This window comes from Bos grunniens, chromosome 28, assembly GCF_055505025.1.
Source record: "Bos grunniens cultivar Pamir isolate PY7600 chromosome 28, Bosgru_T2T1.0, whole genome shotgun sequence".
Taxonomy (NCBI): Eukaryota; Metazoa; Chordata; class Mammalia; order Artiodactyla; family Bovidae; genus Bos; species Bos grunniens.
The window spans coordinates 10,148,843-10,423,713 of NC_141192.1; the positions used below are offsets into that span (position 1 = coordinate 10,148,843).

The 274,871-nt window shown below is 46.4% G+C and overlaps 4 protein-coding genes and 2 long non-coding RNA genes across 44 annotated transcripts; 3 read left to right on the plus strand and 3 right to left on the minus strand.

The window, feature by feature from the left end:
* Window positions 1-43,117: 43,117 nt before the first annotated feature.
* On the plus strand, window positions 43,118-46,933 carry LOC147342815 (uncharacterized). Its single transcript, XR_015156716.1, has 2 exons — window positions 43,118-43,469; window positions 43,664-46,933. It is a non-coding gene; the product is annotated as an uncharacterized LOC147342815 (long non-coding RNA).
* On the minus strand, window positions 46,559-129,733 carry SH2D4B (SH2 domain containing 4B). 2 transcript variants are annotated; one of them, XM_086381688.1, is made up of 8 exons: window positions 129,196-129,733; window positions 108,330-108,493; window positions 106,612-106,759; window positions 91,130-91,277; window positions 74,124-74,340; window positions 70,098-70,225; window positions 50,194-50,414; window positions 46,559-46,935 (listed from the first exon to the last, which is right to left on the minus strand). In XM_086381688.1, the coding sequence occupies exons 1-8, from the start codon at window positions 129,391-129,393 to the stop codon at window positions 46,843-46,845; spliced, it is 1,317 nt and encodes a 438-aa protein (XP_086237814.1). In that variant the 5' UTR covers window positions 129,394-129,733; the 3' UTR covers window positions 46,559-46,842. The 2 variants fall into 2 exon arrangements, with proteins under 2 accessions (XP_086237814.1, XP_086237815.1); XM_086381689.1 differs by lacking the exon at window positions 50,194-50,414 and having other exon boundaries at window positions 70,098-70,222.
* Window positions 129,734-130,924: 1,191 nt separating this feature from the next.
* Window positions 130,925-147,528, plus strand: LOC147342817 (uncharacterized). 3 transcript variants are annotated; one of them, XM_086381729.1, is made up of 3 exons: window positions 130,925-131,543; window positions 145,810-145,939; window positions 146,570-147,104. In XM_086381729.1, exons 1-3 carry the CDS (start codon window positions 131,035-131,037, stop codon window positions 146,618-146,620), a joined length of 690 nt encoding a protein of 229 aa, XP_086237855.1. In that variant the 5' UTR covers window positions 130,925-131,034; the 3' UTR covers window positions 146,621-147,104. The 3 variants fall into 3 exon arrangements, with proteins under 3 accessions (XP_086237855.1, XP_086237856.1, XP_086237854.1); XM_086381730.1 differs by lacking the exon at window positions 145,810-145,939 and having other exon boundaries at window positions 130,927-131,543; window positions 146,570-147,528; XM_086381728.1 differs by having other exon boundaries at window positions 130,928-131,543; window positions 145,810-147,098.
* Window positions 147,261-204,921, minus strand: TSPAN14 (tetraspanin 14). 9 transcript variants are annotated; one of them, XR_015156717.1, is made up of 10 exons: window positions 204,845-204,921; window positions 178,751-178,848; window positions 159,796-159,882; window positions 158,967-159,017; window positions 157,062-157,208; window positions 155,377-155,547; window positions 153,116-153,295; window positions 151,808-151,852; window positions 149,952-150,071; window positions 147,261-148,876 (listed from the first exon to the last, which is right to left on the minus strand). XR_015156717.1 is itself a non-coding variant. In XM_086381690.1 (10 exons), the coding sequence occupies exons 2-10, from the start codon at window positions 178,829-178,831 to the stop codon at window positions 148,805-148,807; spliced, it is 900 nt and encodes a 299-aa protein (XP_086237816.1). In that variant the 5' UTR covers window positions 178,832-178,848; window positions 204,845-204,921; the 3' UTR covers window positions 147,261-148,804. The 9 variants fall into 9 exon arrangements, 7 of the variants coding, with proteins under 7 accessions (XP_086237816.1, XP_086237817.1, XP_086237818.1 ...); XM_086381690.1 differs by having other exon boundaries at window positions 153,116-153,241; XM_086381691.1 differs by lacking the exon at window positions 204,845-204,921 and adding an exon at window positions 190,940-191,073 and having other exon boundaries at window positions 153,116-153,241.
* Window positions 204,922-204,996: 75 nt separating this feature from the next.
* Window positions 204,997-221,313, plus strand: LOC147342819 (uncharacterized). 2 transcript variants are annotated; one of them, XR_015156720.1, is made up of 5 exons: window positions 204,997-205,389; window positions 205,970-206,369; window positions 218,506-218,580; window positions 219,047-219,166; window positions 221,254-221,313. It is a non-coding gene; the product is annotated as an uncharacterized LOC147342819 (long non-coding RNA). The 2 variants fall into 2 exon arrangements; XR_015156719.1 differs by lacking the exon at window positions 221,254-221,313 and having other exon boundaries at window positions 219,047-219,449.
* Window positions 221,314-229,244: 7,931 nt separating this feature from the next.
* Window positions 229,245-248,199, minus strand: PRXL2A (peroxiredoxin like 2A). 27 transcript variants are annotated; one of them, XM_086381724.1, is made up of 8 exons: window positions 248,008-248,199; window positions 246,891-247,058; window positions 245,651-245,726; window positions 237,230-237,392; window positions 235,099-235,190; window positions 234,313-234,453; window positions 233,588-233,752; window positions 229,245-230,015 (listed from the first exon to the last, which is right to left on the minus strand). In XM_086381724.1, the coding sequence occupies exons 4-8, from the start codon at window positions 237,372-237,374 to the stop codon at window positions 229,902-229,904; spliced, it is 657 nt and encodes a 218-aa protein (XP_086237850.1). In that variant the 5' UTR covers window positions 237,375-237,392; window positions 245,651-245,726; window positions 246,891-247,058; window positions 248,008-248,199; the 3' UTR covers window positions 229,245-229,901. The 27 variants fall into 27 exon arrangements, with proteins under 27 accessions (XP_086237850.1, XP_086237828.1, XP_086237835.1 ...); XM_086381702.1 differs by having other exon boundaries at window positions 245,647-245,726; XM_086381709.1 differs by having other exon boundaries at window positions 237,230-237,409; window positions 245,647-245,726.
* Between the last annotated feature and the right edge of the window lie 26,672 nt (window positions 248,200-274,871).

Here is a 274,871-nt window from a genome sequence, read left to right on the forward strand (position 1 = left end):
GCCTCAACACATAAGACAAATACTGCTGCTGCTAAGTCACTTCAGTTGTGTCCAACTCTGTGCAACCACATAGATGGCAGCCCACGAGGCTCCCCCGTCCCTGGGATTCTCCAGGCAAGAACACTGGAGTGGGTTGCCATTTCCTTCTCTAATGCATGAAAGTGAAAAGTGAAAGTGAAGGTGTTGAGTCTTGTCTGACTCTTAGCGACCCCATGGACTGCAGCCCGCCAGGCTCCTCCATCCATGGGATTTTCCAGGGAAGAGTACTGGAGTGGGGTGCCATTGCCTTCTCCAAGACAAATACTAACAGACATAAAAGGAGAAGTTGACAGTAACACAATAATAGCAAGAGATTTTAACACCCCACTCACACCAGTGGACAGATCATCAAAACAGAAAATTAATAAGGCAACACAAGTCTTAAATGATACATTAGATGAGATGGATCTCATTGATATCTTCAGGACATTCCATCCAAATGCAGAAGAATACACCTTCTTCTCAAGTGGACATGGAACATTCTCCAGGAGAGATACATCTTGGGTCACAAGTCAAACCTCAGTAAATTTAAGGAAACTGAAATTGTATCAAGCATCTTCTCCTACCAAAACACTATGAGACTAAATATCAATTACAAGAAAAAAAAAAAAACTATAAGAAACACAAACACATCAGAGATTAAACAACGCGTTTTTAAATGACCAACATGTTACTGAAGAAATCAAAAGGGAAATCAAAAAATTTCTAGAAACAAATGACAATACAGATACAACAACTCAAAACCTATGGGATGCAGCAAAAGCAGTTCTCAGAGGGAAGTTTATGGCAATACAATCATACCTCAAGAAACAAGAAAAACATTGAACAGACAACCTAATTTTACACCTAAAACAACTGGAAAAAAAATAACAAAAAAAAATTAGCAAAAGGAAAGAAATCATAAAGATCCAAGCAGAAATAAATGAAAAAGAAAGAGACAATAGTAAAGATTAATAAAACTAAAAGCTAGTTTTTTGAGAAGATAAACAAAATTGACAAGTCCTTAGTCATACTCATCAAGAAAAAATGCGAGAAAAATCAAATCAACAAAATTCAAAATGAAAAAGCAGAGGTTAAAACAGACAATGCAGAAATACAAAGGATTATAAGAGACTCTTATGAACAATTATATAGCAATAAAATGGATAACCTGGAAGAAATGGACAGATTCTTAGAGAAGTTCAATCTTCTAAGACTGAACCAGGAAGAAACAGAAATTATGAACAACCCAATTACAAGCACTGGAATTGACGTTGTGATCAAAAATCTCCCCAAAAACAAAAGCCCAGGACCAGATGGCTTCACAGGAGAATTCTATCAAACATTTAGAGAAGAGCTAATGTTTATCCTAAAACTCTCAAAAAAATTGCAGAGGAAGGAACACTTCCAAACTCATTCTATGAGGCCACCATCACCCGAATACCAAAACCAGACAAAGACAACATAAAAAAAAGAAAACTTACAGGCCAATATCACTGATGGACACAGATGCAAAAATCCTCAACAAAATTTTAGCAGACAGAATTCAGCAACACATCAAAAAGCTCATACACCATGATCAAGTTGGGTTTATTCTAGGGATGCAAGTATTCTTCAATATACACAAATCAATCAATGCAATACACCATATTAATAAATTGAAAGATACAAAACCACATGATAATCTCAATAGATGCAGAAAAAGCCTTTGACAAAATTCAGCACTCATTTATGATTAAAACTCTTCAAAAAATAGGCATAGAAGGAACCTACCTCAACATAGTAAAGGCCATATATGATAAGCCTACAGCAAACATTATTCTCAGTGGTGAAAAACTGAAAGCATTCCTCCTAAGATCAGGAACAAGACAAGGGTGTCCACTTTCACGACTATTATTCAACATAGTTCTGGAAGTCCTAACTACAGCAATCAGAGAAGAAAAAGAAATAAAAGGAATCCAGATCAGAAAAGAAGAAATAAAGCTCTCACTGTTTGCAGATGCCATGATACTGTACATAGAAAACCCTAAAGATAGTATCAGAAAACTACTAGAGTTAATCAGTGAATTTAGCAAAGTTGCAGGATACAAAATCAATACACAGAAATCACTCGCATTTCTATATATTAACAATGAAAAATCAGAAAGAGAAATTAAGGAATCAATCCCATTCACCACTGCAACAAAAAGAATTTAATATCTAGGAATAAACTTACCTAAGGAGACAAAAGAACTGTACACAGACAATTATAAGACACTAGTGAAAGAAATTCAGAGAAGGCAATGGCAACCCACTCCAGTACTCTTGCCTGGAAAATCCCATGGATAGAGGAGCCTGGTAGGCTGCAGTCCATGGGGTCGCTAAGAGTGGGACACGACTGGGCAACTTCACTAACTTTTCACTTTCATGCATTGGAGGAGGAAATGGCAACCCACTCCAGTGTTCTTGCCTGGAGAATCCCAGGGACAGTGGGGCCTGGTGGGCTGCCATCTATGGGATCACACAGAGTCGGACACAACTGAAGCAACTTAGCAGCAGCAGTGAAAGAAATTAAAGATGGCATAAACAGATGGAGAGATATAACATGTTCCTGGGTACGAAGAATCAATATTGTGAAAATGACTATACTACCAAATGCAATCTACAGATTCAATGTGATCCCTATCAAATTACCAGTGGCATTTTTCATAGAACTAGAACAAAAAAATTTCACAATTCACATGGAAACACAAAAGACCTCGAATAGCCAAAGCAGTCTTGAGAAAGAACTCCATTTTTCTTTCTGGAGGAATCACCTTCCTAACTTCAGATTATACTACAAATCTGAAGTCGTCAAGACAGTCTGGTATTGACACAAAAACGAAATGTAGACCAATGGAACAAGATAGAAAGCCCAGAAATAAACACATATACCTATGGGTACCTTATTTTTGACAAAGGAGGCAAGAATATACAATGGGGCAAAGACAGTCTCTTCAATAAATAGTGCTGGGAAAACAGGACAGCTACATGTAAAAGAATGAAATTAGAACACTTCCTAACACCATACACAATACAGAAAATAAACTCAAAATAGATTAAAGACCTAAATGTAAGAAATATAGACCAGAAACTATAAAACCTCTTAGAGGAAAACATAGGCAGAACACTCGATGATATAAATCAAAGCAAGATCCTCTATGACCCACCTCCCAGAGCAATGGAAATAAAAACAAAAGTAAACAAGTGGGACCTGATTAAACTTAAAAACTTTTGCACAGCAAAGGAAACTGTAAGCAAGGTGAAAAGACAACCCTCAGAATGGGAGAAAATAACAGCAAATGAAACAACTGACAAAGGATTAATTTCCAAAATATACAAGCAGCTCATACAATTCAATGCCTGAAAAACAAACAACCCAATCAAAAAGTGGGGAAAAGACCTAAACAGACATTTCTCCAAAAAAAGACATGCAGATGGCTAACAAACACATGAAAAGATGCTCAACATTTCTCATTATTAGAGAAATGCAAATCAAAACTACAATGAGATATCACCTCACAACAGTCAGAATGACCATCATCAAAAGGCTACAAGGAATAAATGCTAGAGAGGGTGTGGAGAAAAGGGAACGCTCTTGCACTGTTGGTGGGAATGTAAATTGATACAGTCACTATGGAAGACGGTATGGAGATTCCTTAAAAAACTAGGAATAAAACCACTATATGACCCAGGAATCCCACTCCTAGGTATATACCCTGAGGAAACGAAAATTGAAAAATACACACGTATCCCATTGTTCACTGCAGCACTATTTACAATAGCTAGAACATGGAAGCAACCTAGATGTCCATCGACAGATAAATGGATAAAGAAGATGTGGTACATATACACAATGGGATATTACTCAGCCATAAAAAGGAATGCATTTGAGTCAGTTCTAATGAAGTGGATGAACCTAGAGCCTATTATACAGAGTGAAGTAAGTCATAAAGAGAAAGATAAACATCGTATTCTAATGCATCGTATTCTAATGCATATATACGGAATCTAGAAAAATGGTACTGAAGAACTTATTCACAGGGCAACATTGGAGAAACAGACATAGAGAACAGACTTATGGCCATGGGGAGAGGGGAGGAGAGGGTGAGATGTATGGAAAGAGTAACGCGAAAACTTACATTACTATATGTAAAACAGATAGCCAATGGGAATTTGCTGTATGGCTCAGGAAACGCAAACAGGGGCTCCATATCAACCTAAAGGGGTGGGATGGGAAGGGAGATAGGAGGAAGTTTCAAAAAGGAAGGGATATATGTATACCTATGACTGATTCATGTTGAGGTTTGACAGAAAACAACAAAATTCTGTAAAGCAATTATCCTTCAATAAAAAATAAATTTAAAAAATTCATATTGAAAATAGTATAATTCAAAAGTTCATATCATTTAAATCAAGAATGTCAGGTCTCAGCTTGAGCCTAAGCTGGATCTATGTGTGTGTTCAAGCGCTCAGTCACGTTCAACTCTTTGCGACACTTTGGACTGTAGTGTGCCGGATTCCTCTGTCCAGGGGAGTTCCCGGCAAAAATACTAGAGTGGGTTGCCATTACCTCCTCCAGGGGATCTTCCAGACCTAGAGATTGAATCTGTGTCTTCCACGTCTCCTGTACTGCAGGCAGATTCTTTACCTCTGAGCCACCAGGGAAACCCCAAGCTGGATCTGGATCCGTTCAAAAGAGGCTGGTGAAGAGGACTGGGGGCCTCCTGCTCAGCAAAGGTGAAATGGGCCAGGACAGGTTTGACCCAGAAACAGAGTGGCCCAGGGACACAGAAGGAATGACGTACATATGTTGCAGAATCAGCTCACAGGCCAGTCCCAGGAACTTGCTGGCTCTTAAAGGGAACAAAAGTCAAATCAAAAAGCAGCTTTTCCCTTAAAAATGCGGAAGATCCAGGCGTGGGCAGCATCTACATTGCTCCCCAGGTAGATTAGATTCAAAGCTTTAATGGATTTATTTTCTGTGTACTTCCCTCCCCTCCCCTAGTTCCCCCAGGGGCACTCCAAGCTGAAACAAAGTCTCCAAGACACAGACCCTGATCTTGGTGAAAATAGCCAATGGGAATTTGCCGTGTGACTCAGGGAACTGGAACAGGGGCTCTGTGACAGACTGAAGGGTGGAATGGGGAGGGAGATGGGAGGGAGGTCTGGAAGGGAGGGGACATGGGTATACCTATGGCTGATTCTTATTAATGTATGACAGAAAACCACAAAATTCTGTAAATCAATTATCCTTCAATTAAAAACATTAAAAAACAAAACAACACTCCAGCTCCAACATGTTTTTCCCAAAGCAAGAGCTTGGATTTTGCTCCCTGAATTTATTTAAGGCTGGAGAGAAGGAAGGGAGTGACTGATGGTGACAAGGATAGTAGAGAGATGTGGGGAGGGAGCATCCGTCGGAAGGAAAAGAAATACCAACAAGCAAAAGATCGGGGAGCCAACTGAAAGGGTCCTGGCAGTCCCTTATTGAACCAGCCTGTGGACGAGAGCCTGGACTCCTGTGAACAGGTACTGTGGGCCTTGGGCAACGTTAGAGCAGAGCACAAAGATAAAACCTTCACACAACCATCAGGGAATGTTTGATGGGCTCAGCTCTGGTCTGATAATGCCATGACAATATCGTCTAACGCCTGGTAACCTAGAGGACAGAGAAGCACCAGTCCCATTTTGTCACAGGTACTGCAGCACTGGCTGGCATCACGGGAACTTCAGAGTACTAAGTTTGGCATCTAGCAGAAGTCAACAGCCCCCAGTGGGAGATGCTGTGATGAGAGCTGGAGGGAGCAGAGAAGCAGAAAGGTCTCACAGAAAATGACCAGAGTCAGAGCCGTTCGTGAGTACCCAGAACTCCAAGAGCCCTTAGATCAAGGAAGTATTGCAGGGAGAAGTCAATTCTGACTCCATATTCAAACAGTTTCTTTGACTTGCTTTCTGTTGCTTTTGTTATAATAATCATACATAATGGTCCGCCTCAGAGAATCCTGCCTGACTGTTAAACTAAAGTGCCTTTATTCAGAACACTGTCCACCTGTAGATGGCAGGAAGGAAGAAAGAAACTAACACATCCCCCTGCCTGAGGCTTGCCATTTCTAGGAGATATTTGCAAGATTAATGGCCTTTTTACTTTGTTTCCTCACCATTCCCCAACTCCCCCATCTCTGATCCATAAAAAGAACCTGGCATCTAGACCCACCGTAAGATGGTTATTTTGAGATGCTAGTCTGCCATCTTCTCTGTCGACTGGCTCTCCGAATAAAGTCATATTCCTTACCTCGACACCTCACCTAGGATTCACTGGATTCATCAGCTTATTATGCAGCGAGCAGAGCATGCTTGGACTCAGTAACAGAGGGAGAGCCCAGGCCCTGGGTGAGCAGATGGAGCAGGTCCCCTGAAATCAGATGCCTCCTGTTAGCATAACCCCATTTGTTCTTCCAGCCAGACTAGTAAGGAACTGGGCTGATCCAAGACATGGCTGAAAATGCAGCTTCCATCTGGCAAAACCTGTTTGTCAAGTTTATGGCATATCTGATGGAGGAAAAATGATGACAGGTACACCACAAATTATGCAAATAGAAAACTGATGTACGGTTTTTAATTCCAGGAAAATGGAAAGTTGTACAAGACAGAAAATGTAATCATAGGACCAACTTGACCTTTAGTGAACAGTGTTTTTCATTAAACTGAGAGGACTTGGGTGGATGAGGAGACTAAAAAGGGGTGGGGGGGTGCAAAAGACAGGAGAGCCAACTCTACATCTACTGATGAGAAGTCAATGCATAATTGCCTAAAACTGAAAGGTCGAAAACAGCAGTCCAATTTCATAATTCAGAAAAATAAAGATAAATACTGGAAAAAATAGCTGAAGAATTGACGAATGTTGTGTCTAGGGAGTAGCAGTGAGTGAAACAGGAGAAGGGGGACCGGGGCATGCTGGGTCCTGCCTCCAGGTCTGTGGGCCATCTTGGACCTGTGAACTCTGGTACTCAGTTTCCCTGTTTGAATCATGATGGAGCTGTGTAAGTGATCTCTATTAGCTGCCCCACTCTGAGGTATGGGGTTCTAGAAGTGTGGGTTTCAAAGCACATAGCTTTATGTGAATGGATGCACTGTGGGTACTGGATGTGAGAATAAATGCATTTTTATGATCATAATAACCTGAGTGTTGCACATTTCTGGGCCAGACTAGCTCAGGGTGCATCTCAGACTGGCGCTCAAACTCTCACAGGTGTACAGTCTACCCAGGACAGCCTCAGCCCTTCCCCAATTCAGCCAAAGGAAACTCTGCCCACCTGCTCCCAGGCTGAGGGGCCAGCCACAGGAAGGCTCCTCTGGAGTCACTGAACCACAACTCTGTTGCACATACTGACAGTCATCCCAGCAGGATCCATCTTATCTCTGCAACCTCCTCTCCACCTCACCCAGCACTCCCTTTGACCTCCTCTACCCCATATGCCATATTCCACCCCCACAGACAGACTTTTGTATACTCCAGACTGCAAGGTGATCAGACCAGTCAATCCTAAAGGAAGTCAATCCTAAATATTCATTGGAAGGGCTGATGCTGATGCTGAAGCTGAAGCTCCAAGACCTTTGGCCACCTGATGTGAAAAGCCAACTCATTGAAAAAGACCCTGATGCTGGGAAAGATTGAAGGCAAAAGGAGAAGGGGGCAACAGAGAATGAGATGATTAGATAGCATCACTGACTCAATGGACATGAATCTAAGCAAACTCTGGGAGATAGTGGAGGACAGAGGAGCCTGGCATGTTGCAGTCCATGGGGTCACAAAGAGTCAGACACAATTTAGTGACTGAACAACAACAAAAGTATCCCAAAACTGAAGGACTTACTTCAATGAGAAGATAAAAAGCAAATGGAAACTGACCTGCACTCTCCACTTAGAGAGAAGAGGGAGATGATGGTGAAAAAGACATTCAATTCCTTGTACAGGCTTCCTCTAGAGGTAAAACTATTTTGAAAATGAGGGAACCAGTCCCTATAGATAGAAAGTAACTTTCTACAAATCTTCCAGAAAATCTTCCAGAGCCCAGTACCCAGCAAGTCTACTTGTGGCCACCACAAGCCAAATGGCCCTTCCTTTTACTCCTAAGGCAAGTCAGGATGGAAAATGCTGATTATCCTTGAGACTGAAGCTCTGAGGAAGGAGAGAAATAGCATGTATTTAGGATCTACAATAGGTCACCTGCTTTTTATGTATTTTCTCAGGTAATCCCAACAATAAACTTCTGAAGCAGGAATCATTACCCTGATTTACAAATGAAGAAACTGGACATACCAGAGCTAAGGTATATCTTCCTTGAGGTCACATAGCTAGTGAGTATCAAAGCTGGTGTGTGCGTGCTAAGTCACTGCAGTCCAACTCAATCCAAAGACCAGGTTATGACAAAATACACTCTTCTGCCTTATAGCTTCCAACTTGCATGACTTATTCCATATGATCCTTGATCTGGCTGAGGAGGAGCCTGTGGCATCAGACCCATAAGGGAGGTGCTTTCTCTGTCCCTGGCTGCCGTGTGCAGAGACTAAGCTACATTTTCCAGGCTGGGTGTGGATGGAAGCTCACAGTAGTTTGTTGGCCAAAAGGAGATCGTGTTGAAAGGAGCACAGGAGAAGAGAATTGGTGCAAGTGTATTCCTTTAACAAATGGGGGGGCTCAATCACATCATAATAACTCTGTTCCCTACCAAAAGGATCTCTCGATTTTTTTTCTGTTTCCATGTATTTTAAGTGCATTTAAATGAAGTTGATTATTTAATGATTTCTGTGGGTTTTCTGGTATTTGTTTCGGGGGTTGTTTTATTATGTCATTTTTATTTGACAGTGTTGAATCATCAAAATACTGTAAAACATTTTTCTGGCTCACTAATTGATACACTCCTGCCTAATTGCCTGCTGTTTCATTTTTTCTTTGTTAAAATGACACAAGGTTTTCTGTTTTGTTGCTTCCCAAAAACAAACGGTGCTGCTTCACCACCCCTCCATCTGTGCCTGCACCAGGATGACAGCATACACCTCAAATTCTAAGGATCTCTGGTCCTGGGCAGGGAGTGGGGAGCAGGCACTGGGAAGGATGGGGTCGGGGAGCACAGTGGCCTGCCTCCTCGCCACATTCCTGAAGCTCCTTCCCCAGCACCCATGCCTGACGTTATCTAAGGGATCCACTGACATCCTCAGCAGATCTTAGTTGCCTATACCCTGAATTGCTAATGCCACGAAGCTGGTGGAAGCCCCTGCCTTTGGCTATAGAGATTCCAAGTGTAGCCTTATTTATCCATCCAGAAACTACAGCCTTAAACCAACCAGCCTCACCCATGCCACAGAACTGTTCTCCACTGACACCCAGGGCAAGTATGGGTCCCACCTGATGCTCAGCACATGGACCTTTCCCAGCATCCTACTTTTCCAACCTCTCCCTGAGCCTCCATCTCTCCAACAGGAATGGGATTTGGAGGTATGGATACATTTTTATGAGCTCACCTCTGCCCTTTAGAACCTTGCCAAAACCAGAGGTTGGCTGGAAACCCATATTATGATCCTGGCCTCCTGGATTATAGAAGAGAAAAACTGAGACCCAGTGAGAAGAAAGTGGAGTTTTCACAGTGTGAGTCAATGGTAGAGCTGGAACCAGATCCAGGAGTCAAACTTCAAACCCAGTGCTATGCTAATTCTAGACTTTACTCTTGCAAAAGAAAACTCAGTATCCTGACGTTCCTCTAAAGACCTGGGAATGCCTGGAAAAATGGAGAATGTTAGCTGAGAGACCTGGCTTAACAGTATTTGTGAAAAGGGTCAGGGGTTTTGATTGCCTGGAAGGGTCTCTGAGTCAGTGCTGTGATAAATTAACTATAAAGTAACCAACAAATGTATTACCAAAATATTTATACCCTAGCTAATATGACATATATGTTACACATATGTTACATATATACTACACACACACACACACACACTACATTTAGTTTAACAAACTTTCACTGCCAGAGTAAGGGACATGATCATCTTTCCTAACCAAACCCCAGATTCCCAAAGAAAAGCTACCAGGAAGCCAGGCTAACTCAAAATAATAATAATAATGTGAAGAATTATGTGTAAAAGCCAAGGAGAAGTTTAGTCACAGAAGAGAAGATTAAACATGTATCAAATCTCAAATAGCTGAAAAATAATGTGAAAAAGAGAACAGAATTGTTCTGGTTCACTTTAGAGAGTCAAGCTTGATTCAATGCTGAAAGATAAAAATGAATTTTAACCACTGAAATTCTTAAAATATGAAGATTATTATGTAAGATAGTGAGCTCCCCATCATTCCAGGTATTCAAGCAGAGATATCTCCTCAGAGAGACGCCAGAGGACTTACTGAGTGTGCTCTAGAATGAATTTGGGTAACAAAGAGAAGTTTGAAGTAGATCAAGGATATTCTGGCATCTGATAAACTCTACATTCCTTTCCCTGAGATTCAGAGGGGAAAAAAGGAAAGAAAAAGTAAGAGAGGGTAACAGAGCTGAGGTACCTTCTTCAGGTGGAGTCAGAGGAAGTGAAAGTGTTTTCACCAATCTGTGTACCTCTTAATATCTTTCATGTATTAGCAAGATCCCTTGGTTGCTCATGCATTTTTAGGCAAAACAAAGGTCTTCATTGTCAGAACACAGGGTGTCTTATAAAAAGTGGAAAGCTCTGTCTCTTTCATCCTTGCCTCTCCCAGAATATCGTCCGTTCTCTCTTTCTGCAGACTACTTTATTGCATTCTCCAGAGTCTTAGGCTTATGAGTTTAGAATTTATTCTGCAGGTTTCTCAAGTTTACTTGAGGTTAAGAATCATCTGAAGTGCTTATTTTGGAAATGGATTGCTGGGGAACAACCTAAACATCCTGATTTAGAATTCCCAGGGGAAAGTCCTGATGTTCCAGTGAGAGATTCTTATCACCAGGGAAGTTTGAAAAATCTTTGCAGAGGCAATTGGGAGGCATTGAAGGTTTGAGAGCAGAGTCGTGACATAAATGGTCATGCTTCGGGGAGATTCATTAGGTGGCTCTGTGGAAGCCAGTGGAGAAGGAAATGGCAACCTACTCCAGTACTCTTGCCTGGAGAATTCCCTGGATGGAGGAGCCTGGTAGGCTACAGTCCATGGGGTCACAAAGAGTCAGACACGACTGAGCAACTTCATTTTGCTCACTTCACTCACTTCATACTTTATCACTGGAGAGGGAAATGGCAACCCACTCCAGTGTTCTTGTCTGGAGGATCCCATAGACAGAGAAGCCTGGTGGGGGGCCATGGTCCATGGGGTCACAGAGAGTCGGACACAACTGAGGTGACTGAGCACACACATGGAAGCCAGACTATCAGTGTCAAGCTGCAGAGAGTTCTGATGAGGGAAACTTGGTATCTCTAAGATCTGACTAGAGGGATAAGAAGCAAAGATCCCACAGCCATGTCTTCCTCTCATGAGCCTACTTCCCTGGCCACAGTTGAGAGGAACATGGTACACACGTGACGTTGGTAGAGGCAACCGCCTAGATCAAAGCCCACCCCTACACTGATTTTCTGGCCAGATGACACTTCACCCTCCATTGAGTCTCATGCCACCTGTCCTTGACCTCTCTTCTGACCCTAATTTCTTCCCTCCTTCCTACATCAGGGATGTACATGTCCACTTCAGCACTAGACTATAAATTCTATTAGGAATGAGGACTCTACTTCATGCATCCTTGTTTCTATCCAACATTCCCTACACATATACAATAGCTTGGTTATCAAAAATGCTTCTCTAACTACAACTACAATGTGTTCCATGGAAACATTGATCCCTCTCAAGTTCCTTCCAGTTCTCAAAGTGGCCAAGAGGTTTCACACATGACTGTTGAGAATGAGACCTCAGAGCTACCACTAGGTATCTGCAATTTGCCTCTTGTCCTCCAGCACCTTTTATGGGAATTTCTCCTTCCTTCACCCACTCAAAAAGTGAGGCCCATGACCCAGTGCCCAACCAGGCTCAGATGCTCATTAGATGCCAAAGCTCAATGCCAAGAGCACTAAAGTCAATGCCACTGCCACCCTCAATTCCAAATCTATCAGTGCCTCATCTTTTCTGTGTCCCACAGAGACACTCAACACATTTGTTCATTTAAAGTATATTACCGTAGGTCTGGTTAATACCGGGATCACTGCTGGGTTGTAGAAGATCAGTAGGATATAGCCCCTTCAGATTCACTTATTTTAAGGATCAGACATCTGTCCCAAGGGTCTGGAGTGAAGGACAGGCTTCCTGGTGATCTCACCTCACCCATCCTATAGTGGCCTCTTGACCAGCAGCCAGGCATTTGCACCATGATGCTGTCTTCCTCTCAGGGGTACTTCATGTCAAGAGGGATCCCACTGCCTTCCTCTGATTTAACATCAGGATCAATCTCACCTCCATACACTCCTACAGACCATGTTAACTCCTAGAATTGACGTAGCTTAAGCCCAGGGATGGGGGAGCCTGGTGGGCTGCTGTTTATGGGGTCACACAGAGTCGGACACGACTGAAGCGACTTAGCAGCGACAGCGGCAGCAAACCCATACTAACAAATATCTGTCGGATACTGAGTGAATATTCTCCACCTACAAATCCTATCTAGACAGACTCACACCCTCCGCTCTCCATCCTGACCCTTCACACACATCTTCCTACATCACAGTAACTAGGAAGGCTTCATGGCTCTTAAAGGATTTTCAACACTATAAGTTGAGGACCTCATAGCGTCTGTCAGAAATCATCAGAGAGAACAATGATATTAATCCTCTCATACAGATGAGGCAAGTGTCTCAGAGAATAAGAGCTTCTCAGAGCTGGAAGGATTGGCCATGGCACTTGGTTCCAGGTTAGCCGCTTCTAGTTGCTATCTTTCTTCCAATCCAGCTTCTCTAGAGGGGAGGAAAAGTCACCCTAATGAAGTACCTACTGAGTTGCAGGTACCTTCTTTTGTTTATCTCATCCAATCTTTGCAATGGCCCCTTGAGGCACATATCATTGCCCCAATTTTATAAGTGTGGTAACTGAGATACAGGGAAGTCAAGGTCACCCAGCAAATAAATAATGGGGGCAGGATTCCACCTCACATCACTTGGATCTAAAACCCATGCTTTTGGCCCTCACGACTTTGCCCCCCTCATGTAGAGAACTCCATGTCCTGTGACTGTCTCATTAGTAAATCAGTCCCCATGCTACTGCAGTGAAAGCAACCTTCATAAATAAATTACCTCCCCAATCAATCAAATAATGAGCAGCAAACGGTGTTTTAATTCCCAGACTTCCAACCAGCTGAGTAGAGCACTATGTGTCACTGGTTTGTGCTGCCTGTGTCATTTCACACAAATCCCCAGCTGAACAACCACAAAACTGAAAAAGTCAGCACGTGCATTAGCCCAAACAAGGACATCTTGTTGCAGGACTGAATGCCCTTCCATAAGAAGACCTAAAATCACCAAAATTCTAGGAATTTGGCTGGAGTATGAGATAGTATCTATAGAACCTCTATTAAAACGTAAATGATATCCACTACAAACTAGGACTTTAGCTCATTTTTCAGGTAGGCAGTGATACAGACTTCCCTGGATCTTCCTTCTGCAGTGCTCCTTTCCCCACCAATGTAGTGACTTTCCCATGGAAAGAGGATCGGGGCCAGGGAAGGTGTCAGGAGAGCCTGACTGGAGATCAGTGTGAGGCGCAGAGTGGCTGGGCTGCAGGGCAGGAGAAGGCACCACCTCACTTGGGGACCACAGAACTCTTGGGTGGTTCCTAACAAGCCTGGCTTGCCCTCTTCCTCACGTTTCCACCTCTCATTCTTCCCACCCTGGGGCAAATCCCCCCGTCATTGTCCTGTGGGCCAAGTAAGGCAGTGAGAAGGCATTGAGGACACCAGCCCACTTGCCTGCCCTTAAGGGAGAAATCACTCTCTTCCTGCTCCCAGCATCAGCCTCCTCCGGGGTTGAATACTGGCCAGAGAACTCCCACCATTTCACAGCCATCTCCTGCATGAGTTTTGGCCTTAGTTTCTTCCATCCACCTGGCCCCACCGGATTACCATACTTCAGAGATTCAGCAGGTTTTGTCCACTGTAAGGAGTTTCCTGAGGATCTGAGTAGCCAAAACTCATGGTACACTGAGTCTGTCTTCAACTCCTGGGCTGTTTCTCCAAGACTGCTCTAGCTCCAGGCTCTCTTCTAATGTATAAAATACTTTCCCTAAATCGCCACGTGTTTGAAACTGAGCTGCTATGATGTGCCAACAACAGAGGCAGGTAAGTGACAGTTGGTTTCAACAAGCACCCTATAAAAATGAGGACAAGATTTGAGTGGTAAAGGGAAGGTTTCTGAAAAGGCAGCCTCACCTCAACAGGTCCCGAATTGAGCTCCTTGTCTTCCCCACTGTCTCCTCTTTGTAGAGGTTCTGTCCTGATGACTGGCTTTCTCATCTGTTCAGTCACTCCAGAAAGTGGGAGTCAGTCCTGAAGTCCTATATCCAATCAATAGCCAAGTGTTGTCAATTTGTCTCCTTGATCTGATGCAAACATATCCCCTTCTCTCCATTCTCAGATGACATGACCAGATTCCAGTCTTGGCTGTCTGTCATGTGGATGATTGCCATAACTTCCCAACTTGTCTGCCTGTCTGTGGCCTTCCCCCGAACAACCAATCCTCCCTTAACTTGATGCCTCGGAGGTCTTTAGGAAATGCAGACTAACCTCAGAAAACACTGTGCTTGCTAGCACCCGCCTGCTGCTTCCAGTCCATCTGAGTGCGGCCAGAAATGCACAAGCAATAACCATTTTCCTGCCCCTCCAGGACCAATGTAGAGCCACTTGTCGGTGCACAGACAGCTGTGCTGTTCCACACCTGAATTCCTCAGTGTATACTGTCCTCTCCATCTAAATGCCCCTTCCCCAGGCTACCTAGAACATCTCCAACCTTCTACCCCTCCTCACATTCTTTCTCAGGTACTGTCTGTTGTACCAACAATTACCTAATACTTCCAGTCTCCCCTTAGCACTCATTAGTTTTGCCTGTGTCTGTTCTGTACACTTTGGCAAACTTGTTTACTTAATTTTCTGACAATGCATTAGTTTTACTTCAATCAAGTCAAAACACTTTCTAGCTGCTGCAAAGTCCATCTCCAGTTTTCTATTACAGATTCACTTTTTTTTTAATTTTATTTTATTTTTAAACTTTACATAATTGTATTAGTTTTGCCAAATACCAAAATAAATCCGCCACAGGTATACATGTGTTCCCCATCCTGAACCCTCCTCCCTCCTCCCTCCCCATATCATCCCTCTGGGTCGTCCCAGTGCACTAGCCCCAAGCATCCAGTATCGTGCATCAAACCTGGACTGGCATCTCGTTTCATACATGATATTTTACATGTTTCAATGCCTGTGAATGGAATTGTTTCCTTTATTTCTATTTATGTTTTCTCATCATTAGTGTATAGGAATGCAAGGGATTTCTGTGTGTTAGTTTTATACCCTGCAACTTTACTATATTCATTGATTAGCTCTAGTAATTTTCTGGTGGTGTCTTTAGGGTTTTCTATGTAGAGGATCATGTCATCTGCAAACAGTGAGAGTTTTACTTCTTCTTTTCCAATCTGGATTCCTTTTATTGCCTTTTCTTCTCTGATTGCTGTGGCTAAAACTTCCAAAACTATGTTGAATAGTAGTGGTGAGAGTCGGCATCTTTGTCTTGTTCCTGACTTTAGGGGAAATGCTTTCAATTTTTCACCATTGAGGATAATGCTTGCTGTGGGTTTATCATGTATGACTTTTATTATGTTGAGGTATGGTCCTTTTATTCCTGCTTTCTGGAGGGTTTTTATCATAAATGGATGTTGAATTTTGTCAGAGGCTTTCTTTGCATCTGTCTAGATAATCATATGGTTTTTATCTTTCAATTTGTTAATATGGTGTATCACATTGATTGATTTGCAAATATTGAAGAATCCTTGCATCCCTGGGATAAAGTCCACTTGATCATGACGTATGATCTTTTTAATATGTTATTGGATTCTGTTTGGTAGTATTTTGTTGAAGATTTTAGCATCTATGTTCATCAGTGATATTGGCCTGTAGTTTTCTTTTTTTGTGTCATCTTTGTCTGATTTTGGTATTAGGGTGATGGTGGCCTCATAGAACAAGTTTGGCAGTTCATCTTCCTGGAAGAGTTTGAGTAGGATAGGTGTTAGCTTTTCTCTAAATTTTTGGTAGAATTCACCTGTGAAGCCATCTCATCCTGGGCTTTTGTTTGTTAGATACTTAGGAATAAATCTACCTAAAGAAACAAAAGACCTATATGTAGAAAACTATAAAACACTGATGAGAGAAATCAAAGATGACACAAATAGATGGAGAAATATACCATGTTCATGAATCAGAAGAATCAATATAATGAATAGGAGTATAATACCCAAAGCAATCTATAGATTGAATGCAATCCCTATCAAGCTACCGATGGTATTTTTCAGAGAACTAGAACAAATAATTTCATAATTTGTATGGAAATACAAAAAACCTCAGATAGCCAAAGCAATCTTAAGAAAGAAGAATGGAACTGGAAGAATCAACCTGCCTGACTTCAGGCTCTACTACAAAGCTATAGTCATCAAGACAGTATGGTACTGGCACAAAAACAGAAATATAGATCAATGGAACAAAATAGAAAGCCCAGAGGTAAATCCACACACCTATGGACACCTTATCTTTGACAAAGGAGGCAAGAATATACAAGGGAGAAAAGACAATCTCTTTAACAAGTGGTGCTGAGAAAACTGGTCAACTGCTTGTAAAAGAATGAAACTAGAACACTTTCTAACACCATACACAAAAATAAACTCACAATAGATTAAAGATCTTAATGTAAGACCAGAAACTATAAAACTCCTAGAGGAAAACATAGGCAAAACACTCTCTGACATAAATCACAGCAGGATCCTCTATGACCCACCTCCCAGAGTAATGGAAATAAAAGCAAAAATAAACAAATGGGACTTAATTAAACTTAAAAGCTTTTGCACATGAAGGAAACTATAAGCAAGGTGAAAAGACAGCCTTCAGAATGGGAGAAAATAATAGCAAATGAAGCAACTGACAAAGAATTAATCTCAAAAATATACAAGCAGCTCCCACAATTCAATTCCAGAAAAATAAATGACCCAATCAAAAAATGGGCCAAAGAACTAAACAGACATTTCTCCAAAGAAGACATACAGATGGCTGACAAATACATGAAAAGATGCTCAACATCACTCATTATCAGAGAAATGCAAATCAAAACCACAATGAGGTACTATCTCTTGCCGGTCAGAATGACTGCTATCAAAAAGTCTACAAACAATAAATGCTGGAGAGGGTGCAGAGAAAAGGGAACCCTCTTACACTGTTGGTAGGAATGCAAATTAGTACAGCCACTATGGAGAATAGCGTGGAGATTCCTTAAAAAACTGGAAATAGAACTGCCATACGACCCAGCAACCCCACTGCTGGGCATACACACTGAGGAAACCTGAATTGAAAGAGATACGTGTAATCCAATGTTCACTGTAGCACTGTTTACAATAGCTAGGACATGGAAGCCACCTAGATGTCCATCAGCAGATGAATGGATAAGAGAGCTGTGGTACGTATAAACAATGGAATATTACTCATCTATTAAAAAGAATGCATTTGAATCAGTTCTAATGAGGTGGATGAAACTGGAGCCTCTTATACAGAGTGAAGTAAGTCAGAAAGAAAAACACCAATGCAGTATATCACCACATACATATGGAATTTAGAAAGATGGTAACAATGACCTTATATGTGAGACAGCAAAAGAGACACAGATGTAAACAACAGACATTTGTACTCTGTGGGAGAAGGCGAGGGTGGGATGATTTGAGAGAATAGCACTGAAACATGTATATTACCATATGTGAAATAGATCGCCAGTCCAGGTTCAATGCATGACAGGGCACTCAGGGCCGGTGTGTTGGGACGACCCTGAAGGATGGGATGGGGAGGGAAGTGGGACGGGGGTTCAGGATGCAGGACACTTGTACACCCATGGCTGATTCATGTCAATGTATGGCAAAAATCACTACAATATTGTAAAGCAATTAGCCTCCAATTAAATAAATTAATTTCCAAAAAAAAAGGTTTCCTGTGACAGTACAGCAAGCCTCTTTTTTCAAACAGAGAATGTTCCCAAATTCATCCTCAAGTAAAAGTAAAAATTCTTGAGGGCTGGCCCCCTGAATGAACAGAACTAAATTCCACCAAACTAATTCACTGCAAAGATTGAAGTTCATCCCTTGGTTTAAAGAGTTTGAGTATGTATTTTTCTATCTTCCCTGAAAAATGATATTAAAGGTAATAAATCATGACATATTTTAAGTTAAGTCAAAATAATTCACTCCCATTCTGGGTATTGGCAAATGGCACAAAGTATCCGGAGACTAACTGAAAAAAGAAAAGATTAAGAAAAGCTATTGAGTGGGGCAGAAATCATGGGTCACTCAGTGCCAAAATATGGCAAATTTTATGGGAAATATCTTTGAATATTATTCTGAAGAGTAGGATATGCTTCCTCAATAAAGAGGAAAGTGAGTAGAGAGATGAGTCAAATGGTTATTATATGGTAACTATTTTGTTAAGTGCTTTGTAAACATTTAATCTCACAACGGTTATGCAAGATGCATGTTATTAGCCATTTGCAAAAGAAATGAAAGAAATTAGGTTAAAATAGAAAATATGCCTAGTTTCGTGCTAATAAATGACAAAACTAAAATACAAATTCAAATCTCACTAAAGACCACCTTCCCAGACCAAATGCTAAATCAAAATAAAGAACATAATCTAATAATAAAAAATTCAAATGGATCAAACAACAGTTTAAAATGAGACACCCCTCCACAATGGATTCACTAAAAGTATCCAATAATATCTTGTCTTAGACACCTTTCAAACAAAAAAAAATAGAGAAAACCTTAAAAAGTTTTTAATGGGGGAAAGATAAACCGGGCAATGTGAAGCCAAAGAAAGCTGGGAGAGCAATCTTAACACTTGACAGGATGGAATTCAAAACAAGAAGAGTAACAACATTACGTATTGATCAAAGAGAATAGCAGAGTAAGAAAATATATTAATAATTAGGAATATTCATGCACTTTACAATATAATTTCAAAATATATAAAGAAATAACTGACAGAACTGTGGGAATAAATGTATAAATTTACAGTTACAGCTGCGAAATGAATATTCACTCCCAGAAACTGATAAATAAAGCAATAAAATTGAGCAAAAATATAGAGTATCTGAATAACGCAGGTATTGAATATAGAGGACTTTCAATAAATATAAAATGAAATTTTTTAATTGAACACTTAATATGCACCAAGAAATGAGCATGTGTTAAGTCATGGGAGTGTCAGAAAATTCTAAGGACTCAGTATCACAGAGGAATGTTCTCTACTCAGAAAATAATAACATTAGAAATTATCAACAAAAATTTAAGTTCAAAACCTTCTGTATCAGGAAACAGGATTACATATTACTAATAAGTTGGTGGCTAAAAAATCATAAGTAAAGTTAATAAATACTTAAAAACTCAGTAACAATTAAGACACCTCATTTCAAAATCTGTAGGAATAGCAGAAGCTGAACTTTTCAGATATTTATAAGTTCATCAAGGAAAATTAAAGCAAAAATTGAAAGCAAATAGTCAATTCAAGAAGTTGCAGAAAATAAAAGAAAAAAGCAGAAAATAATACAGGTAAAGGCAAAAATAAATGAAATTAATAATCAAAAAATAGATATTTAACAAAGCCAAAAGCTAGTTCTTTGATAAATTAACAGCATAGAAATTTGACAAAACCTGTCTAAATAAAATGGGGAAATATTAAAATAAACAAACAACAGAATGAAATAGGAACTAGCAACAAAAACAATATAAATGAAACAATAATAAATTGAACAATTATACACTAAAAATCTAAAAACCTAGATAAAAAGAGTAGGTTTCTTGACAATGCTTCTGGCAGGGACAGAGCATGACCCTGACCCAGTGAGCAGCATAGCCCCCGCTCCAGACCCCTGCCCCGAAGACTGGTGGTCTGAGCCTAGATGCCAGCAGACACCCTGAGATCCATCTCTAAGAGCATACCTACCTTCCATCACTCTAGAGCCAGAGTTTTCCAAAGCACAAGTCTGACCAGATATCACCCCTATTTGAAAGACTTTGGTGGGTCTGAGAAACTGTCACAGCCAAGGGCAGCCAAAGGAGACATGGCAATGAAATAAAATCTGATATCCCTGATGGGATCCTGAAGCAGACCAGGGACATTAGATAAAAATTCAGGAAGACTGAATGAGGTACAAACTGTAGTTAATAATGATATATCAATATTGATTCATTCACTGTGACAGGGCTTCTCAGGTGGCTCAGTGGTAAAGAATCCCATTGCTAATATGGGAGACACAGAAGCCACAGCTTTGATCCCTGGGTGAGGAAGATCCCCTGGAGAAGGCAAATAGCAACCCACCCCAGTATTCTTGCCTGGAAAAATTCCATGGACACAGGAGCTTGGCAGGCTGTAGTCCATGGGGTCTCAAAGAGTCAAACATGACTGAGCAACTGAGCACGCATGCACTGTGACAAAATTACTGCACTGATATTCGATGTTAACAATAGGGGGAATTGGGTGAGATGTACACAGGAATTCTCTGTTCTGTCTTGGCAATTTTTTCTGTAAATCTAACCACCATTATAAAAATAAATGTTATTGAATTACAAAGAATCTAACAAAGGAGAAGAAACCTTCAGGGGTTCTCCAACACTTCTAAACCAAATTCCTTTTCTTGGGAAGCTCAGTCCTTCATGAACTGGTATTCCCAGGGGGCTAGAGACCAACTGGTAGAACCAGCAAGAATGGAGAAAGATGGGAAGACTGCTTCTTATCAGGCTATAGAACAGGATGGCTAATGGGAACATTAAAAAAGACAGGGTCAAGCAAAGGAAAAGAAGAGAATTCTGAGGGATATCCCTGGTGGTTCAGTGATTAAGACTTCACCTTCCAATGCAGGGGATGTGGGTTCAATCCCTGGTCAGGGAGCTAAAAGTCCCACGTGCCTCACAGCCAAAAAAAACTTAAAACATAAAAAACAGAAGCAATGGTGTAACAAATTCAACAAAGACTTTAAAATCATCCAGAGCAAAAAAAAAAGAGAGAGAGAGAGAGAGAATGCTGAGAAATGGCTTGAGTTTGGGAAGGGTCCTGATTTTGACCAGCAAAATAGCAAACATTCTACAAGTTTCCCCAAAAGGAGCTTTGGCATGCTTTGGGGACTTGTAGTCATGGCTTGAGGGACCCCTGCTGCTGTGCTCCCTTAGCTTGAGACCTAAGTTGGTTCAGCAGCCCAGGCTGGAACCCCAACCTTGGCTTAACAGGGGTCCCTCCACCAGCCAATGCATCTAGATGAGGTCAGGCACAGTTCAGTCAGATCTAAATGGATCGGATGCTGTTCCTCATGGTTACAGCCACAGATTATTTTCAGATGTCACCCTCAACCCTTGAGCTTTACCAAGCCCAGGATGGTAGGCTCAAGGGTCCTTGTCCAAACTTGATCCTCCCAGGTCAAGTTCCCAGGGTCAGTCCAAATTAACTTAAAGACAATTGCAATATTATAAGGGAGGTTTGGAATAGAACTGATGATTTCTAAGAACCTTTCCAGCTTGAAAAATATTCTCTGAATTTCTCCACCAAATCTGTACACCTAGACTCTTAAATCCCCTTGTCTTTCCTTCTCCAGATTCCTTATTTTCAATTACTCTACAGTCCTAAGAGTCTCCAGCTTTCTTTCCACCCAGACCCCCACGAGAAGAGAATGTCTGTGCTTGAATACCCCGTGTGGCCTACAGAGGAAATGCCAAGTGGCCACACACAGAAGCTACTTTGCAGGTTACAGACTACATTTCCATCCATATCCCCCCACTCATCTTTTGGCAAAATGCAGACAGAAGATTAAAGACTGAGGAGGATTCTATCGAATCAGGCAAAATTAATTAGCTGCAATTTCACTGCTGAGCTACCAGGTAAATTTCACATTGTGATCACTCCAAGCTTCTGCATTAATGTGACAATAACATCTTTTAAGTATTCAATATCCCATTTTTCTCCATGCATGGGCAAGCCTGAGAATTAGGTACTAGCCTAGATGCCATGCTTGGTTTGGAGCTGGGGATAATCACATTTTGTAGAATGCTTCTCATAGAGAAACACAGTAGCTTCAGGCTTCATTTTTTCTCCTCCCACCTTTAAATGGGAATACTATCAACCTCACGGGGTTGTTGAGACACTTCTAACATAGCATCTGGCACATAATTAGTGCTCAGTATAGCTTTATATGGCAACAACACAGGTATGTCCCCAACGGCAGTGAAGGCTTCAGAAGAAAAACTTTAGAGGAGTGGAGATTGTGGTATTTGGGTTACACTTAATGATTCAGAAAGCATGGGGTCCACATAAAAGGAACAGCAGGTCAGCTGGAGAGAGGACACGTGGCTACCCTCTGTGACCATGGCTCACCGAGCCTGCACACCTCCCACACCACCTGAGCCTGACTCAGAGAGCCCTAGACCCCAGGAAGTCTTCTCTGTGTGAAATGAAATCTTCTCAGCAGACCAGGGTAGGCCCTGGCTCTGCCCTCTGCTGCTACATAAAACAGTTCTACAGTTCTTAATCACTCTTTCATGCTCGACTCTTTGCCACCCTTTGGGCTGTAGCCCACCAGGCTCCTCTGCCCATGGGATTCTTCAGGCAAGAATACTGGAGTGGGTTGCCATTTTCTTCCTCCAGGGTATCTTCCCCACCTAGGGATTGAACCCTTGTCCCCCAAGTCTCCTGCACTGCAGGCGATTCTTCACCTGCTGAGCCATCCATCTGCTTCTGAATGGTGGCCCTGCAGGAGCACTTTTGTCCTCACTAAGGGCCCCTCATTCCGTCCTCAGTCCCCAGTGCCCAGACTGAAGCTGTGTTGCCTCGTGCTTAATCACAAGACCTCTGAAGTCAGGCAGGTGTGGAGAGAATCTAGTTTGGCCCTGGTCCAGTTATTTTACTCTCTTAAGCCATAATGCCTCTTCTGTAATGTGGAAGATTTAATAGAGAAAATACCTCACAGAGTCTTGTGCATAATTGAACACCAGCCTTAACTCATATTAAGCACTTACTAAATGTTAGTAATTTTCATAAAATGGGGGGTTTACAGGAGAAGATAGCTCAAAGAGTTTGTGCACAATACAAGCATAAGTTTTAATGCATATTAAGCATTCCATTAAATACTAATAAATTATTTTTCCTTTAAACTCTGTTATATGCGAGTTTTCTGACACCTTTAATCATTTTCATAGGTAAATAAGTAAGTAGATAGATAGGTAAATAGATAGATAGATAGATAGCTATACCAGAAGCTCTCTGAAAGTGTCTAGTGTTCTCCTACCTCACTGGCTGATACTAACTGGTGTCCTCTGTTAATTCAGGCTCCAGCCCACCAGGCTTCCCCATCTCTGGGATTCTCCAGGCAAGAACACTGGAGTGGGTTGCCATTTCCTTCTCCAATGCATGAAAGTGAAAAGTGAAAGTGAAGTCGCTCAGTCATGTCCAACTCCTAGCGACCTCATGGACTGCAGCCTACCAGGCTCCTCCGTCCATGGATTTTCCAGGCAAGAGTACTGGAGTGGGGTGCCATTGCCTTCTCCGAATTCAGGCTCTTTGGATACCTCCAAATGCTGGGTGCTCAGGATTTATTCAAGGCCCTCAAATTCCCTCTATCTAGCCCTGGCTGTTAATAACATCCCTATGTCTAAGACCACCCCAACCATTCTAGCTCTAGCTCAGATATTTCTACTGAGCTCCAGATTCATATACCAACTGTTTACCTCACACTTCCTTTTGAATGTTGTGCAGTAAAGAATTTAACCTTGCCCCAGAAGAAGTCTAGCCTCTGCCCTTTGCTTCTAAGAGGTTATCTTTAAGCCTTTGAAAATGTCATGCCTGAAAGGAGCATCTTTATTTGCCTAAGAGCCTTGGATTGTGCAAAATAGTCTTAACAATGCGATTTAGGGTAGGGAACTTGACTTATGTGGTATTGGAAGTTAGGATCAGTCACGTGAGCAATCGATCATGCCTACACAATTGATGCCAATAAAAACTCCAAATACTGAGGCTCAGATGAGCTTCCCCAGTCGTTAGTATTCCATGCATATTGTTCACATTAACACCAGTAGAACAATGCTGGGGAGAGGACAATGTAAGTTCCATGTCTGGTATTTCTGGACTCTGCTACGAGCTTCTTCTGTTGGCTGATTTCAATCAGTATTCTTTCCTTGTAGCAAACCATAAATATGGATAGAATGGCTTTCAGTGAATTCTGTGAATCTTTCTAGTGAATTATTAAATATCAAGGCAGTTTTTAAAGTCCCCAAACTTGCAATTGGTGTTGGAGTGAAAATGATCTTATAGACTGTGCCTCCTAACCTCTTGGTAGGCAAATTCTTGTGGATGTCTAATGGCCTCTCAAACCTAGTGTATCCCAAACAGAAACCTTGATCTGATCTTCCAAAAAGTAAACTAACAATAAAAATTTTAAAACCTTCAAAACAAGGCTCTTAATAACATTTTGCTCATCACCATCAGACCAGCAGAAGGAAAACATACACGGAGTAGGCATGGGGGGGTTTCAGAAGCCAGGACTAGAGGGGCATCTATCTCTTGTATTTGCATTCCATTGGCTGAAACATAACCGGACAGTCACACACCTAATATTAAGGGTGGCTAGAAAATATACAAGACTTGGGTGCTCAGCAGAAGAAAAAAGCCTGCTGAGTAGTTAGCCATCGCTGCCATACTTCCCATCAATAGAGGACTGAAGCTCACTCCTTCATTTCTGCTCTTCACTAGGTTGATTCCTGCATCAGGCCGTCCACTGCTGCTGTTACATTTGCCTGGACCTCTGCATGACTGGCTCCTTCTTGTCAATCATACATCAGCTCAAATGTCACCTCCTCAAACAGGGCTTTCCTGGGCACCCAATCAAAAGTAACCTCCACTCACCAGTTACTTTCTGACATTACCAGTGTTGGAATTTTGTCATGCACTTAGGTTAGGATCTGAATCAGTCATGTTATTTCTGAACTTGTTTATCAGTCTGTACATTAAGAAAGGGCTTTCTTGTTGGCTTGGGTGGTAAAGAATCTGCCTGCAACATGGGATACCTGGGTTCAATCCCTGGGTTGGGAAGATGCCCTGGAGAGAAGGGAATGGCAACCCACTCCAGTATTCTTGCCTGGAGAATTCCATGAACAGAGGAGCCTCGTGGGCTATAGCCCATGGGGTCACAAAGAGTTAGACATGACTGAGCAACTAATACTTTCACTTTTCATTAGGGAATCTATGAGTGCCTGAGCCTGGCACTGACACACTAGTATTTTTGAAAGAAAGAATGAATGAATCCTTCCCTATGCATTTGCCAATTCACCAAACATCATCTGAACCATGGAGAAGGAAATGGCAACCCACTCCAGTATTCTCGTCTGGAGAATCCTGTGGACAGAGGAGCCTGGAGGGCTGCTGTCCATAGGGTTGCCCAGAGTCAGAGATGACTGCAGCGACTTAGCATGCATCCATGCATTGGAGAAGGAAATGGCAACCCACTCCAGTATTCTTGTCTGGAGAATCCTGTGGACAGAGGAGCCTGGAGGGCGGCTGTCCATAGGGTTGCCCAGAGTCAGAGACGACTGCAGCGACTTAGCATGCATCCATGCATTGAAGAAGGAAATGGCAACCCACTCCAGTATTCTTGCCTGGAGAATCCCAGGGACAGGGGAGCCTGGTGGGCTGCTGTCTATGGGGTCGCACGGAGTCGGACACGACTGAAGCAACTTAGCAGCAGCAGCAGCAGCAGCATCTGAACCATGCAACCCCCAAATGAGATTTCCATAGCACAAAAACACACATCATTTTGTGGTTCCACTGCTTCTTCCGCTAGGCCCCATACTGTCAGGAGCACTGAGACCAAAACCCTTGAGCCTTTTGATGTAGGTCCTAAAGCTCTGATCCTTCTGACTTGTACCTTTCTATCTGCTGTTACTGTCCTAGGGGTAATCTCAGAATTTATTCCTGTTAAAACTCTTCATTTTATATAAATGATACAGTTTGTCTCTGGGAGTCTTTAATGATCCCATTGTATTGGTTCTTCCATCCAAATTGAGTCAGTACATAACTGGGTGCACCCCACAGGGAATGGGAAGCAAAACAGTGTTCTTTTGGCTCTGGCTGTTACCCTTGCCCCAAACTTAACATTTCAGATACTGTCCTTGTTCAACTAACTCCAGACAAAATTAATAGGCCCTTGAGCCCAACCTGTCCTTATTAATCTTGAGTCTCAGACTCTTAGGAGCTTTGTTCTTCCTGACACAGCCTGACAAGGTCACTGTCCTGCCCATGTGTTCCTCCTCCCACCTCTCCTACTCATGCCCTGTGGAGCCTCTGGAATTTCTACAGGGCCCTTGGGTGTCAGTCACTAGGCTTTTCATTAAACATGCCATGATTTTAAGCATGGTTCATTCACTTACTAGCTGTATGATTCTGGGCCTCTGTGTCCTCTTCTCTAAGAAGAGGTGACCATGCTCATTTGAGGGGCTGTTGTGAGGATTAAAGAAAATAAAATGTGTAAAGCACAGAGCCCAGCACAGAGAAGGACTCTAACAGAAAGCTCACATCCTCAAAATAGGATACGCCTTGTGGGTTCACCAGGTCCATTAGATCCTCACATCCAGCCCTGCACATGTTGATGAAGGAGAGTTGATGCCCTTTCCTTGGGAATGTTTCCACGTGGGGCATACCTCAGCCATCATCTGGCGCACTCACTCCTGCAGACAGGGGCAGAGCACTGATGCCCACCAGGCATGGGCTTTACCACTCATGATGAAGTCTACAAACAGGGTTCAGGGGGCCTCAGTCCCTTTCCTGGGAAAGGATCAAGGGTCAATAGACTGTTGACCCAGGAGTTCCTATGACCTCTTCACCCCCCTGTCTTAAAGCCTTGACCAATATCAAGTTCTGAAACCTCTCACAGAGCAAACAGAAGAACCCATCCGTCATCTGAGACACAGTTCTACCAACAGCCCATCCTGGGATGCACCATCCCTGGCTGGAGGGGGACTGTGATGCTGGACATGGGCCACTTTCTTCTCACTGACTAGGAAGAGAGGTGAGAAGCCTGCAGTTCTGCCGACAGATCAGGTGTAGCCAGGGCGAAACCAGGTCAGGACGGGAGTCGACAATAGCCACCTCACATCCTCCCATCTCCGCCCCACCAGCTCGAGGTGTCTTTGTCCTGGGAGATCCCCTTCTGTACTGGTTGCAGAGAAAAGACCAGCACAATAGTGGGAGAGAGGGCAGCTGAAAGGTATTTCCTCTAGGAATAAAAGTAGCTGGTAAAAAAATGAAAGGAATCTTATTCTTTTCATTGTGGCATTTTTTTTCTTATGAATCATTGTATCGGAAAGGTCACTCTTTGAGGCCGATGGCTTTCATTGGAATACATTTGCTTTCCACTCTTCAGTCGTGGGGCCTGCACATCACAAGACAGAGAAGCTGACGAGATGGCTACTCTTCTAAAATCTTAAATTGCAACTATGTGAACAGCTAAAATAAAGCTTTCTGGGGCTCTGAAGTTCTGGCCTTTTAAAAAATTGAATTTATAGGTTACTCTGCTTTCAGATGTCCCTTGCCAATTCTGGCTTGTGCAAAGAACCATAAACCCCAAGTGAGAGGCTGGTTTTCCAGAGCCTCTCAGGAGGCAGCAATTCTGGTTCAGCCATCCATATACTCATCGTGTATCCACCCATCCATCCACCCATCCAGGCAGTCATCTGTTCTTGCAACAACCATTGGCTGAGTGCCAGCCTCTGGCCTCTACAGTATCAGTATAACAAGAAATCCACAGCGGTGGTCCCTGGTCTTGTGGAACTGGTATTGAAGGTGGGTGAACTAGGAAACCCGTGTAGCCGGATGATTTGTTATAAACGCACTATAACCTCATTTAGAAATGCTGTTGTTGTTGTTCAGTTACTAAGTCGTGTTCGACTCTGCCACCCCATGGACTATATAATCTACCAGGCTCCTCTGTCCATGATGTTTCCCGACAACAGTACTGGAGTGGGTAGCCATTTCCTTCTCCAGAGGATCGTCTTGACCCAGGGCCTGAACTCACATCTCCTGCTTTGCAGGTGCATTCTTTACCACTGAGCCTCCTGGGAAGCCCCCATTTAGAAATACACTACATATTTGCTAGAAATATACTATGACTTTTTTAGCTTAAATATACTATAACAGTGTCTTATTCCCCGAAAGGAATATTTTTCCTGCAGTCTTGGATTTCTTTCACCTAGTGGATACGTGCATGAATAAGTTTTTGTTTTAAAATGTTTGAGTGAATGGTCTCTCACTGCCCACTGACGGTCACCCTGCAGCCACTGTTTTCAGCCTACACAAGGCTTTTAAAGACACTGGATGTGGGCAGGTGAGAGACCCCAAATAATCCTGATGTTAACCACTCACCCTCTGCAGGCAGTTGAGTTTGTGGATGTTCTCTATATACACAGTGAAGAAAAATTGGGCTGGCAGAAGTTCTCAACCTTGGCTGCAAGTTAGTCACCTGGAACTTTTAAAAATCACTATGCCCAGACTGCATCCAGACCAATTAAATCAGAGAAGCTGGAGGTGAGAGCCAAGCATCAGTTTTTAAAGTTCCCCAGAGGCATCCAATGAGAACAGCTAGTCTTAGCAGAAGAGCTGGCAGCTTTAAACACTGAGGGTTGAAAGAAGAATTATTCCAGCCCTTTAAGATGGGCTGCAGAAAGGGAGGGTTTGGGTTTCTGTCCCTAATGGGAGCCAGATTATCATCACAGGGTCCTTCCCAGGGAAGCAATGATGTCATTAGCAGAAGGAGCAGAGCAAGAGGCACAGGCAGCCACCGTGGTTCATGGAAATCCCAGGGCACTTGTCCAAGGAGAACCCAGGAATGGCAAGACCTCGTGGGCAGAACTTCAGGGCTGGAGTTTATATTATTTAGGAAGTTTAGGACATGTGTCCCTTTTTGAACCTCAAGTATCGTGTAAGTAATTCATCCCTTTTACCCACTCATTGGGTCAGCTAGGGTAGCAAGTGCTAAGAAGGAGACAGACCCTTAGTTGTGGTAAAAGAGGGTCACAAGCTGGCTGGTACTGTCTCTTTTTACCAGCACCCATCAGCCAACCACACCTGCCTCAGCTCCCAGCCACACCCCACTGGGTCACATCCTCTGAGCACTTTAGCTCCAAAGCAGAGAGTGATGGTAGGTTGGGAACACTGGGCTCCAAGTAGCCAAGTCCACCTAAGGCTTAATTCATCCTTTAACTACAAATTTCAAGGGTGATGCTCTTCCTTAGGTCCCCTTCCTCCTACCCTGTTGCCCGCTGTACCCTCTCCCCACTGCACACTCCAGCTTCCTTCCCAAACAAAGAAGGTAAAAGTGTCTGAAATGTTTGACCAGCCCCTTTCCTCTACAAAAAGGGAATTTTCCCACCCCTCTGAATTTCTCCTGCAGCATGTGGCTTTAAGAACCTTCCCTTGCTTACTGTTAGGATTATTCACCATATTGCATAAAAATGAAAAACTATAAGCTTGTTCTCTCTGTTGGCACAGCCTACAAGGAACAGCTGGCAGCTTTGTAAATGACTCCATTAAATCCCATCTTTGTAGTGGGGCAAAGATTTCCACAGCCCAGTGCTTCTCAACCTCGGCTGCAGTTGGAATCATCTAGATGAATTTTTAAAAATAAGATGCCTAGGTCCACAGCTTACCTCCATAGATTTTGTTTTAATGAGTCTGCGAGGGGCAGGGAGGGCTGTACAAGAGAACTGACTTCTCAGCACTCCATGTGATTCTACAGGGTGCCCCAGGTGGAGAACCCCTGCAGTGGAGCTGACAAATTTCTTGTCTGCCCAGGGAGCATCTCTGAAGTGCCATGATCAGGGATGCAACTTGATGAAATAAAGCTACATCACTCATTCTCCAGGGGGTCTGCAGGTTCCCATCTGGTGCTCTCACTGCCTCCAAACTCACCTCCAGTTGGTATAGGCACTGCTGCGGCCACCCCATCTTTATGCAAATATATGTTCCAGGGTAAAATATCTTTACTTGATATACTTTTCGATCAGCAAACCCTCTCTGAGCACATAGAATAAGACGGGTGCAGCATACATAATAGCCAGCTCCTGCCCTTCCTCAAAGAGCCCCATGTCCAACTGGGGAGACGAGCAGGTGATCAAAGGCTGACCTGTATGCTAATGCATATAAACTCAGGGTGTACAGTGGACTTCCAGGGACGGGGCAACAACAGGTGCTGAGGTAGAGACAGCTGCCTGGAGGAGGCAGGTCAAAAGTAGGGTGGAGAATAGAGAACAGCAAGGCCAAAAGGAGAGCTTCCTCAGGAAAGGCGAAAGAGAAAGGACAGCCCAAGGGCAGGAAAAGGGGTAACAATGGGAGGAGATGATGGGAGAAATCAGGCAGAGGAAGCTGGGTCTAACCCCACTAACCTATCACAACCCCGTGAACTGAGGCCACTACCATTGCCTCTATAGAACTTTGGGCCTGCCTCGTCCTTATCTGTAGAGGCCCTGCCGCTGGGAGGGATACAGGTAGTAGTAGGAGAATGAGTGTCCATCATTTGCTGAACCATAATCCAAACTATCGCTCACACCCAGCCAGTTAACAAAAATTCCTTAGTATCAGCTGATTTCCAGACCACCGTATTTCACAAATGTCCTTTTTACAGGCTACTGGTTCAAATGGAGATCCAAACAGTGTCCATACATCGCGTTCAGTGGATGTGTCTCTTAAGTTTCTTTTCATCCAGAAAAGACACTTTTTCACCCCACCTCCAATATTTTTCTTATGTCATTTCTTTATCAAAGAAGTCAGGTCATTTGTCCCATAGCATTTCCCTCATTCTGAAGTTAACTCTCTACATCCTCATTTGAGGTGTAATTTAAAAGCATAAACAAACAAAAACAGGCAGAGAATCATCAGGACAGGGAAGAGGCAGGGACATCTGCCTAAGAAATATTCTCTAGAAAAAAAAAGAATAACCAAACCATTAGCTCCCATTTGTGTTCGTTCCTGAGAGGGAAAAGGAGAAAGAAGCTCTTTCCTTCCCAAGCCTACTCATAGTTCCAAACTTTGGAAACTTGTTGAGAAAAACAGTTAATGGAAAGAAAGGACACATGAGCTAGGAGGGAAATGGCACTGAGGTTTGAGCCAGCTCAGAAGAGGTGAAGAAGAATCATAGCTGTAAAAGAAGTATTTCAAGTGGTCCCATCCTCTGCGGACACCTTTTAGGGGCAGAAGAGATCAAAGTCTTGTTCAGCCGTAGACAGGGACCCACACCAGCGATGAAATCTCAGCTGGGATTTCCTTCAGAGCTTTGGAGAAAGCAGGAGTGTAGGAACAGCTTCCACACTGTGTATGCTGACTGCTTAGAGGAGAAACAAGGTTTAAAATGTCCTGAGCCAGAAGTTAATCAGTGAAAAAGTCTTCAAATGATCAGATATATACAATTGATGGTGGAGGCCAGTATTCTCATTGACATTAGTTCAAATGGAAGTTCTCTCCTCTCAAGAAGACACTTAAGAAGACTGTGTATAAAGTTATAAATGCACTGCATATTTTCTTTGGGGTAATGGGAATTGGCTAAAATACAATTGCTTCCGTTTTTCTGTCTGTACAACACAATTCTGTAGCGATACTACCGTGTGTCTGTGTCTGACGCTTGCTGTTGTTTGGTTGCTAAGCTGTGTCCAACTTTTTTGTGACCCCATGGACTGTACCCTGCCAGACTCCTTTGTCCACAGGATGTTTTTATAGGCAAGAATACTGGAGCGAGTTGCCATTTTCTACTCCAGGGGATCTTCCCAACCCATGAATCAAATCTGTGTCTCCTGCATTGGCTGGTGGGTTCTTTACCCCCCTGCCACCAGGGAAGCCCATCTGATGTTTATACAACCCAAATATCAAGATTAAAACATAAATTTTGATCAACTCTGTTGGAGGAAGCAATAGCTTATCTTTTTAATTCATTTGCAAAATATTATGAAATGATAATTTTACAGAGATATAATCAAAGAGTACGAAGCCAAGATATGTAGGAAGTTGAAAGTACCATAGAGGTGTGTTAAAAAGAGCTAGTTAGTGAAAACATTATACCATCTTTTTGAACTTGAGGGTGTTTGTGGTATTTGGCAACTTATTTAAATTTTGTTTAAATTGTGTTTTGTTGTTTTTTCTTTTCATATTTTACATATTCATTTTTGTACCAAAAAACAAAAAAAGACTTAGGCAGAAAAAAAGTGAAAGTTATAAAATAGATGAATTAAGGAGTGATAATTAGCTTTACACAGTTTGATTTAACAAAATAATTCTTTTAAATAGACAATGTTCTCTTGGGGCACTTTAATTATGACTTCATAAAATATTATAGAGATGAATAGACCTGAGCTGATTTTATGCAGCTTATTCCTCAGATAGCCGAGAAAAGGACTCCAAGTCCAGAATGACACTGCCGCTGCTGCTAAGTCACATCAGTCATGTCTGACTCTGTGTGACCCCATAGACGGTACCCAACAGGCTCCTCTGTCCCTGGGATTCTCCAGGCAAGAATACTAGAGTGAGTTGCCATTTCCTTCTCCAGTGCATGAAAGTGAAAAATGAAAGTGAAGTCGTTCAGTCATGTCCGACTCTTAGCGACCCCATGGACTGCAGCCTACCATGCTCCCCCATCCATGGGATTCTCCAGGCAAGAGTACTGGAGTGGGTTGCCATTGCCTTCTCCAGAATGACACTGGGAGTCTGCAAAGGCAGAATTAGAATGACATTGGGAGTCTGCAAAGGTAGAATTAGAACCCAGGACCCCCGTCCCCTGTCCACATGCTCCTGCATCCACAGGTTTACAGGCTGTGGAGAGGTACATGGGCCTTTCTGGGTGGCTCAAACAGTAAAGAATCTGCCTGCAATGCAGGAGACCTGGGTTTGTTCCTTGGGTCAGGAAGATCCCCTAGAGAAGGGAATAACAACCCATTCCAGTATTCTTGCCTGGAGAATTCCTTAAACAGAGGAGTCTGGCGGGCTACAGTCTATGGGGTCACAAAGAGTCAGATATGACTGAACAACTCACACTTAACTTAAAGCCATCATTTACCCTGAAACACACACATTAACAAAAACCCCTACATGTCTGGGCCACAAGTCTAAGTTCCCCAAGCTAAGCAAGCAGAGGGTAGGGCTTTTTCACCTGACCGCATTTTTCATGGGTGATGTAGATGCCATATACATCTACCTAGGATGGTATCCAGTGTGTAATAGACATTTAGTCCATAGTGTCTATTACTGTTACATGAATTTTCTCCCCATAGGTTCTGTGTCCTCAGCAGCTTACTGCTCATAGATACTGGTAAAGTGCTGTGATTTACACAAACATGTAAATCATAGCATCTCAAACTTATGGACATCACAGTTTCATTTTATTAGCCCCTCACGGCCAAGGTTAGATCCACCTATAATTGTAAACCCCGAGGCTGTGGATCAGTTAGAGTTGGGTCCTTAACAGCGGCCTCAGGTGGCCCTGATGAATGTGCATCTTCTCTCACACCCAAACTGGAAAGACACAGAAGAAGTAAGATTGATGCCTCATCGCCACGCTGGAGGTGAGCCGTATTTCACACGTGCTCCAGGCAGACACTGGAACGTGACCTGCACAGAAAATCTTCAGAGGAGCATGTAGAAAGAGACTCAGTTCTGTGAGCTGGAAGGCCTGTGTTCACATACTAACATCAGTGCTCTGTCACGGAGCCACCTCAAAGAACCCTCTAACTTATCTGAGCCTCAATTTCCTCATCTGTAAAATGAGATGATGAAAATAATGCAGCCAAATTAGACACAGAATGTGAACTGCTTTTAAAAGCATCATCCCCATCACCTTGGCTCCCCTTGTGGGAGAAGGGTTAGAATTTAAGATAAATGGGGAGGGATCCTTTCTCCATAATAGTTCTGAACCCAAGAACCCGGGAGTTTAGAGGCAGCAGATATTGCAGACATATTTGTTTGTGAATGAAATATACTGCAGTTTATTTTACATCAGAGTTTAGGTTAAGTCCACCCCACCCCCAATTTGGGGTTACATTTTGAAGCAGGGAGTGATTGAAACAGTGTAACCCCATCTCCATAGCAGAGCCTGTAAGAGCCTTCCGCCATGACCCTCTCGAGCCCATCGCTGACTGCATCTCCCGTAACTACAGACTGCCAAGTCCCGGTGCCCTTTTACACACCTCTGCGCCTTTCCACACACCCCTACCTGTCCTCTCCCTCAATCCTCCCCAAACTTCTGACTCAAGGATGAGCCAGAGCTTTTGGTTTCAACAGAGTCTGTCCCTCGGTGACATAAGCAGTAGAATAGCATATCAGAGGATATCAGGGAGCTGAGAGAATCACCTAGAAGGCTGGGGAGAGTGGCTGGGCAGGTGGAGGGCAATGTAGGAAATCACAGACAGAACCACAACCAAGACTTCAGTGCAAAACAGCCCAGGGACCACCCTTCTGCTGCCACTACCAAGCACAGGAAGCCATAAGTGTGTGTCCACCAACGCCCCCCAAAGGCTGGCCCTACCCCCACGCCCCCACCCCCATCACCGATCCAGGAAATGAGGCTGGGCAGCTGCAGAGACTGGGCGGACTGTGCAGTTGGGCAAGTCTGGGGGACTTCGCCCTTCTAACCAGGAAGGCAGAAAACAGGGAAATTGGGCTTCTCAACTTCTGTGGTAGAATCCTGGCTTCCAGCCAGACCCCTTCAGATAAAGGGCTCTGAAACCAGGCAGCCAGATAGATAACAGATGCATGTCCACAAGCCTAGCATCATGATGTGCCAGAACTTCCCTGCTATACTTTTCTCTGTGTCCTATAGCTATGTTCCCAGCACCCCTTAAATCTGATCATGTGGTTTTATATTTTTCTAACTAGGTTTCTCTGACTGCCTTAAGACAGACTCCCCCAAAAACAGACCTTGGGAGGAGAAATCTCATACAAATGATTTATGAAGGAACGTCTCCAGGAAAGATACACGAGGGAGTGGGAAAACAGGACAGGAAGAAGAGAAAGCCAACAAGGAGGTGATCTTGGGCCAAAGTAAAACAGGGTGGCTTCAAGCTGACCTCCAAGGGGACCTCAGGAGGGTAAACTGTGCCTCAGAATTGACTCAACTCAAGGTGAGGGGCGGGGTTCCCACACTCAGTGCCCAATGGGCACTGGTTAATGGCAGCCAGGGTTGGAGAAGGAAGGTATAAGTCCAAGGCACATCCCTGCAAGTGGCTCCAGTCGCCCTACCACCACGCTCCAGGGAAGACTGGCAGCTGCCACTGTGCTCCTGAAAGCAGAGTGTTGACTGTGGCAAAGATAAAATGGGGTCCACGGGGACGGACGGAGCTCTGCCTCTGTCTGCTCCAGTGGCCTCATTACACTGGAGCCCCCTCAGGATCACTGCCTGGTGCTGATTTAGCCTTATGTTCCCAACACCCAATGCAGGGCAGGTGCTTAGAAGGCATTGAGGACATGTTGAAAAAGTGAATAAATGCTGGCTGTAAGGGGCTTATTGCTTCCAGGGTGCCAAACAAAGTAAAAAGCTGAATGCAGACCTTGACGGGAGGCAAGCAGGCAAGGGTCAGGGAATTCCAACCTGGATTTATATTTTCTTCATTATCTTGCAAGTCCTAGCCACACTGTCTCTGACAAAGGAAAGAATGCATGGAGTTCCCAAGGTCAGAGGGGACTTGTCTTTAGAAAGGGTCTAGTGTGACATGAACCCCTGTCTCTGGAAGGTGAAAGAGCATTTGGAGTTCTCAGGCACAGCTGGCCCACAGCTCCCCATCCCCTCAGGAAGAGCCTAGAAGCTGGAGCTAATGCAGATGCTTCTGAAGTCACATACAATACCCAGAGGACACAGGCGATTCGCTACAGCAGCTCACTTCTTGTCGCCTACTAGCAGAAGGAAGGCAGGACTGGACAGGCTTGTAAGCCCCTGACGAACGTGCTTTCACAGTAGAGCTCCCAGAAGAATTCACCCCGGCTGACTCTGCAGACAGAGTTATTTTTAATCCTGTGCCTTTGGATTGGCCAACCTTAGAGAAAGAACAGAGCTGGTGTGGTGCGGCCAGAGGGAAGGGGGCAATCTCCCCCTTCCACTTTAGGACAAAGAAGAAGGCAGAGGGTTTTAGCACAGGCTTGATTTGGGATGCCAAGGAGATCTGTGTTCTTCCAGTCTGAGGCACCAATGGCAGCCGTGTGAATGCGGCAGACCCCCAAGAGAAGGGACCACTGATTAAGGGTCACCGTGGCCCAGGTCATGTCATCAGCAGGCCAGTGCGGAACCCCATCATTAGCCTCTCGAGTTAAGGGCTGCTGTGATGGTTAATTTTATGAGCCAACTTGGCTGTGCCACAGCGCCCAGATAATGTGGCCAAGGATTTTTGCAAGGCTGTTTTTGGATGTGATAAACATTTAAGTTGGTGGACTTTGGATAAAGCTGCTTGCTCTCCATGATATTGGTAAATCCATCCTGGGAAGAAGAGAGACTGAGAATTCACTTACTTTAACCTGAAATAACCAAATTTTATTCAGAAAATGGGGACTTGATATAAATTAGGTTTAATTGCAGAAAATTAAAGTGGCATTTCTCACACAGTTACCTAAATCATGAAGATAGTACATGTCGTCATGGTCACAAAGACAGCATGTCCACACTGTCCTGTGCCCCACAGAGGGGACACTTAACCTCAGAAACAGAGTCTCCACTTACTTAAAATAGACTGATGCTGAGGTCCAGCCCAGACCAAGGGGTTAGCATCTCTAGAGTAGGAACATTACTGTCTATTTGGTTTTTTTGTTTTGTTTTCAGGATCCCTGGAAACTGCTTTAGATCATCCTGTTCATGCCCATTATGTAGCCCTGTGAATGGATAATTTCCTGTCTGGGCAGACACAAACAGAACTGAGGTCCCTTCCCCTCTTTGCTGGTTTGTTTCCCTTTTATTGTGCAAAGTTTCAAATATAGTCCAATTAGACTCTGCCTCCAGTCCAAACTGTAGTTGAGCTGCACTTCTTCCTTCTAATCTGCAGAATTTACACTAGAAATTTCATTCCATGCTCAGATTAACCAGTAAGGAAATGACAACCACTTTAAATGGCCATCCTCTTGTTCTGCCAAAACCATAAAACAACTACACAAAGAAAATGGACTGAGTCACCTGGTAGGGGGGACCCAAAGTCTCCACAGCGTCCCAGCAGCAGAGCCCTGGCTTCCTGGGCTGGGACACTGAGCCCCAGGTTCAGGGGAAAAAACCCTCGTGATGCTCAGACTATACTGACTCCAAGTGTGTGCTTCTCTGATGAATTTCCCTTGTCTCCTATTATTGCTTTGTCTTTGGAGATTCAAAAAAGGAGAAAATCTATACCATGGGGAAAGTGGAGAAAGTTAGAAGTGAAATAAACCTTTAACTAGAGATTGTTCAAATGATCACTGCCAGAAATGTATGAAGAATGGGCTCAGTGCTAAAAACGATGATACTGGAAAATCCATGAAAAGCAGCGTGAACTAGAGAATGTTGGAGTGCGGAGGATATGGTGGTCTGCCATCCTGGGGTCCGGTGACCACCGCCAGGCAGTCTGTCTCCTCAGGTACGGGGAGAAAGGTGAGGGTCCTTGTGGTGGAGATGCTGAAACACTACAGCCAAGTTTCAAAGCCAGAGGCTGAGTGATAAGATATGGCCTCCGCCTTCAAAAGCAAAATAAAAAGATCTGTTAATGGATTTCACAAGTGGACCTAGAAAGGTGACTGAAGTGGATGGAACAGGACACCAGGCAGAGACACTATCTCTGAATACGTACAAGGACTCAAGGTTGGCAGGAAAAGCTGGGACACCTTCAGACTAACTTTGCCCCCCTACCCAGATACACTCGACTCCTCCACCTTTGGTGGCTGTCCTGTGCAGAGTTCACCGAGAGTTTCAGACCCTCTGGCCACAGGCAGGTTCAGCCACTGGGGCACCCAGCAGACGTTAGAAACAGGGAGCAGGGTGATTGCAGGCTATTTATTTCTCGGCCAGGCTGCCTCCCTGCAAGGTCATGTCAGCTGGCTCTGTCCCCAGACACAGTCCTGACCTGCTCAGAATGGCCGGCTGTACCTGTCCCTCCCTCCACATGCTGGAACTGCTCTCCCCTCCTCACAGCATGAGGGCCTGGGGGTGCTGTGTGGGATGCCACTAAGCCACTGCCCTTTCCACCAGGGGTCCCCTACACCCCACCTTCGTGAATAAAACCTCATCCGGTGACCCTTGTTGAGGCCCCCTCATCCTTCCTACTGGGGCCCCAACTGACATAGACACCAACAGCCCCTCGATCTTTTCCTGGCTGTCCTCAGTGTCACTGGAGGAAAAAAAAAAAATCACATATGCAATGGGGGAGAAAATTATTCCATTTGAAGAAAAAACTGAGACAAGACAAAAAGCTTATAAAAGCCTATGAAATGTCTCTCCTAACTTTTTCTCCTTTTTGAGTCACCATTGTACTTTTGAGTACAATTGGTTAAAAATTAGTGTTCAGAGGCTTTGTAAATTGTTGGGAGAAATGGTTCCTCCCTTAAACCCATAATTGAACTGCTTAATTGAGAACATAAATCTCTGTTGTGAATATTGATGGTTTCTCTTTGAGGGCTCTGTATGCTACATCTACCAGCCTGGGCTCCACTGTTTTATAGAAGTGTCAGGTAAGTGCTTTTAACACAAAGTATCCCTCCCTTGGTGTGTACTAAGTAATAAAAGTTAAGTTGTTCCTAAAATGATTTTTGTGTTTCTGTTTCAGCTGTGAGTTAGCCTCTGTTTTTTAAGGTTAAGAATGTTTCTAATGCAGAGTGTCATTAATTAGTTTTCCCATGGCCCTTGTGTTCAGGGATTCCATGCCTCCTGAACAAATTGCTAAGCGGTTAATGGAAAACGATATTTTGTTAGGCAGACTGGGGAAAGTGTCTGATTTATTCCTAAAACAACGTTTTAGAGTAGGGCCCTGGGTTGCTAGATCACGGATGTTCGTATGGATTTAGTTATTTGTTTAAATACTAATTTTTGTATTTCAGCATACTATTTTGGTTGCTCTGTGTGTTTTTAGTTGCTTGTAAGCCACAAGTGTTCTTTACTTTTCAAGAAGCCTTAGAAACTGGAAATGAGGAGAGAGGCCTCATTAGCTCAGAGAACTTTCCGTAGTTCTGTTCAACAACCATGAGTAGAAATAGAAGGCTGAAAACCACACACATGCAACATGGAAGGGGGTGGGCCCCCAGCTTATTAAATTGCCCAGCAGCTGTGCAGGGGAAAGAATCACTAAAGAAAGGCGAAATGACAAACAATAATTACAGCCAATCAGAGCAAGCCAAATGGGAAAACCCCACCAAAACCCCATGAAGATGTGAGAATAAAAAAGAAATTAACCAGAGTCATACCGGCATAAATAGCAATATGAAACATCAATTAGAGTCAAGGAAAGATAGATGAGGAAGAAACCAAGTTATGGAAGGGCTAGGCTGAAGTTTTGGCCAACACCCAAGTTAGGGGTACAAATTGCTTGCAGAAGTGTCCAAGACACTTGGCTGATGAGTGAGAATCTAAGCAGAATGAGTCCCTTATGATGAGTTTAGTTGTACAGATATTCAGTTTGTGTGATAAGGGAGGAGTAGATTAGAGATGCTAAAGAGCATCGCCCCCCACACACACACATATATGCACCCCAAGTTTGGTTCTGAAGGACCTTGTTGATCACAGGGGCCTTTAAAGCCTTTTTCCTGGAATATATGCATACATACACTCATGCACTTTTATACTGCCATACCATTACTTATGCCAGTTTTTTCCTGTTTCTAGAAGCCTCTTTTATTCTTCAGCCACTTAGATTTGGATGCATGTTGATGACCCTCAATGAATTACTCTTCCCTCTACTCTGCTTCCTCCTCCTGCCTAGGTGGGGGATGCAAGATGAGGTGTCCATGGAGGGGAGAAGCCCTGTGGTGAATACGTTAAGGGTCCACCATAGATAAGCTTGCTACCTCCCCCTTCTACAGAACACGGATGCTCCTGAGGCCTTCTCTCCTTCAGCTCCCCCAGAGTGGGGTCACTTTGATTGCTGGGCCTCTAACATGTGATGCCTCTAGGGTAACAAATTTTCCTTCAGAAGAGTATCTGGAATAACCATTTTTTGAAGGGGGGTTGTTTTTTAAGATATTTTTTATCTTTTTAATTTATTTTTTAATTGAAGGAAAATTGCTTTACAATGTCATACTGGTTTCTGCCATGCTGCTACCGCTAAGTTACTTCAGTCATGCCTGACTCTGTGCGACCCCATAGACGGCAGCCCACCAGGCTCCCCCGTCCCCGGGATTCTCCAGGCAAGAACACTGGAGTGGGTTGCCATTTCCTTCTCCAATGCATGAAAGTGAAAAGTGAAAGTGAAGTCGCTCAGTCGTGTCCAACTCTTCGTGACCCCATGGACTGCAGCCTACCAGGCTCCTCTGTCCATGGGATTCTCCAGGCAAGAGTACTGGAGTGGGGTGCCATTGCCTTCTCTGATTTCTGCCATACAACAATGCAAATCAGTCATATATCACCTCCCTCTTAAGCCTCTGTCCCCTCCTCCCACCCCACCCTTCTAAGTCATCACAGAGTGCCAGGCTGGGCTCCCTGTGTTATATAGCAACTTCTGACCAGCTATCTATTTCACACATGATAGTGTATATATGTCAGTTTGGCTGTGCCAGGTCTTAGCTGCAGCTCGTGGGATCTTTGATCCTCATTGCTGCATATGGGATCCAATTTCCTGACCAGGGATCGTGCCCAGGCTCCCCACATTGGGAACACAGAGTCTTAGCCACTGGACCATCAGGGAAGTCCCTGGCATAACCATTTTTGAGTCTGTCTCTGGCTCTGAAACCTCACCATTGTCCACATTATACACTTTCCTAGAGTATAAGCTCATAGCCCAGCAAGTCCATGAGCTCATCCTGTAAGATGATGTTAGAAATGGACATGGACTATTGCCCACAATGGCGACTCTCACAGCTGATCTTAGCATGGTCAATGGAGACGGGACATTCAGCTGTTATTAACTGTTTATCATGGATCCCATACTTTACAGACATTATCTTTATAAAGCCCACCAGCGAAAGCCCTCCTGGAATACATGTGTAACCAATGTTATATTGATCAGCTGGTCGCAGCAAGGGGGAGCACATACCAGAAGAATTGTGGGAGTTAGATAAGATAACTTGTTGGAGCTGAAGTTGATCACAGCATAACCTTGGCAGGGACTGGTCAGAATCTATAAACTAGGGAGTTGCTGAAACACCCAAGAGATCTTTAGAACACACGAGTCATGTAAATACACACACAAGTTCATAGCAGCATTACTCACAACAGCCAAAAGGTTGAAGCAACACAGATGTCTATCAACAGAAAAATGGATAAGCAAAATGTATACACATATAATGGGATATTACTCAGCCTTAAACAGGAAAAAAAATCTGATACATGCCACAATATGGATGAACCTTGAAGAAATTATGCCAAGTGAAACAAGCCAATGGCAAAAAGGCCAATATAGTGATTCCACCTACATGAGGTACCTAGAGTCATCACATTAATTCAGACAGAAAGTAGAAAGGTGGTTTCCAGGGGCTGGAAGGAGGGGAGAACGGGGAGTTACTGTTTAATTGGTTCTGTTTATCTGTTTTGCAAGTCACAGAACAGTTTTGCCAAAATGTGATTTTTGTTTGAATTCTCAGTTCCCCCAGTTGAGACTAGCTGTTAGCAGAGCTGTTTTTGAGCTTATTGGTCTTGCTTGTTTATTCCTCTTAACAGATGAAAGCAGTAGATTCAGGATTCCAACCCAAGGCAGCTATGATGCTCAGCTTGGGCTTTTCTACCCCAGGACTCCCGTAAAGGTGAAACCAGCCTTTTGAAATCCACACAGCCCATTTGTCCCCCATCCATAACAAATGCAATTTGACAACAGCGACTATTCCAGGCACCATAAAACATACAGGTATATGGCATCACTTGGCCTCCAGGACCTCACAGACTGAAGGACAAAACAAAAAGAACTGTAGGGAAGTATGATTCATTCGAGAAAGCAAATGACCCTGTGCCCTTGTAAAGTATCTATATAACTGTGATAGTGCTTGCTTATATTTGGTTAAAATCCTTTGACAAAGAAACAGGCCTTTTCTTTGATTACTAGAGATGAGTTTCAAATTTAAAATGGAAACATGTAACACATTTACTTAGGTTTCTCAGACATATAAACAATGGTGTTAGCATCTTTCCTAAGGAGTAGAATTTAGATAAAGCAGCAAAAGAAAGCAAAAGTTATTTCTCACATACATACCATAACTTAATGCCGGGGTCAGCAAATTTTTCCATAAAGGGCTAGACAGAAAATATTTTAGGCTTTGCAGACCATAGGCAGCCAAAGACTAGGTAAACAAACTAGCAAAGCTGTAGTCCAGTAAAACTTTATTGATGGACACTGAAATTTGGATTCGATGTAATTTTCACAGGTCATAAAATATTATTCTTCTTTTTAATTTTTTCCAGCCAACTGAAAATATAAAAACCACTCTTGGCTCAGGCTGTAGAAACACAGCAGAGAGGCCGAGTTTGGCCTGCAGCTTTAATTTGCAAGGCTTGCTGCTCCAATTGTGGCCGAAGGTCCAGCAGCATTGACAGCACCTGAAAACTTGTTAGAAATGCACACCTTCAGGCCCCACCCCGCAGCCACCGGAGGACACTTTAAGAACGTCACCTGTGTTCATTTACACATCCGAGATTGAAAAGCACTGGTGTGAGGTCTACACAGGCTCCAAAGCCAGATTGGTGAACCCCAGTGCTGCAAGACAACTTCTCTGACAAGTGCCCCTGGGAAAGTTCTGAGCTTCTCTGTGCCTCAGTTTCCCCACATGCAAGATGAGGATGATGGCACTGTCTCCCTCAGCACGGCTGTGAGAATTACACTCACACACAGAACTCAGCGTTTGTCGTTACTGTTACAAAATCGTGTGCTATTTTCCCAGCGACTGCTCTGAGACAGGCATTGCGGAGAAACTGTGGCCCCGAGAGTTGGAGACACTTGTTTAGAGTCACAAAACAAAGGTCTTTCTGCCTCCAAATTTATCCTGAGGATAATGAAGAATTTAAGGGTACAGAAGGGGGCATGTGCCCCAGAGACTCAGATCTTCCTATTCAACATGTCCTTTCTTGTTTTTTATTTTTTTAAGATTTTTTTTTTTACATGTAGACCATTTTTAAAACCTTATTGAATTTGTTACAATATTGTTTCTGTTTTAAAACCTTATTGAATTTGTTACAATATTGTTTCTGTTTTATGTTTTAGCGTTTCGGCTGTAAGGCATTTATAATCTCCCGCCAAGGATCGAACCCACAGCTCCTGCATTGGAAGATGAAGTCCTAACCACTGGACCACCAGGGAAGTCCCAACACATGTCCCATCTAAGGGTTCCCTCTCAGTAGCCCTTCGCAGCCCTTGTTCCTCACATATTCCCTCCAGCCACAGTGTGCAGCTCCAACTCCACACACAGGGACCTTCCCCCAAATCTTTCCCCAAGTTCCCCTTTCACTCCTTGAAATTTATCCTCCATTAAGTTGCACAGTGTTTTTTTACAACTTCTCTTTCTAGTTGTGGGTTGTAAATTTTCCCTCTGCTGAGTCCTGTAGCTGGCTGACTGTTTCTCATTATATTTGTAGGCCTCAGGGAAAAAAAATAGGCAATTCCTTTATTTGAGAATCCTGACATTTATTAGCATAATAAAACTCTCAAGATGAGATTGCAGTTTTCCAGACAGTAATTTCATTTGCAGGACAACTTACAAGGAATTTATTTTAAGGCCAGGTAAAACCTAAAATCTATGAGACATGCAGAAAATGCGGGCCCAAAATAAAAGGAAATAAATGAGCTGGGCATGGGAAACTCAGCTGTTGTCTCTCACCAGTTAATTAGGGGTGACAGGAACAACAGCTCAGGGAATCGAGTTCTCAACCCATCCTGGTCTGCTTTCAAAGCTGCTGCTGAAGAGAAGTTTCTTCTTGTTAGTTCCTCCTAACACCTAGCAAATCATCACATCCTATCCCCTTGACACTTGAAACCATCGTCACTGTTAAAGCAGTTGTCACCAGCAATACCTTCCATTTCACAGGACTCTCATGTTTATCATTTGACTGACCTGCCAAGAGGCCTAGTGATGGCCATATAGGAAATTCTCTTCTCAGTTACACTGAACTTTAGTGAGGTTAAATGACATGAACAGCGTCATATGGCTAGTTAAGTAGCAGCCAAAACTCTAATTCGATTCCTCAGAGTCTATTAGAAAGAAGGTAATTATAATAATAATAATAATCAGGTTTTAAAGCACTTTGCAGTTCAGAAAGCCGATTCCCTCAGTCACTTTCTTGCATCCATTCAGGGCCCCTGCAATGCAGTGATATAGGAGGGAGGCCAGGGAGTCAGGATGCAGATTTTATATAAAACACATTTGTATGATGGATTCTTACCCTGGCTTCCCCAAAATGCTAAGCCTGTGGCACATGCTTATGTGCTGCTGTTTCACATGGGAACAAAGTCCCAAGGGACCAGGAGAGAAAGGAAAAAAAAAAAAAGCAGAAGTGACGCAGAGATGGAGGGGATGGAACTGATCCAGCTACTGCTTGTTTCATCATGACCAGTTGCTTGGTTTTATCGGACTGTCTTAATATGTCTTGCATAAGAAGAACTGCCTTGTGGTATAGTCCATCCAGAAGAGAGGAGGAAGGGAGAAGAACTGATCAGCAGCCTCTGTCTCCCATTGATCCAAAATTCCCTGCATGGGGAATTAACTTCCCAGCTCTCCTTGGTTGCATGGTGTCTCAATGCCTCTGCAGTAACAGAAGAATAGTCCATAGCACCACACGTGGCAAGGCACCACTGGCCAATGCTTATGTGAAGCTGATCAACATGGTAGGGAAGAGTAGAGCCCATTCAGAACTGGTTTTAGTGGTGGAGACTGGAGTAAAACAAGTAGCAAGTAGCCAAGGTGATCTGAGGAATGGGTGAGGTCAGTGGTGGAATAGAGCATGAGAGATATTTGATACAACTATCAAGTAAGGTAACCAGTCCACTGATGGCCAGAGTCCATTCATCCTTTTACTCCCACAAAATACAATACTGCCAGCATTATAATACTAGTCAGTTTCAGGGTGTGATTTGAACCCAAGTCTGCTTGATTCTGCAGCCTATAAAATTCCCATGATAACATGTCATATACAAATACATATAATCCATAAATGTAAAACATGAGCATGCAAAGACACCGATGCTGAAAGTTATTGAGGAGTTACTGGGAGAGTCTTCTTGTTAATAAGAAGAATGTACTCAGTATAAACACAGTATAAATAGCACATACTCAGTACAAATAGGCATGCGAGCATGCATGCTCAGTCGCTTCAGTTGAGTCTGACTCTTTGCAACCCTATGGACTATAGCCCACAAGGCTCCTTTGTCATGGGATTCTCCAAGCAAGAATACTAGAGTGGTTGCCATTTCCTTCTCCAGGGGATCTTCCTGACCCAGGGAGAGAACCCGAGTCTCTTATGTCTCCTGCATTGGCAGGCAGGTTCTTTACCACTAATGCCACCTGGGAAGCCCAGTATAAATGGACAGTAGAATCAAAATCAAAAGGACTGTGAGGATAGAGCTAATTATTTGAGTAACCTGCATAAACAGGACCACATCCTAGAAAGCAAAGGCCATATCAGAGGTCTACAAACCATCCTTGGATTTTTAATTCTCCCTGGGGCTTAGGCACATCTGTAGAAATACAAGAAACCACTGCCTCAATATTGCAAAACTGAGGCCAACATATGATTCCAAGAAAAAGGAGAGGTGGCAGAAGAAGAGGAAAATACAAAGGCAGGGCGAAGTCATCTGTTCTGGAAGCTGGGACTCAGAGGCCTTAGGTAATTCCAATGATAATGTCAGTGAGAACGAATATCATTTAAAATACAGTACCTATGCCTTCCATATAAATTCTTTACAATATTTCTTCCCTAATCTCCATGACTTTATAAACAGCGACAAATAGAACTTACTAGAAATCATTGCTGACAAGTGTTGGAAAACTTTCAAAAGAAGTACATTCATTCAACAAACATTTATTGAATGTCTACCATAGGTTAAATTCAGAGTTCGGCACTGGAATTATTTGGTTAATTACAACATGACCGTGTACTCTAGGAGTTCAGTTTAGGTCAGCCCTGACAAAACGGCTTTATTTTCTGAGGTCGTATCTAAATTTTTCAGGAAAGAGCTGCATCAGCTATTAGCAATTTCTGTCCTGGGCACTGGGTCAGGAACCACCAACACATACACCATATATTTCATATTTGTTGAAATATACCAATCCACTTGTTCCTCTGGATGTTAGTGGATCTTCCAGAAGGCCATAAGAATTTGAGCTGGGAAGTTCTTGAGTTCAAAAACAGGATGCCCAATGAAGTCCAATTGAGAAGGGGGAAAAAAAATCAGTCAAACAACAGATGGTAGTCTGGTGGGCTGTCCCTCTGTCCACAGGGTTCCTGCAGCAACTCTCCCCCTGAAACAGTGATAATTTCCTCCTAAAAAGGAAAAAAAAAAAAAAAAAGGAAAATTCACTTTTAATCAGAAAAAGGAAATAAATGTCCACCAGAGAGAGACTGGTTCAAGATAGAAAGACTAAGAATATGTATCTCCCTCCTCCTCATTCAAATTTATAGAAATGACAGAAAAAGTGTTCTTAAAAAGAAATAAATCTATAAAAGCATGGAAAATAAGAAGGAAGGCCACCAACAAAGCAAGACCAAAATCAATATGTGATGAGATTGTCAGAGGAGTAAATGTAGGGCAGGGGGGAGAACAAGTTGTCAGTGGGCAGGTTGGGGGAGCCCCAGACAGCAGAGGTCTGTGCCTCGGGCAGGTGAGGACGTGAGGAGCAGAAGCCAAAGCAATCCAAACGGTTCAGACAATTCCACTCCCAAAGATGAGCTGCTGACTGTCAACTCCAACCTTCGCCACATTAAGAGCCTGGATTTGAGAAACAGCAACTGTATCCACAGATGAACAAATAGGAATTTCAAAGTTCAAAGATTCCTCCCAAAGCCCAAAACTTATAAACATTTAAGGAAAATCATAACCATAAAAGAAAGATGCCAAACTCAAACAATTGAAATGACTCCCAAGAAAATATCAGGTTTATAAAACAAAGAGTCTTTCAGAGATATGTATTAAATTCCTCAGTGAAATAAGAAGATAAATCACCCATGAAACAAGAATGGACTATTATAAAATAAAAGAACCCATTAAAGAACCTGGAAATGAAAGGGACGCCCATTTAAGTTCAACACTTTTTTTCAATAGAAGACCTGGAGAGCGGAATGGACAGAACTAAAGAGCAATTTAGTCGCCAGGAGAACTGACACATCAACACATCAGTAAGAAAAAGACACCTGAGTAGAAAAATGGACAAAGGATATAAACAGATAATTCACAGAAGAAATCCTAGTGGCCATTAAACATGTGAAAAAATCCTCAGCATCAGTGGTAATGAGAGAAATGCAAGCTCAACAACAGTGAGATACATTGTCTGCCCATCTGGTGGGAAAAAATTAAAATGACTGATAATTCCCAGTATTGGCAGCAGTGTCGGGGAACAGCCTCATATAGTTTTGGAAGAAGCATGAATTGGCGCTACATTTTAGGAGGGCAGTCTGGCAGATCTTTACAGAGTAAAATGTGCATAGTCTTGTAGCCAGCAATTCCAGTGTGAGGGATCCATCCCAGAAAAACGTTTGCATGTGTGCCCAAAGTGACACATACAGCACTGTTTGTGATCATGAAAACCTGGAAGCTACGAAAGTGACCAGCAAAAGGAGGATGGAGAACGAAACTGTAAGATACATCCACACCAAGGATGTGGTGCATGCCTGGACATCAAAAGATCCCACAGACACATGTCAGCAACAACCAGCTTGTCCTGATAATACACAAATGTAAGGTATAGTGTTTTCGTGCTTTACACAGTGATATCTCATTGAAACCTTCCTGACCCTGAAGAGGTGACTACTATTATTAACCCTATCTTACTGAGGAGGAAGGGCTTCCGTGGTGGTTCAGTGGTAAAGAATCCACCTGCCAATGAAGGAGATTCGAGTTCAATTCCTGGGTCAGGAAGATCCCCTGGAGGAGAGCATGGCAACCCACTCCAGTATTCTTGCCTGGAGAATCCCCGTGGACAGAGAAGCCTGGCGGGCTACAGTCCATGGGGTCGCTAAGAGTCAGATACGACTTAGTGACAACAACACTGAGGAAGACACTAAAGTCCTGAATTTGAATAGTTGCCCAAAATGACACACAATAATGAAGCAGGGGCTTAAAACTTGGAGCTTGATTTCAGGGACTCTGCTTTCAAAACATGCATTCAAGGATATGGTGTGAAAGTGTTAGTCGCTCAGTCATGTCCAACTCTTTGTGACCTCACGGACTATAACCCGCCAGGCTCCTCGGTCCATGCAATTCTGCAGGCAAGAATACTGAAGTGGGCTGCCATTCCCTTCTCCAGGGGATCTTCCTGACCCAGAGACTGAACTCACGTCTCTTGCATCTCCTGCCTTGGCAGGCAGATTCTTTACAAGTGCACTACCTGGGGACCCAGAGTCATGGTGAAAGTTAAATACAACACGAATCATGGATGAGCGCAACCGGCACAGCGCTCAAAACAGAGCAGGTGCCAATGTCCACACACCCCTCCTTTCTCTGTCCTATGGCTGAAATGTAAGGAGAAAGTCTGGTTAACCGAGTTTTCCAGGCAGTTCTCGCCTCCAAGCATCTAGCTATTTGTAATTGGATAGTTTTCTATGCGCTTTACTTGAAGTTAAGAGCTGCCCTAGAGACCTGGGGACATCCGTAAAGAAAAAGTAATACGAATCCCAGAGTCCTTTTTATAGCAAAAACCCAGTGAGATGGCTACGGAATTCTGTGAACATTTCTACACCTGCGAAGCTCAGGGAGATGGGGACCCCTGTGTTGTCACAGCTCTCCGTCCTAGAATCCTGGGCCCCACCTTTCTGGGTCACTGAGCTCCACAGCTGGCTTTCTCACAGGTAGTACTGAAGCCACATTAACACAAAAGTTGTTTCTTTTTATACACACTGTTTGGAAGGCAACATCTCTTCTAATGTGAGGTCCCCGGCAGGGGAACAAATAACAAATAGAGTTGTGGGAAACAAGAATGCACATACCGCTTCACAGTTATAGGGCGCTGTTATACACAGTCCCCATGTAAGACTCACAGGAGCCAAGCTAAGTATTATTTATAAGACATTTGTTTGCCTAGTTAGGGGACTTCAGCTTGGCATGAATAAGGAAACTGCTGGAGGTCACACACAAAAGTGGTAAGGCTGTATTTGGAACAAGAGGCACCAGAAAAGCTTCTCTAACTGCAGGGTTGCCTGCTCTTCAGCCAACCCTACGAAGCTGCCAGAGGCTTGTCTAGAACATGCTCAAGAGGGACATCCTGGAACAAGCTGGGGTGAGACATGGGCTTGGACAGAAGGCAAGTCAACCAGCCAGCCCCCTTCTCATTCAGGTACTCAAGGTGAGAACACGCCTGCGGACCAGGGCTGGAGATGCCCGCATGAGTAAAGGGTTGCCCAGAGAAAAACAGCAATTCCAGAGCCTGGTCTAGACAATCTCTGGCCTCTTCGATCAGGATGATCTAGATCCCTGTGATCCTAAAGAATTTCTGGGGCTACCTGCTCACTCTCCATCCTCATCTCTTAGAATGCCCACAGCCTGGCATTTCCTGCCCTCCCCCACATCAGCAACCCTAAGAGGAATACCTTGTGGAAATCAATAAGATCTGTGAGTGTCGCATGGCGATTGGGGTCCACTCCCAGGAAGCTGTAAAAATCCCCAGAGGCATCCACAAGAAAATGCTTGAACCCCTTCTGCAGGCGGTAGGAGAGGGTATAACCCCAGATTTTCTCACTGACCCGGACCAGAAATGCACCCTCGGTCATATTCTCAAGGAGATCTTCGGCATCTTCTCGGCTGATAATTCCTGGTTTAAAAAAGAAAAGAAAAGAAAAAAATGTCAGCAGATTCTGCAACCCCTTTCTCATCCAGCCACGCTTCCCAGCTCATCCCTGCCCCTCAGCCTCTGTGAAAGGTCTAGAGAAAAGGGGAGCCTCAGGAGCTGTCCAGCACTTCCCTTATTCCAGTTGAGGGGACCTCTTGGCCCGGAGCAACTAGCGGTGGTGAGCTTGGGGGCAGAGTTTCTACTAAGACCCCAGGTTAGCATGCTTTCCTCCAAATTAAGCCACACTAATTTGGATTAATTGGGTAAAATCGGGCAAGCAAAGAACTAGTAATGAGCTGGAATTTTAGCGTCTATCGATTACAAACACAAGTCAACAGACATTGCGCTGTGGAGATCCTTGAGAGTCCCGCTTTAATGAACAGATGAGAATGACTTACGGTTACTGCCTTGGTTATCTCTCTGGTACCTGTGAGTAAGCACCTGGAGACAACAGTTCCTCTTAGGAAGTAAAAAGATTTCCTCTGTCTATCTATGGACACAAGGCAAACAGTTTCTCAATAGGGGCACAGAATTAAGCACCACTTCAGCTCAAAGAACAAAACATTCTCATGTTCTGCAGTTCTACACAATGTGGCTTCACCAGAGTACGACAGTCAGGTCTGGCCTTAGAGGTGTTTGTGCATCAGTGTCAATCCCCTGAAAGACTTTTCAGGAGCTGCTCTCTTCTGGGGACTATCGGAGGGGCCATATGTCTGGTGGGTCAGGCTTTGGAGGGCAGGGTGGTGGGAAAAGGAGAGGGAGACTTAGTCTACTTGTCCATCCCTGCTGGCACCTGCCTACGGGACCTTCAGCCAAGCCCTCAACTTCTCCAAGGCCTTTTAACACTTAAATGACCGTCTTAACCTATCTATTTCAAGGGCATGTTATGATTTTCAAGTGAGACCTAGAACTGAAAAATCATTTCATAAACAGAAGAGCTGTGGGAATGTGGGCTCCTGCTCTCATCTGTTATTTGGGGGAAAGGTAAATTTGCAACACAATGTCCTCTTACACACCCACGTATTTACCGTCTACATACATTCAGCAGGGTTCTGCCAGTCACACAGCAGAGGACAGAAGGTGGCTGGGCTGCTCGTCACGCTGACCCTGAAGGCACACTCAGCACCCCCACCCCCCATCAGGGCACCCCCAGTGCCTCTGCCATGATTCAGTGCAGGGACACTCCCTTCTCTGATCTTTCCTGCTTCACAGGAGGTGTGGCAGGACCCCCTTGTGCCCAAAGCAGAGGACACAGAAGCCACCACACAGTCACAGGTCCCCTGTTAAGATAGCCAACAGCACAAATAGGGGCCACCTCTTTCCTCCTGGGGCCGAGGACTTACCAGGAGGCAATCGAGCCAACAACCCCCACCCCAACCAAGCAGGATAAGCAGAAACCAGGAAGAGAGGGGGAGAGAAGCGGGTGGGAAGCACCCCCACCACAGGGCACTCGGAGGATGGCACACACATCCACGCAGGAGGGTAGATGTCCCCGATGGCCTTGGTGGGTTCAGCTGGAGAGGCAGTGGCAGCCAAAAGAAGACCAACCAAAAGGGCGTCCCAAGGATTTGTCAAAAGACTCAGCAGTGTCCCTCAGCCACCTCCCTGCCCCAGTACCAGAGGACTTAGATCCCAAAGGTGGCTGGGGTGGAGGGGTCAGTAAAGGGAGATAGAGACGAAGCCAAGGCCTATGAAGGAGGAGGACCAGAAGATACCACCTCTGTCCCAACTCAAAGTACCTCAAGCTGAAGCCCAAGGTCAACTGGCGGTGGAGAGGAGAGTTAAAATGGGTGGATACACTTGATGTGACTTGATTTTTTAATAAGCAAAAGTGACCAGTAACACCAAAATGACAATGCCACGTCTCAGTTCAGTTCAGTTCAGTCGCTCAGTCGTGTCCGACTCTTTGCGACCCCGTGAACCACAGTACGCCAGGTCTCCCTGTCCATCACCAACTCCCAGAGTCCACCCAAACCCATGTCCATTGTGTCGGTGATGCCATCCAACCATCTCATCTTCTGTTGTCCCCTTCTTCTCCTCTCCGCCATCTAAAACCCTGGAAGATCTTTCCACTGACCTCCATCTGGCAAAGCCTGGCTCAAGAACAGTGGACAGCAGGCTCCGAATGCCGGCTTTCTCCTGGCTGACCTGGAACCCTCACTGAAGGATTTCTCTTCTCTCCCAGGAATCACAGGCTGCTGGCTGCCTATACTCTACCTTTGTGTGGGTTAGAAAACATCCTTCAAGGTGGTTGAACTGGAAAAAGGTGCCTCTCTGAGCCAGAAGGACTAAGCTTACATTTCTGCCCTTCAATTCATTCTCCCCTAAATCAGCCCCCATTGAAAGTGAAAGTTGCTCAGTCATGTCTGACTCTTTGTGACCCCATGGACAATACAGTCCATGGAATTCTCCAGGCCAGAATACTGGAGTGGGTAGCCTTTCCCTTCTCCAGGAGATCCTCCCAATCCAGGGATTGAACCCAGGTCTCCTGCATTGCAGGCAGATTCTTTACCAGCTGAGCCACAAGGGAAGCCCAAGCTAGCCCCACTGGCTTCTCTTTATTCATTGCACATTCTGCCTGACCCGTCAGGAATTGTTTTATCCCAGGAGGTGTTGGGACAGCTCACCGTTGGGCTTTCATGACCTTCTGCCCAGACTCTACAGTATATTAGTAAACCAGCTGGAAACCAGCTCAAGGATAGAGACTGGCAGCCATGAGTTCTGCTCAGCCTCCCTTCCAGAGAGACCCTGCTTCAAGGAGCAGCATCTGCAGCTGTTGTCCCTGCAGGATCCACCATGCCCAGGAGGTACCACATGCCTGATTCAGGGCAAAGGGTATTATAACTGAGTCCAGGGGTAGCAGAGCCACCATGCCTATCCTATGTTGATGCTGTTCAGTCGGTAAGTCCTGTCCGACTTTTGCAACTCCATGGATTGCAGCACGCCAGGCTTCCCTGTCCTTCACCATCTCCCAGAGTTTGCTCAAACTCATGTCCATTGAGTCAGTGATGCCATCCAACCATCTCATCCTCTGTCATCCCCTTCTCCTCCTGATGACCCTACATGACACTCTCTTATGTGGGACTCCTCTACCGAGCAGTCTTTTCTCAGTGGCTTCCCCTCAGCCTGACCAAGGTGTTCCTCTGAGCTGCACTCCCATGTCAGGCTCTTCCTCTCAATCATCCGTCCTTCCTTCCCTCTGCCCGTTTATAGGTATCAGACCTGCACCATGTTCTTAAGACTCTCCCCACCTGTCCCATTCCCTCTTCCTTCATCCTTCAAAGGCATTTTCTCCAATAAAGTTCTTGGACTTCTGCTTTTGGATGACCTGAACAGACAAAGCAACCTTATCTTTATATTCCGAGTGCCAGAGATGTTGGGGGGAGGGAGCTTGTTTACTTTAGAGCAGTGAATATGCATATGAACTAAAATCACAGCTCAGGGATTTGATCAACAGGTGGCCTTGGGCAGGGCACTTAAGCCCCTCTGAAACCCAGGTCAGTGTCCTCGTCTATTAAATGGTACTGATTATAGCACCTATGTCTTAGATTGTTTGAGACTCCATTACAGTAATGTATTAATGTGCTTATCACACGCATGAATGTGCTTATCACACGTGTGAATGTGCCTGAGAAGTAATGACTACCCAATACCACGTAACTAATCTGTACTGGATACACTGCTGCTGCTGCTGCTACCACTAAGTCGCTTCAGTCGTGTCCAACTCTGTGCGACCCCATAGACGGCAGCCCACCAGGCTCCCCCGTCCCTGGGATTCTCCAGGCAAGAACACTGGAATGGGTTGCCATTTTCTTCTCCAAAGCATGAAAATGAAAAGTGAAAGTGAAGGCGCTCAGTCGTGTCCGACTCTTCACAACCCCATGGACTGCAGCCCACCAGGCTCCTCCGTCCATGGGATTTTCCAGGCAAGAGTACCAGAGTACACAACATATGTGCTACTGTTGGCTGTTACCTCATGCTGATAGCAGCGACGATCATAGTACTGCTGGGCGTGCTACGCACACGCCACACACCCAGTCCTCTCACAGAGGCTGCTGAGGGTGACCTTCTCTGAAGGGGACCACTTGGGTCCCTGGGCCCCAGCCTGGGCTATTCCATATGGGGGATTCAGCAGGCAGCTCAAATAATAAGCATCAGTGAACTCTGATACCTCTTTGATGCCTTCCTAGGACTCAAAATAGTAATCTGTCCCAAGACCAAAGGTAATACGGCCTCATAGCTCAGGATGGCAAAGACAATTTTACAGAAAACCAACCCTCAGGAGAATTAGTTGGTGGCTGGGGGATGTGAAGGTTGCTTGGGGGAAGAAGCAGTTGCTTTCCTGCTCCATTACTCTGCTCTCCATCTCTCTCTCCCCAGATCACCCTTAAGCTAAGTGTACTGGGAATCAGCATTAATTGTATCCCATCCCATCCCATCTCCTTTGATACACTTTATAACCTCCTGGCTGAGTAAATGGCGGGGCATACCTCCCCGCTTCTGGCTAGGGAGTGAGCTCACCATCAGGACCACAGAAACTTTCTAACTCTGCTAATAATCAAGATCTTCTGCTGAGGGATACAGCCTTTCCAGATAATGCTCCAGGGTTGTTGACAATTGTTGGAGAATACAGCTACCGATTCTATCTGAGCCAGTTTTCACCCTCAGACAACAGGAAATGTAGTTTTTCCTGTAATTTCCAAAAACACCTCCTTTTCCTTTCTTCCCTTTTCTTTCCTCCAATAAACATTTATCAACCACTCTCTAGGAGCCAGGCCCCATGCTGGGCATCTGAGAGTCAGCATTGAATGAGAAACAATTCCTGCCTTCCAGAATCTTTGATTCTGGACTGAAATCAAGATTAGCAGAATTTTTTATGGGGGGTAGGGGGGATGTGGTGTGAGAGGAGCTCACTGTAACTGGTAGTGATAAAGACCACAGAATATGGGCTCAGAGAGGTAACCCACCCAGCTCTGGAGCCCAGGGATGGAAGTGCCAGTTAGACTGAGAACAGAAAGGTTAAGACAGAGGGGCACGGAAAAGGGGGCAGTTTGCAAAAGGAAAGAGCACATGATTCTTTGTGGCTGGAGGGAGAGCTGAGGAGGAGCTGGGCAGTGGAAAGACGTGTAGAGGATGGAAGGAGTCAGGCCCCAAAGCACTCTCGACACCATTAGAAGGATTATGGACTTCATTCTGAGAGCAGTGGAGAGTACTGATCTTCCCCAAACAGAGGAAGGACACGAGAATCTTCAAGAGTGGAAAATCGATTGAAGGGTACGGATTAGAGACATACAAGCCAGGGATTTCAACTCCGTGATGGCTTTCTCACGTAAGGGTTGCTTCACAGCTACATTTCCATAGTTGCAACCTTGGTATCCAGCTCCCAAGCCACTAGTCAGCCAGGAACAGTTTCCATTGTGAGGCAGAGGGCCAAGGGTCACATGAGAAGCCTGATATTGAAGCCAGCACTAGGCAGTACCTTGGGGACTCGGTGGCCCCCATCGCATTTAGTCTCCTAACAACCCTACCATCGTCAGTTCATAGCTGAGGACACTGAAGTTCAGCAAGACAAGTGACTCACCCAAGGTCACAGAGCTATTAAGTGGTAGAGTCAGAATTTGAACTTAGGGCCTCGGACTCCAAGTCCAGCGCTCTTTGCTCTACACCGTGTTCTCTCATGCAGAGACAGTAAGCACTGTGAAAGACCAAGAAGGAGGAGGTTAATGAGACCTCTGGAAGTCAGGGCGAGATTCATAGAGGCAATGAAGAGGGATGGGAAGTGCGCCTTGAAGCCTGGGTAGATGCTATGTGAGCAGAAAGGAGTGATGATGAGGTGAAAGAGGGGCAGAAGAGGTGAGTGAGTGAAACGTCCCAGTGAAGACCAAGAATGGCACATCCATGGGACACCTATATGACGTGACATAAATTTAATCTACCTCTCAGGAGGTTGAGAGACATGGAGAATGGAATGAAAGGCCTAATACATGAATAATCTGAACACCCCTAAACAGAGAGGAGACTGAAGAGGTGGGAATATCTCAAGAGCGAATGCTGATTGCTCTAAAGCCCGCAACATGACTACTGAAGCCAAGAGCCCTAGAGAAGCCCGTGCACCACACTGGAAAACAGCCCCCACTAGAGAGAGCCACGGGAAGAAACGAAGCCCCAGCACAGCCAGAAATAAATAAATAAATTTTTTTAAAAGAAGTCAAAATTATAAAAAAGAATGAAGGCTGAGAATTAGTCAGCACATAATCGTGAAATGGCACAAAGCTACTCAGTGTCCGAGTTTGTCAACCAGAGAGAAAAGGCAGATTCCCTACAAAGAATAAACAAATTGGTGGCTGACTTTTCAGTTGCAGTAACAGAAGCCAGAGGACAACGGGTTGGTAATATTTTCAGGATGCTGAGAAAAAAAATAGTGGTGTTTAATGAAACTCTCTCAAGGTGAAAGGAAACGTAAAGATATATTCAGAAAAAATTTGAGAGTTTGACTACTAAGAAAATTTTAAAGAATATATATCATTTAGAAGAAATATAATCCTAGACAGAGAATCTGAGATGCTAGAAGAAATGATGAGTATGGCTACTTTAAGTCAATTTTTAAAATATATTGACTTACAAAGTAACAATAATCATGGGTAATTTGAGGGTTTAAAAAAGATAGAACTAAATTACTGGATAATATCTTATCATTTGAGAGTAGGATGATTAGAATTTGTTTAGCAAGAGGTTAAAGATATATATTAACAAAGCATGCATGTGAAATCATCTGAATTAACCACTGAAAGACAGACATTGAGAGTGGTATAACCTCCAAACAGCAGAAGTGGGAAGACGCAATGAGAAAAAAAAATTATTTTTCAATGAAGTATAAAACAAGCTAATAACTGAAAAACAAATACAGTATAGTTCCATTTATATTAAACTGAAAAACTCACAAAGCTAAACACTTGTGTTTGGAGATCAAGATATAAACAATATATGAAGCAAAAAAATGATGGACAAAATACTCAGAATAGAGATCATATCTGATGAAAGGAAGAGGGATAATAGGTGAGCAGAAGGCTGTGCAGGGGCCTCCAGTGACTTTATGCCTTGCTTTTCACCAGGGTCAGTGGCACAAGGAAAAAGAGCTGTAATCTGGCAGAAGCCCAGCGTACAGAGGGAGGCCCTTGATGGGGACTAAGGGGAACAGGGTGTCCGACCTGACCTGACCCACAGGTCCCACAGGTGCCCAAGGCTTCTCTGGGGGTCGGAGGTAATCTGACTCACTGCAACGCCCCCTGTGGGGCCTCTGGGCAGAAAAGACAGGGCCGAGGTCAGGGTCAGGGGCCCTTCAGGGCAGCAGCCCGCTTCCCGTGGTTTCATCAGGTGAGGGTGAGAAGGTGGGGAGGCAGCAGGGAACATGTACACCAGCACAGCAAAGGAGTCCAGGATGACTTCAGGCTCCTGGCACCTGCACATCAATAGCACGGGTGGGAGTTTGCAGCCAATACTCCCGTGAGGTGGGGCAGCTGCTGCTCCCCGCTCAGGTCTATTATTGCACCTCAGGCACAAATCCCCAAGCATTCTTCCTGACGCCTCCCCTAATCATCTCCCTGGATTCCTCTCAAACACCACCAAAACTCAGTGTTCACTATCAAAATAGTTGCTCCATCTGTACTAATCGACAGCAGCCCCAGGGAAAGAGAGGCACTTTAAGCACACTTGCAGAAGACACTTTGCTCTCACGGACCCATAAATCCACACGTTAGCAAATCCTAAAGCAGACCCAGGATTCAGTTCCCATCCCCTCCACCACTTCCACACTGGTCCCTGAAATCATTAGCTCAAATCGAACCTGAGTAACCAAACGAGCTCCTTTTATTTCTCTGTTAGGGCTTCTCCCCAAAAAGGAAGAAAGGCAGGCAGGCCAGACATGACATTTTACTTTTTATGGGTCTCAATTTATCTGACATGCATATTTCTTAAAGCTTTCACCAAAGCTACGCCTCACCGGCCAGCCAACAACACCTCCATTACCGCTCAGCTATTTCTCATTCATTTCTGTGACTTTCCTTTCTTATTGCCACACTTTCCAGACGATAACATTAAGGGGATTGGAATTATTAAGCTCTTCCTTCTCAACAGTTTCTCAGAGCATCCTGAAGCCACAGAGATTGTGATGAATGAGTTCCAATGCCTTCATTTTTTTTAACTCCAAATGAAATTTAGCCACAGCTAAGTGCTGAGACAAGGGCTTCACTGGACAAGCTTCTTGGTTTCAGATGTATTATGCACAAGAGGCACCATTCCCTGCCATGACTGCCTGCCTGTTCCAAGCTGACATGCCAGGTTCAAATTATGGATGCCACTATTCACGACAGGGTTGCAACCACCCAGCAAAATGACTTCTGAAACTGGCTACACAAGGATCTTGCGTAGCACTAACCTCAACTGGAAGTAAAAATTCATTATTTGATTCACGCCAGTCTCATTGACTGGACTGTGAGTTTCACTAGGACAGTTATTTTCCTCAATATGGTGGCCCTCCATTGGTCTTGCCCACTCAGGACCATCTGTGCTTCTTCTGGCAAGGGAATGGTGAGCTTCTTTTGGGGAGTCACACCTTCCCACTCAGTCTATCCAGTTGCAATGGGATGGACTCGTCCCTACTCCAGGAGTGGTCATGTGACTCAAGCCTAGCCAATCAGAGGGCTCAACCATTTGGCCATGATGACTGGCTCAGGAGTGGGCATGTGACCACACCAGAGTCAACAAGGCAGAATATTGGGACTAATAATACAAATTATTTGAGAGAAAAGTATGTCCCCTCTTCAGCTAGATTTGAAACTAGGAGAACAAGTGCAGGCATGCTACCTCAGGCTGATGTATTGTTTGAGAATAAAAACAACACGGAGAGCAACAGAGCTGAGAGATGGAGAGAGGCCAGTTGCTGAAAACAAGCTCCCTGAATCAAGCAAAGCCTGAAACTGGACTAATCTCTTTTGAGTGTATCGGTTTGACTGCTTTCTGTCAATTGCAAGTGAATGTAAGTGCCACAAGGGGAAGGAAATTGTCAGTTTTGCTCACCACCATACGCCCTGTGCTTAGCACAGTGTCTCACATAAAACTGAAGCTTAATGTTAATAATCAACAAATGATTTAAATACCTTACACAGGAGCCTGCTCCCTAGTGCCCCTGCCCAGACAATTCAACAACCTCAAACTCTAACAAGTACTATTATTACCTTTTCCGGAGAATTGTGCAGGCTTCTCTGGTAGCTCAGCTGGTAAAGAATCCTTCTGTAATGCAGGAAACCTGGGTTCAATCCCTGGGTTGGGAAGATCTCCTGGAGGAGTGCATGGCAACCCACTCCAGTGTTCTTGCCTGGAGAATCCCCATGGACAGAGGAGCCTGGCAGGCTACAGTCCATGGGGTCACAGTCAGACATGACTGAGTGACTAAGCACAGCACAGCACAGAGAATTGTGCAAGGGATAAGTGAAATACTGGATGTTTGATGTTTACCAGACACAAAGCACAAAAGAAATTTTCACTAAATTACCAGTTAAAACATAAAAGCTGGTGTGATCCCACACATGAAGCAAACCAACCAAACCCCATGAATACAGACCAGTGTACACCTGAGGAATGGTACCAGATCAGGCAACATCTGCCCAGGGATGCCACCAATCCAATTGGTACCTCTGAGCACCTCCAGACAGACATGGCCCCAAGCAGGGGACAGGACCTGGAAGCAGATCAGGGACCCAGATCTTGGCCTCTCTCATACCCTCAGTTGCACATCCTCTTGCAAAGTCTAGACAACACGCATGGCAGTCCTGCCCCTGACCATCTCCTCACAAGTGCAGAGAAGACTCTGACACTCAGATGCCCTTTTGGAGAGAAGCAGGGAGTGGAGTGAGACAACCGCAATCCCAAAGCCTATTCTCCCCAAAATGACCAAGTTAACTAAAGATGACCACATTGAAAAGAATGACACTAAACGGAATGGATGAGAGTTCATTTTTTCCCTACCACCTAGAGGGGTAAAAGGGGTTGGTGATAACTTCATGAGATCAGAGAAATTATAGAAAAGTACACTGCATTTTCATTGTACATTTAAATTAGCTTGAAATGTGGCTGTACAAATGTTGGTAGCACTGTGAGCTCTGCATGGGGGGCAGACAGTCTATTCGTGATGATTATAGGAGGAAACACGTGTTAATCGCAAGCCACGCTAGCCACATCGATCGCCTGCAGGAAATTCTAGGAGGCTGCAACCTAGAGCAGGCAATGCCCTCCTGCCCTGTGCACTCCTGGGGGCTGATGAGGAGGAATGTGACCTAAACACGTCAAAGCATCCTCTCTATTTTAAATGAAAGCTGGAGGCAAATGGGGCTTCCCTGATGGCTCAGCAGTAAAGAATTTGTCTGCCAATGCAGGAGACGCAGGAGACTTGGGTTTGATCCCTGAGTTGGGATCAAACCTTCTCCCCTGGAGAAGGTAATGGCAACCCATTCCAGTATTCCTGCCTGGAGAATCCATGGACAGAGGAGCCTGGCAGGCTATGGTCCATAGGGCCGCAAAGCTTCAGAGCAGCTGAGCGTGCACTCACACAGGCAAATGGCTCTGACATGTGAATCTATAATGAACTTATGGTGGATGAAACTGGAGCCGATTATACAGAGTGAAGTAAGCCAGAAAGAAAAACACCAATACAGTATACTAACGCATATATATGGAATTTAGAAAGATGGTAACGATAACCCTATATGCGAGACAGCAAAAAAGACACAGATGTATAGAACAGTCTTTTGGACTCTGTGGGAGAGGAAGAGGGTGGGATGATTTGGGAGAATGGCATTGAAACATGTATAATATCATATAAGAAACGAATCACCAGTCCAGGTTCGATGCAGGATTCAGGATGCTTGGGGCTGGTGCACTGGGACGACCCAGAGGGATGGTACAGGGAGGGAGGTGGGAGGGGGGTTCAGGATGGGGAGCACGTTTACACCCGTGGCGGATTCATGTCGACGTATGACAAAACCAATACAATATTGTAATTAGCCTCCAATTAAAATAAATAAATTTTAAAAAATAAGTAAATGAATGAAGATATTAGCTTAATGCAACACAAATATAATTTTAAATTTATGTGAAGAAAAATAAAATTATGATTTAAAAAAAATAAAGAACTTAATTACTAAACAAAGTAATTTGAGTATGACAGACTTTTAATACTTAAGCATAAGTGTTATAAAAGTCATTTCCAGAAAGCTTCTCAACTACTGTAGCAACCAGACTTCATTCTCTAGCAAATGTCAAAGCCACCATATTTGTTTCTAGATAAGCAGAGAAAGAAGAGCTCATGGTGGGAAGGTAGGGGAGAAAAGTCATGTGATCTGACCTAATCCCCATCAGACTGGACAAGCCAGGCCTTCACTGTCTTGACTGAAGGGCCGTCTGGCCTCTGTTTACACATCTCAGCAGTAGGTGTGCTCAGGGCTCCTGGACGTAGTTTATTCCACCTCAGGACAACTAACTGCTAAAAAAGATGGTCAGACTGAATCAAAGTTAGCACCCTGTGATTTTCAGAAGTGTTCCACTTCTTGAGGCCTCTGACCTAGAAGACATTAGTGATTGGAAGACAGCAGCTATGCCTCCCACCCCAAAGGCTTCCGTCTCATGCCTGTCATCATAAAAATGTGAAGCCATGAAAAGGTTCTGGCTTGAGCTGGAGACCTTCGTCCCAGGGCTGGGACAAGCTTGAGGCTGGGCATCCGTGGGAAACTAGACTACAGGTCCTGGGGCATGGGAAACCTAAAGGCAGTTTCCTGCGTCTAACCGATGATAGAAACTTCCCAGTGTCAGCAAATTAGGAAGAATCTCCTGCAACCACCAGAAATATGATGAGACCATCAGAAATATATTAAATCAATAACAACAGAAATCACAGTATATTGTTACTCTGTGCTTTTATTTAATCCCAATAGAGAATAAAAAATCAGTTCTATCAAATCCAAGCCATCTAGATCCTCCGACGTCTGTCCCTTTCCACACACTTTAGTTACCCACACCTGCGCATCACAAAACAATCTCAGCAAAGCATCAAAAATGAAAAAGTGTTAGGTAGACAAGACACAAAGGGCCTGAAATCAGAAACATGGAACTAGGGGAAAGGAAAGAGTTAAAATCTTGAGAACACCATTACAATCGAGGCTTTCCTAAAGCAAAAAATAATTCCACTCTTCTTTGTCATCTTTTTTTGAGACCCTATAGCCAGTACACAATTTAAAAAAAAAAAAAAAGAAGGAAAAAGGTTCCTTTATTTCTTAGTTGGAACAGCTTAAGCAAGAACTTACGAAGAAAGTAGGTCAACCGACCTACTTTTTTTCTTCTTTAGAAATGTTTGCATTTAGGATAAGAGTTGGTGGAAATTTTCCATTCCAAATTCTGCTCCGGAGAGGAAAATCAGTCATCTGACTTGACATGATGGATGGTAACATGCTAACCATCCCTTCCAAATGACCCATGTGTTATCCCTCACAGTTTCTTTAAAAATTTTCAAGATGGGTATCATATTCATAATGAAAGAAAATTCAGACTTTTACTTTTTTGTGGGGAAGGCTAAATACATCCCATCTTCCTTTTGTGAAGAGTTTGTTTGATGTTATCTTTTTCTTTACTTCCAAGTGACAGGAGTGGTGTACCCTAAGGGTATGAAGCCACCATTCACATGCTTCAAATCCTGATATGCATCTCCAAAGGCTACCGTGTTTATTTATTCCATATAACAAGTAGAAGCATTTATTGCAAGTTCTAAACACTTTATAAATATTATACACTTAATCTCCATAACACCACCATTACTTTCATGACCGCTGGTTTCTGCAGCTAGTTCTTGCTTCACATGGATTTGGTGCTCAGGTCTCACTACCCGCCCCACCCCCCGCCCCGATTCTGGCTGCCACCTCTCAACAGCTTCCAAAGTCTCACCATAGCTTCCTATCTTTCTATTGTTCTTGGGGGCTGAGGACAAAAGCCTCAGCTGGCTCATTCTCTCCTTCTCAGCTCCAGACACTCTAGCTTCCAAGATTGATCCCAAAGACTGTACAAGGCATTCCCTGATTTCCCATCAAGCTAGGTTAGGAACTAGAGGCAGCTCTGCTCTGGAAAGTCCAAGGAATGAGAAGGGGTGAGATTTAAAATAAAGAACTCAAGGGGATTTCCCTGGTGGTTCAGTGGTTAAGAATCTGCCTTCTAATGCAGAGGATGCAGGTTCAATCCCTGGTCGGGGAACTACTAATAAGATGCCACCTGCCTCAGAGCAAATAACCCCAAGTGCCTCAACAAAGACCCAGTGCAGCCAAAGCTAAATAAAATAAAAGGACTCGAGCCATGCATGAAAGAACTTCAAGTGAATATACAGTAAAGCGACTGTGAATCCAGAGGAGCACTTTTTTGCCCCTGTCTCCCTCCCTGGCCAGCTGTATATTCAAGGAGCCACCAGAATGGAGGAACAAAAACGGAGCCAGAGCCAATCCCAGCTCCCACATTTACTACTGGGTAAAGAAGGGTGAGTTCTCAAGCTTTTCTGGCCATCAGTGATGCTATCTGTAGAAGGCCAACCATGACTAACTCAAAAAGTTGAGAGTCCCTCTGAGACAGTGCACATCCAACCACTCTGCACAGCTACACAGCCAGGCAAACACACAAGACCTCATGGCAGCAGCCTGCCAGGAGGATCACCAACGGGCAGTACTGATCAGCCAGCCAAGCTCTTTCTGTTCCGTGCAGCTCGGAGAGGATGTGACCTCCCAGAGCATGCAGTTGGGGGAGTCCACATTGCCTCTCACCCTCTGCCTCCACAGGCACAATCCTTCCCACCTCCTTGGGGGGCTGCAGGACAGCCTGGTGTGTCTGCTCCCCCATCTCCCACAGGACTCCTGGAAGGGCCATCCAGGAGGGGGTGTCCACTGCCTGAGCCTCAGTTCCTGGACGGAAGACAGTACCAGGAATAGAGACACAAATGAGAACAAAGGAGCTCAACAGTCATGTTTAGGAAGAAAACACCCTCACTCCTTAGCCCACAGACTCCCACCCAGGTGCCCGCTTTGTGCCTAACCCCACGCCCTGGCCAACCTTTCCCATGCTCCCAACAACCTGAGAAAACTTTGGAAGCTTGAGCGGCGAATAAGACTGGTGGTCCCGGGGCAGTGCCAGCAGAATCAAACTGCATACCAGACGCTGAGAACGGACATTCTTAAAGGCCCTCTGGTCACCCATCTCAAGAGTCCACTAGCCGTCCCTCTGCCCAACAGTAGCTGCAACCATCTTTCTTCTATTGAAGTGAAATGTGTCTCTTTAGAACTCCCAGCCCCGAATCCGCTTAACGATCTCCCTTTTTCCAGATGGGACTCCGGAGATTGAGGACTGGTGGCTTTGTTCCCCCACCACACACACATTTGCAAGACAAACATTCCCCCCCACCAAAATAATTACTAAAAATGATTGCTATAACTTCCATGTCCTTCCCCGGACATGCTTCAAACACAATCAGATGTGCTGTTGTTAAGAACAAGGTGGACAAAGGGCCTGAAGGGATGGACCCACCCTAGAACCCTGCAGCTCTGGGACCTTCAACAATCCTCTCCTCCATGTGTCTCCTGAAGACATAGCATGGCATGGGGAGGTAGGAAGCAGTGCCCATTCTACTTGGGAGCTCTGCTTTGCACAGAAAGCCAGCCTCAACTGCTGGGTCCCTACAAGCTGCACCGACTACATGGATGGGGAGTGCCCTGCCCTGGTGGTTGTCAGAAAAAGTTAAGAGGTGAACACCCCACCTGAGTGCAGGACAGGCCATCAGGAGGCCCACTCCAGCACCCAAGCCCCAACTCCACTATTCACCACACACCCGCAGTCCCTGCCAAGCCCTCAGGGCAAGTCCTCTGGCGACAGCCAGTGGGTTGCTGCCAAGACAATAAGCCATGAACCAGGTGCGACTGATTTTTAGAAGTAAAGCTCAGGAGGAGAAATGGGTTCTGACTGAGGCAGTATTTAGACAGAGGATATTCTTAATAGTTTCAGATACATGTTGAAGTCCAAAAATAGATATTTTTTCCCCCAAAGTCAAGCTTACATGCAATAGCTTTTCTCATAAGTATTTTTATATAACCAGAAATATCTCTTAGAAACCCAGGAACATAACAATGAACACAGGAGAAAGGAGAAATGACTTAACATTTTTTCTCTTTTTAACAGAGGAGACTTTTATCAAGAACCCTGTGGTCCCAGTGGGAAGCCACCTCCTCCTCCCCTCCCGCTCTGTGCTCCGAGTCCACTTTCCCAGACTTTCTCTGCAGAGAAGGAGTCTCAGACTCCGGGAGGCATCAGCACCCATGTTTATGTGCTCATGGACAGAGCACATTTGTTGGCTTGATCTTCATACATATCCCATGGAGTCAATGTTATGGTCACGGATGAGGAATTGAAAGGACACACCCAAGCTCACAGAGCTGCTAGGTTCTAGAGAGGGCCCCAGATCTCCAGACCCCCGGTCCACATTGCTGTTTGGATTACGGTTCAACAACACATCCATATGTGTTTGACAGAAGGGAAGAAAATACAAAGTCACAAGAGTCCTTCTTACACCTGAAGTTTGCACCTAAAATTCAACTAAATTAATGATGAATGCTTACCCCAGGGAAAGAAAAGATTTACATTAGGATTGTGGTCGATTGCATTATTGGCCCAAATTCTCCTCCCCTCCCTGCCTTCACACTCTTTGACACATGGCTTTGCAGTTCCTCACACGAAGGGAGCAGAGTATTTTTCCCACCTTCTCAACCCTGTGACACACTGTAGCCAATGGCACGAGGTGGAAGTGATGGATGCTGGTGTGGAGGCTAGACTTCAAGAGCCTGGCAGGCTGCCACTTGCTTTCTGGCTCCTGAGAAGGGCGTGCCCAGGCTGGCCTGCCGGTCCCAAGAGCAGCATGAGAGCTACACGGAGCAGAGTCCCCCTCACCCCAGTGATGATGCTCGGCCAAGATCAGCCAAGAGGAGAGCCTCAGCCAACCTGCAGCAGTGACTCCCTAACACTGACTGTGCGGCAGGAGGCTTCTACTCCACTACAGATTAGCAAGGGGGAGTCCCACTAAAGATGCTATAAGTTCAGTTCAGTCGCTCAGTCGTGTCCGACTCTTTGCAACCCCATGAATCACAGCACACCAGGCCTCCCTGTCCATCACCAACTCCCGGAGTTCACTCAGACTAACGTCCATTGAGTCAGTGATGCCATCCAGCCATCTCATCCTCTGTCGTCTCCTTCTCCTCCTGCCCCCAATCCCTCCCAGCATCAGACTCTTTTCCAATGAGTCAATTCTTCGCATGAGGGGGCCAAAGTACTGGAGTTTCAGCTTTAGCATCATTCCTTCCAAAGAAAATCCAGGGCTGATCTCCTTCAGAATGCACTGGTTGGATCTCCTTGCAGTCCAAGGGACTCTCAAGAGTCTTCTCCAACACCACAGTTCAAACGTATCAATTCTTCGGCACTCAGCTTTCTTCACAGTCCAACTCTCACATCCATATATGACCACTGGAAAAACCATAGCCTTGACTAGACGGACCTTTGTTGGCAAAGTAATGTCTCTGCTTCTGAATATGCTATCTAGGTTGGTCATAACTTTCCTTCCAAGGAGTAAGCGTCTTTTAATTTCATGGCTGCAGTCACCATCTGCAGTGATTTTGGAGCCCCCCAAAATAAAGTCTGACACTGTTTCCACTGTTTCCCCATCTATTTCCCATGAAGTGATGGGACGAGATGCCATGATCTTCGTTTTCTGAATGTTGAGTTTTAAGCCAACTTTTTCACTCTCCTCTTTCACCTTCACCAAGAAGCTTTTTAGTTCCTCTTCACTTTCTGCCATAAGGGTGGTGTCATCTGCATATCTGAGGTTATTGATATTTCTCCCAGCAATCTTGATTCCAGCTTGTGCTTCTTCCAGCCCAGTGTTTCTCATGATGTACTCTGCATAGAAGTTAAATAAGCAGGGTGACAATATACAGCCTTGACGTACTCCTTTTCTTATTTGGAACCAGTCTGTTGTTCCATGTCCAGTTCTAACTGTTGCTTCTTGACCTGCATACAGATTTCTCAGGAGGCCAGTCAGGTGGTCTGGTATTCCCATCTCTTTCAGAATTTTCCACAGTTTATTGTGATCCACACAGTCAAAGGCTTTGGCATAGTCAATAAAGAAGAAATAGATGTTTTTCTGGAACTCTCTTGCTTTTTTGATGATCCAGCAGATGTTGGCAATTTGATCTCTGGTTCCTTTGCCTTTTCTAAAACCAGCTTGAACAACTGGAAGTTCACGGTTCATATATTGCTGAAGCCTGGCTTGGAGAATTTTGAGCATTACTTTACTAGCATGTGAGATGAGTGCAATTGTGTGGTAGTTTGAGCATTCTTTGGCATTGCCTTTCTTTGAGATTGGAATAAAAACTGACCTTTTCCAGTCCTGTGGCCACTGCTGAGTTTTCCAAATTTGCTGGCATATTGAGTGCAGCACTTTCACAGCATCATCTTTCAGGATTTGAAATAGCTCAACTGGAATTCCATCACCTCCACAAGCTTTGTTCATAGTGATGCTTTCTAAGGCCCACTTGACTTCACATTCCAGGATGTCTGGCTCTAGGTCAGTGATCACACCATCGTGATTATCTGGGACATGAAGATCTTTTTTGTATAGTTCTTTTGTGTATTCTTGCCACCTCTTCTTAATATCTTCTGCTTCTGTTAGGTCCATACCATTTTTGTCCTTTATCGAGCCCATCTTTGCATGAAATATTCCCTTGGTATCTCTAATTATCTTGAAGAGATCTCTAGTCTTTCCCATTCTGTTGTTTTTCCTCTATTTCTTTGCACTGATCGCTGAGGAAAGCTTTCTTATCTCTTCTTGCTATTCTTTGGAACTCTGCATTCAGATGCTTATATCTTTCCTTTTCTCCTTTGCTTTTCGCTTCTCTTCTTTTCACAGCTATTTGTAAGGCCTCCCCAGACAGCCATTTTGCTTTTTTGCATTTCTTTTCCATGGGGATGGTCTTGATCCCTGTCTCCCGTACAATGTCATGAACCTCAGTCCATAGTTCATCAGGCACTCTATCTATCAGATCTAGTCCCTTAAATCTATTTCTAAAGATGCTATAGAGAATTGCTACAATGGGAAAGAAGTTGGACCATACCAGGACTTCCAGACTTTGGGATTTTAGGTGTAAGCATCAATAAAAAGCCTCTTGAGAAGGAAAAGGCAACCCACTCCAGTATTCTTGCCTGGAGAATCCCATGGACAGAGGAACCTGGCAGGCTACAGTCCGTAGCATCGCAAATAGTAGGACACAACTTAGCTACTAAAAAACAACAACAAATCAAACCAAAAGTGTGGAAACCAACACCTCCCTTTTTCTAAGCAAAGGCAATATATAAAAAAATAACCATTGTTTACTGTCACCATCAGTTCCTAAGAGACAGGACGTGTTTACACTAAAACTGAGGACAGGGTATTATCTTTGAATATGACACAGTCCTTTCCAAGCAAAGATAGCTGGCCACCCTCCATATATGAGCCTTTTTCTTTCCTCTTGTCACAGATCAATGAAAACTTTGTCACTAAATAGCTCTGGTCCATGTATTAGCGACCTTTCTGCGTGCTTTATGGTAGACCTGTCAGAAGAACACGGAGTCAGTTGTGTGAATTGCAAGACTTAAATCACGTTTCTGTTTGCTCTGTGACAATATAAAAATTACATTTTTAAAACTGGGATAAAAAATAGAGCTAAAGATAAATTTGAGGACCTCTGCCATGCCTTCTCCATTGGCAGAGCAGCCAATGGCCCTGACAAACCCCCACCTCAACACTATGAGTCACACACTATCCAGGCGCCTAAGATGCTAGTTTTGTGCTTCCATGATTACAATAATGTACGAATAAAAAGGCAAGCAGTGGTCTCAATGGAAGCTCTGCAGGGGCTACAGGGACACATAACTGAGACAGAGGTTACAGGCAGGGAATCTCCAGGGACACACAGTGAGGTCACAGATAAACGTTGACTGTCTTCTTTCTGAGCCATAAGGACCCCTTCCATCCTGTTGGGTATAAGGAGGCCCAGGAGAAGGAAGGGGGTCACAATTCCCAGAGAAAAATGCCTCTGTGGGGCCCTTGATGGCCAAGCAGGTTGTGAAGTGAGGGCAGTGCGCAAGAGTCCTATTCATCCCTTCCCAGCAGAGAGGGCAGTGCACATCCGGAGCCCTGGGGCCTGCGGACCCCAGGATGCCCTCACAGAGATGTTAAGCCGTGGTCTCTAACAATCTCTGTGAAGGTCACTTAGTGTTCCAGCACATGCCATGGGGAAATCAAAGCCGTGCCTCGAGCTCAGCATATTCAGTGAACACAGAAAGGGCAGACACCAGACCTCTCTCCACTGCCCTCTCCGCAGGCGCCCAGGAACACTGAGCCTTAGCCCTGGGAGACCGCCAGTCTTTGTGGGGCCAGAGCAGAATTAGCAGAGTCTAATGTCCTCACTCCCCTGACTGTAGCAGTCCTTCAGACTCTGCTCCAACCCCAGAGGGAGGCTGAGATGTGGAAACCTGCCCCAGGGATCTGGAAAGTCAGCCTACCGTGGAACCAGGGGGCTATGGCTTTGGTGTTCCTCTCGAAGCCCGCTCGGCGAGGCAGCTGCTCCTCCTTAAACCAGCGGACTATGACTTCTCTGGAGACAGGGCGCAGGGGCCGCTCCCAGGTCCTGCTGAGACAGAGACCACAGAGCGTGGGAGAGTCACGAGGGAGGGGGCAGGGGCGGGGCAGGAAGGAGGGGGAGGGAGCTGGGAAGACCACTGTGAACAAGCCTGGTGCCCACACGCAAGCTTGTGGAAAGGATTAAATAAATCCAAGTACTTGAGGGCTCTCTGCAGATTATAATGTACCAGCTGTTCGTATTTTTCCCCAAAAGAAAACTGTTATCACTTGCTTTGGGGAAAAAAAGCCTACTAGCATAACTCGTAAAGCTACTATACTCCAATAAAAAATTTTTTTAAAGGAGGGGGACTTTCCTGGCAGCCCAGGGGTCCAGTGGTTAAGACTCCATGCTTCCAATCCAGGAGTGGGGCGGGGTCCCTCAGGTTCATCCCTTGTATGGGAACTGGGATCCCGCCTGTTGCCTGGTAAGGTCAACACTTCTTTTAATGTAAATAAAAAAGAAAAAGTCACACAAGTGCAAGTGGGAAATAGGACAGGAGGGGATGTCTGAGGGAGAGAAAAGGCCAGGGCATAAACAGCAGAATCTATGAAGAAGGATCCTAATGTAATACCAGCAAAATCATTATATGTGCGTGTCCTCCACCGTCCCCAAACCCCCACCAAAGAGGATGCTGGTTTTGCCTCTCCCCATCTCCCCGCCCATCTCCCCGCCCACTGCCCCTGCCCCCGCCATCTAAGGGGACATCTGTCTTGGCCAACTAGCTTTCATGATTTATGACGCAGTATCAGGACAGGGAACAGCCTCAATCTACTCTGAAAATGGCTGAGCTTCACCGCCAAAAAATAAAAAGGAAAAGGACAGAGGAAAGAGACAGGGGCAGGAACAAGGCGCTACACTGGCTGACTTTTGACCGGCGATCTGGTGAGGGTCTGAAGATCCCTAGAGTGAGATGAACGGGCACTACTTCCATGCTTTCTGATATTTTCCCACAAAAGCCCAGATTCTACTTGTCTTTGTGTCTGTACTGTGGCTCCTGGATGTATACAGAAATTCTGTTTTATTGGAGCCATTCTAACACGAAGCCCAGTAAGGGTCTGACAACATATGCCCCATAACAGCATGCACGGCTGTTTGTGGATATGCAGCAAGATTTGTGGTTGTTGTTTAGTCGCTAAGTCATGCCCAACTGTTTTGTGACCCCATGAACTGCAGCCTGCCAGGCTCCTCTGTCTATGGGATTTCCCAGACAAGAATATTGGAGTGGGTTGCCATTTCCTTCTTCAGGGGATCTTCCCGACCCAAGGATCAAACTCACGTCTCCTGCAATGGCAGGGAGATTCTTTACCACTGAACCACCAGGGAAGCTCAAAAATTCCATTGTATTAATTTATGCTCTGAAAGCAGAGCAGACTTTGGGCCCACCTTAAACAACTGCAACTTAGAGCCTTTCCACCTGAGTGACAGAAAACTGGTAAATTCTCACTGTCATTGCTGTCTGGTCCACCTAATAGCACTGGCATTTAGAATTCACCGCCACTGTCATTATCTCTTATACAATAAACATCAGCTGTCCCCTTATGCAGTCATTGCATTTGCTCTGCACCAACAAAAATGGATGATGAGCCCAGGGCTTCCTGGCAAACCCCAGAATGAGCTCCTATTTTTCTTGCCCTAAAATGAATCCATGTACTCACATGCAATACTGAACACTGCAGATTTTAAAAATGATTCCATAAGAAAGACAGGGCTTCCCTGGTGGCTCAGACAGTAAAGAATCCTCCTGTAATGCAGGAGACCTGGGTTCGATCCCTGGGTTGAGAAGATCCCCTCGAGGAGGGCATGGCAACCCACTCCAGTATTCTTGCCTGGAGAATCCCCATGGACAGAGGAGCCTGTGGGCTACAGTGTCCATGGGGTCACAAAGAGTCAGACACGACTGAGTGACTAACACACAAGAAAGACAGAGGGTGAGGTTCCATTGAACGGCTCAGAGGCACGATCAGTGGGGCTGCTGCTGCTGCTGCTAAGTCGCTTCAGTCGTGTCCGACTCTGTGCGACCCCAGAGATGGTAGCCCACCAGGCTCCCCCGTCTCTGGGATTCTCCAGGCAAAAACACTGGAGTGGGTTGCCATTTCCTTCTCCAGTGCAGGAAACTGAAAAGTGAAAGTGAAGTCGCTCAGTCGTGTCCGACTCTTAGCGACCCCATGGACTGCAGTCCACCAGGCTCCTCCGTCCATGGGATTTTCCAGGCAAGAGTACTGGAGTGGGGTGCCATCGCCTTCTCCAATGATCAGTGGGGTCTGTTCTCCAAATCCCTTCCTCCCCACAGCCACCTCCACAGGCAGAGCCCCTCTAACCAGCTTTGCTGCCCTGTATCCACCCTTCAGGATTTCCCTCTTCTCAGGAACCTCAGAGTCCCTTTTTCTTTATGAAACAACAGTCCTGCCCCCAGCCTCTTCCTTCACACTTGCATTCCCCAGTAAACAACTATGCTTGGGGAGAAAAAAATCTTCTGGTTTCTGAGACTCATTCTCCTTAGAAGGCAAGAGGAGGTAATAAATGACAGCAAGGAAAGTTCATTCACTCTTGTCCCTCTGTTTCCAAGTAGAGAATCTGATTCCCCAGAATGTAAATGCTAGGGGGAGATGCTCCAAGAGGCCACCTGGCCAGAAGCCTTGCTCCTGACCCTGCAGCTCTCTCCCATCAACCATGTGCCTGCCCACAGTACAGCCAGGCAAGCATGTGCTGGCACCACAGTGCTGAGGGCAGTGAGGCCACAGGGACGGGAAAGAGGCTGATGCGCGGCTTCTGGTGCCTGGGTCTGCCATTCCGTCTGCCTGGTCCCTGGTCCCCCCACCCCACCCAAGGTGGCTCGCTGTGGCCGTCATGTCTCCCCTGCTGACAGCTACACCCAGAGAGCCTGGAGCCAGACTGCAGCAGGCCATGCAGCTCTGTCTTCTGGGCCTGAAGGACAAATTATTTGTCTCCTTAAAAAAAAAAAAAAAAGAACAAGAGGAAGAAGACTTCTAACTATGTCTCTAAATCCAGTAAACATAAAAGAAACTCTGATCTCATAAAAATCAAAAATTCCTGCACGACAGAAAATGTTATCGTAAAAGTCAAAAGACCAACGACAGATTCAGGGGGGAAAATGTTTTATCACAAAGAAGAGAATCTTTTCTCCTATATTTTAGGAGTTCCTAAAAATAGATCAGCCTTGAATATTCATTGGAAGGGCTGTTGCTGAAGCTGAAGCTCCAATATTTTGGCCACCTGATGTGAAGAGCTGATTCATTGGAAATGATCCTAATGCTGGGAAAGACTGAAGGCAAAAGAAGGGAATGGCAGAGGATGAGATGGTTAGACAGCATCACTGACTCAGTGGACGTGAATTTAAACAAACTCTGGGACATAGTGGAAGACAGAGGAGCCTGGTGTGCCGTAGTCCATGGAGTTGCAAAGAGTTGGACACGACTTAGTGACTGAATAGCAATAAACAAAAAAATAGATGACAAAAAGACCAATAACACAAAGAAGAGGCAGGAAAGAGACAGGTATGGAAATATCAAAAATCCTTTAACATATACAAAATACTTCACCTCATGCATAAATAGAAATGCAGGTTTTTTAAAAAAAAAAAAGAAGAAGAAGAAATGCAGGTTTAAACTTTCACTGAGATGTTATTTCTCACAAAAAACAAAAATCTGACAACATACTGCTGGCAAGGCTAAAGAATAAGAGTGTTCACTGGTACCATCTCTGTGGAGGATAAATTGACCTTAACTATCAATACTATAAATACATGTAGCCCTTAATCCAGTGGTCCCACTTTGGGGAATCTCTGTTGTAGATAATAGTTGCCCGAGTATAAAATTAATGTCTTCAAGATTTCTTATTAAGGGCATGTTGGCCATAATCAAAGGTCTCAAACAACACCACGACCCACCTGCCAGGCACGGCCAGGGGTGAAAGCGGCCCCGGGCCTGGGAGGTGGTGGTGGAGTCTCGCCTCCTGCTCGTGGCTCTGGCCGAGCTCTCGGAACCTGGAGCTGAGTCCGGCAACGGTGCCCTTCTGGATGGCGCGGAGCGAGTGACGCTGGTACTCGTCCCGGGCGCGCTGGGCTCGGCGGCTCCTCTCCTCGTCAGCCGCCTTGGATCGACGTACTGGAAAGGAAGAGAGAGCGTGTTCACCACTGTGCCCACTTCCCAAGCTTTAAAATCGGGTATTTTCAGGGACTTCCCTGGTGGTCCAGTGGTTAAGAATCTGCCTTCCAGTGCAGGGGATGGGAGTCCGATCCCCGGTCAGGGAACTAAGATCCCACCTGCCATGGAGCCACTAAGCCCACACCCCAACTAGAGAAAAGGACTGCATGCCACAATGAAGACTCAGTGGAGCCAAAATTTTAAAAAATAAATCAATAAAAATATAAATAAAATCAGGTGTATCCGGTACCAGAGCCCCTGCTATTTCCTACAAAAAGCCACAAGAGCCCTTAAGGCCATCCCGTTACTCATCCCTCCTCATGTTACTCATGTGGAAACTGAGTTCCCAAGAAGGACATTGCTTTGCCTGGATGGGTCAGTGGGCAAGCCTGGCAGGGACCTATACTCCCTGCTACCAGAGGATGAGTTATGGGAAACTCTGGAGTCCCGGTTCCCGTTCCCTTTCTCTTCCGTTTCCTGAGGCCTTGACAGCTGGTGGGTGAGTGTGTTGGAGGGCGGGAAGAAGGCGCTTCAGTAACTGTCCCCGCAGAGCCACCACGTCTGCCACGACGCCCCTTTCACCAGCATGTCTTTTCGTATTTCTCTAGGCAGGTTGGACATCTGCAAGTTGCTGCTTCTAAAACTCAAAAGGAAGTCCTGGAGCTGGGAAAGTGCACAGAGCGAGTAAGACCTCTGAAGCACGGTCTAGAATTAAAACTGATTATTTTGTAGTCTGACTGCATCAAGTCAGGCCCCATCCAGTCCTTTTGTAGAGAAGTCTTGGAACTGGCAGTGTTCTCATTGCACAGGTCCAGCGATTGCCTTGGCCCAAGCCTTAAGAAAAATCTTACCCAAAGTCCAAATCTACTCCAAAGTCCATCCAATACCTGCATAGCACGCAACTACAACCTACCAATGCCAGAGACCTGTGTTCTTTTGGCATTTGCAGGATACAAGGCAAATGGTCCTCATCCTTAAAGAAAGAGCTTCTCCTCTTCAAGTGGTCAAAGTCCATTCTCGAAACACAACATCTCCCAGATCTGAGGAAGGCTGCGGGAAGTCTGTCCCTCAGAAAGTATTTATAGAAGTGGAGGTCACATAGACTGAGAGTGCCAGGGTGGCGGGAGGGGAATTTTCTTTGGTCTATTCATTTCTGCATTCCAGTGCCTAGCATACATATGCGTCAGTCAGCAGGTGATACATATGCTTGAACGACTGCACCCCATTAAGTATTTAACCCTGCCAGGCTCTGGGCTGAATATAGAGAGAGCAAAGACAAGACCAGTCCCTCATGACAGTCAGAGCGTAGCTGGGAGAATAAGACAAATAAATATCTGTAACATAAGGAGAACAGAGACTCAACAAGTCTTGGAGTTTAGGGGCTGCAGCACTCACATTCTGTGAGGGAGTCAGGAGCCACCACAGGAGACCGAGCACCCCACTGGGTCTGGAAAGATCAACAGGAGTTTTTCCAGGGAAAGAAGAGGGAGGAATCCAGAAGAGGCAGGGGGCAGGGTGGGGGCGGGGGGTGGAGAAAAAACCTAATTTCAGTTCCTGGTACTAAGAACACCACAATACCTGCCACCACAGTTTCCCAGCATGGGCTTTTCAGTCACTAGACTACAGACAGAACACAGATACTTCTGCCCCACAAGGAGGGCTTCCCTGGTGGCTCAGTAGTAAAGAATCCACCTGCTAACACAGGTTTGATCCCTGGGTTGGGAAGATCCCCTGGAGAAGGAAATGGCAACGCACTCCAGTATTCTTGACTGGGAAATACAATGGACAGAGGAGCCTGGTGGGCTACAGTCCATAGGTCGCAAAAGAGTCAGACATGACTTGGAGATTAAACAACAAAATCTCTTCAGGGGCCAGTGATCTTTGAGAGTTGACAGCCCTTGAGAGATAGCCACAGTCAGTGATAGAAGGATGTCACATGCAAAGTAGGAAGACAGGCTTTGGGAACTCAGCTAGGGGAGGACACAGGCCGTGGGTCACACAGGGACTAAATGCAGCCTCCCAAAGTCCAGCCCTGGTTTTGCCATTGTCTTCCTCAGAAGCCTTCAGTGGCTCCCAGTACCTGCAGGACAAAAGGCAAATCCCTTGGCCCTTAAGGAGCACCCCTTCCACCCACTTTCTTTCCCAGCCCAATGGGCCTCTGAGCTTCTCCCTGCCCTTTGTTCAAGGGCCACCAAGCTCCCCACCATTCTGCAAACTCCCCTCTGTGCAGAGGTGTCCACCAACTCAAACCAGCTGTGATGGACATGCAGCCAGATCAGCTCAGAAATGCCAGGCAGCAGGACAGAGGGTACTCAGAGGTGACGACACAGCCGAGGCTGCAAGCAGGAAGCCAGCCCTGCCGCCCAGCCTCGATTATGGAGAGAGACTGATGTGGGATCAGGGTCAGCAGCAGCTCCAGGAGGGCTTCTGGGGTCTTTTTCTCTTCTTGTGTTTCTTTCTTTTTTTTTGACATATAATTGATGTACACAAATAAGCTTAAAGTGTTCTATGTGCTGATGTTGAGATACTTAATATATTGCAAAATGATGATCACCATAGCATTGGCTAACTCATTCATCAGTCACATAGTTACCATTTCTTTTTTGTGGCAAGAACATTTGAGATCCCTGGTGGCTCAGATGGTAAGGAACCTGCCTGCAATGTGGGAGACCTGGGTTGGATCCCTGGGTTGGGAAGACCCCTGGAGAAGGGAATGGCTACCCATTCCAGTATTCTTGCCTGGAGAATTCCATGGACAGAAGAGCCTGGTGAGCTACAGTCCATGGGGTCCCAAAGAGTCAGACACCACTGAGTGACTCACTTTTTCACTTTCATTCTAGGCAACTTAGAAGGATATAACACATTATTGTTGACTACAGTCACTAAGCTGTGAATCGAAAGTTAAGTCACTCAGTCGTGTCCGACTCTTTGTGACCCCATGGACTGTAGCCCACCAGGCTCCTCCGTCTATGGGATTCTTCTCCAGGCAAGAATACTGGAGTAGGTTGCCAATTCCTTCTCCAGGGGATCTTCCCAACCCAGGGATCGAACCCAGGTCTCCTGCATTGCAAGCAGACGCTTTAACCTCTGAGCCACCAGGGAAGCATCCCCAGAATTTATTCACCTTCTAACTTTGTACCTTCTGATCAACTTCTAACTCCTCCTCACCCCGCCACTCCTGCCACCAAGCCCTGGAAACCACCATTTTACTCTTTGTTTCTATGGGTTTGACATTTTTAGATTTCACATATAAGTGAAATTGTGTAGTATTTTCCTTTGTCTTTTTTTTCACTTAGCATAACCTCTAAAGGTCCATGTATGTATATGTGTGTATATATACATATGTGTGTGTGTGTGTGGTCTTTATTCATCCGTTGACATATGCTTATGTTGTCTCTGTAGCTTGGCTACTACTGTGAATAATGTTGCAGTAAACATGAGAGTACAGATATCGCTTTAATAGCCTGATTTTATTTCCTTTCGATATATACTGAGAAGGAAGATTGCTGGGTCATACGTTAGCTTTATTTTTAATTTTTTTGAGGAATCTCCATAACGTTTGCCATAGTGGCTGCATCAATTTATACCTCGCCAACAGTGCCTAGGATCCCTTTTCTCCAACCTTCATCAACACTCTATGCCAGCTTTCTTCTGAAAGTCCCTGAATGCCTCCAGGCCTCAGTGTTTACCTCCGTCAAAATAAGAATGATGTGAGTGTCTGCCTCACTGAGTTATTATAAAGATTAAATGAAACATATAAAACACTCTAAACGATGAAGTGCTTTGGAAAAGCAATGTCTTATACTAAATCAGGCCTCTGACCTTGATCTTTTCTTCAAATTTCTCAAAGCCTGATTCTGGAGCCACGCTGCCTGGGTTCAGATCTCAACTTCATCTACCAGCTGTGTAACAGCGGACAAGTTAGTTAATCAACCTGGGCCTCCATTTTGTCAAAAGTAAAATGGACATAATAACGGTCCCTACCTCATAAAGTTGTTATGAAGTTACTATGAAACTAATATATATCACTTATAACTGTACCAGGTACATTTTGAGCACCATGGTGTTAGCTAAAGATTTTATTTTCATCGGAAGTGAAAAAGGTGAAAGTTTTCGGCGCTCAGTCATGTCTTTGCGACTTTTGCCATCCCATGGACTGTAGCCTGTCAGTCTCCTCGGTCCATGAAATTCTCCAAGAATACTGGAGTGGGTGGCATTCAGCTCAGTTCAGTTCAGTCGCTTAGTCATGTCCGACTCTTTGTGACCCCATGAATCGCAGCACGCCAGGCCTCCCTGTCCATCACCAACTCCCGGAGTTCACTCAGACTCACATCCATCGAGTCAGTGATGCCATCCAGCCATCTCATCCTCTGTCGTCCCCTTCTCCTCCTGCCCCCAATCCCTCCCAGCATCAGAGTCTTTTCCAATGAGTCAACTCTTCGCATGAGGAGGCCAAAGTACTGGAGTTTCAGCTTCAGCATCATTCCCTCCAAAGAAATCCCAGGGCTGATCTCCTTCAGAATGGACTGGTTGGATCTCCTTGCAGTCCAAGGGACTCTCAAGAGTCTTCTCCAACACTACAGTTCAAAAGCATCAATTCTTCGGCACTCAGCTTTCTTCACAGTCCAATTCTCACATCCATACATGACCACAGGAAAAACCATAGCCTTGACTAAACGGACCTTTGTTGGCAAAGTAATGTCTCTGCTTTTGAATATGCTATCTAGGTTGGTCATAACTTTCCTTCCAAGAGTAAGTGTCTTTTAATTTCATGGCTGCAGTCACCATCTGCAGTGATTTTGGAGCCCCAAAAACAAAGTCTGACCCTGTTTCCACTGTTTCCCCATCTATTTCCCATGAAGTGATGGGACGAGATGCCATGATCTTCGTTTTCTGAATGTTGAGTTTAAAGCCAACTTTTTCACTCTCCTCTTTCACCTTCATCAAGAGGCTTTTTAGTTCCACTTCACTTTCTGCCATAAGGGTGGTGTCATCTGCATATGATTCCAGCTTGTGCTTGTGATGTACTCTGCATATAAGTTAAATAAGCAGGGTGACAATATACTTGTCACCTTGATGTACTTGTCAGCCTTGATGTACTCCTTTTCCTATTTGGAACCAGTCTGTTGTTCCATGTCCAGTTCTAACTGCTGCTTCCTGACCTGCATATAGATTTCTGAAGAGGCAGGTCAGGTGATCTGGTATTCCCATCGCCTTCAGAATTTTCCACAGTTTATTGTGATCCACACAGTCAAAGGCTTTGGCATACTCAATAAAACAGAAATAGATGTTTTTCTGGAACTCTCTTGCTTTTTCCATGATCCGGCGGATGTTGGCAATTTGATCTCTGGGTCCTCTGCCTTTTCTAAAACCAGCTTGAACAACTGGAAGTTCACGGTTCACATATTGCTGAAGCCTGGCTTGGAAAATTTTGAGCATTACTTTACTAGCATGTGAGATGAGTGCAATTGTGAGGTAGTTTAAGCATTCTTTGGCATTGCCTTTCTTTGGGATTGGAATGAAAACTGACCTTTTCCAGTCCTGTGGCCACTGCTGAGTTTTCCAAATTTGCTGGCATATTGAGTGCAGCACTTTCACAGCATCATCTTTCAGGATTTGAAATAGCTCAACTGGAATTCCATCACCTCCACTAGCTTTGTTCATAGTGATGCTTTCTAAGGTCCACTTGACTTCACATTCCAGGATGTCTGGCTCTAGGTCAGTGATCACACCATCGTGATTATCTGGGTCGTGAAGATCTTTTTTTGTACAGTTCTTCTGTGTATTCTTGCCGGGGGCATTAGCACCGTCAAAATGCAGACATAAGCAGTTCTCAGTCAGTCCAGGAGGGGGCACCCTTGATGCTCAGTGGCACGGATTCTGGGTCTGTTTACAAGCAGCTTGTGGGACCTTAGTTCTCCAGCCAGGGCAGTGAAAGCGCCGAGTCCTAACCACTGGACCTCAGGGAACTCCCATCTTACCCTAAAGGAAGCTCTGAAATCTTCAAAGGTTGCTTCTGTTCCTTCTCTGAATCTGGGATAGATTCAAACTGTAATCATGTGAATCTGCCATGGAAACCCTCAGCCAGAACTCAAATCTTTTTTCTTCTATCCCAGTAAAAACAACCACAAGCACCTTTGGCCCTGAGGCAGCAAGTATCAGACGGTCTCATACTCCAGAGGACCCCACTGCAGAGGTGGGGCCCCAACCAAGTCAGCTTCGCTTTCTCCTACGGCCCGAGTTCCAGTCCAGGATGACCTCGCACGGGCCTGTTCAGCAGGCACAGCAAGGGCCTGCACTGCACGCAGAACAAAGGGGGATCATAGCCATTCCCACTTCTCAGGTGGGTTCCAAGGTCTCCTTTCTCCATCTGTTAAAGGGGAGAGTGAACCTCGTCTCTCAGAAATAATGTAAATACAGCTGAACAACAGGAAAACACTGAAGACCAGAAGAAAAGCTGAATTTATAGTCTGAAAAATGGACCAGCCACAAAGAGATACCTCTTCACACCTATCTGGATAGCTATTGTTTTTAAATTAAAAGAAATATGATAATAACAAGTGCTGGCAAGAATATGGGGAAATTGAAACCCTTATGCAATGTTGGTGGGACTGTGAAATGGTGTAGCTTCTGTGGAAAATAGTACAGCAATTCCATTAAAAAAATTAAATGCACAATTACATATGGTCCAGCAAGGCCAATGCTAGATGTATACCCAAAAGAGTTGAAAGCATGAATTCAAACAAATATTTGCACACCCATGTTCATAACAGCATGGTTCACAATAGCCAAGACATGGAAATAACACAAATGTCCATCAATGGATACACAGATAAACAAAACACAGTATATACATAAAAGGAATATTGTTGAGTCTTAAAAAGGGAGGAAATTCTGACATAAACGACAACGTGGTTGAAACTTAAAGATGTTAATGCTAAGCGAATAAGCAGACACAAAAGGAAAAGCGTTGTATGATTTCATTTATACTCCACGGATTGCACTTAGAGTAGCTACATTCACAGAGTAGAAAGTGGTGGCCGCCAGGGGCTAGCGGCGGGGTGAAATGAGAGGTTATTGTTTCATGGGCCAGAGTTTCAATGTGGGAAGAAAGCAAATCTCTGGAGGTGGGCAGCAGTGACGGTAGCAAAGCACCATGAATGTGCTCAGTGTCACTGAACTATACCCTTACAAGTAGTTAAAATGGTCAGTCTGAAGCTGTATCAGTTCAGTTCAGTTGCTCAGTTGTGTCTGACTCTTTGCAACCCCATGGACTTCAGCACGCCAGGCCTCCCTGTCCTTCACCAACTCCCAGAGCCTTTTGTCAAACTCATGTCCATTGCGTGGGTGATGCCATCCAACCATTTCATCCTCTGCCGTCCCCTTCTTCTCCCACCTTCAATTTTTCCCAGCATCAGAGTCTTTTCCAATGAATCGGTTCTTCGCATCAGGTGGCCAAAGTATCGGAATTTCAGCTTCAGCAGCAGTCCTTCCAATGAATAATCAGGACTGATCTCCTTTAGGATGGACAGATTGGATCTCCTTGCAGTCCAAGGGACTCTCAAGAGTCTTTTCCAACACCACAGTTCAAAACCACCATGCATTTGCTGGGGTTTTTTTACCTTCTTTTTGGCCTTGCCATGTGGCCTGTAGGATGCAGGATCTTAGTTCCCCAGCAGGGGTCAAACCTGTGCCCCCTCCATTGGGAGCTCGGAGTCTTACCCACTAAACCACCAGGGAAGGCCCCTACCACAATTTAAAATTAAAAAAAAAATAATAAACCATTCTGTAACATTCTGGCTTGGGGAGCACTGGGCTTAGAATGAAGAGGCCAGAGCACAGCAGGTGCTGCCATTAGCTAGAAATGTACCCAGCTGTGTGTGCCCCCAACCACCCCTCAGTTCTCTTACCTGCAGATCAGGGGGAAAGGCCCCTTCCAGCTTTGCCCTCCTATCACAAGGATGTACCCACACCTGCCCGGCCTGGGGCCACCACTCAGAACTGAGACACCACCTTCCAGGACTGCCGGCCTGCAGCCCTCATGCTTAAAAGACACCGAGACCCCCAGTCCTAGGAGTCCAGCCCCACTCTTGTTGGATCTGGGAGTTTCAGCTGCCCCAGGCCGGGAGGGGAGCTGAGCGTTCTGCCTGGCTTTGCTCCTGACTCTCTGTCTAGCCCATGACACGTTTTCATCTCCCTAGGTCTTAGTTTTCCCTCCGTGGAAAATGGAGACCACCCCCTCTTTCATCCCATGTGTGTGTTTACTAAATCATTTAGTCGTGTCCGACTCTTTGCAACCCCATGGACTGTAGCCCGCCAGGCTCCTCTGTCCGTGGGCTTCTCCAGACAGGAATACTGGAGTGGGTTGCCGTGACCTTCTCCAGGGGATCTTCCCAACCCAGGGATCGAACTTCCGGGCTGCTCTGGAATCACGTCCAAGCCTCTGCTCAAGACTCCTGCTCAGTTCTCCCACGCTGAAGAGAAATGGCAGGAGCTGGGTTTCCTCTTGGAAGCATATCTGTGAGCAGTTACACAGCTCCAGAAACGTGGCCAGGCTAGTCAGTGCAAGCGGCAGGATTTTTAACACTTTAAGTAACACATTTGGGCACAAAAAACACATTTATTTAGCACACGTGTACAGTGCCTCCCTTGTGCCAGCTCCACGTTGCACAAGCAGGAGCTGTGCATTGCACAACTCCAGGGGGCACAGTCACCCATGATCACCATCAGTATGTACAGATGTTGTGACAGCTTCCTGGTAGATGCCAGTGCAGCAACTTGAAAAGCGGGCACTTTTTCCTAATTTTTCATGAGGTCACCCTGTCGGCTGGCAGCCTGGCTGCTGCTAGGGGATGTAAAAACAGCAATGAGCAAGACACAGTCCCCATCCTCGGAGAGTTCACTGCCTTGAAGGGGGAACACAACAGCTAATGGTGCATGGAGCTGTGCGGTATGGACAGGGTGCTGGGGAGCCAGAGAGAGCAGAGAAATTCTCTGGAGGGCATCTAAGTTAATGCCTGGTGGACTCAAGGGATTCAAACAAGAGAGGCCAAGGAGGGGCTGTTCTAGCAGAGGAAGCTCAGGAGCAGAGGCCCAGAGGCAAAAGGGAGTTGGAACATTTCTTACAGAATGGCTGGAAGGAAGCTCTTGTGGGGAGGGAGCAAGAGGTAAAGATGCAGAAAGAGATAAGGCCATTTAGGAAACCCAAAAACACTGACTAATCAATTTCAGTACTTTACCAAAGAGTGATGAAAGCCACTGAAAGGCTTTAAGCAGGAAAGCAGGATGCTGTTGGAACTTTTCAAAGACTGACTTAGCTACATTGCTGGGAATGAACTTGACAGGAACAAGCATGAATGTTTGCAAAACAGAAAGCTAGACAAAGAGAAATGGGGTCAAAGTTAAGACATGGTCAGGATGATGAGGAGAAGGGGTGTAGATTCCAAGAATATTGAGGAGGTTGAATCTTTATAACTTGGTAGGTTTGGGGATTAGTAGTGAGCAGAAAAGAGACCAGAATGACAGCCAAGTTTCCGCCTTTGACAGCCAGGTGATGAAGCAGGTGGGGGAAGAGGAGCATTGGGTTTTGAACGAGTGGAGGTAGAGGTGCCTATGGGATTCACGGGGGAAGGTCCAGGGAGCATGAGGTCTTAGAAGATCACCAGTTGCCACTCATTATGAAACCTATTTCTAGAGCACTTAACTACCATTCTCCCTACTTCTGCCCAGACAGAAAAGACTCAGTGCTGAATAGAATTCAGATGAGCCAGTTAGAGCCTGCAGAGAAACCAAATGCTTCAAAGCATTATCAATTTGTAGTAAGCCCTTGGGTGAATAGCATAATGTCTCTGAAAATTAGTGAATAATCCTATATACATGAAAAGGCACCAATAAATATTCAAGTTGTGTATGTGTGTAGATGTGTTTAAATTCGGCTCCATCTTATGCTTCATGGGAACCTTAGGCAACTTGAATTACCTTGGCTCTACTTTATTTCCTCATCTGTAAAATGAGGGCCTCACAGGGTTGCTTTGAGACATCGATGAGAGTGTATATAGACGGGGCTTGGACAATTCCTGGCACGTGGCAAGAGTTCATTAAATATTATTGTCTTTGCTGTGAGATAGGGGGACTGGAATACAACCTTTAGAAAGGGTCCAGTCTCATTAAGGCACAGCGGGGTGGAGGTGGGGAAGTGGTGTAAGATGGGGGGCTGCATAGAGTCAGAAGCCCTTGTCAGGGAAATGGGGAATGTTTCCTGACCCCTAAGAAAGAGAAACATGTGGTCCAGATGTTGGAGGATATACATTCAGGCCTCTGGTAGCCTGGGGAACAGCCATAACCTGGGGAAGAATGGGTTTGTCACCGAGGCAATGAACCCTGATGAGCCTCAGAGAAATCCAGTGAGGTTCACCCACAGCTAAACAAGAAATCTCTGTCTAGGGCTCTCTCTACCTGGACTCAGAGGCTTCTGAGGTCAGCTGTCAATCATCCTTGCTTGGCTTACAATCCTGATGGCTGCCAACAGTGACCCCGTCTGGCCACCAGGGGCAACATCAGGGGTTCCTTAAGACCAGAGTGCTCCCCAGGGATTCTTGAGCAATCAGGAGGAGAGAGAACCCTAGGCAGGACGTGAATCGGGCATGTGGGGGGCTCGGGCTGGCATTATTCTGAGCTGTAAAACCAAAAATATATGGCACCTGGAGTTTGAGGAGCAGTTGCCCAAGGAGCAACTCCACAGTTTTCCATCCCATCAGTGGAGAGAAAAAAATTTTTCTTGCTATTCTTCAGCTGTCCTTCAAACCCCAAATTCTCTGCCCCATCCCATCTCCAGACCATATCCCCTTTCCACAAGCCCCCGGGTTCTACCTGGGTCAAGTGCACAGCAGTTTAGAATCACTGACTTTCTTTCTCTGGCTGCACCGGAGCTTAGTTGCGGCACATGGGGTTATTGATCTTCGTTGCAATACGCAGGATCTTTAGTTGTGGCAATGCAAATTCTAAGTTGCAGCCTGTGGGATTGAGTTCCCTGATCAAACCCAGGCCCCCTGCACTGGAAGCTTAAAGTCTTAGCCATTGAATCCCTGGGGAGTCTCCTAGAATCCCTGTGTTTAAACCCAGACTCCAGAGCACATGCCCTTCTATGAGGGAAGAGAACAGAACCCAGACAACTGGATTCCCTAGTAGACTTGAGCACACGTTTTCTCACTCAGCTCTGACCACAATCCCACAAAGTGTTGACACGAGGATGTAGATTGTGGGTTAGGGGCCACAACTGGGATCATAAAGCTCAAAGAGGAAGGGGAGGGGTTAACTGTAACACTGTCCCAATTTTTATAAGCGATACCATTAGCCAAGTCAGACTGGCTCATCTAAAAATCTCTGGGCAACTAGATGTTACCTAACTCACAGTCCTACAAATTCCTGCTGAGAAACTATTGAGCGAATTTCTGCCTGATATATTCAGAGCTTCTTAGAAGTCAGAGCCTGCTCTGCTGTTTGAACTGAATAACTAACTCTGTATTCAAGTGATACTAAAGGGAACAATTCCCTCTTTTTTTCCTAACTTGGAGAATTTAATTTAGGTGTTTTATCAAAAACTGCTGCTCCCAGTAGATTAATGGCCCACTATAGCGTTCATATTAAGTTAATTGAGTGCAGAATGGCTTTGCTGGATTTGAATGACAGCTTCAGAGTTAAGCTCATCATTCTTTAAGAAAGCATAAAATGAGGGAACTGGAATCATGGGCCTGAATTATCACATCTTTTCTCTGTTTAGGGTCGGTTTTCCCATTTTCAGGTGCCACACAGCCCATTAATTAGCAAACAGGCAGCACTTGCACCAAATGATTTCCACCCTCCATCCCCAGCTAAACACCAGCCCAGCCCGTAACTTTCCATCTCAGGGTGTAGGTACAAAAAAGGAACGCTCCATGAGTGACAGCCCTTCACAGCTTAGAGAGCACCTGGGTTCCTCTCTCTCATTTCACCCTCCCAACAAGCCTCAACTCTCCATGCTCACCCTCATTTTACAAATGAAGAGACTGAGCAACAGAGCAGAATGAGAACTTGCTCGAGGTCATACACTAGGAAGCAGAGCTAGGACAGGGCTCCCAGCCCAGTGCTCCTTCCCCAGAACACTGTGGCTCGTGTGACTTCACTCTGGAACAGGGCTCCCAGCCCAGGGCTCCTTCCCCAGAACACTGTAGCTCATGTGACTTTACTCTGTGATTGTTCACTTTTTTTTTCACTATAAACTTTTGTCCTGCCTTCTTTTTCCACCTATCTCTCCATCCATTCCAAATTTATATGAACAAATTTTTCTTAGGTCTTGCCTAAGGTTTTACCTTTTTAGCCTTATTTCCATCATTACCCAACATGAAGCCCAGGCTGCAGGCACATCAAAACATGTGCTGGCTTCCCTGGTGGTCCAGTGGTTAAGAGTCCATCTGTCAATGCAGGGGACACAGGTTTGATCTCTGGTCTGGGAAGACTGCACATACCACAGAGCAACCAAGCCCAGGTGCCACAGTTACACAGCCTTCACTCTAGATCCCACAAGCCACAACCACTGAGCCCGTGTGCTGCAACTACTGAAGCCTGTGTGTCTAGAGTCCGTGCTCCACAAGAAAAGCCACCGCAGGAAGCCTGAGCACCTCAGCTAAAGCGCAGCCCCCTCTCGCCACAACTAGAGGAAGCCCACGCACAGCCACGAGGCCCAGCGCAGCAATAAATAAGTTTTTTTAAAACCATGTACCGTGTTCCAAGAACACAAGGACCCCACTGTTGCTCAGTGCTGTTCCCTCTGCTGGGACGCCCTTCTCCACCTTCCCCTTTCCTACTCAGCTTTCCCAAACCACTTGCCGTTTCTTCCACCGGGCCTTTCCAAATGTTCAAATATTTTGTAGCAAAATATTACAGGATTCTTGTGCATTTATGTGTATCAAGGATAGTGGCTTGTAACTCTCTTTGCTTATACTGTCTCTGTCTGGCTTTGGTATGAGGATGATGCTGGCCTCCCCTCCTCTTCAATGTTTTGGAATATTTTGAGAAGGATTTGTGTTCATTCTTTTTTAGATGTTCAGTAGAATCCATCAGTGAAGCCATCTGGTCCTGGACTCTTCTATGTTGGCAGATTTTTTTATTACTGATTCAACATTCTTATTAGTAATTGGTCTGTTCAGTTGTACGTTTTTGAAAGTGATTCATTTCTTCTAGGTTATCTCATTTGTTGGACTATAATCGTTCATAGTAGCTTCTTACAATCCTCAGTATTTTCGTGGCAAGTGTTAGGTAGATGCAAATCAAAATCACAATAAGATAGCATTTCATTAGGATGGATATTAAACAAAACACCAAAAACGAGTGCTAACAAGGATGTGAAGACATTGGCACACTTACACATTGCTTGTAGAAATGTAAATGGTATGGTCACTTTGGAAAACAGAATGGCAGTTTCTCAAAGTGTTAAACATAGAGTTATCATAAGACTCAGAAATTCCACTCCTGGATACATATCCAAGAGAATTGAAAATCCATATTCACAAAAACATACACAAATGCTCAGAGCAACATTATCTGTAACAGCCAAAAAATAGAAACAACCCAAATGGCCATCATCTGATAAACAGAAAAACAAATGTGTGGTATAGAACACATTAGAATTTTATTGTCATAAAAAAGAATGAATGACTGATCCATGCTACAACATGAAGATACACTAAATGAAAGAAGTCAGACACAAAAGACCACATAATACATGATTCTATTTATATGAATTGCCTGTAACAGGCAAATCCATAGAGACAGAAATTAGATTAGAAATTAGATTATTTCCAGGGATATAGTGGGAGGGGGTGAGTAACTGCCAGTGGGCACAGAGTTTCCTTCTCTGGGGATGAAAATGTTCTAGGATTGGAGAGTGGTAATGGTGGGGCGACTTTGTGAGTATACTAGAAACCACTGAACTGCATACTTTGAAAGGATGAATTTTATGGTGTGTGAATTTTATCTCAATTTTTTTAAAGTCTGTCTAATGAATGGGGCAGATGGTTGTGAAATGCTGAAGATCAGAATGCTAGCCAGCGGAAGGCACCTCATATCTCTGTTCTCCCTGCTGTGGCCCTAGTCATCTCCAAAGTCAATCATGCCACAGTCTCCTCCTCTCTCTCACTCCCCAAACCAGCCTGAACTATGTCACTCGACTTTACAAGTTTCCTCTGTCCACACATACAAGTCGTGTCTTTTTATTTCCTGTATGTTTTGAAGTTTTGACATCTGGGATCTTGCTGGTCCTTCAAATACTGCCCCTCCAAGATCTAGCCATTTCCTAGAGCTAGCAAAGGACCCAGCTGCAAGTGCACCTTTCAAATGCAAACCAATCAATGCAAAGCCCATACCCCAACCACCTCGTTTATCTGGTTTTTGTACTCCTCAGTCTGTCCATCTGCCCTCATCACCCCAGTGCCGGGTATAGAGAACTAGAGACAGCTCCTATACCCCAGAGCCTGCTGAAATTATTCAAAAACCCACTCCAGTATTCTTGCCTGGAAAATCCCATAGACAGAGAAGCCTGGTCGGCTACAGCCCACAGGGTCGCAAAGTGTCGGACACACTAAACGACGCCACTTCACTTCAGCCAGTCCTGTCTGTTCACCCTGTCCTGCCTTACCTCTGGGGCTTCCCAGGTGGCGCTAGTGGTAAAGAAGCCGCCTGCCAATACAGGAGACTTAAGAGACACCGGTTCAATCCCTGGGTCAGGAAGACCCCCTGGAGGAGGGCACAGCAACCATTCAAGTATTCTTGCCTGGAGAATCCCATGGACAGAGGAGCCCGGTAGGCTATAGTCCATAGGGTCACAGAGTCGAACACGACTGAAGCAACTGAGCTCGCACACACGCATGCCTTACCTTTCCCAATGACTCCATAGTAAAGGCTCTTGCCCACTTTTTCTACTTGTTTCCTCTGCCTTTTGACTCACCCTGGTGCTTCTTGTGTGGCCCTGCATGGCATGCCATGCTCTCCATTTCTAGGAATCTGTGGGCAAAAACTTCTTGCAACAGTCGTTTCCACATCTGCATGCCTATCCATACCTGGTTAAAGCAAGTCTCGCGTACATATTAAAACACCACCTTCAAGCTTAGTTCCACTTCCTCTTTCCCACCTAACTTCTTGCCACCCCCGACACTCTCCAAGATTAAGAGCCACCTATACATCTCTAATGGCTCAGACGGTAAAGAATCTACTTGCAGTGCAGGAGACCTTGGCTTGATCCCTGGGTCAGGAAGATCCCCTGGAGAAGGGAATGGCAACCCACTCCAGTATTCTTGCCTGGAGAATTCCATGGACAGAAGAGCCTGGCAGGCTACAGTCTATAGCATCGCAAAGAGTCAGATATGACCAAGTGATTTTCACTTTTTCACATACATCTCTAACTTCCTAAGCAGACCACATCCCTTCATCATATTCTGGGTCCTCCATCCTGACTACCTTCTCCAGCCTCTTTGTCCCATATCCCCATGCTCCCAGCAGCTTCACTTTATACCTTTTCATCTGGAATGCCACCAGAATAGCCACCATGTGCTCCAACTGAACACGTACCTTTTCCCTCAAAGCCCTTAGCCTGTGTGTCTAGCTCCTGCCTGGCCGGCGAGTTCCCCCAAGATACAGACCATGATCCCTCATCTCTGGATCTCCAGGGCTTAGCACCAGCCAGAAAATTATTGGTAACTCAGTAAATGTAGAGTTTTATTCTTTAGTATAAGAAATCTCCCCAACAGGCAAGTAAGTTCCTTGAGGATGGAGCTCTTACCCTCTGGGTCCTTAGCAGAACCATATACATGGTTGACACAGGTTAAAGGCATCTGGGCTAAGCAGATGAACTGGAATGATGACTGAGCAAATAGACATGTGGGAGGAAAGTGGCTGAGAAAACAGGCCAGTTTCCCAGTCCTCATTAAGAAAGCTTAGGACCTTCGTGGTGTTCCAGGGGCTAAGACTTTGAGCTCCCAATGCAGGAGGCCTGAGTCAGGGAACTAGATCCCATATGCCGCAACTAAGAGTCTGCATGCTGAAAGGAAGATTTAATGACCTAATTAATCACTGCAGACAGAAAGGAAGATCCAGCAGACCTAACTAATCACTGCAGATGGTGACTGCAGCCATGAAATTAAAAGATGCTTACTCCTTGGAAGAAAAGTTATAACCAACCTAGAGAGCATATTAAAAAGCAGAGACATGACTTTGCCAACAAAGGTCCACCTAGTCAAGGCTATGGTTTTTCCAGTGGTCATGTATGGATATGAGAGTTGGACTATAAAGAAAGCTGAGTGCCGAAGAATTGATGCTTTTGAACTGTGGTGTTGGAGAAGACTCTTGAGAGTCCCTTGGACTGCAAGGAGATCCTACCAGTCCATCCTAAAGGAGATCAGGCCTGAGTGTTCATTGGAAGGACTGATGCTGAAGCTGAAACTCCAGTACTTTGGCCACCTGATGTGAAGAGCTGACTCATTTGAAAAGACCCTGATGCTGGGCAAGATTGAGGGCAGGAGGAGAAGGGGACGACAGAGGATGAGATGGTTGGATGGCATCACTGACTCAATGAACATGAGTTTGGGTAAACTCCGGGAGTTGGTGATGGACAAGGGAGGCCAGGCATGCTGCAATCCATGAGTCGCAGAGTTGGACCTGACTGAATGACTGAACTGACCTGAACTGAATTAATTTTTTAAAAAAAGCAAGTGCTACTCACACTGTTCTTCCCACTCACGTTCCTCCTTCTCGCTGGGGTGGCTTTGCAGCTGGGCCTGCTTCAGGGTCCAGTAGAGTTCCTTCGCCCTCTGCTCTTCCTGGAGGCGAATCTGCTCTTCTCCTCGCTTCCTCTCCTCTTCCTCTTTCCTCTAAAAAACATGGAGACAGAATGACATTAGGTGATAGTAACAGGTCACAGGCAGTCAGGGCTAAGATGTCACATGGAAAGGTGGCCAGAGGAGGCCACTCCAGACTCTGTCTCTACACACATGAAGTGGTAACAGTTATATCTGATCAGGCCATTGTAAAGATCAAATGACTTGAAATATGTGAATCAAATATGTGACGCTTTCTGCAATAATAAGAGAACTCTGGGCTACGCTTGGTCATACTTCCATTCTGGGGAAGAGGGAAGTGGGCATGAGGAGGGGAGCCTGGTCTTCTTGGAGGCAAGTTAAGCAGGCTATGATTATTGTTGTTGCTGTTCAGTCACCCAGTCATGTCTAATCCTTTGCAAACCCATGGACTGCAGCACACCTGGCCTCCCTGTCCCTCATGTCTCCCGGAGTTTGCCTAAGTTCATGTTCATTGCATCAGTCATGCCAGCCAGCCATCTCATCCTCTGACACCCTCTTCTCCTTCTGCCCTCAATCTTTCCCAGCATCAGGGACTTTTCCAATGAGTCGTCTGTTTGCATCAACCACCTGGTCATGGCAAAGGGGCTTGCATAACTCAGTGAAGTCATGCCATGCAGGGCCACCTAAGATGGACAGGTCATAGCAGAGAGTTCTGACAAAACTTAACCCACTAGAAGAGGGATTGGCAAACCAGCCCAGTATACTTGCTGTGAGAACCTCATGAATTGTATAAAAGGCCAAAAAGATATGACACCAATAGATGAGTCCTTCAGGTCTGAAGGTGTCCACTATGCTACTGGGGAAGAGTGGAGGATATGATTATATCTTAACCTCATTTCCAAAGAAGATATTTCAAAGAGAAAACAGTTTCGGGGGCCCCAAATCTCCAAATATTGTCCTGCTTTCAAGCTCCAAAAAGGCTGTGTGTATTTTCCTTTACTTTTGTTTAATCAAAGCAACATGAACACACATGTCAATCATGCCAGAGGGCTTGTTATAAAAAAAAAATTAATTCTCTAAACCACTTTACCCAACCTGCTGCTGCTGCTACAGCTAAGTCGCTTCAGTCGTGTCCGACTCTGTGCGACCCCAGAGACGGCAGCCCACCAGGTTCCCCCATCCCTGGGATTCTTCAGGCAAGAACACTGGAGTGGGCTGCCATTTCCTTCTCCAAAGCATGAAAGTGAAAAGTGAAAGTGAAGTCACTCAGGTTGTCTACTTGAAAGTTATACAGTCGTGTCCAAATCCTAGCGACCCCATGGACTGCAGCCTACCAGGCTCCTCCGTCCATGGGATTTTCCAGGCAAGAGTACCCCACTCTTATCTAGTGCCTAGAGGTCACCATTCTCAATTATTTTAGCTTTCCTTTGTGTGGTTATATCCATGTCTGAATAATGCTGCTAATTATTGATTTATTTTTAATATAAATTTATTTATTTTAATTGGAGGTTAATTACTTTACAATATTGTATTGGTTTTGCCATACATCAACATGAATCAGCCACGGGTATACACGTGATCCCCATCCTGAATCCCGCTCCCACCTCCCTCCCTGTACCATCCCTCTGGGTCATCCCAGTGCACCAGCCCCAAGCATCCCGTATCATGCATTGAACCTGGACTGGCGATTCGTTTCATATATGATATTATACATGTTTCAATGCCATTATTGATTTATTGATTCTAGACATTACTACCTTTTTTTTTTGGTACATGAATATTTAGCACTTATATTTCCCACACTGGTGTAAACCCATATTTTTCTTCTCATCACCCTCACAATAGATTTACATCACAATTCATAATTATATCAAAGATTGGTACATAATTAAATATAGTTCACAGGACTTCCCTGGTGGTCCAGTGGTGAAGAATCTGCCTGCCAATACCGGGGACACAGGTTTGATCTCTGGTCCAGGAGGATCCCACATGACCCAGAATGACTGTGCCCACATGACCCAGAATGACTGTGCTCACATGCCACAACTACTGAGCCCACGCTTTAAAGCCTGGGCTCTGCAACAAGAGAAGCCACTGCAATGAGAAGCCTGCACACCAGGACAAAAAGTAGCCCCTACTCACTGCAACTAGAGAAAACCCATGCACAGTTATGAAGGCCCAGTGCAACCATAAATAAATAAATTTTTTTAAAATAAATATAGTTCACTGTAAAGCCATCAGGGGCTCCCCTGGTGGCTCAGGGGTAAAGAATCTGCCTGCCAATGCAGGAGATGCACATTGGATCCCTGAGTTGGGAAGATCCCCTGGAGGAGGAAATGGCAACCCCCTCCAGTGTTCTTGCTTGGGAAAATTCTATGGACAAGAGCAGCCTGGTGGGCTACAGTCCAGAGGGTCACAAAGAGTCAGACACAATTTAGCAACTAAACAACAGCAACATATGTATAGCTAGATCTATATACATATTTTGTATCATATGTATATTATTTATATATCCATATAGAGTCATGTCAAAATATCTATGTTACCTTCGCATGTAACTGCTAGTCTAGCTAAGCATAGAATTTGATTAAAATCATTTTCCTGCAGAACTTAGAGGACTTCACTTCCTTATCTTCTAGCATCCAGTACTGCCACTCGGATTCTCATTCTTCTGCATAAGGCACTATTTTCCTCTTTATCTCTGAATTCTGAAGCTTTTTAATAGATGTGTCTTGGTGTGGAGTTTCTTTCATTGATTACTAGGCACTCAGGGTGCTTTTGATTGGAGTTTCAGGTCCTAGTCTACTACATCTCTGCTTCGGATTTTTCTGATAATTTCTCTCCTCTCATTTTGCTTTTTCCTTCCCAGAACTCCTATGTGTCAACTGCTGGACTTCTTGATTTGACCCTCTAAGTGCCTTATCCTTTCTCTCCTACTTCCTGCCTCTTGCCTTTTTGTTCTACTTCCTGGTTGATTTCACTGACTTTATCCCCCAAACCTTCCACTGAATTTTTTATTTCAGCTAGCACATTTATAATTCCCAAGCCCTCTTTTATTCTTTGCTTGTTCCTTTTTGCTTTGTGGCATTCTGTACTTGTTTCATAAATGCCAGAACTCATCTCTGAGGATTTTAGAGATTTTTCTCCCTCATATTCTGATGTAGATCTATTTCTTCTGGGTTTTTTTGTTTTGTTTTGTTCTTTTCTTTAAAGTTTGTTTTATTTGGTACCTATCATTTGTGTCAGAGGTTTTCTTCTGATGTCTGATGTTCCCTGACTGCTCACAATTCAAAGAGGAAAGCAGGTGTGTTTCTGAGGGACTTCCCTGGTGGTCCAGCGGTTAAGAATCCTCCTTGCAATCCAGGGGACACATGTTTGATTCCTGGTTGGGGAACTAAGATCCCACTTGCCTTGCAGCAACTAAGCCCACACACCACAGCTACTGAGCCCGCACAGCACCACGTGTCGTAACTAAAGACCCAAGGCAGCCAAACTACAAAAAAAAAAAAAAGTATATCTGAAACAGAGACTCGGAGTGTGTATTCGGGGTTTCCTTGGGTTTCACTCTAAGAAGACTGGATGAGGGATCAGCCACTCCACTGAGAACCCTCAGGTGGAAACACCTGGAGGTTCTTTCTCTGCAATTATTTGACATCTTCTGTGTCCACCTGGGTGGTGCCTGACCACCAACATCCCAGGAGTCTGCATAGGAGGCACGCTACAGGTAGGACAGCCTTTAGACTCAAGCAAGCAGGACCCCTAGCCTGAGCCCCATGATTCATGAGAAACCAAAGCTTTGAGGTACCTTTTTGCAAATTGTCCCTGCAAGTTTCCCAGAAATGGTACCCCAGGACAGGCAGGGGCAGATGTAGGTTCAGGTAAGATGCCCCAAACCCAGACCAGGTCCCATTCAGCCCTTCAGGGTACTCTCTGACCCTCTCCTCCATGCAAAGGGTTAACCAAGTGCTCTACGGAGCTCCAGGATTCATAACTATGGAGTCACTCCCAGGTCCAGTGGCCAAGCCCTGGTTCCAGAAGGGTAGCCCAGTGAGCAGATGAATGTTCCTGGCCAACAGAATATTTTTATAATAGGATCACCTGAGATTGGGCCACCAGAATAGAGTTAATAGGCTGAGTCTATGTAGCTCAAATTATTAACTTGCTATAGACAAAAACACCACCAAAAAAACAATGTGACCAGTTCTGGATACCCTACAGGCAACCCTGACTGTAGGTCCCACGGTTCAGAGTTCAAACCTGTGCTTGTTCCCCCGGATTCCTACCCGCCCCCATCTGTTCTCCCCACTTGTCCTGATACGCTGAGCCCCAGTGTTGTCCCTTCCACTCCCGGTCAGAGGGAGGGATGAAGCAGCCTGAAGAGACAGGTGCGTGCAGGGAACTGAGGGTCCAGCCGCTCCGTGCAGAAACGTGCCCCCAGTCCCTCATTCGCAGCGCCATCCTTCACTGAACCCGCTGTCCCCAAGTCTCGAGCCTGTGGGGCCTCTGGGCTGAGCTGATTCAGGACCACCAGCCCCTTCCTGCAGGTGCCCGCTAACCTCCCATCACTCTCCCTCTGTCTTCCAGAAACCAAATTTCTTTGGGCATTATTTTCATCTGTTCTTCCCCTCCTCTCATTTTCTGTTTCTGTGGCTTATAATTTTTTCAGTCCGCTGATAGTTTAATGGATCAAGAAGAAAAAACAAAGAAGACGGGAACTGAGTTTTGAGCCCCTCGTTTAAAAAACAAACAAACAAACAAACAAGGATTTTGTCGCTTCTGAAATGACACAGATTGAGAATTTTTCTCCAATTCAACAATCACGTTTTTAAATTCTAAAAAAAGACAAATTCCTAATGACCCACTCTCTAGGAGTTAGTAATTAAGGGATAAAGATGTTAAGGGGCTTCTCCAGTCATTCACCAAATCCTTACTGAGCACCTACGAGACTCTGCCTGCTCCAGGCACTGGGGACATAGCTGTGAAAAAGGCACTTAGCCTCACTCTCTCAGAGCTTGCCTTCCAATGACAGAAAAACACTCATCTGGTAAAATAAAAAATATATCAGAGTATCAGAAGTACTATATATCATACTATGTAATATATCATATTACATATAATATTTATATAATACACTATACAATATATCATATTATATAATAAAGTATACAGAGAATTAAAACAGGGTAAGTGATAGAGTCTAGACAGCTACTTTAGACAGTGTGACCAGAAATCCTCTGAGAAGGGGCTGCTCTGAGACCTAAATAATACGAAGGCTGATGAGTGAATCTCAGGGAGAAGAAACTTCTAGAGAGAGGGAACCACAGGCTCAATGGCCCCAGCATTGGAAATGGGTTTGGCATGTCTGAGTAGGGAATTATCCACTACAGCTGGAAGGAAAACAAGTCAAAATTCTATCTTTAATGAGTCTGAGATGCCATCTGACATCCAAGAGACCCGCTGTGGGTAGGGGGATGCACAAACCTGGGGCTTAAGGGGCCCAGGGACTTAAGCTCAGGCTGCAGAGGCTGAGTGAGAGGCCTTCTGCACGGGGGTGATGTTTCTCAGCCACGGACTTGATGTTGTCAATTAGAGAAAGAACGTAGATCAGAGAAAACACCCAGAATGCCTTGGGGGCAGTGAGCCATTTATAAGTTGAGAGAAAGAGTTGGAGCCAGAAAGTGAGACTGAGAAGGCAGACCAAGGGGTAAGATAAAAACCCAGAGGGGGCTACGTCTGCAGGAGAAGCTGAGAAGAAAAGGGGGGTGGTGAGCTGAGCTGCAGGCTACTGAGACACCACAAGAGATGACAGAGAAGCACCAAGGGACCGCAGAACGTGGTCTCAGGACCACGAGATGTGAGATCTTGTCAACAGCAGCCCTGGTGGAGCGAATGGGCAGCCATCCAGGCAGCATGGGGGAGAGAGAGGAAGTGATCACAGACAACTCCTTTCAAGACATTTCCTTCTAAAAATGAGCAGAGACAGGAAGCAGCAGCCAGAGGGGGCTGTGGGGTTAAGCTAGAAAAGGGAGGGTGAGTTGGTTGTTCTTTAAGATGCAAAATACTAGAGCAGAGAGTTATTGTCGGATGCAAAACTGGAACCAAAGTCTGTCTGCCTCCAAAACAGAAAAAATCGAATTTTACCCCAAAGTTGTATTTCACTTTCATCAGTCACTAGCATCTCAGCAGCATAAAAACGAAGCGTCACACTGGCATGGCACATCACAGTTTACAAAGTGGGTTTCCCATTCTTCTCCCAGGAATCCTTAATCGGATTGTGATCACCACATTGCTCAATACACTGCGCACTAACCAAGAGAGCTTCCACCAGGGACTATAGATCTATCGTCCACTCACAGAAGTCTTCCAAACAGGAGTGATCGCAGGGAAATTACAGACAGTTGAGGCATGTCAGAGCCAGAGGGCTTTCAACCCCCCAGTCTTACTTCCTTGTGAGGATACTAGTTTTCCCGGCTGCCATAACAAAGCACCATAGACTGGGGAAGGTAGGCTTAAACAACAGATATTTATTGTCTCACAGTTCTGGAGGCCAGAAGTTCAAGACCAAAGTGTCAGCAGGGTTGATTTCTTTCTGAGCCCTCTCTTCTTGGCTTATAAGCAGCACATGGTCTTTCCTCTGTGTTCACCCATGTCTCTGTCCAAATTTCCTCTTCTTTTAAGGGTAACAAACATATTGATTTAGCTTGGACTGTAGCCTGGCAGGCTCCTCGGTCCATGGAATTCTCAAAGCAAGAATATTAGAGAGGGTTGCCATTCCCTTCTCCAGATCTTCCCAACCTAGGGATCGAACCCAGATCTCCTGCACTGCAGGTAGATTCTTTACCATCTGAGCCACCTGGGAAGCCATTGATTTAGGGCCTGCCCTGAAAACCTCATTTGAACTTAATTTCCTCTATAAAGACCTTTAGGTCCAAATACAGTTACATCCTGAGACCCTAGGGTTGGGAGTTCAACATATGTATTTTAACTGGACACAATTTACCATAACAAGGAGACTTAGTACCCCCAGAAAAGGGTTATGACTGGTGTACCATAGATAAATGGCATTTGACCAACCACCTCAAATTAAATACAGTGTTCCGACTCCAACCAGCTATGGCAACAGGAAGCAGCATGGTAAATGCCAGTGCCCACTTCCCTCCCCACCCACTCCTATCCCAACTCCACGACTTCCATTCTACTCCCTGCTTCTACAAGTTCAACTTTGTTAGACTCCACATTTAAGTAAGATCATGCAGCATTTGGCCTTCTGTGTCGAGCTTATTTCACTTAGCATAATGTTCTCCAAGTTCATCTGCGTTGTCACAAATGTCAGGACTTCCTTCTAAGACTGAATACTATTTCGCTGTATATACACATATACTACTTTTAAAAATCTATCTATAGATACTTTAGCTGTGTGGCGAAAAGGCACAAAGCTTCAGTTATATAGAATGCAAAAATTCTGGAGATCTAACGTACAGCAAGAGGACTATAAATGAACACTGTATTTAATGGACATGGGCTTCATCAAACTAGTGCTCTCATCACACAAAAAGAGTAGGTGAGGTGATGGATATGTTAGTCAGCTTGATTGTGTCACCATTTCATAATGTATATGTATATCAAAATGTCATGTTGTACACCTTACTGCTGCTACTGCTGTTAAGTCGCTTCAGTCGTGTCCGACTCTGTGTGACCCCATAGACAGCAGCGAACCAGGCTCCCCCGTCCCTGGGATTCTCCAGGCAAGAACACTGGAGTGGGTTGCCATTTCCTTCTCCAATGCATGAAAGTGAAAAAATAAAGTGAAGTCGCTCAGTCGTGTCTGACTCCTAGCGACCCCATGGACTGCAGCCCACCAGGCCCCTCCGTCCATGGGATTTTCCAGGCAAGAGTACTGGAGTGGGGTGTCATTGCCTTCTCCTCTCATACAATTTTGATTTGTCAATCACACCTCAATAAAGATGGAGGAAAATTTACTACCAATAAATAGACAGAGAGATGGATGGATGGCAGTTCCACAGTGCACTCAGTTCTTTTCTCCTGAGAATGGGACAACACCAGAAACCAAGGACTTCCCTGGTGGGTCCAGTGGCTGAGACTCTATGCTCCCAAGCAGGGGGACTGGGTTCCGTCCTTGGTCACAGAATTAGATCTCACGTGCCACAACTAACAGTCCCCATGCCATAACTAAAGATCAAATAAGTAAAGAAAGAAACAAAGAAATACTTTTAAAAGAGAGCCAGAAACCTGCATCAAGCTCCACCTCAAAGGAACATGACCGGTCACTTACTGTGGCAAAGGTAAGCTCTTCACAGAAATGAATTGATAAAAGAAGACATTTTCCACCTCAAATAAAGAGTATGGCATCATCCTCACCCTGGTTTTGCAAAAATGCTCAACCTTTACAGCTGAAATTGCCTGGAAACTCTCACTGTTGCTACTTTCAGAATCCTTTGGCCCATCTGTGATCACTGAAGGCCATCTTTCTTTGGGTTCGCAGCGAAAGGCCAATACAGCCAAAAGGCAGGTAGGCAAACACTTGCCTTCCACCTTAGGAGTCGATTGCCTTTTTCTGGCAAGCCCAAAGCCCTCTGAGCTGTCCAGCTGATCCAGTCCCCCTTCTCCTGATAACACATGAGTAACAGCACACCACAGGAGCCCACAGACGCGCAATCCGTCTCACCCCAGTGGAAAATGTCACGAAGACACATGCTTTTTCTGGAAGGCATAGTCCTTTTTGGTTTTGGCCTGGCCCAGTGATACCATCGTGTCTTGTAGGACAACATGCTCCCAAAGGACAGGGCCAGGCCTGTGTCGTTCATTTTTCTATCACCAGTACCCCGCACAGGGCCAGGCAGATAGTAGCTGTTCCATAAACATTGACCAGAAGAGCGGGTGACTTAATGAATTGATGAAGAGAGCGTTTGTGATGATCTGTGATGAGGAAAGGGTAAACCGCCCCATGCTGTGTCTCGCTGATGCCAGCCTTGTCCAAGAGAAATTCAGAGAAAGTCTACAAATGTTCGAGAGAAATTAAAGCAGCGATAGCATGGTTGCAGAGCGTGTCGTGAGGTGGCCAAAATGAACTCCAGCCTTAAAGGAAAAAGAACAGAAAGAGAATGGCTTGGAGTAGAAAACAGAGGGAAATGAAAGGAGAACTTAGCTGCGCCGAGTCTGTTCCCCATCACGGAAACCCGGAGGAGGCAGGATGGGGCAGGAGGCTTACAGGCTGGGAAGGGAGGGCACAGGCCTCGAGGGTGAGGGGCAGAGCAGGAGCCCTGCTGCCCATGTGCTGGGGGTGGAAGCAGAGAGAGAAGCACCCAAAAGCAGTCTGAGGAGTTTAAAAAAAAAAAAAAAGGGGGGAAAATGCAAATTTTATCTGGCTCCACGACCTTTTTACTAAAAAAAAAAAAAACTTCTGTATGCATGTAAACTGCATTCAAATAGTGCCAGCAACTCAGCTGGTAAAGAATCTGCCTGCAATGCAGGAGACCCCGGTTTGATTCCTGGGTCAGGAAGTTCCCCTGGAGAAGGGATAGGCTACCCACTCCAGTGTTCTTGCCTGGAGAATCTCCATGGATAGAGGAGCCCGGTGGGCTACAGTCCATGGGGTCGCAAAGAGTCAGACATGACTGAGTGACAAAGCACAGTGTCAGCCACAACAGAATGTTGTTTTTTTAAAAAAAAAACAAAACAAAACAAAAACAAAAACAGTTTTCTAGCTATCTGTAGCTCTTATTTTTAAACTCTGTCTTTAACCCTACAGAAGGTTCTGGGAGTATGCCTCCTATTTTATGAATTTCCTATGACCAGGCTCCCCAGGCAAACTCCCTCAACCACCAGGTTTCTCATACAGGTTCTCTCCTCTCCTCCATTCCCCACTCTTCTCTGTCCTGGGTGGAAAAACAAAAGCAACAAACACCAACCTCAGCATGACCATTCCAAGCACATTCTCTCTCCTCCAAGCCTGAACCTCCTTCCCAGATCCCCATGCAAAAGGCTGGTGCCATCTAGCCATCCCTCCAACTGGGGCTCAGACGCCTTGCTCTCTGCTTTCCTTCATGTGCTAAGTCGCTTCAGTCATGTCCAACTCTTAGCGATTCCACAGAGTGTAGGCTTCTCTGCCCTCCCGCCAGGCTCCTCTGTCCATGGGATTTCCCAGGCAAGAAAACTGGAGTGAGTTGCCATGCCCTCCTCCAGAGGATCTTCCTGACCCTGGGATCAAACCTAAGTCTCTTCAGTTCAGTCTCTCAGTCATGTCTGACTCTGCAACCCCATGGACTGCAGCACGTCAGGCCTCCCTGTCCATCACCTACTCTGGGAGTCTACTCAAACACACGTCCATTGAGTCAGTAATGCCTCTTAGGCCTCCTGCATTGGCAGATGGGTTCTTTACCACTAGCGCCACATACCAACATCTAACTGATTGTTGATTTCACCACCAGCGTTTCTTTGTCCATCCCCTTTATCTCTTCATAGTCCCAGACTCTGTCCAGACCCTCATCATTTCCCACTTTGACCATTGCAAAGATCTCCTAATTGGCTCCCCCTCAGAAGGCAATGGCACCCCACTCCAGTACTCTTGCCTGGAAAATCCCATGGATGGAGGAGCCTTGTAGGCTGCAGTCCATGGGGTCTCGAAGAGTCAGACACGACTGAGCGACGTCACTTTCACTTTTCACTTTCATGCATTGGAGGAGGAAATGGCAAGCCACTCCAGTGTTCTTGCCTGGAGAATCCCAGGGACGGGGGAGCCTGGTGGGCTGCCGTCTCTGGGGTCACACAGAGTCGGACACGACTGAAGCGACTTAGCAGCAGCAGCAGCAGCACCCTAAATGCTCATCACTTGAATCACATCACCAGTTTTCCTCGTAAGACGTGATCAAACATGGCCCTCTGAATACACGCAGGTCTGCTTTGCCCACAGAAAATAGTCCACCTCCTTGGCATAGCATTCAAGGGCCTCACAGCCAGTCTTTCCAGATTTTTGTCTGCCTCCACCCATCATGTGCTTTTTTCTCTGCCCCAGCAGATCATTTCTCACCCCATTTATCTTCTTTCCATTTTCTGTCTTTGTGCAGGGTTTCTGGAAGGACCTCTGCCCTCTAAGGTGCCTCCGGTCATGGTTGGGGCTGAGTGGCTGCTCAGAATTCTCTCTTCCCTGGCACCTGGTAAGCTCTTTGAGAACAGGGAGTTTATTACTACCACCACCACCCTCCTCCAAACAACCTCCACTTCTGGTCTCAGGGGAAAAAGTATTAAATTAGATGAATGTTATCGGTGCATTGCTGCATGCAAGATTCGTATTATGTTAGCATCTTGATGTAGGAAGACACAATAAAAATTATCTAACCAATCTCTAACCCGTTGCGTAAATCCCTTTGGCAAAGCTGTTGCAGTTATCTATTGCTAAGTATTATAACAACAAGCTATCAGCAAAATCTAGTGGCTTAAAACACAAACGTTTTATGTGCTTGAGATTCTGAAGATACTAGTTCGGGCCAGGCTTGGCTGGGTGGCCTTTCGGCTGCACATTATGTCAGTCATGGTCGAGTACTTGGCTGAGGTCACTGACTGGAAGAACCACAAAGGCTTCACTCGCGTGTGTGGTGCCTAGGTGCTCCTTCACACAGCCTCTCTTTAGCTAGCCTGGGTGTCCTTGCAGATAGCCTGGGAACCTAGGGCAGGAAGGCTTCTTGTGAGGCAGCTTCCAAAAGTGAGCCTTGCCAGAGGGTGCAATCTGCTCTTGTCCATCCTCGGAATTTACACACAGTCATTTCTACTGCACCCTACAGACCAAGGCTAGCCACAAGGTCACAGAGGCTCAGTGGTGGGGAACCAGACTCCTCCTCTCAAAGGAAGGAGAGGCCAAGTATTTGCTGCCAGGCATATTTAATCCACCACTGAAACCTTCTCAGATACTGTTTCAGCCTACACATAACCACTTCCTGTGATGGAGAGCCTGTCACAATAAAAGGGTAGTTCATTTACAGACAGCTCTGCCAGAAAATGGGGCTCCCAGGTGGCTCAGTGGTAACAAATCTGCCTGCCAAGGCAGGAGATGCCGGCGACACGGGTTCTATCCCTGGGTGGGGAAGATTCCCTGGAGAAGGAAATGGCAACCCACTCCAGTATTCTTGCCTGGAGAATTCCACGGACAGAGGAGCCTGGCGGGCTACAGGCGTGTAGCAGAGTCGGATATGATTTAGCAACTAAGTACGGACGCACTGACAGAAAATATCTCAGCTCATTAACAAGGACCATCCAGCCCCAACGTCTGATCTGATGTTCCTTAATGAGCCTTCCAAGGCCTCAAAGATGCTACTTGCACTTCTGAGGCTCCTCAGAGCAGACATACTTACTATGTATATTAAACACATATAACACATTTATATGTGTTCACACAGAAAAAACACATACAAAAAAAAAACCACACAATAACGATAACCTTTGGAAATAACACAAAAGCCTGCATTTGGGTTCCTCAGTGAACATATGGCTTTACTGATTCCTCCATAAACCCCAACACAGAGCCAGCATACAATTTCTACCCCTCAATCACTGAGGTCCTCAAGGAGACATCAGAGAATCTCTGCTGGGAACCGAGCCCCAAGACTCCAGGTCCGCCAAGCTACCCTCCCGGCATCTGGGACTCAGCCCACCTCTGGGGAGGAGGGAGGCTAGGGATTGGAACAGGCGATGCTCACTGCTGGAGACATGTGAAAAGTACTGGTTTTCTTCCCCAGCAGACTTAAACTGTTATTGTTTAGTTGCAAAGTCACGTTGGACTCTTTTGCGACCCTATGGACGGTGGCCCACCAGGCTCCTATGCAAAATCCAGCAATACAAACTAAGCATCTCTCCAGTGTGGATGGGATTTGAGTCACTACTATGGAATTACATGGTTAATTTCAATCAGTGTGACAATGATTCTTGTGGCTATGACAGGAAATGTCCTTCTTTGTGGGAGACGCACACTGAAGGATTAGGTTTGATCGGGAAGCTCCCAGGCCAATGACAGGCATTATTTGAAAATCTTGTTGGACCATAGTCTCACTCTTTTGTCTACATGTTGTCTGTGGCTGCTTTTGTGCCATGATGTCCTAGTGAGCAGTTGTGTCAGAGACAGCATGACCCACAGAGTCTAAAATACTGACTATCTGCTCCTGTACAGAAAATAGTTTGCCAACTCCTGGGTTAGAAAGCACTATGTCTGCAGTTTTCTCTCAAAGTGTTTGACAGCGACAAAAAAGTACAAGTATGTCTATGTGACCGTGTGTGCGCCTGTGGGTATGCATGTGTGGACGGAGAAAGAGAAGAGCAAAGAGCATGAAATCGAGGCAAAATATTAATAATCGGTAAATGTAGGTGGTAATATTAATATATGAGTACTCATGTCGTTTTTCTTTCCACTTTTCTCCAAGTTTGAATTTTTTTTTAACGAAGTGTCTTGAGAGTACATATTCCTTCACTTAAAAATGCAAAAGAATCTCCTAGAGAAAAAGGGCAACTCATGGGAAAGTTAAATAAGGAGACCAATAACAATGCAAATATATAGAAGTTGCAGTAGGTTTAAAAGTAATGAGCACAATCACAATAACAATAAAAATATTAAACATAAAATTTAAAAGAAAAGAAACATAGAGCACTTAAAGAAAACAATAAATTTTACCCAAGTCCAAAAAAAAAGAAGCCCTCATATGTCACTGAGAATGTTTGGGATTGGGTGGCCAGTGCATTTATAGGTATTTAGGAAAAAAAAACTATATCAAAGATAAAAAAAGAAACTTTGGATAAAAGGAAGAACTTATCACATTCCTGAGTAAGATTTAATGATTTAATATTATAAAAAATGTTCATCTTCCACAAATACAGCAATGGTATTGATGCAATTCAATGAAAACCACCACACAGATTTTTTTGGATATTAGGGGAGAAGAGGATACTGAGAATATAATTCAAAAGTAGCTCTAATGGGGAAAAAATGGATGAGATTAGCCAAGGACATTTTAGAAATGAAGAATAATGATACACTCTAACTTTAATAGATGGTAAAATTTATGTTAAAGTTACATACAATTAAACAATTACATCTGGCTCAGGAATAATCAGTCAAAGAAGAAAAATCCACAAAAGGATCCAAAAGTAAGTAAGAAGTAAGAATCAAGGCAGGAAATCCAATGAGAGGAGAGAGGATGATTTACATAGTGAATGATGTTAGCATAATGGGCTAGCCATTTGGAATAAAATAAAGTGAGAGCCATATATCATACCACACAGCAAAGTGAAGGAAAATTGAGTACAAAGAAATGAGATCTGGAAAGACATACAAAGCAATGTAGATTAGTATTTTTATAAGCTTGTGATGATGGTCTTTCTACGCATAAAACAACTAATAGAGAACAAGATTCATATAATTGGCTAATAAAAATTTTAACCTTCTGTACATCATGAACCACTATAACCAAAATTAAGAAAACCGCAACAACAACACTGAGAAAAAAATATTTACAACAGAAATGATATTAAATGGCCAATGTCCCCTTTAGCTAATCATTATAGGGGGAACGTTTTTAAAAATTCAAAAATGGGCAAATGCCATTAATATACAATTCACAAAAATATACAACTGCTGAGATTCAGCATGATTCTTGTTTTTTTTTTTCCCTTTTTATTTAGAGTATTTTCTGAGTTTTCTACCCCCTGAGAAATATATTATTCCTACATAGCCAAAAAAAAAAAAATCTCAAAATAGGAACCAGAAGAAAAAATATTAACCTAAGCTTTTTTTCAGGAAACTTAAGCTTCTTGCTACAGGACTGTAAAGCTCCTTTACCAGCTCCAAACTCTGAGTCTCAGAATGAACAGATATGCAAACTTACAAACAATGTCCTGTGCTGGGCAGAAAAATTTACATTTTTCATCTCCTTGAATCCTCCAAAAATCTCAAGGAGATTGTTGTTATTACGAATATTACAAACAAGAAGCTCAGAGAAGTTCAGCAAGCTTCCCAAGGTCACACAACAGTGAGCAATAGAGTTGGAACTGGATCCCAGGCTGGTCTGACCACAGACTCAGCTCTCTTCAGGCCCCACTTCAGGACCCTTGGTTTGGGATGCAGAGGGCTGAGTTCTGATCCTGGCTCTGTCCCCAAACCAATCACCACTACACACAGTCTCTTCCCTATCTGGCCCTCAATTTCCTCATCTGTACAAGGAGAAGTGAATTAGCCAAGATGGTATATCAAGTTCCTTCCTACTCAGACACGTCTGATTTCTATTCTCATAAAGCACTATGAGAGTGCTCTAAAGCATAGAGTGGTTGGCCAAGGACTGGTCCAACCAGAGATCAGCCTGGGGGTTGCAACAGGTGGCCTCACACCGACACCCAGGCACTGGCCCACCTTGAATTCCTCATGGATGCGCTCCTCCAGGACTTTGGCAGCCTTTCGGTCCTCCATCTCCACCTTCCACTTCTCTGCCAGGATCCGGGCTTTCTCATTGGCCAGAGCATCCCGGAACTTTTTGGTGATCTCTGCCTCCTTCTGTTTCCTTTCAAGAGAACAGCAGATATCAGGAGGCATGGGAAAAGAAGGGACCACATGCCGACAGAATTTCAAATAAAAGCCATGCCCAGTCATTCTTGGTCTATCAGAATGGCAAGTGTCTGAGGTTCACAAATGTTGGCAAAGGTGGGGAAAAAACCGTTCCTCTCCTGTACAGGAATGTAAATCAGCAGAACTGCTTTGGAAGCCAGGAAAAAAAAAAAAAACAAAACTCAGGAATCCCATTTCTTGCTTGAGTTTACAAAGGTGTAGGGAGATGCACATCAGAGGATTTTTATAACATTAAAAAAAAGGGCAAACAGCACAAATGTCCCTCAACAGGATCAATAAGTTGAGTTCCTCATGTAATGGGATACTATACAGGTACCTTGAATAATGCTGTGGATCTACAGTAATCAATTTATCAAGGTGTGAATACAGCACTTTACAGAGCAGGTATTGCCCTAATCCTCATCATGCTTATCCTAGGTGATGGGTATTGAGTTGTTCTTTAATTAATTCTTTATAGTTTTCAATATTGGTCATATGTCACAATTTTTTTAATTAATTAATTTTTTATTGAAGGATAATTGCTTTACAGAATTTTGCTGTTTTCTGTCAAATCTCAACATGAATCTATGTCACAATTTTATTATTTAGAACATTGTCATTGGACTTCCCTGGTGGTCCAGTGGTTGGGAATCTGCCTGTCAATGCAGGGTACCGGGGTTCAATCCCTGGTCCAGACAGATCCCACATGCGAGGGGCAGCTAAGCCCGTGCGCCACAACTACTGAGCCTGGGCTCTGCTGCTGCTGCTGCTAAGTCACTTCAGTCGTGTCCAACTCTGTGCGACCCCAAAGACCCTTGCCTTCTCTGGAGCCTGGGCTCTAGAGCCTGCATTCTGCAACAAAAGAAGCCACCACAATGAGAAGTCCTCTCGCTGCAAGTAGAGAAAGCTTGCATACAGGACGGAAGACCCAGTGTAGTCAAAAACAGCAACAACAAAAACACCGTGATTAAAACTTGTGGGAAAAGTGTTGGCACCGACCTCATACAAACTTCCAAGTTTAGCAACAAATACGTTGTAAGTTGTTTATGAAAGAAGTCTGACCCTCCCAGTATCAGCAGAGGCTTCAGTGTCCATCTTGTGTGAAAAACAGAGGTAACACAAAGAGGAACAAGCAGACTTTAAGAGTGATATTCAAATTGCCCTGCTGTCCTAGGGACAACTCAGTGAGGGAAGAGGCGAAAGAATATCAAATGTATTATCTCAATAAATCCAACTATATTAAAAAGGTGTTGTGGTCCCCAAACCATAGGTGTAGAAAACTGAGGCCTCGAATCACCTCCCCACTAATGAGTGGAACTGGGACTTGGACCACAAGCTCTACCTGATGTAAGACTAGTTCTTCGGCCACCTAATCTTAGCACAGCTCCAAACAGCCTGCCAGCTGCCTGGCACTGGCTTCTCCTTCCCACCCATAATCTATTATCCTTAATTTGAGCCCACCCCAAGCCTCCGTGTTCAGGCACCAGCACCCTCTCCCCACCACAACACCCGCTGGCACCTCTCACCAGAGTTCCTCGGCTTCCCGCTGCGCCTGCAGCCTCGCTCTCTCTGCAATCAGCTCCTCAGAGATCTCTTCATAGGGCTTGTCACCAGGACCTTCTCCCATGATCCAGACCCAGACCTCGCCATCTGCCCCCAGCAGCCACTGGATGTGCTTGTCACTCGCTGCCTCACAACAGGAGGAAGAAGGAGAAGGAAGGGAAAAAAAAAGGTCAGAGTTGTAATGAGTGAGGAATGACCTGGGTTGACCAGGGGTGCACAACCATCACATCACCATACAAAACCTTGTCATCTGCAAAGAGGATGCCAGACAGAGATTGACCTGTTCCACAGCCATCTCCCCCTCCCATTCCCTCTAGGGAGCAATATGGCAGCCACGTCAGCCTGCTGGAGCAGGTGTTCAGGGCTGGAACTGGTGTCCAAGCCCAGAGACCTGAGATCTTCAGCAGAGCGGACATCAGGTGACTCACTGAAGGAAGACTTGTGTCACTTCCAAGCCAAAGCTTCCCTGGTGGCTCAGACGGTAAGGAAGCTGCTTGCAATGCAGGAGACCTGACTTTGATCCCTGGATGGGAAAGATCCCCTGGAGAAGGGAATGGCTACCCACTCCAGTATTCTTACCTGGAGAATTCCATGGACAAAGGAGCCTGGTAGGCTACAGTTCATGGAGTTGCAAAGAGTTGGACAATACTGAGCAACTAACACTTTCATACAAGCCAAGGCACTTTGGAGTCAAGCATCTTCTGAGTCTTCTCTCTCTCTCATTTCTCATCTCTGTCTATCATGTCCCCTGTCTGTTGACTGGAAGCAAAGAATTGGAGATGGTGGTGTTGCAAGAGGAAGCAGCCGGCCCCTGTATCTCCCTGACCCACATCAGCCCATAACCTGAGCAAGAAATAAATTTGTGTTGGATTAAGTCACTGAGATTTTTCAGTCTGCCTGTTCTAATAGATTCCACTGATAACCATGACTAAAATGGAGATCTGACCCCAAAGTGGGGTACAGGCTGCAACAAGAATATCAACTGACTGTCAGTGCTTTAGTAGTGGTGTTTAGCAGGCTGGTTGGCTGAAGATTCATGTGATGCAGGAACGAAGCATCTGGTAAAGCTGTCAGACACTGTAACTTAAAACAAAGACCCTCATGCCTTCTGAACTTGTCTCTCTTAAGAAAGGAGGTTGGAAAACACAGCACTAGGAGTATGCATTAGTTTCTAGGTGCTGTGTTTGGCAAGATGTTAGGGGAAAGAAATGAGTTCAAGAAAGAATTGAGGAGACGTCCCTGGCAATCCAGTGGTTGGGACTCCACTGCAGGGAGTATGGGTTCAGTCCCTGGTCAGGGAACTAAGATCCCACATGCTGGGTGGTGCAGCCAAAATTTTTTTTAATTTTTTTTTTTTTAAGTGTTTAAGGAACAGAAAGAATTGAGCCCAAGGTCATGCTCCCAGTCTTCAGCTGAGCATGGCAGGCTGGTTCCTGGGAGACATGAGACTCCTGTGAAGGGCAACTCCTCAGAGGCTGTAACAAACCTTCCCTGGACAGCCTGGAACGCCTCCACCCAACCTTCCCTCCCCTCTCTTTCACTCAAGGTCATGCCTGCACTGACTACAGCGCGATGGCTCTCCCAGCCTCCTCCAGCTCCCGGCCCTTTTTCTCTCACAGGTGTTTCCTGAATAAACTCTTGTGTGATTGTCTCCCAACTTTGTCTCTGCTCCTGAGAGGAACCAGGCTAAAACAAGACACGAAGGGTGCAGTCTTTCACACTTATTTTTCAAACAGCCTAAATGCAGATGACCTTCAGTTGAAAAGTAGAGGCATGGGATAAAGATGCAAAGGAAAACGCAATTTCTGAAATACGTCCAGAGAAGAATCTTAGCTGTTGCTCCTGGCACATGGAAGCAAAGAGATAAGAAGCCTACTAAGTCTCTGAGTCTGGACTTAATGACTTAAACAACCCTTGGGCACCCAACCTCGATGACCAGGAGGCAGGTTTCAAAGTCTATATCTATATGGTCCAAGGAGGATGAGATCCTCTGTATTCACTTCGGATGCAGCCTAGGGGAATAATGAACAAGGAGGAGCCTCCAGAGTACGGTCAGTGTCCATTCAAGGTCATCCCTTCACTGCCAGCGCAGGGGGTCCTCACAGAGTCTGACCTGGAGGACCTCATGATGCTATAGACTAGTGACTAAGTAGGGCTAATACTCCCGCCTTTTCCACAGTGGACATTCTGACCCTGCTCCCCCCACTGTGTATCATGTCTCAAGGGTGTGAGGATGACATGTCTTTTGAGCCACATCAGGACCTTAGAGGGCCTAATGCTGTACACATGTAGACTGTGGACTTTGGGCTGATGCAGTGACCAGGTGAGACTTGCAGGCACCCCCATTAAGGAGGCAGTGAGTGTATCTATGCAGAGAAAAACAAATGCATGGATGACTGGAATGACAGTTTGTGACAGTGACTGCACTATGCCCAGCACGCCACCTCCTCTCCCTGAGCCCAGCAGGTGACTTTTCTCAGGTCCCCTTCAATTCCGTGGGGCCACGTGACTGAATTCTAGTCTATGAAACATCAGGGGAAGTAACCTGTGCCACTTTCGGGCTAAGGCTGTTTGCAGTCAGCGTGCCTTTTTCCACATTCTCTTTCCCACCCACCCAGCAGGAAATTGACGACTCCAAGATGGTGGAGAGAAAACAGGCCTGATCCATGAGTCAGTGTTCGAAGGCGAGCCATGCCACAGCTACCCAATCCACGTCAAGCTGTGACGTAATCAGAACTAGACCTCCATTATAACTTACTGAAATTTCAGCATGTATCTATTGCAGACGGCAGCATTAACTCCCCTGGCTGATATATAAAGGCATCGCTATCTTTTTACTATGTTAAAAGCAATGCAGTACTAGAGGAATGTAAGTTTAATTATGACTGATAGAAGCAAGGAAGCGACTACTACAGAATTGCAGACCTTCCAAATTAGCTGTGGGCAAAGGTACATGATAACAGGTTTGTCAATCCTGGAAAAATACTTAAAAGGAAAAGACAAAACAACAGAAAATGAGTAGCTATCATAGCAAATGCTATCAGTTACCTCCTCACCATCCATCCCAGCCACCTTCCTCCCTTGCTAAAAACCCCAATTTGGGAAGTAACAGAGATCCCTGCATTTCAGGAAAGGCAAGTTTCTACTCCAGTCTCAAAGGACAAATGAAACTGGTCTAAACCCATCATGTAATATTGTTCTCATTGGCAAGTAGTCGACCTAGAAGTGACCAGTCATCCCCACTTTTGACCAAGAAGATGTGGGCAGATGTCCCAGCGAAAGGCTTTCTTGTTCTAAACAAAAGGTGAAGACTTCTTAGGAGAAATGTGTTCACTCTTTGCTCATTTACCTCCCCTCCTTCTTCCTGTCTGGAATGAAGAAGTGATGTCAGGAGCTGCTGGAGGACTTTTTCAGCCATGAGGAAGAAAGCCACATGCCAGAGATGAGTAAGCAGAAATGTGAGAGGAGATGAGGCCTTGCCGATCTGACTGAGAAGCTAAACTAATCGAGCCACTGCAGTACACCTCCAGACTTCTTATCATTTAGGGAAAATGAGGAACTCCAAGAAATAAAGTTCTTTAATTATTAAATGAAATGTGGTAATACAAATATGAAAGATTTCTTTAATCAGACAACTATTAATGGTGCATTCTGTCACTTACAGCCGAGCACATTCCTAACTGATACAGAGAACAATGAAAAATAACACAGAAGCCCTAAACCCTAAGTATACTCTTTAACACAAAAAGGGGAACAGAATTAATTTCTCCATTAAAAATCTGAGACTGTCAGATGTAAATAAAAAGTAAAATCCAGACACTGCTTTCGGAAAGGCCAAGTATTCTCCTTACTGGCTGCAAGTAATAATGAATCCGTGCTTCTCTGAAGCAAAAAAAAAAAAAAAAAGTAAAATCCAATTCTGTACTGTTTAAATATAACACACACGTAAAAAAGAAAAAGGTTAAAAATAGTCAGCAATAGGCCGTGCAAAGGCAAGCAAAAAGAAAGCAGAAGTACCAATGTCAGACAAAGCAAATTCAAGGACAAACATGTCAGACAAGGCAAAGAATATTATGTGATAATAAAAGATGCAACCCACAAAGAAGCTGTAACAGTCATAAAACTTTATACAACAGACAACATAGCAGACAACTACATAAAACAAAAACTCCTAACAACTCAAAGAGAATTTGAAAATGTATATATATCCATAGTGGAGAGTTCTACAATATTTATTTCAGAAGCTGGCAAGCCAAATAGATTTTAAAAATTGATAATATAAAGTTTTTGAATAATATAGTCAATAAATTTTACTTAACAACTATAGAACTTTACCCCTTAAAGTTTAAGAATATACTTTTATTCTTCTGATCTTGCAATTTGTGAGAAAAATGTTATAGGCCATATTCTCTAATAATGACACAAAATTTAGAAATCAATGAGGGGAAATAGGCATCAAGAAAATACTCCTAGAGAATTCATGGATCTTAGGGCAAATCAAAACTGAAATTATACATTATCAAGGGGAAAAGTTGTAGCAAAAAAAAATATATATGAGTACAAGTAACAGTAAGCTCAAAAGAAAAATTATAGGTTTAAAGCCTTTTCTTTTTGCTGTCCCAGTGAAGATAAAACTTCCTTCTCCACACATTCCCTCACTGTCCAATAGTGAGGACTCTGCCCTTTCACTGCCGAGGGCCCAGATTTAATCCCTGGTCTGGGAACTCAGATCCTTCAAACCACGTGGTGCAGCCAAAATAATAAAAGTTAAAATTAAAAAAAAAAAATTTAAGAAAACATCTCTCTTGTCCAAACACATAACAATATAGAACCAAAATAACAAGAACAAATGTATAGGAATACAAGAGATACCTCCATGGACTCAATACTAAACAGATGTGAAGCAGTCTGCAGGGTGGAAGCCTCAGCTCCCACGTGGGTCCTGAAGGAAATGGTGGTCACCAGGACTGTGACTCCTACAGGGTAGACGGGAGTCAAAGTTCTCCAGGTGAGACAGGGGCCGGAGGAGGATTCAAGTCACGTGCTGGTGATGCGCTCGGCAAGCTCAAGGGGCAGCGAGGAGGTTACAATGGCTGCAAGCAGAGGGAGCAAGAAGGGAAATCGCAATGCAGTTGGAGAAGCATCAGCTTCAGTTCATTCAGCGACCCTCGCGGGTAAGGACTGTGGATTTTGTTCTAAGTGGGATGGGAAGTCATGACAAGTGGAAAGTGGGGAAGGCGACATAATCTCATGGATAGTTCAAAATGCTCGCTCTCCCCGTTATGTGGGAAGCAGGGAACAAGCACACCCGGTGGGACAGTGAGCGTCTGAAACAGTCCAGGGGCTAGATAATCGTTTCTTGGACTAAGATGATCCTGGTGGAAGCAGTATAAAGTGGTTAAGATTTAAGATATATTCTGGAGGAAAGAGCAATATTTGCTTAAATTTGGGATATGAGTTGTGAAAGAGAGAGAACGAGAAACCTCCAATGTTTCCACTTAAGTAACGGAATGAAAGGTGGTGTTACTGAAAGGAATAACATGAAAGAAATAGCTTGGATAAATCAACACTTCTGTTTGGGCCAAGTTAAGTTTGAGATGTCTGTTAGACATCCTACAGGCAATCGAATAAAAGAGTTCAGAGGAGAGACTAGAACTAAAATATAATTTTTTATAGGCATCACTGGATAGATATTTAAAGCCGTAAGACTGGATGAGAGCAGATAAAGGGTGGGTATAGGAAGGAACTAGAAGAGGTGGAAGGACAGAAGTCCAGCACATTCCAACATATAGACAGGAGAAGGACCCCCAAGGAGATGAGGACAAAAAAGCCTGTGAGGCAGGAGGACAACAAAAAGAGCCCAGTATCACAGAAACCAAGGGGAGAAAGCATTTCGGGGATTAAAGACAGGTCAACTGTGTCAAAGGCTACTGATGGGTCAACAGGATGAAGGCCGAATTGACCGCTGGATTCAACAGCATGGAGGTCACCAACGACCTTGACAAAGGTGATTTCATGAGTCTGTGAAAGGGAACACTTAGAAACCTTTAGAGGAAAATATAAAAGCATATCATTATTACTTTGGGGAAGGAAAGAATTTCTTCTATGAGACATAAAAAGAATATAAGAGACAACGTTGATGTATTTGAATACAGATTAAAGCTTAAAAATTTTCTCACACAAAAAAATACCACAAAGACAATTAAAAATCAGCAACCAACTGAGAGAAGATACTTGAGTATGCACAACTGTCAAATAACTGCACCAATTAATAAAAGCAATAGTAACAGTTAACATATACTGAAGGCTTATCTGCTATTCATGGTTCAACATATTTTACATGTATTGACTTATTAATGTCTAGAACAATCTTTCTTTACTAGAGTCCTGTGAGAGAAATAAGCCCTAGAAAACATAATTTGAATGGTGACTTTTTTCTCAGTTCTCTAAGAATGGTGTATAGATAGAACTAGTCTAGATGCATTGTAGAAAAGTCAACTCATTACATACTATGTATTATTTCAAGCAACTATTGTCAAATAACTTGCTCTCAAGACCCCTTTATATTCTTTAAAAATATTGAGCATCTCAAAGAATTTTTGTTTATGTGGATTATATCTATCAATATTTACCATATTCAAAATTAAAACAGAAAATTGTAATATATATTTATTGAAAATAATAACATATCAGGACTCCCTTAGTGTCCAGTGGTTAAAACTCTGTGCTTCCACTGCCGGGAGCAGGGATTCAATCCCTGGTCAGGAACTAAGATCCCACATGCTGCAGGGCATGATCAAAAAAAGATAAAATAATAGCAAATCCATTACATAATAACATATACGGCACTTTTATAAAAAATAGCTATATATTCTAAAATAACAAATATTTAATTGGGAGAGTGGCTTCATTTTCCATTTTTGCAAATCCTTTGAATGTCCAGCTTAATAGAAAGCAGCTGGACTCTGCTGTAATACATAATTTTAGTTGAAGCATATGAAAAAAAATTGACTTCACACAGATACATAATAGGAAAGAGAAGAAAAGAGAAAAATCCATGCCTTTTCAGATATTATAGATAATCTTTTATTATACCACACCAAAACTAAAGTGGTAGTTTCTTAAATGTTTGTTGTGATGTGAAACCTGAAACAATATCAATGAATTTATTGTACTTTGTCCTATTAAAATTCATAGGTCATGTTAATCTCCTAGTTTTGGTCAATGTATCATGGTGACATAAGTTGTAACCATTAGTGGAAGCTAGATGCAGAGTATAAGGGAAATTCTCTGAACAACTTTGCAACTCTTCTCTAAGTCTAAGGTTACCTCAAAATTAAAAATTAAAATTTCTAAGGAAAATAAAATTAAAATCCATTGGTTTATGTTGCACTTTGAAAGGATCTTTCACTCATGCGTGATTTAGCAACTTTTCTCATTGTTCCTTTGGAGAATCCTGGTCCATGGAGTCGAGCAGATCTTCCAAATGTGGACCCATTTTATTTTACAATATCATAAAATCATGTCTGTTAATATCACTTCAAACCTCAAAGAAAAGCCTCTATGTATTGGAAATCCAATAAGCTCATTGTGGCTGATATAAGTTTTCCAAAAATTCTAATTTTTGCTTGAAAGCTGGAATTTTATCACTGCCTTAAATTTTATCAGTTGTTTTCTTTGACGTGACAGAGTCATCTTATTAATTTTCAAATATCCAAGTTTGAAAAAAGACATCGTTTGTCAGTCTTCTTTCAAATAAAAATGGCATTCCATGACAAAGGAGGCTAGTTCAGCATATAACTCAAAAAATCACATCCTGCTTTTCCTCAGGACAGCCATCATACTTCAGTATGCAGCAGAAATGGTTTATGTAGCCTTCCAGTTTGTCACACAATAAAATAATAAGGTTTACTGTTTCCTCAAGGAGTGAAACCACGATCAATTTTACTGTGAGTGTATGATGATGAAAAAATACAACCATTTCACTCCTACAAGACTGGAAAGAATAAAAATGTCTGATGGAAAAGTCTGCTTGTTACAAAGGATATGGAACAACAATAATTCTTATAAATTGCTGATGGTAGAAGGTACTGATACAATCATTTTGATGATATTCGGCAAATATTTAGTAACGTTAAAAATGCTACACATTATTACAAAGCACTTCCAAGTACACATGCGCCCAGAAAAACCTGAAATAGAAGGTTCATGGAAACACTGTCCAAAATATTAAAAATCAGAAACAACATAAATGACCAGTAAAGGGAAACAGATAAATACATTTTGGTATGTTTTTATAATGCAGTACTCCATAGCAAGAAAAATAAATAGGTTTGAACAACACAGACATATCTCTTTAAAAAATGCAGAACCAATAAATTAAATTCAGACTGCATATAGTATAATGTCATTCATATAATGATTAAGCAACATACTGCTTACAAAATATATATTAAAGTACAGAAAAGATATAAGGATGGTACATTTTGTATTTATAATAGGCTTGCATATCGGGAGAGTGATGAGGAGTGAAATTTTAGAAAGATATTAAAGTGCACTTCACACTGTGATAAAAACGCAGAAGGGAGGACTTCCCTGGTGGTCCTGTAGCTAAGACTCTGCACTCCCAGGGTAGAAGGTCGGGTTTGACTCCTGTTCAGGGAACTAAATTTATGTCACATGCTGCAACTAAGACCCGGCACAGCCAAATAAAGAATTTGTTTTTAAACAAAGAAGGCACCATGTTAACCGTTAGTAATATGGGTCCGTAAGTACATATTACACTACTTATTATTTTTGTCTATATGTTTAAATATTTTACAGTGAGAAATTTTTAAGGCTTTCTTTTTAAAAAAAAAAAAGATGAGACATGAATAAACCAAGTTCTCAATCTAAGACATTAATAAAAGAAAATAAAAAGAGAAAATAATTACCAAAGAAAAAACTAATATTAGTGAATATATGACATATATATTATAAATACCACCAAACATTTGTTCTTTGAAAAAAATTAATATGATAGGAAACCACCCAGCATGCTTAAATTAAGTTAAAACACATTTATAAACATATATATGTTTATATATATTATGTGTGTATATATAATATATATATGGAATTAGGAATAAAAAAGAGAGTGTAAAACATGAACTGATTAAAAGAGAGTATCAGGGACTTCCCTGGTGGTACAGTGAACGAGAATTCGCCTGCCAACGTGGGGGACATGGGTTTGATCCCTGACCCAGAAGATTCTGCATGCCACGGAGCAATTAAGCTCCTGTACCACAGTGACTGAAGCCTGCACACCCTGGAGCCTGTGCTCTGCAAAAAGAGAAACCACCACATCGAGAGCCTGCCAACCACAACAAAGAGGAGCCCTCACTCTCTGCAACTAGAGAAAGCTGGCATGCAGCAACAAAGACCCAGCACAGACAAAACCAAATAAATAAATAAAAGAGAATATCATATACTATTCTGTATTAACAAATTTGAAAATATAGATATAGGCATAAATCTTCATAATCTTAAATTAGACAGTGGTTTCTTAGATATGACACCAAATGCATAAACAGCAAAAAACATATATACGATTTGGATGTCATCAAAATTTGATACTTAAAACTTTTGTTTTTCAAAGGACACCATCAAGACAGTAAAAGGGCAGCTCAAAGAGTGGGAGTAAATATTTGCAGATCATATATCTGATAAAGAACTTGTGTCTGGAGTACATAAAAATTCTTACAACTCAATAATAAAAGGACAATTCAGTCAAAAAATGGGCAAAGGATCTAGACATTTCTCTAAAGAAGATATACAGATGTCCAATAGGCACAAGAAAAGATGCTCAACATCTTTACTCATCAGGAAAACACAAACCAAAAGCACAATGACATAACACTTCACACCTCCCAGGATGGATTTAACCAAAAAGATAAATAATAACGAGTATTGGTGAGGGTGTGGAGAAATTGGAGCTCTTACCCACTGCTTGTGGAACATTAAAATGGTGCAACTGTTTTGGAAAACAATCTACAATTCCCCAAGTTATTAAACATAAAGTTATCAGAAGATCTGGCAATCCCACTCATAGCTACACACCCAAGAGAAATGAAAACATACATCCACTCAGAAACTTGCACATGAGTGTTTACAGAAGCATTATTCACAATAGTCAAAAGTGAAAACCCAAATATCCTTTAAGAGATGAATGGATAAACAAAATGTGATACATTCATATAATGGAACCTTATTCAGCCATAAAAAGAATGACATACGCATATATGCTACATTGTGGATGGACCTTGAAAACATTACGCTAAGTGCAGGAAGCCAGTCACGAAAGTCCACATATTATATTATTCCATCCATATGAAAGTCCAGAATAGGGAAATCCAGAGACCTAAAGAAGACTGCATGCTAAGTCACTTCAGTCATGTCTGACTCTTTGCAGCCCTATAGACTGTAGCCCGCAAGGCTCCTCTATCCATGGGATTCTCCAGGCAAGAATATTGGAGTGGGTTGCCATGCCCTCCTCCAGGGGATCTTCCCAACCCAGGGATCGGACCTGTGTCTCTTATGTCTCCTGCATTGGCAGCCAAGTTCTTTACCACTAGCACCACCTGGGAAGCCCCTAAAGAAGATTAGTGGTTACTAAAGGCTGGAGCAGGGATAAAGGGGCCTGGAGGGTACTAGTGACTTGTATGGTTTACGAATTATGTCTCAATAAAGTTGTTCTGGACAACAACAACAAGAAAAACTCTCCTGGTAATTATTTGACAAGGTAATTTTAAAAATTAGTTAAGGTACAGAAGTCTAAACAAGAAATGGACAAACTTAACCTAACCGACAACTATAGAACAGTCCACACTATAATGGAACACTTTCTTTCGAGTGCACACAGAGCACTCACCTGGATAGACTACATTCTCAGCCATTATAAAAGAAACAACAAGTTTTAAACGTTTGAAATCATTTATGGAATGTATAGGGAACCCAACCATGGTGGCCAGATAATAAGCATATCCATGCGATGGTAAGATGAAAATAAATGCTCCCTGAGGCCCCGAATCATGTCATTTTGAAAGGACAGGCGGGAAACAGGTGTGGAAATGCACCTGAAGAATTTAAACCCCAAAGCTAAATGCAGAATCTGGTTTCAAATGAGAGAATCCTAGGAAGCTTTGCTAGTTTTTAATGTGAGAAAACCTGGAAAGCAGTGATGCTACTAGCCACTCCGAGAGATAACAGAGGGGCCGGCAGCTGCCTGCAACCTGCTACTTCAGCCTGACTCCACTAAGGAGAGTTGAGACCTGGCGTCAGGTTACAGGGAGTCACGCGATAACCAGGTGGTGGCCTTTCTCAGAAACTGCCCCTGCTGACCTCCGGGTGGAAGAGGAGGCAGTGAGGTGGACAGGGAAGAAGGGAGGTGGCAGGCATGAACACCTCTCAAGCAAGAGGAGAAAATACAACCCGAGCAGCTCAGCCTGGCATGCCCAGCTGGGGTCCTGCAGCAGGCAGGAGAAGCCAGAGTTGAGCAAAACTCCATCTGTTTAATCAGTCCCTGGGCTGCAGGAAATAAACTTACAGTTACCAGGGAAGAAAGAGGGGGTGGGGTAAACTGGGAGACTGGAACTGACATACACATTCCTATATATAAAATGGATAACTAATAAGGGTCTATTGTAGAGCACAGGGAACTCTGCTCAACACTCTGTAATGCCCTGTGTGGGAGAAGAACCTTTAAAAAAAAGTGGATATATGTGTGTGCATAACTGATTCACTTTGCTGTACACCTGAAATTAACACAGCACTGTAAATCATCTACACTCCAAAAAACTTTTTTTTTAACTAGAGAAAAATGTACAGCCCATGGGCTCTTGGCAGCATCCAGGAAAATGGTGAGGGGTAGGCGGGCAGGAGAATCCCATCCTTGTGGGCCAAGCTCTTCTGGTACTTGCAGAAACTCTCTCCCTCTTTATATGTCCCTCCTTAGCCTTGTAGGCGGAGAAGGCAATGGCACCCCACTCCAGGACTCCTGCCTGGAAAATTCCACGGCAGAGGAGCCTGGTAGGCTGCAGTCCATGGGGTCGCTAAGAGTCGGACACGACTGAGTAACTTCACTTTCCCTTTTCACTTTCATGCATTGGAGAAGGAAATGGCAACCCACTCCAGTATTCTTGCCTGGAGAATCCCAGGGGCGAGGAAGCCTGGTGGGCAGCCGTGCATGCGGTTGCACAGAGTCAGACACTACTAAAGCGACTTAGCAGCAGCAGCAGCAGCCTTGTAGAAGGATCCCCGTCAACATTACTACTATCAAACTTCTTTAACTTTTGCCAGTATTATTGTTTTAATTGGCAATGACATACTTTACTAGTGATGCTGAAGACCTTTCCTCATGGTCATTGTGGATTTGAAATTTCACTCTTGTGAATGGCTTGTTCATATCTTTCCTCCATTTTTCTACTATTTTTCTTTTGCTGACTGGGGAAGTTTCTTTCATCTCTGGATACAAGTCCTTTGCCTGTTACAAATGTTGCAAATATTTTCCTCTCATTTATCTCTCCTGTTTTTCTTTTTAAACTCAGTTTGGTACCTTTTATAAAGATTTTAAAAATTTAGTCATATTTATCTTTATTTTCCTTATTTTTCTTGTTGTGTCTTATTTTAAGAAAGCCTTCACTCTCCCCAATATGCTCTCATTTTTTCCTCGATTACTTCTAGAATTTTGTTTTTGTTTTTTCTGCATTGGTCTTTAGTCATCTGGTATATGTTGTTTCACCATAAGAGTAGCTGTGAGAAGGAGGAAGATGCTGTGCACTCAAGTGTGGGGACCTGGAGCCCCAACAAACCTGGACCCGGATTCTAACTCTACCTCAATTCAAACAGAGATAATAACCTATTTTGTTAATTTGACGACACACATCTTAAAAATTTCTGAAATCAGGATGTGTCTTATAAACAATGGTGTATCATGGTTTCACTTACAGCTTTCTTAGCAGTATATAAAAATAGTGTGTCTTTCAAGCTCCGGCATCTTAGATTTCATGAATCTAAGGTGGGCATGCTGATTTTCTTCAACTCCCTTTTTAGATTTCTCTGTTAGGTTCAACAGTTTTTCAGTAGATCCACTTAAAGGGTAATGAGTTTGTAGGAACATTGGGGAATCAGGGGTTTGGAAGCCCTGGATTGGGGGACTGTAACTCTTCAATTGCCCATCTTAGATTTCTTGAAACACAAAGGATCCAACCTCAGGTCCCTAAGGGGGTGAGATAAACAGGCACTTCATGGGCCCAGGATGGGTGAGACATTCCATCTAGGTGAGTTCACCTTCATTCCAGAGAAAGCAGCTACTCTGAGGCCTCATTCTTCCTGCAATCCTGGGCCTTCCTCCTTAGCCTCCAGAACCTGAGCCTCCATTCCAGGAGGAATGGAGGGCTCCTTCAGGCCCCCTTCCCTAAAACCTTCAGTGGGACAAGGCCATACCTTCAGTTGTCTGCCATATCCAGGATGCTCAGAGCTGACAGTTAAGGGCTCTGTTTAAGGCTGACCTCTGTCTGCATTCAACAAGACTGCACCCTCACCCCTGGGGACACCCACACCTGCTGGGCACCAGAAGCGATTAAGGCCATGCCCCCACATCCTCTCACAGCAGCTTCTGCCTGGCTCCTCCCACTGCCTACCTGGTGAGTCTGTAGTTTTGCAGCTTCTGCAAATGCTGGAGACAGGGAGCCGAGGGCTCTGACAGAGCTGCCTCTGTCAGAACCCTGGCACTGGGCTCAGGGAAGGCCAGGAGGACAGGGAGAGAGCCAGGGGGCTGCAGAGGCCCCCGGCCAGAGCCAGCGTGAGAACTTTGTGCACTTCAGCCTCACTGCCACCCAGAAAGCCCCTGCCTCATCCCAGATGAGGGGAAGCAGAGTGACACCCCAAAGAGTTACAGTCCCCAAATCCAGGGCTTCCATGCCCTTGATTTCCCAGCGTTCCTACATACTCACTGTCCTCTAAGTGGAGCTACTGGTAAACTGTTGGAACTAAGAGAGAAATTTAAAAAGGGAGTTGAAGAAAATCAGCATGCCAACTGCATATGACAGCAAGAACAGGGATGGGACAGGAGACAGCTTCAAACACGGATTTGCCTTGATGTTTAATAACTTCTGCGTGATGTGCTGAGAATCCAAACAATGAATGGTATGCTGCTGGGTTGGCCAAATCATTTGTACAAGGGGGCACAGAGAGGGGATAAAATATTTATCACTTTCCCCTCAGAGGAAAAAATGTGGAGAACTAGCAGTACAAAGTGGAGTTAGTGTCCAAGTAATTATTGTTGTTATGACTTGATTATAGAACCACTATTGGCATAAAAAATAAGTCTTGAGAGATAACTAAACAAAATCAACCCAAAATTCTTGATTATACCAACAAAACCATGGAGAGGGATATTAAAATAAAAAACAAGGATATTTTATCTTTATCATTCCTGATAAAGATAAAATGGGTTCAAGTATATATTTTTAAAGCTTTAAACGAATATACGCTATTTAATATACACTTTTCAGTCGACTCCCTTAAAAAAAAACACGGTAGTATCAAAGGAGGGGGAAAGAAAAGATACAAGGAAATGAACACTAGGCAGATGCGAAGGAAAAAAGCAGAGTCAGTCAACCTAAAAATCGAAGTCAAAACCCTAAAACAAGAAATGAGAAGGAAGGGCTTACCCAGCGTCCAGTGGTTAAGACTCCGCCTTCCAATGCAAGGGGTGTGGGTTTGACGTGGTCATGTATGAATGTGAGAGTTGGACTGTGAAGAAGGCTGAGCGCCGAAGATTTGATGCTTTTGAACTGTGGTGTTGGAGAAGACTCTTGAGAGTCCCTTGGACTGCAAGGAGATCCAACCAGTCCATTCTGAAGATCAGCCCTGGGATTTCTTTGGAAGGAATGATACTAAAGCTAAAACTCCAGTACTTTGGCCACCAGTTGACTCATTGGAAAAGACTCTGATGCTGGGAGGGATTGGGGGCAGGAGGAGAAGGGGACGACAGAGGATGAGATGGCTGGATGGCATCACTGACTCGATGGACGTGAGTCTCAGTGAACTCCGGGAGTTGGTGATAGACAGGGAGGCCTGGCGTGCTGCGATTCATGGGGTCGCAAAGAGTCGGACACGACTGAGCGACTGATCTCTGATCTGGTGAGCTAAGGTCCCACAAGGTATGCAGTACAGAGCAACCAACGTGGCTAGAAAAGAACACCTCTATGCAAAATTACAGCAACAACTGGTCACATCTTGCACCACATACAAAGATTAACTCAAATGGATCATAGACCCAAAATGTAAAGCCTAAAAGGAATTTTGAAAATAAAATGGTGAATTGTATGTTAAAAAAAAAAAAAAGAAATGAGAAGGAAATGAGTTGTAAGTACTAGTGAAAAGGTGACAGAATTCCCACCACTTGGCGGCTCGGGTGGTAAACGATCCACGGGCAATGGAGGAGACTGGGGTTCAGTCCCTCGGTGGGGAAGGTCCCTGGGGAAGTGAATGGCTACCCTCTCCAGTATTCTTGCCTGGAGAATTACAGGAACAGAGGAGCCTGATGGGCTACCGTCCACGGGGTCACAAAGAGTCAGATACGACCGAGTGACTAACACTTTTCATATATTACAGACTATAGTTCAGCTTCTACAATATATATCACGAAACACAAGTATACTGAGACTGTTAGACTTCTACTGAAGATTTTCAACGTCTAGGGGAGAGGTCACACTGCACAGCTCACACCGTGCGCGTGCGTGCTCAGTCGCTCAGTCGCTCAGTCATGTGCGCATGCGTGCTCCGTCGCTCAGTCATGTCCTACTGTGTGTGACCCCCACAGACTATAGCCCACCAGGCTCCTCTGTCCATGGGATTTCCTAGGCAAGAATCCTGGAATGGTTTGCCATTTCCTTCTCCAGGGGATCTTCCCAACCCAGGGATCAAGCCCATGTCTCCTGCGTGGCAGGCAGATTTATCACTGAGTCACCTGGGAATCCCACAACTCACAGCCTTCTACTCAAAAGAGAAATCCTTTAATACCTGTCTCCTCAGTCAAGCCCCTCTGACACACCAAGCACACCAGGGTCTCAGCTGCTCCCCGCCCACAGCTGGCCCCAACCACAATCCTCAGGTTTTCCTCACTTGCTAGGATGGACACGGCCCAGCCCCAGCCATGCTGACACGGCACATGCAGGCTAATGGAGGAGACAGACTGTACACAAGCAAACAGACGTGAGGGAAAAAGAAGACGATAACCTCCAAGGCAGATTCACAGGGACAGAAAGCAGGTCAGTGCTTGCCAGGGGCTGTGGGAGGGAAGGATGGGGAATGACCGAGTAATGGATATGGGCTTTCCTTCTGGGGTGATGTACATGACGCGGGTGGTGGTTGCACAATATTCTAAACGTCACTGAACTGCACACTTTAAAATGGTTAAAATAGTAACCTTTATGTTGTGTATGCTGCTGCTGCTGGTAAGTTGCGTCAGTCGTGTCCAACTCTGTGTGACCCCATAGACGGAAGCCCACCAAGCTTCCCCATCCCTGGGATTCTCCAGGCAAGAACACTGGAGTGGGTTGCCACTGCCTTCTCCAATGCATGAAAGTGAAAAGTGAAAGGAAAGTCGCTCAGTCGAGTCCCACTCTTAGCGACCCCATGGACTGCAGCCCACCAGGCTCCTCTATCCATGGGATTTTCCAGGCAAGAGTACTGGAGTGGGGTGCCATTGCCTTCTCTGTTATGTTGTGTATATTTTACCACACAAAAAAAGAAAAATGATACTTTCAGATGAGGTAAAGTGCTTTGAGGGAAGTCAGGCTGGATGTTATAATAAAGACAAGGGTGGGGCTCCTTAAGGGCAAAGAGTCAGTGAAGAGCTCAACATTTAACTGAGAAATGAACAGAGGGGAGAACCCAGGCTCATGAGGATTTGGGAAAAGAGCATTCCACGCAGAGGGACTCCAAAGAGGGAGAAACTGGGTTGGAGAATGGGTAGAGGCCCTCAAGAAGCATCTGTGTTCCTTTGAGTGGATGGAAGCCACTGGGGCAGGGAGGTCCCTGAGCTTAGTGTGTTGAAAGGGCACTTTGGCTACTCTGCAGAGAAAGGTCACAGGGCATGAGCCTGAGACAGGGGGACCACTGAGAAGATGGGTGCATTGGGAATGTCTGCAGGCTAGTACAGGTTCCCACGCCCGGAAAGGGAACACACTGAGGCTAGGAGGGTCTAGGCCCAGCAGGTGAGGTTGCCATGGTTACTGGAAGGTTCCCAGGAAACAGAGACAAGGTGGATGTCCAGGGAGAAAGACTGTGTCCCACAAGTTTCATTAGAGCATGGACCAGGCCCACCTGGGCACCAAGTCCAGGGCAGATGTGCAGTGGGAATGGCTGAGAGCTCAGACGGGATGCTGGATCGGGTGTCTCCCTCTAGCCCCAGGTCAGGGCTGCTTGTAGGAGTGGCATAGGATGGGAGGACAGAGAGAGGTGGGCCTAACAGGTGGGAGCTGCCTCTTGACCCTTGGGGAACGGAAGCAGTAGGGGCTGGACAGCCAGACCTACAGTCTCCCATAGGCCAGACTGAGGGGCAGGCACAAGGCTGGCTGGGTGGGTGAGAATAAGGCACTTCCGTGAGGCTGCAGGTCTGGCTTGCAGTGTGGCCAATGTCAGCCACATGAAAGGAGAGAGCAGGAAGGAGAGTGGGGGAAGAGGTCTGGACCCCAGGAAGAGGATGTCCAGACAGATAAGGAGATGGTCACGGAGAAACCAAATTAACACTGACAGGGACTGCCAATCATGGCCAGAACCAGCAAGACCAGGTGGAGAGGCTTCCTGGGTCACCGCAGCAGTAGGAACACATGTGTCCTGAATCCAGTGTTCCAGGTGACACACAGCTCCAGCCCCAAGAAAACCCAGAAAGGGCCAGGAGGTTGTGAAGGCTGCAAGAACCCACATCACATGTGAGGAGCTGCAGTCACCATCATGCTTGATGGCTGTGGCTTAAATCTAGCAGAATGTAATGTAACACGCCTTCCCAGAGTCTCAACAAACAACACAATTTTCCATCAGACATCAATTTTGCCAGAAACATGAAAAACTAGCAAATATGATGGGAAATGGGAAAACAACATAGGCTAAGGGTCTGTACCTTCTACAACAGGGCAGAACACCAGAAGCGTCTCAGCAAAGCACAAAGCTAAACCAAAAAGACACACCTGCATGATCAGGGGAGTGAGATGCCCCCAGCCATGACCATCCTCTTTCAGCCCAGCTCACTTCTGGGGACCCTCCCAGGACCAGAACAACCACCGAGTTTCTGTAAACCGGAATAATCCATATCACCAGTGTTCATCCCTACCCTCTGCAGGTGTAACTGGAAAGCTGAGACGTTCTCGGGGTCAGGATGCACCTTGCCCTGCCTGAGTCCTAGGGACAGCAAGGTCAGGCCTGCTAGGAGCTGAGAAGTGTCCTCAGAAGAGAGAGGGTGGGATGGAGTTCTCCAGGGACCAATGGGATTGGGGGATCAATAGGCAGGAGGAGGTTCGAGGTCATTCCAGGCTGACGGGAACTAAGCTGTGCTCAGGGATCCCAAGAGTCTGGCACGTACAACAGGGCGCAGCAGGCACTTCCTTCAGGACAGACTGGAGGGAGGGAGGCACCAGCTGGGAAGGAAGTGTCTGTGAAAGGAAGGAAAAGATCCAGCTGATAGAGCCTGTGCCCACACACCCTGCCCTGAGCCACCCCATGGCTGCTTCTTTCCCAAGCCTCACTCCTGACACTCCAGTTGGCATGCTCTCTTGGATCTGATCTGTTTACCCATGGATTCAAGAGCTGAAGCTCTGTCCAGTTCACCAAGATCAGAGCTTAGTGATGCTGGCTAAAGGTATGAATAAATGAACAAATGAATACACGCACAGATCATCCATTGAATAGAAGCACTGAGTTCAGAAGTGAATGAATAGAAAAACATCAGTCACTGGACCAAGATCAAAGTCACAGAACTCCATTCTTAGCAGCTAGGTGACTTTGGAGGATTGGGCTGTGGCTTCCTCATCTGAGACTGGGTCACAGGACTATGGGGGCAGTCAGTGAGGGCAAGCACATGGTGAATATTAAAGGTCTCAGACAGGTGGGATGTTTGTTGCAACCCTTTATCAAGATTCCAGGATGAGAAGCAGACAATGTGCACCCAGACCCATACTAAGAAGATCTTCAGCCTCTGGGGCTGAGCCTGCCCCCAGGGCTTCCCCAAGGTCTTCCCAGACAGCTCTGGGACTGCAGAAAAGAGCTGAGATCTGAGCGGGATTCTGACCTGGAATACACACACTCTTCCTCGTCTCCATTCTTTATAAATCAGAAAATTAACTATCTGGAAAAGAGTCTTCTGCACCAGAAACCCAAATGAGCTTAATGTATAATTTATGCATGAAAATGTAGATGTCAATGTGTGACAAATCGTAGTAAAAATATTTTTGTAGTTAAAGTTTTAGGCATCTGTCTTCCTCCCAGAAGAGTCACGGTATCGATGACATGCGGCCCCAGGGCTCTGGGCGGGTGGGGCAGGAAGGTGGCCTGTCTTTTTCACCAGCAGTGATGAAGCTGCCAGTGCAGTCCCAGCCTTGGCATGAGCCACAGGCAGCCAAGTCACAGCTTTGCCTCCCTGGGGTCCTACCACGTCTTGCTCAAAATGGGGATTTCATACTCTATGACAACTCTGTGTTAGACCCAAGGGTGGAAGACAGGATGGAGAATGATCTCACTCCCGGAGCTTTGAGTCCCCTGGGAGAGCCAGGCAAGCAGAGGATCAAAGACACTGACAGTGTGCCAAGTGCTAGGGCAGAGATGGGTCCAAGCAGTCACCAAGGAGCAAGTACTTCCTGTGCCAAGAGCATCCCCAAGAGACTGCAAGAGGCAGGAGTCTGTCAGGAGGACAAAGGCAGGAGAACATTCCTCAAGAGAAGAATCATGTGTGTAAAGAGAGAGGCTAGAGCAAGATGGCCAGATGGGTGCAGGTGCGGCCTGCAGAACATGGCAGGGGCTAATGGTGAGCCTGGAGTGAAGAGAGGGAGCCAGGTCACCCAGGGGCCTGTATGTCTATCGAGAGGCAGAACCTTATCCTAGACTGAAAACTTGCAAACTGATCAAGTCTACACCTCACTCTGGCCAACAGTATAGAGGCTAAGAGGAGGGCTGTTGTGGGCAGCCAATGAGAGAGAAGACAAACGGGTTTTGTGAATGGTAAAGTGCAGCACCCAAAGTGCCCTCCCCAGCAGGGTCTCGAGTACCGCACAACTCAGCAGCCTGCCTGCTTCAGATATGCCCTCGCTCACAGGCGCCCCAGTCCATAGCCGTGGCTGGCACATCACTGCATGGTAACTACCTGAAATGTGGGTGGAACCCTTGCTTCTCATCTGCAGTTGCTACCACCTTTGGGGCTGCTCACGCTTAATGCAGGTCCAGAGGCCCAGTGAGGCTCCAGCACAACCCAAAGCATCCTCTCACAGGACAGGGAGGAGGGGCACGGGGCACCGTGCTGGAGCCACTGAGCTGCACTCGCGAGGGAGGGAGGAACGGAGTGTGTTCGTTGCACCCTGCCCTCTGTCCATGCCATCAGGGTCCCCAGGCAGTCCTCTGTGCAGCCTTGGAGCCCTGCATAAAAGACAGACGCCCAGGCTAATGGGATAGGATGCTCACAGAACAAGGGTTTCAAGCCCCTGACCCTCATCACATCAGTACACATTTTAAAGAATGCAGCCTGATATTATCAACTTTTCCATCTCCCAGGAGGCCAGGGCTCAGGCCTTTGGTTACTCCCAGCCACCTACCTCGCTTGACCTTGGGGGGCCTGAGGCCCTCGACCTGGGCCAGGGCCTCCCAAGCCTCACGCTCCCTCCAGCGTCTCAGCTGCTCCTCGCGCATTTTGTAGAAGAGGATGTGCTTCTGCACATCGCTGAGCTCAGCGAGGAGCTCGGGGTCGATGTACATGTCATGCAGGATCTGCTGAAGCATGGCGGCGCCTGGGATGCGCACGCCAGCAGGACACCCCAGGCCACTCCTCACCCCGGGCTCCTCACGCCACAGCCACTCCCAGAGCCCCTTCTCCGTGCAGCATTGTCACTCTGCCACAGGTCCCAGCCGACGACGAACTCATCTCCTCTGCTCGGGACAGCAACAGGGATCAGGCAGCTGGAAGGAAAGAGGCAGCCAAGACCTGCAATGGCAATCCGGCGCCTGGAACAGTCTAGTCCTTCTGTTGGGTCCCCAAGAGGCTGGGTCGTGGCCTCCCCCGGGCTCTCAGATGATGGAAGAGTTAAAGCCTCCAGCTCTGCGGGCAATGCCCAGGCCTGGCCCTGCCTGGCCCAGCAGGTGTCGAGTGATCTGTTAGTGGAAGGTAACGATGACACCAGCTGTATCAATGACACTGCCCCAGCCAACCAGGAACTGATCTTTCCTCCAAAGGTAAGAGGAGGAGGAGGAGGCAGGTTTGCCAATGAATTCCATGTCTTTTGAGTCAACATCAAACAGGCCAGAGGAGCCAGCCAGGAGCTTCTAGGCTGCTGTCTTTCGCTTTAGTTGCTCCATCATTGCCAGTCTTTCTCTTTTCCAGGACGTTGGCCTACTAAGATAATGCTTCTAACACTCTGCCTTGGAGGAAAAGAGATCTGCCCTTCTTTCTGGCTTGCAGTTAAGGAAGAAAGCCAAATGGAATCAGTAGGGACACCCGAGGGGCTTGATCACAGGATTCAAGGACATGAAGGAGGCAGATATCCTCTCCCTTTCCCCTGGAATGGGCTGGCTCAGTCTGGGGTCAATTGTGGTCACTGCTGGTCCTTTTGTTGTTGTTGTTGTTGCAAGTATCTGGACATGATCACAAACAATACAAGTGTGTTTTCTCTGTGCTCTCCATGCCCTGAATGTGAAGCGCGCTGGACAGAGGGGGATGTTGCTTTCTGCTTGGAGGGAGCTCATCTGTCTTTGGCCATGAGGATGGATAGTGTTGCTCATGCAACAGATCCGAAGTTCACCCCAACAAGCACTCAGAGCTACTCCCAGCTGCCCCTGTGTTCAGACAAGGAAACAGGTTCAGAGAAGGTAAGAGACTTGTCTCTGGCTACCCACTCCATAGGCTGCCACCTGGGGACTTCATCTAATTTTCAAATTTGACATCCACTAGATACTATGAATATTTTGATGGTTTGCAGCCTGAGCAGGAGAAAACAGAGTTTGGCACTATGGCCTGGGATGGATGGTAACCTTCACATCCTCTTCCCTCCCCAAGAGGACTAAAAGTGGATCAGGCACCCCAGAGTGATGGAACCCAGGTGTGAGTGGGTGCTCATTATGCCCAGGGGGTCACAGGAAGTATGGAGGGCCAGGCTGCCCCACCCCCAGGTCTGGCTGGCCTGTCCCAGTAGGACCCAGACTATGGAGGCCCCACACACAGGCTCCTGCCATGCAGCGCTGTAGTTCTGGATGCCAGCCACCCTCTTCTCTCTCCTCCCCATTCAGGGAGGGCAGAGAGCGTGCACAATACAGGGCTGCTGGGACGGGCCGGTTGCCATCGGCAAGAGGTCTGGTCCTCTGGCCAGGGCGGTGATAGTGTCATCCTTGTGGGAGTGATATGTTTGAGAGAGGGTGGGTGGTAGCCAAATGGGAAGGACGACGCTAGCGCCCCGTTTTGTGTTCCAGCGGGCAAAGAGCTCCCTGGCTATCCCAGGTCAGTGGGGCAGGAGGCCGAGCGTGGAGCGCGGCCGGGGCGCGGGCTGGATCGGGTTTCCGGAAGGACGTGCTAGGGCCGGCGCGGGGGGGTGTTGCCTGGCCCCGCTCCCCGCTCCACCTCCGGCCTGGCTTCCGCCCGCCGGTCGCGGTCCCCGGGCGAGGGAGGCCGCTAGACTCGGCCTGGAGCGCCCCCTGACGGCCAATCGGAGTGGGCGCGCCTGCCCGTGGGAGAGCCAGAGGGAGAGCCAGCAGCTAGCACCGGCCAAGCGCGCCGGACGCCCCGGGATCTGCGCGCAGGTGGACCCCTTCCCGCCGCTGGCGCGCTGCGCCAGTACACGACTGCGGCCCAGAGCCCGGACGCCAGGGCGGCGGCAGCGCAGAGCAAAGGAGCCCGTGGCAGTTCCTGCCGAGATAGCGCCCAGCGACTGGAAACGAACCAGGTGAGGAGTCCCAGGGGTATTTATACATGGCCTTTTACCGCCTTCCAACTGGTTTTATTTTGTTTTCATTTTTCATCGGCTAATGTGATGTGTTTAACTTTGCATGCTAACGCAGTTCCCTCTGGGGGCAGGGTGCACGCAGGCAATGTTCTTACGAAAGTAACTGGAAACCACCCGAATGTCCCTCAGTGGGGTGGGGAGTGGCCTAATGAGGAACACTGACACTTGTCACAAAGAATGGAGTCTATATGTCTGCTTTGGCCGAGGAAAATGTCCAGCGCAGAAAAATGGAAAGGTGACAGAGTATTGTGCATGGTGCAATCCATTTTTAAAATTCTATGTTTGATTGTTTTCGTATAAACGAAGGAAGAATATGAAAGAAGACACACATGGTTCCTTGCTTTCTTGTTGGAAGGGGGAGGAAGCCCACTTTAGTCCGTTCTGTATTGTTTTATATAGTGAGTAAGATATAGAATTCCTATGAGTGAAATAAATATATTTGAGAAGTGCTGAAATGTGCCCCCAAGAAAACTGGCCTCTGGACACGGGACAGGACATGCACAGTCTTGCCCACACTGGCACCCACCCCCAAAGAGGGACATGCAGACAAAGCCAGACCTTCCTAGCAGGAAGGCTAGAACCTTGGCAGGGATAATCCTTCCTGTCACCAGAGGTTCCTAGGCTGCATAAGGGCTTGGAGACATTTCTCTGAGACAGAAGAGCAGGAGGTTGGGAGAAGTCAGCGGACTCTGGCCAAAGTCTCTGGGGGAGGTGATGAGGACTGCAGCAGCATGGCCCGTGGGGACCAAGGGCACAAGAGAGGGCATTTCCTTATCCCAGAGTTTCCTATCAGGCATCTGCTTACATCTAAAGTCATTTTAAAGTGTAGACCACGTCATTCCTCTACTTGAAACCCTGCAGTGGCTCCTGTTTCAGAGTCCAAGGCTTACAGAATCTGCCTCCTCCCAGCCACCCCTCCCACCTCCGCAAAGTCCCTGTTAACCACCACTCCCATTCTCACCTTTCCACAAATACACACTCCCTCCCTCATACTGGCTGTTCCCTCTGCCCAGGTCTCAGGTAGCTCCTTCAGCCCCTTCAAGTCTTTGCTCAAATTTTTAGCCCCTCTATATTCCCGATCCTTCCTTGGTTGCGTGTATGCTCAGTCGTGTCCGACTCTTTGTGACCCCATGGACTGTGGCCTACCAGGCTCCTCTGTCCATGAGATTTTCCAGTTAACAATACTGGAGTGGGTTGCCACTTCCTCCTCCAGGAGATCTTCCCAACCCAGAGATTGAACCAGTGTCTACTGCATCTCCTGCATTGCAGATGGAAACTTTACTGCTCAGCCACCGGGGAAGCCTCCCTTATTCTGCTCTATTTATTCCTGTATCACTTACTCTGTAAAAGACTATTTTACAGTTGGTTTGGTGTTGTCTCTCTCTCCCTACTTGTAACAAGCATCACAAGGGCAGGTGCTTTGCTGATCCCTGGTGCTGAGAGCTCTGCTGGGTGTGCAGCAGGTGCTGGATAAACACTGTAGCTGCTAGAAATGAGAATGGATGATGGAACATTCATGTGGGAATCGACCAGAGGCTGTGTAAACGCTGCAGAACAGGGCTCTGAGGAGATGCTATTGGAGATTCATACCTGGAAGTCGCGGGCAGATGGGCTAAGTCTCTGGGGCATTAGGTGGACTGGCCACTTGCCCTGGCTATCCCCCCAGGCCCTGACCACAGGGCTCCCTTAAAGGCAGGGTCAAGTCATGGTCAGAGAACCTCATCATCTTGACTTCAGGCAGCCCTGCTGCTGCTGCTGCCCTGAGCCCCACGTAAAGACGGACTGCGGGAAGGCCTTCCTTACATTCTCCTCCCACCTCCCTGGCACGCAGTCACTTGGGGAAACTGGTCCCAAGAGCACATTTAGGATCTTATCTGGTCTCTGTTTTGTGATCCAAAGGCTCAGTGACAGTCTAGAGGAATTTCTGCTTTGTTACCTGTTAAGCTCCCCTGAAAAATCATGGCCATAAAAATCAATAGTGTCCCTGTATGAGTGCAACAGCCACTTAAAAGACATCCAGTTCACAATAGGAACCAGATATGAAACACTGCGAATAAATTTAACAAACATTGTGTGGACCTATGTGAAAAAAAGTGAATATCCTCGCTGAGAGCACACTGAGGATTTAAGTTGGTATAATGGCACCCCACTCCAGTACTCTTGCCTGGAAAATCCCATGGGCAGAGGAGCCTGGTGGGCTGCTGTCTATGGGGTCGCACAGAGTCGGACACAACTGAAGTGACTTAGCAGCAGCAGCAGCAGCAGGGACACACTGCATTCACAATTGAAAAGCTGCAGTACCGTAACATGTTCAGTCCACCTCTGTATTAATTAGCCTTCAAGATGGTTCTCGATGATCCCGGACACCTGGTATCTGTGACTTTGGGTGGTCTCTCTCACACATACTAGGGTCATCTGTGTGATCAATAATAGCATGCACCAGAAGTGATCATCTGTCACTTCTGAGATTAGGTTATAAAAGATTTTTCTGCTTCCTCCTCGGGTTCTCTCCCTTCCTCTCTCTCTTTTCTTCTCTCTCTCTCAGCATTCACTCTGGGGACACCATGTTACAAAACCTACATGTCAAGGAACTGAAGTCTCCTGCCAACAGTTACGTGAGTGGCAGAGGATCTGGTCAGATAAGACTGCAGCCCCAGCCAACAGTTTCACTGCCACCTGACGAGAGATCCTGAGCTAGCATCCTCCAGCCAAGCTGGTCCTAGTTTCCTGACCCTCAGACAGGATGTAAGATGTATAAGTGCTATTTCAAGCTGCTGAACTTTGGGGTAATGTGTCATGCAGGGAAGCATAACTAATACAATCTCAAATAATTCATCCATTTCTAGAATTTCAAGCCAAACCTGAAATTTAACTGGTATGTGGGCAAGACACTTTGATACAGTGTTTCCCAAGTTAGCCAAATGAATGAACAGATGAGAACAGTCTAGAAAATACAGTGGAATGTTGAACTCTATACTGCCAGTATTCAGACTTCTAAAACAAACATTTCAGTTCTGACACACTCACAAAAAACCAGATAGATTGAAATAAGAAAGCCCAGTTGCCGTTGTTTAATCACTAAGCTGTGTCTGACTCTTTTGCAACCCCATGAACTGCAGCCCGCCAGGTTCTTCTGTCCATGGGGTTTTCCAGGCAGGAATACCAGACTGGGTTGCCATTTCCTTCTCCAGGGGATCCTCCCAACCCAGGGATCAAACCACTGTCTCCTGCATTGCAGGTGGATTCTTTACCACTGAGCCACCAGGGAAACCGGAGAAAGTCCATACTCAGATCCAAATACGTATGTAATTATTTAGAATGTGATCCAATTGACACTTAATAACGGGGTGAGGGAGAGGATGGATATTTATTCAATAATCAGAGCTGGGATAATTAGCTAGATCCTTGCCTGTTACCTGTGATTGTACCAGGATCGCCCTCAGTGGTCATGACCTTAGGGGTTCTGTGACATACAAAAGAATAACTACTGCATCATTAGTCATAATCGTGGGAAATTTCAAAATAACAGATGGATTCAATAAAAGGGGCTTAGATTAATAAATCATGGTGAGTCTATAGAATGAAATACTATACAGATATTAGAACTGACATTGAGCATATCTGTTGGCATAAATGTAATCGTGATATATTACTAGTGGGGAAAAGCATGTGTAGGATGCTCCCAGTCTAATGTATCAGGAAAAAGAGTATTTTAAACCCTAGTGCCTTCTAAAGAGAATAAACAGGTCCTAATAAAAGGAAAGGCCCAGGGTCTTCCCTAGTGCTCCAGCTGTTAAAACTTCATCTGCCCATGCAGGGGACATGGGTTTGATCCCTGGTCCAGAAACTAGGATCCCACATGCCGCAGGGCAGCTAAGCACGTGAGCCATAACTACTGAAGCGGACGTGCCTAGAGCCTGTGCTCTGCAACAAGAGAAGGCACCGCAGTGAGAAAGCCGAGCACCACAGCTAGAGAGCAGCTTCTGCTCTCCACAACTAGAGGAAGCGCCTGCACGCAACTCAAATCCAGCACGCACAAAAATAAATAAGTAAATCCAAAAAAAAAAAAAGGAACAACCCATGAACTTCTGGAAACCATGCTAGGTTTATATATGCACATTTGGGAGGCCAAGCTGTGGCGAGCTGAGTTGCTCCAGGACTGAAAACCAGGATCTCTGAGCCCAGAGGAGGCAGGGGAAGAAGCAAAGGGACGGCTGCACACCTGAGAAGGTGGACCACTCTGTCCCAGATCTTCATCAGAATGATTTAACTCACAAAACGCTTGCTGTGAGATTTATTTAAAAGAGGAAAAAAAAGTGAACTTTAATTCTGCCAGGACAGAGGAGGGACAAAAAGGAACCATTAAGGGACATAGTAGTGGGAGGCCTGTGGGCCCGAGTGCCAGGTATTAGCAGAGTTCATGAGGAGGGCTTGGGGCTTTCCCCACCATGGAATTGCTGGGGTCAGAGTACAGGGTGGAGTACAGGTTGAGGACACCAATGCTGATGTTAAATAAAAAGCACAGACACACACATTTGTGATTCTAGCTTCAGAGCCCAGGGTTGCAGCCAGCCAGACCTGACCTTCCAGTGGCTCAGAGCTTAAGTAATCAGGTCTCTGCACAAGGCTTTGATCAGCATTCAGTGGGTGCGGTAAGTTATGTCAGAGCCACATGGCCAGGCTCACAGTAGGTGGCAGTGGGAGTTGTTTCCTGCTCCTTAATATGGGACTGAGTTCCTCACTAACTTGGTGAATCAACATACTAGGTGGGGCTGGTGGGTGTTGGGAGCTAATTCTATGTCCCCAGACTCCTTCTGGTTTACAGGAAAAGTCCTGAGTTCTCCACAGGTGTGTTTCCTGAACCTGGGACCGATACGCAAAACAAGGAGAAATCAGCTGATTTTCTACTACAGTTTGAACTTGTGGCTGCAGCACTTGGGGAGTCTGGGAACGGGCCAGCGTTCCAAGAGGCGGAGACACTGATGGAGAGAAAACACGGGGCAGTGTGAAGTCTGGTCCTGTCCCCATGCCCCATGCCTCTCTGAGAGTACCCCACCCTCCTCCCTGTTATCACAGTCCCCTTCTGCTTCACCTCCTCTCCGTTAAGGTCATCACGACCCGTGTGTTACTTGGCTAGTCCTGCATTTGTCTTACCAAGGATGCCGCAGGGGTGAACTGGACATGACACTAAGGACCTCGGCCAGACCCTCTCTAAGGGCCGTTTCTGATGGCCCATTTCCCACTGGAGGTCCCTCCTCGGCTCCGCTCTCTCTTTGACGGCAGCCATCCCCCCTTCCTGCTGCCCAGCCCCCCTTTCATCACCTCCCCCAGGAAACCAGTGACACAGCAAAAAAAAAAGGTGGTTTCCAGAGATGGTCCTTGGCTCACCGGATGCCGAGTCCTTTGGGCTGCACACCGCTCGTACAGCAGGGAGCTCTGGGTCCTCAGGTGGAGGGAGTATTGAGCGGGCTGCCCCCTCTCCATCACAGACAGACAGCCTACGCTCATCTGCATCCCCCTCCCTAAACCTCTCCAGGAGCCCTGGTCCTGCTAATTGGAAAACGCTTGACTCCATCCGAATCCCCCTGGAACCAGGCCACTCAGCACAAGTATAACAGATTGACTGTGTCAGCCCAGGACTGATTCTTATTAACTCAAAGGGCAGGAGGCGACTCTGAGACCGCAGATGGCAAACAGGCTTGTGCTATGGGCAGCCGCCCACACAGACCTCCCCAGGTCCCCTGGCACCTACTAAAGACCATGCATCAGCCAGGCCTGCCTGCTGCCTCTCTCAGCTGCAGAGTCACCTCCAAACCACAGGCCTGGCCCCACCAGGCCCCTAGGCCATCCCGCCCAGTGGAGAGGAGCAGCAGTGCCCTCACCCTATAAGCACCTGAGAACTCCAGGGAGCCCTGGGCTCCCATCCGGGCCTGGAAGAGCGAGCTGAGATCACTGCCAATACTTCCTGCATGCCCACCATGAAGCCACAGGCACTGTGCTAAGGCCTTTCTTCTCCTAACTTCTTTAATTTTCAGAATAAGATTATGAGGCAGACAGTTTTATTATTCCAAGGCCAATTTTGTTGTCAAAGTCGACAGCTGCTAATGATCCAGGACCTAAACCTAAGTCTTAGTGAGCCCTAACAGGTTCCTGCCCTTCCATCCTCCACCTCCACCCTCTGGGGTCTTGTTCTGAGCCAAACAGTCCTTCTGGGGCCATGCAGTGGTGTCTCACCTCCCCAGTGGTCACCCCTGGTGGGTATGGACAAGAGTACGTGTGCCTCCTGCTCCCCGCCACCATCTGCCCACAAACCACATCTGTCCCTGTGGGATCCCACATACTATTCAGCTTGAAGAGGTGCCTGCTACCTCCAGGCTGCTTTTCAGAGCAGTGAGAAGGCTGAGCAGAGGCTGTGAGCTAGGCAAACAACCCCCCACAGGCTGGGTTCTCAGTTCCCTACAAAGGGGGATTCCAGCCCCAATCCTCACTTCCCCAAGCTGTGGGACTTAGGGTAAAGTCGGCTGGTGTCCTTCAATATCTAGCCTCGCCTCTTCTTCCTGGGCGTACAGAGAGACCTTGAGCTGGCAGCCTGACGTGGCTTCAGATGATGGAACATGGGCACGAGTGATGTGCAAGCATCCAGGCCTCTTTCCTAAGATTCTCCCTCACTGGGTCCTCACCCTCTTCCCTGCTCCAGCCACCAGCTGACTAGACTGCTGCTGCTACTGCTAAGTCACTTCAGTCGTGTCCGACTCTGTGTGACCCCATAGACAGCAGCCCACCAGGCTCCCCCTGTCCCTGGGATTCTCCAGGCTAGAACACTGCAGTGGGTTTCCATTTCCTTCTCCAATGCATGAAAGTGAAAATTGAAAGTGAAGTCGCTCAGTCGTGTCCGACCCTCAGCGACTGACCCCATGGACTGCAGCCTTCCAGGCTCCTCCGTCCATGGAATTTTCCAGGCAGGAGTACTGGAAGGGGGTGCCATTGCCTTCTCCAATCCTGACTCTAATGCAGTGGTCTTCTAACTTGAACCTGTGTTAGAATCACCAAGTGAAAGTGAAAGTGTTAGTTGCTCAGTCATGTCCAACTCTTTGCAACGCCCTGTCCATGGATTTCTCCAGGCAAAAATACTGGAGTGGGTAGCCATTCCCTTTTCCAGGGGATCTTCCTGACTCAGGAATCTAACCTGGGTCTCCTGCATTGCAGGCAGATTCTTTACCGTCTGAGTCATCAGGGAAGCCCCAGAATCACCAAAGGGCTGGTTACAACGGTGACGGCTGAGCTCTATTCCTGAGTTTCTGTTACCACAGGCCCAGAGTGGGACCACAGAATTTGCATGTTTAACGAGTTCCCAAGTGATACCACAGCTGCTGGTCTAGGAGGTCACACATAGAGAATCATCGCACTGTTGCTGAAGCTGCAGTGTTATAATCAGTATCCCCACTTTACAGAGGAAATGGTCCCCAGTTCTGTCTGTTTCACTGGCACTGTGCTGCCTCCACACTAGACCACATCAGTGTGTGGCCCCCACATCGGCCCCTTCTATGTACACTGATTGTGTCCTGTGAGTTGGTGTCTTCAGACAGGGTGAGAACAGTCCTTGTAGTGGACATCCTGGGCTATAAACCCAGTTCTGCTACTCAACATGCGTGGCACCCGTGTGTTAAGCTTCCTCTAATGTCAAACATACCTCACCTGCCCAGCAGTGTTGCCCAAAGTAGGTTTTTTAATGAGGCTATCTGACTGTTGCCCTTGAGCAGCAGATACTTGGAACAGAAGGAACGAATATTGGTCCTAGATGAGCCCATTCCAGCCTCACTCCTGAGAACCACGTGGACGTTCACCAGTATTGCTGCCTCCAAGGCCAGTGACTGACACTTGTCCCCGTACAGTTTGGGGATCGAGGAAGGTGCAGGGTGGAATATAGAAAGAGAAAACAAAAACACAGTCGAAAACTTTTAATGCACACCTTGGCCAGGCGTAAGAATTGTGTTGCCCGGAGGAAGGAGGGGAGTTCACCAGCCAGGGACTGGGCCCCCACACCCCAGTTTCTTAGAACATCCTTACAGATTCTCTTTTATATGAGAATCCTGCAAAGACCCCCCCACCCCCTGCAGCTTCCAAGAATTGTTTTAAGATCCGCAGAGAGGGGAGGAAAGCTCACTTCAAAATGCAGTTATGCTTGGAAAGAGATTCAGATACACGTGAGATGTCTAACTTTTAGAAGAGGTGACCGGATGTTCTGTTGACTGGAGGAGCCAATTTCATCCTCAGGGCCCTGGTGATCCCACACTCCTGGATCATCCCTCCAGGAGCCCTCAAATCCAGGCTGTGGCCTGGATTTAGCTAACGGGCAATAGTCCCCTCAGCTTAGATGGGCGAAACTGGAAGGGTAATGGGATATGATTGAGATTTACAATTGGAGGAACGAAGACAAATCCTACACGTCTGCAGGAGCGGGTGACCCCGTGGGTCTAAAGCAGCTTTGCTGACAGTGGGCTCTCTGGGCAGCAGACCTGAGCCATCCAGTCCCCACTGAGAAGGCAGCCAGTGCCCTTAGGACCCCTCTGATAGTGGCTGACCCTGACCAAGGGCACCTGGGAGACACCCTCATCCCCCGGCTCCACTTCACAGTGAGAAGTTGGCTCCTTTGGACTCCCTGAATGGGTCCTATTTTTTTTAAAAGTGAGCTCTGCCAGAGTAACAAGAAGTGGAAGGAAATTTGGAATAAGCAAGAGATTGTGGGTGGAAAACTCTGCATGGTTTAGAGAACAGCCTTCAGTTACCTGATCCTGATTCTCAAATGTCATTGCCTTTGAGCTGTTTTACAACTCTTTAAGTTGTAGTTAATGCAAAATACTTCTTGTCTATGGACATGCATATAGTATATTTGCATGATCCTTCAGGAAAGGGGAATGACCATTGACCCTTTCCCCATGAAAAAAAGCCAGTCTCAACATTTGCTTTACTCTTTTTAGATTTATAGTCCACTGCAATTTCTCCTTTGAACTGCTTGTTAATCTTGCCAGATCCATTGTTTAATTAATGAGTTAAATCTTTCGCATGTGCTTAACATGTAGATGAGTGATGCCGCATTTTTGAAAAATAATCTGACAAAATACACAGGAAAGAGAGCCTCTCAGGGATGAGAAGAGTTGCCATGCAGTGCAAACCTCCCCGGCAGCCCCATCCATATCACCCCCAACAGGAGGTGTCCAGCCTGGGTTTGCCTACGTCTAGCAACAGGGTGCTCAGTCCCTCCCAGAGGTCAGTTCTCCACATGTATGATCATAGCTGTGCTGACTTTTAAAAGTAGAACAAAGCAAGAACAGATCTAAAACTAAAAAGAAAACACAGCCCTCCTCCCAGCCCCAGCTGATAATGACTGCTTGGACCCCCCAAATCACCTACAAACAAAGCTTGCAACCCCGGGCTCCCTGCGAAGGCACAGTAAGGCTGAAATGGCTCGGCGGTGAGGGCTAGGAGAGAGGGGATGATGTGACCCAGAAGAAGGTGCCGCCATGAGGTGGAGCCCGAAGGTGAGACTGCTGGGCTCATGTGCCTTAGAACAGTCTTAAGACACTGTTAACCAGCTGCCCTCCTGACCTTAGGGCTATAAATAAAATCCGAAAGGTCTTGGAAATGAAGATTTCCTCCTGGGGACCTGGGCTGGTACAGCAGGACTTCCAGCACCTGTAGTGCATGCGTGCACATACACACGTATATACACCCACATGCACGTGTGCCTCCAGAACTGCATGCACATGTCTTACACACATACACGCACATGCCTCCAGGACTGCATGTGTGTCTCACACACACACACATGCCTCCAGGACTGCATGCGTGTCTTACACACGTACATGAGTGCCTCCAGTCCTGCTGTGGCCATCCTGCATCAGGGTTGGACACACTCGCTCGTCAAGGTGGGAGGTGCACGGACCACCTCCTGGCCTTGGCTTCAGGCCTGCTCCAGGCCCCTCCGCTGGACTCAGCCCCTCACTCTGAGGCCTAGGGTGAGTCCCAGCACTCCTCTCATCTCTGTTCTCCCTGCCTGGAATGGAACCAAATATGGTCTCCAACCATAGGAGCCTTCCCATCCCATCCAAACACATCATCCTGCTAGTTTCAGAGCATCTATTCAGGTTCTTCTTTCTCGTCCAAGCTCCTTTAACCCAGGCTCCTTCCCCAGTCTCCCCCAGATCATCCCTTCAGGAGCTCTTGAAGGCAGGCTGTGGCCCTCTGCTGGCCCCCTTGGCCCGAGAGGAACACTGCTTCCTCTGGGGGCTTCAGGAGCTACGTCTCAGGCTGTGTTGGTTTCTGGCAGGATCCACACTCCCGGCAAGAAGAAACCCATCTTCTGCCTCCCCACCACCATGACATAGAAAGCAAACAGACCCTGAACCTCAAATACCGGCTGAGCCCCCAACAGACCTAAGCCTTGTTCCTAAAAGGAGCAAGCCTTTCCTGTGCGCTGGAGATCCAGGGCCGCCCTGAGGTTGCCAGGGAGGGAGCTGCAGAGCTGGATCCCAGCTCTGGCTGGGAGCTTGAGCTGTGTTTCCCATAACCCAGGCAGCTGAGCCTGGTGGGGACTGGTAGTTAGATAGAATTCAATAATTGCATTAGCAGTAGTTGTGAGGGGTGCCTACTAAGTAATCCATCTAAACCTATGTTAAAATGCTTAGATGAGCCACCTCATCTCATTTAAACCTTGAAACAACCTCATGTTGGAGGTGTGTTTCACAAAAAACACCCAAAGTGGTTAAAAAACTTTCCAAAGGCTACAGGCTAGTGAGCAGTAGGTGGCTGGGCAGCTGATAGCACCTTTCAAGTTTACCTTGCTGTCTCTCCTCTACACAAACTCATCAGATTCTCCCAGAAACCTTGTGAAATCAAGACCTCAAATTATTTCCACCTGAGAAATGAAGAAACTGAGGCAGTGAGGTATTTGCTTAGGGTGTTTGTTTTCAAGCCCGAGCTCCTGCACAAGCCTTAATCTAGAGCAGAGAGCCTGGTACTGCAAAGGATCAATGGCAACCCCACTCAGTCTCCACGGGAATACACCCTCACAGAGCCAAGACCGCCCCCGCTTCCCCACCTACCCTGGGTTCACTGTCTAGTTTTGCCTCTGGCACATAGCTGCCTGTCTGGGGAAGTGGCCAAACCAATAGGCTGAGCTCATCAGGGTGATCTGCCCTTCTCCAGGAGGGGGTCGACCCAGCAGTCAGGCAGTGAGCCATCTGGACCCCAAAGCCCCATTGCAGGCTTGTCTGCCGGGCTCTGCAGCTCCCTCCCTGGCAACCTCAGAGCAGCCCTGGATCTCCAGCGCACATGTCCTCATTTGTACACAAGGATGCCATTCAAACCACTCCTTTCTCACAGGACCAGCTGTCTCCGAAGGCAAAGGTGGATTGCAGGGCCACCTTGCTCAGCCTCCCTGTGGAAGCTGTGCTGTCGCAGGTCACAGGCTCCTGGAGGACACGTCACCCATCCCCTGCCCACCACCCCTCACCCCAGAACTAGCCCGTACATCCCAGGTGCTCAGGCCACCCTTACCACTCAACAGCCTGGCAGCACAGGAACACTCCAGCCCTGAGTAGCTGCTCATTATGATGGCAGCCCACCTCCCTGGAGAATTTCTTTAAAATGTTTTCCTTACAAAAACCTTCTTGGAAGTAATTCTAATAATAAGATATAGTGGGGTTCTTAATAGCCCTTGTAAGAACAAAACACCCTGTAACCAAAATGTTCATCCACAGGAGTGTAATAGGGGTGATTGGCAGCCTTTCCCATGTCCGTCTCTTCTACAGGAGTCTGGTTCCCCCACCACGGCATTTCAGTGGGATGAACACACACAGGGGGCTGCTGGGGGGATCCCCTAAATGGCTTTACCACCATGCCGTCCTCTTCAGCGGCTCCAGGTGGTTCATGGTGGGGTCTTCCCTCCCTCTGCCTTGGGTGATGAGAACACCGTGACAGGTGGAGCAGACAGGAAAGGAAACCAGATCCTCAGTGCTGGCATCACTGAGTCACTCAGATCAAACCCTGAAACTCACCCCACCTCTGGACTTTCCAGGTTCAGGAGCCAAAAACCTCCCTTCATTGTTTCGGTCAGTTTGAACTGGGTTTTCTTTTACCTGTGACTGTGAACACAATCCCCATTCTAAAACTAGGTTCATTCACTCATGACAGTCCTTCAGTGGACTGTGATAATGCATTGTGGATGGGTATTTGGCCGCGGAGAAATATTTCTGAGATATAGTTAAGTAGAATTAATTGCAAAACACAATTCTCGTTTGTGTGGAAAAGATACTTGAATATGCATGCACATTTCCGAGGAGGGTACTTTGTGGTGGATGTCACTGGGGAACAGAACATGTACTTGTTACTTTATACTCTGTGCCTGGACTGTCTCGACTTATACTGAAAAAAGAGAGAAAGATTAGTTTAAAAGTCACTTGAGGTGATAGAGTCTTAGGTGATAATTTAATTTGGTAGTTATTAAACCATGCTTTTGAAGCCACTGCTGGCATACAAAATGCAGAGCATGGCAAGAAAACTGAGGAAGAGAGAACTCTCCCAGACCTTTGTGAGGCAGACTTCCTCCTTCTCCAAAGCTGGAATCTCTAAAACTGGCAAGTTCACCAGAACAGTATCCATTTGAATCCCAAAGTTGTATCACAGTCGCCGTATTATAGTGCCCATGTCGGCTTGTCCTGAGGTGCCCTGGAGACCCTAAAAGGGTTCTGAGAATGAGTATATCTTTACTGTAGTCTTTGAGGGCTTCCCTGGTGGCTCAGATGTTAAAGAATCCACCTGCAATGCAGGAGACCTGGGTTTGATCCCTGGTTTGGGAAGATCCCCTGGAGAAGAGAATGGCTACCCACTCCAGTATTCTTGCCTGGAGAATCCCACAGACAGAGGATCCTGGTGGGCTACAATCCATAGGGCTGCAAAGAGTCAGACAGAATTGAGCGACTAACACTTGGGTTTCCCTGGTGGCTCAGATTGGAAAGAATCTGCCTGCAATGCAGGAGACCTGGGTTTGAGGAGGATAAAGCAGGTCTTGCTGAGTTTACAGGAGCTAAAAGTGTACAGTTCTCTGCATCTCTGGAGAGAGCACCCAGATGAAGGAGAACGGTGCTGCAGGAGGCCCAGTCTTCCCTGGAAGGCTGGGCAGCATCCTCTTGGATGGCAGGCGAGCACATGCCAGGGCCTGTACCAAGGTGGGTCCCTGGGGACAGGTTACCACAGTTTGGGGACAGACAGCCTACAAACCCTGTGGATGAGCCTGGAGCTAGAAAACACCCACCCAAGGTCATACAGCCACTCCACTCACCCAGACAGCTGAGGGCACTGGACCCAGAGGTGACCTGGCTGAGCTCCGGACACCTGGGCAGAAGGATGTCCTGGGACCACTGCAATATCTCCTCCCCTTTTTTGCAGTCCACACTCTGAGCTTGCCAGCCAAGAGGCAATTGGGTGGTCCCCACTGCCGAGACTCACTCCTTCCTCTGCTGGCTCTGACCCAGCCTCCTGTTCTGAGGAGCTCTCTCCCTCTGTGTCCCTGAGATTGCAATGGCCTACACTCCCAGACATGCCCATTACTGCCCAAGTAGTATCTCTGGGAGAGAAAGCTATGCCTGATTTCTCACTGCCCACTAGGCTTGCTCTGGTCATGGAGGGGAGTGAGGCTGCTGCTCATGAAGGTAAGTAAGCTACCCAGACGGCAGCTCTGGTCATGAAAGGGAGTGAGCCTGCGGCTCAAAACCAGGGCCTCTAGCCCAGGGTGGGACAGAGGTCCTTTGGGATGATGTCATGCTCTCCCAAAGGCCCCCCAAACTCAACCAGGCACCCAGATCCAGGTACAGAGCTAGGGATCTTCACTGACTTTCTCCGGATGGTTGTCAACCTGCCACAGAGCTCAGTAACTGGATCCTCCTCAGGAAAGTGATCCTTCTCACAGCCTTGCCCTTGGTGCTGGTTTTCCTCAGCAGGCACCAATCAGTGGTTCAGAAGCAAGGTTCACAGGCACCAAATCTCCTTCAGGGGCAAGGCTCCCAGAGTTTCAATCCACCTCTTCCAAATCTCCACTGGTAACTTACCTTTCTTGTGTTTTGGACACAAAAATGGTTCCTCCAGAGCTGATCTGGGGACTGAATCAGCTTTTAACTGTTAGGTACTCTGAGTACTTCCTTTGTTCCAGGAAGTTCTGGATCCATTCATTTTTCTTGTTATTCATGTGGGGAAACCTAGTCCAGCCCAGCACCAGCACAGACGGCTTTCCTGCCCCACCCGCAGCCCTGCCCTGGGGTCAAAGGAGCCCAAGGAGACTGGTGCGTGCACAGGTGCAGCGAGAGGTGGGACAAGGGTGGGCAGGAGGGGGCCAGGCACCTGGGAGCTTGGGCAGCAGAAGCAGAGGACTTTGAGGATGGGGTGGTCTGGGGCTTCAGGAGCCACAGGGAACAAGAGAGAGGCACTGAGTCTGGTGACTGGGCTGAGCGGCTTCCAGGCGAGTGAGAAAAGCAGTGGGTAGTGGCGGGAGGTGGACAGTGCCAGACAAGCAGCTTCCTGGGAAGGAAAGCTGGAGCAGGGCAGCACAGAGCTGGGTAGGCAAGCTTTCTGGGAGGTGGGTATGTGGGATGGGACAAGAAGGAGAGCAACTGGGAAAAATAATAGCATGGCAGTTCCAGGAGGAGGAGGTGGACAGGAGTCACAGGAAGGATAAGCAAAGACCCTGAAACTTTCAAGCAAGAGTGTATGGGGTGGGGGGGAGGTGGGGCAGGAGGGGACGTGCAGAGGCACAGGCTGGCCTATGTGGTCTGAGAGGACAGGGAGTGGCTGGAGGCTCAGGGGAGGCTGGGCAGGGCGTGACCAGGAGGCTGCACTGTGGCTCTGCAGAGAGTCCAGAGCGTTGGAGATGCCATGTCAGCACTTCTTAGCCTGCATTTCTCTTCTACCCTCAGCACAACTCAGAGTCAGAAGAGATGGCTGAAAGTGGTCAGCAAGTTCTGTAAAATAAGAAACAAACCCAACTCTAAAAAGTCACAGGTAGGTAGACTTCACCCTGAACTGGGCTGGGACCTGTAAAGATATTTACAAGGGGTCACCAGGTCCACCTGAATAGACGGAACGGCAGAGCTGTCGAGGAGCAGCTGCGGTGCACACACACCAGCAGGGAGAGCCTGCGGACACTGACTCCCCCAGGGCGGGCTGGATCAGACATACTGGTGAGGCAGGCACAGCCGCTAACCCTCTCCACACGTGGGCCAGCAGGTCTGGGGCACACAGCTCACGCAGTCTCAGATTCCAGCCCAGTGTTCCCAGGCTCTTTTGCTTGGACCTTACCACCTGGGGCTATATGCTTATGACCTAAAATAACATTGCCTCTGGGCCTACAGAGTCAAAGTCCCTGTGCTTACAGCTGAGCAAGCCAGCTTGCTGTATCGTAACCTCCAATCACTGAAAGTGGCACATGGAATCTAAAAAAAAAAAAAAAAATCACCTGATGAAATTTATTTCAGATTGTGTCAACTGGCTACCTTCCTGTGGTGCTTACACCCAATCCCACTGGTTCCCTTGGCAACCAAGTTTACCACTGAGGTGCTTAATGCCATCTTGCTATGACCCCAAACAAAAACAATCAAAGCAACAGCATTAATATAAAGATATATTCCATAAAAGAGTTTGGCAGTCAAAGAAAAGCATCACACTTCCTAAAAACACAAGCATTCTTCTTCCTCTAGTCTACAGAGAAAACTGTAAAAAACAACAAAACCAACGTCATCAACAAACACCGGCATGTACACTTCGGCAAGTGAGTGAAGGTAGCGCTCATTCCTGAACGAGGAGGACAGAACTGGCAGAACAAGATCCAGAGAGGCGTTAGAGTGTAGCCCAGCCAAAGCGGCACAGACATCCCAGCTTCCCCCGGGAAGTTATTCAGGACATCAGACAGACTTCATTTCCAAAAGCAGGCCCCCAATAAACCCTGACACAAAGGGTGGACACAATGACCACAGATATCCCCTTCAGGGGTTGGAGGGTCACCACGAAAGTCTTCAACGAAATATACGAGCCTCTATCCAGCTACAGGCTGGGGTCCATGGCTCAGCCCAGGGGCTGGCTACAGGGCTTCTCTGTCCAAGGAGAGGCAAAAAAAATGCCAGGCCGGCCAGCCGGCCCTTTGCATGCAGCCTGGAGAGGAGCCCTGGCCAAAGGTCTCCGGCTGGCTGTCTCTGGCTAGGGTTCCCTGGCTTTGCGGTAGAGCAGGGTCAGGATTCAAGTTCCGGGTAACAGTTTCAGTAGCACCAAGACCAGAAGACAGTGAGGCCAAGTGGGGAGGGGAGTGACGGTATGCGTGTCAGGGGCACGTAGACAAAGGGGGAGTGTGTGAGTGCAGCTAGGTGATGAGGGATGATAAGGAGAAGCTGATGGAGTTGGTTTGAGAGAGACTCAAGGGAACTGAAAGGGATGGCGTCAGTCCCAGACACCGCGTAAGGCTGTTGAGAGGAGAATGCCAGAGGAAATGAAGACGTGGTGTGAGAACATTCTTACCCCTATAAATAAACTATTTACACACTTTAGGAAAAGGAGAGCTGACGCTCAAGAGGAAAGCCACGCCCACCGCCACCCCCCCCCCCCGCCCCCCGTGCCATCAGGGCATAATGCTGTTAGGCTGGAGCAGTTCCCGTCCTGGGGGGCTGGAGGGGACAGGGGACGAGGCACTCCCGTGGCACCAGCCACGTGCTGGCTCAGGCTTACTTCACTTGGATGTGGCTGAGGATCCCCGCCCACACCCCCAATGTGTGCAGACACCGCAGGCCCCGCTGGCACTCGGAGGTCCACAGAAGATGGGGCTGCCCCTGAGGCCAGCACCAACCACATGTGCGATGGAGGCCAGGGTGCAGCCACCAGAGCAGTCGGTCCCTCAGTCACTTCCCCCACTTAAAGACGGAGCCTCTGACTCTGGGCGGACCCCCGTGGGGGTGTCAGTCACAAGTCTCTGCGGGTTACAGGGGGCCCCTCAGTCTTCAGCACCGGCAAGCAGAAACACAGGTCACATCACGCGGATGCCGAAGGCGGGGTGCCGGCTCTGGCCAGGTGCTTCTGCTTCTCTCCCTGTGGACATGAAGCTAATGCTGGAGAAGGGCTGCTGCCTCCACGGTGTGGCTCAGCTCCGCTTGCCTGCCTCTGGCTCCTCAGAAGTGGTGGCCTGCCTTCACCGCCTCAATGTCTGAGATCAGGGTCCTCGCCAGGAAGATGCCAAATATCTGGAAACAAAGGGCAGCAGAGGCAGCGGCCATCAGCATCGGGGCCCAGAGGGCATGCTGGAGAGGGTACCCCCCACTGCCCATCACCCCCACACCTGCCCGCAGAGACTGAGGACAGAAAGCAGCAACCGGGCACACACCAAAGGAGACCAACCCACAGTTAAGACAGAGGAGCCTGGGGTCTGCTTTGCCATGTCCCAAGAGCCTGGAAGGGGCAAACTGCAGCACCACAGAAGCACAAGGGATGCTCTGGCCTGCCTGCAACATGACCCTGCATGTCCCAGACCGCAAACCACAACACGCTTTGTGTGCTGGGTGAAACTGGAAATGACAGGGTCAGTGACTGGTTCTGATTCCCAAAATAACAAATCTTGAACATTTCCCATAAACCTGGATTCTACAATAAATACGCCCTGGCCTGTGCTGATGTCTGAAGCTACACTCTGACCTCAGTGGCTGGGATAACCGTGTGGGAAGAATGATGTTTTTCTACCAAGAACAGACTAATGTGAACTCGGTGACCTGAGGAAATTGGCTTTTTCCCCAGTTTTAAGTTCTTGTTGTGGTTGGTATTTGATGAGCCACTCCTTCTTAAGTCTGAGTTCTTGCCTGCTTTGCAAGTAAGTTTTTTTGTTTCCTTTTCCCGTTGCGTCTGTCTCTCGGCTTTCCTCTGAGATCAACCAGCCACGGAGCAAAGGAGGGAAAAGGGCATGGACAGCTGGTGACCCCGAGTCCACGTCAGTGACCCTCCTTCCAGGAAAGGTCAGAGCTGTACATTTTCTAAACGGTGTGTTTTTCCACAGAGCAGCAGCCTCAGTTGCTTCAGAAGTTGCTCACAAGGCTGCTGGCTTCTCCTCCAAGCCCTGGGTAGTACTGAAAAACCCCTGGTTTCTCTGATTCACTGAATTCTCGACTTTCCCTAGCTAGTTCTTCTCCTGGCAGACACTAGCCAGCCTGCTCACCCCTGGCCTCAGGGACCCCCAGCCACTAGCGTCTTTCCCCGTGTGAAATCTGACTCAAGGGGACAGGTGTGGTTATAAGCGGGGAGGAAGCCACACGGGCAGTGGGAACAGACCTGCAGCAGGGAGATGGCGATGAAGACGCCAGCCACGATGTAGATGTTCCGCGGGAGCCAGCTCTCCAGCGCCTGGATGCAGCCTTTCGTGAAGATGGACTCATCCCATTTGCTCTTCAGCTGCAGGGAGACACGACACTGCCCTGAGCCTGTGACACGCAGGCTGTCCCCACGTTGGTTTTCTAGTGGGCTCCCGCCAAGGGCAGGGCAAAGGTTGGTGGGGAATGAGGGATCTGAGAGGGAGGTGCCGAGGACAGATGGACAGACAGAACTCCCCAGAAGTACATCAGCTGGCCTTGGCCTCTGCCCCTCCCTGGACAGTCTGCCTAAGTAAAGGCTCCCTCACTGTGATCTTTAACCTTTTCTGTGAGGGTCTCCACAGATTTCAAGATCAACACACTCCACAGCCCATATCTGGAGAAAGGGGAGCAGGCTGGGAGGTGCGGGGGAAAGATGTGCCTCAAAGAGAGAAACTGGGAGAAGAGGGTTCAGCGTCTTCTGAGTCAGCAGAGGGAAGGGAAGGGAACGAGCTTCTCAGGTCGTGTCCCCTAGCCCATGGGAGACCGGTTCCAGGAAGCAGAGCCTGCATAAGCAGACACAAGCCGGCCGGCTCTTTCTAATCCTGACCCCAAGTGGAAGCTCAGGAAGCACAAAGGGATGGGCCACAGCCGGTTCCTATGTCCCCACCCACCTCCCCACACAGCAACCAGCTCCGGCCCCCCTCCCCTATCAGCATCACTCATGAAACACTGACAGAACATTCATTTGTTAGCGGTGTTAGGAGCTGAATTATGTCCCCCTAAAATTTGTATGTTGAAGTCCTAACCCCCAAGACCTCAGAGTGTGTCTGTACTTGGAGACAGGCTTGTAAAAAAAAGAAGTAAATACATTCAAATGAGGTCACTGGAGTGGGCCCTAATCCAGTATGACTGGGGTCCCCTAAGAAGAGGTTAGGACATAGACAGAGAAGCCCATTTGAGGACACAGGGAGGAGAAGATATCATCTGAGCCAAGGAGAGAGGATTCAGAAGGGAGCAACCCTACTGGCGCCTTGATCCCAGACTTTTAACCTCCAGAACTGTGAGAAAATAAGCCTCTGTTCCCCACAGCCCAAGCGCTTTGTTATGGCAGCCCTAGTGACTAGTACAAATGGTGACAAAATTCAGTAACTGGAGAGGCTGATGCTGACACGGGCCCATCCCTGTCAAGGGAGCTCACTGCAGAGGGAGCTGAGGTTTCCCAAACAGGAGGGTCACGTCCCCCGTGTCCACGACCAATAGGAGGGGTGTCTGCAGGTTCCCTGAGATCCCTCTCTTTCAGACCAGCTGTCATTCACAGCAGCAGAGGCCATCAGAGCAAGGGCTGGGTGAGGCCTCACCTCTTCACATCCGAGTGGAGCCTGAAGAAGCCCTTAGAGGGCTGAGCCCCACTCCTGCCCTGCCACCACTGTCTCCACTCGGCAGCTGGACCAAGCCATATGCTCCTGCAGCTCCATCCTGGACCCCTAGATAACAGATACCTCCTAGGATTCCAAGGAGCCTCTTCTCCAACATATAGCCTTTGTTCTCCCAAACTTCCACCTGACCTCTTTCCACTCATGTAGCAACTGCTAGATTTTGGGATTGTAGTTCACAGAGTTTGAAATCACAGGCATCATTGTTCTCGGGAGGATGTGTGCATGACCATGTGTGTGCTGGTTCCAAGCTTGCCTGGTTCCCAGCTTAGGTGGCACCTCTGGCTCCTTAAGTCTCCCCTGGGTTTCCCATCCAATTTGCACTTGTGCTAAATCAGGGAGTCAGACCCTGGGGAATAGACCTAAAGAATTCAAAATTCATATGCAATATGGGGGCTCTCACCTGAGTCCTGACGTCATAGCCACACTGTGTGTTCACAACTTTTTGCTGTTAGAAAAAACAGAAAAATTCATCATTTTTGTACTCTTGAGAAGCTAGTGGTAGAAAGCTCTAGAAAAGTCACAACCAAACATGAGCACCAACTCCATTACAGCACACACCCTTCCAGCACACTGCCAGCTAACCTTTCATGCTAGGACAGGGTCAGAAAACTTTCTGCATGAAGGACTAGACGGTAAATATTTCTGACCCGTCTACGTAGCTGCTTTTTAACTCTGCTGTTGGAGCGTGAACACAGCCATTGACAATATATAAATGAATGGGCATGGCTGTATTTCAATAAAACTTTATTTATAGACAATGAAATTTGAATTTTGCATGATTTTCACGTGTCACAAATTATTCTTGTTTTGATTTATGTTCACTTAAAAATGTCTGAAACCATTCTTGACTCACAGGTGAGGCAAAAACCAACAGCAGGCCGGCTGTGGCACAGGGGTTGCAGTCTGCCGATCCCTGTGCAAGAGGGGAAAACCTACCCTTGCTGAAGAATTCACAGTCACCGTGGAGCTGTGCTCTGCAGCCTCTGTTGATCTGAGGAACCTGCCCAGGGCCTGTGGCCCAGCACCAACAGTGTGACCACACTGACAGTACAGTGTAACTGTCCTCTCGGCTCAGACCCTCTTCAGGCAAACACTGAGTGTTCCTTCAAGGGAACCCGAGGAACCTCCCTAGGCAGTCCACTGGTTAGGATTTGGAGCTTTCAGTGCCAGGTCCCAGGTTCAATTCCTGGTTGGGGAACTAAGATTCCATAAGCCACACAGTGTAACCAAAAGAAAAAAAAAAGGTCACCCAAGAGCTCAGTTTCTGGAACTCAAGGATGTTAGTCTGCAGACCGGAGAGGAAAACCAGTGAAGAAGAAAGAACAGTAAAAATTCTGCGTCACCCCAGATGGCGATGTACCCCATCGTCCCAGGCTTCTGAGGACTGGGCATTTTCTCCAGAGAAAGGGACACCTGGGTTCATTACACTCATAGCATCTTGTTCAGGCTCTCTGAGTGAGAGCCCCTCCCGGCAGGGGTAACACTGTTTTTCTCCTGCTTCACCCAACCCACTAGAGCCAGGGTGGGCCGTGTGAAAACGTTCCTGGAATTTCTACATATAGGCTTTCAGAGCTGCACGAGCCCCAGGCAAGTGGAAGGGGAGCCAGGCGCTCAGTGAGTCCGCAGGAGAGAAGTGGCCAGAGCCCTCAAGGAAGCAGGAACTGCTCACTCCACTCCAGAGGGACTGTCCACAGGTGAGCCGACTTACCGCGGGGTCAGGCACGCAGCAGGAGAAGGGCACCCCACATTTCTCACGGCTGTAGCTGGCGCCACTGCAGTTGAAGTAGACATTGAGGTCCCAGTCTTCAGGGCCATACGCCCCACAGCACTGGTTCTGCAATCACAACGCCAGGGACCATCAGAGCTCCAAGCACAGGGTGGTGTCTGTCTGAGGGACGAGGGATTTGGTGTGCCTCTATGTATCACGCAGAGAAATCAAGGCCCACCCAACCGACCTGCCATCACAGGGACGTGACCAAGGTGACCCTGGTGGTCCTAAGGAAGGGAACTGCGTCCAGGCCCTGTCTGGGCCCAACACCCCGGGCAGCGCCCTGGCCTCAGCTCTACTCCCTCCTCACCCTGGAACTTCCCCAACTGCCCCCTAACCAGCCCAGAGCAGGCTTCTCGTTCTCCTTCCTATATGGTCCTCTATCACCTGGCAAGAGAACACCTCCCATGGTCAGTGTGCCTTCCTCCCCAAGAAAAGGCCAAGCTGACCCCAGTCACCTTTTGTGTCTCTACAGAAAACAGCTGCTGAACACGTACTCCCAAGGAAAGAGTTACAACTAGGGTGAATGGTAATGCAATCGAAGCTTTGCCCCTGACCCAGGGTCTCGTCCTCCTTTCCCACAAGCACTCCCCATCTGGTGAAGCAGCAAAGAAAACCTCCCTTTGTCTAAAAACTCATAAAACCAAGTGCACTGAGAGCAGCTTTGTGACATCAGCAGTGTCCCAACCAGATATTGTTTTTGCACTTGTCCTTAGAGCTGACACAGTTACAGCCCTAATTACAAGCCCACAACCAGGATTTCTGCTTTACTTTCATTTCTGAGGTAAAAGCCCGTCTCTCTCCCGCAACCACCCTCCAGGGTTCCAGGCGCTCTAACGAATACCCAATATTTCACCATGAGGAGAGGAAGGCAGTGGAGGAAACTACAGTGTCTTTAAGGCCAGGGCAGAGACCTGGATCCTTGATACCAGCAAGCCCCAGGCTATGTGGAATCGAGGAGCCTTGAATAGAAAAGGAAAAGGCGCCTCAGGCAGTGCTGTCAGGAGGGGGTGGGGTGCCGACTCTCACAGACGCACGCGGGTCTCTACCAACAACACAGGAAGGATCTCTGATCACATAAATGGGTTTTGCTGGATCGATCTCAGGATACGTGAAACACAGGGCAAACAAGTTCTGGTTAATAAGGAGAACAGATCAAAGTTATTTTTAATGCTCTCTATTTTCTTCTCAGAACCAAAAGGTTCCCTATAAAAAGTTTTTGAGGAAGCTAGGCTTTTTGGCTGGAGAAGGCAATGGCACCCCACTCCAGTACTCCTGCCTGGAAAATCCCATGGGCTGAGGAGCCTGGTAGGCTGCAGTCCATGGGGTTGCTAAGAGTTGGACACGATTGAACCACTTCACTTTCACTTTCCACTTTCCTGCATTGGAGAAGGAAATGGCAACCCACTCCAGTCTTCTTGTCTGGAGAATCCCAGGGACGGGGGAGGCTGGTGGGCTGCCATCTATGGGGTCGCACAGAGTCGGACATGACTGAAGTGACTTAGCAGCAGCAGCAGGTTTTCTGGTAGAGCAGAGATCAAACAGCAGCCTTGCACAGGCCGGCATGGTGGGGAGTGGGTTTCTCCCGGGGGAAGGGAGGTAAGGGATGGGGGACAGCTGTGGTCCCAGCCTCCAGGTGCAGCCACACACAACGGGGATGGAGGTCAGACGAGAAAAGGTCACCGCCTGGGACTGCTTAGACTAACCTCCGGGGACATATTCCAGGGAGGTTACATTCCTCTCGGTCTAAAGAAGTTTGCTCCAGGCGGCTCTGTCCTCTCAAACAGGAAGGGGAAAAGGTCCCGGGAAGGAAAGGGACAGGAATAGCCTCAGACAGGGAGTCATGTGCCTAGCTCTGCCCCTCAGTGCCCACAGGGCCCAAGGGACTGTGGCTGTCTGCGTGGTCAGGGCTGGAGAGGTCCAGGCCCGAGGGAGTGGGGGTGGTCACGAGTGAAGCTAGACTGCCTGCCTGAAGCACTTGGGGGACAGTACCCTGAGCAAGCCTGGCCCATCAGCACACAGGAGTGGACAAAGCTAATCTGTTCAGAGGCAGGGGTGGCACCACCCTGGCCTCCCTGCTGAGGGCAGAGCTGAGGAAGGAGGGTCCAATGTTCCTCACCAGCCTGGGCCCCCAGCCGCGCACACAGACTGAAGCCAGGACAACCAAGCTCTATCAGGGAGAAGGCGGGCGTGGTACTTACGGCTTTCTGAAGGGAGTCAATGAGGTTCTGCAGGTCAATGTCATCCCGGTAGGATCTGATGTTGCTCTCAAAGAACTCCCGGAACCGGTCCCTCACCCAGTCCTGGAACAGGAAGGCCAGCACGGCCACGGCCAACTCCAGGAAAAAGATGAGCACGATGGTGCTGCAGAACTGCAGGGGGGACAAGCAGGGAGTGGGTGTCACCGCACCTCAGCCTCCCAGCCAGACCACAGCCCCACCTGACCCAGAACCTCTGCCTCCCACTAAGAGCACAGGCTTGGCAGCCAAGAGACCTGCGCTGGAGCTGAGGAATCCCACGTGATGGGCTGGGTACCCTGGTTTCACCTCATCCCTGCTCACATCGCTGCACTATTGGTAAGAGTCAGATGAGTGAAAGGACAAGCAAGCTCCAAGACAATGGGCCAGCCATCTCCTATGAAGGAGCACCCCTCCAACAAGGAAACCCCACAATAGGAATGAATGGCTATCCTGGCCTACCAGGCTGCCAGCTCCTTTAGTGTAGGGACTGTGCCCCAGACATCCTATCTGACCTCTCTCCTCACACCTACAGCCATCGCACTTGCTAGAAATCTGTCACTCCTACTTTAGGGATAAGGAAACCGAGGTTCACTCAGGTCACATGCCTGAGATGCAGGACATCTGAGTCCCCTGGCAGGGCTCTTGACAACTCTGGAGTTGCTAATGTTATCAGTACCTACTCTGTGTGCATACGATAGTCAACTGCGTTAAAACGTCTGCAGAGCAGAGGCACCACGGGGGTGGAGTTCTGTCAAAGCCACTGCAGCCACAGGTCCACACCCCTCTGTCAAGGCGGGGTTCCGGCCTGCGGAGCTCGTGTTATCACAGCCACTAGCACTGGCCACACCGCACACTAAGCATTTATGCTATAGCCAGCAGTATCTCAAAATAAGACACACACACACACACACACAAACATACATACGTACAAGGCCTCCCAGAATGTAATCTCCATTCACAGAGAAGCAAGATAACCAAACAAAAATGAAAAGCATGGGGAAAAAAAAAGTGTGTTTTGCTTTTTAATTTAAGCCCAGAATAAAAGGCTTGGTCTAATAAATTCAACAAATAATATATTGCAAAATATGATTATGTGTTTCCCCCACCAGGTGCTATTTAATTTTCGCTGAACGCATTTCAAAATAAATGTGTATCTAAATATAAAACTAACTCTTAGTAACTCAAAGTTCTGCCAGGAAATCGAGGATTCTGCACTGTACATCCAACAGATTCATACCCGCTGGAGAAAGCAAAAGATTTCCTAACATTATTGACATCTTCTGATCTTAGCCAGGAAGGGCAAAGGTGACCAGCAGACAAACAGCTGGAACTGCAGGGGGCAGATAAAAGGTGAGGGAGGGGCAGGTGACCCTGCCCACTAGGAGCTGAAAACCAGAGGGGCCCAACTTCTCTCCCGCTGAGGGCCTACTTCATCTGAGTGTCTCCTGGAACCTTACCTTTTTCAGGGGGCAGCAGGGAACAGAGGGCTGCCTCCTCCCCTCACTGCCGGATCCTGGGGCAGGCTTGTAAGAGTGGCTACCTCGCCCCACCCACTCCAGCAGGTATAAGGCTAAGCCTGTCCTACAGAGCCTGCACTCCTACCTCCCCCACCATACTTCCTCCCACCCCCACTCTGGGCCACTCACAAAGTTGAGCAGACAGATGTTCTCCCGCAGGGCCCCCACGCAGCCAGCAAAGCCCAGGGTGAACATCACCACGCCCACCATCAGCACCAGCACCACCGGGTCAATTCCATGCATCCGGGTCACTTTGGTGAGGTCGGATAGCACCCCCTGAAAGAGGCAGAGAAAGCAGGGTAACATCAGCCTTGAAGAGTCGAGGGTGCCCTGGGGGGACTGAGCTGCAACTAAATGAGGACAGGGAGCTGCCTTCCGGGGCTGTCTTCTCGTTAAGTGCCAGGCCAGCGCATGGCCTTGCCCCGCTGCCCTCTTAGAGGCCCAGCAGATCTCTGCCTCCCTCAGCTCCCAGTGGCCCTCCTGCTCCCAGACTCCATCTAGGCTGTCAGTTCCTCACAGGCAGACCCCATGCTTCTTTTGTAGCCTGTAGGATATAGATGGGGTGAGAAGGGGCCCTGGGGGACCCTGTGGTCAAGGCACCCAAAGGCCCTGGCCTTTGGTCATCTGGCAGCTGACTCTGCATTCAATTCATGGAGAACGCCATTATTTTGAGATGAAAACAGCTTCAACACGAACAGGCTTGTGAACAGCACAGGCACCAGGGACAGATGAAGACAGCACTGTCCGCTGACTTTTCGTGACGATGCAGATGTCCCGTATATATCTGCGCTGTTCAAAATGGCAGCCACTGGTCACACGTACTATTATTGAGCACTTTAAATGAGGCCTAGTGGAACTGAAGAAGTGCATTTTAATTTGTATTTCACTTTAATTAATTTAGATATAATCAGCCACATCTGGCTAATGGGAACCGGAATGGACAGAGCAGTTCTACAGGATTCAACGGAGGAAGAAGCAAAGAGCAGCCAGGCCAGACACCCAGCGGGAACCGGGCAGCCAGGGTAGCCAGGCCTAGGCTCTGGGCCCGATTGGCTGAGATGCTGCTGCTCCGTTCTGGTCACACGGTGGCGCTATGAGTCATGGTTTGCACCAGCTTCTCGGTCACTAGGGCAAAGGGACATGGCACTGCAAGCACTTAAAGGGGCCTAAACCTAAAGGCAGACTGTATCCAGTTCCCAAGGCCATGGCAACAAAGCCCACAGACCTAAGTGCTCCTGCCTCCTTCTGAAAGTAAAGAGAGGCTCCACTGAAGGAACAGAGGGCCCTGGGCCTTAGGCTTAAGAGAAAGCTTTAGCTCTCACTGTTTCCTGCCTCGTCTCTCCACCTCCCCAATACCCACCGACTTACGGTGCAAAAGGTGCACCAAAGGTCCACTCTGCTCACATGCGGTCTAGTCCCCTCCTTGGAGTTCCAAATGCCCCTTGTCCTTCCAGACAGTAAGAGCCTGCTTTCCTCTCCTCCCCCATCCTCCATAGGCTGGGCAATGAGGTTCGTGGGCGCTAAAGATGTGCCCCTGCACCGCAGGGCACCCAGGGGGCACAACCCAGAGCCTAACTCCCTGACTCAGGGGTCCTATCCATGGGCGAGAACGAGAGCTTCAGGAATCACCACAGCTGTGCTCAGGGACCTGCTGGCTCCAGAGGCACAGTCCATTCCAGAAGGTAGCCCCAGGCCTGCCCTGGACACAGCTCTGGACACGCCCCGGGATGACTCGGGACTTCTGGAAATGGAAGAGAGGGCTCTCCATGCTCATGGGGCTCAAAATCCCAACTGGCCCAGCCTTGGCCTCTAGCAGCAAACCTGCCACAGGGAAGCCAGGCTAGCCACAGGACCCCAAGAGTTTTCATCACAAGTTAAGTAACTTCCAAGAACTGGCTCTGTAAAGGTTAATGACCACAAATCATTGCCCTGCACAGGAGGGGCTCTCTGGGGAGGAGTTTGGAGGAAGGGACAATTAAAGCTGAATGAACCTGGTGGACTACTGCTCAGGGTTCCAGTGACAGTCACACCTACCTTCTCGCTCCACGCCCATAATCCAACTCCGAGGAAGACAACTCCAGCCAGCTGAGCAGGGCAGGGGAAAGAGAGAGAAAGTTAGGTCAGAAACCAGCTCCACGAACATGCTTCTCAGAGGAGGGACCAGACTGCTAGTGTCAGAGGGGGTTCCTGGCTCATGTCCACGCTGGGCAGGCAAGGCAGCCCCTCGGTCCCTGCAGATGACAGGGACTCCAGCTGAACGGTGGGACAGTGAGGCTCTTCAGGTAACTCACACCTGTCTTCCCCGACTGCTGGGACAAAGTCCTTCAACCCCAGCTGGCCCCATGCTTGGGAGAGCAGAAACAAAGATCTCGAACAGTCTCTGATCAGGAGAGACTCTGGGGTCAGAGACACTGAGCCACACCCTGCTTCCTTCCTCTTCCACAAGTCCCTTCTCAATGCAGTGCACTGCCTGGTGTGAAGAGGACATCATCCCTTGTGACGCCTTCAAGGGCTCCCAGTGCAGGTAAGGCTCTGCACAGGACTGCCACCCTTCTTGGGTCCCAGCCCTGGAGACATACTCCAAGCACAGAAAAGCAGCTGCCAGGCTGAGCTTCCTCCCCTACCATACTTACACTCTCGTGGCGGGACACACCTGTGATCAGGGAACGCTGGGTTATGTTACTGAATTAAGAGGCCTGCACTGAGCCATGTGCCAACCCCAGAACCGTGTCCCCCAACCCTGACCTCTCATCAACAGGAGCCCACTGGTGCCAAGGTGCCCCACCTGCCCCATGACAAAAAGAGACCCTCCAGATACACCCCACAGTTCCCTACACCAGGAAGGGTTTTCCAGAACAAACACCTCGTGGCCTCGGAAATTAAGCAGCCCCCTGTTGTTCTGCTCAACTGCCGTACATTCTGCTGGCGTTGTGCCGCCATTTATCAGGACCTGGTGATAAACAACAGGGCAAGGTTCTCTGTGACTGCAAGTTTCCCAAGTGTGTTCTCCAGCTCCAGGACCCTCCTGCCCACTGCAAGCCCCAGGAGGCTGGACTCAAAAGAAAGGCCTTTGGAGAAAGCCCGGGAGTTCCCAACCTCCTCTGGATCACAGGCCACTTTCAGAAAATGTGCACATGCCCCACATTTTGGAGGGAATTTCAGAGGGTTCACAGACTCCTCATTGCTGGTTCCCACAGCAGTCTGTGGACTTTAAGTGAAAAAGTCCTGCCAGGTGACCTGATCCGCCTGCTCCCGCCCCCCGCAACTTGACTAAGTACCACAGGGGCCGACAGGGCCAGGACGAGAACTCTGAACCCAAGTCTCCCTGAATCCAAGTTCCCTGACAAGTTGATGATTAATCACTCTATCCATAACTTCATTCCCTTTCTTGTCCCACCCCGTTCTCCTTGAGATTAAGGAATATCAAAGAAAAGGGGAGACTGAAACCGAGCAGAACCCTGAAGGACCTTGCCGGGTACAAGCCCCTCCACGACCCCTGCTTCTTGTTGGCCTCCCCTCCCCCTACCTGTTCCAAAGAGCAGATTCAAGCAGTTAATGATTAGAATAATGACACAGGAGTCACAGGACTCCCGATTCCTCCAGAAGGGATTTAGATAACAATCTACCACTATCTTTAAGTTGTTCTGCAGAAGTAAGACCCCCACTCTGTGGAGGAGGGCAATTACACATTGACCACAAGAAGTGTAGACCCCAGACTGGTTGGAACGGGAAGGCTGATGATTCAGATTTCTGAAACATTATCTGTTCAACACTAACCAATCAGAAGAAAGTCCACAAGCTAATCACATACCCTGTGGCCCTCACTACGAACATCTGCCTTTAAAAACACTTGTCTGGATTTATCTCTGGGCTTTCTATTTTGTTCCATTGATTTATATTTCTGTCTTTGTGCCAGTACCATACTGTCTTGATAACTGTGGCTTTGTAGTAGAGCCTGAAGTCAGGTAGGTTGATTCCTCCAGTTCCATTCTTCTTTCTCAAGATAGCTTTGGCTATTCGAGGTTTTTTGCATTTCCATACAAACTATGAAATTATTTGTTCTAGCTCTGAAGAATACCGTTGGTAGCTTGATAGGGATTGCATTGAATCTATAAATTGCTTTGGGTAGTATACTCATTTTCACTATATTGAGTCTTCCAATCCATGAACATGGTATATTTCTCCATCTATTAGTGTCCTCTTTGATTTCTTCACCAGTGTTTTATAGTTTTCCATATATAGGTCTTTAGTTTCTTTATGTAGATATATTCCTAAGTATTTTATTCTTTCCGTTGCAATGGTGAATGGAATTGTTTCCTTAATTTCTCTGTTTTCTCATTATTAGTGTATAGGAATGCAAGGGATTTCTGTGTGTTGATTTTATATCCTGCAACTTTACTATAGTCATTGATTAGTTCTAGTAATTTTCTGGTGGAGTCTTTAGGGTTTTCTATGTAGAGGATCATGTCATCTGCAAATAGTGAGAGTTTTACTTCTTCTTTTCCAATTTGGATTCCTTTTATTTCTTTTTCTGCTCTGATTGCTGTGGCCAAAACTTCCAAAACTATGTTGAATAGTAATGGCGAAAGTGGGCTGAGGAAACCAGAAGGGAAAGAGACACGTGTACCCCAATGTTCATCGCAGCACTGTTTATAATAGCCAGGACATGGAAGAAACCTAGATGTCCATCAGCAGATAAATGGATAAGAAAGCTATGGTACATATACACAATGGAGTATTACTCAGCCATTAAAAAGAATACATTTGAATGAGTTCTAATGAGGTGGATGAAACTGGAGCCTATTATACAGAGTGAAGTAAGCCAGAAAGAAAAACACCAATACAGTATACTAACGCATATATATGGAATTTAGAAAGATGGTAACAATAACCCTGTGTACGAGATAGCAAAAGAGACACTGATGTATAGAACAGTCTTATGGACTCTGTTGGAGAGGGAGAGGGTGGGATGATTTGGGAGAATGGCATTTAAACATGTATAATATCATATATGAAACGAGTCGCCAGTCCAGGTTCGATGCATGATACTGGATGCTTGGGGCTGGTGCACTGAAACAACCCAGAGGGATGGTACAGGGAGGGAGGAGGGAGGGGGGTTTAGGATGGGGAACATGTGTATACCTGTGGCAGATTCATTTCGCTATTTGGCAAAACTAATATAATATTGTAAAGTTTAAAAATAAAATTTAAAAAATAAATAAATAAATAAATAAAAACACTTGTCTGAAAGCCTTCAGGGAGTTGGGGTCTTTTGAGCACGAGTTGCCCATTCTCCTTGCTGGGCTTTCTGCAATAAACCTTGTACTTCCCTTCACCACAACCTCGTGTCAATTTATTGGCTTTGCTTCAAGTTGGGAGAGTGAACCCAAGTTCCGGTCAGTAACAATTCAGTAAGCAGTGAGGGAGAAGACCCCGATCCCGAGTCTCAGTTCATTCATTTACTCACTCATTCGTGCAATGGACACTGAGCAAATGCTAGGCACCACCTCAAGCACTGGAGACAGCACTGCACCACGCGGCCAAAGGTCCCTCTGCTGCTGGAACGTGGGTGCCAAGGAGGTTCCTTCCACCACATCACACCGATCCCCCACTTTTCAGTCCTCCCATTGGATTAGCCAGCTGATAAAGGACTTTATTTTCCTTCATGGGGTGCATGACTTTCCATTCCTGAGTGTCTGACACTGTGCGGTAAGCAAGCTGGAAGGTGACTAGTTGCTCTCTGCTGAATCCTATAGACCTCCCTCCCCACCATTCCTCACAGTCTCTGATGACTCACTTCCCTCTTTCCAAGCTGGGAGGTCAAGTCTTTTGCCTTAGCTTATCCACCCTCATCCAGCACAGTGGTCATTCCCTCCTCCACTGAGGCCCTCAGCTTTGGGGACATGAAGGGTACACACACGGTTGTCTTCCACTCTCCCTGTCATTCCGCCTCAGTCTCTTCTGAGGGCTTACCCTCTTTCAGTTCAGTTCAGTTCAGTCACTCAGTCATGTCCGACTCTTTGCGACCCCTTGAATCGCAGCACGCCAGGCCTCCCTGTCCATCACCAACGCCAGGAGTTCACTCAGACTCATGTCCATCGAGTCAGTGATGCCATCCAGCCATCTCATCCTCTGCCATCCCCTTCTCCTCCTGCCCCCAATCCCTCCCAGCATCAGAGTCTTTTCCAATGAGTCAGCTCTTCACATGAGATGGCCAAAGTACTGGAGTTTCAGCTTTAGCATCATTCCTTCCAAAGAAATCCTAGGGCTGATCTCCTTTAGAATGGACTGGTTGGATCTCCTTGCAGTCCAAGGGACTCTCAAGAGGCTTCTCCAACACCACAGTTCAAAAGCATCAATTCTTCAGCGCTCAGCTTTCTTCACAGTTCAACTCACATCCATACATGACCACAGGAAAAATCATAGACTTGACTGGTCAGACCTTTGTTGCCAAAGTAACGTCTCTGCTTTTCAATATGCTACCTAGGTTGGTCATAACTTTCCTTTCAAGGAGTAAGTGTCTTTTAATTTCATGGCTGCAATCACCATCTGCAGTGATTTTGGAGCCCCAAAAAATTCAGTCTGTCTATTTCCCATGAAGTGATGGGACCGGATGCGATGATCTTCGTTTTCTGAGTGTTGAGTTTTAAGCCAACTTTTTCACTCTCCACTTTCACTTTCATCAAGAGGCTTTTTAGTTCCTCTTCACTTTCTGCCATAAGGGTGGTGTCATCTGCATATCTGAGGTTATTGATATTTCTCCCAGCAATTTTGATTCCAGCTTGTGCTTCTTCCAGCCCAGTGTTTCTCATGATGTACTCTGCATATAAGTTAAATAAGCAGGGTGACAATATACAGCCTTGACGTACTCCTTTTCTTATTTGGAACCAGTCTGTTGTTCCATGTCTAGTTCTAACTGTTGCTTCCTGACCTGCATATAGGTTTCTCAAGAGGCAGGTCAGGTGGTCTGGTATTCCCATCTCTTTCAGAATTTTCCACAGTTTATTGTGATCCACACAGTCAAAGGCTTTGGCATAGTCAATAAAGCAGAAATAGATGTTTTTCTGGAACTCTCTTGTTTTTTCCATGATCCAGCGGATGTTGGCAATTTGGTCTCTGGTTCCTCTGCCTTTCCTAAAACCAGCTTGAACATCAGGAAGTTCACGGTTCACGTATTGCTGAAGCCTGGCTTGGAGAATTTTGAGCATTACTTTACTAGCGTGTGAGATGAGTACAATTGTGTGGTAGTTTGAGCATTCTTTGGCATTGCCTTTCTTTAGGATTGGAATGAAAACTGACCTTTTCCAGTCCTGTGGCCACTGCTGAGTTTTCCAAATTTGCTGGCATACTGAATGCAGCACTTTCACAGCATCATCTTTCAGGATTTGAAATAGCTCAACTGGAATCAGAGGCCTCTAAATGCTGGAGAACCTCACTGTTCAGTCCTGACCCCTGCCCTCCCCTAATCCTTGGATAATCTCATAACTCACACAGCTGACACACAAACCCCAACCTCCAGCCATAGCTGATCCCGAGTCAAACACACCAATGACTACTTGACCTATCCTCTAAATACAACCAGCAACATTTCAATCTTCACGTGCCCCCAAAGGCAGCTGTGGTCTCCCAGATCCCCAGCGGCTCCTCCCAACCCCCCCCCCACCCCGTTCTCACTAAATGGCAATACTGACCATCTACTCTTAAGACAGAAAACCTCGACCTCAGGCTTGACCACTCTGGACCTCCAACTCCACATTCAACCTACCAGGACCTGCTATTAGTCCTACCTTCAAAATATGTTAAGAACCCTCTCTGCTCCCACCTGTCCATGCCATCACCCCTGCAGGGACCTCGCCACTGTCTCCCCACAGGTCCCGAGCAACTAGAACAACGCTTTAATAATATCAGATCACCCTCCTCCTCAAAATGCTCCAATGACTTCCTTTTACACGTAGAATAAAATTCGAACTCCTTCCTGTGGCTCACAAGGGCCTGGGCAGCCAGGCTGTAGCCCACATCTCCAACACTATCTCCAACCCATCTCCCCAGCCCCCGTCCCACCCACCTACCCGCCCCCAATCCCGGCCATCTCTGCTGAATCCTAGACATCCCTCCCCACCATTGTTTCTTGAACTCACCCACCTCACCCCTGCCTCAGAACTTTGACTCGATCCCTTAGCCTAGAAGGTTCCTCCTCCACATCCCTTCCTGGCTTCCTCCCTCACTCCATTCAGGTCTCTCCAAATTTCACCTCCTCAAACACACCTCCCTTTGCCATCATGCGCAGACTGTCTCCCCACGCGTCAGTCCTGACCTCCTTCCCTGCTGCATCTTCTTCAAGGTACTCATCCTAGACCACGTGAGCTGTCTACTGTGTCTCCTCCCCTACTTAAGCCCTCTGAGGGCAGAGAAGTTTTCTATTTTGTTTAGGGTTGCCTGACCACTTTCCAGGACAGGCCACCCACCACCATGTACCACACGGGATGGTGAGGGAGGTCTGGCCCCTGCAGCCCTCTCGCTGAACACAATCAGCCTGAGACACCAGCTCCGTGCCACCACAGCCCCGTCCTCCTCTCAAAACAACAGGGCTCCAAGAATAAGAGCTCACATTTTTTTTTTTTCCCATTCTGTTTCAAAGGAAGAACTAAAGTTAACTTGCAGCAGAAAGACAGGAACTGAGGTGGGGGGTTGGAGGGGTGTCACATGCCAGATCATGGGTTCAATGAACACTGGCCCAAGGCAGGAACTTCAAGGACTAACAGTTGTTTTAGAGACAAGACTGAAGGAGGGCCAGACAGGGAAGTGACCTGTCTGGAAGCTCAAACAGCAACCTCTTGAATGAGCCAGGACTCTGGCCAGCTTGGCATGGCTCCCTGAGGAGCCCCTTCCCTGGCCAGCCCCCACCCCCCAGGACAGATGGTCTGTGTAGTTGGGCTGGCCTCTTGGCTGCCAACCATCTGGGAGTGCCTTCCAGCTTCAGAGTAACCTCCTTTGTTTCTCATCTATGACCTGATTAAATTCCTTCTCAAAGAACGGAGTCCAACTCCCACCAGTTTGGGAGGAGCTCAAAGAGGACAGGCTTGGACCATCAGGTTAGCACACTGTGGTGGTCACCAGGGCGAGTAGCACCACCCTCTCCTGGGTAACTGATGCTACATTAAACACAATATACCTAAAGAGGCCCTCCACACCCCATAACACTGGTACTGTTACCCCTATTTTTCAAATGGGAAAGTTCAGATGTAGGATGATTTGGTTATTGCCTAAACTCACATAGCAAGCTGGTGGAGAAGTCAAGAAACAAACCTATGTGTCTCTGACTGTCCTGACATCACGTTATCTCACTGCACAGGGCAGCCGCGAATAGTGGGCACCAGCATACGCCCTCCACCACAAGGGGCAGTCACAAGTGCCCAGTGGTGTGGGAGGCTGCAGAAGGGGCTTCTAGGGTGTGCAACAGTAAAGCCAATGGAGGATCACTCTGTGTCCAGTCAGGACCCCTGTGGGGGTCACTGTGAAGATTCAGGAATAACCTGAAGCAAAGGCCCCCTGTGTAAGAAGGTGAGAGGTTTCCTCTGGGGCATTCTGGGCTGGTCCAGCCCTGCTTTGTTCTGGAAGCCCACATGGAGTCAACTTGCTAAGTGGGCAAGTCTTTACCCAGCAGGTTCCAGACACGATGGAAGTGTAGACACCTGGCTAGGTTTCGCCGGACTGGAGGAGGATTCAAACACCAAGTAGGTTGAAAGCAGCCCCTCATCACCCACAATTTAGTGGCCCTAGTCTCTTACAAGATTTCATTTCAGTGTAAAAGTGCTCGGGCCCCAGTGCCTTTCCTCCACAAGATCAAGACAAACCACCAGCAGCTGTAAATGTTTTCAGGCTGCTGGCCTGCCAGCCCCTGACTCTTGTAGATTCCTTTAGCTGAGGCAGGCTCCTCTGGGCTACCTGAGGGAGGCTCCAAAAAGAACCAGAAGGAAACCCAGGAGGAAGCACTGAAACCCAAAGGAGTCCTGGGCAGCGCTGAACAAACAGCATGGGTCAGTTGGTCCTGATTCCAGCTCTACCCTACAAGTTCCTTGTGAGAGGACTTGTGTGGGTCCAGAAATTTCTCTGAACCCGTTTTCCTTTGCAAAATGAAGGTGACCCCTCCTGGGTCAAAGGAGGGTCATAAGGATTCAGTAAGCATCCCGAATAATGTGCTTACCCTGGGGTACTGAGAGAGCCCTGCCTTGCCTTGGAGGCAGAGCAGAGTCCTGGGGTGGGGGACCTTCCAGACCTTATCAGGATTTGCTAGATTGAAGACACAGTGCCCCACCCTCCAATGACTCACAGCTTTGTCCTGACACAAGGTCAGAAGAGTAGAGTTTAAGGAAATAGGTGCCTCCTGGAGGCAAGTGAAATGGGGAAAGGATGATGGATAGAAAACAGGGCAGGGAGTAGAAAAAGCTATAATAAAACTGTTTCAGCTCTGTTCCTAACTCATCTTGTGGCTTTAAGAAAACCACTTCTCTCTTCGACTTCAGTGGAAGCCAATGATCTCCAAAGACCTCTGTTTCTCCTGCTCCCTAAGCTCCGCCACCATAAACCATGCCAGGTGGAAACCCAATGGTCCTGGCACTCGTTCTCCAGAACTGGAAATCCTGGCCTGGCAAGTCCAGGGAACACCAGAGATGCCTGTGGTCACGTGAAAGGATGCCAGAGATGGCACAGATCTTAGACCCAACCTGGCCCTGACAGCCAGTGCGCTGAGGTCAAGATGAGGAGGCCCTGCCCTTCCAGACTGCATCCACTCTGGAGCATAAAGAAAGCATAAAAGGACTGCTTCTTTAAAAAAAAAAAAGCTTAAACCCAGCCACTTCTGGGTGGGAGTTTGGAAGTTCTGGGGGCCGGAAGGGATGCTGGAGCCCAGCTTCCTCATCTCAGAGGGAAACAGGCCCTGGGCGGGTCAGTGCCTTGCCCTGGGTCACACAGTTATCACACACCAGCCTTTCCTCCTGCCGGAAGGGCGGTTCTGAAAACCAGAAGCATGTGTGCCCTTCCCACAGAGCCTGTGAACCCCTGTGAGGGGCCGTGCCAGGATGGGGAAGGACACCCCACAGGGCCCTGGGGCAGCTTCCACAGACACTCTGTGCTCCCAGATAACAGGGGGCCCATGCACACAATGCCTGGGCCAGGGATCTGACTCTGGTCAGCCTTTGAAAGACACGAAGGCGGAGGACGGTTACAGGCAGCGGCCCCAGGCGATAGCGAGAAGGAACCCCCAAACCCGCCTCACCCCTGTCCCAGTCCCTGCCATTGCTGGCACAGATGGATGATTAACAGTGAGTAGAAAACAAGATACTAAGCTGAGGGTCGGCAGTTCCAGAAGCCAAATAGTAAGTATTTTCAGCTTTGCTGGGTGGAAGGTCTCTGTTTCAGTTACTCAATTCTGCTGTTTTCACAGGAAAATGGGCAGGGCTTGTTCCAAAAAAAGTCGTATGTGCAAAAACGGGCAGAGAGCCAGGTTTGGCGTGCAAGCCATAGTCAGCCACGTCCTGCACTAAACTATCATACCGAAACCATCTGAACTGAGACAGGATTTCCTTCAGCTCAGCCACGTGAACCCCAGGACATCCTATAATTCGGGTCTCCAACCCTGGTATGTTTCTATATCACTTCAACAGGTCTTAATAGCCTAAAACTACAAGTAATTCAAATAATATGCTTCCACAATGGAATATCCCACAACAATGAGAATCAATGATCTACAGCTACGTACCACAGCAAGAATGAATCTCAGACAAAAGATGCAAATTCAAAAGACTTGATATGGATTGAAATTTATGTCACTCCAAATTTCACATCTTGAAGCCGCAGCCCCAGTGTGATGGTATTTGGAGACGGGGAGGTTAAGTGCGGTTACATGAGGTCATGAGGGTGGAGCCTCCATGAATAGAGGAAGAGAGACCAGAGCTTGTGTTTTCTCTCTCTCTCTCTCTGCCATGTGAAAACACAGCAGAAAGACAGCCACGTGAAAGCCAGGAAGACAGCCCTCACCAGAACTTGACCATGCTGGCACCCTGATTTCAAACTTCCAGCCTCCAGAAATGGGAGAAAATACATTTCGATTGTTTAGGCAACAAAAGCAATGGCATGTGGTAATGGCAGCCCAAGCTGACCAAGACAGGAAGAATGCTCGGGCAGAAAAAGTGTATCTAGCATCCAAACAAAAGTTACCAGATAGACAAGAGGTAAAACATGACCTATAAAAAGGAAAAAAAAAATCAGTAACTGGAAACAAGACAGGAATGAGAGAGAAGATGGAATCAGCAAAGACTTCAAAACAGATACTGTAAATATACTCAGATTTACAGGAAAATAAGCAAAGAGAGAAATAGAAAATATTAAAAAGATTAAAATGGAACTATAAGAAACAGAAAAACCAACATTAGAAATGAAAGATTCACTAAATGGGTTTAACTGCCAGTTAGACACTACAGAAGATGAGTGAACTCAAAGAGAAAGCAGTGGGAACCATCTAAATTAAATGATGCAGGGGGTAGAAAAAACAAAACTGAGCAGCATCTCAGTGACCTGTGGGACAACAAGGAATTCAAGGCGGGGATGGGGTATATATTTAAAGAAATAATAATTGAAGTCATCCCAAATTTGATGAAAAATATAAACCCACAAATCCAAAATGCACAATGGACTTCAAACAGAACACAAGAAAACACACCAGCACACATCATGATAAAATTGCTGGAACCCAGTGAAAAAGAGAAACTCCTGCAGTAAGCCTGGAAGGGAAAGAAAAGACACTTGTATAAACAGTACACATTTACAAGATATTTAACCAAATGAAATGAAAACATCTCAAAATGTGTGGGATACAAAAAAACATGGAGCATCACCAAACACAGGCATACCTTGGACATACTTGGGTTCGGTTCCAGACCACCACTATAAGACAAGTCACACTACACTGTTCGGTTTCCCAGTGCGTATAAAGATTGTCTTTATACTATACTGTAGTCTAATAAGTATGCAATAGCACTATGACTAAGAAACAAATGTACATATCTTAATTTAAAAATACTATACTTCTAAAACATGCTAACCATCATCTGAGCCTTCAGCAACTCATAATCTTTTTTACAATAGTGATGAATCACAGATCCCCATAACACATACAATAATGAAAAAGTCTGAAATATTCCAAAGATTACCAAAATGTGAGAGACATGAACTGAGCCATTGCTACTGGGGAAAATGGTGCTGATAGACTTGCTCGAATCGGGGTTGCCAGAAAACCTGCGATTTGTTAAAACTGCTGTGTCTGGGAAACACAATAAAATGAGGTACTTACACTATAGGAAAAAAGAAAGATCTAAAATCAATGACCTAATCTTCCACCTCAAGACGACAGAAAAAGAACAGCATGATCCCAAAACACATAGAAGAGAGAAAATAATAAAAAGCAGAAATCCACGCAACAGGCTGGAGATGGATGGTGGTGATGGATGAAGAGCAATATGAATGCACTTAATGCCACTCAACTGGGCACTTAAAAATGGTTATAATTCTAAGTTTTGTTACATAGGTTTTACCACAATTTTTAAATATAAAAAAATTTTTAAACTTTTTAAAGAAATTCATGAAATTAAAAACAGAAAAAAAAAAACAAAAACAAAACCAGAGAAACATCCCCTAAATTAAAGGAAGCCAGATCCAAGAGTGAAATTTAATTTATAATGACAGAAGGCAGATCAACGGTTGCTGGAGGAGGGGTGGGGGGAGAATGATTACAGAAAAGTGCAAGGACTGTTGCAGGAGTGATGGAAATCTTTGATATCTTTATTGTGGTGATGGTGATTATACAGAGTATACAGCTGCCAACTCAGTGAACTGAACGTCCGAAATGGGTACATGTTATCCTATTTAATTTACACCTCAATAGACGTGATTTTTTTAAAACACATTTCTGGGAGGGGAAAGGTAAAACAAGGTGGGAGTAGGACACTCCCCCACAGATGACAAATCTCCCCGTCAGACTGGGCCATGCTGACTATTTGCCAGAAGCAGAGTTACTCAGCCCTGACACCACCCTGTGAGTGTGTAATAATCACATGTCCCAGGCAATAATCACAGTACACATACTGCCCATCATTGCAAATTCCTCCTGGTGGTCCCAGCCTCAGATGCACCTGAACCAATGAGATCAGGAGCTGAGGGCCTGCAAGGATCAGCCACTCCCAGTTCAAGTGGAGTCTATAGTTAAGCAATCCTTGCCCTCTGTCTTGGCAAGCCAAAATATGGAAAAATACACAAACAAACACATACCCGTGTGCGCCAAACGATAAGGCAATCTATTTCCTCTGAACTGGGGCAGTCCTTCTGGTGAATATGATTATATAAATGTGTCAGGCCAGTCAAAACAATGGATACACCTTCTGACCCATTTAATCTCACCCTTGGGAACCTATCCCAGCAAATAATTTCTCGTCCTTTCCCCAAAGGCAAGAATCTGTGTTACAAAAGCTAATCACAGCGTCCTTATCCAGGATAGTAGAAAGACAACCTAAATGTCCGATAAGGGAATTTTCAAAGACCTGGTCAGGAAGTCTACTTGGCAACCTGGAATGCTCTATCCTAAGTGATGCTAATACGAAAACTCAGACTGCAAGATGATGAGGATACTTTCACCAAGTGAAACTGAGTGACCACAGACAGGAAAATGGAGCCTGTAGGAGGGAACACAGTAAAGCTGGGAGGCCTTGTGTAGTTCTCCAGAATTTCCAGGCAAATACAAAAGTTCAGTATATAAAACTGGAAGGGGAAAAGGTAATACTTCTCAGCAGTGAAAGCGAAATACTCTACAAACATTATTAAACACTAGACTTTTCCATTCTAATTGCATTAAACAACCAAGAAACGGAAGCAGAGAAACCATCTGTGTGGGGATCAGGCCTTGGGGTCCAATATCACATGGACAGAGTTCAGCTCAAATAAGGGCAATTCTCTAGTGGTTAGAACGATCCAGAGTCAACAGCCCATTGTAGGGTCAGACAAAGAGACTGTCCACCCACAGAGAGGCCACAAACAGGAGCGAGGGCAGGGAGCTGCTGTTAAGTCCTTCCACGTTAGACTGGCTTTGCCTCTCTTGGGCAGGGTTAGGATTAGGGACTGTCCTGTTTTGCCTGGGGCAGTCCTGGGGCACATCTGCTGTTACGGCAAAATTCTTAAAAACCTCTCTTTCATTCTTTAAAGTTTCCCAACTTGGACCACAAATTACATGCTTACCCTACTCATGGGAGGCATCTGTTACTTTGAAGGAAGGGGCCTCAAGCCATGCTAGTCACAGAACACAAATGTCCATGTTTCTCACCCAGAAACAGGCTGCACATGAGGCTTAGGAGCGAATTCCTGCATTTTACAAGCAAGGAAGCTGTGGCTCATGTCACTGAGAAGGCCCAGGGCAGGGGCTCTCTGTGAAACAGGCTGATCGTCTGTGCCTACCAGGGGCCTCGGTTCTACACTTTTAATCCATCTCTGAAATAGATCCTGGCAAGGGCTTCATCAGAACCTTTGCAGATTAAACTCAGTGTTTGAGGTGGTAAGCAATCCTGGAGTTGCCAGCATCATCGGAATCATCCCTCATTGAGGATACACTCAGTAAAACCAGGGAAGCCCAAATTCTCTCCAGAATCAGGTGGGGTGAGAATGAACAAAGACAAAGGCTGTATATGCCTCTCTCAGCTTCCCTTCCTCTGAAGTCAAAGTGAGATATTTCAAGAATTTTAATCATAGTGAGGCTTCCCTGGTGGCTCAGTGGTAAAGAACCTGCTTGCCAATGCAGGAGACACGGGTTCCATCTCTGGTCCGGGAGGATCCCACATGCCACAGAGCAACTAAGCCCGTGTGCCACAAACACTGAGCCTGTGCTCTACAGCCTGTGAGCAGCAACCTCTGAGCCCACATGCTACAACTACTGAAGCCCTGGAGACTGTGCTCCTCAACAAGAGAAGCCACCGCACTGAGGGGTCTGCACATCGCAACTGAGAGTAGCTCCCGCTTGCTGCAACTAAAGAAAAGCCCGTGCAGCAATGAAGACCCAGCACAGACAAAAATAAATAAATAATTTTTTAAAAAGGAAAATTAATTGCAGTAAAGTACTGGAAAAGGTCAGTTTTCATTCCAATCCCAAAGAAAGGCAATGCCAAAGAATGCTCAAACTACTGCACAATTGCACTCATCTCACACGCTAGTAAAGAAATGCTCAAAATTCTCCAAGCCAGGCTTCAGCAGTATGTGAACCGTGAACTTCCTGATGTTCAAGCTGGTTTTAGAAAAGGCAGAGGAACCAGAGATCAAATTGCTAACATCCGCCGCATCATGGAAAAAGCAAGAGAGTTCCAGAAAAACATCTATTTCTGCTTTATTGACTATGCCAAAGCCTTTGACTGTGTGGATCACAATAAACTGTGGAAAATTCTGAAAGAGATGGGAATATCAGACCACCTGACCTGCCTCTTGAGAAATCTGTATGCAGGTCAAGAAGCAACAGTTAGAACTGGACATGGAACAACAGACTGGTTCCAAATAGGAAAAGGAGTATGTCAAGGCTGTATATTGTCACCCTGCTTATTTAACTTCTATGCAGAGTACATCGTGAGAAACGCTGGACTGGAAGAAACACAAGCTGGAATCAAGATTGCCGGGAGAAATATCAATAACCTCAGATATGCAGAGGACACCACCCTTACGGCAGAAAGTGAAGAGGAACTAAAAAGCCTCTTGATGAAAGTCAAAGTGGAGAGTGAAAACGTTGGCTTAAAGCTCAACATTCAGAAAACGAAGATCATGGCATCTGGTCCCATCACTTCAATGGGAAATAGACAGGGAAACAGAGGAAATAGTGTCAGACTCTATTTTTTGGGGCTCCAAAATCACTGCAGATGGTGATTGGAGCCATGAAATTAAAAGACGCTTACTCCTTGGAAGGAAAGTTATGACCAACCTAGATAGCATATTGAAAAGCAGAGACATTACTTTGCCAACAAAGGTCTGTCTAGTCAAGGCCATGGTTTTTCCTGTGGTCATGTATGGATGTGAGAGTTGGACTATGAAGAAGGCTGAGCACCGAAGAACTGATGCTTTTGAACTGTGGTGTTGGAGAAGACTCTTGAGAGTCCCTTGGACTGCAAGGAGATCCAACTAGTCCATTCTGAAGGAGATCAGCCCTGGGATTTCTTTGGAAGGAATGATGCTAAAGCTGAAACTCCAGTACTTTGGCCACCTCATGCGAAGAGTTGACTCATTGGAAAAGACTCTGATGCTGGGAGGGATTGGGGGCAGGAGGAGAAGGGGACGATGAGGATGAGATGACTGGATGGCATCACTGACTCGATGGACGTGAGTCTGAGTGAACTCCGGGAGTTGGTGATGGACAGGGAGGCCTGGTGTGCTGTGATTCATAGGGTCGCAGAGTCAGACACGACTGAGCAACTGAACTGAACTGAACTGAACACATAATATAAAACTAACCATCTTAACCATTTTTAAGTAAGACTACTCAGTGGCATTAAGTACATTCACAGAATTGTCAAACCATCACCTCCATCCACAGGTATCTTTCCATCTTGTAAAACTGACACCCTGTTCAACAGTAACTTCCCACTTTCCCTTCCCGCAGTCCCTAGTTCCCACCATTCTACTTTCTGTCTCTGACTACTCTACGTACCTCATATAAGTGGAATCATAGAGTGCTTGTCCTTTTGTGTCTGGCTCATTTCACTTAGCATAATGTCCTCAAGGTTTACCCATGTGGGAGTACATGTAGGAATCTCCCTTATTTTTTAAGGCTGAGTAATATTCCATGGATGAGATGGTTGGATGGCATCACCAATTCAATGGACATGAGTCTGAGTAAACTCCAAGAGCTGGCAATGGACAAGGAGGCCTGGCGTGCTGCAGTCCATGGGGTCACAAAGAGTCAGACATGACTGAGCAACTGAACTGAACTGAACCGAATAGTCCATGGCACGTATAGACTACATTTTGTTTATCCATTCAACCTTCAGTAGACACCAGGGTGGCTTCTACCTCTCAGCTATTGTGAATAATGCTGCTATAAACAAGGGTGTGCAAATACCTCTTCAAAATCCTGCTTTAAATTCTTCTTGATATATGCCCAGAAGGAGAATGCCTGCATCATTCGGTAAATTTTTTCACTTCTGGAGGAACCATCATACTTTTTTTCCACAGCAGCTGCACCATTCTCACCAATGGTGCATAGGGATTCCAATCGCTCTGCATCCTCGCCAACATTTGTTATGTTCTTGTTTTTAATAATACGCATTCTAAGGGGTGAGAAGTGGTATCTCATTGTGGTTTTGATTTGCATTTCCCTATGTCAAAGTGAGAGTCCACCCTAGAGACAGATCTAACACAACCAAGGAATGATTATAAATTTAAAAAACCAAAAGAAGGGTAAAAAATATTAGTGTCCTCAAAATGCTGTGTTGGCAGCATTTCCCTGACATCCCTGTGATGAAAACCCCATGAAGCCCAGCTCCATGCTCACCTAGTAAAACATGCAATTCAGAACAGACACAAATACTGGGGCATCCGTGTTTCTTGCCTCCAGTAAGTATTAAATGTTCCATGGAAAAATCTTGGTCCTAAAGTTGGAAAGAGACAGCTTAAAGAAGAGTACTACAGGTATTTGCTATAAAGAATGTTACTGTGAAAATAATTCTGGATGGGGCAACCTGCTAAACAAAACCTCTGCTTGTTTCAGCACCTAGAACTGGTCAAAGAATCAACAAGTTGCTTCTTCATATTCAAACCTGCCTACTGAGCCCAAGTCCACCATTAAGGCTGTCATCCTGCTCCACTGCTCACTGTTAATTCATCAAAATCAAAGAAAAACTCTCGGCAAAACGATCCAGCAAAATAATCCAAGGTGGAAGAAGACATAAATTAAACAAGATCGGCTGAGTTGGTAACTTTTGAAGCCAGTTGATGGGAGCATGGTGGTGGTGGTGGGATGGGGTTGGGGGATGTTTCATTATATTGTTTTATTTCTGTATTTTCTCCATTTAAAAAAGAAAACTCCTCTGAGAAGGCATACCATATTACACATTTTCAGAAACCTTGTGAAGCAGGAAGCAGGCAGGTGAGAGCAATTCATAAAGAAATTAGCTCTGGTGGGAGTCCAGACTGGCACCCAGGAGCCCCGGCTGCACCATGTACTTCTCGAAGGGCTCTACATCCCAGTTCTCAGACCTCACTCCACATTTCCAGCCCCTGCACAGAAGACAGAAAATCTGTGCCTAGAACTCAGCAGGGAGGGGCCAGGCGGCCTCCCCCTCTCATTTTCCCAACCAAGCTCTCCGTCCTTGTTTTCCTGACTGTTCCTTTTTGTTCCATCCCATTCTGCCCCAGTGGACACCAACTAAAAAATGATTAGCTCTCAACCACACACATAGCCAATTCTGCAAAACTCTGATAACACTGCAGCCCCCTTCAATAACCAAACAGACCTGCTACAATTCTGGATTCATGAACTCTACAATTTGAATTTGCTGCTGCCAGTGTATTATACTGGTTAGGTTAGTAAAGCTTCCCAAGAGCAAAGAATCTGTTCTGAAGAGGCTTTGAAGAAACGGAGATTCCCAGGCCCTCAGCCACGGCCGCCACAGGAGAGTTTCACTCCAGATGCAAAAATCAGGATGAGAGTCAGAGGTCAAGATGTAAGGCCAGCAAACACAGCTGGCCAGCTGGCTGAGGGGTACAACAGCTGGGTGGACAAAGCTGAAAAGGTCAAACCGCCGGTCTAAACCAGGTGGCTCTGAACTGTACATCTGGCTGGTGGGTGGGGACTCCAGGAGGGGCCAGAAGGCTCCCCTCCACACAGGTAGCGATGCAGGTCTGGACGTCACACATCTCAGGGAGGGGCAGCCACAGCCCTCCCATTAGGAGGGGTCCACAGGAACCACCTCAAATGTTCAGCACTGCTCTACTACAGAGGCAATGAGGTGGTTGCTAATGAAAGGTTGTCTGGGACCAGAAAAGTCCTGGGGGAAACAGCCAAGCCACTGAATCCCACCCTATTTCTCCAGGACAGAAACCCAGCCCCCCACCGGATAAATCATCAGGAGATGATGCTGGAAAAACAAGGCTGAAAAGCTGAGGAGTGCGGTAAGTCTGCCTTATTGTCAAGTGTCCCAGTCCAAATAGGAAATGTCAAAATCCTCAGCAGAGGCACACGTGGCGTCATGACCACTCACCCTGTGCCTGTCTCCATCTGGTCCCCCCAGACACAGGCTGCAGCCCCAGACACCAGAAACGGTGCTTATATTAAAGGGAGGTTTTAAAAAGTCTCTGTGTATGGTCACGTGGTCTTGTTCTCCTGCACAGAATCAATGTCTGCCTCTGTCTGAACCAATCCCACCAACATGCTCCGATATCCCTCTTAACCCCTTGACTGTCTCCAGCTAGTACCCAATTTCTCTGCTTTTCATTAAGGCAAGAGTCCTTGAAAGAACTGTCATGAGTCACTGGTCTCCACTCTCTCACGTCCCATTAGCTCCTGGGCCAACTCTAGGTGGGTTTCCACTCCCCAGCAGTTCTGGTCAAGGTCACAACCTCCACCTTGTCAAAGCCAATGTCAATATTCTGTTCTCACCCTACTCCTCTCTACATGAAGGGCTTCCTCTTGAGACTTCCATGACACAAAAATATCCTGGTCTTCCTTTGACCTCAGGCCACTCACTCACAGCCAACTTTGGAGTGGACTCTCCTCCTCAACCCACCTCTAGCATCCCCACCTCCATATTCAGACTCCTCCTCTCCTCTCCTTCAATAATCTGGTCACCCTTTCCTCCGATGGTGGCCAAGACTTTCATTTCCAGGAAACTGACAACTCCAAGTATCTGGCTAAGAGATCTTTCTAACTCTTCTGCCCCAAATTTCATCTCAGAACTTGGGACCACCATCCATCTCTTCACTCTTCAGAATCTTTCCAAAATCAGATGACACCATCCAACTTATAACCTACCAAGCATTATTAAAAGGAGCAGAAAGTAATTCCAGCTACTTACTGGGAACCACTGAGTCCCACATGACCTGGCTTCTTTGTGCCCACGTCCTAACCTGTGTTGCCCATGCCCTGCACTCACTCAGACCCAGCCACATGGCATTCCTTTTGTTTCTTGCACACGCCAAGCTCATTCCTGCCTCAGGACCTCTGCTGCTCTCCCTACCCAGAGCTTTCTTCCCAAGACCCCACATGGCTGTGTATTCATTAATATTCAGGTCTCTGCCCACAAGCCTTCTCTTCTGAATGTCCTTCCCAAGCACCCTGGCCAAGTGGCTTCTCCTTCCCTGCTCTGAGGCTCTTAAGCTAATACCTCTGCCAGTTGAACCCCAGCATTACAAGGGCAGGGCTTTACTACCCTTGCCCACCCTTACCTCCTAGAAACCAGGACAGGGCCTGGCCCACAGTCCAGTGTGCACAAAGGACCTTACAGTTGATGTCTCATTGGGGCATTCCTGGAGTGTGGGTGGAGGGAAACGGGGTCAGAGCCCCAAGCATTCCTGAACCCCCAAGGCTTCCTAAACCCCCAAGGCTGAAGAAGGGCACCTTAATCTGGTCTTTAATCATTTGGCCTTCCCCAGCACTTTATGGTCTATTTTATAATTTACTTGTTACTGGCTTCATGAGGGTAGAGCAATGACTGCCACCTCATGGGGGGCCAGGTAAACCCAAAGTACGTGAAGAAGAACGGTTTACTAATTAAGGACAGAGAACACAGCCGCTCTCAGCCACTCACCCAGAAGACGATGTTGTAGCTGAAGAGGAGGTACTTGTACCAGCAGCTGACCTCGGCGTTAGAATATCTATAATAGTGCATCTTCTGAGAAGCAGGATCTGTGGAGAGAGGAAGAGTGATGAGATGGCAGGTTCAATTTTTCAAACCGTCTCCCCAAAATCTGCTCCCCAAGGAAGGAGCAAAGGCAAGACACAGACTCCTGAAATTCCCAAATTGTCCCATGGTCTTTCAGTAGTCCAGACATAGGTTTAATATCAATGCCAGCTATAGGTTAGACAAAAATCAGCAAAGTCAACTTTCCATAAACAGCCAAAAGAATAAGAGGAAAATTTTTGAAAGAATGGAGAATAGCAATTTCTAAAAAGTGTCTTGTGGACTTCTGCTGGGAACCTTCCCAAACATTTAGGTCATCACCTCTTCATTGGGTATTTACTCCCCCACTTCACAACAGGGAAACAGGAGTTCAGAAAGGTCACATGACTTGCCCAACAGCAGGACAAAAAGCACAGCGTTCAGGACCCACACCAAGGCAACGTGGGGGTGGAGACAGCGGTCCCCGCAATCCACGTTTTTCCCACCCACTGCTACCCGGGGCTAAGCAACCAGGAGTTGAGGGAACCAAACGAAGAAATGAGGGCTCGACTAGTGAGAGTCGAGTTTGGGAAGAAGAGATGAAGAGCAAGTCTGGGCATGACCTAACAGTGGCCAGTCAGGAGAAGTCACATTTGTTCATCTAACATTCTCTGAGACAACCTCTCAAGCTCAGCCCTCAAGAGGTAAGGAAGGCAGAGCACCCTGGCCTAGGTGGAGAGGTCCCGTGAACTCACAGCAGCCAGTCTTCATCCCATTCCCTCTTCCCCTGCCTAACCTCCCACCCTCTAGGATCACTGTTTTGGCCTCCTTGGGCTACAGTAAAGCTTAGATTATAGAACTCTGAACCGCACAGGGTGAAGGGTGGGGCCAACTCTCCTTTGTCCGTGTCCAAGGCCTACAAAGGAGGTGCCCTCAGAAGGAGTGCACTCCGAGGGCATGCTCCACCTTCACTATGTTCATTTTTGAAACACGATGGCAACCCAGGTGGATCCTTAACTTCTCCACTATCTGCTGCTGCCTAACAGTGGCTGAATGGTGGGGAAGGCGCCTCAAGCTGATCCTCGGGTGGGATCTGAGGCTCACTGGAAATGCCCACCCCTAGCCCCAGAACTCACCCTACTTCCCAGGGTGAGGAGAGGAACAAGAGGTAACCCAAGGCCTAGGGCAAAAACAAACAAGGCTACTCTGGCAGTGGGGAGACAACCCACCCACAGCTGCCAGTAAGAGACCAGCTTCTGCGCCTTGCCGTGGAGCAGCCACCACAGAATCCCTTCCTGCCGAGGCAGCCTTGGCGGCCTGGCCCCTGGTGTGTAATGTTATGAGAAAGTGCTGCCAGGCAGGCACATGAAACCACATCCCTCTGGAAATGGGTACTCTGACTGCTCCACCATCCTTCCCGCAGAGCAGAACCAACAGGCAGAGACTGGACACCACTGCCCACTGGCCCCCTCCCTCCCAGAGGGACGGGAGTATGGTCAAGGCCCAGCTGGGAGTATCCAACCTGCCTGGCCTGAAACCAGCCAGGGAGGGGGCAGTGACCCTGCAGCCCATCCCCACCTCCTCGTCCCACCAGCAGAGCAGCATCTCTACAACACTCCCCTCCCAGAATACACATGAACACAGCTCCCGGTAAGGACACAGAAGGCCTGAACACAGCCTGGGCCACACAGGACGGCTGCAAGGAGATGAACAGGAACTCTTGGACACACTCCTTCCTTCGGCCACATGACCTGACCCTGAGCAAGCGTCTGCCTCTCAAGGCCTCAAATAAAATGGGGCCGATCCCTAAGGTCCCCAGAGATTGGGGAGGGCTGCTCAGGCACAATACCCTGAAGTTCAGGAATCCTAAGGGGTGCTCCTTGGAGTTATTTAACCTAACCGTAGTAAAGAACTCTCCTTAAAGCTCTGAAGCAGTAAACAAAGCCAGGCTCCCTTCCTTCTCCTGGATCTTGGCTCCACAAAGACACCAGCTAATTACCACTGGCCTGTATGCTTTCCATAGCAGGGCAGACCTCATCCCTGCCCCCTAGCCCAGGGCCTCTGAACAATGATGACCCTGAGGTGACACAGGGACTCTCCACCCGGAGATCCCTGATCTCCTTCTGCTCCGGCCACGTACATGGGGAGAACATGGAATGGCCACAGCGAGCTCCTTGTCATGCACACTGCAGGGAGCCAGTGATCTGCAGTGTGGGTTCTCTGCAGGGGGCTGGTTTTCTCAGCACCTGTTCCCCCCTCTTCCACTGGGCTCCCAGGGTCTCACCCCATAAAGACCCAACCAGGAAATAACTCTGCCTTTATAAATGTCAGGGTTCAAACCCACACATAGAGAATCTCAACAACCGTGATATAAACCCCAAGCCTTCACTCCATGGTAACTTAACCACTCAGACTATACTAGCCAGGTCCATGCTAGGGAATAATCAGAAAGAAACACCCTAATCATCCATGAGATGATGTATCACCCCCAGATACGTCCCCTTACATGCCTGCCACTCACCCCCAGAACACTCGCTTGAACGTTGCATCATTTTTGCTGGACCAAAATAACCGTATGAGGTCTTGGGGTAGGGTGTTTTAATGACACTTATTTCCCCATTCCAACCCACAGAAGAGGAAGCTGTTGAATGGAAACAGTGCAGTTTAGTCTTTCTTCACCCCTTGTTTACTCCTCCCCATGGGGAGAGAAGGCGCTCGACTGAGCGGGGGGTGGGGAGAGGGGTCCCGCACCACACGCCGTCGAAGGAGCAGCAAGGGAAAGCTGCCTCTTGCTCTTGACCCACCAGCTCTGTCCTGGGACCAGGGTGGGTAGAGAGGCAGGTCCTGAGCTTCAGCCAGAAGATCCAGGTCCCCACATAGGCAAGTTCTGAATTTAACTGCAAGGAGGTAAAAGTGAGATCTGTTTGGACTCCAGCCTAAGCCACATCCTCCAACACAGAGCCTTGGGTTTGGGGCGGAATGAAGGCAAAGAGCATCTGAGGTCTGGCTTGGCAGCTTCAGAACTTCAGGGAAGGAGAAAAGACTGATGAGTGCTCCCCCACCAGCCTGAGGTGTTACCCACATTTCAAAGAACCCCAGAAGGTGACGAGGATGGTGGTGCTGTAACTAGAACCAGATCCAACCCAGAAGCCAGCCAAAATGACTCGAGTGACTATGGTCCCTCACTTCTCACCATAGTTGCTAACCCGAGTAGAGTCACATCAGAGGAAGGCGAAACTCAGCTCTCTACCAGCTAACGAATTCAGTCAGCACCAAAAGCATTTACCCTGAATACCCTAAATACACAGACTAAAAATTCTGCTTCTTAACAGAAGATAAATTTTCACAGCTACTAATGACCACCACAACTGAAAACTCTCCAAAAGCTATGTTGTGTTTTCTGTAGAGAAAACAATTATTTAATTCCAAGTCCTCAAACTGTCTCAACTCCAAAAGTTATTATAACAGAATAAAGCCTTTACGCGGCAAGCAGGAGGCATTGTGTTTGTCCAAACATCAACTTCTTAAAACAAGAGGGAAAGTCAGAATTATTTCAGTGTTAAGATAGCTGGTTAGCAACCTGAGAGGAATTGAATAATACACTAAAGTCTATCTAAATAGTAAACACACACACACACTCAAGAACAGGGTATCCTTCACATTTAAGCTAAGTGAAGTACAAAATTATCAATATAGAACAGATATGCTTTTAAATTCCCATATAACAATTAAAAGTAACATTAAAATTAAAAAGGAAACAAATGATAAATTATCTGCAGCTGTAGTGATTATGACAAAAGGTAAATACTATTTCCAACACAAAGAAATTCACACTTAATAGAAGACTGATTTTAGACCAATGGACAAAGGATATGGGCAGTATTCTAAAACTGAAGAACAAAACAATTCCTAGATGGAAAACTACTCAAAGTCACTGGAAATGAAATTAAAGACAACTCACAGATATTGTTTTACACTTTTTATTTTAACAAAATCACCCCATGGTGAGGCTGTTGCATTCATACCTTGCTGGGAGTGGAATAAAGTGTTACTACCCTTTGGTAAGCAATACAGTTATAGACATAAAAAAAAAAAAGAAATCCTACCCTTAATCCAATAAACTCATGACTCAGGAGCTTGCCTCAAGGAAAGAAACCAAAAGAAGAAGGAGAATACGAGTTAAGCATTCAAAATCTAAATATCCTAGCTTGCAATTATGAAACAATTTGTAAGCTTGTGGTTAAAGGTCAAAATGGAAGCTAAAACCATGAAAATGGCTTCGTGGGTTGGTAGGCTTACAAGTGATTTTCTAAAAAGGCTTCTATTGTGGCACTTACCATGACCACCTTTGTACTAAAATGTAAACTGAGGCCACTGCTGGTGGAGGGTGCTGGCCCCACAAGTGTGATGACCTCTGCAATCACTGTAAACAGGGCTCATCTACTTTGGGATTATATTAACTTGTAAGATTGTTGCCTCCTCCGTCTCTCGGCTTTATTTAATTAAAAAGGTAGCACATGCTGAACTGTAAAATACTTAGACAATTCACAAGTGTACAAAGAGAACTGGCGATGAGAAGCCACTGACAATGGCTTTCAAATTTTTTACGATGGCCCACAGTAAGAAGCTCTTCAGTATTCCTGCCTGGAGAGTCCCATGGACAAAGGAGCCTGGCGGGCTACAGTCCACAGGGTCGCAAAGAGTCAAACACAGCTGAAGCAACTTAGCACACACAAGAATCACACTGAACAATCAATCCAATGCACACATACTCCCATACACATCTGAGCTCTGTGAAACAATACTTGCCCTTATCACAGGCCACGTGTTCCAGATATGCTATTTTCATTTTTTTTTTAATTATTCCTGAACATATCCCTGCAAGAATCAATGATTGCAAATGCTGTGTTCAGAAAAAAAACAAAAAACAAAAACAGATCCTAGGCCCCAAGGCCCCAGCCCCTTTCCAGGGGCTCCCTTAACTTCTAGCTGGTCTTGATGTTAACATTCCAAATGTCTTAGAAAATTCAGTACATGCTATGCTTGTATTACTATTCCCTGGTTTTTCACTGTTAGGTGTTACCTCACCACTTCCTGCCCTGAAGACGAAAATGTAACTCTACTCCTGTACAAGCCACCTGTCCCAAACCACTCCCCTCACACTCCTTTCCCATATCTCCACTCCAATCATACCCACGGCGACACTAATTTTCAGAGTCTACATTATTAGGACCACGTGAGTCATCACAGCGAGCCATGTAAGCCATGATTACTTTTCCTAGACAACTTTTTTGTTCTCTAGAGTCAATAATTCTCATTTTTTCTGTTTAATTTTCTATGAATTTATTAATATTCAACCCCCAATTCAATGTCAGTTGTCCAAATCTCCTCTCAATAAGTTCACTCACATCAGATGTTCTATTTCTAGTTCTTCTTCCAGAAGAAATTTCTCCTGGAACCTTCTGAGCTACTTTAATCTGGACTGGTGCCCAGAAGAACTCCTTCGGCCTCATTTGGGATACAGCCTATGAAAGAGCCAGTCTTTGCTCATCTTTGGGGAAGAAATCTTCAGGGCAAGAAGAAAATTTTTCAGACCCTGTATGTCTGAAAACATCTTTACTTTACCTTCATTTGTGAATAAGTTTGGCTGTGTATAGAATTCTAGGTTGGGAGCCATTTCTACTGAGAACACTAAAGGCAGTGCCCTAACATCATCTTCATTCCAGGGTAATGGGAAGTCTGAAACCACTCAGATTCCTGATTTTGTACTTAACCTGTTTCTTTCTCTCTGTAAACTTGTAAGATCATCCTTTTCTTCCCAGCACCCTGACATTTCAAGGTACTGGGCTAACTGATCAGGGTACTGGCCTATCTTCATCCACTCAGCTCAACATTTGATGAGTCCATCTGATATGGAAACCTATATCCTTCTAGGAAACTTTTTTCCGGGTGATTTTCCCACTTGCATTTTTCTCTGCCACTCCTATTAATGGATATGGGAACCTGAGCTGATTCTTTAAACATCTTACCTCTTCTTCTCTATTATCCATCTCTTCTTCATCTTTCTTGTCTATTTTCCAGAAAACTCTTTAAAATTTATAATTATTCTAATGGTTTGATATTTTTGCTCTGCCCTTATTCTTTGAAAATTTTAATTTTTTGTTTGTTCCCTAAATGTTCCTTTTGTATAGTATCCTATTCCTTTTTCATGGGTACTTCTCTTATCTCTCTGAGAAAATGTCTAATTTTTTTCAAAATATTCTCCAAGTAGAATATTTATTTCAAGTTGCTCCCCCTGCCCCATTTGTTTTGCTTCCTTTCACATTAGGTGCTTTCGTCAGGTATTAGCAATCATTAGTAATCCTCATGACTAGAAGTAAATGCCTAAGAATTGACTAGAAGCACTGAGTCCCTGGGCAGGTAGGTGAGTTTCTGTGCAGGGCGATCTGACTGGCCCATCTGCTATAAGTCCATGTTGTCGACATCTTTAGGTCAGTCAGGTTCCTCAGTGAGGTCTCTTAATCTCCTGCTTGGAAGGTAAGGGGCTGGCTGTCAGAGTTCTAGAAGCCAAGTGGGATAGAAGGCTTTACTAAGAACAACTGGAATCTCCCAGGCCCTTGGTTTTTCCTTCAGCACAAGGAATCTCCAATGTCCCACTAAAGAGAAAATGCAGTCACCAAGCACCATGGAGACAAGAAAGGCGTTTAACCACATGAACTGCCTTCAGTTCTTATATTCAGCCAGCTCTGAGGCTCCTCCCCTCCAAGCCCCCCTAAAATAATATGGTGACACCAACTCCTACATTTCAAAGTGGGTCACTCACCCATCTAATTCCTGATTTGAACATTTTTTTCTTGCTTTTGCTTCCTTTGCCATTCTCCATGTCCTTGTAGAGTGATTCATTTTTTAAAATTCCCTTTATCTTAACTTCTGTGGGGTTTTAGGATAAAGTAAAATTAAGTGTGTTCACTAAATCCACAGATCTCTGGGAAGACTTCAGAAATATTTTAGTTGCCATCTTTTTACTGAGCAAAGTAAAAAAAAAAGGAAAAACAGGAAGTATAATTTATAACCATATAAAAGGACAAATGAGATTTTGCGGATGTAATCAAGATGAATAATCAATTTACTTAAAATAGGGAAACTATCTGAGTGGGTCCAATGTAATTAGATGAGCCCTTAAAAGCAGAGCTTTCTCCCAGCTGAGGGCAGAAGTAGTCATATTCCAAGTATGAGGATGCAATGCATTGTTGCTGGATCTAAGACAGAGGAGCTACCTGCAAAGAGCAGAGAGAAGTTCCAGCAGTTCAGGGGAACCCTGGCTGACGGTTAGCAAGGAAACAGGGCCTCAGTACTAAAACAAACAACAAGGAACTAAATTCTGCCCCAAATCCTCCAGAAATGAATATAGCCCTGCCAACCCTTTGATTTGGGCCATGTGACAGCCTCAGGCAAAGAACCCAGTGGAACTGTGCTGACCTGACAACACTATCCACCCATATACCAAGCTAAAACTCTACCAAGTTATTCTGCTGGCTCCTCCCTACCTCATTCTCCAGACCTGGCCATTGACCAAGATTCAACCTTTCCACCTGACCTCTGAGGCTCCCAGTACTTGTATCTGCCCACAAGCCAATCCCCAGGAAGAGCAGCCATATTCCCAACAGAGTTGGGGGCCCTGCTGCACCTCCAAACAGCGCACCACAGGCCTTCGACTCTCCAGGTCCTCAGAGCCCACTGTGTGCTGGGGACCATTCACAGGCCAATGGAACAGGGAGGCCCAAGGGGAGAAGTCTAGGAAGAGACAGGCGACTTTCAAGGGAAATGGGTAAATGAGATGGTCGTAAGGCAGGCCTGTAGGCTGCCTCACTGCCCAAGGGAATCTCACATACAGGAAGGATATCATATCATACCTCAGCCTAGGGGCACTATCACTCAGAGGGGAAAGAGGGCCTCAAGTCCACAGGCTCCCCACTCGGTTCCGACTCACCCTCAGAGCCAGAAGTGTCTAAGTCCTACTCTAACCCATACCCCTTAGGACCAACTCTCCGTACTCAGGGTCTGCCACAAACAGTGCAAAAATGGACAGGGTGGCAGCAACTACCGCAGGAGTCCAGAAGTTTGCCTCTTCACCCTGGGAAAACACTACAAACTCAGCCAGGAGTTAGGCTGGGCCCCTCAACCCCCTACCCCCACCCCTCACCGTCCCTCATCACCGGGTGACAAGCCCTGCCACACAGGTGTGGGGGAAGGGAGGTTCCCAGAGTTCAGAGACTCTCAGGCCCTTGACTGCCCGACCTGGGAAGGCCTCCAGGTGGAAGTCCAGGAACACCTGGGCTGCCAGCTCTGAGCCCCATCGGGCTCTCCAATGGGCCTGGGATTCTAAGAGCTTGGCTTCCTGTCTGAAACTGTTTTTAACCAACACAGCATTATGAGCTTCCACCACCAAAACCCCACAACCCCCAGACCTGCTGAGTCTGAGAAGCACCAAGGGGCCCCTTGCTAATCTGGGGAGGAGATATCTGTCTCCCTCAGTGCTGACACCAGGAAAGAAGCCAAGGGAGGGAGGGACGTGGGGCAGAGGAGGAAGCAGTGAGGCGAGGGCTCAGTGGGAGACATGCTGGGCCTCGAATGGAGGTCACCTAATCCAGCGATTTTCAAACTTACTATTTTTATTACTTTTTAAGCTACAGGAGCTTTTGTACAAAGAGACTCTGACCCAGAAACCCAGCATGAGGTGTGCAGAGCAGTTCTCTTCAAGTGGCTAGGGGGAAGGGGAGGCTCTATGACATACATGCTTGAAAATGATGGGTCTGGCCCAGCTGATCCCAAATTCAGGAATCAGGGGAATCACTCAAGGAGCTTTTTCCAAACTGCACATGGAGACTCGTTCAGTAGTGAATGTGACAGACCTGGAAAGCCACATTTTTAAGAGCTGTCCTTCACAGCAGACAGTTTGAAGGGACCCCCCCACTGGCCCAATCTGGAACTATGTGTGCACCAAAATAAATAATATTGATGCATTTTAACTCACTGAATAAAGAACCCATGACTCCATTCTAATACATATAAATGGATAAATAATATATAAATGGAAGAGAAGGGAAAGTTCTTTACAGCAGAAGGATAAATGTAAAAATTTATGTAATTAAATCATCAGCATTCAGTAACCATAGAATTCTAGGTTGGAGAATTCTAGTATGACAGAAATAACTGATAATGGGTTAAGTCTGTTCTGGCTATTATAACAAAACACCAGACTGGACCAAACTGACAGACCAGGCAATTTCTAAAGTACAGAAGTTTATTCCTCATAGTTCTGAAGGCTAGGAAGTCTAAGATTAAGACACCAACAAAGTGGGGTTCAAGCCTCATCCTGGTTCAAAGCTGGCACCTCTTCACTGTGTCCTCACATGGTGGTCAGCAAGGGAGCTCTGAGGGGTCTCTTGTAAGGGCACCAATCCTGTTCTTGAGGACTCCACCCCCATGACCTAAGTTCCTCCCAAAGTCCTAACATCATCAAGCCAGGCACCAGACAGAATTTCAATATGTGAATGCGGGAACACACAAAGACCATTAGACCATAACAGGCTCTAAAACTAGTCAACGAAAGTTTGATTAGAGACAGCATGTTTACATGGTCTCAAAGTATCTCCCCATAGAACACTTATTAATTACAAAGAGCATGATAGTAACTCAGCAATGGAGAAACCTTACAGATATCACCTTTAACCGAGTGACCACCACTGTCATCACCAGCAATGAGTCAAGCCAACGGCTGTCCCTCCTGCCGGGATGCACCGAGGACATGTCATTTCTGTGGTGTTCCCGGCGAAAATGCATAACCTGAGTCCTATCTTGAGGAATGATCAAAAAACAAACAAAACAAATGAAGAGTTTACAAAAGTAACTCACCTCAAGTAAAATGTAAGAAGTTGTGGCCATTTTTCTTTAAAAAAAGAAATGAAGAGAAGAAAACTCTGGGGCAACAGACAATCCTGGGGCCCAAAGAGAGATCTTGAAAATGATACATCAGGCAAGTCATGCCTCACCTGCCTGCCCACACAGGTGAGGGCCGGGCCACCTGCAGCGGCTGCCGCTCCACCTCTCAAAGGACTGCGGAAGCAGGCCTGGCACCGGCCTGGCCTCCAGGGGCCTTCCCTCTGCCGCTGAATGTGAAACCGCCTGTTTAAATGCAGAGGGGGAGCCTGAGCCCAGATGATCACAGCAGGCCTGTTTCTGAAAGCCCAATGTGCACATGAAATGTCCGCATTCAGAAGCAGACGCGCACGAGATGCGGTTTCTGGGCCCAGTTTATGGCAACATCTCCAACATGGACAAGAACCCATGAACCCTGCATGCTGGGACCTCTGGACCTCAGGACCCAGAGGCCTGGGCCTTCTGTCCACCCTGAGCTTCTCCACAAATGGCCTGAGGCAAGGCCACAGCACGAATGAATGAAGCCAAGAGTCCAGCAACCTATCAGTGTACTAACTCGCTCTGCGAGTCCCTGGGAGGAAAGGCTTTTATTGTGGGAGACGAACACCTCGGGACCTGTTTCTACACGTCCTGGCTGCTGCTGCTGTTGCCAGGCACCTAGAGTGGGGCTGTGGAGACCAAGAACTCGAGTGAGCCCTGCACCTCACGGGAGGGGCTCAGGACACGCTTCCCTCTGCTAAATGCTGTCAGGCAGGCGCAGGAGGGCAGGATGCGGCCCAGGAAGGAAGGAGGAGGCGGGAAGCTGGTCAGGAAATGTTCCCTAGAGCAGCAGCTTTAACCACTACAAGCCGGCATGGTGGCAGCCAGGAGTCTCAACAAAGCTCTGGGTCAGGCCCTGTGGATGGCACCAAGGTGCCATCGGGCCGGCTGCCCCGGCAGAACCAACACAGCTGGGGAATGGGACGCTCCTAACAGCCACGGACGTACTGAGTGACGAGTGGGCCTGCTCTCGGGCAGAAATAAATTCTGCTCCAATAACTGAGTCCTGGGCAGCCTTTAGGGGAGCTGCTCCAACTCAGTGCGAGGATGTGACCTGAGTGTCTAACGTGGGTGGGAAACGTTCTCTTTGCAGAGATATCCCACCCTCTCCCCCGCAACACAAACTATATAAAACTTAGAATTAAACACCTTTTCTTCCATTTCTTCATGCCTGAAAGACATAAAGACTGTGGCTCTAAGATGTTCAAAATCCTTGTATCCAAAATTGCACAGTTCACTGCAATATACTTTTTAAGACAACCAACCAACCAACCAACCCACTTGACTCCCGAAGTCAGCACTGGAGGGCCACCCCCTAATCCTGCCCAGGGCGGACAGGACTCACCAAGCCAGGGCAGAGCCTGGCTCCTGGCCTCTGAGCAAGGCAAACAGCCTGGGGTCAGTCTCACAGAGGGAAGAAAGCAAATTTTCCCAACAAGCTATAAAAGGTGAAGCCTGCTGGAGAAAAATAAGTAAAATGAAATGCGCTGAAATGTAGGAGAGAAGAGGAACAAGCAGGGAGGGGAAGGAAGAAGCAGATGTTTTTTTAAAAAACACAAATCAGTGATGGGACTCTAATGAAAAAAGCTGAGAAAAATCTGCAAAGAGATTAGAAGCTTAGTACCTAAAACAGTTCCAGACAGCCAGGGGCATCCCCAGGCTTGGGGCCCCACACTCACCCCCACAGGCCCTCCACCCACCTCTACCTGAAGGCAGGGGGAGGGCAGACCATCTTAGCGAAATCAGGAAAATAATTTCAAACATTTTTCCCGCTAAAAAAATACTACAAAAAATAAATTTACAGTCCGTTTTCTGGACTATTTATTTGAACTTCAACATATACCAAAAACCTTTTTATAGAATGCTTCGTGTGTCTACAAAAAGCAAACAACATTTACAACCTGATTCTGATCGCCATGTCGCCCAGCTGGGACGGATGCGGTGGGGTAGGTGGCAGCAGATGGCCCAGGGAGGCTCTTAGCCCCCTTTCACAAAGGAGGGCTCCAATTACCTCCTCGGCCCGGTGCCCCAGAGTTGACCTTGCCGACAGGCTTGGAGGAGGCACCCGCAGCTGCCAGCTCAGGCGGCTTCCATGGTTCCCAGACCCACCTCCTAGACACCCCCAGCGCCCAGGGCTACCTGCTGCAATCTTCGTGTCCCAGAGACGGAGCCAGACCCCTTTAAAGTAGGCAACTTTAAGCAGGGAAGGAGGGTGCAGACAACTAAACCACAAAAGAGAGAAAACAGTCTTGAAGGTGGGGCAGGGCAGGACGGAGGTGTCTGAGACAGAGCCTCTCAAACTTGAAAGTGCATGCAAATCACCCGGGAATCTTGTTAAATGCAGATTTTGCCTCAGCTGCTGTGGGGTGAGTCTGCAGGGCAACAGGCTCCCAGGTGTTGGCAGCCCGGCCCGCTGACAGGCCTGCGGGCAGTACTCTCCACAGTGAGGGTGTAAGAGGCCTCGAGTGAGAAGCAACAGCACTGATGGAGCAAAAGGCCCTTTAGGGCAAGTGACAGGGAAAGCTCACCCCTCTTAACCAGGGATGTCATCAGCTTTCTTGGAGGGATGCTTTAACTGTGGAATTTGTTTGGTATTTTAGTGCATCCTCACAGGTTATTTTTATTCCCATTTCACAGCTGTGGAAGCTACTCTAACCAAATGTTTATCAAAGCTGGGCTCCCTGCCCCTTGGATGTCTTCCAAGAGCACAGGCCTCCCGTGAGGCAGGGCAGGGCAGGGCAGGGCGGAAGCACAAAGGCCAGAGCTGTGACAAGGAGGCCAATCCTAGCCCAGCAGACAAAGGCAGGAAAGCCAAGGGACACAGGAGGTCCCCCAGGGGGTAGAGGTTGGGTGGGGAAAGGCAGATAAAGAGCCAGAAACCCATTTTGCCTCCTGGAATTTTTAACAAAATAGAGACAAAATGTAACCTCAGCCTCCTACCCCCAATTCCCCTAACTCCCACTCCCACCTCCCAGAACTAAAGAGGATATTTAAATACAGAGGGTATCTCCGTCTTATAAGTTTTATTTCTACTTTTAACAGCCCGGCCTCATTTTGGCAGGACATAAAAAACAGCCTTCACTGCCTCCTCCCAGGTTTGCCAGAGAGGGAGTGTGGTATGTCCAAGAAAAGGGCCAGTGCTACTGTCTAAGGCAGACTGTCTGTCTGTCTGAGTGGGCTCCCAATGTCACACTCAGCCCCTGAGGGCTGCTGTGTGCTTTTGGCTCCTGGTGGGTGGGTTTCCCTGTGAAAACCACAGACATCTGGGGAGGTTATCATCACCACTGCCAGTCCCTCAAGAACATGAGGGGAAAAAAAACCATGGGAAGAGATGCCCCGTTAACCCCGTTCAATGACATTTCTCCCAAAAACGTACCCAGAGTTGGCGAGAGGGGATCTGTGTAGTGAACAAGCATTTTGGACTTAGTTTCATAGAACTCAAAAAGTCCCGGCTCAAAAACAACCAAAGTTCATCTGAGCAACCTTTCCATCTTCCAGAGACCTACGCCCATGGAAATGAGTGACCAAGGTCACCCGGAAGGCCAGCGGCACAGCTGGGACCCAACGCTTCGCCTTACCTCCCTGTGATTTTCCAGAGCAGCATGCTGCCTCAATCACGCTTTTCCCACCCTCGTTTGGGCCCAACTACCCTAAAAACTGGGCTGCCCTGACGGCTTAGTGGTAAAGAATCCACCTGCCGATGCAGGAGACAAGGGGTTGATTCCTGGTTTGGGAAGATCCACTGGAGAAGCAAAAGGCAACCCACTCCAGTATTCTTGCCTGGAGAATTCCATGGTCAGAGGAGACCTGTGGGCTACAGTCCACAGGGTCATAAAATAGTTGGACATAACTTAGCGACAGAACAACAACAAACAAAAAACCCTAAAAGGTGCATCTGTGTTTCAACATTTATGACAGCGAACCTAGCTCTTTTTACTGAGTCTGGTTCAACGTTTGCTGCAATAAGGGCACTCCAAGGGGGCAACCCTGTCCAGGCCTGGGACCTGCTTCCTAATTTAGGAGGTTGGCTGATAAGAGTCAGATAAGACAGCCAGGCTGATCTCAAGATGGATGGGTTTTGGAAAGATAAAATGATAAATACAGAAAGTAGTGAGAGCTCAGGAGTTCTCATATCAAACAACTCTATGTCAAAGGCAGGGAGACGATTACAGACTGCAGTTAAGAAAGTTGGAGATTTGTGAGCTGGGGTGGGCACACTTTCAGAAAGAGTAACCCTCAGCTTAGGCTGTGACCTCACACTGGGTAAAATCAGACTCCCCAGGAGGAAGCTCAATTTGCCCACCAAAAACTGAGGATGAGAGACATTCAGATGCAAAGGGGCCGGGGATGATGGGTGTGTGTGTTGGGGGTGTGGGTGGCGCATGCTATGTGTGTTGGGGGGGCGCGTGCACGCTATGTCATGTCCAACTCTTGCGGCCCCCACCAGGCTCCTCTGTCCGTGAAATTTTCCAGGCAAGAATACTGAATACCACAACCATAGAGACCCTTCAAAAGGAAAAAAAAAAAACCCGAAAAACAAAAATCACTGTTTTCTCAACTACCCCTGCCACTAAATGCTAAGAGTTTGTCCTGATATGACTCTTTCATGGAGAAGGACCAGGAGGTAAAGGAAGATCACATTTTGCACTTGGGAGTGGCTTTTTCTGCCAAAGACCAGAAGGACGGTGCTCCCAAAGGCATCCATGAATTCAGTCCTTCCCCTCTCTTACACATCTTCAGTGGCACGAGCAGGCGAGCCCTTTCTCTGTCCCCACTGTACAAACCAGCAGCACTGTGATCCAATAAGATGGCAAGACCCTCTTTAAACAAAGAGAAATCTCAGCACCACTGGGGAGCCGGGGGTACAGCTGGGGGAAGTGACGGTACAGCAAGCAGACCGCATAGCATCGGCTCAGTGGGAAGATTCATGTCATAAGGGCTTCCGCTGGTGCTGTGTGCCTGCTGCCTGCTGCCTGCCCAGCCTGCCACCGCCTGCCTGAGATTCAAGAGCCCAGAGATGGCAGAACAAAGAAAAATGGCTGTGGCTCAGGCAGCGCGAGGAGGCTGCAGGCCGGCCGACCAGCAAGCAGGCTTTTCTGCAGCTGAGTACTCCAGTGAGGCACAGGGACACAGGGCGCTGAAGTACAAAGGAAAGTGGGGGCCTCAAGAGTGACAGCTGCCCAGGCACACGCCTGGCCCCCACCCAAGGATGCAGCTGGGCCGAGAGAGCTCAGGCAGAAACCCACTCCCAGAGGCAGTGGGCAGGTGGCTGGGCATCCCTACTCCTTGCCCAGTTGCTCAGTGCTCATACCCAGGGAGGTTCCAGGCAGAACCTGGGGACTTGAGAGGGAGGACGGGGAGTCTTGACAGAAGTACCCAAAGGGCAGGATCCTTCCAGACTTCCTGCGATGGGGAGTGCTGACAGAGGGCAGGGTTGGCTAGGCAGCTCACCCAACATCAGAGAACAGGACAGGGGCCCTGGAGTGGCTAAGATCTGTTCATCAAAGGACTTCTATTAAGCATAATGGGCTCCCACTGCCAGGAACAATAGCTGCACTGGCCACCCCCTCTCCTCCTCCCCTCCCCTCCCCCCAAAATTGTCCACAATGGGAGGCAGCAGGAAATGGGGCAGAGCCCATGAATAGCTCCACTGTCAGTCCCTAGGCCCCACCTCCTCAGCCCCACAGGTCAGCCCTAGCTGCCACCCTGCCACAATAGAAACTTGTATGCCGCCAAGCTCCAGGCCCCATACAATAGAGCTGTGGGCATGGGAAGCTGTGGACTTCTCACCGGGCAGCATGTAAGGGCAATGGTGGGAGAGAGAGGGCAGAGATGTGGGCCTCAGACTCACCAGGGCAGGGTCATACCAAGCACATTGTTTTTTAGGGGAGCTATCTGCCAGCCAGTCCTAAAATCTCCTCCCTTCTTGCCCTGCCCTGTCTAGGCATGAGGTCGCCAGAGCCAGACAGGGGAATATTATGGTCATTTCAGGGGCACACGGTGGCCACAGGGGTGAAGAAACTGCCAGAGCACTCCCAGGACCCCCAGAAGGATTCCCAGTAGACACGAACCCTCAAAACCACCCCAGTAAGTAAACCTCACCTGCCCTCACCCCCTGCATCTGCTCTTCAAGGAGGCTGCCTGCTCAAAACAGAAAACCTCATCTATTATTTACACCAGGTGCCTTCTAGACAGGCTTTTAAAATCACAAGGGGGCAGTCTTCTCCAGAGCAGCCTGAAGTTGCACAAAGCCAGGCAGGGCTGCTGGGCAGCTAGGAGATGGGGGATCTCAGGGCGGTGGATGGTCTAGTGAGACCTGGACAAGAGGCCTCACACCAACCCCTGAAACCCAAGGAGGATCTTTTCTTCTAAAAACTGATCCCCAATTCCTTGTTTGTTTCTCCAAGACTCCAGGTTTCATACCCAGCTCAATTCCTACAAACTCCTAGGGTCACTCAAGCCCACGTATGAGAAGTTCCCCACGCCTGGCCTCCCCAGACCCTCCGCGGCTCTGCCTGCCTCTTCACACTCTTATAATCACACTTTTGGGTGCACAGGCTGCACGGCCCAAGGGGCACAGCCAAAGGCTACAAACACCAGGTGCTCCAGAGGCAGGATGACCTGAGCTGAAATGCTCAGACCACATGGGAACGAGCCAGCACCATGGCCCCTCCAGCTCGAGGGTATGACGGCATAAACACAAGATCCTTCCACAAGGAAAACTCAGAAACGTTCATTCTCCCTCTTGGAATCAAAACAGCATGTTTCTTTTCTGGTCAAGCACCCCACACCTGGATTCCCCATCTAACCATCTCTACAACAGACCTCTGAGCGTGTACATGCAAGGCATTTCTTGCTGCTTGGCTTGCAGCAGCCGAACACTGAGAGCAACCTCAATGTCCATCCACAGGGGGCTGATAAAGTGAACCATGATTGACCACACAGAGGAATACCATGCCACTGTTAGAAAGAATGGCCTGAACTACATGTGCTGAAATCAAACAATCCCAAGATACACTTGAGGGTAGAAATCAGAACACCGTTAGGTGTGTACGGCATGGGGACAAACAAGAGGACAGACACGCTTCACTAGGCACCCAACATCTGGTGATGGTTATGTGGCCTCAGGGGAGCAGAAGTGAAGGAGCCAGGGGTGGAAATATTAATTTTCACTACATATCAGATCTTTGAAATAAATATGTATTTTTAAAAATAAAACATGTAGTTTTAAAAATGAAAAAAGTTAAAACTGAATTGACATTTAAAACCCCTCATTTATAGCACAAAAAATTTGGCTTGTAGCTCTCTGCAGGCGGTTCCCTAGAATAAGAAGCGGCAAGGGGTGGGGGTGGGGTGGGGGGGTGCCAGTCTTTGAAATAAAGACAGACATACCAACTCATAGAGCTCCCAGCTCACAAGTCCTCCCCAGGTCCCAAAACAGAAAGTTTTCCTAGGAAGACCAAGAGCGGATTCTGACCAAGGCAGAAAGGAAACCTAAGTTATTCCATACAGAGGACCATCTGTAGCCAGGTCCACTCCATCTGTGATGAGACTGTAAGACCCCCAGGATCAGGGGGCGCTGAGTCACAGGCATCCCAGGCCTAGGCAGAGACCCTTCTCAGGGCCCTCCCCAATCATCAGTGAGGCTCAAGGTCCTCATGTTACGAACCCATCCCAAATTTAGCAGCTGAAGAAAGCTATTTCAACAGATTTCTAGGCCTGGCCCAACTCCAAGGACAGGCTAAAAACAGTTTTTCCAAAATCCCAGCTCTAAACTCCAATCCCTTAACCACTAAACTCCCTGCACCTTTCAGGAAATGCAAGCTGCAAAATGGAGCTGCGAGATCGGTGTGCACACTTCCTCCTTACTAAAGGGATACATACATGTTGTTTAAAAGCCTACTTTAACTGACACATCAATAAATACTCTGCACTCAGAAGCACTGATGTATTTCCTCCGAGTGATTTTCCCCCTAAGGGACAACAGAATAACTAATCTCAGTCTCTCTCTGGCTTCTGAGGGGTATGACACAATGCCTATTAGAACCAGGATGGGCCAGACCATTGGAGTGAGGCCACTTGGAAGGCAGGGAGTGAGTGCTTCCTGGATGGAGCTGTCTCTACCTAGCAGAGGTCCCCTGCCCCACCCCCAGCCCACCACAAAGATCCCCTAAGGACTTGCAGAGTGCCCAGGCCACAGAGAAAGGTGGCTAGAAATGGGGGAGGTGTAAGTTTTGCTCCCCTACTCTGTAAGAGGCTTTCTGATGAGTGTTCAATGTTCAACAAGGAGGCTGGAAATAAAGGAGTACAAATGAGACTTCATGACAAGCAGAATCACGCAGGCAGCCAGAGCCCTCTGACCTCAGCTACTGGAAACAAGTTCCTGGCCCTTCAGTGGACCCTCAGGAGCTGTGGTCCATCAGACCAAGGCTGGCCTCTCCCACAGTCTTTCTGCATGAATGGGCAGGGCTCCCACACCCAGGTAGGCACTGATGCTCAACACACTGAATCCTACAGCATCCCAGCTGGCACCTCCCCCCTTGCCCCTCCCCACATCTGTCTTCCCACAGAGAGAGCATCAGGACTCCCCAGCCCAGAGGAGCCCCAGAGAGATCTGCACACCACACCCCTGCACCAGGGTTCACGCCACTGGCTCCGCCCTACTCCCTTGGGAATGAATACCTCAAGGCAACTCCTGGCTCTTTTGTTGTTGACAGGCCCCTTGTTTATATCATTACTTGTATTTCACAGGAAACAACGAGGACAAAGGAGACGATGACAGCAGAGGCAGGATGGGTGCACAGGGCCACTGTTCCCCTGCTGGGGTGGAAGCCAGCCTTCAGGAAGTGGAGAAGGCTCCGAGCCCCGCAGCCAGCAGGTCTTCTCCACACTCCCTTTTTTTCCTCACAACAGCGGGTGGCGTCGTTCCTAAAAAGCTGGCTACTGAGACGCGAACACCTCCAAGAGTAGCAGACACACCCAACAGGGTCTTCTGTGCAGGTGTGAGCAAACAGACAAGAAGGTCAGAGAGAACCAGGAGGATGGGAAGGCCACAGACAGCGGAAGGAAGCAGTTGGGGGTAGGGGGGGATCCAGCCAGAAGGCCCTGGAGCTGCAGCAGTGGAGCAGGGTGGGGAGGGGAGAGTTACCCACTGTACCTCCCTTGGCCCAGGTCAGGCAGTTTAGTTGTATCCAAGGCCTGTGGGAGAGAAACAGATCCATAAAGTTGTCGGACTGGTTTGCCCAGAATGCGGAGAACAGGAAACACAAGGTAGAGAGGCCGAGGAAAGAGGGTCAAGTAGGGAGGGTTGTCCAGAGTCAAAAGGCTGTTATCTGGCTCCCAACACATCTGGCAACAAGGGCAGCCAGCACTGGTGGGCCCCAGGGAACCAAGGCCAAGGGTTCACCCAAGTCTGTTTCCTGGGTGCAGAAGGTGGTCAAGGGGCCAATTGTGAGGGAGCCAGGGGCCAAGGAGCCAGTAAATGCTGAAAAGAAAAGGACTAGGGTTTCTGGAAACAAGAGAGTGATGCCCACAAAGAGGGTACCCACCCTTGAGTGACAAGCGTGAGTAGTGATGAGCTCAGGCCAATGCGAGAAGCGTGGGCAAGACCGAACAAAGGCTGAGCTAGCCTCATACACTGACAGTTTCTTTGACCGAGCCAGTCAGGCTCCTCTGAGCCCTCTGCCCCTTCTGTCTCTGTCCTGTTAGATTCCAGTTTTAGCAAGAATCCCGCTAAGGCAGTTTAGCCAGGATCCCCCACCCCTCCACTGCTGGTCACCTTGCACGTCTGACCAAATCCTCACCCTCCTAGTGCAGCATCCCCCACGTTATCTGATCACCCTAGCCTGACTTCAGCAAGAATTCTGTTAGGTCTGTTAACAAAGAACTACCCTACCCTCTCATAAATTCTCCATCCATCCACCCCTCCCCCTACTCTGTTCCCTGGCTGTAAATTCCCACTTTTCCCTGTAATATTTGGGGGTGAGCCCAATCTCTCTCCCTTACTGCAAAGCTCCATTGTTATAGTCTTTACATCTATCATGACAGTCCTGAAGAAAGTCTACCTTACTGTGTTCACAAGTGTCAGAATAATATATATATATTTTTTCCTTTAACAATATGGAGCTCTAAGTCTTCCTGGACCTGGATTGTGAGAACAACTGGGGCTGGCATTTCAGGCTGGACGCTGGCCTCCCCCAAGAATCCCCAGGGACAGATGCTGTCTGCCTGGCCCAGAAGTAAAGGGCTGAAACCAGCTACAGAGTAGCGAGACATCAGGGAAGTCACCTGGAGAGGAAACAGAGTCTCTTCGCAGCAATGGTCACTCAAGTGGGCAATCAGAGCCTTTCCTTGGAGCAGCTGGTGGCTGCAGCCGGGAGGCGTGGAAAGAGCTAGTCCTGAGCACAGCTTGAATGGGCTCTCCAGGCTGGGCATCAAAACACACCGAAAGCTGAAAGTCACACCATGGCCTGAACTTGAGCAGGGTGTGTGGGGCCCAGTTGCCCCTCCAGGGGAGACCAAATCTGAAGCTGGGGCGATCATATTCCTTATTCCCACCTGCCACTTTCCAATAAGCCTGAGTTTCCCACGGTGCCCTGGGGGGCTTCTGATGCATAATTGCAGACCCTGACTTAGGACTGTGTCCAGGGATACGCTGCTACCCTCGGCCCTCCCAGGCTCACCACTCAGGAAACACTCTTGTAATTCCAACTGCTGTTGAGGGCCCCTCTCCTGAGTATCAGGACTACACATTCCTCCAAGCTTTTTTTTTTTTTTTTTAACTTTTTGGGCCCTGCAAAATAGACTGGCACAGGCCCCAGTGATTAGTACAGGTAGACAGGGAAAAGCCAGAGAAGGGGGAGGTTCATCAACCCTTTTCTCGGAGTCAACCCTTACTCAGTCCCAAAGCGTGGCTTCTCCCCAAACCTTACCCATACAGGAAAGCCTGGCCTCAGCTCTCCTAAATTCCAGGGGGACACAGAGGCAGCACCAGGAATGCACCTCTGACTAGGATCCCAAAGGCCCCACCACCACAGCTCACAGCCACTAAACACAGGTGGACAGAGCCCGAGAAGGGAGAGGCCGGTCCCTCCAGCTGTCCAGCTGATGGACACCAGGGCTCCAGGAACTTCTCTCTGGCTGTTGAGTGAGGGAGACAGAACAGACCTCCAGAAGCCTGCCCAGGCCCACCGTATCTCAGATTACCAGGCCTGCTGCCTCCTAAAAGAAAACCACAGCCCTGCCCAGCCCCGCCCAGCCCCCACCAGGCCCAAGAATGGAGGAAGTGGGGTTCCCAGAACCCGCAGCTGGTGAGCACTTTGCTGGGAGCCATCAGAGTCATGGCAGCAGTCCCAAAGCAGAGTATATCAGCCTAACTCAAGAGCTGCACATACTGCATCGCAAACCCCAAGTGTGTATGCTTCGCAGTAACTCCACCACGAACAGGGAGGGCGGATTCTTCTCATTTTACAAATGAAAACACCAAGTTCAAGAAAGGGAGAAAGAAAATTCAAAGGCTTGTCTAGATCACTCAGCGACAAAGTAGGTACAGCTCAAAAGCTGGCCTCATCACTGTCCACTCTGTGTGACGGACAACATTCTTCACTGGTACATTCAACCAGCAAAGGCACTGTTTCCCACTGGCCAGGCCAGACCCTCTACTAGTCCAACACACCACTTTTCTGTCTGAACCAAAAAAAACACGCTGTTAAAGGAGAAAACAGATGTTGACACATTATGAATTACCCCCATTGCTATAATGAAGATAAGACAAACCAGGAATGCTGGCATTCACTTAGGCCAAAGACTTTCAAAAAACTGGTGTATGTAGTCCCCTGAGCACTCTGATGACCAGCCAAAATCGAGACCATTGCTGTAGATCACCATTACCTCTCCCTGTATTCCTGATAGGAAAACAGAAGCCCTGAAAAAGGAGGAAAGATGCCCAAAGATAGTGAGTTAACCACAAGCAGAAGAACCTGAGGTCTCACCACCTCCGCCAGGGTTTCCTGGCCTTGCTGGAAGTCACCAGGGACAAAGCAGGCGACAAAGCACAAAAGCAGGGTGCAAAGTGTAGCCAGCTCTTAGACACCCTGCAAGGGTGGCCCAGGTGGGAAAATGCAATTAACAAAGGGGTTCCACCCGCTTCACAGGCCAGAGAACCACCCCAACCCCACATCCAAGCCTGATCTCCATGTGGCTCCATCCTTCAGGTAACATCACCACTTTACCTTTCCACACCCCAAGGCCTGCAAGCTCAGCCTCGGAATCTCACTGGTGGAAGGGGAAGAGCAAAGCCTATGGGGTATTTCTGCCTGCTCCTGCTTCTAAGAAAGTTGGCTGCCCCTACTCGCCACATACAGAATATGAGGAAGACAAGAAATTCAAGGATTGACGTGTCAGGGCAGAGACAGGGAGCAGGAGCCTGCTTCCCATACCATGGGTAATACCATCCCTCCTTAAAGGCCACAGGACCCAGCAGCAGGAAACAGGGATCCTGGAACCCAGTTCACAGCCCCGAGCGCCAGGCAAGGAGATAAACAAGTGCTTAATGAGAATCCCTGGCTAGGGTCTCTGCACCAGTCCTTGGGCCCACGAATTGATGACTGAATAAATGAATAACAAAAGAAGAACTCAAGGAACTCAAAATACCTTGTCCAGGGTCAGAGGAACAAGTTGCTTCTGCAGACCACCTCTTACTATGCTAATAAGCATTTTTGTTCACCATACCTCTGCCCTTCAAATGTGACACCTCAATTCATCTCTAACCTAAATGACATTTCTTTGACTAATTCATGATTGGTGTTCCTGGTGGCACAGAAACACACAACACTCAGATCTAGACCTTGGAAATAAGTTACAGGGACAGCACAGTGTTGGGCAGGTGGCAGACATCAGTGCTGTTTCCCAAATGTTTCCAGTCCTCTTTTGCTCCCCACCCTGCAGGGAAGTATGGCCATGTGACTGCTTTGGCTACTGAAACGCCACTTCTAGGTGGAAGCTTTAGGAGCCAGGGTGAGATTCACTGTGCTCCCTGTCTCCAGGTGCAAGTAACTAGGAGCGTTCCAATTAATCAGCATGGGTCCCATGATGAGAACAACATAAAGCAGATATGCGATGGATGTGGTGTGAGTAAGAAATAATCCTTCAATGCTTCAGGCCTCTGAGATTTGAGGATTGTTACCACGGCAAACCCTGATCTATCTAGACAGCTACAGGCAATGACTCACTCCCCAGTGTTCTGTGCAAGGTAGTGCTGGTCGTCTTCCCATTCCCTGGCCTTAGGGAGATAAAAGCTACACTGACAGTCAACCAGCAGAGGTTCAGAGACACCTGCTTTGTGCCCAGACAGATGAAATGCTTTCAGAAGCAGAGGATATGAGGGGACCTGCACTGAAGAATTTACTAGCTCCTCTGTGGGCCAGGCTCTTCAGTGTACTAATCAACTTGAATCACTTCTGAGAGGAGGCTTTATCTAATTTATCTAATTAGATATGAGAAAACCCAGTTCACATTCAGACCTCACTCGGTGACCTCTCTGGGCCATGGTTTCACCATCTGTAAAGTGGGACATTAACATTACCCACTGCACTGTGTTCTTTCAAGGATTAAATGAATACACACAAAGCTTCTTCAATAGTATGTGATATGTCTCAATAAACACTGTCTTAATAAACACAATTACTACACATTTAAACATTCCATGTAATTGCTATAAGCTTGTCCAGTTTTTAAATCTGGCAAAGGTTTCCCAGGACTGGCACAGTGGCACTTTGTAAGCATTGCCAAGCTGAATTCTGTCCCAGTAAAAGTTGAAGTCAAATCCCTGAGCACAAGGTAACCCTAGCGTGGGGCCTCAGGAAATGCTTCCACAACCCAGTTTCCTGGCCTCTCTGGAAACTTCACTGCCACCAGGACCCATGGGGCAGAGCTCCCTCCCCTCCCCCAGGGAGAATGCCTTCTGTCCTCCCACTCCCAAATGCAGGATGGGAGGGATGGGAGGCACCCTCACCCGGCCTCAGAGATTTGCACAGCTACCCAGCTGGCAAAGGATGGAACTTTCCTAAGCAGTCAACCCTTCCGCGGCCTTCCTTTCCCTGCCCTTTCTTGCTAGTTGTTGCTAAGTCACTTCAGTCATGTCCGACTCTGTGTGACCCCATAGACGGCAGCCCACCAGGCTCTCCCGTCCCTGGGATTCTCCAGGAGAGAACACTGGAGTGGGTTGCCATTTCCTTCTCCAAATTTCTTGCTAAAGGCAGCTACAAACCTCAGGATGCACCAGTGGGCTTGAACTCCAGTGCCTGAACAGTGCTGCTAAGCTGAGACTGAGTTCAGCTTAGTAAACACTACAGAGCATCTACTACATGTCCAGCCCAGGTTCTAAGACCGCATAGAACTGACAGCCAATCAGGGAGCTGTGAGCCTAGAACAGTGCTTGCAACAATGCCTGGCACCCCACAGATTCTCAACCACGCTTTGTTGAATGAACTGAAGACCATGTTTAGTGGTTCAAGCAGTGGAGTTCAGAGATGTGAGGATGCAGGAAGACAGAAGGGGAAATCCCTCTAGTAGCCTGGGCTTCCAAGGCCTGACCCTCAGACATCATGGATCCTCAAGATAAGACAAAGCTTGGAGATAGCAGAGGAGCTGGAAGGACATGTAGGGCCATCATGGAGGAGTATGAGTTTCATTCTGAGAGTGCTTGAAGGATCCCTGGAAACAAGGGCGCTCGGCCTTCCACAGGGCTTACTGAACGATAGAGGTGATGTAGGGGTGCTGGGGTGCTTTGATGACCGAGGCGCCAGCTTTCTCTTCACCACCAGGGAAGGGTGACCCAAGCACTCTGCAGGCACTAACTTCCTGTACCTTGAGGTCAAGGGGAAGGGGAAAGGTTACCCTGAAGGATTTAGCAAGCAGCTCCACCCACTTTTATCAACCAGAGAGCAACCCCCATCTCAGAAGTGGAGAAGAATCCTATGGAGCTGACTGTGGTTCAGAGAGCACAGCTGCACAGGCTCCAGTGCAATGCCCTGCACTCAGGGCCCAGGTTGACCTGATGCCCCTAGACCCCACCACCAGGGACAGCCTGCGAACTGGTACACTGCTGCCAGATCAAGCTGCCAGGCCAGCACCGGGGCCAGCCGCTTCCCCACGACTCCCAACAGCACGGACTGCTTCCAGCGAGAGACCAACTTCGTGTTCCCCCGGATTCGTGTCCCAGCGGTCCTGATGCACAAGTCCCTACACAAATACACACACACACCCTACCTACCAATACCATCACCCCTACCGGGCAGGAGCAGTGGCCCGGGACGAACGAACTCCACAGCCACAGACCCAACTCGACCGAAGTTCCAGTTATATCAGGAGTTGGTTTGCTCCCAAGCACAACTCCAAACGACCAACACAGAGAAGCAGGATCACCACCTACTCAAACTCCGACCGCCCCAAATCCGTGAAGGGCAGAATGGGACTTAGGGCCAGGGTGGGCGACTGGGAGCACATTTGGGGGGCAGGGGAGGGGACCGCCCTCCCCGGTCGGCGCCACCCTTCACCCTCTAGCCCGAGCTCCGGGCGGCCGAGGGTCTGTGGCGGAACCGAAAGGAGTGCCCATCCCAAGGCTCGCGGCTGGGGAGGGGAGCAGAGCCCACGACCACGGCGATCTGATCCCTCCCTCCCCGAGTGCTCCCACCCACGCCCGGCCCCAGCAGGCACCCGTCCGGGAATGCGGACAGGGCGAGGGCGACAGAACCCCGAGCGCCAGCTGGGTCGACCGCTGTGGCTCTCACTCCGCTCGGCGCCCGAGTTCGGCTCAGCGGGGTCCGGGCCAAGGCCTCAGCCCCTCGCGGGCTATCTGAGCAGACAAAGCCAGCGCTGGCCGCCGGGCCGCCCCGGGGCAGGAGCGAGGGCGCTGGAGGGACCGAACCTGGACCAGGGGATCAGTCCTTGTCCCCAGAGGGCGCTGGGGGGAGTGGGGGGGATCGGCTTCAGACAATGAGCGGGGCAGGGCCCGACGCTCCAGCGGGGGCTCCGCGCTCTACTCACCCGGGCGCGGTGGCGGCGGCGGCGGCGGCGACAGCAGCGACGCGGCCGGGCTCGGCCAAGGAAGTTAGAGCAAGTTCGGCGGCGCGGGGCGGTAGGGCGCGACTCAGGCCGTCCGAGCGCGGGGGCGGGGCGCGGAGGGCGGGGCCGGGGGCGCGGCGCCGGGTGGCTGCTGAGAAAGGGGCGCCGCTTCCCTGGGCCTCCCGGCGCGGCGCCGCCCTCCGCGCCCCGCCCCCGCCTATAGCCCCGCCCCCGCCCCGCCCCTCCCGGCCTTCCAGTCCGCGCCTGGGCTGAGCCCGCGGGGCCCCGGGCCCCTTCGAACCAGTCTGGGCGGGGCGGGAGGCGAAGGCGGCTCTGGTCGGCGCTCGCCGGGTGGGTTCGTGGCGCAGGCCTAGGCGGGACCCGCACCCCGCGTTTGGGGCCTCCGCAATATGCGGACGCCACGTCGGCGTTGTCACTGACCCAACCGGAACCCAGCCTTCTTGAGAGCGCGAGCTCTGGGGGCCACGTTTCGCGGCGGGGCACTACGAGGGTGACCGGGTAGAGAGGTGAGCGCAGGGTTAGAAAAATGGCTGAATTGAAGATACAGAAAGGCGTTCCTGCCCGGCCTCAGAGTCTGGGAGTGGGGGTAGGATTCCAACCTAGAATAGTAAATTAACGTTTATTCCTTTACACACCCACCGGCAGGTAAAGACTGGCTCCTGGTAGCTTTGGTGCTAAAAATACCAGGCTTTCTTTGGACCACCTGCCGAGATTTGTCCCTCACCTTCATCCTGAGAAGATGGCTGAGAGGGTTCTTGAGGGGAAAGGGGGGCTAGAGGTACAGCCTGTGGTAGACAGGTATTCACAGTGCCGACTGGGCTCTGGTGTTAAAAAGGCTGACCTCTGGGGTCTCAACCCACCTATCTGAAAAATGAGACCCAGGCACCGCCACTGAGCCTAGAACTCATTCAGTGGGGAAGAACTAGGCTATTCTGCTGGGCAGCAGGAAATTCGAATCTGTTAGAACTGGGCCGACAGACTGGTTGCTCCACCTTATGGTAAAAGCAACCAACAGGTTAAGTGCAATGTAAGGAGGAGATCTTGTAAAGGAACTGTTGGGTCCATTCTCAGTTTTTTCTTATTAAGGGGTATGCAGCCAGCCTCTGACACCCAGACAGCTCAGAGACCTTGGAGAACTGCCCATCCGTTCATCTAGAGGAGATAGTGGGTGTTTGATTGAGTGCCCGGCCCTGATTTGATGCTCAGGATACAGCCATAAACAAGACAGCGGAAGCCTCTTACTCCATAAAGCTGATTTTTGGTGATGGAGACATAATTGCAAGTTGAAGTAAATGCTGGGAGAAGAACAAGGGACTGGGTTAGAAGATAGGAGCCATTAATTCTTTAGGTGGAGCCAGCAGGAAAAATGTCTTTGAGGAGTTGATGTTGGAATTCAAGTCAAGAGAATGAGGAGACAGTGCTGGGAAAAGCCAGGGAGAGAAATTCTCCCAAATCAAGAACAGCTTGTGCCAAGGTCCTGAGAAAGGTAAGTTGTGAATGTGTCAAGGAGCTAGGAAGGAAAAAAAACAAAAATAATATGGCCAGAGTATGGAGCCTGGGAAAGAGAACCAGGATGATATGGGGAGGTGGGCGGACCATATGGGACCAAGACATGTAAGACTGTGTCTAGGTTTGGTTCAGTTCAGTTCAGGTGCCCAGTTGTGTCCAACTCTTTGCGACCCCATGAATCACAGCACGCTAGGCCTACCTGTCCATCACCAACTTCTGGAGCTTACTCAAACTCGTGTCCATTAAGTCAGTGGTGCCATCCAGCCATCTCATCCTCTGTCGTCCCCTTCTCCTTCTGCCCCCAATCCCTCCCAGCATCAGGGTCTTTTCCAATGAGTCAACTCTTCGCATGAGGTGGCCAAAGTATTGGAGTTTCAGTTTCAGCATCAGTCCTTCCAATGAACACCCAGGACTGATCTCCTTTAGGACGGACTGGATCTCTTTGCAGTCCAAGGGACTCTCAAGAGTCTTCTCCAACACCACATTTCAAGAGCATCAATTTTTTGGTGCTCAGCCTTCTTCACAGTCCAACTCTCGCATCCATACATGACCACAGGAAGAACCATAGCCTTGACTAGACGGACTTTTGTTGGCAAAGTAATGTCTCTGCTTTTGAATATGCTATCTAGGTTGATCATAACTTTCCTTCCAAGGAGTAAACTTAGTCTTTTGATTTCATGGCTGCAGTCACCATCTGCAGTGATTTTGGAGCCCCCAAAAATAAAGTCTGACACTGTTTCCACTGTTTCCCCATCTATTTCCCACTGAAGTGATCGGACCAGATGCCATGATCTTAGTTTTCTGAATGGTGAGCTTTAAGCCAACTTTTTCACTCTCTTCTTTCACTTTCATCAAGAGGCTTTTTAGTTCCTCTTCACTTACTGCCATAAGGGTGGTGTCATCTGCATATCTGAGGTTATTGATATTTCTCCCGGCAGTCTTTAATCTCAGCTTGTACTTCTTCCAGTCCAGCGTTTCTCATGATGTGCTCTGTGTATAAGTAAAATAAGTAGGGTGACAATATACAGCCTTGACATACTCCTTTTTCTATTTGGAACCAGTCTGTTGTTCCATGTCCAGTTCTAACTGTTGCTTCCTGACCTGCATATAGGTTTCTCAAGAGGCAGGTCAGGTGGTCTGGTATTCCCATCTCTTTCAGAATTTTCCATAGTTTATTGTGATCCACACTGTCAAAGGCTTTGGCATAGTCAATAAAGCAGAAATAGATGTTTTTCTGGAACTCTCTTGCTTTTTTGATGATCCAGCAGATGTTGGCAATTTGATCTCTGGTTCCTTTGCCTTTTCTAAAACCAGCTTGAACATCTGGAAGTTCACGGTTCACGTATTGCTGAAGCCTGGCTTGGAGAATTTTGAGCATTACTTTGCTAGCATGTGAGATGAGTGTAATTGTGTGGTAGTTTGAGCATTCTTTGGCATTGCCTTTCTTTGGGATTGGAATGAAAACTCACCTTGTCCAGTCCTGTGGCCCCTGCTGAGTTTTCCAAATTTGCTGGCATATTGAATGCAGCACTTTCGCAGCATCATCTTTCAGGATTTGAAATAGCTCAACTGGAATTCCATCACCTCCACTAGCTTTGTTCATAGTGATGCTTTCTAAGGCCCACTTGACTTCACATTCCTGGATGTCTGGCTCTAGATGAGTGATCACACCATTGTGATTATCTGGGTCGTGAAGCTCCTTTTTATACAGTTCTTCTGTGTATTCTTGCCACCTCTTCTTAATATCTTCTGCTTCTGTTAGGTCCATACCTTTTCTGTCCTTTATTGAGCCCACCTTTGCATGAAATGTTACCTTGGTATCTCTCATTTTCTTGAAGAGATCTCTAGTCTTTCCCATTCTATTGTTTTCCTCTATTTCTTTGCATTGATAGCTGAGGAAGGCGTTCTTATCTCTCCTTGCTATTCTTTGGAACTCTGCATTCAGATGCTTATATCTTTCCTTTTCTCCTTTGCTTTTCACTTCTCTTCTATTCACAGCTATTTGTAAGACCTCCCCAGACAGCCATTTTGCTTTTCTGCATTTCTTTTCCATGGGGATGGTCTTGATCCCTGTTTCCTGTACAATGTAACGAACCTCTGTCCATAGTTCATCAGGCACTCTGTCTATCAGATCTAGTCCCTTAAATTTATTTCTCACTTCCACTGTATAATCATAAGGGATTTGATTTAGGTTGGAGACCTTTCATTAAAGCATTGAAGGGTTTTATGCAGAAGACTAATGTATCCTGATTTTCTACTGTGTGAAGAATAAATTGGGTGGGTGGCAGGCAAAAATGAAAGCAAGGCGACAGTTAGACTCTTATGGCAGCCCTGGCCCAAACTCATTGTGGTTTGGACCAAACTGATGGCCACACTAAGATCAGTAGTTGAAAGATGCTGTTTTGGACGTGGACATCCATAGGATGGATGTGGGGGAGGCAACGGAGAAACGAAAGATGACTTTCAAGTTTCTGGCTGGAGTAAGTGGGTGAACAGTGCCTCATTTATTGGTTAGGGTAGGCTGGAGGAAAGGGACTACAGCTCAGACAGGCACATCAAGAATCCTGTGTTTATGTTGAGTTCAAGATGCCCATCAGAGATCCAGTTCGATTGTCCAGTCACTACACACCCAGAAGAGAGGCGTGGGCTGGAGGTGAGGCTTTGAGAGACATCATTCTAAAGATGGTAAATGCCTTGGGATCTGAGGGAGTCACCCAGGCCAAAGAGGTAGATGTAGAAGGGGGGAGGGGGGTTCAAGAGAGACCCAGAGGAGTCAGAAGAGTCAGAGCAAGAAAGAAGACTGAAAAAGGCTTCTTTTTCAAAAGGCTGAGGAAGCGAAAGGAGAACCAGAGAGTGCTATATCCCAGAGACTGACAAAACAGTGTTTCCAGAAAAGAGTGGTCAGCTGTGTTAGATGCTGCTCACAAACCAGATAAGATGAAGAAAGGGAAGGAGCCTTTGATTCTGGCAACATGAAAGTCATTGGTGCGCATGATAAGGGCAGTGTTCCTAGAGTAGTGGGTGGCTGCCACGAGATGGTAGAGTGGTTGTGTTTGGACAGCTTCTCCAACAGGGAACACAGAACTGGGAGAGGTCTAGAAGGGATGCGGAAGGACAGGAGGCTTTGGCAGAGAATGCTGGATGACCCTAACAGCCATTCTCCCCTATTTCCTTTATTATAGACTTTCCAATTCTAGCTGGCCACATAGCTTCCTTGACTAAAACCAAGTTTCTAGGACTCCCTCAGGGCTCCGCATGATCACATGACTCAGTTCTAGCCAACAGGAAGTAAATGGAGGTGAGCATGTGCAACACCGGATAAGTAGCTGTAAAGGGAAGTGGTGTGCTGGCCTCAGCCATTGTTTTCTCCTGACCAATGGAATATGTAAAGATGTAGCTGCAGCTCAAGCAGGCTTATTCAATGCTGAAGTGGAAGCTGTGTGTTGAGGATGTTAGGGCAACAAGTTTTTGGGTTCCTGATGTTTAGGGATTTGCTGTATCTACTCTGGGCTACCTACTTCATCCTTTGTTTTCCAGTGCTTATAGCCATATCTAATTTTAATTTTGGTTAGGATATTTGGATTTTATTCAAATGTGGAAGGGAGTAGAACAAGCTTGCAGAGTGATAGGAATGACTCAGGAGAGATGGCAGGAGTGATGATTCGGAAGAAGTAGAAGGAGATGGGATGTGGGCAGGAATGCTGCTGTCCCCTCTAGTAGAGGGGTGCCCCCACCATTATTAAGGGGGATGTGGAGGCAGACAAGATATTTCCAGTGAAGGCTGGGATTGGAAAGATGATCATCCACACCTGATGATTTCTGCTTAACCCTGGATGGTGAAGAATGTCGTGAGCCTAGAACAAGGAGGAGAGAGTAAAGCCAACTTTGTGAATCATGGACCCCATGATGTTAGTGGTCCTGCCAGCATGAGCAGCCTCAGAGAGACAGCTGCTTCCTGGCGCAGTTGGCCATACTGCTGCAGGACATGAAGAGGGTGAGGGAAGTGCCCTAAAGCCAGCAAGGCCGCCACCCCACCCCCACCAGGCCTCACTGAGAGTTACTGTGACACTCACCTGCCATTCCCAGCTGCCCTTTGAGACCCACCAAGCTTTACCTGACCCATTTTTACAATAATTTGTTGTGGCTTTCAGAGAGCATCAGGGACACTCAGAGCAGGCCCATTTTCTTTTCCTTTTTTAAAAACTAAAAGGAATCACAGTGGTTATCATTTTGAAATGTACAGAAATATCAAATCACTATGTTGTGCACCGAGACTGACAGTGTTGTAGGTCAATTACATGCTTCAAAAGCAGACTCACGGGAGAAAGAGATCAAATCTGTGGTTACCAGAGGCGGGGCCTGGGCAGGAGGGGGATTGGATGAAGACTGTTGAAAGGGACAAGCTTCTAGTTGTGAGATACAGTACTAGGGATGTAATTAACACCGCTGTATGTTACATATGAAAGTCATTCAGAGAGGAAATCCTGAGTTCTCATCACGAGAAAAATTTATTTTGTTTCTCTTAATGTATGAGTTAATGGTTGCTCACTAAACTTATTGTGGTAATCATTTTATGATACTTGTAGATCAAATCATTTTACCATATACTTTGAACTTACACAGTGCCATAGGTCAGTTACATCTCAATAGCACTGAAAGAAGGAAAAAAAAGTACCATGTAACCTAAAGCGGAAGAATGGAGATATGGACAGTCCCAACTCATAAAAAGGCTGTATTTTAACGGTGATTTAGTTTCCGGGCTAGCCCCTAGAACTGTAATTGCCAAGAATATAACTGAATTATTGCACCTACTGCAAGCCTGAGGTATAGATTATCGGAACAGAAAATAGTACAAGGAGGGGTAAAAGAAAGAAGCTGAGAGTACTTTCTTCTCCTGGACCTGGAGTGGCTATAAAATTTAAATGGAGGAACTTGGCATTACCATCCTCTGACTTCCTCCTTTAACCCTCCCATCACCCCCCTCCCCCACTGCCCCACTCTGCCCCCCGCCCCGCCCCAGTCTGGTCCTTGTCCCAGGGCTGCTTTTGCTCACGCTGGGCTCCACTCTAGCACTTCTGTGTGTGTGTACAGGACAAGAGGTGGGGAATAAACAGAAACACCTTGAATATAAGAGGGATTTGGTGTCCAAGGGTTCCTAATTCTCAGCCTCTTGATCATGAGCAAAATATTTTACATCTCTGAGCCTTACTTATTTGTGAAGTCAAGATAGTAGAACCCACCTCACAAGCTTGTAGTAAGAATCAAATGAAATAACGTTTGTAAAACATCCTCTAAGCTAGAAGAAACTCTGTTTTCTTGGAAAGATGCCTTATTAGGGCCAGACGACCAAGGGTCCTCACTTTAGTCAGGATGTTTTGGTTGGAAGTGACAGAACCCTACCGAAACTAGCTTAGGCCAAAGGAAAGAAAATTATTAGAAGGATACTCAAGTCATTCACAAAATCAAAAAGAAGAACTTGAAACTCGATTGATTCTGGATACTAGGGGCTGATCCTGTGGGCTACACAGACCAGGAGCCCTTTTCTCTTTGTTTCTCCTAGTGCTCAGAGCTTGCCCCATGTTGGAAATGTGACTCCACATAACTCTACACTCTAGGAATCCCAAGGAAGGCCTTTAATTGGCCAAACTGGTCATGTGCCCACTCTTGAACCAATCACTGTGGCAAGGGAGAGAGGTTTCCCTAGTTCCACCAGGTATAGGTCAACATGTCCATCCCTGTGGTCAGTAGAGCAACATCTTTGCCAAAGAAGAGGTGGTGGGTGCAGGACCAGCCTAATTCTTGGCAGAGTTTTACAGTATATATATGCCTGGTATTCCTTAGGCCCTAAGCAGTCACTGAAAGGTTTTAGGCAAAATAGTAACATTATTACACTTGTGCTTTGAGAAGATCCCTAAGGCTGCAGAAGGATTGGAGGGAGCAAAATTTTAAAATAGTTACGAAGGAACCTGTACAGTGGTTCAGAAAATTGATAATGAGGAAATGGTAAGAGGTGAACAGATTGAAAATATATTTAGGAGGTAGAACTGAGGGGGAACTAATAGGATGGTGACTAATAGGAATTCTGGCTGCATGGACAGTGATGCTGTTTACTGAGACCAGGAATCCAAGTGACTCTGTGTGTATTTGGTGAGGGGGTCACAACTTGGACCTCTTCCCTTTGAGAGATTTCTGGATAGAGAAAAGAGGTCCAAATTGCTGTTTGAAGTTCAGGAGAAACACCTAAGCAACATTATATATTTGAGAACTGTATTAATCAGAACTTGTTTTCGGTTCCTGTAACATCAACCCAACCACACTGCTTTAACTAAATGGTATTTGTTGCTCTTTGTTGCTCTCTTTATTGAAAATTCTGACGTAACGCCAAGTTTGAAGGTAAGCAGAGCAAGACTGGTCATTCAGGGCCCAGGTCTGCCCTGTCAGTCTGCTCTGGCTCTCCTTACTGGGAAGCTTGCATCCTCAGAGTCAGCTGTGGGCATACAGTGGCTGCTGCAACTCCAGCTTCCCAACTGCGTTCCACATATGCAGGAGAAAGAGCAGAATGGATGAAGGAGCAGCACCTGTGTTAAGGAAAGCACCCCTCTCCCAGAAATCCCCACTGCCTGCTGCTTATGCCTTATTGGCCAAGTCTGGTCACATGGAAGTCCTTAGCTCCATGAGAGGCTGGGAAATGTAATTTAAAGAAATAAGTCCAAGCCTGTTTGACAGAAAGAAAAGGAGAATGATTCTTGAGAGAGCTGCACAGAGAAACTGATTAATAACTATAAAAGTAGAGGAAATTATCCTGGGACTGGGAGTTGAGAAGGGAGAGTAACTGAGGCCGAATCCCGATGAACGTGGGGCCAACCAGAAAGAGAAAAGAAGAGGGATTAATTAACCTGAGAAAGAGCATCAGCAAGGCAGGTGCAAAGCCAGAAAGGTAGTATGTATACAAGTCAAGGGAAATGAGGGTTTTAGGAAGGAAGGAGTGGCCCCCAGTTTCCAGTGTTGAAAGGAGGACTGCAAGACGAAGCTGAGGAGTAATGAGGATCGGCAGCTTCAGAGAGCTGGGTTAGTGGAATAATTGAGTCAAAAGTGGGCTGGAGACTAAATGAGGCTCAGAGTGAGATCGTTAGCTGGAAGATGATGGGGGTAAGAGGCTGAAGGAGAGGTTTGTTTGGATTTTTTATGAAGAGAGAGACTTGAAGACGTTTAAATGATGCAGGAAAGACAGTAGAAGAGGAGAGATCCAAGAGTCTGAAGGAAAAGAGATGATGCTTGCTGGAGAAGGTGGGAGGGACTGGGATTCAGGACAAGTGGGCAACCAAAAACTGAAGAGCCGAGCTGGATACAGATGTTTGTGGGTTTAGTGGGGGTCCCTGACTGAAAGCAGGCTTTTTTTTTCCTTCTGAAAATAGGAGAAATAGGTCACCTGTTAAAAGAAAGTGGCTAAAAAAAAAAAAGAAAGAAAGAAAGTGGCTGTTTGGTGGGATCCAGGGATTTTTAGAGAAACTTAGTAGAAAATGAGAGAAGCTTCTGAGGAAGGCAGGCAGGAAGGTTTGAGGATGGTGAACCAGAGTCAGAGTCACAGCTCAAATGAGACAGCCTTCATCAGTCCTCAGCGACTGGGGTGTGTCCCGGTGTAGAGAGCACAGACCGGAGAATTGATCAAAGTGTGGAGGGAGTTGCTGGAAAGGCATAATAGAAAACAATGGTACAGAGGGTTGAAGACAATTGAAGAGAAAGCACTGAAGTGTTGCATCATGAGCTGTGGGTGTTGGGGGAGAGAAGTGATAGCTGGAAGGGCCAGTAGACGGAGAGAAAGGAGAAGATGGGAGTGGAGCTGGAGGGCCCTCATTGACTACAAAAGACAGGAGTGGTTGCACGAGGCTAGGTCGGACAGAGGGATGTATCCACGGGTGGGAATGATTGAGCTGGAATGAAGGAATCAGTGACCCTTGGAGTGAGGAAGTCAGGGTCAAGTATGGCAGGACTCAGGTGAGCCGGGCGCTAACATCTTTCACCCTGAGCTATCTTGAATTAAGGTTGCCTTTCTTGAAAAGATCAGAGAGCCGTGGAGAAAGGTAAAAAGAAAGTAATTTGTTAGCCTGTCACCCAATGCCTACCCAAATATCTGTTTTAAAGAATTTGTAAATTTCCAAGGGCTTCTTGCTCCGATATACAGCGGCCACCGCGGCTGTGAGTCTTCTGTCCTCAGAAGTATCCCTACCAGACCATAGAGATTTGTGATAGGATCCCATGTGTGAGCACAGGACACAGTGGAGCATACTTTAATGGTGGAGGCCAGGACTGTCATAGATGATGGTAATGGGGAGTCCTACCTATCTCTCCTTAGTTGTCCAACCTATAAACTGAGGGTGGGAGAGAGGGGACAGTTGTTTAGTAGGTAACCTCCCAGGGCCCTTCCAGCCTTGACTGCCTGTGAGTCAACCCTACTGTAATTTCTCCAAATGGGTGAAGACAGTTTTGCCAAAGCAGGAAGGTCCAGATGTTGCCAGTAAGACGTCAGAGGGAGGGTGCCAATCAGCGAGATTAAGAGTAAGGTCAACCCCAGCTTTGCCCCTGAAAGCTGTCTACTAGGGGAACTGTGGACTGTGTGCAAATGTGAAAATCACTTGACAGTGAAGAATTATTCCTTCTGAAATAATCTCATGTGAACTGACTTTGACAAAGCTATGCATTTGTAAAACAACATGGAAAGGTAGGCTCAGAGTGAGTCACTCACCCCATAAGACGTAGAACCAGAACTGTTGGCTTTATGTCCAGACCTTTGTGTCTCAATCTTCCACCCCAGACTGGAGAGTCATGATCACATGGATTTGGGGATTCACTGAGCCGCTGGGACCCCTATGCTCAGGCTCTGCCAGGAGGGACCCTTGATAGGAACCCCAGGGAGGGGGACAGAGAGGCACCTGCCCCAGCTGCCTGAAGCAGAGCAGAGCAGAGGTGGATGCTGTACACATCACAAGCGCTTCTGCCTGGATGCCTCACAGCTCTGGGGACTTTCCCCCGGTTCCGTGAGAGAAGCTGGCTGTCCCTGGGGAGCAGTGCGTGCTAGCTCCTGCGCGTGCACACACTGCCATCTAGGGGCAGCCAGCTGAACTGGCTTTATGGAACCACTGCTCTGTGTGTTGGGGCAGGAGAAAAGGGCTTTCGGTCTGGTCTGAGGCTGCTTCCTTCCTGGAGCACTAGTTCTCCTGGCTCCCCTCTCCTAGTTACCCACTCAGACAGGACTATGCGCCTCCTCCTCCGAGTATCCGAATCTCCCTTCCCTGTAAATGTTTCTTCTCTTCCCTGCTTCCACCGTCTCCACAGGCTCTCTGAGGTCTCTGTTGCTGATGTGACTTTAGATACCTTCCATGCACTGGCCACACTTCATGTTCATCACCAGACTTGCCCTGTCTCATGAGCCCCAGCCTCAGTCTAGAAGGAGAACTTGATTCCATGCTCCCCTTCCCCCAGGCCCTGAGAAGTTCATGTCCCTGAACTCTGCACAACTCCACAAGCCTGGTCCCCATAACCACATCTGAGCAGGTCCCCGTAACCACGGCTTTGACCACTGGCCTTCTTCACACTCGGTGATCCAGTCTGCCACCTCTAGTTCAGGGCTGGCTGCACAGCCTGCCCTTCAGGTCCCAGTGTTGGAATCCGTTGAATGGCTTCTGGCTGAAGGAAGCTGCCTCACCCAGAGTTCTTAGACCCAGAGCTTGCCAAATCCTCTTACCTCACTCTGGACAAGTGATGAGTGATCCTGGCTCTGGCCTCCCCATGGGGTCAGATGAAGCCAGAGTTCAGTTTCAGTTCAATTTCTCCCTCCACCCTGTCCTGCTTCCCTTACTTCCTGCACACAGGTCTCTGGATCAGCTTCTGTTTCCAGTGCACTTGACCACAGCACATATTATCACCTCAACTCAGAACATCTTCTGCCCATTCCCTTTGTATGAGAATACAGAAGGAAGAAACCAGCCAGCCCCACCGCTCAGCCAGGTCCTTCAGAAGAATGGGCCTGGATGTTCCCATGTCACCAGCTTCCAGAGTGTCACTCACACTCTGGCCCTAGTGTCTCCCTTTCTTTCTCCTGCTCCAGCTACTTCTGGCCAGTTGGTCCCCAGTTTCCTTGCGGGGGCTCTGCCTGCTGCCCTGTGAGTCTTCAGCCCTTGCCCTCTTCCTCTTTCAGAGAGGCACATTTGTGTACCCCAAGAGTGAGAAGCTGATTACCTTGGTTGACTGTCACCCTCTATATCACTTCTTGGACAAAACTTTTGTGCTAGCTTTGCAGGTTGGTCTGCCTTGCATACCTGACCAGTCCATGGGGCCCTAACTCAGAGTCCAGGACCCACCTCTGGTCCAGCCACTCTGTCCAGGACAGTTTGGGGTACAGAGCTCTGGTGAGGGGACTCCAGTGGAGCTGCTGCATGAAAGCCCCAGGAGAGGGCAGTGATGCATGGCAAATGAGTGCATAGTGCCTCTCTTGTCTGCTGCTAGGGCTGCTGACTCGAGATAATAAAGTTTGATCTACATATTAGCATTTGCAACCAGTTTGAGTATGAGTATGCAGATCCGGTTTTGTGATGATTATAGTCTTATTGGTCGATTTTTAAAGGTGTTTAAAACATTTATGAGACTGAATCATCAGAATTCGGAAGACTGTCATTGACTACACTTAACTTCAAATGTTCAGGGCAATCTACTTTGTTAAAATTATAAAAGGTCAATTTGTTAACTGTGGGGGTTTATTGTTTAGTCGCTAAGTCGTGTCCGGTTCTTTGCGACCCCATGGACTGCAGCATGCTAGGCTTCCCTGTCCTTCACTGCTCAAAAAAGTCCTTCACTACCTCCGGGATTTTGCTAAGTTTTGAACAAAATCCCGCAGGTAGTGAAGGACAGGGAAGCCTGGCATGGGGCAGTCCTTGTGGTTGCAAAGAGTCAGACATAGTATGTGAATATTTAAAGAAATGTTAACTGTTTCCGCTTTCCCATGTTGCATGTGAGACAAAGTGTGGAGCTGGCTGTGTTTCTCTGTGTACACAGAGTTCCTTGGGCATTAAAGAGTAAGCTGTGGGGAGCCCAAGGGGTGCTGAGAGTCAGTCCAGGGAGCAGGACACTCTCACTGTCTGTGCACCGGGGGTGAGAAGGTGTCTGTCCTGTGCTCTGCCCTGTGGCCCAGCTGGGGCCACTGAAGGGGGCTGACCCTGTGCTCTAGGGTAAGGGAGTCACTGCTGGTGGCCCCCCAGCCCTCACCCCACACAGGCCTGAAGTTGATTCAAGGTTCTTTTGAGTCATGAATGTTGGGGAAGAGATGAATGCCAGATAAGGGCAGCTGAGGCCCCTGCCTGGCAAACGTGTCAAAGGCTTCCTGCTTGAAAGGGCAAGCCGCACAGCCCACCCAAGGAGCTGGCTGTGTCTCTAGGCCCAGCTCCCCAGCCCCTCTGGCCCTCAGGGCCCTGGCCTCCTCCTCCTCTTGAGTATGGGCAGTGCCGGGATAAGGGCCTGGCAGCAGGCTAGTCTTCTCTCCCCCTATACAGGCACAATTAGAAAGAGCACAGGGAAGGCCCAATGCCGACTGGATCCACTGACAGGCAGAGCAACTCTCCCAAGGGCTTGTCTGAATTTGCATTCCTCTCCAGGCCTCCTCTCCCCATGCAGGCCCATTGGGCTTACCCAGCCATACTGATTCTATACAATTTAATGTGCCCTGAGCTTCATGCCACATCTATAACCCTCTCGGAGGGGCTGAGGGTGAGGGTGCAAAAAACTTTTGGTCAGTAAATCAGATACAGAGGTTTACTAAGCAGATAGGATAATGCTATTTTTATTACTTCATTAAAAATATTTAATTAGTTAATACATTCACATGTATTAAAGTTCAAAAAGGCTTTGGAACGGACATTTTCTTCTCACCTGTGTCCCTACCACCCTCTTCCTCAAAGCAAATACTGTTACTGTTCGTTTATTTTCCCGATAAGGGCAGCAGGCTAGTCTTCTCTCCCCCTAGACAGGCACAATCAGAAAGGGTACAGGGAAGGCCCTTATCAGGATGTTATGGAAGACGCTGTCGGTTGAATCCTCAAATCCATTCTGTTTTCTTTTTCTAGGGATAGAGTCATCAAAGTTTGGCAAGGTATAAACCCATCCATGAGAAAGACTACATTCTCCCAGCCACTGTTACAGTTAAGTACAAGCATACCTCATTTTATTGAGCTTTGCTTTGTTTATCTGTGTATGTGTGTTTACAAATTAAAGGTTTGTAGCAATGCTGCATCAAGCAAGTTTATAGGCGCCATTTTTTGTCAACAGTATTTGTTCACTTTGTGTCTCTGTGTCACATTTTTGGTAATTCTCATAATATTTTAAACTTTCATCATTCTTATTTTTGCTATGGTGATCTGTGATCAGTTATCTCTGATGCTACTACTATTGCATAAAGATTACTACTTGCAGAAGGCTCAGATGATAGCGTTTTTAGCAACAAACTTTTTAAATTAAGATATGTACATTATTTTCTTAGACATAATACTACTGCACACTTAACAAATTACAATACAGTGTAAACATTACTTTTATATGCACTGGGAAACCAAAAAAATTCATCTGACTGGCTTTTTTTTTAAATTTTCTATATTTACTTTTTTGCAGTAATCTGAAACTGAACCCATGAAATCTCCAAGGAATGCACGTGCAGCCCTTAATCCTGGCCAGTAGGATGTGAGCAAAAGTGATACATGCTTCTTCTAGGTCATACCTTAAGAGAAAGAAGTACGTTTAACCTTTGACAAAATTCAACATCCTTTCATGATAGGATTGAGTATGATTAAGTATGGAAGGATCTGTTCCATACCGACAGATTAAGTATGGAAGCATTATTCCTCAGCCCACAGCTCACGTCATACTCAGTGGTGTAAAGCTAAAAGCCTTTCCTCCTAGGATCAGAAATAAGACAAGGGTGCCCACTACCACCATTTCTATTCAACATAGGACTGGAAGTCTTAGTCATATCAATTTGGCAACAAAAAAATAAATAAAAGGCATCCAGTCAGAATTTCATCAGAATGAAATCTGTTTACAGATCACATGATACAGATCACTCTGAAGGCCACCCTGAAACTGCTAAAACTCATAAATGAATTTAGTAAAGTTGCAGATATAAAACCAATATATAAAAATCAATTGTATTTCTATACACTAACAACAAGCTATCTAAAAGAGCAAGAAAGCAACCTAAGCTTTCTAAGTTAATAGATAGCTAAGCTAATAGACATCTATCACTGGAGAAGGAAATGGCAACCCAATCCACTATTCTTACCTGGAAAGTCCCATGGACAGACGTGCTTGGCAGGCTACAGTTCATGGGGTCACAAAGAGTCAGACACAACTGAGTGAGTGAGCGCACGGTAGACATCTGTAAGCACATTCCACGCAGCAACTACAGAACACATTCTGCTCAAGTGCCTGGGAAACACTCTGGGCGCTTATTTGGCTGCTTCATGTCTTAGTTGCAGCACATGGCATGCAGGCTTAGTTTCTGTGTGGCATGTGGGATCTCAGTTCCCCAACCAGGAATCAAACTCACATCCCCTGCACTGTAAGGTGGGTTCTTAACCACTGGACCAGGGAAGTCTCCCTAAAAAACATTCTTAAGTACAGACCATATGTTAGGCAATCACATAAATCTTTAAAAAGTAAAATAATTGAAATCATACAAAAGCTTATTCTCTGATCACAATGGAATGAAATTAGAAATCATTAACAAAAGGAAATTTGAGGAATTCACAATTATGTGGATATTACACTTCCCTGTTAGTTCAGACAATAAAGAATTTGCCTGCAATGCAGGAGACCTGGGTTCAGTCCCTGGGTTGGGAAGATCCCCTGGAGGGGAATGGCAACCCACTCTGGTATTCTTGCCTGGAAAATCCCATGAACAGAGGAGCCTGGTGGGTCTCATGGGTCCATGGGGTCTCAAAGAGTCAGACATGACTGACTGACTAGCACACAAACAACATACTCCTAAATAACTAAAAGGTCAAAGATGAAATCAAAAAGGATATTAGGAAATATTTTGAAATGAATGAAAACAAAAACACCGCATACCAAAGTTTATGCAACCAACACAGTGCTTAGATGGAAAATTATAGCTGTAAACATCTATATTTAAAAAAAAAGGAAGATCTCAAATCAATAACCTAACCTTGTACCTCAAGATACTAAAAAAGAAGAGCAAACTAAACCCAACACAAACAGAAGGAAGGAAATAATAGAGATTAGTGCCAAAATAAATGAAATAAAAATGTAGAAAAAATGTAAAGAGGAAATCAACAAAACCAAAAGCTGATTCTTTAAAAGGATCAACAAAACTGACAAATCTTTAGCTAGACTAGTAAAAAAAAAAAAAAAAAAAACTCAGTTTATTAAAATCATTAATAAAAAGGGCCATTATTTTATTTTCAGAAATAAAAAAGATTATAGCAAAAAAGAAAGCAATCTCATTTACAATAGCATCCAAATAATTAAATAAACCAAGGAGATAAAAGACGGGTACACTGAGAAGTATAAGACATTGATGAAAGAGCCTAAAGAGGATACAAGAAATAAAAAGGGAAGGAAAAGAAGAAGACACAAATAAATGGAAAGATATTCCATGTTCCTGGATTGGAAGAATTAATATTGTGAAAATATCCATTCTACCCAAAGGAATTTACAGACTCAGTGTAATCCCTATCAAATTTCTAATGGCATTTTTAGAATACCTTTTAGGGAAACCTATCGTAAAACCCTAAATAGCCAAAGAAATCCTAAAAAAGAACAAATCTAGAGGCATTACACTTTCTGATTTTGCACTATAGGGAACATTCCATGCAAAGATGGGCACAATTAAGGACAGAAATGGTATGGACCTAACAGAAGGAGAGATATTAAGAAGACGTGGCAAGAATACACAGAAGATCTATACAAAAAAGATCTTCATGACCTAGATAACCACCATGGTGTGATCACTTACCTAGAGCCAGACATCCTAGAATGCGAAGTCAAGTGGGCCTTAGGAAGCATCACTACGAACAAAGCTAGTGGAGGTGAATTCCAGTTGAACCATTTCAAATCCTAAAAGATGATGCTGTGAACATGCTGCACTCAATATGCCAGCAAATTTGGAAAACTCAGCAGTGGCCACAGGACTGGAAAAGGCCGTTTTCATTCCTATCCCAAAGAAAGGCAATGCCAAAGAATGCTTAAACTACCACTCAGTTGCACTCATCTCACATGCTTGCAAAGTAATGCTCAAAATTCTCCAAGCCAGGCTTCAGCAATATGTGAACTTCCAGATGTTCAAGCTGGATTTAGAAAAGGCAGAGGAACCAGAGATCAAATCGCCAACATCCGTTGGATCATCGAAAAAGTGAGAGAGTTCCAGAAAAACATCTGCTTTATTGACTATGCCAAAGCCTTTGGCTGTGTGGATCACAACAAACTGTGGAAAATACTTCAAGAGATGGAAATACCAGACCACCTGACCTGCCTCCTGAGAAATCTATATGCAGGTCAAGAAGCAACAGTTAGACCTGGACTTGGAACAACAGATTGGTTCCAGATCGGGAAAGGAGTACGTCAAGGCTGCATATTGTCACTTGCTTATTTAACTTATATGCAGATTACATCATGTGAAATGCCAGGCTACATGAAGCACAAGCTGGAATCAACATTACTGGGAGAAATATCAATAACCTCAGATATGCAGGTGACACCACCCTTATGGCAGAAAGCGTAGAGGAACTGAAAAGCCTCTTGATGAAAGTGAAAGAAGAGTGTGAAAAAGTTGGCTTAAAACTCAACATTCAGAAAACTAAGATCATGGCATCTGGTCCCATCACTTCTTGGCAAATAGATGGGGATTTCCCTAATAGAAACAGTGAAAGACTTTATTTTCTGGGGCTCCAAAATCACTGCAGATGGTGACTGCAGCCATGAAATTAAAAGATGCTTGCTCCTTGGAAGAAAAACTATGACCAACCTAGATAGCATATTAAAGCATCAGAGACTACTTTGCCAACAAAGGTCAGTCTAGTCAAAGCTTTGGTTTTTTCAGTAGTCATTTATGGATGCAAGAGTTGAACTATAAAGAAAGTTGAATGCCAAAGAATTGCTGCTTTTGAACTGTGGTGTTGGAGAAGACTCGAGAGTCCCCTGGACAGCAGGGAGATCCAACCAGTCAATCCTAAAGGAAATCAGTCCTGAATATTCATTGGAAGGACTGATGTTGAAGCTGAAGCTCCAATATTTTGGCCACCTGATGTGAAGATCTGACTCATTGGAAAAGATCCTGATGCTGGGAAAGATTGAAGGCAGGAGGAGAAGGGGACGACAGAGGATGAGATGGTTGGATGTCATCACCAACTCAATGGACATGAGTTTGAGTAAGCTCCAGAAGTTGGTGATGGACAGGGAAGCCTGGCATGCCACAGTCCATGGGCTCCCAAAGAATCGGACATGACTGAGCGACTGAACTGACGGACTGAATGTTTGTGGTGATCCACACAAAGGCTTTCGCATAGTCAATGAAAAGGAAATAGAGGTTTTTCTGGAATTCCCTTGCTTTCTCTATGATCCAATGGGTGTTGGCAATTTGATCTCTAGTTCCTCTGCCTTTTCTAAACCTAGCTTGTACATCTGGAAGTCCTCAGTTTACATATTGCTGAAGCCTAGCTTGAAGGATTTTGAGCATAAAATGAGTGCAATTGTACAATAGTTTGAACATTCTTTGGCACTGCCCTTCTTTGGGATCAGAATAAAAACTCACGTTTTCCAGTCCTGTGGCCATCAGCAAAAGGTTTTGTAGCCTCAGCTCTGGGGGCTTAATTCAGAGCTCTTTTGTCTTCTTCAAAATGTTGGTACTGACCTGTTTGGGATCCTATAACATCATATTTCTGTAACTCTGTTTTACCCCATAAAGTGAGGGGTAGGATCAAGATTTTAACTCATTGAGTCTATGGTGGGAGTATTTCAAGTAGGAAATGGAACCAGCGTGTCTTGCTGGATGTAGAGAGTAGTTTGAGGCATTATTTGTTGGAAAGAAGCTCTGCCAGGAGAGGAGTTTCCAGAGACCTGGCCTCTGCCTCTGGCTACTCCGTGACCTCTCCCATTCTAAATATGGCTGGGCCAGCCCTGAGCATGTACTTGTGTAATGAGAAGGTTCTCTCGCCAACTCTTTGGTTCCTCTGAATCAAGAGAGACAGGATAAGTGCTCATTTCTTTTTTTCTTTCCCAGGTTTTAAAATGAATTAATTTTCTAGTATCATCCAAAGACTTTTTAATTTTTTTTTTTAGCATTTAAAAATTTTTAAAGGATTGTTGTGAACTTATGAATTTAAACATATCTTATATGTTCTAATCCATCTTAACTAAAGATGCTCATGTTGTCCCATCTTTTGCAAGAAAGAACCCTTCACGGTAGATCTTGAGTCCTTTCTTTCTACAAGCCTTCAGTGGTTTTGGAGCACTTGCTTGATAACTGATATGACAAGATATTCCAGGTGAGCTTGTACACATTCTTGGCCCTAAGCTTGTAATCAGCCATTTCTTTGATGTTGGAAGATGACAGTGTGGGCTTATCTGCTGGATGGAGGAGCCTGGTAGGCTGCAGTCCATGGGGTCGCTAAGAGTCAGACACGACTGAGGGACTTCACTTTCACTTTTCACTTTCATGCATTGGAGAAGGAAAAGGCAACCCACTCCAGTGTTCTTGCCTGGAGAATCCCAGGGACGGAGGAGCCTGGTGGGCTGCCGTCTCTGGGGTCGAACAGAGTCGGACATGACTGAAGCAACCTAGCAGCAGCAGAAGAGTTTTTTCATGTTTCTGGACTGAACACCATACTAACTAGGGCATGGGTGTCTCTTATCTAGCTCTTAAACAGATGCTCTATTCAAGGCTTAAGATATAGATGAGGAACATTCCTTATACTTCTCTAACATACCACAGTTGTTTCTCAATTTAAGGCAGTGTTTTCCACCTTGACTGCACACTATAACCCCTAGGAAGCTTTTTAAAAAATACTGGATCCATCCTGGATGCACACCCAGAAATTCTGGTTTAACTGGAGTAGGATCTGGCCTGGGCATTAGTTGTAAAAGTGTGAAGCAACCAGATGGTGCACAGCCCTGGCTACACAGTTTATCATTCCATATGTGTTTTTACACTTTACTTCATATGTATGAAGCTTTAAACATTACTGTTGGTCAGTCTTAAAATTTTATGTAAATTGTGTGCTACTGAGTATAGCCTTGGGAAGCTTGGTTTTTACCTAAGATTGTTTTTATGCGTCTCAGTTGATACTTAGACCCCTGGTTCATTCATCCCAACTATTGTGTTAACAGCTTATTAAAACCTTACTTCTACACCATCATTTTCTGCTCTCTTTTACTGCAAAATTCACGAGCAGTTAGTTGTTCAGGTCAAAGATTTTGGAGTCATCTTTGACTCCTCTTTTTTGTGTGTGTGTCCCAAATTTATTCATTTGGAAATCCCCTTAGCTCCATCTTCAATCTTCAAATACATCTGACAATTTCTCACCACCTCTACGGCTACCACCAGCTTCCAGCGATCATTATCTTTTGCTTGGATTATTGCAGTAGCATCCTAACTGGTCTCCATGGCTGATCTTCTATCATCGATCATCGAAAAGCAATCAGAATAATGTAAGTCAAATCATTCCTCTGCTCAAAACCCTCCAAAGGATTCCCATCTCTCAGTAAAATTCAAACGTTTTACCATGGTATGCCAGAACATGGTGTACATTTCCACCATCTATCTCACCACCTTCTCATCTTGTTACCAAGGCCAAGGTCATACTGCTTGCCTCATGCCAGGCCAATAAATCGAGAGAGGGATTGTTGGGGCAAGGAATAGCGACTTTATTTAGAAAGCCAGCAGACCGAGAAGATGGTGGACTAGTGTCCCGAAAACCATATTACCTGAGTTAGAATTTGGGGCCTCTGAAAGGAGAGGCAGGTGGCTGGTTGTTGCATACTTCTTGATGCAGGGATCCTTTATGACTGCCACTGTCCACATAGGTGTGGCTACAGTGTTCCTGTAAACCTCCAAGAAGACAGGTGCTATTTTCTGTTCTTCAACTTTTTAAAAGTCAGAGCCTTGAGACTGGACTGTTCTGTGTTTTTCAGGCTTTAGGCAACACTCATTCACAAAGGTGCAGCGCCAGCGTGACTACGCACAGGCAAAGAGCACAGGAGTTGGAGCTAAAGGAGTAGATCCAATGAGTCAGGGTTGTTTTTCTCTCTTAGACAGTCTCATCTACCTCTGCCCCCTCACTTATGTTGTTACAGCCACACTTGCTTTCTTTTTATTCCTTGACTATAACAATCCCAACCCCACCTTTGGGCCTTTGGATCTGCTGTTTCCTCATTGATGTGAGAAGGGTAATGCTTTTGAGAAATCAGTGTATTGAGAAAGAGAACGAAGAACCAGGTAAATAAAGTAGGCTCTCCCATTTTCCCATGCCTACGTACTTTCCCTCTGAGGTTCAGAGGCTTGATCCTATCTGAAATGACCTCTTTACTATCCTGTGCACCGACCCAGATCTTCTCCACCCTGAAGATTCAGCCCAGGCTTCCCCTACATCCATGTCCATGCCATCCCTGACCCTTGCCATCCAAAGACCATTTTACAAAAATCATCACAGACTACCAAAGGCAGTCTGGTTCTGGGTAAATTCTCTTTTAAGGTGTGAGCGCTGGTCTAGACTTGATGCTAAATTCTTTGAAGATGCTTCTCAACCTTAGTTGCATATTGGAGTCACCCAGGAGCTTTCAGAAATGTTTTATCTGTGTCCCACCCCCGAGATTCTGATTTAATGGGCCTGGGTGTGTGTCCAGGGCATCAGAATCTTTCCAACTTCCTCAGGTAATTCTATCGTGCCAACATTTTTAAGAACCATCAGCTTTCCTGCAAGGACTCTCTCTCTGCAGGTAGTTTAAATTATTATGGATTCTTGATTAGTTTATAAAATAAAGAAAAGGGAACATGCTACTGCTTGTCAAAGGCTGCTGAAGCTTCAAGCCCGAAGTACACAGATATTAAAAGGTTTGCTCTGTAGGGTCGTTAGATTCTTGCTTCTCAAAGTGTGGTCCATGGGTCAGTAGAACATCATTACCAGGAGCCTGTTAGAGGTGTGAAAACTCAAGCCCCACCCCTCCTCCAGTCTTGAGAACTGTGTAACTTTCAGTACAAATGGTTTTGTCCATCCCCCACAGTAGGAGACCTGAACAAAACTATGCTCCCTAGCATAGTTTTTAGCACTCAAGGTTTCTTGGGGAGATCCAGCCCCCTGAGTCCTTGCCTGGGGAAGCTCAAGGCTGTCAAAAGAATTTACCCATTGCTCCAGCCAAACATCTGACCATAGGCCTCTGACCTACATTTTCTTTTTTTAAGTTGATGTATATTTTATTTTTTTAAACTTTTTATTTTATATTGGAGTATAGCTGATTAACAACATTGTGATATTTTCAGGTGGACAGCAAACAGACTCCATTTTCTTCCTTTTGTTTTTTTTTTACCTCCCTTTGCTTAGAGCATTTACTTTAAAAAAAAGGAAAGAAAAAACCCCTCACAACTGTAAATGTTCTCTGTCCCTTTAAGATGTGTATGTTATCTCCTGAAACCCAGGAGTATCTTCCTTAAGGACCTGGGGGCATCCCTCTGAAATGTCCTCAGCAAGACAGATAGGGCTCCATCTTCCAGTCTCTGTGGAAGGATGGAAACCTAACCTGCTGAATGAGCCAGTTAGCAGAGACAGCCTGATCACAGTGATCAGTGCCCCCCACCTGCCGTTTGTAATTTTCCACCACTTTGACTTTGTTCAAATCCCAGCTCATCTCCCCTCCCACTCCTTCATCTTCCCTTTAAAATTCCAGTCACCTTTGTGCACAGCCTGGCTGAATTCAGTTCTGCACTGAAGCCTCTGCCCTAACTGTAGGGGTTACCAAGTAAACTCCACTTACAGTGCCTTTAACTAGTGTTTGGCTTTTCTCTAACCTTATTCATTTAACAAGATCTTTAGGTGATTTGCATGTATATGAAAGTTGGAGAAGTACCGTTTCGTATTTATCATTCCCTCAATGACTTCTAATAAACAGCCCTCAGTGACAGATAGGAATTACTATGCCCATTCTACGATTGAGAGCCTAAGGTCAGAGCTTTGCTTAAAGTCACACGGTTAAACTAGAACTTGAGCTCATCTCATAACTCAGTCCAGTGCTCATTCCGTAACGCCATGCTGATTGGGGAGAGAAGACACAACGCATGCGAGGACCCAGGAGTGAAACAGCTGATGAAGAAGATCACAATAAGGTTGGTTCCTCTCCAGGCATCCATTTCAGCGACATCTTGCAGGCTCTGCTCTTCTTTGGTTGTATGAGAACTGTTTCAGAATCAAGTGTCTCCTAGGCACCAAAGAATTCTCATCTGGAAAATCCTATCATTACCTGGAGTCCCAGGGGTCACAGCTAGTAGGGGATGAGTCACTGTTCACCCTCTTCAAGTACTGAAGAGCGCTGCCTCCAAGAAGCCCAGCACCTCACGGGCTACTGCACACACCATACAGCCACCACATGAAGTCAGACCCAGTCCTGGTCTTAGTCCTGAACTAGCCACCCCTCCTCACTGTACGCTCAGTGCCGATATGCCTACCTTCCCAGCTTTATGTCCACCCTCCATCTTCATTTCTTGCTTTCCCGGATAAACACTGACTCCCTTCTTCCTGGCCGGTTTGGCCTCTTAGGTAAATTCAGTAGTTCCCCCTTATCCATGGTTTTGCTTTCCACCCTTTCAGCTGCCTGAAGTCAACTGCCCTCTGAAAATATTAAATGGAAAATTTCAGAAAAAAAAATTCTGAAGTTTTAAATTGGACACTGTTCTGAGTAGCGTGATGAAATCTTGCTCTGCCCCGCTGCCCTGCGTGGGATGCACAAGCATCCACATCATCTGCTTCTGGCACCCAAACCCCAACACTGTCATGGCTCAGGGATCCAGGATCACCTGGAGCAGGCAGATGATCCTTCTTCTTACTTACTGTCAGGTCAGCAGTAGCCTGACCCTACAATGCCTACGTCATTCACCTCATTTCATCTCAGCACATACCATCTCAGCATCACAAGGAGGATAAGTATAGTACGTTAAGATACTTTGAGAGAGACCACAGTCACATAACTTTTATCAGAGTATAATTTTTCTATTTTATTATTGTTTTTAATCTCTTGTCTAATTTATACTTTATAATAGGTATGCATGTATAGGAAAAAACACGGTATACATAGGGTTCAGTGTCTTCCATGTTTTCAGGCAGCCAGAGGGGTTCTTGGAACATATACATGTAGAGGGGGACCACTGTACTCCTCTCCTCTGGACTCCCATCGCTGCCTTCCTATTCCTGGGCTGGTCTGGTGCCCTGAGCAGACTCTCTAGGGCAGAGTCCCCTTCAGGCTTTTGTGGGCATCATACTTACTCACACGACAAAATTTCAAACGTAACAAACTAATGAATTAAGTTACATTTCATCTTCTCTGTCCTTTTTTCCCTTCAGTTACCAAATTAGGCCAAAAGACCATCAATAAGAAAGCAACTACCAATTTTAAATGCCAAGTCATTTCTCTAGAAAAGACAGCAAAATCACTCACGTGAATGACAGGATGAACTTTTCTGGTCATTTGGAAATCTCCTAGATCATTAGAACGAGGGGAACTCCTTTACCAACCATACCCCATATACATGCAGAGCACTGATTTTTCACATTCAGTGTCTTTGACACCAATGATTTAATAAATTCAGCCATTATTGTAAATATTTTTATTGTTTTATCAGAAATGTGTATATATGGACAATTTTTGATGCTTAATTTTATTAGAACCAGAACCATGCTTTCTAGAAGATCATTCCTTCTAGAAAATCAAATTTCCAAGATTAGAATGGAAGACAATGAGATTTCACTTTATTATTTACCTTTATCAAGTCATCCAAAGCACATCAATTCTTTTATGTATTACTTTAACATTATAAAATAAATCATTCATTATTACTGTGAAAACATGAGCCAAAAACTTTGTATCTTTAATCAAGTCAATCATCAACTTTTCTAAGATTTTTAAAGACATGAAGATAAAAATCATTTCAAATAATAGCACTCAAACACCATGTACATTTGTGATGAAGTGTAACAGTCAACTTTAAGCCTCAGATTTTCCAGGTTTTAGCTGAAATAAGCCTTATTAGCTTCTTAGATTTTTATCAGTCTTGTTTGGGGGCTTATTAGACCTTATTTTGCTTTATGAGACCTACACAGAGTACAATATTAAAATATGTTAATGGTCTATACTGAGAATATGGCATAAATGGGTTTATAACTCCTTAGGGACAGCAGTGGAACCACAACACATCCTGCAAACACAGGTGAGAGCCCTAGTTATCCCTGAGCTGGGCAGTTTCACACAATCATTGTTTCTCTGAGGCCGAAGTCTGTGGTCTGATCTTCCTAGCAGCTTCCAGAACAGAAGTCAGATTTACTTTGTCTCCAAATTCTTTTTCTCGGTGCTCGAGAAGAATGCCCTAAAAGGAAACAAGAGACTACATCAGTCCTTACTCTTGAGAAATTCATGAGACAGACTCTGAGTGCCAGCTGTCCATTAAGCCCTATGCTTGGGGCAGCAAGGCACAGAGATCCAAATCAGGATGGGCTCTGTCCTTGAGCAGTGCAGTCTTTTGGGGAAGGTGGATCAGGAAGTCTCCCTCAAAATAATCTGGACTCTACATGCAGCACTTTGGGAGCAGGAAGTCAGGAGTGATTAATGTAACGGGCGATCAAGGAAGGCTTCACAGACAATACACCATGGACGGTGAAGGGAGAGGTGCAGAGAAAAGGACATTCCAGGCAGAAGAGAACAGGAGCTTGCTCAGAAAAGCCTGATGGTGTGGAAGTGGAACTCCGAGGTCAGGCCTTGATGGGCACCCAATGACGACCTGAGAAGGGTGACCCTCTCTTCAGTTTACCTGCGAGTCTTGGTGCATTTAGTGAAGCATAATGCACTAAGACATGGTATGCCCCAAAGTACCCTGAAGTGGTAAAAAGACAAAATAATATGCTGGAGATCAGCATCAAGGAATCCTTGTTAGAGAGTTCTCCGACACATAATAAATTAAACTCAAATTGAATTTGAAAAGTAAACACTGTAAACATGTTCTTTTTACCATTATTCGTAAAGACTTAAAAAAAAAATAAAAAGTATCACCACCCTGTGGGAAGGGTGATCTCCTTCCACTACCGGGAAGGACAGCAGGAAATTAAATTATATTTACTTGCTCATCAGGGCAGTTTGCAGACATTAGAAACACTGAGGAAGAACATATGATGACATGAGGAAATGTTCATGATACACTGTTAAGTTAAAAGAGAATATCTAATTTAGTAAGATATCATTTTCTAAAAAAAATAAAAGGCCCCTCAGCTCAGCTCTGTTCTAACAAGTTGACCCTGTTAACTGAGCTCTCCCCACCTTCTCCATTTTCATATTTCCTACGCTGAAAGTGCATTATTTTAAAAGTAAGTATGCTTTAAAGATTATTACAAAGAAAATCCCTACTGAGTGGCACTTGGCACAGTGGAACTGCAAAAACTCTGCTCTCAAGAAACACAGAGGTGAGTCCTGAAGCTGGGCCAGCCTGGTCAACCTTCCACCAGGAAGGAAGAAGGCAGGAGCTCCAGGGGCACCAACAAAGTCAAGCAACACACCTAGCAACATCAGAGCAAGCAGCCGGGCTTAGGGAGCCTGTGAGCACCAGGTGAGTCACTGCCAGGCAAGAGGAGGCTGGCAGGGGAGCCGGGCCCTGCCCTGGGGGCTGAGAGAGGCAGGGATAGGAAGAGAAGGAATCCTAGGAGTCCAGAGTGGGGAGAGGCTGAAGGATCCTAAGGAAGTGGCCTGCCCAACTGCAAGGGTACCCGGAAGGGATCTCTGGGAACCATCTGCAAGAAGGAGCTATGGGCAAGGGAAGGGCGGCGTCTCTGCAGCAGGAGAGAGTCACTTTCTCTCCTGCTGAGTTATTTCATAGGCCCATTCTCTTACATGTAGGTGGGAATAAAAATACTGACTACCCCAGACTGACTGCAGAGAAGACATGAGATCATGTAGATGAGCATCTGGCACAAGGCAGGTACTCACTGGCAGTCCCTGTCACTAAGACATGTTGATAAATTTACCAGAAAGTTAGCAAATAAGTTAATGTTATACCAGACACCAGATCATGCTAGATTCTCAGACAAGCAACTGCAGATACCCAAGGTTTAAAAGAAAAAGACTTGAAATACAGCTTAAAATTGAATGCTTTCTGGAGAAATATCGTCTGACATCCCTTATGTGGAATCTAAAAAGAAACAATACAAAGGAACTTACTTACCAAATAGAAAGACTCAAAGATTTAGAGAATGAACTTATAGTTGTGCGGGTGGGTGGAAGGGATAATTAGGGAGTTTGGGATCAACATGTACACACTGATATATTTAAAATGGATAACCAACAAGGACCTACTGTATAGCATATGGAACTCTGCTCAATGTTATGTGGTAGCCTGGATGGAAGGGGAGTTTGGGGGAGAATGTATATATGTGTATGTATAGCTGAATCCTTTTGCTGTTCACCTGAAACTATTAATATCACAACACTGTTTGTTCATGCTTTCAAACTGTGGTGTTGAAGAAGACTCTTGAGAGTTCCTTGCAATGTAAGGAGATCAAACCACTCAATCCTAAAGGAAATCAATCCTGAATATTCATTGGAAGGACTGATGCTGAAGCTGAAGCTCCAATACCTTGGCCACCTGATCCGAAGAGCCCACTCATTGGAAAAGACCCTGATGCTGGGAAAGATTGAAGGCAGGAGGAGAACAGGATGACAGAAGATGAGATGGTTGGATGGCATCACTGACTCAATGGACATGAGTTTAAGCAAGCTCTGGGAAATGGTGAAGGATAGAGAGGCCTGGTGTGCTGGAGTCCACGCGGTCACAGAGTTGGACGATTGAGCGACTGAACAACAACTACTTGTTAATCAGCTACACCCCAATACAAAATAAAAAGTTCTTTTAAAAAAATTGAAGGCTTTCTGTTCCCACTAGCTTATTCTTCCCTGCCTGGTAAAAGTATGCAGTTAGCAGTGTCAGTAGGAATCTCCACCATGAAGACCAACCCTGTCTTTTTGGCTGTGCCACAAGGCTTGTGGGATTTTAAGTTCCCCAACTAGGGATTGAACCTGTTCCCCCTGCAGTGGAAGTACTGACTCCTAACCACTGGACTGCCAGGGAATTCCCAGTCCTGTCTTTTTTACAGATGAGCCCAAGTATTAATGTCATGCCTAAAGTTGGCGAGACAGGCCTAGAGATTTAGAATTCAGACCTTGAGTCTCTGGGTCCTCCTGCCAGGCCCTTGAGCCGGCACCCACTGCACCCTGTCCTAGCTCTGTACCTGCCCAGCCTCTGCTGGCACTGCCCTGAGTCTGACATGGAACATCTACCCACCACCTCCTGGGCCCACAGAGTCCTCATCTCTCTACACCTTCTCCTCCTAGGCCCCTGTTTTGGATCCCCACGGCTGGGACCCAAGCCAGAGTGTACACAGAATTGTGCCCTGCCACCAGGACCCCCATGCGGAAAGCACCCCGCCCACCACAGCTCCCAGCTGCTCCCCCAGCTGCTCCCCCAGCGAGGTCTGTTTCCATTCCTTCTCGTCACTTTACTATCCGTCCTCAATGACAGGGAACACTGCAAGGGAGTAAATTTTTCACAGAATAAAGACTCTGCTTTTGTTCTAATGTGGAAAACAGAACTCGACATCAGAAAACCTGGGTCAGGCCCCCACAGTGCCACTGAGGAGCTGTCCTGGTTGGTGCGCTCACTCACCGCCCTCACAAGGTACTCCTGCAAGGCTCACACTATGCTGTGATGTTACTGTGACGGGGGAGGCGGCTCCCGCGTGAGGTGCCGAGAGAGCAGGAGGAGCCCGCTTCCCCATCCACATCATCCCTGGCTTTCTGGAAGGAAGGCTGGGAGACTCCGATTAGGGAAAATCACCCTCCCACCAACAGACTGGTGTCTTATGCTCACAGACCCCCAAGTGAATGCTAGGAATTTACCTGCTTTCCTGGTCCCATCACAAAGACTCCCCCAAGAATGAAGCCCTCGCCGTCCAGGTTTCCAGAAAAGCCTCCATTCCAGGCCCGGAAGAAGTTTTGCCAGACGCCCAGACGGACAAATCCCATGAACATCATCTTCCGTCTCTGTGGGCCATAGAACTTTTTCTGCAGGATTGAGGAAGATAGACCCCATGTGAGTAGCCCGTATGCCTGCCTTCCTGCCTTCTGCTGGTTCACATCTTCCACCCCTGACACACACACAGCTCCCGCCCAAGAGCGCTCTAAACTGCGCGGGACCAAACAGAACCCTGCAGCTTGCAACTCTTGCTATCTCTTGCTACAGACGTACAGGCTTCTTGGGCCTGACCAAGTGATAACAGTCCTACACTCTGCAGAGGCGAGTGTAGGGGAAAGAATAAGTGCACAGTGAATTACGGGACAGGCGTTGGTGCTGGGCACCCCCCTACAGGGCGGGGGACCCAGCAGAGCTCTTAGCTATTTTCAAGGCTCCCATTCTTGGGTCACAAGTCAGGAAGGGCTCAAGTAAAATCTGAAAGACAGTTTTTAAGTTTTTTTTTTCACTCGTGCTCTGCTCAGAGGGCTGGGGGAAGCTGAAAGGGAAGCCAACTTCAGCTCCTGGCCAGACAGGCTGGGAGCCACCAAACTCTTCATGCATGAGCACCATCCCCAGCAGTCTGTGTCTGACTGGCTCACACCACACATACATTTTCATCCAGGAAGATTTCTCCTTTGAAATAAGGCTGGAAGTCCTTAACTTCATTCTTGATGTGCTCCTTTACCACTGCATAGAGGGGGACGCCCAGCTCGTCCAACTTGGGCTTCAGGGAGGACAAATCTGTAGCCTCCTGCAGAAAAATGGAAAGGTCAAGGGCATGAACTCCTGGGACTCTGTGGCCAGCCAACACCATCTCCTACAGGCCCAGAGTGTAGGAAAGACAAATGCACCAAATGCAGGAGAACAGACTCTCATGCCCACTGTACTCACATGATCAGCAAGACTGAAATCCCCGAGTTTCGGATCCAAGGCTGAGGGAGGCAGCGGAGTCACCACCTCCAGCCCTCAGCCATCCAGCAGGAATGCCAGTGGCTCCCCAAGAAGGAGGCAGGTGGGTCTAGTCTAAAAGTGTGGCCATGCTTCCCCAGGTGCCAAGGCTGCACCCTAGGTGAGGCTGCCCACACCTGTACCAGTGACAATCCAGACACCTCATTTCAGTATGCAAAGCCCTGTGCTGAACATCAGGAACATGGGCATTGGAGCTGGTACAGGACAGAGTACAAGACTCACAGGCCTTGGATTGCCAAAGGAAGGTCAAGCATGGTGTTAACCCTAGGATAAGGTGAACTCTTACATGAAGAGAAACAGAGAATTAGACCAAAACAAAAAACCTGGAATAAATGACAGACTGCGCCAGTGCTGGTCCTGGCTGGAAATGCCCCGGTTCCCACTTGCTAGGATCCCTTCCTATGAACAGGTCCTCCAGTGCACTCACCTCCCGACAGAGGAAGCAGCCTGGCCTCCGCACAGCCATAATCACAGCTCCATTCTTCTCCCAGAGCGCCTTCGCTTTAAAAGTTACTGCATCTGAGGAGAAGAAAAGAGAATTCAGTATCATTTCCTCTTGGCTGCCCCCGACCTCTAAGCACCTCATAAACAGCACCAGGCCTAACAGAGGACCTGGAAAAGTACTTCACACATTGAGGAAAAAGTCAAACAGGAAACACAGACAGGCAATATTCATCTTTTGGAGGAAAATGAATCCAGTGGAAGAGCCCTACTCCCTAACCAGAAGCCCCCTCCCCCATAAAAATCTAGTTGTGAACTGCAATATCCCAAACTGGAATATTTCTGGAAAAGTAGTGTATTCCTTTGCTGGTCTCGGTGGACCTTATAACAGTGCTTTAGGGCTAACACATGGCCAAAACTTGAACAAGATCTTGCACTGGGCCAAGAAAATCCCAACTCTGAAGGAAGTATTTAAAGAAATCAACTGAACTTTTTTTTTTTCTAAATTTAACCTCAATATGTTAACTCCAGTGTTATCCACAGGAGAGGGTAGAAAATGCCCAAGAAGGAGATGCTTCGGGTAGCAGAGCAGTGCAGCTCAAGCCCGGCTCTGGTCAGCCTGAGTCGCATCTAGGTGTGAGCCCAGGCAGGCTATGTCTCCTCCCTGAACCTTCCTTTCCCTATCTGTAAATGCAGACGCCTAGCAGCTCCACTTTGGGCCACAAGGAGTATTAAAACATGGATATAAAAGAGCTCACTGCAGCATCTCGTAATAGAGTCAGTGAGGGCTGAGTAAGCACTATCCCTTATTATTTCAGTGAGGAATCCATGTGCCTGTGAAATGTTACCTAGGAAAATAAAGGTGGGAGAGGGTTGAAATCAAATCATACGGGGAAATTCTGGGTTGAACATAGTGAAACAGAGCTCTCTGTCTCCATGGCTTCTTAGTCCCTTACCAAGGGAAGCTACATCATAAATCTGCAATCACAGTTCCTGCCTTCCCTTCACAAGCTTCCTCACTTACTGAACAGAAATGATGGTCTCCTTTTGAGGGGTCAACTTGGAGACCACCCAGTCAGTGAGCCCCAACTTGCACCTAATTCTCATGCCCACTGAACCCACAGTATGGGTACGACTGAAACCCCCTAAGCTTCAGGTCCAAGGCCAAGAGCACAGGAAGGCAGATGAGTCATCACATGTGGCTCTCAGCCATCCAGCAGGGACTCTAGTGGGCTCCCCAGGAAGGAGACAGGCGGGTCTATTCTAAAAATGTGACTGTGCTTCCTCGGGTACCCTGGCTGTACCAGACGTGAGGCTGCCCACATCTGTACCAGTGAAAATTCAGACACCTCATCTCAGTAAGCAAAGCCCTGTGCTCGCATCAGAACATGGAACTGGACACACAATATTTCTCAAACTTATTTGACTCAGGAGCTCCTGTTTTTGAAGATCCATGCCTGTGAGCATGCTAAGTCACTTCAGTCGTGTCTGACTCTTTGCAACCCTATGGACTGTGGCCCACCAGGCTCCTCTGTCCATGGGATTCTCCAGGCAAGAATGCTGGAGTGGGCTGTCATGCCCTCCTCCAGTGGATCTTCCTGACCCAGGGATCAAACCCACGTCTCTTGTCTCCTGCATTAGCAGGCGGGTTCTTTACCACTAGCACCACCTGGGAAGGCCCAGGCGCCTTGAATCCCTCAGGACACACTCCACACTCTGGAAGGCGTGGCTGAGTTGGCCATGGTGCACTGTTACTAAATATTACGGAACAATTATCATTACATTTAGAGAGACAACATGAGAAAATAAATAATGCTTTTGATAAGAAAAAGCTATACTGTAAAAGAAATCATGTACACTCAGATCACAAATACATATTACAACATGTACACCTGGAAAAGAATGTTCAAAAATTAAAAAGATTATTGTGTTAGGGTAATGGTAATTTAAAATTTAAATTATCAGTAATTTAAAAAGTGTTATTAAATTTTTTCTAATGTTACACTGCCTTCCCAGTGAAAACAAAAAGAAGGAACTACTTCAGAGAGAAAAAAAATAAGTAGGCCTGCATCCCAGTGCCCTGGAAAAGTACTGACACCGGTGGGGTCACCACTTACCCTTCTCCAGTGTTTTCAGGTCTATGTCCTCCAGATACTCCAATGCTGCTTTCTCGGGCTTGGCCAGAAACATGTCTGTGTTGGCCAGGAGCAGTGCCAAGGCAGCGACTCCTATGGCCCCCGCACCAATGGACCACATTCCCATGCCGAAGAAACTGGGATCCTGGAGGAAAGACATTTCTGGGGATTGAGAGGAAGGAAGAAGATGTTACTGCTCCCACAGGACAGCTGTAATCTGATCTCTGGGACAGGGCTCTGGCTGGACAGCTAATCAGGGTGCCAGAGGCCAAGGGAGGGGGAGCTGCAGCATCAGAGATAGGACTGGACAAGGGATGCTATCAAGGGATCTGCCACCATAGGAGCCTGGGGGGTTATGACGGACATATGGAGGTTCCTGACCCAAGGAGCTCACTTCCAGGTCAGGAGCCAGGCAAGAGAGTGACAGCCTCTCTTGCTGCTCCCTCTCCCATGCCCAAAGCTGTCACCTCCTGGTCTGATGGTGTTCCTCCAGGCTGCAACCCCCAGCACTTCCCTCCCTCCTCCTCAATGCCTGTCCATGCCTTCAGTCCAGGAGTCACAGCTCCCACCTCCCTGGGGAGGGAGCAGCTTCTTGTGTAATTAGATTACTCAGAGTGCCGATCCCCTTCTTGTTACCCTACCCTTCCTCCTCACTGTGAACCCCTCAGGCACAGAGAGACCAGTCCTCCTATTTCATCCAGCCCCCAACAGTGCCCAGCAGGACCTCACTCGAGGCAGACAGGCAACCTGAGTACATTTCTCCCAATTGAGAAGACTTTTATTTTCTGATCATTGTACAAATAAAACAGGCTCGAAGTGAAAACAAGCAAATAACAAAAAAGGAGCATTACATAAAACCATAGTTGACAACGCAAATGTCCTCTAAATATCTACCCTTACTATATAGTTTAATAGAGATGGCTACTATTAATCTGACATTTCCCCCTGTGAACAGAACTACACAGATGTCTGCTGAAGGAACAGGGTCACAGTCTGAGAGAGTAGGCATTGTGTAAGAAAAGAGCATGGTGCTGGGGTGGTGGGGGGGGGGTCTGTTTCAGAGGGCTGGGCAACAGATGTCTGTGTCAGGCAGGGGGCTCACCGGTTGAAATGGAGGCGCAGGCAGGTCCTGTGGAATCTAGCCTCATCCTCAGCTCGTGCTCAGGGGCTGCACTAGGGCTTCCTCTAGTTGGGAAGCCTTGTGCTTCTGGGTGCAAGCTCCTCGAAGCAACCCACCTCTGTAAGAGTGGCAGATACCCTATCCAGCCTTCTTTTCCTGACAACCACGTACAGTTTCTGTCTTTCCATTTGGCCCACTAGCCATCCTAGGATCTGACTTACACTGGAGCCTTCCTCCCTAAGTACTAGCATGACTCTATTTGCTAGGATCACTGGGACCGTCCTGGGGTGTGTATCTATGTGTCTGTGTCTCTGTGACCCACCTGACCTCATCCCACCTAACCAAAGACTTGACTCCCCCCGCGAGACTCTACTCAGGAGAGGACTTCTCCAAAGGTTTAAGCAAAGGCCCAGAAATTCGCACGTCATAGCCAAAGGAGGGGGCTGGGAGGGGTCCACTGCCAAGAGGTGAGGTTGGGAGTAACTTGGTGGTGATGGTTTTGGGCAGAAAAGGTAAGCCAGACTAGTGTTTAGGTCAGCCTGAGAAGTTTAGACTTGAGTTCAGACATAAAAGGGGACTTCCAGGCAGTGGGTGTGGGGTGTGAACTGGGAATAACCAATGAAAATAGCCTTTAAGAAAGAGGAATCTGGCATCTGTACCAGAGGGAAGAGGAAAAAGAAGGGGAGGCTGTATGTGTCTATTTGTGTGTGTGTTGGGGGAGGGACCAAGTGAACTGGGAGAGAAGCACGTCGTATAACCTCAAAATGTGCTCTCATGGGCTGGCAGCATTGGCACCAGGGAGAACTGCAGAATTTCCAGTCTTACCTCAGAACTAAGGAATCACAACCTGCATCTTCATCAGATGTGGCAGACAATTCACAGGCATATTGGAGTGTGAGACGCATTGTCTTAGAACAAAGAATTCCGGTTTCGCGCTTGGCTGGACATAAGCCACAGAATCAAGTGCAGCTATGAAGGCAGGCTGGCCTTGGAGAGCTGGGCCTTCCTCAAAGGCCAGCTTCAGTTGCCACAGTGACAATGAGAGTCAAAAGCCAGGACATGTCTCCACGCCTCTGCCCGGAACGTCCTGCCTCATTCATTCTGTTCTTTTAAGACCCAAACACCTCTTCCAGAGGTCTTCCTGGATGCTCCGCTTATCCCCACTTTCCCTCTAGAGGGGATTATTCTCCCCAGCCTGCGTCCACATTGCACCATGGTCCTTCTGATGTGTTCACCACACTCATTTGAACCCGATTTCAAGTTGTCTCTCTTTTGACTCTGTTCCTCAATTCATCTCTGAATTCCCGGTGGACAGCACAGGGCCTGTTTGTGGTCCACAGTGGGTTTTTCATAAATGTGTGCTGAAATGAATTTGACAAGACTGAGTGATGGAAATGGTGATTTATGGACGACCAAAGCACTTGGGCCAAGCAGGAAAGAACATTCCACAGGCCGACTTCCAATTTGTTTTTTTATGTGGCAAAGTTATACATTATTGGATTATGGTTCATAGAACAATCAGGAGGAAAACCACAGCTCTCACCTGCCTGCTATAAACAGGAGATTCTCCAGAGCGGGGTGCAATTTCTGTACCTTGACGTATTTCCAAAGCCTCCCTGGACTCCTGATAAGTGTGTGTGATTCAGATCCACAGGCTACGGTCTCTGATCACAGATTCGATACCATTTCTGCGTCAGCTCACAAAGGCCAGCTTACACCTACCCTTCCAAAGGACTCGCTTCAATTCCTGGGACACATCATTAAGTTTTAGGAAGTCCGGGGACCCTCGCAGTCAGCTCTGCATCCTTCTAACACACCACTGCTGTTCCTGGAGACAAACAGGCTCCATCTCTCCACTGCCCATCCATCATCATTGAGCCTGTTTGCTCCTGAGTACAAGGGAATCAGGCTCAAATAGACTCAACATTTATTTCCAAACATTTATTCAGCACTGATCTGTTTAATAAGTGGCAATTTGGGAATTTTAACTAAATGATAAACAGTCCTCTAGGAGCTACAGGCCTAGTACACTGGTAACAGGGTGGAAAGGTGAGGGGGAAAAAGAAAGGTGAGACACCACACCGCAGGCACGGTATCAACACTGCGCTGGGGCAGTGCAGGGGTGAAAACGCTTCTGTCTGGTCTGGGGAGCCACAGAAGCACCTAGAAGGAAGTGGCTTTGGAGAGACTCAGAGAGCAGGATGGAAGAGCTAGGCCAGGCTGGGGTTCAATAAGCCTGGGAAACAGCAGACTGGCTGGGTGTGAATGTCCTACAGGCCCCTGACTCTCTACCTCCAGTTCATGAGCTGGAACACAAGACAGGGGCTTCAGAACTCCCAGGAGCTTTGTTCAGCACCCCATCCGCACCTCTAGCTGTGATCCAGAAGGCGTGAGCACAGAGTCATCCCTTTGGGGAGCTCCGCCCTCAACCCCAGGCCCCGAAGCACTAAGATGTGAGAGTGTTATCAGCACCAGAGGGGAGAGGCAGGCCTCTCTGGGAACATATGCTCCCAGTGGGCCTCGAGCAGCTGGCCCTTCTGCCAGAGGGAAGTAGAGTGTATAGATCCACCTCCCAGCCAAGCCCCACTAAGTTGCAAAACAATTCCCAACCCAACAAGCCTTGGGGCATGTGCCATGAAACCTGAATCACAGCTATTTCCACTCACAAAAGGAAGCCTGGAGGTAGAGGGAAGCTTAATATCTGCATGGAACAATGCCGAATCATGTGAACCTCTAAGGCTACTAACTAGCGAGAGAGGGTGGCCAGTACAGCAGCACTTACTTTGCTAAGTCTCTTCAGTTCGTGTCCGACTCTGTGTGACCCCACAGATGGCAGCCCACCAGGCTCCCCCGTCCCTGGGATTCTCCAGGCAAGAACACTGGAGTAGGTTGCCATTTTCTTCTCCAATGCATGAAAGTGAAAGGTGAAAGTGAAGTCGCTCAGTTGTGTCTGACTCTTAGCGACCCCATGGACTGCAGCCTACCAGGCTCCTCCATCCATGGGATTTTCCAGGCAAGAGTACTGGAGTGGGGTGCCATTGCCTTCTCCAAGCACTTACTTAGTACCATCCAAAATGAGTGCCTCAATTTCACTCTCTCTCCAGTCTTATCACGCACATAGCCTCCCGTTGCGCAGCTGACAACAGTTAAGTTTAGAGAAGTTCAGTACCTCCTTCTAGTCACAGAGCTAGCAGGCAGCAGTACTGTCTCCTGGATCCAGACCACTAAGACCCTGAATCTTTCTACTACACAGGCCTCTCAAAGCATTCACTGGTGGGGTTTCTGGAGGTCAAGGGGCCTGGTGTCTTTTGTCTTAGAATTTTAAAAGATCAACTTATTTTTTCATTCATCACATACAGTCAAACCACATGTTGAAAGGAAATTCACCATGTGACAGAGGTCTCTTCTCTTTCCTCCCCTCTCTATCCCCCTTCTGTTAAGGAAAGGGTCAGTGCTTCTCTGAAAGATAATAGTGAGGCTGTTTACAGAAGAGCCAATCCTCACCTGACACCACCACAGTATTCGGTTGCCCACTGTGGGACTTATCTGATCCGGGCTCTCCCACAGAAGAAGGTGAAGCCTGATAAGACCACAAACAACAGCTGGGGCGGCTCAGAGTGGCAGTGCCGGGCTGGGATGAGCATGGGGGCAGGAGACACAGCTGGGCTCCTGAGGCCCTGCTGGCTTGATCCCTCCCCCAGCCTCCTTTCCCTCAACTCCAAAATGAGGGGGTTGGACAAGGTGAATGGCAAAGCTTCCAAAGCACCCAGTGACATCACAAGATTCTTTCAGGAACAGCTCACTTTGGAGCCTGTGCATTCTGGGTTCCTGATCATGACCCTACCTCCACCCCCCTCCAGTCTCAAGTTCAGAGTATTTCTTCCCCGGTACCCAGAGCTTCACAAGGCACCTGCCCTTGACCACATATGGTCCCGTATACCCAACCTTTCAAACCTGGGAACCAGGCACTCACCATCCCCCACGCACAGAGTACACACCCCGGGTCCTGCTGACCGGCTAGGAGTAGGCAAGGAGCAGGTGGCAGGGGAAGGCTGGAGGCTGGGCTCTCGAGTCCCGCCTTTGGCCCTAAGCTCACTCACTCCATAGGCAGGACCAGGCCACTCACAAACCGTGGGGCACCTTCAGCTGCCAATAGTCAATCTCCAAAAAACATCAATATGGACAGCTGCCAAGACCCCCTAGTCCTTCAAAACACTGAGCAAATGTTGAGTCATTTGCAGTCATGCAGATTATAACATTTATCAAGTGCCAACAGACTCCCTCTCTGCTTTCTGGAGCAGGCTAATGAAGCAAAGTCCTTAACGCAGACCTTAACACAGTCCTGGGGTCACAGTAACTGAAATAAAAGGAGCTGTCCCTTTCTCCATGGCTGCTTGTGTAACAGACAAACAAGCCTGACTCCACGCTGGCTCTATTCCTTTAGCTCTAACCCTCGTGCTTTGTGCTTAGTCAGCTGGTACTTACTGCACCTTTGTGAAAGAACATTGCCTAGAACCTGAAATATACATGAAAGGTGTTCTCAAGGCTTTGATCTTTAAAAAGTTGCACAACAGAAAATAACAATTGTCTTGTTGATGGTTTAAAGGAACACTGTGACCGGACCTACTCTGACAGCTGCAAGAACAAAGAATATCTGCATCAAGAAATTTGCAACAATCAGCCATGTCCCCTCCCCTTTCCATATAAACGAAGGCTGAATTCTAACTCAGGTAACATGATTCTTTGCGACACCAGTCCACTGTCTTCTTGGCCTAGTGGCTTTCTGAATAAAATCGCTATTCTTTCCCCTGACACCCTGTCTCTCAATTTACTGGCCTGTTGTGCGGTGAGCAGTGCAAGTTAGGCAGACAGCCTCCTTGCCCCATCCTCCACCCCACACCACTGAGGCCACTTACCACTGTCTCTTCTTCACCTCCCTCTGCCCTCCCTTCTTTTCCTGCCACTTCGAGACACCTTGAAACCCACACTCTGTGCCTCAGTGACCTCACCTATGGCCGGTGCTTCACCCACCACCTTGGGATTGACTTCCATGTTCCATGTGCTGCTCTGGACTCGAAGTTTCCACTCGAGAGTTCTATAGTTTATCTCTGTGACCAAAAGCTGACATCCACTAAAGTCAGTTTCTCTTCCAGAGTTCCTTTTCCCCAGCTCAGTGAATGACACAAGCATGGAGCCAACTGTGCAAGCCAGAAACTGAGAAGTGCATTTTCTTCTTCATTCTCCCTCATCACCCACACAAAATCAGTCACGAAGTTCTGTCCATCCTATGCAATGGGTTCAGTACCCGCCCTCTTCTCACCTTCACTGCACGACTGCACCTCCAGGGTTCTGACATCCAGAGTGAAGCCCTTGTTACTTTGCACCTGGCCTCAGTAACTACAGATCTGAGGTTGGCTGGCTCCAAGCCCTCTTCTGCTTATTCTCCGTGCTGTAGGCAGATCAACTGTTACACTCCCCAGCCGGATCGCATCCTTCCCTTGCCTTCAGATTATCACTGTAAACAAACTCTGCAACCCACCACCAGGGCCCTTCACAGTTCAGCTTCAGGCCACCATTCTTGCCTCACTCCCAGCCATTTCAGCACCCTCCTTGGTCACTCAATGTGCAAGGACTATAACATGTCATGTCAGGCCTCCGCACTGCAGCTCGTGTTGTTTCCGTTATCCAGAATGCCCTCCCCACCCAGGCCAACTAGGTAAAGGCACGGCACAGGTTAACACTCTCTCCCCGGAGCCTTTCCTCAAAGTCCTGACAACTGACTGCTCCCTCACCTCTGGTCAGACTGCATGCATGTGTGCAAACACACACATAACTTTTGCACATTGCACAAGCAGATGGACTTAAGTGTATTTAGTTATTTACACGTCTATCTACACAATATGGTGGATCAATCTGAGGGTAGGAGCTGCCATCTTTATCCATTCCTGCAAATTCAGCAGGAATCTATTTAACATAAATCCTGTCAATTGCTAGGCATTAAATGTCTGGATGCAATGATCTCAATTTTACCCTTTCAACTCCACAGTGAGGCAGAGTTGGAACTACTTTGTAGCTTGTTTGACCTTAAAGAAAATACCTGAGCCTGGGGCTTAGGTGACCTTAGGTGGGTTCCTAGCTCCTCTGCTCATTGGTAGGGTGATCTGACGCAAGCTCTGAAGATGCTCTGGGCCTGGGTCTCCTCATCCATACACAGGAGGGAACTGACAAATTTATGAGGTTGTCTCAGCTCTGCCATCCAAAGACTCTGAACTACTGCACGACTGCACCTCCAGGGTTCTGACATCCAGAAAGTTATGGGGACACGTGCCACTACTGCTCCCCTGCTGGGTGTGTGCAGCCTCACCCTCGGCTTCCCCAGGCCTCATTCTGCCTGTTCAAGGAGCTGCCTCTGGGCAAGAACTGATAAAAGTCTTACTAAAACAAGGTATCAGCACTGGGTGGGTTAATTCATGCCCGAAACAAGTAGAGACAGCATCATATTCCAAACATTAAGGGTACACCTGCCCAACCAAGCCCCACCCAGGGAATCTTCCCTACTCAGAATGAGCTGGCTTGAGGCAGAGACAGGGCAGGAGGAAGAAAGGGGTCCTCAGGAAGACAGAAGAAACTAGGAGGCTGGAAAGCATGCTTCATCTTCTTTTCTTTGCTATCGCTAATGCACGTTCTTTCAGAGTTCTAGTTCAGCCCCTCTTTCACGAAGTAAAAGAAGAAATTAAGGCCCAGAGATGGAACCAGCTAGTCCCAGGTCACTTCTGGGGAAGACTGGTTAGTGACTACGCTGGGTCTCAGGGCTCCCAACTCCCAGTTCATGGCTATTTAGCCTGCACTGGACACACCTGCAGAGGCTGCAACAGTGTGGGGCTCAGGAAAGGGGCCCAGAGATCCTCAAGTAGGCTCACTGGTCTGAAGAAGGCTGAAAGCAAAACTGCTCCTGAACAGAGCCTGGGAAATCATGTGGCTAGAGAGAGCACTAATCTCTCCCAAGTCCAGTGCTTTGCAAGCAGTTTATAATTCGAAGTCAAATGTTTTTTTGAGAGTCACATTGCCCATTCTTGGCTGAGAAGCCATTCTGTACCTCTCCTCCCCACGGTCACAAGGTCGTCTCAATTCTGGATGATAAAAAGATAGCCTCGAAAATGACAATTTAGCAGCCTGGTGTCATGGCACCTACGGCCCCAGGAGCAATAGGGGACGCACTCCCACCCACCCTTGTCATCAACCACCAGGAACTAGCCAGGTGCAAGGAGCTCTCACCTACTTGCCTCAGTCTCCAACTTCCTGCTCTGCTCCTTGGGATGACTGTCTCCCAGATGCCAGATTCAAAGTTCTGATCAGATGCTGAATGCAGAACAAGAGGACATCTCAGTTACTGGGAAACTTGCCAGTGTAAGGAATGTGAGGACTGGGAGACATCTTTTCCTCTCATCAGTATCCTGAGGCTTCTCCCACCCCCTGCCCTGCAAAACCCCTGGCCATTCTGCCGTCTGCTTGCATAGCCTCCAGTCTGGGCTCAGTTTTATGAGTGTGGATGGGAAGGCAAGCTCAATCTATGAAAGACACTGGGCTTCAGGACAAAAATCCTATTTCTTCCTCTTTGATTCTGAGAGTTCACCTTGTCCCTCTGAACCTCAGCGCTCCTTTAAAATAAGGGCACTTTCAGGAAGAAAATATGAGAAGAGCAATGAGGAATGAACTGCAAAGCAGCACTGTTCTCTTCTTTGCAGGACTCCGCTTCACTCATTCTCTTATAAGGGCAGGAGATGTGAAGCAGAACAGACACCAAACACTGAACAGCTGCTCCAGCTGTGTCACTGCAGGCCTGCCTCCTGGGCATAAGTTCTGGGTCTGGAGGGAACCCTGGCTTTTCTCTGGCCCCTCTGCCCACTCTACAGTGCATACTCCAGGCTGTCCTTCTACAGCCCGCCAGCACCAGAAAAGGCAAAGGGCCCTGCCCAGCTGTAATCTCCCTGGGCCAGAGGCTACTGAGTTCAGGGGTGAGGCTGGTTCCCTCCAGAGAGTTCTTGCCACACACGCCTCAGCAGAGGGACATTTGGAGTGTTTCTGCTCAACATTTCACAAAAAGGCAAGTACCCAGCTGGCAGGAGAGCTGCCTTATTTCTGGGATACTAACAGATCCTGGGGCTTCAAGCCCCAGAATTCCAGTCCTCACCAGACTTTCCTAGCACTCTTTAAGTGACAGGAGCAGATTAAGTAAGAAGTGTCTTCATTCACCTCAGGAACACTGCATAAGATCTCAAATAAATGGCATGCCTTTATAAAGAAGGGCAAGATAAGCAGGTTCACACCAAGGATAACTCAAACCTAATTCAAATTGCTGCAAGCTGTAAGAAGCTGGACAAGGCTCTGCATTAGTAAAACAGGAACGATTCCCAAATTACAAAAGGTAACCTACAGAGTTGTAGAACTGAAGGATTAAATGCATGCATGGTGCTTTGTAAGCTACCTTACAAAGAGTGACAGAATGTGAGGTGTAATTCTTACTCATTTCTCGATTAGTCAGTGGTTGCCCCTAAAATGTTGTCTATACATGAAGATGGAGGATTCCTAATGGCTGGATACGTTCCAAGGAGACAGGGTTTCTCATCTGCCCGACTGAGCCGAAACAGGAGCATCCGAGACTTCCCAAGCTGGCTCCCGGACAAGGCTTAGCTAAATAAATCCGAAGTAATTATTTTCTGTTTTTAATCATCTGCCAAGTTCAAAGGAAAATATATTTAAAAAAAAAAAAAAAAACTAAACGGAGGGGTAGGGAGCTGGGCTGTGGAAACAGCCTCGTGTGTAAACAAAAAGAAGCCCAGAGACAGCTGGGGCTGAAGCCCAAGCTGGCTTCTGGCCTCTCTGGGGGTGCTGTCTCCCCACGACCCTGGCCAGGCTGGGCCTTAACCACCTTCTCCAACTGCTTCAGCTCTGATCCCTACAACAACTTCGAGGTGCGACTGTCTGATCATCAGTGCCTTGATTTTTCATTCCCACACTTCAGCACAGTGTTTTAAAATCCGTACGGTTGGGCTCTTTTCAGTTGCCTTTGTAGGAGGGAGGCAAAACAGGTGCCTCTGAGATTATGAAAAAAGCGAGAAATCGCTACCCCATAAAACACAGAGCCCCGCATGACCAGGTTCTCGGCCTCTACCTGCACATTGCCAGCTGGTCCGCCCGCCACCCCCTGGGAAACAACCCCAGGCTCATCCCGGCTCGGCCCCACAGGACAGACGCGCCAGGACAAGAGTCCGTTTCTCCGTTCTTTGTCCTAATAATCTAGGCAGGCCTGTGCAATCAGCCTCTCTCAAAGCCTGGGGGCGGTGAAAAGGGTGATTTTTGGCCGAACGGATCAACGCCGGTCCCGAAACCTGGTTTTCTGACCGCAAACGCTGGCTTTTTCGCGGAGCGCGGGGCACTGGGGTGGGAGGGGCGTCGTCCTCCGCGGGAGTGGGGGCCGCCTCGGGCTCAGCAGGTGCGGCCGCAGCCGGCCGGCTCGGAAGCAGCTTCCCGCGGGCCCCGAAGCTGATCGCCGGGCGGACCTAACGAGTCCGGCATCCAGCTAACCTGCCCGCGCCAACCGGCCTCGCTCGCCCCGTCCTACCTCAGTTTCCTCACTTGCCTTCGCGGACGTCACGAGCCTCGCGGACCCCCAGCGCGCCGCGCGTACGACTCTCGCTCCCCGGCCTCCCGCCTCCTCTAGCGTAGGATGCCGGGTGGGTTGACTGATAAACCCTCCCCGGCCCAAGGGGTCGCAGGGGTGGCCCCCGCGCCTGCGCAGGTTCGCGCCTGCGCCGCCGCGCGGGCCACGCCCAAGTGACCCGCCCCGCCCACCGCGGCTCGGTGCCTGCGGCGCTGTGACGCTGTCTCTCACTCCGAACGCGCGTCTAACCCTCTGTGGCTCTCGAGACCCGCTATCCTCCGGCCCTTCGTTCTCGCAGCTCCAGCTTAACTCAGTCCTTCGCTAGCGGTGACCCTAGACTCCTGACTCATTTGTCAGGAGCGCCTTCTGGAGCAAAAGGAGGCTCTCGTGCCCTATTTGGATGTGGAAGCCCTGTAGCCCGAGGACAGCCCCTTTCAGTCAGTTCAGTCGCTCAGTCGTGTCCGACTTTTTGCGACCCCATGGGCTGCAGCACGCCAGGCTTCCCTGTCCATCGCCAACTCCCGGAGTTTACTCAAACTCGTGTCCGTAGTCTATGATGCTATCCAACCATCTCATCCTCTGTCTTCCCCTCTCCTCCTGCCTTCACTCTTTCCCAGCATCAGGGTCTTTTCCAATGAATCAGTTCTTTGCATCAGGTGGCCAAAGTATTAGAGTTTCAGTCCTCACCGTTTTTGAGCAGTTAATTTTTCAAGGCTTTTCTGTCTTTGGGGGGTTTTTGTTTTGTATAGGGAGCGAGAAGCTTTAGGTCGGACGCATTGTGGTGAGTGTCCCTTCAAGCTTTAGGAGCAAATTCACAATTGCCAGCCTCTGACCCCCATCCCGCAACCTCATTCACCTTCAGAGTGCTGTCTGTTGGGTAGAGGGTGGTGAGTGGCAGCCTGGAGCGCTGGCTCCTGGGATGTTGCCAGACTTCACAGATTCTGAAGTCAGGGTCTAGTCTGACCCAAATGGTTCTTCCATACATTCGTTTACTTGTTATGTGTTAAATGTTCACACTATTTTATAAAAGTCAGCGATTGAGAGAACGCCTTTTCAGAGATAGGAAGAACTGATCAACACTTAAAATATCACTGGGACAACTGATCAGTCACAGGTAGCGTGCAATGAAACAGCATAGCAGGGCTGACACACTCACTGTATTTTGCCCCCTGAGTTCACCTGGCACTGCCTACTGATGTGCAAAGTCCAGAGGTCTGGTTCACCTTCCCAACCCTCCCAATTCAGACTCCAAGTATCTTGTAAATTTATGGGCCATTTAAGTCTACGGTTCCCAACCTTTTGGCACCAGAGGAAGACAATTTTTCCACAGATGTGGGGATGGGGTGGTGGTGGTTTCAGGATGATTCAAACACATTACTTTTATTGTGCACTTTATTTCTATTATTGAAGGAAATGACAACCCACTCCAGTATCCTTGTCTGGAAAATCCCATAGACGGAGGAGCCTGGCAGGCTACAGTCCATGGATTTGCAAAGAGTCAGACAGGACTGAGCAACTTCACTTATTTCTATTATTATTATATCAGTCCCACCTCAGATCATCGGATTCTGGAGGATGGAGATCCTTGCTTTAAGAGACCTGTCCTTTAGCAGATGGTGAATTCCTTTTCTTCATCGTTAGGAGCCCAGAGCCTGGCCCAAGGCCAGCACGGAGGTATAGATGGGAAGTGTTGTAAAAGAGAAGGTGTTTCTAGGCTGGAGGTGAGAGCGATCTGTGGGTGATCTTGCAGATTTCTTGCAGAAGTAGGTATTTGAAGGCCTGAAAATATTTGATATAATTTGGTTCAGTGTAAGTGTAGTCATAAGAAGACAGTTTACCCCAGAGGGCCTTTCTCACTCCTGTTAATAAATACCTTCTTACCGCATGAAGGGGAGAGGGAAAAGGCTTATTCTAGCCATCCTGAAATAGGATATTTAGTCAACAGGGAGAAAGGTTGCAGGGAAGAAGAGCCACTTAGAACAAAACAGGAAACCATTTCCCTGTATGGGTCCCTGGAGACTGACCATTAATGACAGAACCATCCAGGGGTTGTGGGTTTCAGAATCCTAAGGTGGAAGGCTCCCTGAGGCTGCAGCTCTGGATAATTACCAAATGCAAAAAGCCAGGATTATATTTACATTTTTGTAGCATTCCAAAGCTCTGGATTTCAAAAGTCAAGCTAGATCTGATAGCTAATTAGCACACTCCTCACACTCCCAACTGGTCCAAGAAGGCACAGGCTGAACTCATTAAAAAGTGGTCATCAGACCAGAAGAATAAGTTATGAGCAAGTAGGCACAGGAAAACTCACAAAACTCAAGGATTAAAAACACCAATACCAATCTGCCAAGCTTTAAAGAGAAAAGTAGTTCTGGTGTCCTGAAGACCATGAAATAACCTAGATTTTGAATTTAGGGGAGTAGAACTGAGGGTTGACTAGGGGCTTTGTGACAACTTAGCTGTGTTACCCTCTCGATAGGGGCAGGGAAACTGTTCCATCCTTCACAAATCCCCTGGGGCAGGCAGAAAACATTGCTAACAGGAGGCAGAGATTTGTAAGTAAAAATTTGTGATTCTTTCAGTGTCACAGCTGCCTGTAGACTGACCTATCTTCATCTGTTCACTCAGCAGTAATCCAGGCCAACAGCATAACATGATTCTTGAAGTTGGTGGTCCTGCCAAGTGTCTGGCTCATTGGGAACAGTTCTGGAAGCAGCTAGCATCAACATGAAAGTAAAGTAAAAATAGGTGCTTGATTTCATCTTCTCAGGCCAGGTTCTCATTCTGTGGATGCGTAAAAGTCAAATCAAGATCTGGAAACATGTATGAAGCACAGAAAGAGATGTGCGTGGATCAGCTCCAGCTATCTTTCTACTTGCCAATATCTCCAAATTCCACTCTTCCTTATTTTTTAAAAAGTATTATAAAGATGCTCTCCCTCCACAGTGTGCCTCACAGCAAAACCTCTCTGGAGCCCTCAGTAGACAATACCTGGTTCACCAGATGGATCAATGACTAACCCAGAGCTGGATGGTATGCTTGATCATTCGGTCCCTCGGTTGACACAGCAGGGCTGCCTTGAGTGTCCTCACTTATTATATTTGCTCCATCCACATTTATTCGATTAGAGAGCTTTAGTTCTAAAGCTTGCTTCTAAAGCGAGTAACAGAGACCAAACACGTGCTGCCCCGAGGTGCTCCTGTGGTTCAATATAGTCATCAAGTATCCAGGTCCTTTTGCTTCTTTGCTCTGTTAGCCATGTGTTGGTTCATGTTAAGTCTGTTTCCTCTTATGGTCAAAGGATGCTTTCCAAGACCCAGCATGGGGAGGGGCCAGTTAGACTAAGAAGGGAACAAAGTCAAGAGCCTCACTCTGATCGGCCAGTCATGGTAGACTATTTCTGTGCTCTGATTGGTCTAAGCCTGGGCTAGTGTCTATCTCATACATCACTGCATGCACAATTTAAAGGATAAATAGAAGTGAAATTAATGTGTTAAGGTATTCCTAAAACATCTTTACATCAAAAGTTTAACTCTTCTGCATTTTTAGACTCAGAATCGTTGATGTCTGTATTTGTCACAGAGACGGGAATGCCAAACCACTTCAGTATTCTTGCCTTGAGAACCTCATGAACAGTATGAAAAGGCAAACTGATAGGACACTGAAAGATGAACTCTTCAGGTCGGTAGGTGCCCAATATGTTACTGGAGATCAGTGGAGAAATAACCCCAGAAAGAATGAAGGGATGGAGCCAAAGCAAAAACAACACCCGGTTGTGGATGTGACTGGTGATAGAAGCAAGGTCCGATGCTGTAAAGAGCAATATTGCATAGGAACCTGGAATGTCAGGTCTATGAATCAAGGTAAATTGGAAATGGTCAAACAGGAGATAGCAAGAGTGAACATCGACATTCTAGGAATCAGCAAACTAAGATGGACTGGAATGGGTGAATTTAACTCAGATGACCATTATATCTACTACTGTGGTCAGGAATCCCTTAGAAGAAATGGAGTAGCTCTCATAGTCAACAAAAGAGTCCAAAACGCAGTACTTGGATGCAATCTCAAAAACAACAGAATGATCTCTGTTTGTTTCCAAGGCAAACCATTCAATATCACAGTAATCCAAGTTTATGTCCCAACCAGTAATGCTGAAGAAGTTGAAGTTGAACAGTTGCATGCTGAAGACATACAAGACCTTTTAGAACACCCAAAAAAGATGTCCTTTTCATTATAGGGGACTGGAATGCAAAAGTAGGAAGTCAAGAAACACCTGGAGTAACAGGCAAATTTGGCCTTGGAGTACAGAATGAAGCAGGGCAAAGGCTAATAGAGTTCTGCCAAGAGAACTCACTGGTCATAGCAAACACTCTCTTCCAACAACACAAAAGGAGACTCTACACATGGACACCACCAGATGGTCAACACTGAAATCAGATTGATTATATTCTTTGCAGCCAAAGATGGAGAAGCTCTATACAGTCAACAAAAACAAGACCAGGAGCTGACTGTGGCTCAGATCATGAACTCCTTATTGCCAAATTCAGACTTAAATTGAAGAAAGTGGGGAAAACCATAAAGCATTCAGGTATGACCTAAATCAAATCCCTTATGATTATACAGTGGAAGTGAGAAATAGATTTAAGGGACTAGATCTGATAGACAGATGGAGGTTTATGACATTGTACAGGAGATAGGAATCAAGACCATCCCTAAGAAAAAGAAATGCAAAAAAACAAAGTGGCTGTCTGGGGAGGCCTTACAAATAGCTGTGAAAAGAAGAGAAGCAAAAAGCAAAGGAGAAAAGGAAAGATATATCTCTTTGAATGCAGAGTTCCAAAGAATAGCAAGGAGAGATAAGAAAGCCTTCCTCAGCTATCAATGCAAAGAAATAGAGGAAAACAATAGAATGGGAAAGACTAGAGATCTCTTCAAGAAAATGAGAGATATGAAGGGAACATTTCATGCAAAGATGGGCTCAATAAAGGACAGAAATGGTATGGACCTAACAGAAGCAGAAGATATTAAGAAAAGGTGGCAAGAATACACAGAAGAACTGTACAAAAAAGATCTTCATGACCCAGATAATCACCATGGTGTGATCAGTCACACTCAACTAGAGCCAGACATCCTAGAATATGAAGTCAAGTGGGCCTTAGGAAGCATCACTACAAACAAAGCTAGTGGAGGTGATGGAATTCCAGTTGAGCTATTTCAAATCCTAAAAGATGATGCTGTGAAAGTACTGCACTCAATATGCCAGCAAATTTGGAAAACTCAGCAGTGGCCACAGGACTGGAAAAGTTTAGTTTTCATTCCAATCCCAAAGAAAGGCAATGCCAAAGAATGCTCAAACTACCACACAATTGCACTCATCTCACATGCTAGCAAAGTAATGCTCAAAATTCTCCAAGCCAGGCTTCAGCAATATGTGAACTGTGAACTTCCAGATGTTCAAGCTGGTTTTAGAAAAGGCAGAGGAACCAGAGATCAAATTGCCAACATCTGCTGGATCATGGAAAAAGCAAGAGAGTTCCAAAAAACATCTATTTCTGCTTTATTGACTATGCCAAAGCCTTTAACAGTGTGGCTCACAATAAACGGTGGAAAATTCTGAAAGAGATGGACATACCAGATCACCTGACCTGCCTCTTGAGAAATCTGTATTCAGGTCAGGAAGCAACAGTTAGGACTTGACATGAAACAACAGACTGGTTCCAAATAGGAAAAGGAGTACGTCAAGGCTGTATATTGTCACCTGCTTATTTAACTTATATGCAGAGTACATCATGAGAAACGCTGGGCTGGAGGAAGCACAAGCTGGAATCAAGATTGCCGGGAGAAATATCAATAAGCTCAGACATGCAGATGACACCACACTTATGGCAGAAAGTGAAGAAGAATTAAAGAGCCTCTTGATGAAAGTGAAAGAGGAGAGTGAAAAAGTTGGCTTAAAGTTCAACATTCGGAAAACTAAGACCATGGCATTCGGTCCTATCGCTTCATGGAAAACAGATGGGGAAACAGTGGAAAGAGTGGTTGACTTTATTTTTCTGGGCTCCAAAATCACTGCAGATTTTGACTGCAGCCATGAAATTAAAAGACACTTGCTCCTTGGAAGGAAAGTTATGATCAATCTAGACAGCATATTAAAAAGCAGAGACATTACTTTGTCAACAAAGTTCTGCCTAATCAAGGCTCTGGTTTTTCCAGTGGTCATGTATGGATGTGAGAGTTGGACTATAAAGAAAGCTGAGCACCGAAGAATTGATGCTTTTGAACTATGGTGTTGGAGAAGACTCTTGAGAGTCCCTTGGACTGCAAGGAGATCCAACCAGTCCATCCTAAAGGAGATCAGTCCTGGGTGTTCATTGGAAGGACTGTTGAAGCTGAAACTCCAGTATTTGGCCACCTGATGCGAAGAGCTGACTCATTTGAAAAACCCTGATGCTGGGAAAGATTGAGGGCAGGAGGAGAAGGGAACGACAGAGGATGAGATGGTTGGATGGCATCACTGACTCAATGGATATGGGTTTGGGTGGACTCTGGGAGTTGGTGATGGACAGGGAGGCCTGGCCTGCTGTGGTTCATGGGGTCGCAAAGAGTCGGACATGACTGAACTGAACTGATTATCCTTGGGTTATTAGAAACACTGATAATGCAGCATTTCTTAAAAACAGTTCCACTATTGTCTTCTGCTCAAAATCAACAGGAAGTTTTGATAAATAGATGTTTTACATCTTAATGGCAGTCCTTCAAAACACATGAATTGTGATAACAATCTCTTATTGCTTTGGAATTTCTTTTATCTATATCAAGATATTTGAGGAATTTTCCTTTGCTTTATAATCCTTTGGCATGGATCTTGTGAAATATAATAGAATTCATATGTGTGTGAGGGGTGATTGGGGGATAGCTTTATTTCTTGGCTCTATAAATGTCTTTTATTTTGATTGTTGCTTTGCAGGAAAACAGAAAAATGAAGTCGTTCCTTTGATAACCAAATTTCATTTACTAATATAAATTTATTTTTTCAGTTGCTATTTCCATGAAAACTGTGTTCACAATGACTTTTTCACTTTAGTGCCAAGTCACTATGTCATCTCTTAGAAGATTTTTACACAGCAATTAAACTCACTCATGGAGGGTAAACAGTGTGCACTTGTAACTCAATGAAGCTGAACTAATATAACATCCAAGTTTTATAAGGAAACGTAAATGTCTGAAGTGAAGTGAAGTGAAAGTCACTCAGTCGTGTCCGACTCTTTGCAACCTCATGGACTATAACGTCCATGGAATTCTCCAGGCCAGAATACTGGAGTGGGTAGCCTTTACCTTCTCCGGGAAATCTTCCCAACCCAGAGATCAAACAAGGGTCTCCTGCATTGTAGTCAGATTCTTTACCAACTGAGTTATGAGGGAAGCCCAAACGCCTGAAAGTAGTTGTGCAAGTTACATGAAAGAACAATGAGACAAAGTTTATCTTACCAAGTATCAGAATACACCATAAAGCCATTCAGGCGAATACAATGTTTTCTAAAACCTCTGCTTTATCTATAATTATATCCCAGTTTTCCATCCTGCTATTAATTTCCTTCTCACTTTTTTTTTTTTTTTTTCTGGACACTAAGGTCCAAGTGAGCTTCCCTGGTCACCAGTATTCTGAATATTGTCACACATCACTGCTGGAAAAGTAACACTTTTCATGACTCCACAGTAAGAGGATGACCGGAAGCTCTGAGTTTGGCACTTTCTTAGACTTGGCCCTATGTACTTCTTCCCTTGGCTAATTTTAATCTATATCTTTTCCCTATAATAAAATATAACTGCTAGCATAACAGCATTCAGTGAGATCTACAGGTTCCCCAAGTGAATTATCAAACCTAAGTGTGGTTTCAAGAGCCCTAAACTTGAAGTTGGTGTCAAAAGTCTTACTCCCTCGGACACATATATATGTATGGCTGAGTCCCTTACTGCCCACCTGAAACTATCACAACATTGTTAATCAGCTATACTCCAATATAAAAAAAAATTTAATAAAAAATATATATTTAACAAAAAGAAGTCTTGCTCCCTCAAACTCCTCACTGTCCTTGATAGTTTCAGGGGCATCTGGGTTATGCTAGCATAGTAAAACCAGCTAAGAACTTTTCTATTGATTCACTTTATTAAGTCATATTTTTCTGAATCATTGTCCATTTCAACTACATTTTAAGATATACGTATTCAAAGTTGACCCCAGTCTGTGTGATCACAAAGAGTCAGACAGAACTGAGTGACTTTCACTTCACTTCCTAATGATATTCTAAAAGAAGTCTGCTTTTCCTCTAGTTAGATCCCATCTCTCAATCCAGTTATCAATTTCCTTCCTTATTTTTGCTTGAATTAAAAAAAAATAAGTTGCATCTGACAGGAGAGATTTGTGTTGTACCAGCATGTGCCTTGGAAAGACTTAAGTAATGCAAAAGATTGTCTTTTTTTCCTAATCTACTGACAGGCTCTAATAACCCAAAGAAATGAAGGAGAAAGCAGCTGCCTCACCGCTCAGATACTGATTTGTTCAGATGTTTCAATGCCTCATGCTACAATAAAACCACAAAAATTTTCTTTAAAAGCAGTTTTATCAGCTTTAGTAAAGTACAATTTTTTATTAAAGAATTGAGATAAAATTCACCGGTTTTAACTGATGAAACCCACGTATACAGTCGTCTACGACCACCTGCACAGTCGTCGAATGGAATACTTCTGTTACCCATGATCAATAGTTCTTTCATGGCCCTTTGTGGTCAATCCCTTCCCCAGACCGCTAGCCTCAGGAGGTCACTGGTCTGCTTTCTATCACTATAGTTTTTTTTGTAGCATCTCATATCAATGGAATCATACAATACACAGTATTTATTTGGCTTCTTTCTCTTAGAATAGTGCTTTCGAGCCTTTGTTGCTGTGTACAGTAGTCCTTTGTAGCTTCCCTGTGGCTCAGATGGTGAAGAATCTGCCCTCAAAGCGGGAGACCCGGGCTTGAACCCTGGGTCGGAAAGATCCCCTGGAGAAGGGAATGGCAATCCACACCAATATTCTTGCCTGGAGAATTCCATGGACAGAGAAGCCTGCCAGACTACAGTCTATAGGCCACAAAGAGTTGGACATGACTGAGCAACTAACACACACACACACACCAGTACTTCATTCCTTCTTGTTGCTAAGAAGTATTCCATTGTATATGTATGCTAGACTTTGTTTTTCCATTCACCAGTTGATGGATGTATTTGGGTTGTTTCTGGCTTTTTGTCAGCTATGAATAAAGCTGCTGGGAACATTTGTCTGCAACCTCTGGACACCTGTTATCATTTCTCTTGGATCAATGTCTAGGAGTGGTCATATGGTCAGTGTATGTTTAACTTTATAAGACGGTCTCAAACTGTTTTCTAAACTGTCTGTATGATTTTCATTCCCACCAGCAGTGTGTAGGAGTTCCAGCTGCTCCACATCCTCACCAAATTTGGTATTTTCAGTCAAGCCCTGTAGTTTTCTCCGCTGACAGCACACTTGCCATTAGATCCTTGAAGCCACTCTTCAGTGCTTTAGGGCTTACAGTCCAGTCTCTACAAAGACCCTGCAGCAATCCGGGGCAGAGGGGCTCAGGCCCTCCGTCGTGTTGGGTAACCCCAACACGTCTCTTCCACTGGTCTTAGAAATCTGGATCTGGCTTCTCTGGCCTCTCCTTCCTCCCAAGTATTGGCTTGTTTCTCCTGATGTAACTCTGCTGAACTGACTAGAAACAGAACACTTCTATTCCTCACTCTGTTCCCAAGAGTTAGGCTCTTCTTATTCCCTGTTCCTGATAACCGGAAGGAACAGCTGACATCAGCTGTGTGTTTGTCCCTCTCTGCATCCCACTCCGGTCCTGTCTCTCTGACTCTTCTTCATCCAGCTACATGTAGGTCTGTTTTGATACACTCTGATGCTGTATGTGCATAGCACAAGTTCTAGAAGGAAACCCCACAAACTCATAACAATGGTTCCATTCTGGGAAGGAGAAAGATTTACTTTTCAACATGTAGGCTCATGTTGGTATTTTTAAAGCAATATAATTAAAAGGAAAATAGCTACACTGATAAAAAAAAAAGTTTCCTTGTATTCCACATTTTGGGCATCCTTCTCCTCTAGGAGCTCTCTATAGTTCTTCCTAGCTCTGCCCATGTCTCATTGAATTATTAATTATTATTTTTAAAGATCACCTACACTTTCTGGAGGCTAGAGAAGACACTCAGAACTCCCAGGTGAAAAGAATCCTGTGTAGCAAGACAGGCCGCTCCATATTCATTAGAGCTTCTCTGGGGAGACTCAATTTCTTCCTAAAAACATTTAGAAGGAAGAGCATCCCATAAAGAGTCTAGACTGGCTTAACACTGTCTAATTTTTGTCTCTTTTCTTAGTGTCTCATTCAGTATAGTCTATGTCCCAGAAAGAAGAACCGTGGTTGAGATGATAAAAAGCACTGTCTCCCAAATCACAGATAACCAGTTTTGGACAATAGTAGGCTGCCACCAGCCAATCCTTCTGGGAGAAGATGAAGGCTTCCTCCCTGCCTGCAGTCACCTTGCCTTATGTTCTCTTGCTGATATCTCAAAGTGCCACCAGCTTCCCCTCATTGGCACGCTGCCAAGACACCCAGGGACCTGGCTGGAGCCAGTGCATGCTGTTTCTGCCTCCCAGGAATGTTAATGAGCATCAAGTCAATGACTGGGATGGCCAGGACTGCTGCAGCAAAGAGCCAAGAGGTGAATATTCCTCACACGCTCCTCAGCTTCACCACAGGAAGCCTCCCCTCTAAGCAGGCAAGGCCTCCTCTTTGCTGATTGAATACCTCATCCCTGCAAATGGCCATTAAAGCAATGCTTGTACCACCCATGAATCAATGCCTTTTCCATCCTTGGTTCTGGGTACACAGCTGCACAGTGTAAGCCCTGGTTGGACACTGTGGGCAGCCAGGAAGACCAGGAATGGGACTGGATCCACCCAACAGGGACACAGCAGCCCTCTTCTGGGGTTCTCACACTTCATCAAGAAGGCTTCTCAAGTCTCAGCCTCAGCCTCAACTGTCTGCTACTCAGCCATCCTGCCACTCGTATGCATTTCCAAACATCAAGGTATCTTTGCATGTGCTGTTTCCTCCAGTCTAAACTGCCCTTCCTTATGCTTTTCTGCCTGTGAAACTCCTCCTTGTTCTTCAACACCCAGGTCAGTTGTCATCTGTGCAGTGCTTTCCTCGCACTCTACCTGAGTTAATTTCACTCTTCTGGGCTCCTGAGGATTGTTTTTATTTCTGTTCCCACACTGCCTACCTCTCTCTGCCTCCCCCACTGGAGTAGGACCTCGAGGGTAGAGACTGTGTTCATCACAGCCACACTCCCAGACGGGGACTTGGCAACTGTTATTAAGAAGAATGGCTTGGCTCTCCCACTACTATCCTGAGATACACATTCTCATTGTGGAAACGAACCCAGAGAGGAAGGTTTCAATGGATCAGCCAGGTTTCACAACAGTTTTCTCCAAAGAGGATTCTGTGATTAGTGATTTAAGTTACTTCTGCACACCAACCAGCAGGCACACCTTTACTGAAATATTAAGCATCTAACAAACACTCACCACCCCACTGAGTCATTGTGCTGAAGTCAGAAGTTCCAATATTTAGTAACATGCCTACCAGCTTGATCACTGGCCAGACCTTTCAACCACGCTACTCAGGAGAGAAAAGGCAAATCTTTCTTCCAAAGGATGCTGTACAGCTCCTAAATATTTTTCCCTGGGGGTGTAGTATACATGACTGAATTTGAAGAATGTTTTTTCTGAACACCTGGAATGTAGTCTTCCATATTTTCCAACAAGTAAATGCATAGCTTCATCTAGCAAACGATTTATATTACTAGATACTCATCTTTGCTGAAAGGGTTTCCTAGATAATATTGTGACTAAAGTTCATAATGATTCTAGGACTTTCTCTGCAAGGCCCCAATTTAGAGCTGTTCTAGGGGTACAATTTAAGGCTATTCAGTACAATTTAAGGCTGGTCTGTACCTTCTTGGGGGGTGCAGCTTTGGGACTCTATTGAATACCAAAATCTTAGCTTTGAGTGTCCAAACTTCCCAAATTAATGTCACCCAGCAGTCTCTGAAATGTTAATTTCAGTTAGTTCACTCCTCAAAAGGCTTCATGTTTATTTATTTGTTCGTTTAAAGAACGTACTAATAAAACATGCAACCAAGTTGATTGTATGTTAAACCCAAGAGTCAAGCTGGATCTTTGATACTAAGCAGGGTCCTGTGTGGTTCCTGGGCACAAAGACTTTTTATGTTCCCCATTTCTTTGATTACAAGAAATAGCCTTCATTCAGCCTCCATGATCTTCCCTGAGGTCCAACGGTCAGATTTAAGCAGGAGAAACAATAGTGCGGTCTTGGGCAAGGTCCTGCTTCTATATCAAGGGATGCGCTGTGCTTAGTCACTCAGTCGCGTCCGACGCTTTGTGACCCCATGGACTGTAGCCCACCAGGCTCCTCTGTCCATGGGGATTCTCCAGGCAAGAATACCGGAGTGGCTTGCCATGCCCTCCTCCAGGGGATCTTCCCAACCCAGGGATGAAACCCAGGTCTTCTGCATTGCAGGAGGATTCTTTACTGTCTGAGCCACCACGGAAGCCCATCAAGGGATACCCTCGATAATATCTTTGAACTATTTTGTAAATGCTGAAGCCCTCTCCAGGTAGGAGAAGTTAAGATCAACGATGGCATGCTGCCCCACAAGCATACTTTAACCCTAACCCTAACTCCAGACCAGTTGGAACCTGAAGGTTGATGATGCTGACTCCTACATACTTCACCACCAACCCATCAGAAGAATGTCTTCAAATTGATCACACCCTCTTTGAATCATAAAACTTCTTACTATCCTCTCCAAGTTGGGACACATAGTTTTTTGAGGCAGGATCCCACTGTGTCCTCCTTTGTCTGGCAAAGTAATAAAGCTATCCTTTTCTACTTCACTCAAAACTGTCTCCAAGGTTTGATGCAGCACCGGTATACAGAGAACATGAGCTTTCAGCATCATCTTGAAAAGATATTTGCATACCTATGTTCATAACAGCATTATTTACAATAGCCAAGAGGTGGATGCAACCAAAGATCTATCAGCTGGCGACTGGATAAACAAAATGTGGCATATATATGCAATGGAATATTCTTTAGCCTTAAAAGGCAGGAAATCTTGTCACATGCTACAACATGGATGAGCCCAGAGGACATCATACTAAATGAAGTAAGCCAGCCACAAAAGACAATTTTGTATGATTCCAGTTATATGATGTATCTGCTGCTGCTGCTAAGTTGCTTCAGTTGTGTCCGACTCTTTGTGACCCCATAGACGGCAGCCCACCAGCCTCCCCCAGGCAAGAACACTGGAGTGGGTTGCCATTTCCTTCTCTAATGTATGAACGTGAAAAGTGAAAGTGAAGTTGCTCAGTTGTGTCCGACTCTTCGTGACCCCATGGACTGCAGCCTACCAGGCTCCTCCGCCCACGGGATTTTCCAGGCAAGAGTACTGGAGTGGGGTGCCATTGCTTTCTCCATATGATGTATCTGCTGCTGCTAAGTCACTACAGTCGTGTCCGACTCTGTGTGACCCCATAGACGGCAGCCCACCAGGCTCCCCCGTCCCTGGGATTCTCCAGGCAAGAACACTGGAGTGGGTTGCCATTTCCTTCTCCAATGCATGAAAGTGAAAAGTGAAAGTGACGTCGCTCAGTCATGTCTGACTCTTAGCGACCCCATGGACTGCAGCCTCCCAGGCTCCTCCACCCATGGGATTTTCCAGGCAAGAGTACTGGAGTGCGGTGCCATTGCCTTCTCCATCTAGAGTCGTCTAATTCACAGAAAGACAAAGTGGCTTGGGGGTTTAATGGAGTTAACAGCTCTGGAGATCTGCTACACAACAACGTAAATGTACTTTACACTACTGAACCACGTACTTGAAAATGATGAAGGCAGTAAACTTTATGTTGTCCATTTTTTTAAACCACAAAGCAACAATAACAATAAAACAAAGCAAAGGTTCTTCAGGATCACTGGGTTTGTCCTTCTATTTTACAAATGGCCCAAAGATTTGCCTAAGGTCATCATCCACATTGGGGGTGACCTGATTCACGGCTGGATGCTTTTCTTATTCGAGCAACCTGGCTCTCCAACAGCTCTGGTGAGTTTCCCCTCCTCCTTCATTGGGGAAAGGAGGAGCCCAAGTCAGTGGTGGTCCCAAGCAGAGTCAGGGCAGGAGGGGAGGCCCTTCAATGCACTAAATTCTCATCGGTTCCACTCTCTTCTCTTCATCAGCTTCCTGGGTAGCTCATTTTTACTGGGCACCAATATGTATACCCATGGAAACAAGTTGAGTGGTCTTTGGCTTCTAAAGATAACAGAAGCCTAGACTCTTCCTAAGGAATGGCACTATACCTGGAAGATGTTCCCTGTGCCCTGGATCTGGAGTCACACTCCCAGCAGACACTACCTTATCTCAAATCAGAGTTCTTCTGCTAAGATAAGGGTTGAGTGTTGGCTTGGGTCTGCATACATCTCTCTGCTCAGGCTTAAGGAGATTCCACTACAACCTTGCATATTTCCTAAGTTTCTCACTCCAGAACTTGAGCTTCTCTAAGTGCAATATTCTTTGTTAGGTATTCAAGGCCCTATCTTCTTCTCATTGTTGTTCAATCGCTCAGTCATGTCTGACTCTGTGCAACCCCATGGACTGCAGCACGCCGGGCTCCCATGTCCTTCACTATCTCCTGGAGCTTGCTCAAATTTATGTCCAATTGAGTCGGTGATGCCATCCAACCATCTCATCCTTTGTCGTCCCCTTCTCCTCCTGCCTTCTATCTTTCTCAGCATCAGGGTCTTTTCTAATGAGTCGGCTCTTTGCATCAGGTGGCCAAAGTACTAGAGATTCAGCTTCAGCATCAGTCCTTCCAATGAATATTCAGGGTTGATTTCCTTTAAGATTGACTGGTTTGATCTACTTGCTGTCCAAGGGACTCTCAAAAGTTTTCTCCAGCACCACAGTTCAAAAGCATCAGTTCTTCGGCACTCAGCCTTTTTTATGGTCCATCTCTCACATCTGCATATGACTACTGGAAAAACCATAGCTTTGACTAGACAGACCTTTGTTGGCAAAATAATGTCTCTGCTTTTTAATACACAGTCTAGGTTGGTCATAGCTTTTCTTTCAAGGAGCAAGCGTCTTTTAATTTCATGGCTGCAGTCACCATCTGCAGTGATTTTGGAGCCCCAAAACATAAATTCTGTCACTGTTTCCATTGTTTCTCCATCTATTTGCCAAGAAGTGACAGGACTGGATGTCATGATCTTCATTTTTTGAATGTTGAGTTTTAAGCCAGCTTTTTCACTCTTCTCTTTCTCCTTCATCGAGAGGCTTCTTAGTTCCTCTTCACTTTCTGCCATAAGGGTGATGTCTTCTGCATATATGAGGTTATTGATATTTCTCCCAGCAATCTTGATTCAAGCTTGTGATACATCCAGCCTGGCATTTTGCATAATGTACTCTGCATATAAGTTAAATAAACAGGGTGACAATATACAGCCTTGATGTACTCCTTTCCCAATTTTGAACCAGTCTGTTGTTCCATGTTCAGTTCTAACTGTTGCTTCTTGACCTGCATATAGGTTTCTCAGGAGGCAGGTAAGGTGGTCTGGTATTCAGAAGCAAGAAAAAGTGGGAAGAATACACAGAACTATACAAAAATGGTCTTAATGACCAGGATAACCACGGTGGTGCGGTCACTCACTTAGAGCCAGACATCCTGGAGTGTGAAGGCAAGTGGGCCTTAGGAAGCATTACTACAAACAAAACTAGTATATATAATGGAATTCCAACTGAGCTATTTGAAATACTAAAAGATGATGCTGTTAAAGTGGAGCTCTCAATGTGTCAGCAAATTTGGAAAGCTCAGCAGTGGCCAGAGGACTGGAAGAGGTCAGTTTTCATTCCAATTCCAAAGAAGGGGAGTGCCAAAGAATGTTCAAACTGCTGGACAATTGCACTCATCTCACATGCTAGTAAGGTTATGCTCAAAATCCTTCATGCTAGACTTCAGCAGTAAGTGAACTGAGAACTTTCAGAACTTCCAGATGTTCAAGCTGGTTAGAATAGGCAGAGGAACCAGAGATCAAATTGCCAACATCCCTGGATCATAAAGAAAGCAAGAGAATTCCAGAAAAACATCTACTTCTGCTTCATTGACTACATGAAAATCTTTGACTGTGTGGAACACAAGAAACTTTGGAAAATTCTCAAAGAGATGGGAATACCAGACCATCTTACCTGTCTCCTGAGAAACCTGTATGTGGGTCAGGTAGCAACAGTTAGAACTTTACATGGAACAACTGACTGGTTCAAAATTGGGAGAGAGGTATGACAAAGTTGTATTGTCACCATGTTTATTTAACTTCTATGCAGAGCACATCATGCAAAATGCTGGGCTGGATGAATCATAAGCAGGAATCAAGATTGCCAGGAGAAATATCAATAACCTCAGATATGCAGGTCATACCACTCTGATGGCAGAAAGTGAAGAGGAACTAAAGAGCCTATTGATAAGGGTGAAAGAGGAGAGTGAAAAAGTTGGCTTAAATTTTAACATCCCCAAAACAAAGATCATGGCATCTGGTCCCGTCACTTCATGGCAAATAGAAGGGGAAAAAGTGGAAGCAGTGACAGATTTTATTTCCTTGGGTTCCAGAACCACTGTGGATGGTGACTGCAGTCATGAAATTAAAAGACACTTGCTTCTTGGAAGCAAAGCTATGACCAACCTAGACAGCATATTAAAAAGCCAAGACATCTCTTTGCCAACAAAGGTCCATATAGTCGAAGCTATGGTTTTTCCAGTAGTCATGTATGGATGTGAGAGTTGGATCAAACAGAAGGCTGAGCACTAAAGAATTGATGTTTTTGAATTGTGGTGCTGGAGAAGACTTTTGGGAGTCCCTTGGACAGCAAGGAGATCAGATCAGTCAATCCTAAAGAAAATCAACCCTGAATATTCATTGGAAGGACTGATGCTGAAGCTGAAGCTTCAATTCTTTGGCCACTTCATCCGAAGAGCCCACTGATTGGAAAAGATCCTGATGCTGGGAAAAACTGAAGACTGGAGGAGAAGGGGGTGACAGAGGATAAGATGGTTAGATAGCATCACCATCTCAATGGACATGAGTTTGAGCAAGGTCCGGAAGATAGTGAAGGACAGGGAAGCCTTTGTTCTGCAGTCCATGGGGTTGCAAAGTCAGATACGACCTAGTGACTGAACAACAACATCATTGGAAGCTAACACTGCATAGTGACTTAAGCTTAAACTTAGGGTCAGGATTAAATTCTAGTTTAATAGGCTTTATCTCTGTAGCCTTGCTTCCCAGGTGGCTCAGTGGTAAAGAATCTGCATGCCAATGCAGAAGATGCTGGTTTGGTCTCTGGGTCAAGAAGCTCCTCTGGAGAAGGAAATGGCAACCCACTGCACTATTTTTGCCTGAAAAATCCCATGGATAGAGGAACCTGATGGGCTACATACAGTCCATGGATTCACAAAAGAGTCAGATAGGACTTAGCAACTGAGCAACAACTGTAGTCTTAGATAGTCACTTATCTCACTCAGCCTTAATTAAAGAAAAACAAAGATAACAGAATCTAGTGTTGAAAATTGGAGAAGGCAATGGCAAGCCACTCCAGTACTCTTGCCTAGAAAATCCCATGGATGGAGGAGCCTGGTAGGCTTCAGTCCATGGGGTCGCTACCAGTCGGACGCAACTGAGCGACTTCACTTTCACACAATGGAGAAGGAAATGGCAACCCACTCCAGTGTTCTTGCCTGGAGAATCCCAGGGATGGCAGAGCCTGATGGGCTGCTGTCTATGGGGTCGCACAGAGTCGGACACGACTGAAGTGACTTAGCAGCAGCAGCAGCAGTGTTGAAAATGTGATGAGATAATGCATGACAGATCTTAGTGTAAAACCCAGGACAATGTAAGCAGTCTTTGGAGCACTTTGAAATCGGACTTTTTGCCAATAATACGGGTGTCATCTGCTCCAGCAGTCTGATCATTCACTAGATGTACAGTGTTCACATAGTCTATGCATTCCAGCCTCTGCCTCTGTCTTACTTCTCTCTTCTCCCTTTCTAGAGCCTCTTCAGCAAATCCCACTGAGGCCCAGATCGAAGCCATCTCCTTCTTGAAAATTTCATCCATGCTCTCAGCAGGAATGTATCTATGCTAGAGATTGATTTATGAGGCCTGGGCTAGCTGTAAAGACAGTGTTACAGATGGGGGTGGCTGAATGTGTCCTCAGGTGATCATGGAATGCAGGAGGCTCTAGGATTTGAGAGAAGAGCTTAGTCTTTCTCTGGCACTTTGGAAACTTCTCTGAGCAGATCCATGTTTCTTCTCTTCATGAGGAATTCTTGAGGAATCCATGAGACCTCAAGGGGGGCACCTATATGACCTAGTTTGTCAGCTACTGCAAGCCTTGGAGAAGAAGGACGCTTTCTCAAGGATATTGCCTGGGTGCTCCTACTAGGCTTCCAGCTGTGTTCTGTTTTTCCTAGTAAAAGCAACCCTGGCTGGTGGGATTGGCTCCCTCTGCACCATCTTGGGTCCATAGGCCCGATCTTTGCCCCTGCCTCCCCTACTTGTGTTCAGATCCAAAGGTCTAGGCTAATTCTCCTTTCCTACACGTACAGCAACTTCTGCCTTGGATTCTCTTATGCCTTGTGGTTCCTCTCTTGGGACATGATTCCAGTCAGTCTTGTGTGATTATTGTTTGGTGTATAATTTGCTCCTCCGCTGGATTAGAAATACGTTCAGTGCAAAGATTATACTAAGTTGATTTCTCTGTTTTATGAAGAGCGAAGCATGGTTTCTAGCTATGCTTGGCACGTAGTAGTTTGTGTTAATGTAATTGTTACAATAGTGAAACTAACAACTACCAGTTACCATGTTGCATGATCTGTCTGGCCCAGTCCTAAGTGCTTTACATACATAATCTCAGGTAATTCTCATGTCTGTTCTGTAAAGAAAACTTTGCTACCCTCCACTTAAAGATGAGCCCTGGAGGCTTAGAGAGGATAAGTGACTTGGCCAAGGTCATAGAGCAAAGATAAGGTAGAGCTGGGATTTTAATTCATCTCTACTTGACTGGATAGATGCATGGATGGCCAAGCAAAACACACATACAAACACATCATCTCCTTTGCAAAAATTTCACCTCACACCTGAAACCAGTCACACTTGACTCCTCTTAGACGACTTGACCCAGTATCATGACGTGGACTGCTTGTTTGGAGGCTCCGTTGGTTCAGACCCAGATTGGAGCTGGCCACATTTATAAGATCCTGAACTATACAAGGTGATCTGAATGGTGGCTTCTGTTCTTCCTCTAGCTTCATCTTCATCATTGGCTCAGCTTGCTCTCTAAGCTCCAGGAGGGCAGGGACTTTGTCTCTCCCAGAGCCATGCTTGAACCTGACAGGCACTCAATAAATTACCATTATTATGTTCAATCTGCTCCTTGGTGTGCTTATATCTTCCTAGCATCATTAGCAAGAAATATGAAGGCTCTGCACAAAATCCAGGGCTAAATAAATCTCCGTAGAAACAAACACAAAAAGGAAATATTTCCTCAATGCATAGAAAGATCCATCTGATTAGGCTTGGCTCTATGTATAAGCATATAGGCAGAGTACATCATGTGAAATGCTGGGCTGGATGAAGCACAAGCTGGAATCAAGACTGCTGGGAGAAACACCAATAATCTCAGATATGCAGATGACATCATCCTTATGGCAAAAGTGAAGAAGAACTAAAGAGACTTTTGATAAAAGTGAAAGAAGAGAGTGAAAAAGTTGGCTTAAAGCTCAACATTCAGAAAACTAAGACCATGCCATCCAGCCCCATCACTTTATGGCAAATAGATGAGGAAACAATGGAAACAGTGACAGACTTTATTTTCTTGGGCTTCAAAATCATTGCAGATGGTGACTGCAGCCATGAAATTAAAAGACACTTGCTACTTGGAAGAAAAGCTATGATAAGTCTAGACAGCATATTAAAAAGCAGAGACATCACTTTGCCAACAAAGGTCCATATAGTCAGAGTTATGGCTTTTTCAGTAGTCATGTACAGATGTGAGAGCTGGACGATAAAGAAAGCTGAGTGCCTAAGAATTGATGCTTTTGAACTGTAGTGTTGGAGAAAACTCTTGAGAGTCCCTTAGATGGTGAGGAGCTCAAACCAGTCAATCCTAAAGGAAATCAATCCTGAATATTCATTGGAAGGACTTATGATGAAGCTGAAACTCCAATACTTTGGTCATCTGATGTGAAAATCTGACTCATTAGGAAAGACCCTGATGCTGGGGAAGACTGAAGGCAGGAGAAGGGGTTGACAGAGGATAAGATGGTTGGTATCACCGACTCAATGGACATGAGTTTGAGCAAGCTCTGGGAGAAGGTTGAAGGACAGGGAAGCCTGGCATGCTGCAATCCATGGAGTTGCAGAGTCGGACCTGACTGAGCGACTGAGCAACAACTATGTATCAGCAGGTCCATGATCGTAATTCTTCTGAAATTAACCACCAGCCTCTTCAGATGAACTTTTGTGAAGTGCTGGTGACACCATGTGGCTGTGAGATGAAACACAGTCTGGGCTTTTGTCAAGGTAGAAAAGAAATTGTGGAGGTGGTGCGGAGGTGGGGGAAACCATCAACAGTAACACAACTGCAAGTTTAGAATTACGTGGTTCTAGCACAACCACAACCATAGTGACAACATCACCAACTGATGTTATTGAGGATTTCCTGTGTTCCAGGCAAACCACTCTAAGAGCTCATTTAAGAGTCACAGGGGATACAGAGTCACAGGTGGATGTTCACAGGTGGAATAACCAGAGGCTGACTTTGTTTTAAAAATGCATTTCACTGAATTATAGTTGATTTGCAATGTTGTGTTAGTTTCTGGTGCACAGCAAAGTGATTCGGTTATATATATATGGATATACATATATTTATCCTTTTTCGTATTCTTTTCCATTATGGTTTATTACAGGCTACTGGATATAGTTGCCTGCTATGCAGTAGGACTTTGTTGTTTATCCACCGTATATGTATTGGTTTGTGTTTGCTAACACCGAAATCCCAAGCCATTCCTCCCCAGTGCTTCTCTTTCTTGCAACCACAACTCTGTTCTCTATGTCTGTGAGCCTGTTTCTGCTTCATAGATATGGTTATTTGTGTCGTATTTTAGGTTCCACTTATAAGTGATATCTTATGATATTTGTCTTTGTCTTACTTACTTCACTTAGTGTTATAATCTTCTCTAGTTCCATCCATGTTGCCGGCAAATGGCATTGTTTTATTCTTTCTTATGACTGAGTAGTATTCCATTATCTATGGATATATATTGATATGTATACCACGTCGGCTTTATCTATTCATCTGTGGGTGGACAGTTAGGGTGCTTCCATGGCTTGATTATTGTAAATAGTGCTGCTATGAACATTGGGGTGTCTGCATCTTTTCGAATTAGAGTTTTCTCTGTATATATGCCCAGAAATGGGATTTCTGGATCGTATGGCAACTTCATTTTTACTTTTTCTTAAGGAACCTCCATACTGTTTTCCATAGTGGCTGCGCCAACTTACTTTCCCACTAATGGTATAGAAGAGTTCCCTTTTCTCCATACCCTCTCCAGCATGTGTTATCTGTAGACCTTCTAATGAAGGCCATTTTGACCAACGTGATGTGATATCTCATTATCATTTTGATTTTCATTTCTCTAATAATTAGCAATGTTGAGCATTTTTCATGTGCCTAGTGGCCATCTTCATATCTTCTTTGGAGAAATGTTGATTTCACAAAGACTGACTTCTTGAACGTGAGACTCTGAAGGACTATGCCTGGTAGGAAAGAGTTAGAAGCAGTTAGCTAATCATGGTTATATTAGTGATCTTTATACTAGCCATGAGCAATGAATAATAGCAACTGCAAAGGTCATAATAATAGTGATAATCTGAAGGGCAGCATTATGACAAGAGAACAGTTTCAGTGGGTTCTCCTTGCATTTCAGTGGAGCAATAGATTCCTTAAGATTGTGTTCAGAGAGACAGGAGAGCAGCTAAGTGAAGTGGCAGTGTCTCACATCTGCCTCCACAAGTCTAACTTTCCCACCAAATTGTAGGTACAGAAGCTGAAACCAAGAGTGTGAAGATGTGCTGAGCCCCTGATAAGTACCCAGCAGATTCGAGAAAGAAAAATCCCAAGTAGTGTGACATTTAATACATTGCCTCAGCCTAGCAGAGAAATGCAAAACCATGACTAGCAGACCCTAACAACCTCTACAAACAGAGAGGTCAGTTCTCCACGAGAGAAGGACTGGTGGAGCAAGTAACCAGAACTCACTCCATTACTGGCCCATCTGGAGGCTGATCTAGAAGAATTCTGTGGCAACACAAAGACTGGGAAGTAAGCATCCCATCTCACAGAGAAAGATCGTGTTTAAGTGTGCAGTTCATACTTTTAAAAGCTGAGCTTCTTGGGTTCATATTGATAAATTTTACTTTAAAAAATAACATTTATTCCTCCAATGGAGAGAATAGCTTTATTTCATTTTAACTTTATAAAAGATTTATGATCATTATAAAGAAGCTTAAGTGCAGAAAAGTAATACAAAATATAAATTCAGCAGTGTTCCTGTCACTTGACCATCATCCTGTGTATTTCTCTATGCATAGACATACACGCATGGTCTAAGAAAATACATTTATTGTGTTAAAACATATCTTTCTACATTATTGTTTTTAGTGGCTGTCTAATAATCATAGTCATAAGCTGAAATCAAGATTGCTGGGAGAAATATCAATAACCTCAGATATGCAGATGACACCATGCTAATGGCAGAAAGTGAAGAAGAACTAAAAAGCCTCTTGATGAAAGTGAAAGAGGAGAGTGGAGAAGTTGGCTTAAAACTCGACATTCAGAAAACTAAGACCATGGCGTCCGGTCCCATCACTTTATGGCAAACAGATGGGGAAACAATGGAAACAGTGACAGACTTTATTTTTTTGGACTCCAAAATCACTGCAAATGGTGACCGAAGCCATGAAATTAAGGCACTTGCTTCTTGGAAGAAAAGCTATGACCAATCTAGACAGCATATTAAAAAGCAGAGACGTTACTTTACCAACAAAGGTCCATCTAGTCAAGGCTATGGTTTTTCCAGTAGTCATGTATGGATGTGAGAGTTGGACTATAAAGAAGGCTGAGCGCCAAAGAATTGTTGCTTTTGAACTGTGGTGTTGGAGAAGACTCTTGAGAGTCCTTTGGACTGCAGGGAGATCCAACCAGTCCATCCTAAAGGAAATCAGTCCTGAATATTCTTTGGAAGGACTGATGCTGAAGCTGAAACTCCAATACTTTGGCCACCTGATGTGAAGATTGACTCATTGGAAAAGACCCTGATGCTGGGAAAGATTGAAGGTGGGAGAAGAAGGGGACGACAGAGGATGAGATGGTTGGATGACATCACCAACTGGATGGACATGAGTTTGAGTAGGCTCCGGGAGTTGGTGATTGACAGGGAAGCCTGGCGTGCTGCAGTCCATGGGGTCGCAAAGAGTCGGATGCAACTGAGCGACTGAAATGAACTGAACTGAATAGTCATAGGGGGTTTCCCTGATGCCTCAGCAGTAAAGAATCCACCTGCAATTCAGGAGCCACAGGAGACACGGATTCAGTCCCTGGGTCAGGAAGATTCCCTGAAGGATGGCATGGCAAACCATTCCAGTGTTCTTGCCTGGAGCTGGGAAGCTACATTCCATAGGGTTGCAACGAGACATGACTGAAGCGACTGAGCACACACACATGCAGCAGTAGTCATAGGGGAATGTTTTCACAATGAATTCCAGAAATGTCTTTTGTCCTGCCTATCTATCTATCTCTGAAGTATTTGAGAAATTAAATATTGGATCAAAGTACCCTTTTTGTAGCTGGCTCTTAAAATTGTCAGCCTATGCTTGTGTGTTATTGCTTTCGTACTGTGAAGTTCTTTGAGAAATGTTCAAATCTTTGTTTTAAGGAAAGGTTAGATGCTAAGCAGATTGGAACATGGGATAGAATAACACAAGATTTTGGAGTTCATTTGGCCACTTAAGTAAATACACGGAAAGGTAGGCATGCTGCTGCTGCTGCTGCTGCTAAGTCGCTTCAGTCGTGTCCAGCTCTGTGCGACCCCATAGACGGCAGCCCACCAGGCTCCCCCGTCCCTGGGACTCTCCAGGCAATAACACTGGAGTGGGTTGCCATTTCCTGCTCCAATGCATGAAAGTGAAAGTGAAAGTGAAGTCGCTCAGTCGTGTTCGACTCTAGGGACCCCATGGACTACAGCCTACCAGGTTCCTCGGTCCATGGGATTTTCTAGGCAAAAGTACTGGAGTGGGGTGCCATTGCCTTCTCCGAAAGGTAGGCATACCGCACTTGAAATCAAGTTCGGAAACCTGTAGCTGCTCCTAGGCCCACCTGCGCTTGTCTCTCTGGTGCTGCCCTCTGGTGGTGGTGAGCTGTCAAGGTTGCACCCTGCCCCCTGTAGTCTTGTCTACCTTTTCCTTTTCCCCTTCTCTTGGGTTCTTTAAGGGCATTACTAAAGCAGGAGGAAGAAATATTAAAAGGGAGAGAAGCCTTCTTTTTAGTCATGTAGATTCTGAGTCTAATAAAATAGTTTTTAATAAGGAGAAGAAATCCACCCCTTTTTACAGCATCCTTTCAAACCCCTCTTCTTTTTCCCACATCTCTCTCTCTCTCTCCCCATGCCCCACCGCACACCCCCCCCCGCAACACACATTCGCACATACATACCAAAATCATATCATTAGTTGTAGCACATTCTCCCTGTTGGTGACATTCTGATTGCTCCGAGCTTTTCATTTTTATGAACTTATTTTGATGAACAACTCTGTATGTATATCTTTATATAGCTTGCTAAATTTAAAAGCTCTTTTTTACTTTGTTGAGAGCAGAGAGGCTGCTATTAGAAGCTGGAAGAGCTATTCCCAAGGAGAATTCGTCCAGACTGAGGGCAACAATAACCTGCTCTCATGACTAGGTGAAGACAGGGTCGCACAAAGTGGCAAAAGGTTCACTCCTGCCAGAATGCCCGCAGCCCAGGGCTCTGCCTCTGGGGGCACGGTGCCCCTTTAGCCCTTTGAGGGTGAGCAGTGTGGCAGAGGGCCATGGCACTGGGAGACGGCAGCACCTGCTTGGCGGCCGAAACCTTCAGAATACTCCTCAGAGAGCAGAGGCACGGGGAGCAAACTCACTGAGTGGGAGACACATTACATGGTACTGTGTGAGAGCTCTCATGGTGGACCCACTAGGGATGACAAAAATAATCTAGGGAAGAATCTGAATAGGTGGAATTGTTGTTCGGTCACTAAGTCATGTCCAGCTCTTTGCAACCCCATGGATTGCAGATTGCCAAGCTTCCCTGTCCTTTACTATCTCCTGAAGTTTGCTCAAACTCATGTCCATTGAATCAGTCATACTATCTAACCATCTCATCCTCTGCCACCCCCTTCTCTTTTGTCCTCAATCTTTCCCAGCATCAGGGTCTTTTCCAATGAGTTGGCTCTTTGCATCAGGTGGTCAAAGTACTGGAGCTTCAGCTTCAGCTTCAGCATCAGTCCTTCCAGTGAATATTCAGGGTTGGTTTCCTTTAGAATTGACTTGTTTGATCTCCTTACTGTCCACCACTGAAATAAAATATGCATAATCACTTTTAATGTAATGGTTTTCAGAAGTCAGTGTTTAGCTACAGAAACATGGCACGTAGCTATTGTTTATTATATATACTGCCTCATGGAAACCCCAAAACAACGTTACATAGTGAAGCATATTAGTATTTTAATCCTAGGGAGGGCAGGCATGTGGGGCATGGAACAGTTAAGTAACCTGTTCATAGCCAAACAGCTAGTAAGTGCCAGGGTGTGGATTTGCAACTAGTCTTGTGGAGGTCAAAATTCTTGCTCTTATCTTTAGGTTATACTGCTTGCTTTCCAGTTAAATAACAATTCACTTGAGGTGAAAATCAAGTAGAAATTGATCAATTATCATCAGTTCTTTTTTTTTTTTTCTAATTTTATTTTATTTTTAAACTTTATATAATTGTATTAGTTTTGCCAAATATCAAAATGAATCTGCCACAGGTATACATGTGTTCCCCATCCCGAACCTTTATTTTTTTTTTTGGTTTGTTTTATCTCTGTTATTCATTGAGTGAAGAGGATATACTGTTTTCGTTTATACATTAGTTACCCATACAGTCATTTGCTTTTCCTTCTTGAGTTTCTGAAATATTTGATGAATCTTTAGACCTGATATTTTGTTATATTTTTAGTTAATAATCTCTTAAGAAATAGCTTCTTAGATAATTTCACCATCATCTTTCATCTCTAAGGAATAACACTGAACCCTAGTGGGAAAGTTACAGTTACCCATAAAATAACACTTTCAAGAAGAAATTTGACTCAGATTGGTGGCTATCAGGAGAAATTCAGTTCTGATGAACAGCCTCCAGGGTACTCATCTCTTGTGATGAAACTTCTTCGTGAAGTATAGCTGGATTCTTTTATCTCTTCTCCATGGTGTCCGTTCACCATTCACCAGTATCCACCTTTCAGTAGTGGCAATTTGGTAAACACCCCCTCTCAGTAGCTGTCTTGTCTCTGAAGGAAGAAACACTGG

Coding starts and splice junctions, on each gene's coding strand:
- TSPAN14 (XM_086381690.1), bottom strand. CDS start 178,831: ATGCACTATTATAGATATTCTAACGCCGAGGTCAGCTGCTGGTACAAG. Junction 153,242..155,376: donor TTGACTCCCTTCAGAAAGCC/GTAAGTACCACG, acceptor TTGTGATTGCAG/AACCAGTGCTGTGGGGCGTA. Junction 148,877..149,951: donor TCGCCATCTCCCTGCTGCAG/GTCTGTTCCCAC, acceptor CTTTGTTTCCAG/ATATTTGGCATCTTCCTGGC.
- PRXL2A (XM_086381700.1), bottom strand. Junction 235,191..237,229: donor CCTGAAAACACTGGAGAAGG/GTAAGTGGTGAC, acceptor TCTTCTCCTCAG/ATGCAGTAACTTTTAAAGCG. Junction 233,753..234,312: donor AAATCTTCCTGGATGAAAAT/GTATGTGTGGTG, acceptor TCAATCCTGCAG/AAAAAGTTCTATGGCCCACA.
- LOC147342817 (XM_086381728.1), top strand. CDS start 131,035: ATGGGAAGGACGACGCTAGCGCCCCGTTTTGTGTTCCAGCGGGCAAAG. Junction 131,544..145,809: donor AGCGACTGGAAACGAACCAG/GTGAGGAGTCCC, acceptor CCTTTGTTCCAG/GAAGTTCTGGATCCATTCAT.
- SH2D4B (XM_086381688.1), bottom strand. CDS start 129,393: ATGCTTCAGCAGATCCTGCATGACATGTACATCGACCCCGAGCTCCTC. Junction 108,494..129,195: donor AGCGAGGTAGGTGGCTGGGA/GTAACCAAAGGC, acceptor TCCTGTTGTGAG/GCAGCGAGTGACAAGCACAT. Junction 74,341..91,129: donor ACGTGAGTGGGAAGAACAGT/GTGAGTAGCACT, acceptor CTTCCTTTCCAG/TACGTCGATCCAAGGCGGCT.